The following is a 288,358-nucleotide window of genomic DNA, read 5'->3' as shown; positions in this document are numbered from 1 at the left end:
ATCTGTTCTGTCTTTCTACTGGCATTGCAGTCCTTTGCTTCCTCTCTGCATTTCCCAAAGACTGTATAAAAATATGGACGTAGTTACCGTGACGTCACCCGTTGGTTTCTGAAGAGCGGTTTTGAAGCTCAAAGTGAGCTGCTCCGGCCGTCGCCATCTTGGCAGTACATGACGCTGCCTAACTCCCAGCCAATCATGTTTATTTCTGCTGTAAAGTTGGGCATTGTAACATGGGGGTCTATGGGGATTGACTCGCTTTTGGAGCCTCAAGTGGCCATTCAAGGAACTGCAGTTTTTGGCACTTCTGCATTGGCTTCATTTTACAGCCCCGGAGGTTGCCGCATGGCATTTCCTCTCCACCACCGTTGTCAAGGCCCCATCTATGACTCCCTACATGCTTTGTTACGATGCCATAGCGCTTCATCCCTATAATATGGTTTTATTGATGGGTCAAAGTCTTTTTTTTAATCAAATAAATCTTCTGCATTCTTGATCACTTGTGGTGTCTTTGCTGATTTAACAATAATCCCAACATATAGATTTAAACTGAGAATCAAATAAACTGTCAACTACAGGTAGGTAGGTACTGGTATTCTATTTCTATTATAAGTTCATGTCTATTAGAGGCCACATTCTGTAATTTCACAAGGGTTAAAATGCCGTCCAGGGCAATGAAACTACAGAGGAGCACAGTAAATATTTTATTTTCCAGTAAATTTTATTTCCTGCTGTAATGTTAATCCTGTTCGAATGGGTCTTTTGTCTTGTTTGGCCTGAATACTGTCAAATTTAAGAATAGTGATGCTAGGAAATACCAGAATCTTACCATGAAAATTTACCATGTGTAATTTATGTCTGATTTTATAATATAAACTCCTCCTCAGGTTGTTTTTATAATACCAAGAACATGTCATGGATCCTGATGTCCTTCAATCAGCTGTTTAATAATATTTTCAGTTTTCTTAAATGTAAGTGTATGGGGAAAAAAGTTGACATGCACAATATCCTCAAGTTTCAGTCAATTTCTTACATTTTATTACTGTTGCACCATTTATACAAGTACATATAATTTTGAATGCATCAATTTTCATATCATCTTTTTGTTTGTTTTTAAATGAATGTGTGGTGTGGAGATAGAAGAGTGGTGAGACATGGGATGAAAATATCAACTGTAGTTGCCATGGATGCAGACTTGAGAATTTTTTTTATTTTTATTTTTTTCCACTTGACCAAAAAGACAGGACTACAGGTTCACCCAACCACGGACATGCAATTTACTGAGTCAAGAGAGGAAGAAAAAAAAACAAAAACAAAAAAAACCAAAAAAAAAAAACCCCGAAACAAGTGACACACAACGCTCCTGAAGTGTTTGTTTCTGCTACGGTTTGACAAGTGCTGCGAGGAAAAAAACGTTGTGTGTCAGTTGGATTAAAAAGAAAAAAGTTGGCGAATGGATGGCTGAGATGAGTAAATATATACATATAATCCTACATATATGCAAAAGGTGGGAAGTACATTTACTCGAGTACTCTCAAGTACAATTTTGAGGTGCTGGTACTTCACTTGACTGGTTCAATATTTTGTAAACTACATCTCCAAAAGGAAAATATATAGTGGTTACTTTATACACTCAGATTTTATATTCATCATGACGTACTTATGTCTTGTCTTTCAATCTTTCTTTCTTTACTTTCTTTTCTTCTTTCCTTCATTTCTTCTGATCTAAAAGCATGGAAACCCCCCAAACTGGAAATACAAAGTGTTTTTTATTCACTATTACTACTTTCACTTCAGATACTTTGTAGTTTTTACCTCTAGTTTCTTTCTTTCTTTCCTTCTTTCTTTCTTAAAGTTTTATCTTGGATACTTAAAGTTCTTATTACTGCTACTTACTGCATCTTTACTTCAGTAAAAATGTGAATACTTATGATTAAAAGTATTTTTCCACAGTAATATTGCTACTTTCACTCGAGTAAAGGATGTAAGTATTTGTCTTCCACCGCTGCATATATGCACATACATGTAATATATATATTTCTGAAACGTAAAAGGTAAATGCATGATGGGTGAAAATGACCAAATCAGAGGCTCCCTTTCATGTGCAAGGCTTTTCCATCCCGTAATGATAGCATGGCGTAGTGTTGCCATAGAAACGTGGGCCGAAGTTGATCGAGTAGACTGCTGATGGCTGATTATCTGATCATTCATTAAAATCCGCCCTCCTGCCCTGCGGCTGCTCTCAGCTGCCTAGATGGGACCAGACTGCTGATAACTGAGAGACCTGGGCCAAACAGCAAAAACACCTGGAAATGATCTCTTCTGGGGTGTTTACACCTGCTTAGATACCAAACTGTTGAGGTTTGCTCCACGGGACAGATTGCTTTACTGAAGCTCCTGCTTTAAATCACTTTAAACCTTCGTTTAACCTGGTTGGAGAGTGTTTAAATGAAATTATTAACCTTTACCAACATTAATCTGTTATTGAGTCACATTTCCTCCGAGTATTAAGTTTATCTTTTGTTGACAAAATCATTATGGCTGCACACAAATTTACCAAAACAAAGCTAATTTCAAGGTGAGGAAAAAACCAAACTGGCAGAGTGCTGCCATGAAAATCTGTTTTAGAGAAAGAGGTTAAAGCAGTTTGTTTTCAACTATTTATGCGCATTTAATGCTTTAACTGATCCAGAAACAGGAAAAGTTCTTCTCAGTTTGGGGGTTTCTTTTAGATAAATGTATCCCCAATTATATCCCCAATATTTTGTGATTTTTCCTTTCTCAACTCTTAATCAATATGTTTGCTACTTGAGTAGATTTTGCTGCTGATCCTTGACTTAAGTCAAATGCTTTTCTTTTCCTAAGTTAAGAGTTTGAGTTCTTTTTTCCAGCTACATGAGCCAGAAACTGAAGACTATCACCGGAAAGTGCTTGAGCACCAGTTTAGTCTGTTTTCTTTTGAGAGACACGACTGAAGCGTCACTATCTGAACTCTCCTGACGACGCAGTAAACATCACCAACTTGGTATAATCGTACTTGGTATATCATAATAAGCAAACAATCTCTAGGATGTGGTCGTAATGCCTATTTAACCCAGGTCGGCAGTAGATATGTCATTTAAAAACAAAACAAAACAAAACAAAAGTATAATCTGTAAAATCTTATCAGATTCAGATGGAGGATCAGAGATTTCCATCAGACTTGTTAAGAACACTGCAGAGATTTTTTTTCAGTGAGGCGTTGCAGATTTTATAAGTGTATTAAAAATGTTAAAAAACCTCTTAGTTCACTTACAATATACCTAAGGGTTTCAGTACAAAATCTAGAAGTTTATCTGAAAAATTCCTATGACTTTTTTATGCGTCTAAGAATGTATTTTGTTCTGCCAGCCTTTTTCAACCTCAGAAATGTCTTAGAAAGCCTGAACATTCTCAGTCCCTGCAATGAATTTAATCTCCCTTTTTAAAAAGGTTCTTCACAGTTTGGGCCATTTTGGGAAAAAAAAAAAAGTGGTGTTTAACCCCAAGAAGAAAAAAGGGGTGGCAAAACAACCCAACAATACCTAAAAAGCTAAGGGGAGAGAATGGAATAAAAAAAAAAAAGGACACAACCACAATTCAACGGCACTGAAAAACTGGAGGTACCAGACCAAAGCCGAGAACACGACACTCTGAAGAGGAGGATGAGTGGACAGAGGAGAGCTGAAGAGTGGACAGATTCAATAGACGTCCAGCTGGAAAAGTGATTTCTTAAATCCCCTCCCGCCCTCCTCCTCCTCCCCTCAGACCTATTTCCCTAAATTTAGTTTTCTGACATCCACAGAGCGGAGGGTGCAGGTGAATGTATGAACGCGGGCCGACAGAAGTCCAAACGCGGGCCTTCTGTGGGCCGAGATGGGAGTCAGGTTAAACTTCTTGACCGTATGAGGGAGAGGGATGATGGATGTGGAATGGCGAGGCGTATGGCCGACACAGACTCGTATCAAAGTTCAAATACTACAGCAGAAAAAAATAGAATAAAACATAACAATAATAATAGCAATAATCATCTGCAGCTGTGGGAAACTTCTCCAGGTGGTTGCTCCAGTCCTCCTTATTCAATAAATCATCATCATCATTACAATTATTATTATTATTGTTATTATCATAATATGGGTGGGCTAGTTAATTTTCATTTTCATTTTTTTAATCTTCATCGTCGTTGAGTTAGGTACTTTATTTTTTCATTTCCGAAAAGAAGCTGTCCATTAATCTTGAACTGCTACGGTTTGATCCTTGCTTGGTGCCTCTGTGGCGTTCGCCTCCTTGGCTGGAGGTTCGGCGGCTGGTGTTGAACTAGGGGCTGCGGCGGCCTCCTTCGCCGGTGCGGGAGCTGCCGCTGCCGCCTCTGTGGGCTTGGGGTCAGGGGAGGCAGCGGGGGCCGCCTCGGCTTTGGCTGCTGGTGCCGCGGGGGCCTCAGTCTTTTTGGCGTCGGCCTCATCTTTGCTCTCGGCCGCCGCAGCCTTGGCCTCCGGCTCCTTGGCAGCGGGGGCCGACTCTTTGACCGCGGCGGGGGCAGCTGGTTTCTCCTCAGCCTTGGCGGGCTCTGCGCTCTTGGGCGCCTCTGTTTTCGGGTCAGCGTTGGCGGCAGGTTTCTCAGGCTCCTTTGCTGGAGGAGCTGCATTCTTCTCCTCCTCTTTGGGCGCCGCAGCGTCTGCTGCCGGCGCCTCCTTGGCTGCCGTGTCGTTCGCTACCTCTTTAGCATCAGCGGCAGCCGGGGCCTCGTCTTTGTTGTCTTTCGGTGCTTCGCTCTCCTCAGGAGAGGCCCCCTCCGCTTTGGCATCCTTGTCTTTGGCCTTGTCATCGTTTACGTTGTATCCCTTCTTCTTTTTGCTGAGCTTGCCTCCCATTTTGGATCTCTGGCCTCTGAAACAGAAGAAAGAAAAACAATAATTAATATTGGTATTATAGAAACATTACAGTATTAATTAATTCATTAAGAAAGAAGTGCTCACAATGTGAAAAAGTAGCACATCCCAGAAAAAAAAAACATCCAAATTTGAGCAGGAACCACAAATGACTGAGTGAAAGAGAGAGAAAAATGTTTCTAGTACACTGCTGTTCTTCAGAAGATGATGTCTGATGAAGAACAGTGTCTCTTTGTGGTGCAAGTTAATCAATTTATTGCATCAGGAGCTTTTATGTTTGAGCTAGAAAGTGTAAAATCTAACATGTCTGAATGAGATTTCAAAAGGAAGATCAATAGTAGAACAAAAAACATTAAGAGCCTAAATACTGCACATAGAAATAACATGCAACAACATGTCATGTATTTACACAAAAATTCACACACAATCCTTTCATATTTTAGATGTAATCACTCAACCTAATGTTAGTCCACAATGCAAGGATCAAAAAGAGACTTATAAAGTATATTTCATCAGCCTGGACTACAGAGACTCTCTCATCTTGTTTCTCACCTCTCAGATCAAGAGGTGTTACTGAGACAACACTCCTACCAAATAGCCTTTTAAGTTCCTCAAAGGGCCGCTGAAGCTGGTTAATGAATTCAACACCTTCGACAGATGGCACTAACACATTTGAATACTTTTCACATGGTACTCCTGCAGAGAATTAGATAAAATGCCAATCTTCATGCTCAAAAATTCATTCAACACCTTTGCCGATGACAGACACAAAATTGTAGGTTTGTTTTTCTCTCAAGAGGAATATTAAAATGTGGACACCGACATCCATTTTTGACCATTCATGGGCCCTCTGTACCGTTGGGTGTTTTTGTTTTCCTTCCATCGCCCCCCCCCAGTCTCCTCTGTGCTGAGCTTAGTATATCTGTGTGGGGAGTGACAAGGTCAGAGCACAGAGTATTATTTCTGTACATACTCTGCATTTACTTAAAAGGTTCTTTTCACCTGAATTAAATGCAATTTTCTCACTCACTGCATGGGGTATTAGTGATGGAGATAGTTTTGTCAAACCCCAAATATAGTGCAAGAAAACTGAGTTTTATGTTGTCAACTGAAAAACCCGGGTGAATAAAACTAAAACTGTCCACATTGCTAGATACCTCTACAGATTAGTGAGAAAATAGTTGTTTTTTTTTAATATAATTTGGGTGAAACTTCCCTTTATTAATCAAGTCATTCCATGTGACTTGGCTGACTAAAGTTTAGTTTAAAAAAAGTGCAAAAACATGGCAAAGCTACTACGAGTCTCCAAATGGCTGCAGATAGCGTGAAGCATGTAAAACAGTGTATCGTCAGCAAAGAAACATTTTCTTTTCATACTGAATGGGGACCAAGAATCTGTAGAGCTCTGTATTCATGGCCATTTTAAAAAATCTGTGTTGTTTATTGGTCTCGATCCGGTCATAAACAAATTCTGAGGATGTTCATCTGTGGTGGGAATGTGATCCAACCTCCATCTGACGAACTATAAGGAGTACTCTGCAAAAATTTGAGCCACAGCTCCCGTAGTTGCCCCCAACAGTTGCTAGCAGCTAGCTGGAGAATGAATCGAGGTCGGACTAACAACCAAGTACGTTGTCTTCTTCATATCTGATGTTTAGGTTTAGGAACCAAGGGGAAAACAAGTTTACCAACTCATCTGCTGATTCAGATCAGAGAAAACAGACTAAAAGGTCTGAAAACACCCTAAGATAGCATTTTATGACATGTTATTAAGGACTATAGGTTGACCGTCATTGAGCAGGTACTGTAGATTAGGCTGTGTGTAGGCAGGCTGAACACAAACACACACACCTGCAGATTCCTGGCTCACTCCTCCAGTAGAAGCTTTTTTTTCATGGATATCACCATCTGTCTGCTCGATGGGGGAGAGGACTTCAATTCCACAACAAATCAGGCTTATTAGGAGCAAAGACTCAAGAACTCCTTGAATTTGTTGTTTAAAATATTAAGTCTGAATGTCGGTGGTTAGAAACTGCCAAAAAAAAAGAAGAAGAAGCTTGGCAGTCTAATCTGTTCGTTAGGGAAAGACAGAAAAAAAGTACTTATGTTTCTGCCGTCTGAGTTTGTCAAATAGCTGCATTTATTAGAGGAAAAAAATAACTTAAAAATCAAGAATCTGTTTTCCAACTTTGACAGTATTTTGGCAAGAAAATACTACTTATTTATCTACTTATTTACTGTCCTAATTTGACTGTATTCCTTTTATAGAAAATGTTTTTTTTTCTGTACTTGAATACTTATATTTCCTTTGATTTGAGGATATCTAAAGTCCTAGAGGTAATAAGCAGTTTCTCAGGTGGTAACTCATTTTGGGAAGAAAATATTAAAAAATTTCCTCAAAACAAAATCAATGTTGTTTTGAGCAGTTTTTACTTGATTATCATACTCCATGGATACTACAGTAGAGATGTTTTGAGTTTTTCCAATTTAAAAACTATTTTTAAGCTGAAAAACAGAATGTAAATGGAATTAAATCTCAGTCTCAAAAAAACCAAACAAACATATTTTTTCTCACTTGGTAAAATTGCTGTTGAATTCTCTGAATGAAATGTGTCTTTCGTTAGAAGAAAATCCTACGAACTTAGATCTTGCTGTCAAAAGTTTTCTTTGGAGCTACTTTCCACCAAAGAAAAATGAAATCTGATGACAGTGGGTTTTTGTGGATTTTTTAGTTGAACAGGGAGACCGTTTCGGGAAAGACGAATTGTTGTTTGATTATTTTAAATGTAATTCTCGAATGCTGTTAAAACCACAAACAAAACCGTTGTGAACACCTCTGCTGTTCTAAAAAGAAATCTATTGACAAAATTGTTTTTCATTTTGGGGGAATTGGTCCTTTAAGTGGCTGAAAAGGGTGTGAAAATCTTGCAAAACCATGTAGTAGTTTTGATTTACTACGTTTCAACACCTTGAGATCCTTCCTTAATCATGTAGTTGATACCAACATTATCTATTTGCTCTGTTACCTGGAAAGTGAAATCTGTCAAAACACCTCTGACGTGACCTTTTCCTCCCAAACAAACCAGACCTCTGAGATATTCTGTTGGCTACTCACAGATTCGCCCTGTGAATGGGACAGAGCCGGCGGTGAATCCACTCAAAATGCTAATCACTTCGTCGCCACTGACTGAATTACTCCACTATTCATGCAAAACTTCCCTGAATGTCCAAAGGTCAGTATCTGCCAGGGCCGCCGTTCCTGCCGCAGCTTTATACGGGCGACAATGGAGGTCTCTCTGCAACATCACATCATTTGACTCCCGGCTTGTGCTGCCAGTACAATGACTCACAATCATTTGGCCAGACAATGGCTCCTTTTCAACCAAAGGCACGCTTTCTCACTGCTGGGCGTGTGGTTTTCGTGTTTGAAGAGCTGGGGCAGGGCCGAGACAACCTGGAGAAAATGCTCTGGGTCTCACAAAAGACTAATTTAACCTGCAGACTGCAGTAATGGAAGCACACAAGGAAGTCTGATCTGCCAGCTGTGAACTTACAGCATTATTTCATGTGGATGATGGTAACATTGCCAAGTTTAGCTAACACTCTTACCCAAAGTGTATTGAAATGAGGAGAAAAGGGTCTCAAACATGTCTATAAATGAGTCCAACAGCAGCATAATATTACATTGCTTTACACATACTTGAAAAGGATTAGGAATAAGTGAAACCTGCAGACAATACAACTACAGGTCAGTGAGAAAATGTCTGGCAACACTCAACAAACTCTCTCAAAATTAAGTGTTCTGGGTTGTTGAAGGGCTACCTGTCATTTGCTAAAATGGGCCGACATAAGAGCATCCACATGTGCACTGTAGTTTCTTTTGGAAGAAAATGTCAACTGTTAATGTAATAAACAAAAGAAAAGTGGATGAAATGATTATGTTGAAAAGAAGTCATTAATTCAAATTTGAGGCAATTTAAGAGACTCTGCTCATCAGAATAAAGATCGACGAGTATTACTCAAATTCCTACAGTATTTTAATGTTTGTTTGTTTTAACGTTTTCCTGACAAGCGCCCCCTTGTGGTTTTGTGAATAATGACTCTTGTTTCTCAGAGGAAAATACAGAAGTATTGTAGTGTTACAACACTGCAAAAATACGTTGGTGTGGATGGTTGGATGTGCAAAAATGTCCATTTTTTTCACGATGTATCTCCTTCCAGCAGTTGATGTTGGTTTCTTTTAACCACTTTTTTCTATCTTTAAGTAATTGTTGTTGCCTAAACTTCACTGAACCCCAGCCATAGAGGTGGCAGATGAAAAACACCAACAAACAACCTTATTTTATGATTTGTGTATGAGGACTTGTTGCAGTTTAATGGGTTTGAAGATCAGATGACGTAGAATTTAAACTATTGAGACTCCTTTAAGGATCTGCACTCACCTGGTTTTTAAATGCATCTTTCTAAAAGGTCCATTCATCTTTCCTTAGTGCACACACACACACACACACAAGCACAAGATTAACACCACCTGCACTTCTTTTTCCTGTTTTTTCCACTGTGTTCAGCAGTTGCCTCCTCAACCAACCGACTCTCCAATCCTTCAACCCCGTAAGCTGCTGACTTAACAAAACACATGATTGATCACTCAACAACAGCGCCCAGTGAAGAAGTATTTATACAACGTTATTAATCGACTATCAAATTCTTGTCTGGCGGGTCGAACTGTGGCAAAGCGATTTAAGATGAGCAAAATTCCCTGAAGGAACAGACGGCTGATTCTTTCAGCATTTTTCTCAAACTCTCACTGTCTCTGGCGAGTCATCTGTCACGCCCACAAGCCTCCACCGCCGGTGCTGTTGTTGCTGCTGCTGCTGCTGCTCGGCTCTCTTTTCCTCGTCTATCTACCTCCCACTTCTTTCTCCCAGCAGTAATCCCCCCATCATCAGTCCAGCTTCACCTCCTCTCCATGTCTTCTCTCTCGTCTGCTTCACCTGCAGTGTTTTCTATCCTGAGTGTGTAATTTCAGTCCACTGAATTGCTTCACCTTCCTCCTCTGCAGCCAGTGTCTCGCTTCATATTTTCTTTGGCACATCTAAATTAGACTTTCCCTCCTGGGATTATTTTTCCCTCTCTGTTTCAGTCTGTGGATACACCTTTACTCTCTTTTCTCTCAGCTGAATCCTCCTCTTTCTTAACAATTGCACAAAGTTAAAGCCCCTACGTGTGTAGAATTTTTATGTAATTAAAGCTGCACTAATCAAGGCTCAAATGACTACATATATCTGAGACAGATGACTTGCAGTGACAAACCCTCCTTCCAAGTTCCTCTCTTAGATACGTGTTAATAAGTGTTTTAGCGTCTTTCAGCTTGTTGTTTTGGTTTTATTTCTCTCATTAAACTTGTTTCCAGCAGCAGCAATCAGCTGTTTTAGCAAAAAAAAAAAGAAAAAAAACTCACTGTGTGCTACCAGTTCAGTTCAGTAAGTGGCTAAAACCAAATACTGTTTTCCAGAAATTGGTGGAGACCAAACCAGAGGCAAAAGGACTTGAAATGAAAATTTGACTTACATTCATCAGGTGGACACAAATATGATGTCAAATGAATGCTAATGTTGCTCACTGTGTGCTGGATGTGTAATTAAGCAATTATTTGCAAGCATGTTAGCCACAGCAACTTAATAAGGTTGCTTTAAAATATCATTTCAATCTGTCTCAACCTACAGAGTCCCTCGAATATTTTTACCTGATAGTGACAAAAGCTTGCAGTATGTTACGGCTATAGATGAACTACGGTTCTTAAATCCTGAAAACACCACATTTTTTCTGCCAGGTGCAGCATGTTGAGGCTCTAAATACTGATGCTAGCTAGATCTCACACAGTTCTTACATATTCTAATCACTTTGCTGCTGCAATCGGGGAAAAAAACATTGCGGCGTAGTCGGGGAATAGAGACTAAATGAACTAAAAACACAAGTTAATTTATTCAAATTTGTGAATTTATTAAACAAATTCTACAAAGCTCAACTTCTAACCTCAAGCCAGCCAGTAGCCGTGTAGTGATCATCATCCCAATCTGCATGTACGCATAAATCCACACGCCACCCACCCGAACAAATTATGCACCCCATCACACATTACCATTATTTCTCAGTGGGATGTACGTAACATATTACAATGAAGTAGGCTGGTTTTAAATGAATAAACATTTATTTAAAATAAAAGTTCTTCTTTTTTTGTAGTTTTTTTTGTAGTGTGTATGGGGAAAACGGAGCTTTGCAGAAACATTGTCATATTGGTGATAAAACAGATGGTGGCAGTAGCGCAGTAGACAGTCAATGGATGACTCGGCCTTCCCGATCCCTGGATCAACTGCGGTGCGTGCATCACTACCACACAGCTAGCCTAGAGAGTTTTAATCAATCAATGATTGGATGCTGTTTAAAGGGGACATATTATATTATATATTTTGTGATTTTCTGTCATTTATATACTGTCAATGTTCCAAAACTTGAATTGAGGAAGGTAAAAATGCTCTCTGTAAGTCAAAAGCCAGGGCTTCAACCAGCTCTGAACGCTTTATTTACCTCTACTTCCTCCTCCTGATGACCTCAGTTTTTTTTTTTAAACCATAAATCATGCAAAGATATTCCAGTAGAGCCCAAGAAGATAAATATAGACCTGGAAATGTGCATGTTATGTCTTTAAAGCAATGCTCTCTGGGACTTGTAGATGACTTTTCTCTTTAAGTTACACTTTTGCCGGAAAATCATATTTTTTAATGTAGGTGTTAATTGTTTGCATTGATGATTACACAAAGGTGTCATTTCCAATCTGATTATAATACTGTACGTTTGTTATTTTTTAAAGCTCAGACAGTGAACTTCTTTTTCCTCACATTCAATATTGTTGTCAGGATTGGAGAAGCATGTGTAAATAGCTCTAATAAAATCTCTAGATTGTCCAGATATCGTATTACTTTCTCTCTGTATTTAATCTCTGCTTTCCCTCAGCACATTTGTTTGCAGGTCAGATTTTAATCCCTCTCTCCTGTCCCTCTGGTCAGGCAGATGGAGGCCTCCAGGAGGTCCTGAGGTCGCAGTAAATCCCCGGCCCCTTGAGCAGCGGTGAGCCAGGCCTGACAGTTTCTGTGTTCCTGCCATCCAAGATGACACGTTAAAGGTTAAAGCTGTCACTGTCTGACTCCCCGTCCTGCTCGGACACGCTCGCTACGCCTCCGTGTCCGATGGAAAATCTACTTGACAGCAGAAAGCAGGAGGAGCTGCAGGAACGCTAATGACAGTTTGGTTTCGGGAGCGAGGAACCGCATCAGGAAGCTTATTTTAGATCTTGTCATGAAAAGCTATTTTTCCCTCCAACATTTGCATAACATAACATAAAGCACTTGCTGAGGCTCTTATGTTGTCTCCTGGGACTTGAAGTGGAAAAAAAACCCCAGATCTTCATGTTACCTGGTATCTCATATTCACAATTCACAGACAGAAGCAAACTCACTTATTAGACTTATTATAAACCTATTGTTGGATCTTGTTTTGTATTTTGTATTTCTACTAACTTTTACAGTTTTTATGTACATTTATGTAATCATCTTCATCTCCCCAAGCTGTCAAGGAAAGAGAATCAATTGATTTTCTTTTGCTCGGTTTCTTCTCTAAGGTTTCTTCTGTTTTGTTTTCTCATGTACTCAGGTTTAGAGTTGAGATTGGCTCCCATTTTGACACGGGAGTAAAAAAGGAAATATCATACGAGCCAACTGAAGCACATAAGCACCCATACAGGCCACGAAGAAGAAATGATGCTTAATAATTAATCGATTAGCTGACAATTTATCGTTGAAGTCATTTTTTTTAAGCAAAAATGCCAAAAATTCACTGGTAGCAGCTTCTCAAATGTCTTCCATCATAGCAAACTCAACATATTTGTGTTTTTTGACGGTTGGTCAGACAAAACAAGTCTCCTGACTATGTTAACCTGGGCTTCAGGGAATAATGATAATGTTTCACTATTTTCTGGCATTTTATACACTGAATAATCAATTATTAAACTCATTAACTCGGCTAGGACACCAACGTTTTCACCGTTGTCTTTGGAAAACTTTTTCATGAAAAAATACTGTACAACTGGCAGAGATTTTTCATTTTTAGCCGATTTCAAAGACTTTCTCCATTGTTTCTATATCAACTAGAGTGTTTCCGACACTTTTGAAAGACACTTTTGGAGGTTTAATTTCTGGCAAGACCTTATTTATGTATATATTCACTGTGGTTCAGGAGCTGAAGCCATTTTCATTTGGGTGTCATTTTAGGAATCGTTTGCTCCATTAGAGGAGTGCAGTGAAAGAGGTTAAAGATGATAATTATCAGACCTGTTGATAATGAAAATAATAGTTGGTTTCAGTCTCACAGGACTCCTATGATGGAATAATACAACCTCATGTGCTGCAGTCAAACACACTTATATTCTGATCTGATTAAATCCATCCATCCAACAACTTAACTGTCTTACTTGTGACATCATGGCTACCTTAAGATGGTAGTAGGCAGAACTTTTACTATAAAGGCCTGATCAAACTACTTTTTTTTCCTTTTAAATCATTTTTGATAACCTGCTATGGAAATGAGTTTTTCAGTGATTTTATTATACTGTTACAAACTTAACTATTTTATGGTCCAGTATGCAACTTAAAGTCATGAAATGTGCAAACTTGAAACCTCCATTGCGCATAATACACTGAGAATAGACCTTACAGTGAAGTAACAGACATCTTTTGGCCAACAGTTAAGCTTTTTAAATGAACAACATCTACATATTCATAGGTTTTGTCATCTGATTTCCTCCTCTGCTCTCTAAATACTATGGCCGCTAGAGGTCGCTGTCACTTAAACATGAATTAATGTCTTTTTCAGACACTTGCATAAATAACTGATCCTGACAGTCTCCTTTGTAGAGGCACAATTGTAACAAACCTGGCAACTCCAGTGTGATGACGAGACTTCAAGAAGCTGCACACAGTCAGTGACTGTGTCGACTGTTGTTCTACAAGACGTTCCAGCACGAAACTCTAGTAATATATAACCTTAAACCACATGTATGTATATATATATATATATATACGACCAAGAAAACAGTGAGTGTGCTCCCAACATGAATGTAACAGCATAATTCATAACACAGGCCTGAGCACTTCCTCTCGCTGCTATCCAGCTGGCTGATTTAAGGCGAGTCTGTTTCACCAAACTGCAGCAGGCGAGTGCAGGGAGCTGAGCGGACAGGCTGGGAAACTGGAGCAGAAAATCTGGTCCAATCACACACACACACACACACACACACACATACACACATACACACAAATTAAAAAAAAAACCCTTCACACCGGCACTGAGTTTGAAGGGAAAAGAGAGGAGCAGAGGATGCTGGGAACTGGGAGTCTGATTTGAGGTATTCAAGTATCTGAAATGACAGATTGGACTCCATGACGAAGGTTTTAGGAGGCGAGATTCTCACATTGTGCTGGTATGATTTTCCCACAGCAGTGTGCTATTTTAAAATCACAGCGCACCGAAAGCTTGGCAAGCCTTACGACATCAGAGCCAAAGATGATGCAAAAGTATTTTCTCCTACCATTCCCACCACATATTCCACACTTTTCATTCCAGCCTGATATGTGGAGCTGCTCCTGAAATTCAGGATACAGTAGCATCAGTGCAGCTCAGTAGGTGGTCCCCTGTGTCAAAGCTAGCAGCAGGACCGGCGGCTATTTCTGTCCAACAGTAAACAGATTTCGAATCGGCAGCGGCTTCCAGCTGCGCGGAGCTAATTCCATCTATGAGTAACTCGGGATTAACAGGAGAATCAATGTGTGAAGGTGCTACATGTCGTGATTTGTGTCTCAAATTAAGACTACGTTTCCCATGAATCCTCGTTCTTCTGTTGCAAAATACAATGCCACCTTTCCATCTGGTCTTTGTTAAAAGCCAGAAGGAGGATACAAGCGGATGTCATCCGATCTGCATCTGGAGCAGGTGAGTTAAGAAGTTAAAAATAAAGTTAAAAAAAAATAGAATCATGATGGATTTTACTTGCAAAAGTAAGTAATCTAACAGGTCTCTTACCACATTTGACTTACAGGTCAAATTTAACAGGATAGAAGCTGAAAGTCATCTTACAAAAACAGCTCGTTTGGTGTCACACCGTCAGGCTTTCTGAAATGTTTAAGACCATGGAAACTGCTATTGTCACTTGAGAATTCAGGTGAACAGTTTGTTCCTCCAGAAATGTGTAATCTTGCAATTGGGGAATGTGATGCAAATTCAACCTGCTCTGACTGACAGTCCTCATATCTATAATACAAAACAGGTCATTTGTTAAAGTCTTCTGAAGCAAACCATCACGATACAAACGCTAGCATTGTCTGATCATCTCTGTTGGTTAAGTTTAGATATCTAAAACTACTTTGTTAATGTTAGTGAAAAATCATGGTTATGGTTAAAAGTAACATAAGTTAGGTTATTTAGTCTTGCAATATAGTCCAATGCAATATTTGTGATATTACCAAAAACAATACTGTGAGTCTACATTGTTAGCATGCTAACATGCTGATGTTTAGGATGTATTGCTAGAGAGGACATAACATGCTTTTTCTGTCATTTTTAAACTGTTATGATGTTGGATGTGACATGAACGTATGTTGAAATGTTTTCTGCAAGTCAAAAGTCGGAGCTTCAACCTGCTCTGAACGCTCCGTTTGCAAAGTTACCTCTACTTCCTCCTCGTGATGATGTCAGATCGTACATCATGCAAAGATATTCCAGTAGAGCCCCAGAATATAAATATAGATCTGGAAATGTGCATATGAATATGTCCTCTTTAACCATGTCACATCCTTAGTTTAACGTGTTAGCATGCTAACGTTTGCTAATTAGCACTGAATACAAAGAACAGCTGAGGCAGTTAGGAATGTTATACAGTTTTTAAAGGTGTTTGGTTGTAAACCAATTGAACAAATTGAAATTTTGACCTGATGATGGCGCTAGATGAAAAGTCAAAGGATCATGTTGATCGATTTGGTGGATGAAATGATCAACATTGAGCTACTAGTGTGGCTAAAATGGACTACAGTTGAGCTTTGGGATCATTATCTGACTTTTATTGTATTTATTGTGCCTGTTTTTAAGGTTAATAACTTCAGCACCTATAGTTTTACGAACTAGCATGTTAAATTTTTGGCAATCACTATCAAATTGTTGTACCTTTAAGTGTGTATTCATTTTGTAAAGCATAACTTTAGTTTTGAACAGTGGATCTAGTAGCTTGTTTTGGATTTTATTTCAAACAAAGTCATCACTTTGTTCTGCAGAGCAGTCTAATTACCCTGAGTACACACAGACTGCCCACTGCTTATATTGGCCTCAGGCTGAACACACACACACACACACACACACACACACACACACACACATAACCATGTGCATTAAAATAAATGCTAAACACACATACTGAGGCATAAATAAACACACATGCATGTACACACACACACACAGATTCATTGGTGTTTAGAGGATCAATTCTCAAATTGACAGAAGCTTGAAGAAAACTCCTCGGCTAGAAATGGTTATTGATCATCGCGTTGCGGCCACAGAGAGCCGCTGTGTATTCAGCTGCTGCTTACGAGTCAGAGGACGCACTCAGCAGAGATGAAAGCCAGCGAGGCGCTTTGGAGACGCTTTTTAACTGAGACGTTTATTACTGAATGCAAAATCTCTCTGAACGCTTTGTTGGCTGCAGAGAAAAACCAACGGCAGACAAAAACAAAACAGAGAAGTGAAAGGGATTACGTCCATCTCTGTGGATTCAGTGGCATTTCACAAAATCCTCTCCTCCTCCTCAGACACTCACATGACCTCCATGTGTGCAAAACTGGTAGAAGTTTGTCCGGATGGAAAGTAACAGCTCACTTTCAAAATATTTCTCCCTGATTTCAAACCTTATCACCTTATTTGTTGTATTTTATTATTTATTTATTCATATTTATGTGTATTTTCTATTTTATTTATTGTTTGTTTGCTTGTTTGTCTAGTATGTCCTGGATTTTACCCTCGACCACTGACTGGGGAGGGGGAGGATGGTGTGTTTGCTGTTTTAAGGAAAAAATAAAACAAAAGTTCAAATACTTAAGATGTGTAGTTTATTTTAGACGTCCCGATGCCGTCTGCTCAAAAGCCTAAAATTAGCTTTATGTTTACATTTTTGTAAACAAGAATTGTGTCTCAAATCACATACTTCTGTTAGTACACTGTGTACACTATGTACTTACTGGTGCAGTGCGCACATTTTTACAGGGTAGTGTTGTCTCAAATCAAACACAGCCGTTGTGCACTTACCGGAAATGACGATTGCAAATTAGCATAGCTAGCGTTAGCATTCACGTTATAGTTCGCGCTGCCAAATCATTACAGACTGCTAAATTAACCCAAAAAACATACTGATGGCTTATATCCGATAACAGTATAGTGGTGCTTAGTGCTTAAAAAACACACGTATAACTTCCATTTGTATAATGTGGCAATGTTCACTGTAGTTACAACGTACCCGGCCGCCATTTCCAGTTTGAAAAGTGGACGGCGACCATTGAGGGCAAGAAGTGTCCATAGTTCTGCACTCAACTTTTTGACCGTTTTGAGTGCACCATCCGGGTTCTCACAGTGCACTGCGTTTCCCATACTTCTCAGTGTGAACGCACTTATGCACTCAAAATGTTAAGTGTAAGTACAGAAGTATGTGATTTGAAACATAGCAAAGGACCTCTAGTGGCCGTGTGAATTATGACTGTTGCGTGTCAGAAACAAAAGGTATAAGTAGCGTGAATTCAACAAAGGGGACCGCTGTTCATTTCCTGTTGCCCACGATCGCATCTTAAAACTAAACATAGATGTCGACCTGCTGATGAAGGCGTTTCTTTGTCTAGTTTGGAGGAATTACTGCAGCGTTCTTTCCAGCTTTGAATACTAATGATGCTATTTTGCATTATCTTATATATCTGGGCACTGACATCAACTATTTATCTGAGCTCAAACATTTAAAAAAAACACATTAAACGTGGTGATTCAGGAATGTCTATATAATAAAGAGCCTACAAGCCGCAAAATATAGCCTGTGTTCACTTAATGTGTCATTTAATTTGTCAGATGTCCAGCCATGACATAATGAGTTCCAGGAGAGAGAAGAAGAAACAGTGGGTTGAGAACCAGCATTGAAAATAAATCCTGGGAGCTTGTCTCACTAATTAACAAAGTTAGTTTTCAGTTTTTGATGTTTCTGACATCTTGTCTCGATTTATTCTAGAAACTATTCTTACTACTGAAGTCATAAAAGAAATATTCGTCTCTCTGCTCACCACAGCCTGTAATACTTTTGTCATTCCATCTTGATGTATTGTGAAACGGAGCGAAGCCTCTGGCCTTGTTTCTCGCTGCAAAATGTTGAAAAGATTTTGCTGTTGTCTGACACATCCAGGTCAGCCTCTCAGGCTGTGTTAAATGATAGAACAGGTGCCATCAAACTTCAGCAAAAATACCCACAATTCACTGCATTACAGGCATTTGCCAATCAACAGCAGCTGATGTAACTGAGGTTGTGTAAGCGGATCATTTATGGGAAGTTTTCACCTCAAGTTGAATGATTTTAACAAAAAGAAGCACATAGTTATTAATAAAAACAATCTCAGAACCCATCGACTATCATCTGATGATGATTTAGCCGCTGGAGGCAACGGCCAATATTTGGGGATATATGGGCCAAGACTTCCTCTTCCACATGATACAGAAACATCGATACTTGTAGGTGTTTTAGGTGTTTTCATCCAATGTGTTTCGCCTCTTTCGCTCCTGAAACAGACTGTTTATGGAAAAGGAGAAACAGAAAAACTAAAATCTTGTCCCTTGCCTACAGATTCTACATTCATATGCAGATATCCATTTATAGAGATTATTAATACAAAAGGTTTTCAGAGGAGGGATTTGGTGTCCCATGGTGGTCTAAATGATGTATAAGAGGCTTTTTTGCTTTAAAAATGATAAATTCATCAAAAAGGTCTTTCTATTCTTGTGCGTATGGATACAAAGTATCTCCCAAAAAACATCCAAATGGAATAAATTACTAATTTTATTATATTAAATGTATTTCTTTCAGATAAATTATGTCTGCTTTGCTGCTTCACATTGCAGATTTTCTTGGATTTTACATTGAAGATTAGTTACGTCTTAATGGATTTTTAAACCACAAATGTAAAAGTAAATCTAATTCTATTTAAAAATATATATATATGTCATGAATTGAAAGTTTGAAATCATCACAAAAAGTTTTATTTAGAAGGCCTTTAGAAAGACAAAATTTGACTTAAAGGTGCAGTGTGTAGGATTTAGTGTCATCTAACAGAACAGACTTGGCAGAAATATGTTTTAATTGGTGTATAATCACCTGAAAATAAGAATTGTAGTGTTTTTGTTACCTTAGAATGAGCCCTTTGTATCCACATAGGGAGCAGGTTCTCTTCCGTGGAGGCTGCCATGTTGCACCACGATGTTTCTACAGTAGCCCAGAACGGACAAACCAAACACCGGCTCTAGAGAGAAGGCCTTTCATGTTTTTTGTAAGTTTTGTGGCCGTATTCAGTTGGTTGCAATCTGCAACCTCATCAGTAGATGCAACTAAATTCTACACACTGGACCTTTAATATGAGATAGTTTCTTATAATTTACTGAACTTGACTTTGAGAATTTTCATTCCTAAAATTTTCATATTGGCAAACAGTGGTGTCTTTTTGATATTCTACCACTGGAGGGCAGTATAGTCAATATTTGAGACTCTACATATAAGTGAATAATTATAGTATTTTTCTCTTTTCTACAGTAGTTTTTTACAGTAGTAAAAAAAGAGAAAAGTATTGAAGTTGAGTTAAAGCCATTTCCAAAAAGTAAGCTGTGTTTGATCAATAAATAAATAAATTGGATGCATTATAATTTTAATAAAATATACCTGTAGTTTGTATATTTGAAAAATATAAATCACAAATGTTTCATGTTGAAACTATTGCATCAAAAAGTCATTTTACATTTTTAATTTAGCCCAGCATTGCACTAGAACCTTTAAAAAAAAAAAGGTATACCCATAATTTAATGTATAAATCATAAATGTTTCGTGTCATAAAAAACATTTTTAAATGTTTCACAGTTTGCTTTACAGCATCAAAAACTGAGAGTAGATTCTTCAGTTTATTCTATAAAAAAAAAAGAAGGTATTCCTGTTGTTTGCATGTTTGTAAAATATAAATCACAAATGTGCTGGCCACTTTCCAAATCATGCTACATTTTTTAGATTTTTCAATGTGTTGCCCTGGCAACCGACTATAAAACAGAAAGGGACCCAGTGAAAAGGCTGAATTTGGCAGCAACTTAAAAAAAAGGTGTTTCATGTTCAGCAGCCAACTATAAAGCTCCTGCATGACAGCTGCACTTGAACGCACCATCATACCTGGCCACTGCACTTTGGTTACTTGTAAAGACAGTATAGATCCCATCAACGCTGTGAATAATGTGACTGATTGGACTTGTCAGTTCACCGCCTCGGCTCTGTTTTCTCAGACAGATAAGAGGCCAGGGACGGACGAAGGCAGCCGCACGCCAACGAACCCCAAGGCCTGTTTGATATTTACAACATCCCAAACCTGCTGCCACTGCTGAAAACATCAACGCAGACCAGACAGTCATGTCTGACCAGTCAGCCTCAGAGAAGCTCTGTCTGTCTGGTTTGTTTTCTTGGCTACGGTCAGGACTTTGAGGATTTCTAATTTAACACACATCCTTCACACACATAACTCACTGACAAATGCCAACATGGCCACACCTAGACAGTCATCAGGTGCTCAGATGGAGAGCCTCAGGTGGATCAGCCTTCATAATGGCCGAACTGGGAGCTCCGTGACCCACAGGGACCGAGCTTTCGTGTGTATCCCTGTAAGCGACTGTGTGAAGGGTCATGATCCGACTCGCCCAGTAAGTCCTCTGAGGGGTGACGCAAATTTAATGAGGTCTAATAGCTGTCGCAGCCTGTTGGTGGAGTTTAATCTGATGGAGCTAACGACGAGCTGAACTGTGCGCTTTACAGTTAAACATTTTCCAACATGACCAATCAACATGCTACATTCAAACTCAAAGTCTAGAGACTAGTGTTACAACCGGGGTCTTGTTTTTGTAGTCTGGGGTTTTAAAAATCATCTCTGATAAACACCAAAAATGTATAAATTGATCCCTTCTGTCTGCCAGACTTCAGCCATATCCAACATTTTATTTATTAAACATTAGCACAGAAGTATCAAGTCTGACAGATGCTTTAAACTCAGTAAAAGTCACCAGTTCTGTTTTTAATTTCAAGTCTTTCTGCAGAATATTTCTCAACAAAAAGTTCCCTCTCAAACAGTCAGTGTGAACTTCTTCTCGGGACTTTGGTGTTTCTTTTGATTCTCAGATAATTTTAGAAAACAGCTGTGGCACCCTGACATTTTAACTACTCTGATGTTTAATTCATGACAGTGAAAAAGTACAAAGAACCTGGACGGAGCAAATGAATGGGTCTCCATTTTGAATGTGCAACAGCGTCACACTTCAGTATGATATTTATGGGTCTGTAAATTACATTTATGGTAACTTTACTCTGTTCACAAGACTCAAAGAGCTGTAAAATGTCATGTTCATCCATATAATACTTCAATCCACAATATGACCATGTTTAGGAGAAGCATTGTTACGTTATGCACATTGATTTGACTTTTGGGCCTCTTTCAAAACAACAGAACATGTAAAATGACACCTTAATGATTTAACAGTTAGGAGAGCTGTGAGGGCTTTCAGAAATGTTGAACGTCTTCAATACGTCTTCAGAAATTTGCAGGGTGACATATTGACTTTTGTGCTCTTTGTGAATCGCGTGAATACCACAAAATCGACCCGCCATTGAACTTTAAACACTCAACACATTCCTGCTGGATGTGGCAGTTACAGGCAGGCCGCAGCTTTGAAGCAGCTCGTATAGATCCACGCTTTGTCTGAAAAATATGTACCGGGTTCAAACTTTGGTCTCCAAAGCTTTGTGATTTCAAGTCAAGAGTTCAGGTGTGTGTTTTTGCTCCAGCTCCTCACACCTGATCCAGATAATGCTGATTGCAAAGAGTATGGACGGATCATCAAGAGCAGAGCTGGCATGAAGGTAGTGCTAGCTTTTTATCCTCACTGCACAAAATGAAGCATTTTCATTACTATCCTTCCTCCTCTTCATAACAGCCCAGCAGTGTTAGCTAACTAGCATTAGTCCGTTGTAGAAATAATCTGCAATCCTTCTTTCATGCTAAAATGTTCTAAAATGATGCTTCAGCACTCAAAAGTATTTTTGGTCCAAAAGCCTAAAGTGATGTTTTCAAATGCAACTTTTGTCCGACCAACAGTCCAAAACTGAAAAATATTACGTTTACTATTGTAAATGACTGAGAAATTAGCGTTTGAGAAGCTGGACACAGTACATTTTTGGGCATTTTTGCTTTGACTAATTATCAAAATTTTTGCTGATTGTGTCCGTGTATTTAACATCTGTAGGAACAAGAGCTATAGAGCTAGCTGTTCAGTGCTAAGGTACAAGACGCTATTGAATGCAATGTATCTTTTATATATTTCTGTCTCAGTGGTACCTTCATGTTTCTATCTGTCCATACTGCCTCGCGAGCAGTCTGCAGATACATGCACATTTAATTTGAAAGCACTCAACTGTTAATCTTTGATTTACAAGGCCAAGCGGACTAGAGCTGTTAGCTAACGCTGCAGTAACAGAAACCTATAACGACGTAGATTACTGCACAACAACAAGACAGGCTTAAATAATTCAAAACATCTCTAAATTAAGTGTGCAAGAGAAGTACAGAACATGACCTTCCATGACTCGTAAAACTGAAATGACTAGATGGGGAATTGAAAAAGTTTATTAAGAACAAAAGAATGTAAGCAGAAATCTGAGCTGTGACTGCAGGTCAAGCTTTCTGAGCGCACAGGGACAGATTAAAAAAAAAACATAGATAAGCATAAAACAACTTCTGATCCTGACTTTGTGTGCGTTTTCTTAAATATCTGCTCACAGATCTTCATCGTCCTGAGCGCCTGAGAACATGACGGTAGCAATTTCTGGCATAGCTCAACAAGACATTTTTAGGGGCTTTTAGGGTCATATCGACTTCACAGTTTAACACATTTAGACAAATTTAAAAAAACTGGGAAATGCCATAACTCCAAATCCAATCAATCAATCCCATTAAATCCATGCAAATCCACTGGGATAAAAAGGGACAAAACTGACAAAAACTAAAGATGGAAATTCAAGTTCTTGCTCAAATCTAGAAACAAAACTCTTGTGGGCTCTTAACGTTGGTTAAACTTATGATTATGACCACTCTTTCTCTTAAACATTTGTTCTGGCTCAGTAATCTTTCCCGGGGAGTCTGAACACCTTGACTTTCAGAATAATAACCACACGAATCAGCATCAATATCATCAATTAACCGTCCGTTCAGACTGTAGGTTTGTCAAGCAATCTACATGACAAGCTCCAATGTCTTTACACTTTTGTATGAGTCAAAGCAAACACCATTATATCCATAGTGCTAACTATGATACCCGTATTAACCCACACAGCATAATGAAAAGATAAGACAAGGCAACAAAAGGAGAACTCTTTGAACAAACATGAACTTTCAGAGGCAAATATGTACCTTGTCCATATGGAGCCGGAAGTTCAGGCTTTGAGAGCAAACAGGTACAGAGTACACAAGGCTTCCTCTATCTTAGACACATACGGAGACGAGGAATGCCACATATCCATATATCATTCTTTATATTATATTAGCTCCTCCAGCTCATTCTGTGTCAAGCAGAATATTTTCTACATTGTGGAAACAATTTGAGGCCTCTTACTCCACAAATAATATAACTAACAGCCTGTTCAGCAAATACAAAGTTATTAAAATTCCAGATATATTTTATTACCTAAACTCTTCCTATGCACCCTCGCCAACTTGATTCACTCACAGATTTTCTCCAGTGAAGACTGATCACTCTCACTTCTGTTGTTTTTCATTTACGAGCTCCCTGCCACATTTCCAAGTGATGCATCTCCCTCAGGGGAGCTATTTTTCAGCAGGTAAAGTCGTTACCTTCACAGCAACAGACAAATAACATCAGTAGTACAGTATTAAAACAGAAAGGACATCAATTCAAAAGGATGAGGCTGAGACTGGATGTTTCATGAAAGGCCTTCCAGTTCTGCAGTTCACAGACGTCTAGGTTAAGACTGGACTGAATTTAGATGAAAAGTGAATGTTTTTTAGATGTCTAGGTTACATACAGAACTATATTTCAATACATATTCAAGTTTAAGTTAAACCCAGTTTTAACCAGGACATCTAGATGTCTTTTAAATTGCAAATTGAAACGGTCACTACCAAAAAAATGCCAAATTCTTTTCAGCAAGCAGCCCGAAACTACATCTGTTTAGGTTCAAGTGACAGCTCTCTCTAGCAGCCATGGTAATTATAATGAGAGGAAGAGAAGAAATCAGGTGATGTTATTATTGAGAGACAAAGTTTGCGTAGGGAGGAGGTCGGGGTGGGTGGATGGGTCAAAATATCTGACTTTAACACGAGAGGTTACTGTTCACTTCCTGTTTCCAACCACCAGTCACCACTGTTTGTGAAAAACCATGACCACAAACATCCCCTAATGTTAACCACCTGGTTGTTATCGTAACCATAATGACGAAAGTCCCTTAATGTTAACAAAGTAATAACCAAACAGCAGTTTAAAGATGAACCCTCTGCACTCGAGGGATGCAATTTGCGTCAAAATTATGTGATTTCCTGTTATTTAAATGCTGTTATGATGTCAGATATCTATGCTAAACATAGTCAGTCAGTCATAGACAGAGGCTGAACTGAGGGGCTGCATAAAGAGCCAGTATAAGATAAATAAGGAGTTTTTAACTGCAAATAAACATGAAAATATACTCCAGTAGAGCCCCAGATTAAAATATAGACCTGAAAATGTGCAGAATATGTCCCCTTTAATCTAAAAATCATAATTCTGTCAAACTAGAACTCATAGACATCATACAGACACTGTAAAAATCAGCTGAACCTACCCTTTATAATGATGGTATTTGCAATCAGAGTGATCAAATCAATGACATTATCTATTGACATATTGATATTTATGCTAGATTGAAAACATCTGGACATAAAAACAAATTAAATTTCAATCCACTTTTTTTCCCCCCCATGAAAAAGTCTTCTAGAGCATGTATAATACCACTCACATACAAAATGAGTGCATTTCTAAATAGACATATGGCATGTCTGAGTGACCCATATAGTGACTATGCTGTAAGTTTATAAATTAAAAAACAAGCAGAATCACCCCGAGGCTTCAAAAGGATAAAACATTAGTGATATGAGGCAGCAGCTCACGAGTTGTACACTTTAACACAATCTGTCTGCACAATTTCCAGGACTCTCAGTGGGCTCTGAATGCAACCTTGTGCATTTTTTAAAATAAATTTATGAAACCGTGCGGCTGAGATACGTATGTTATATCACGAGTGGAGTGCAGTGTGTCTCTGGTGATTGGTTGAGCTCTGCACACGCTACATACTGTAGATACGTGTGTACATGGTTTACATGTGCACATACATATATTCACGAGTAGCATCAGCAGCATACGGCAGGTGTAGTTAAAAATAAAAGGGAGATTGCAGTGAAACCAACACATAACTGCTGGAAATCAAACTCAAGATCCCTGAACATGTGAAAGTTTTAATATTCTGAGTATAAAACTGCAGTAACACAACGTCAGAGGCACAAAAATCAACCACAGAATCTTCCAGCATAATAACATGTTTATATTCATGTTATCTTTCATGTTAAATCAACTTAACCTGCTCAAAAAAAGTCTGTTTTAAAGCTTTATAACCTTTTTTTTTTAAAAATCAATTCTACATTTACTTAAGTACTGCACTTACAATAAGTACATTTTGAGGTACTGAGGTACTATTTTCTGCTACTTAATACATCTCTACTGCATTTCAGAGGGGAATATTGTACTTTTAAGTCCGCTATATTTATCTGACATCTTTCAGATTTAAAATTTTACATAAATAACATTTTAAATAAAATAACAAAATCATGTAGTTGTATCTTGTTGTCATGTTTCAGATGTCTCTGAGTTGTTTGCAGTTCCCCTCTCAGCTTCTCACATGGCTTCAAATAAATACCTCTTCAAGGCCTACAGAGCTAAAACTCTCCAATATTTTGCAAGAAATGCAAAGACTAGAGAAAAATCTGAGAAATGAATCCAACTTCGTGTATCAGAACTTTGTTTTTTTATTCTTTCCTCTCCCATTAATCATCTCACGACCCCTCACGTTTATCTGCTGACCCCCGTAAAGCGGCTCCATCTCAACCAGCTACAACAATAAAAATACTGCTTACACACTGACTCATCAGTATTAATAATTTACTTTATTATACATACTTAATATATCAGTCACATTGGGTCGATTTTCTGCAAAACAAGTACTTTTACTTTTAATACTAAATCAGCTAAACTAAATTTAGCTGTTAGTAGGATTTTAAAATGCAGGACTTTCAATGTAATGGAGTATTTTTACATTGTGGTATGTAAAGGATCTGAATACTTGCCCTTAAGTCTTGGGGCCCCATGAGGGCAGTTTCACATTTGGATGTGAGCCTTCCCAAGTTCTCATAATCACACGCACTTAATTACGAACTGAGTGCTTCATCGTATACATTCAGACGTTTGCAGACCACAAGTTAAAACCTCCAACTGTCTGTTTGTTGTGCAGCACAAAAAAAACAGCAAAGTGTTCTTAAAATTCAAGTAAAACTCACTGCTAGTTTAACACTTTGATTGTGGTTTTGGAGTGTTTTTCAGCCACACACACACACACACACACACACACACACACATAGGTTCAGTATACCCACGACGAATGTTAACATGCAGCCTCACAGTTCAACTGCAGCCAACTTTACAACCATCCACTCTGTTGATGCAGTCTGATTTAATTTAATGCAATGATTGGCTGCTGTTTGGCAGGCGTCCATTTCCTGTGTGGCCTCATATAAAAAAAGCTGTTTGTCAACCGGCCAAAACCATAAACATTATAAATATACAGTATACGCAGAGGAAAAATGGAAAAACTCAAAAAACAAGGTCAAGTTAATTTTATTTATATAGCGCCAAATCACAACAGAAGTTATGTCAGGGCACTTTTCACATAGAGCAGGTCTAGACTGTACTCTTTAATTTACAGAGACCCAAACATTTCCCCTCAGTGAGCTTTAGAACTTGGCGACAGCTGCAAGGAAAAAAACTTCCCTTTCACGGGAAGAAACCTCCAGCAAAACCGGCTCTAGGTGGGCGGCCATCTGCCTTGACCGGTTGGATTGAGAGAGAGAAAGAAGGAGGGAGGGAGAGGAGGGTTTGGTGCAAATGTATGATAGGTTGTCTTTTTTTTAAATAATCCTACACTTGTGTCATCTTATACTCTATGGCTGGAAATAACACACTTAAAGTCTTTAAAATGACCATTAACCACCATATCTGATGATTTAGAACCAGATGTGTAAGGGCCATTAAAACCCCAACTTCTTACTAAAACTACAAAGTCATAATCTCGGTGGTCTCAACGTCTAATTTCACTCCTTCTAATGTGTCTATCAGTGATGGTTTTGAAATGGATTGTCCCATTAAGAGGATATTAAGGTTTATAGATGGTGATGATTGAGCGTGTGATCGATGGATATTTATATATCTCATCCATTGAGGTTGCCTCAATGCAAGGTCCAGTAAGGGTGTGTATGTGTGATATTACAGTGCAAAAACTCCAGAACTGTGTGCATGAACAGCATTTCTGTATTAATGTGAGCATAAAAAGGTGCGATGGTCTGGTGTAAGTGTTCATTTATTGTTAAAAATGTTTGATTTTACAATTATTCTGCTGGAGTCTTGATATCACGACTTCAACCGGTTAAATTTTGTGCTTCTTACCTCCATGTTTTTGGGATAGTTTTGGCGTCGTAGTGGCGTTTTGCGTTCCAACTCTTTGTTATAGCCACTATCTAATCGCAAATCAAGCACGATGGTGTTTCCTCAGGCAAAATGAATACGTATTTCTCAGTCCAGCCCTCCTTAAAAGCATGTTTTTCACTGTCAACCTCTCTTTTTTTGTTATCAACTAGGTCTGAACAAGACATTTTACTTCATCAACCAGAGCTCCTACATTCCACAACAACCTTACTAACTGAGGTGGACGTGATAGCGATGTGTCACTCAAAAGTGGGCTGCGGTTAAATTTTGTTCCCAGTCCGGATTAAAATTGTTATTCGGTTCAGATCTGGACGAGAGTCGGCCTACCGAGCATGCATGTTAGAAGGTAAAGAGATGATTACCTTCAAACTTTATAAGCAGTTTCCAGTCCTCAGTATGACAGGCTGTGTTTCTGCAGAAGGCCACAGAGGCAGCGCTGACGCATGTGCTAACACACACACACACACACACACACACACACACACACACACACACACACACACACATGCACAACCACTTTGGCTCGTGCGTGCACAGATAAACACACACACTGTTTATTAATGAGCGATGTGGACAGTGTGTCTGAGAAATATGCGACCTCTGACCGGCTCTCTGCTAACACACACAGCCATCCGTCAGCTTCAAGGTTGCCATAAAGAAAACAAGAAGGGGCCCTGCATCGCAAAATGTAAACTCAACGAAACATTCACATTTAAAGAGATAGCACAGCTAGAAAATATGTGAGGAGATACGAGAGCGAGCAAGCATTCAGTTCAGACTTTCTCAGTGAGTAAGAGAGACAGTTAATACAAAAGTTTAGACAGTAACAGGATTCATATTCCTCCTCAGAAACCTGGAAAACCTGGAACATCGTAGTTGATCTCCCACTGTGGGTAGTTGAGCCCTATTTTCAAAATAATGTGTCTTGAACAGAGTCAAAAGACACCAGTGTATCAATATGAGTTACATCTGTGAGTTAGTTGAAGATACTTTGCTGCAAGATTACAGCATCTTCAACCAGTCTGTAAAACTGGTGAGTAGTTTTCTAGTGAGATAAAAAAAAAAAGGTCCCAGGAAAGTAATTTATGTCCTACATTAGTTACATATTTTTGTATGATTTCTTTTGCTGTGGATAAAAAAAGATGAATAGACCATCTTTCACTGGGATTTTTCAAAATCTTGCAAAAAACAAATGAAATAAAATTGCTTAAACGGATTATACTGGTGTGTTTGCAACGTCTAGCTTCATAATGACAAATAAAAAACACTTTAAAAGGTTTCTGGATGTATTTTTACTATGTCAGGCTTCTATTCATTTGAGTGTGGAAATCAAGTGAAATTACTGTTGCACAGTGACGCAGCTTAAGCGCAGATTGATTTGAACAGACTGCACTCATCATCACAAAACTTACAGTAGACAAAAATGAATACAGACTTGATGTTCAGTGTGATGCAACTTTCAGGAGTCTAACGATCAATTTCCAAATGGAAATAAATAAAAAAACAATTGAAATTCTAAAACACAGTTTGTAAAACGTGTAAATAGGCTAAATCATGCAAAACGACTTTAATGCATGTAACTCCAGATTCTGCAAGACCTGCAGAAGATAAAGCTGTGTAGAGGATAAAACAACAAAATGAGACGCCTCATGTGTTAACCTGATGGAAAGACTAATAATTCTCAGTCATACCACTACTACGTTATTAAAAAAATATCTTAAGAAACAAGCGGGAATTTGAGTAAATCCACTTTGTGTTGTGTTGTTGTGTCTTTGCATGCAGGGGTGTGAATTTCGGTCCTGATGCTGAACCTGCAGTCGACCCACAGCTTCAGGCTGCTCCATGAGTCAACACTTGTTTATGAGAAAACATGCGATGTAGAATATGCTCTACTCGCCGCCGTGGGGCGGGAGTCCTCGCCGGACATATGAATGAGTTGGACGGGCTGAATACTTTCATTCCTGTCTTTCTGCTGCTATTTATGGAGCAGCAGGTGACCTGTGGCCTTGTTTTAATCCAGTAAATACTCCCGACACACTGGATACTCTGGTGTTTTCGAGAAACTGAATAACAGTTGAAGTGATCCAGCTCATAACCATAAGTCAAGGACTCTTCCTGCCAGAGACAAGAGATTACTTTTCCTCTTCCCGCCTCTCTCCTTCATCAGCACAAGCCCAGAGTCGGACCATATTTGGTGTTTGTTTTTAAAAGGCCTGCGGTACCAGATGGGTGGTGTTTACTGTGTCGGTGCAGTTCAGACGGTGTCAGGTAAGTTGTCAGTCCTAAAATAAAGTTCACCAAGTTCCCTGTCAGATTATTTCCTGTCATTTTGACAACTGTGAGGATACAAAACAAACTCCACTCACCTGCCACTTGAGCAGCGTGCAACAAATCGTAAATCAAGCGTGTTGTTTATCGGCAAGCACATGTTAAAAAAAAGAGCAGGACTACTCACAAAAACATGTCCGACGTGCATCTCAGTGTCCATTCACAAGTGTAAATGTGCATCACTATTAACGCTGCACAGATTGATACATGTTGTGTAAAGATGAAGCTGATTTATGGGCTAAAAATTGCAAGAACAGCTGCAACAGATGTCATATATTCATCCTGTTTTCATAATTTTGGTGTGAATAAAAAAAAAAACCTATGTGTATGATTTGAAAAATTCTGACTTTGGTGACTCCTGGTGGTACTGTCAAAAACACACATATATACTGTGACAATTTTCACTGGACATGTCTCATATTTCTGCAAAGAAAAGAGGTGAAACATTGAAACATGAAGTGTAAACTAGCACCATCAGAGAAATTCAGTAGGTGCTATAATGACATAAATAGATTCCATAACGATTCCTGTTAAGTGTGTCGTCCCAAAACACGTTAAAGTCTTTTACTGCCATTTTCTCCTTGATTCCCTTCAGTATGACGCATCACAGACTGGCCAAGCTAGTAAACATGCACACACTATGTGCAGCTCACAGATGTTGTCTTGTAGGAATTCTGGGTAATGAAGTCTTTTTCTTAGCTGTCATTTTCTGCAGCCATTTTTGCAACAACATGAACAGTTTCCTAATGCAGCTTGGAACTGAGGATTGAATTAGTTAGTGAAATAAGTGCTATAATGTTATCAACTAACATCTCAGATATATCAGTAGGTTGAACGTGCAGGTTTTATTTATTTCTAATGAAGGTTTTCTAACGATGGCCTCCGATGAACTCACTCAATGTGTTTCTCTCTCTGCTGCGTAATTACACCTAAACACAGACTCCTTTGTATTTCATTGCAACAAAACAACATGTTCGGAGCAGACTTACTGTGTTGTGTCACCCTTTACGGCATCTTAAACATTTTTCATTGTCAGGCAGAAGAGCAGATAAGACGGAGACACGAGAGATTTTTATCAGGCTTCTGTGTTTGACAGAACGATCGACAAACAGCAGTAAAAAAAACAGACAAATTAATCTTCAGATCCACAGGTGACTACAATAGCGTCTGACCAATCATTAATCTTCCTAGTTTATGTATTTATGATGCTAATATTTGATCACAGCGTAATGATTGATCATAGGTGTTCACTTCGCTGACAGCTTGAGGATGATGCCAATGCAGAAGTACTTTAAAAAAAAAGGCCACCGACAGCTGCTAGACGCTCCGACTGACTCCACTTCTCTCTTGGAAATACTAGAGTCAATCATTTTTCCAGCAAGTCATTATGGTCTCAATCTCTTAATTCAGGCCCTCTAATAAATGTGCTGATGGTCATTTTGGAAATTATTGCTCTGTTAATAAGATTGGAAGACTTATAGTAGCTCTGATGTCCGCCGTGTGGGTGTTGATTGACAGTTGGCTCACAGCTGCTCTCTCCGGCTCCGGGACTATTTTTGCGATATTTCACTAAGTTTAATGCTACTTGATTACAGCACCTGACCTAAAGTAGCTAATGTTAGCCCAAATATGCAAGTTATATACTGTACGTCTACTCATAAACATGTTTGGTAAAAGGTTTTGTCTTCCTGGAATGTGTATCCAAAGTCTGGAGATGGTTTTTTTCATGGGGATTTGTTGACAATAAAGGAACATGTTTTATCCTTTAAGCAATTAGCTAAATGGCAAATCAGAAAAAAAACCAAAGGAATGCTTTTCAAAGTATAAACAGAATCTATTTTCTTCTGCTTCTTTAGCAGCTCCGCCTCTCACATAATGTTTACATGACTGAACTTGTGATCTTATACTTAACCACCTCTGGTTCTGTGTCACACATCTTTTACAGAATTACAGATTTTATTCAGCCTTTTTTTTTTTTTTTTAGAAATGAAAGAAACTTTATCTTCTGTATCTTTTCTTATTATTCTCACCCTCTCTTTGTCTCTAAAGTAGAAACAAAAAAAGGTAAATGTCACGCAGTTAACTTGACAAATCCGCACCACCTTCTACATTAAAAGGCTTTTAGCTGGTGCCCTTCGAAATGCAGCAGCAGCAGAATGAGGATAGTTTTGTTTATCAGCAGCATTACAGCAACCAGAGGCAGAGGTCAAAGCGTTCTGGCAATAAAACACTCCTGTGTCCTTAACACGACTATGAAAGAAAAAAAAAGTCCTTGAAAGAAGAAAACAAGTCAGGGTGAAAGACAGAAAAAAACGTTTTCCCTTTTCAAGGGAAGCAAAGGTACTTCACTCTTATATAAAAAGGCTTTGTTACTCGTCTTACTCTCTTTTAGCGAATTCTTTCTCACACATTATTTCCATCATTACAAAACTAAAAAGGCACGTTCAGCTGCAGAGTCTTGTTAAACATCCACTGAAGGTCGATTTAAATTCTTGTCAGCAGTTTTCTAACAGATAAAGACACGGGTCACACTCGACTGCAGGGGAATCCGTATAAGACCTGTAGCTTTTGATGTAATGGTGAAGCCTCTCGGGTTTGGAAATTTCACTCGATACGGAGCGTGATATTGCTTCAATGAACTGTTGGAACAAGCAGGAAAAAGAATATATAAAAACGTATGATAATTCTCCTCTATAGGACTTTGAAGTTATTTAAGAGGAAACATTGCGATTTTAAAAGGGACTGCTGCAGCCTGCGAGGTGCTGCTGACGTGACGGACGGAGGCTTTTGTTGCACTGTTGAAGACTAATTTGTTACGTTGCATTGCTGATTGCTGGATTATGTTCACAGGCAACGTTCTTTTCAGATGAATTAAACGCAAAAAAAAGCACTTAAAATGACTTTTTTTTTCTCCTCCATGAAACAAAGATCATGATTTTTCTCTAACCAAGTGCTGCCAGTAGAGCTGCAACGACTAATCTATTTTAATAATCGATTCATCATTTTGAGTCATTTTTTTAAGAAGAAAATTTCCATATTCTCTGATTCCAACTTATAAAATGTGAATATTTTCTCTTCTCTTTTGTCCTCTGTGATAATAAACTAAACACAACTAATGAAAATAATCAGTTGCAGCCCCATAAAAACATAAAAAGTTTAATATTGCTGTAGTCACCCATGAGTGGACGTCACTCAAACGTTCAGTATCAACATTTTTGCAGCTTGATAAGCAGCAGATAAGTTCATTAACATTTTCTCATTATGTTTAGCAAAATGTATTTGCTGTTGCAGTGTATTAATTTGTAGGAGACAGGGTTGAATCTCTACATCTGAGATTCAAATGGAATAATCAGTGCAAATATTTAAAAAAAAAAAGATTATTAGATCAATAATTTCTATATAATCAGATTTTGAAAACCATATTTAAGGATCCCCTCAATGCATTAAACTCCAATAATTGCAATAAACTTCATCTGTTTTTATGCTGATGTTTTGTATTAATTGATGTTTTTTTTTTTTTTTTTTCTTTTATGCTTTTATTTCTTGTAAGGTGACCTTGGGTGACTTGAAAGGTGCCTCCAAATAAAATTATTATTATTATTATTATTATTATTATTATTATTATTATTATTATTATTATTATTACTATTACTACTACTACTACTACTATTATTATTATTATCATCATTATTATTATTATTATTATTATTACTACTACTACTACCACCATCATCATCATCATCATGTCTGTATTACACTTCTACTTTTTATATGTGGGCTGCTCAGTAAAAGACAAATAAATATCAGATAATGAGTAAAGTGAACTTCAAACACAATGAAATTAAAGTAAAAATACAATAAATGTCATTTTCAGTAACTTTTTTTTAAAGTGAACTGTAAACATCTTAAATTTTTTTAAATGAAAATCCATGAAATAATGTCATCATCTATTATAGTAACAGTCACTCATGAGTCTCCTGGTTTTCTACACCTCAGGTACATTTACATGTTCTTCATTATACTCCATTCGCACAACTGTTGGGGGGGCGGGGGCGGGGGGGGGGGACTGTTTCCCACATGGTCGGAGGATTTTAACCAGCAACCAATAAGTAACAAATGAGCGTTTCTTGGCTGCAGTCTGACTGACAGCTTTAATGACAATAACAATGCCTAATGACCAGAAGAGAAAAAGGTCAAGACCGACGGTATTAAATGTCAAATTAAATTGGAAGTAATGAAGAAAAACTGTAACTATCCGTCATGTTTGTGGACGTTGGCTGTCAGCTTCATTCCTCGCTCGCATACTCAGTTTAATTTGAAGAAGAAGTAGAAGAAGAAGAAGCTGCTGCTGAGCCGTCATCTCGGTTTGCTTTCTTGCCTCGTTGTTTGGATTATGTGATTTCCACCATTTATCTTGTAACCAAGCCAACGGATTTCCATAAGTCTTGTATTTCTTTCCTGTCCGGGGGTTGTCGTGAACCTGATGAACTTTCGATATGACAACTTTAGTTCAGAGGGCAGAAAGTCAAGAAACCTTCACATCCTCTGAGCGTCGACGTTAAGTACATAGGAGCAGTTTTTTTTAATGAGTGGGTCCGAGTTTTGTCCGTCTCATGCTCGTGCACGTCGTTGTACGTGGGTGACACCATACACCAGTCCTGCCAGTTGCTTTGCACTATACCTCTGGGGACTTATTCACAACTGATCTTATTTTACTGCTAGATTTCTACTAAATGGTGCTAAAAAAGTGTCCAGCTGAGAGCAACTGTTAGTAAGGAACTGAAGGATGACATCATGTTTCATCAATGAACGTACTCTCTATCTCCACAGTGATTGGTTTACAGGTGACCAGTCTGCATCAGTGAATGTGAAAGAAAATATTCATCACAGGAGCGACGCGACTAGACAGATCGACCAATAGAATAGATTTTAATACATGATAAAATACTAAAATTGACTTGTCAAGCAGATTACCACCTGTGTGATGATACTGCCATATATTTTTTTTCAGTTGACCAAACAAAATTTTAATAGAGTAATTCTGAATATAGTGACAGTTTTACTGGTAATCCATTGATGGCAATGAACTCAGCTTTATTAAAGAACAGGATCACAATTTTTCAGGCCTGTCAGGAGCCCAACTTCTCGCTGTAATCATTCCTCCTGTTCATACTGACCATTAGAAGATCCCTTCATAATGCACTTACAATGGAAGTGATGGAGGACAAAATCCACAGTCCTCCTTCTGTGCAAAAAAAATGTATTTAAATGTTTATCTGAAGCTAATATGAAGCTTCAGCGTCCAAATGAGTCAAATCAAGTAGATATCTTTCAACATTACTGTCTTTTTAGTGCCAAAGTTCCTCTTTTTGTTACTATACTTCCACCTGCAGCTGATATGAGCCTGAAGCCTGTGGACACACTGTGGATTTTGGCCTCCATCACTTCCATTGGAAGCACATTTGAAGGGGATCTTTTAACAGCCAGTATGAACAGGAGGAATGATTACAGCGAGGAAAACCTCTTTCAGTGACTGTTGTTTTAAGATTGTGAACCTGTCCATTTAATACATTTATGGCAATGGGTCAGCAGTTAATCTACATATTTAATCATTTATTTTAACAAACTGGGGTCTGGAGATTGCATTTTTGGTTTGAGGAATATTTTTTTTATAGGCAGCTGATGTATCGCAGGTTCATCAGCATTGCAAACTGCATTTTTCCCATGTCCTAACCCTTTCAAGTAATGAGAAATTGTATAAAATGTCATCTCAGAGTTAGTGGATTGTTTTGATTTATTGGTGAGCTGATTGGATTGTTCTAAACTCACAGCATCAAATTAATATGCATTTAAAAGTTCATTAAATGTTCCAAAAAAAAAAAAAAAAATATGATGAGGCTCATTACCCGCAACATTTGACTGACTATAATCAGGTTTTAGTAAAGTTAGGAGTTACTATTTAAGGAGTTTTCTGAATAAGGCCTCTGATTCACAGATTGCTGTATTACACCAAGAAATGCAGCAATGTGCCAGCAAAAAGGCAGTGAAGAAAACAGCTGCACAAGGTACACGGATGTAAACAATGCAAGTTTTTAAATATCTAGAAAGACAGGAAGGAAATGAATTCAATATTTTTGTGGGACCTCAAGGATACACACAATGCATTTTTTGTGAGAAACATTGAATGTAAACATAACTTTTGTTTGTTTTACTAGTAAACTCCACAGAAATGGGGAAAAAAGAGAAATCACTCAATCCCTCTGAGTAAAAACAGAAAAAGGTGAGAATACTTTCAGTCCACATGAAACTGTAACGATATGTCAGATATTGTTGTTGGTTCAACTGGAAGGACAGACAAGAAATAGGAGGGGAAGTATTTTAATTAAAAAAAATGCTCAAAGCTCAAGAGCAGCTCATAAAATAAAAAAAAGCACTTAAGTATTTATTCACCTCTTAATGAATATTAAGCTCATGTGCATGTTCCAAAAAAACGTTTATCCAAGAATAGCAGCCAAGTCCTCAGAGGACGCACATCCTCTGGGAAATCACGGCTCCCTGGGAATAGAAAGTGGAACATGTCCACATGAAGCGGAACATTTCCTCCTGAAAACAGCATCATTAACAGGAATTATTATTTCAAGTCACGTGTCTCCATGAGAAGATCTCTTAATTACAAGATTTCTTTTATTGTAAGAATATATTTTGTCACTTTATAAAGCTATGAATCATGACATAAATAATCATAATTACTATATATTGATAGTTTGCTTGTAATGAACCTTTCTGTCTTATATGAGCATACAGCAGCAGTAACCTAGCAACCTCCCAGAACACCCTAGCAACCATCTAGTTCTGCCTTAAGAAGAAACACCTTAGCAACCACCCAAAAGCAACGTAACTGCCTTACAACTTACTTATGTATAAACGTTCTAGTTAAATATTAAAAATACAAAAAACTAAGTTTGGTAATAAGTTTCATAGACATTAAGCACACTTTGTTCTTGCTCTAAGTCATGTTGCTCTAAGTTTTCAGTCAAGGGAGGAATGCTCGCAGGTGAATCTCTTATCCGAGGTTGCACGGTCCAACTACAACATCATTTTATGTTACAATTTCTCAGATTTCTTAAACCTTTATGTTTGAGCTTGTGCAAAGCATTACAGGTCAAAATCTCTTTGCTCTCTTCCTGCTTTAGAAATGTCGGTCCCTTTGCACAGCAGGAAATTTGACTTGTCATACAGGATGTTACTAATAAGATTAACAATGGCTCGGTTCAATTCAAAAACGTCCATGACAGTGTGACAGCGAGCCAGCATGTACGATGCAGAGGTTCTTGCTTCAAAAGCAGGAAAAGCACAGGTGTGTTTAATAACGTTAACGATGGCTGAATCCCATTTAGTTTTCCAAATCCATGACCTTAGTATAGTGCATTGGACAAACGATTGTTTACTCAATTATTATATCTATAAAATGTCAGAAAATTAGTCCAAGGTGATGTGTTGAAATGCCTTATTTTGTCCGACAAACAGTCAAAAATCCAAAGATGACAAACAAGTCATCACATTTGAGAAGCTGCAACCAGCAAAGTTTGGTGCATTTTTGCTTAAAAAAAAAGGACTAAAACAATTATTCATTTATAAAAATAGTGATTTTCTGTCTTATCCACTAATCGATTCATTAAACCTTTGCAGATTTAACAATGTTTCCTGTGAAAAAGGTCTTTACCAGCATCGTTAATATTTTACACCTGTGCTTGTAATGTTTCCTGCAAAAAAGGTTTGTTTCCTTTTTATCACATTTACCGGCACAGAGTTATCTTAAGTTTTTGATAAAGTCACATCTAGGCTTATCAGTAACTGAAACAAACCTTTTTGACTGCCAAGAAATACAATCACTTTAGGAAACCCGGAACACACAGCGGGAGATTGAAGAACAACCTTTTCGAGTATGAAATCATTAAAATGTGGCTGTACTGTCTCCATTATGGGTCACCGCATGGAGCTGATGAGGTAATCGTTAAATTTACCTGAGAGGGAGACTCAAGCGTGTCCTGCCCCGCCTGAAAATGTCAATGCTAAATGTTGATCTTTTGAGTAATTACCTCAAAGGGCAAGTGGAGCTGCAACACTGAACCAAGCCTACAAAACACATTATGCTTAGTTGCATGCTGATAGTTTATGACACCGTGCTGTGGATGAAACACTTTCTAACCTACAGTAGTGCTTCTTCAGTAAGGGAACTTGGTAATTCAGTATCATTAGTGGCTTTTCAATGGACCCATTTATATAATTGGAATAATAGCCCAATTAGAGTAAACATGCCTCATGTAACCACCTCAATCGGAAGAGATCTGGCCTGATTGGAAGGAATTTTTCAATCAGGTTGAGACGGTTGGTGTTAACCTTTGATAATCTGTTCAATGGGAAGACATTGGCGCCTAATAACCATGTAAATGCTTAATCCGATTGTTTCTGTGTGACAGAGTGTGGCGGCACTGATTCCCCTTGAACACAGATGTTCTGTAAGAAGTCGGAAAACCAGCTCCCAGCCACATGAAGAAATAAAAAGAAAGCCAAATAATATTCACTTGGAGAAACCTCACAAGGTGTTGCACAATGGGAAACGTCCCCTTAATGAAATAATGCCTCTTTAATATGTATTAAAAAAATAAAAGCCTGCAGGTGTTTAGGCTATCATGGGACAAGCACAACTTCTTGCACGATGGGCACAAGGAAACCAATGCAGGACACTTGGTTTATGTTATGGTATTCCCTCACAGCGACTGAGGCCAAGGTTCACGTGGCCTCAGTCGCTCGATCATGTCGATTCGCCCTGTACAACATCAGGAAGATCAGACCCTACCTGTCTGAGCGTGCAGCACAACTCCTGGTACAGGACTACTGCAACTCCTTACTGGCAGGCCTCCCTGCATGTACACTTAAACCTCTGCAGATGATCCAGAACGCGGCAGCGCTGTTGATATCCCTCCACTGGCTCCCAGTTGCTGCTCGCATCAAATTCAAAACCCTGACATTGCTTACACAAGCAACTAAAATGGCTCCTGCCTACCTGAACTCCCTCATTCAGGTCTACACTCCCTCCCGCCCACTACGCTCTGCCAACAAAAGGTGCCAGGTACCACAACAGGGCCCTAAGTCGCTGGCTAGACTCTTCTCCTCTGTAGTTCCCTGGTGGTGGAACGAGTTACCAAACTCTGTTCGATCTGCAGAGTCCCTCTCAATCTTTAAGAAAAGACTAAAAACCAAGCTCTTTCGCGAAACACCTCTGCACTTGATGAACTGTAGGGAGAAAAAAAAAACAAAACAAAAAAAAAACAACATACTTCTATGCACTCTAATTATTGCCTTGTTGCACTGCCTGTTGGCACTTACGTCCTATCGGGCCCAAACTTCAGCTTTATGGCACTTACTGGTGTTGTTGTCTCCTGACTAGATCCCTGCCTGTGTTGTATCAGTCTCATATGTACGTCACTTTGGATAAAAGCGTCTGCTAAATGAAATGTAATGTAATGTAATGTAAAAAAGGTACCCTCACATCAGAAAGAGAAAGACCAGAAAGACGACACAAAAGACCACGGTGTGCAGTTTCTCTCCTCTCTTAAACCCCAGAAAAAGGGCGTCATTACAGCCTGATTGGCCGAGGGGAGAACGCACCCAGCTGCTCTCAATCACCACCTGGGAGCCAGTCCCCACACTCTGCACACAGATGATCTGCATAAACCCTCCAATCAAACCCAGACATGCAACTATCCGAATTCGAAATGGGGAGACAGGGAAATGATAGCAAGTCCCACAAATGGGTGACTGATACAAGAGAGTATGAAGTTAGCGGCTGTGAACGTAGCAGTACAGCGTGTGTACAGTTCAGGCTATTTGTCAGTGAATAAATGCTACTCAAGCTCCTCAAGACCCGTGTCCTGCTTGCTGCCTGCCCGTGGTTAGCCCCGAAGTTAGCGACAATGGGTTAGCCTGACCTGACTAGCTCACTTAAGGTGGACTGACCAGCTATTCTCGTTGTAGTGATAGTCTCAGCCGTTGTCTGGCTGCTGAGTCTCCCCCCTACCTTCTCATTGTTGGGCTGACAGTAGCTGGTGGGAACATTGTGACATATCGCCCTGATGCATTCATCACTTTTGCGCATGTCACACAGCTGTTCCAATTAAATGCATGTAAACACCAGGACGTATTAGATCACATCATATGTAAACTGAAATGGTTTCAATCACAATAAAAAAAAAACAGTCTGCATGTATCCGCAGCTGTTGTGACAGGACTTATTAGAAAACATTAATTGCACAATGAACCACAGCCACCACCAACAGCTTTTTTTTTTTTTAATGTAATATGATATCAACTGTTTCGTTAAAATAGTCAAAGAATGCAGGGAAAGAAAAAAAAAGGGGATTCATATCAGCCGTAAATCTCTTCCTGCATGAGTTATTCTTATCAAACACTTTATGTTATGCTTTGTTGGCTGTTGGGATCAGTAATGTTGTCTTAACCAAAGGAACACATTCATCTCTAACTCGTCTAGCAGGCCATCAAAGGTTGAGGGTTCATGAATGTGTGTATAGCTGCGTTGAGCAAGGCACTATCACGCCGAAAGTTATGGAGTCTAATTCCAGTGTGGACAAAGCTCAGAGGTATTTTTCGCTGATATCATCAAATAAGGTCAAAAGTTTTCACTTCCTGATTTAACAAAGCAGAACCGGATGCTTGTGCCCAAAATGCACCAAAGCCTCCAGCCTCCATTAACTTAATGTTTCTGTATTTAGGATCAGATTCAGGCTCCAAAGTATTCCTCAAAGTATTCACATGAGATTAGTTTTATATCAGGTTTCAAGCAAATATGTGCTGGAAAATGTAACTTTACAAATTACAAATCCAGCAGACAATTGAGAATCACTGAATAAATCACCACAAAAAAATCAAATCTTAAGGTAAGTAAAGCCCAGTGGAGTTGTTTTCATTCCCCAGTTAAGCAAGGGGAATAAATCAATGGGAGTAATTCCCACTATGCTAAGAGCACCCAGCAAAAAGCTTTTGCTGTTAGAAACTGAGGCCAGTCAGCCAAAGACAACCTGGGGGAGATAACTGGTCAGAGTCTTTCACACACACACACACACACACACACACACCCAGAGACCCATGCAGACAAATAGATGTGACACCTTTGGCTGAACACAGACAGCCTCACGGAGAGACGATGTTTGTTCTGGTTGGTCGCTCGGCCTGTCAGAGTGACAAAGAGTCTGATGAGATTCTTCAGTTTTGCTGCGTTCGGAGGTAAACTGACATGAGAGGAAATGGTTGTGTGTGTGCAGATAACAGCTTCCTTTACACACTGTGACTCATATTTCTGGTGAAACCACATAACTACGCAAAATAGAGGAATTTCATGGCGGCTACAAATGACAGAATAATCAGAACTTTTAAATCAGAGTGCAGCATCCAGATGAGGTGCTCTTCAGGCAAGGATTATTACACATGTTTACAGCTAAGATTTGCATGTTATAAACATGTCAGATTTCATTTATAAGAATCAGTGGCTAAACACTCTTGATCAGGTCAACTTCCATTTTAAAACACACAGGTAAGCTCTGGTTTGGTCTCCGTCAACTCCAGAGAAAAATATCTGACTCTTTTAGCTGCTTTCTTCACCAGTTAGTCTCTAACTTTGTCTGTCTGCTGTAAAGTAAATGTAAAACTAGGAGCTAAAAGACATTAAAAATATTCATAGAGCTGAGGGGAACTGCAGAGTTGTATTATATATTTATTATTACTATGCCTACGGCTAAATTTACCACATCTCAGACTGTCCTTGAACACACCAGAACTGCTTTCCCACACAATGACAGAGTAACTTTGACAAGAAATAATGTAGATCAGATTCTGTTCATGCTGGATTACCAATCTAGTAGTTTCTAGTCTCTGCAAATTGATTTTTTTTTTCTGTACTGGAATGAATGGAAACCAATGGCCGCCCAAAACCAATTTAAAAACAGATATTGGGCTCCGGATACGTCCTTTGATAAAATTAAAAACATTGATTAGTGCAGCTTTAAAAATCAAAAAAGCTGCATTAATGACAAATAAAACATGATAATATACAACTGCCTACTGACCTCACCATGAACCACATCAGCCCTCAGAAATCAGCAGTTTGACACCTACGCTGTAACCCAATAACATATCACTGACTATTCAACCAAATATGTAGACAGCGATAATTGAAGCACTGAGCTGCCCCGCTGCCTTTTCCTTTGAGTGCAGCTCTGGTTGCTGCCAACCCTCCGAATGTTTTCAGTCTGGCAACCTGCCCCTCCGTCTACTAAATCATGCGATGCACTGCAGTCCACTCAATCTGTCAAAGGCGCTCTGAATCCTCTCAATTAGGGGAGCTGCAAAGTGTAGCCAAAACACCCCGGTGTTTTCATACCAGTGAATCTGCCAAAGCAATTTATTTATAATACCAATTTATTAATATTGTCTCTTGGTTTCAAAGGGGAACCAAACATAAGCTGAAGTGCTGAAGACGGGGGTATTAACAGATGCTGCAGGCTGCAGATTCAGAGAGCTGTAAGCGTTATACATCAGTTTTCAAAAAACAAAAGTCATTATTTTAGGCTTAAACTGAAGCAACGTCTACTTCAACTCCTTTTCTTGGCAGGATTTACCTGCTATAGGGGCCCTGGGGCAAAAGTTTATTGTTGGGCCCCTTAGAAAATCATTTAACTGCAACAATTTTGATTTTTATTAGTCATGTAAGTCATTTATTTTAGTGCAACAAATCACAAAATGCACTGTTAGCAGTTTCTCAAATGTAAATAGTTTCTAATATTCCCAGTTTTCCATGATAGTAAACTCAATATCTTGGGGTTTCACTAGTTTCTAACATTTTATATACTGAACAATCAATCATAGAAAGTAGTTTTCAGACCTATTAATAATGAAAATAATAGCTGGTTGTAGCTTTACAGTGTTATGATGGAATAATACGACCTTGTTCTCAGTTTTCTGAGTGCAGTTTTAATAAAATACAACTTTACAACAAATGAACTCAATATAAACTGACACAAAAAGTCCCTGTTGGAGAAAAGCGATGGAGAAACTGTCAGAGTTGATTTTGCACTTCAGAGCAGCAAATTTAAAACAAATTTTCAGTTAATCAAATTTTGTAGACTAGATTGATGTGGAGTAAACCTGGAGCCCCTGGAGGTTTAGTGCAAGAAAAGCAAAGATTAGAAGAAATCATTTTGTGTAGAAGAAATATGTTTATTCTGCTTTATTATCCTTCAGTCATCTTATGGCCCCTCATATTATCTTGTGACCCCTTGAAGGGGTCCTGACCCCTAGGTTGGGAGTTGTAGAAGATTGCCCATTTTGTATGGAGGGCATATTTTTGCAGTGTGCATATTATTTGTCACAGTCTATGCTCTAAATTTAGTAATTAGTCATTTTCAAAGCACACAAAAAGCCATTATTTCCAACCCAATTATAATGTGTCAGATAGAAAATAGAAAATGCCAAACAATAATGAATAGCAGTTGGTACATGGAGATGTAAATTAGTGGTTAGTGTGGCTGCAGCATATCAATGACTATGTTTTTGTGTTCATTACCATAAAATATTAATTTAAGCGCCTTTTCAGCTGAAGGAAAACACTTGAAAAAGCAATGAAAATGCATCTAATTATAGAATATAAGTTTGTTTCCTATAGAATTGGACGACAGTTATAGTATTTGTACGATGTACAGTCATTAATTCTGAAAACCACCAACCCAACAAATATCAAGTCATATTTTAATTTTTTCTCCATAGAAGTGAAATGATACAAAGTTTAATGGAAGCAGCAGTCGCTACTCACAATTATAAGTTTGTTACAGTTTCATTTCTTTTGTTTGGTTTAAGCTTCATTTGGTTTTCCTCAAAAATACAATACCTTACTATTTGTATTTACTTACACACTAGGATGCATAATGTGTCTTGTCAACTCTGTCTCCCTGAAATTACATTTATACTAAATTGTTTTCCCAATTATGTTGCATTGGCAAACATAATTACTGCATGAATAATGTTCACAGGCAACATTTTTCTGAATTAATGAGGCGCAAACATTCATACAGTATATTGCACTGATGTCGGAGTGAGGAGGTCGGGGTGGATGATGGGTGTACAAGATGTAGTACTCCTAACCCTAACCCTAACCCTTACCCTAACCCCTAACCCTAAACCCTAACCCTTACCCCTAACCCTAACCCCTAACCCTTACCCCTAACCCTAACCCCTAACCCTAACCCTAACCCTTACCCCTAACCCTAACCCTAACCCCTAACCCTAAACCCTAACCCCTAACCCTAACCCTAACCCTTACCCCTAACCCTAACCCTTACCCTAACCCTAACCCTAACCCCTAACCCCTAACCCTAACCCCTAACCCTAAACCCTAACCCCTAACCCCTAACCCCTAACCTTTACCCTAACCCCTAACCCCTAACCCTAACCCAGGTTTAGGCAACAAAAGTACTTTGGTTAATGAAAAATTGTGGTTTCGCTTAAATGTTCATACACATGATGTGCTTAAAGTCACTGTGGACTTTTTCTGTATTAAACAAAGACCATGATCTTTCCCTAACCTTAAACAAGTGCTTCCAGTGTTTAAACATAACCATAAAAAGATTAATAATGCTGTAGTCACAACAAGCATACAATTTACAGTACACTGCAGTTCTGGCAGCACTGCGATCTGGATTTAAATTTGCAATCATCTGTTTTGAAATACGACAATTCTCGTGTTTTTGTATGATTAATTATTTTTTTGCTCCTAAATTACTTTGACAGCTATATTTCCACATAACCCCACAACTTACCGAAAGACACGGTTTGAGTCAGATGTCTATAAATGTCTGTACCGTTGAGTAATGATTTGCAGGCGTTTTTTTAAAGAAAATATTTTTAAATACTTTTCCGTGAATCATGACCACTCAGTGTTCGCTTGACGTCATGGTCTGATCGACTGTCTTAGTCAGACGTACAGTACAGACCAGATCTCACTTCCTATCAAGGCTCATTGTCTGCTCACTCCCTGATTTACAGAAAAACAGTCGACAACCACAATGACCAGTGTTGTGTCAGACTAACAGAAACAGTGTGTCATGGATCAGCTGTTCTGTGTTGTCTTTGTTAATGTTTAAGTTCTTTCAGATGATTTAATGCATCCTCTGGCAGCCATATTGGAGGTCCTCAATGTTTTATAACAGCTGGTTGTTTTAACTAAGCCCACACAGAACCGAGTGTACTGTGATTAACAGCTGTCTGTGCTCCCTAATGATTGTTTTTATATTTGCAGTTTGTCAACTAGCCATAAGGGGTCAGCTTCGCTAATAACTGTATACCATTGTTTCAAAAGTCTACACCCAAAGATGGACTGAAAAGTTGAATGTCATAAAGATGGTTTGAAGCCCAGAGTTGCAGTTTGTTGTTGGCGCCATTTTTTCCATTTGGAGCCAGGACCTTCCAAATAAGGAGTGCAGGGTGTTGCCTTTCACGCCCTACTACCTACGACCCAAGCTAACGCTAGCTTACTGGGAACACAGAGCGCTGCACACTTGGGCTAACGTTAGCTACCTTAGCTTAATTGTGCTAACAGGGCAGGTATTGTATATCAAGCAACATTAAACTCGACTTTCTCTAGAAATATTGCGACAATATTTCAGCTCAAGTCATGGTAGTTGCCGCCTGATATTTATATAATGATATTTATCATTTAAATATGGGATGACAGCATACATTCTCAGACAGTCTCTCCCTGAAGGACTGCACTCAGTTGTTCACATGAAAATGACAGAAATAGTACACCTCCGCTCAGCGGGACAATTATGGCGAGAAGTGGGAGTGAATGTCACATCGTCGATTTGGAAAGTTAAGAAACAGAAAGGTGTGTGTGTGGGGGGGGGAGTTTCTATCTTATATAAGTTATTCAACCATCCGACAAGCACCTCTGAAAAAGCATACTGGCAGCTTCAGTCCTCCGTGGGACACTTTAGCCTTGATATTTATACTCATTCTGACTTTTTGATTGTAAAATTTAAAGATTTACCTTTTAAACGAGACCAGGGTTATGATTGTAATCAAAAGGGGTTAAAGAACAGTAAGCTTCTTATTTTGGGTACATTATTTCTGGGCTTGTGCATAAAAATGGGGGTGCCTGGTAAGAGGTTAATATACTCAAAAATGCAATATAGGTGCGTATATTCCCATTAAATTAAAATTATAAACTTTGAACACATTTTGTAGATGTCTGCACAAAGATGAGCAGATGACAATTTATGTGGCCCTGAACGTCATAACGCAGATGTAGAAAGTATAATTTGGGCTTTCTTTTCTGTTTAAAAGCAAGTTCATTCTCATTGAAGTTGGCATTAGCAGTGGCTGTAGTAGTCAAGATAAACTTTGCTAAATTATAACTGGGAAAACTCCAATATAGCCAACCAATATAATATGGAAGTGCCTGAAAAAAGCAAATATGGATGCTTCATGTCACCCAAAGTCCATAATTTGAGGTAATTAAAGCCATATCCAATGGAGATAGTGTTATATTGACTAATTGACAATGTTATGTTTAACCTTGATATAACCAAGCTTGCAATCATAACTGTCTTCAGTTAAATGACATGAAGTCCAAAACGTGGGAATATTTCCCATCGCTACATTCTGTCCTACGTAATGTGAATGCAGCATAATAAACATGGATAGTCAGCCTGGTTTAAATGCACAGTGACACAGTGTCTGATTCAGTGACATTGTCACGAAGCTTGTTGGGTCAATTTCATTCACACTATAATAAATCAGGCGTGGAAATGGAAAAACAGCTTCCAGACTAAATGCAGTGTTTTAGTTTTGTGTCACCGTGTTTGAGACGAGCGACAAGGGCACGAGGATGCAAATTAGCGGCCGCAGTGTGTCGCTGGATTATCAACGACTGAATTCATTCGTCTCCGTAAAACATTTAGTTTCATGTGAAGTCTATTTTCTCCTCGGTTTGTCCTGACAAAATGTGCTCTCTAATTATCTGACTTGTTTTTCATTTTCAGCAGATCTTGATGATACAATCTCCGTATTGGACTTTAATTTCCTTTTGTTTACACCTTGACGTGTTCACGCTGTCATCTGGAAAGATGTTGCATGATGGTCTTTTACTGAAGGCCTTACAGAGCCTCACTGATCAGTCCTCATGGCAGCCATTTTGAGCAGGAGTGCATGCTGTACATGTAAGATAAGCTGCAATAAAGTGCACATCATAAACCACAAACCAAAATGGACCCTGGGAGGAGTTGGAGACAGCGCAGGGTGGATGCATTAGTCCTCTCTGTCATTTCAAAGGGACTTTTCCCAAACTGTTGTGACAGCCAGTTCTATCTTCCACTCCATCACAGGCTCCTGCCAATAATCCTTCCTCCCAACACACACTGCCACCGCCGCCAAGCCTCAGATACACGCTGTTAAGACAGGAGACTTTGAGTGCTGTCAAGCGCTCGGTTTGTGTACTTTCAAAGGAATCATGATCTCGTCTCTGCATCTTTCCTCGTAGGCGCTGTTGAATTTAAATGAGAAGGCCCTCCCGCCTGGCAAGCTGGGTGTTTTTTTTTTGGACAGTTTTGACTAATATCACGATGAAGGTTGGTAAAAACAGGTGAAGCGATAGCCCTTTTGCTGGGATTACTTGTTCACCTTTGAACTGGCAACCTGTGGGAACAACCTGTAATGTGGCCATTTTGCAAACAGTGCTTTCCCATACACATAAAACATATTCAAATTGATTTGAATATGCAACAACATGCATTGTGCAGGTTTTAAAAATGAGCCCGCTAATTCAAACATAGAAGATATTAAAAAAAACGTATTTAAATAAGCAAACAGAGGCAAGCCATAACCACTGTTTGTATTATGTAGTATGGACGGTGTGATGAGGAGGAGTAAAGACTGTGTACTCAGCTGTGTTTGCATGTTATCGAGAATATACAGCAACTTTATTCTTTGCATTATTTGAATACCTTCCTGTTTTTGTCTTGTTTAAGTACACATAGAGAACAAAAGAATACCTGAAATCCTGAACTGGTGTTCAGTGTCAGTAAAGAGATGAGGAACTGTTGTAGGAAGGTTTAACAGGCAGTGTCACACGTATAAAGGAATTGCAGTCATATGATTCTAAGAATGGGTTTATCAATAAGTAGATATTTGTTAGAGACAAGCAGAGGTGGTTTGAGAAAAAGACTATTAAAACTCAACCATCTACTTTGGATTCCTCCTTCTTCTCCAGACATCGTACCATCTGGATTCCTGAGACGAACCCTCACAGGTCCAATAAACAGGCACAACAACAATAAAAAGGAAGCAAGATCAGGAAACATGAGATTGTGAAAGTCTGAAAAGACACAGTGTGTGTACAACTCTGGGCTCTGTAGGTTAGAGGTGATGTCAGGATTCCTCCTGATTGGTTTGAGATTTGCAGAGATTTGTTTGTGTTCAGCTGATGTACCCAGAAGGGGCGATCACATTTACATCTTTCATTTTTCTAACACTGTTTTTCAGAGCAGCTTACAGCAAATGCAACAGTAGGTACCTTAGAAACTACACTTGTGAACAAGGGCTGCACCTTACAATTATTTTCATTATCAATTAATCTGCTGATTATTTTCTCGATTAATTGTTTGGTCAATAAAATGTCAAAAATATCAAAAAATGTGTCCATTTTAAAATTCCTTGTTTTTCAACTGTCTAACAACAATATCTGTGTCACTAACCAAAGAAAAGCCACAATTTCTCCCATTTAAGGAGGTGAAACCAAAGAAAGTTTGACTTTTTTGCTTGAGAAGTGACTGAAACAGCAGGACAGAGAGGAGCGAACACTGTGGAAGTTTCTAGACAGGAGAGATTACAACTAGTGAGGTGAAAAAATGACTTTAGAAGAAAGCATTGGGGAGTTTTATGGATATGAACCAAACCGAGTTACAATGTAGTAAATAGTGAGCTACAGTGCTTGTGGTTTTTTCTGTGCTCAGAGTGGTTTCAACCTCTGAAAGGAAGTGTTGTCTTAGAATATGGAAAGTAAACTCCAGGAACACATGAACACATTGGATATTTTTATTAAGGCAAATCAAAGAAATACTGAATGAGAGATTGCATTGAGCTACGGCCAGGACACACTGCCTACCTTTACCTGTGCATGATGGTTACCTCACTGAACTGCTTCAACTCGCATGTATGTGGTGACCACACAGGCTGCGTTACTGTTGCAGCGCTGCTACTGGCAGCCCTATCTTGGCCATCAGTGATAGAATGTTTCATTTCATTTCATTATAAATTTCATTTATATTTAGACAGAAAAAGGTTAAGAAGTTTGTGCTCAATTATATAAAAAAATGTTTGTCATGTTTGTGACATATTCTACAGATATAGACATTGAAACTATAGTGAGCGGTGTCAGTAATGTTATGTTGCTGGTATGATAATGATGCTGATAAATGATGCTGATATGACTATCAACAGATCATTTTCACTGGTCTGTTTTTTTCTGAGAACTGCGAGCCTCACGCAGAATAAAATAGTCTCAATCCTGAAACTCTATATGACGCACCGCTGCAGTGCAGCTCCAGCCGCACCTGAGCCACGCTGCTCACTCAGGCTGTGTCTGCTCTAACCTGTTAACATGGGCGCCGAAATGAAAACCAAGAGGTTCCACAGCACACATGAGCTGTTCGGGTAGGCGATGTGGATCAGTCGTTACAGAAACTAGTGGAACAGAGGTTAGACAGGAAGTGACGTCATGATTTTATTACCAACACCACAAACAACCAAAGGTGAGGAGTAACCTGCCAACTGGAATGAGCAAACAGACGAGAAAAAATACAGAGAGGTAGATCATTTTTTTCTAAGATAGGGTAAGATACTGGAGTGGGGATAAGTCTAATTACTGCTTATCTGCTGTTTCCAGAACCACTGTCAAGGTCCAGTGAGAGTGCTACAAGTATTACAGAGGTAGATATAATCTGCACATATCACGAAAGGATAGAGGCTCCATTTGGCTACTAAAACCACCAGAGGATTGTTTTAGAGCAGAATATTTCTCTTCTCTTTGTCTTGCTTTCAGCTCGCCTTCGGAGGGCTCTATCTCCTGTGTCAATCAATAGCACTGCAGCTTTAAGCCCACCACTAGCAGCTCTGCCATCCCAGTATCCCACACCATCCTCTTTTCCATCTGTCTGGACGGATCCCTGAGGCCCAACAGCTTCCACCCGGAGCCAGACATGGTCCAACATCAATCAATATCTCTGCAGGGCTGCACTGGTGAGCAGAGCGGGTTTCTCAGAATGGATCAGAGCCAAGTGACATTTTTGAGAAAGTACTGGGAATAGAACAAGAAATTCTGCTGGGAAACAGAGAATATCAGTTGTTTTGCATGTTTCAGCTCATTAATTACAAATTGTGCGCATGCTTTGCATGACTGCCAATCATTGTCCAAAGCACAATATCGGTTTTAAAATGGGTTTCGAGTTGCCATCGGTTTCCATTCCAGTGCAGAAAATAAATCAATTTGCTGAGACTAGAAACTTGCCAAAGATTGCTAATCCAATGTGAACAATGTCTCGTCTGTTATTTCTTGTCAAAGTTATTTTGCAGGAACGTGGTTCTGTTTACAGCTTCACTAGCTTGTTGTGTTACATATCACAACCTCTTGACTTTGTGCTACATTGTAAATCGTAAAGAACTAAATACAAAGTCAAGAGGTCTTGATATGTCGCACAACAAGCCAGCGAAGCTCTGTAACCAAAACCGCATTCCTGAACATGCTCAGTGAAATAATCATGAAACTATGTAGTTAAAGGGTGATTACTTGTAACTAAGACTCCCTGGTTTTATGCACTAAAGCAACAAAATGACTGCTAACATTATCAAGTGCACTGTAGAGGTCTTCTCAGCGATGGTCTGGTGTGTTGATAATTGCGGTTAAAATGAATGAACAATAATTTATTGATGAAATGATAAAATGATACTCCAACTGCCATGAATATTTATGTGTTATACAGTCAAAGTTTTGTGTTTTCTGGTAAATTTGCAGGATTTAAAATGTGAAATCTGAACTGAAGACACAAGCTGACTGTTATAAAAGTCCCTCTGACGCTCCACCCCTCCTGCCACAGAGCCAAGAGACGGAGGGAATAACTCCCGACTGCTTTCTGGGGACTTTTCTGTGATGTTTATGATCCGCTTTACCAGCTAGAAGCCCAGTGCAAGGACAACATAAAGCACCTTCACCGGAATCATCTTTAATATCTTTCCATAAATGTGACACGTAAAGGGAGAGAAAGATTCCCTGAGACGTTAAGTTCGAGGAGTTCACAAACAAGATAAAAACAGCTTGTATCAAGTGCTGCTGCTGCCCACGCATGTAACACTCACTTCCCTCTTTAGTTCCTACTAGCAGTAAATCTATCACGCTAATCTGTACATTTTCAAACGCTCAAACTGCAGCAAAGATATCAGAGCAGGTGGTGTTGTTCCATTTACTATAACCACATATCCAAGGCTGCGTTTACAACTAGCATGTTTGCTGCAGTTTATTTGAACTCTGCAGTGTTTCATCATTTAGTTCAGTTCATCTTGCCAAGTAAGAATAAAACTCTTCTTGCACAAGAAAACACCAGTCTGCAGAGAACTGCACTGAGTGAACTCAGTGATTCCTGACCTGGGGACCGAGACCCCTGCAAGAATACTAAGGCTGTAGTCAACCACAGAAAATCTCGGTTGACTGAAATCGTACCTAGTCTTCAACCAATCGATTGGTTGATTTATTGGTCATAAGGTGCATTACTTCCACCTACAATGTTGTGTGAGTGTGAACCAGAGTTATCTGCCCTCATAAACAAACACAGCACTATCTTCTTGTTAAACTTCCAATCGACCAGAAGACTACAGCCCTGAAGGATATGAAATAAGAGAAAATAAAATACATTTTTTAACACTTTTGTTCAGTTTTACCTTCATTATTCAAAAAAAAAACTATGTAGGAAGAAAAAAAAAGATGTATGGCCAAAAGTACATGGCCAAAAGTATGTGGACACCTCCTGTTTTATACTGTATTCATGTGTATTCTTGGTCTGAGTTTGTTATCACTGGTTTACTACCTACAATGTATTTAAGACAATAGTGTTCTTCTAACTGAGACTACGTCTACATGAAGTCGGCTAAACTCTAAAATGCTGTTTTCAAGCAAAAAACAGCAGAAGTTTCAGCTTGTTTCTGCAAATACCTCCATTCCCATTTAAAAAAAAAGGATAATTCTCCTCCTACTGGGCATGTGCAGAGGACAGATGAGCAAGTCGGCCATAGAAAACCAGCAAAGAAGAAACGGTATACTATTTTCTGACATTTAGTTTATTGCGAGCAGATTGCAACAGTTTGAACAGAGAAAGGTTGTAGCTAGCTACGCTCAGCTCTACTAGACTAATAATACTTTTGACCATGTAGTGTGCATGCAGCCTGAGAGGAGGGATCAAAAGTAGACACTGCTTAATGTTAAGAGGTCAAAAGCAAAAAAAAAAAAAAAAAAAGAAGTCAGCAACCACCAATTACAGGGAACAAGCCTTTATTTAATTCTTAAGTGTGAACACCAGAGAAGAACTTCCTCTTCTACCGAAATGTGATGACAGGTCAGCAGAAATGACCTTTTGTCACAAGAGTCATGAGACTTTTGTCAACGATCTTTTGCCTGGTTTCCAACCAGAGCTCAAACTGAACAAAGGAAACTGTGGTTGTGACCTTAAAATGGCAGCAGAAACAGGATTCAGCTTTAAGGACACAGACGCAGCAGTAAAGAAAAACTGGCTTCGGGCTGAGATCTAACAACACAACTGCATCTATTTCTTACTGCATCCTATTTCTTGTACTGTACAAACATATCAGAGTTGCAAACTCAAACATCCACCCCAGCCTTGTTTTCCTGCATTTGTCTGTGTGTGTGTGTGTGTGTGTCTGTGCGACTGGGCTGGCCGGCTAAACTGGCCCTCTCAGCGTTGCATCTAAATGACCCCTGTCACCATTGCGTCGGCAGCTCACAGCCAGACGCCGGTAGAGCGAAATTGGACGTGGCGGGCGTCCGCTGTCCAGAGCCACAACTATGAGACAGCAAGAGAGAGAGAGAGACAGAGCGAGAGAGAGAGAGAGGGGGAGAGAGAGAGAGAGAGAGAGAGAGGGAGAGGACAGCCCTGCAGTCATTGACGCTGGGTGGCAGGCCAGACGAGGAGACGGGACAAAGTCGACTCTAAACTCCAGCTAACCCCAAAAAGAGCCGGGGGGGCCGGGAAGAGAGGGTGGGGGGGGGCACACATTATCCAGCACTGTGCAGGCAGACTGAACTCACTGAGGATACAGGGCACACAGAGTCTAGACGGCTCTAATTGGTGTGTTGGTGTGTTATAGCCGAGCAGCCACTAAAATGTCATCTCAAGAAACTCTGAGCTGAATAAAACTGAACTTTATTCAAGTAAGATGTATGTAATTATGTGTTGTTAACTTGATGTTAATATTTATTTTTTATCTACTTAGTATATTTTATTGAATTATATTAATTAATGTCATACATTTGAATGAATTACATATTAATTTACATTATTTACTCATAATTTAATAAAATAAAAATAATTATTTAAAGGACCAGTGTGTAGGTTTTAGTGGCATCTAGTGGTGAGGTTGCAGATTGCAACCAAATGAATACACCTCCCCCCCCCTCTCACCCTCCACTTCACAAGCATGTAGGAGGTGAAACTCGCGAAAAACGCAAAAGGCCCTCTCTGTTCTGGGCTACTGTAGAAACATGGCGGTGCAACATGGCGGCCTCCGTGGAAGAGGACCCGCTTCCTATCTAGATATAAAGGATTCATTCTAAGGTAACAAAAACACAACAATTCTTATTTTCATGGGATTATTTTCTGATTAAAACATACTGGAATATTATATTCCATTTCTGCCAAATCCGTTCTGCTAGATGCCACTAAATTCTACACACTGCGCCTTTAACTGATTTATATATTATAATTTCTGATATATGTTTGAGGCATCAGGGACAGTAAAAGAAATTAATTAATGAAATAGTAATATTTTAGAAAATAATTGAATCTCAAAAAATAAATTATTTCATAAATATGGACTTTTTAATAATACATAAAAATGTATTTATTACTTAAATGTATTACTTTTTAAATATATTTTAAAATAATTCAAATATTAAATTGTCAAATGATTATTTTCTAAGTGAATAAAAAGTAAAATAATATATTTTTTTATTTAAATAAATAATTTTAAATAAAGAAATGTTTCAAATGATCAATTAATTAAAAAAAAACATTAAAAATAAGAACATACAGTTTTAAAGAAAATCTAATTAAAAACAAGGTAATTAATTTTACAAATGTCACTGAAATATGAATTAATTATATTTCTGGTATAATCAAATATGGACTAATATAACAACGTTGTAAAATAATACCCTTATTGTTAACATGCAGAAACACACACACACACACACACACACACACACACACACACACAGAGAGAGAGAGCACTGAGTGTTTCAGACAAGCCCTTGATCATGTCTCGCACTTGAGGAAAAAAAAAAAAAAAAAAAAAAAACCTGCTGAGAGATATTCTTGTAATTTTTCTTCTCGTCGTCAGCTTCTCTCTGGTTGATGGGAGCTGACAGAACTGGGACTGCAACACAGGCGTGAGGAGGCCGAGCACCTACGAGTCTAAACTCTGTTGTTCCATCTCATTATTCTCAGACGTTTGGCTCTGGACTGTTTAAGATTCACGTAAAAAAGAGAAACGTCGGTACCGGTTTCCAAGATTCGTTAGTCTTCAAAAGATTTACAGAAGGAAATACAGACAGAGGAGGAGAGAAGATGCTGACGGCTGCTGACGGCTGCTGAAGGCTGTGCAGCTCAAACATATTCATTGTGACTGCTGAATAAAATAATGTTTGTCCAGTTTTTAAAGGGGTTTTTTTTTTATTTATTTATTCCAACATTTGCAGGAGTTGCCACTAAAAGGCCTCTTGATCTGAGCAGAGAAAACATGGTCTTTTATAGAGAGACTACATTTAATCTGAGTGTTTATATGAGAAAATCTTTTTCTTGGCTCTTTATTCGTGGCTCTGTTATCATGCCGAGCTGTCCGTTGGCTTTAAATGCATCTCAGTGTCCTCCATTTTGAACCAAATAGAGTATGTTTAGAGGAGAAATTTCTCCTGTTCTGTTAGACATCGATTGTTTGTGGAAGGACATTTCTCTTGCTGATTTTTGGCCTGATTATATGAACAATTTCAAAACGATTTCAGTAAAATACATACATTTTGCACAAGCATTTTACTCTAAAAGTAAACAGTCTAGAGCTGCAAGTCAATCAATCAATCATTTGATAGACAGAAAATTAATCAGCGACTATTTTGATAATCAAATAATCATTTTAGTCATTTTTTAAGCAAATATGCCAAAAGATGTGTTGCTTTTAGCTTCTAAAATGTGACAATTTTATGATTTTGCTTGTGCTTCTTCATCATACATGATAATAAACTGGATTCTTTGGGTTTGGACTGTTGGTCAAGACAAAATAAGACATTTCAGTTGGTGGACCAACCAATAACGATATGGAGAAAATAAATAAAGTACATTACATAATGTTAAAGGGACCGTATCACCTACATTTCCAGCTCTATTTTATATTATTATATTCTGGGGTTCTACTGGAATATCTTAATTTACAGTTAAAAAACCTTCTAACAGTATTCCCCTAAACAAAAGATGGCAGTCGATTAAAAGCTGGGTCTCTGATAATAGACGGGGTTGTGGTCAACACGAACAAATAAAGGCCGGCCCCAAAAACAAGGGTGGATAAACTCACTCTAACTAGCACTTAATAAGCATAAATAGTAGTTAAATGGATGTAAGTCCAGTTCTAGCCGACTGTCACAGAGAGGGGAGGGGGACGGAGGAGGCGCAATATTGTTTAAATACGGGGATAACAGCGTATATTTTAATGATAATGACGGCAGCGACACTACATGAGTATGGGTAACCAGGGTAATGTTGCTAAGCTGGTGAGCGTACACCCCTCAGCACGCTACCCGCATGCTACAGCTAAGTGGTGCGCTGCCAAAGTGTTCCAGGTGGAACTCAAACGCTAGAATTATTGTTCCGCACGTTGGTGTAAGTAGATTACCGGTAACGCAGTAACAACAATTTAACAGATCAAACATAAGCAGATCAGAAAACAAAGAGGCTTTGTATTAAAATATGGACAATGCAAAAAACACACGGAACAACCTTAGCAACAACCTTAGCAACAAACACTAGGGAACGGACGGCCGTTTGTGGGCATGTGCAAACAATCTGACGTCATCACAAGGAGGAAGTAGAAGTAACTTTGCAAACGAAGCACTCAGAGCAGGTTGAAGAACTGGCTTTTGACTTGCAGGGAGCATTTTTACATGTTTAACATCTGATATCATAAGAGTATATAAATAACAGAAAATCACAAAAAAAGCATGATATGTCCCCTTTAAGTAAATATTAAAAAGCAATAAGTTAAAGGATTTCCATGAACATGCTATAGTGAAATTATCAGCTTAAAATGATTATTAATATTTCTGATGTAATCAATTTTCATCAGCTACATTACTAGAAATGTCCTGGTGTTAAAGGTTTGTGTTCAGTTGCAATGGTAAGCTGAAACAAAATGGCTGCCGCACACTCCACTGTATGTTAAGCAGCCAGCAGTTACGACTGTGAACTTTTATTGAGGTTCACATTCATTCTGGATGTTTGTCAGGAAATTCCAGCAGTCAATTATTGACTGTTGCATACAATACCAGAAAATACCTCCACTCAAGTCAAGACTCATGAAATCACAAGACAAATATGTCACAGATGTTTGGATTTTCTCAGGATTTTTTACCGCTCTGGTATCTGCAGATTTACATTCAGGTGGTAAACAAACCTGAGGCTGCTGTGAAAAAAAAGTCTCTACCAACAAAACCACAAGTGACATTTCTATACAAATGGGTTTTTTTTTTAGCACAGGCGTGGAGAAAACCTTCACAATACTCCATAATTGGTTTCTCTTTCATAGCAATTACTTTGCAATAACAAGTGACAGGTTTTCTATCTTAGTCTGAAATAATATTGTTTGGCTATTAAAATCTCATAACAATCAAACTGTTATCAGTGTCTGCTCTGCTTTCAGAATGAAATCAGTCTCCTTCACTGATAAGACGACAGGTCGGGTGAAAGAAATACGCCCGGATTGTCCCTTTATCCGCCCTCGCCAAATGATTTCAAATCCACAAGGACGACTGAATGAGTGAGTGAGTGGATTTGGAATTCAGCAGAGAGAGAGAGAGCTGAGATTGCCGAGTTCATTCCCGCCCCGCCAGGGTACATATCAGATAATGTTGTCGCTTTCTGTTTGAGCTGTAATTTCCGGGAAGACGAGGCGCGATGTGACAGATGGCGCTCATGGTGAAAGAGCTGCCGAGGACGAGGACATGTTGCACCGCCGTCAAACCTCCGGAGCGGGCTCCAACGCTGGAGCGAGCAGGGACACGAGGAGGAGCCGGCCCGCCACTTTCACTTTCATTTTCTTGCACTTTAACTGCAGAAGCACTTACTGCGAGACACATCAAAGCCCGGGTCAAACACACGAGTTTAGCTTTTGGAAAATGTTTATGTTGAAGCACAGCTGTTGAGATATTTTGCAGATAAAATGTCTGATGTGTGTACTTGTTCTTGATGGAGTATAATTAAAGATACACAGCTTTTAACTCCACTAATGTATTCTTAGCTTAGTAATGCTTGAAAGCATGAACTGTGAGGACATTTCTGTATATGTATGTGTGTCTTTTAAAGCTGCATTAATCATTTTTTGGCCACTAGGGGGCAGACAAACATTAAAATGAGCTGATACGTATAGCTACCACTTTATTTATTGGCAATAATTGCCTATGGTTCACTTCTAATTTAATTTATAGAGCTTTTGAAAGCTCTGTCAACCCAAATATAATAGTAAATGGATTTTTTTGTGGCACTGTGAACAGTGTCCACAGTTATGTCTCTGGATTACTCCAATTTTTACATTTATTTGGCTTATAATTAACCATATTTAAATGAATAGTTTGAAATTTGGGGAAAGACTTATTTGCTGTCTTGTTGAGAGTTAGATGGCATGACCGATACTGCCCTAATGTCGGTGTGTTAGCTGGAGCCAAGAAGTGATTAGCTTAGCTTAGCATTAAGACCGGAAGCTAGGGGAAACAGCTAGCCTGCTCTGACCAACGTTCAAAAATACATCTACCAACACCTCTAAGGATCATCAATGAAAAAGTATCTCAAATTGCACACAAACAGAAATGTGATATCAACAATTTGTCATTGTATAGGGAGCTACGTTCCACATTCTTGGTGAACAACAGAGTCATGTCGTTACGTTACGTAACTCCCACTAAAACCTCAACTTCTCATTTTAACATTTGTGTTTGTGTACGTGTTAAACAAATTAAACACAACATGTTAATGAGCTTTAGAGATGTTTGTTAGACAAAGTCAGGCCAGCTGTTAACCTCTGTGTCGTCTTTATGGTATGCTAAGCTATAAGCTAATGTAGAATTATTCCTGTAACACAGAGGACCTGAGTGGGACATCATAATCACAAATGAAAATTCAGATGATCGCCTCACCCCGTGCATCTTCAGCATAAACAACACCAAAATAAACTTTTATGGTCATTTAATATGCGGTGTTTCCTTTGACAGGAAGTTGAAATATAAAACTTCCTCATTTCTCAGGCCAGTGAGATGCAGTGACAGACACTGAGCACTTATCAGACCGAGGCACGCAGAGTCTGAACGTCTTATCGAGTTTAAAAGCTGCAAATGCTGAAACAACAGCTGACTCCGTTTCCTCTGCAGCTTATCGGAGTCTGAGAAAGTAAACACTCAGGCAACACTTCACTTTTATACCTTCACACCTCCGTGATCTGCTCTGTTTAACGAACATAAAACAACTGACTGCAAAACGGTGGCCGCTTTCCAAGAAATTCACTTCCCCGTTCTAAACTAAATTATCTTCAAAACAAACATGAGCCGTCGTCTCCTGCAACAGCTGTTCCAGTGTTGTCATTATAAAACTGAGTACTGAATATTAATCTTATGATTATGGTACTGTAGCATGGCACTGGGTGACCAGAAAAACAGAAACATTATGCACTGTTTTGAAATCTAATACAGCAGTCCTGCATTTAGTTCTAACATTGTAAAACTTTAAGGAGTTAAGTTATCTCTAAGGTCAATTTTTAAGACTATTTTTTGGACTTTATGCCTTTATTTGATAGGACATAGTAGGGAATATGACTGGAAATGTGAAGGCAGAGAGAAGCAAACATCCCAAGAAGGTAGAATGCATCTTAGACCACCATGACGTCTCCTCTATGGTATTTTATGATGCTTTAGTTAGTGTCATTGTTGTGCTAGAGGCATTTCTAACACTTTTTTACATACACAGAAGCATAAATATCAGAGTCATCTCTCCATATGATGCACATTTTTGTAACCAGCCATGTGTTGGATGATTAGCAAGTACAAGCTTCGGTAGGTTTCCATTCAAATGTAGCGGAAATTTTAACCGAATTTCCAGAAAACTGGTAAAAGAACATTTGATTTAATGCTTGTTTCTGTCAACATGCAAATATTAGGAGTTGGTGGTGCTGATTTTCCAGTCGGGGGCCTTTAAACCGTTGCAGGGGAAGAACGATGGAAAACCATGTGGAAAATGTGATAGAAATTAAGACATTTCTCTTTGTTTCATGTAGTAATTTGAGGAAGGTTACAGTCTCCTCATCGCTCCACACAGCTTGAGTGATGTTTATGTCACATGCTTCATCTACATCATCATTTATTCACTCAGTTTGTTTCCATCACACTTTGTCTGATTTTGTTTTTGATTGATTCACCGATCTGTCCAACTCAGCCGAGCATAAAGACTTTTTTGCCAAATTTATTCGAGCGCAAATTGAAATTGAGAATAAAACCAGGAGGATGGAAATGCACCAACAGACTTGCAGTTACAGTACTCTCAACAGAGCCAATAGTGGTTCCTGTTGTAGCAGTAGTGGCTGTTGTAGCTGGAGTGCTGCTAATAATATACATTTTATCTCAAATTTTCTTCAAAAAAGGGAAAGTGGCTGCCGTTGACTGCGGCTGGTTTTGTTTGTGACAAAATAAAACAAAACCGGATGATGCAGTTAGTAAGATAGCTGTTATGGACTTTATCTCTGTTATCTGTTATCTCAAAGTTCAACATTGTTGAGATGGTTTCCTTTTGGTCATTGGTGTGAATTTGTTCACTCACTGAGGAAGCTTCACATAGATTTACGTTGCATACACAAACAAATCCACAGATTGCAGCGATTCCATTGGGATAAAGTGATTTCCGTGTCTTTAAGAAGAGAGTGAAACTCATTTCTAAATCAAATCAGTAAGATATAATCTAACATCACTGGGTGAAACTTGTTTTTTTAACAGTTTTAAGATGTAAAATCAGATAAAATGACGATGAAAACTATTTTTTTTTCCTAGTATTAGTAACAGTAGTAGCAGCAGTGGTGGTGATGACTCAACCTGCAAGTGCATCCATTCCCCACCTTCCTCTAAACACACACACACACACACACACACACACACACACACACACACACACACACACAGCAGCTGCAGCCTCCCATTGTCTTCACTTCATCTACTCTGCTGTTAGTTAACAAGCCTCCGTCTGCATCACACGAAGGCTGGCGATTTAATTAAGATGAATGCCGCGTCGTATGAAAGTGATCCTGTTGATCACATGACTCGTTGGAGCCTCGACAAAGAGTGCTTTTGTTGTTTTGATCCTTGACGTCTTCGTCTGGGAGGGAGGGAACCGCAAAGACACACGGAGAGACGACCTTCTAAGACCTGCGGGGGTCCCTGAGAGGAGAGCGGACACATGGCAAGGATACATCACACGCACACATACATACACACAAACACAAACTCTACATGTGGCCAAAAGTATATGGACATCTATGCTATGACTACCCTAACTTTCTGTCCACATACTTTTGGTCATATAGTCGTATGTGTGTCGGACACAAAGGACTCAGACAGAGCATGTAACAGACAGACAAAGGAGGAGAGGGCGAGCGAGGTATCATTGCCATGTCTCCACTCTCCTGTCTGACACACACACACACACACACACACACACACACACACACACACCCTGAGCATCCGACAGCGACGGTAATAAATGAGTCACAGTCATAACTTCTCATCAGGTTTCTGTTTGTCTCCGTCCAGCAAGATGAATGAACACAGAGCTGGATTTATGAGAGCCAATCAGCAGCCAGACAGTCAGGACACATTACTACAGCCATCATTACTGCCGTTACCACGGTAATCTTATAACATGGCTCATATGGAGGCTATTGTTGCAAACACAAAATGAAGTACCTTTCAGATATTTAAGGAATATTATATTTAGAGCTGAGTTATTATTATTTATCCACTGATTTTTATTTATTTTTTCCTTTGAAAGCTGGTTAACGTTTCATAGACGGCTGATGTCTACGTCAGCGTCTGGCAACATGCTGTATGTAACGGAGGGTAAAGACATATGACAAATGTCCTCAGGCAGAGTCAGACATCACAGTCACATGGGAGTGTATGAGCCAATCAGGACGCTCCATACGTCCACAATATTAATGACTTTTTTTTTTCTGTTTGAACATTTCCTGAAAGAGTTAAACCTCAACATGATGATGTAACACTGGTCTATTGAGACTCTAGGTTTACCACAAATTATAGCATAAGAGAATGAAAGCTCATTACTGAGTAGAGATGCAAATAACAGTCATTTTACATTATTGATTAATCTGTCATTTCTTTTCTAGAGTAATTGATTAGTCGTCTGGTCTTTAAAAATGTCAGAAAACGGTGAAAAAATATCAATCAGTGTTTCCCAAAACCAAAGATTCAACCTAAAATGTCTTTTTTTGTCCTGATTGTCCCAAAAATATTAAGTGAACTATCACAGAAGACGACCTGGAGCAAGAGAATTTCAGCATTTTTTCTTTAAAAAAAAAAGACTGAAAATGATTAACTGATCATCAGAATAGTCGATGATTCATTTTCTACTTAACGACAAATCATTGCAGCTCTAATATTGAGTTTCACAGGCAGAAATTCAGTCCTTACTGCAATATTGGAGGGATGTTACAACGATGCAGTGGAAATATGAAGCTGCCTTTAATCATATGAAGGTAACTGAGTGCATCAGATACACTATAAACACCTGTAGGATCATTATGTACTGTAAAATCAACAATACCACTATGTAAAAACACTGCAGATCTTTCTTACATAAAAGTAAATGTACCTCATTATCAAAAGTAAATGTGCTCAATATGCAGAATGGCCCCTGCTTACATATATATAGATATAGATATAGATATGTACAGTTCAGCATATGTTTTGTACGTAAAATGTTAATCTGCAAAGTAATAATAATCAATACATAGTACAAGTATCTCAAATTTGCACTTGAGTGAGTAAAAGTATTAAGTTACATTCCATCACTGCAGTACAATACCTATAAACAGAGTATTATTACTAGATGGATATTACAGCAACATAATGGGACATAACAAACATATTACATGCAATAATTTGACTATAAGATCAGTATTGAATAGAACAGCTGCATCATATGATACGAATATCATAGTGATAGAAAGTAGAATATAAAATCTATAGTGTTACTTCATATTGATCTGAGTTAATGTGATTTAAATATATTAATATATCCATACTGTGTATAAATGCATACATTGACCTGAGTTTTAAGTTTATTTCTTCTCAGGTGCAGTAGAGCAAGACTGCAACTTATTTCTATTATTGATGATGAGTTTGTTTGTTTAATGATTAGTTATAAAATCTGCATTAAATCCAAATATATTTAATTAACAGCAGCAGCATTACAGAAGCTGCAATCTGAGAGAATATTTTGTTTGTAGCAACTTAACATATTAATCGATTATCAGCATTGTTGTTGATTGATTTTCTTGAAACTGACTTATTGATTAATCGGTTTATTGATCAGTGATCTCAGCGGTGCAACAATAGGCTGCAGCATCACTGATGTTAAAAACAGTGTAATTCTGATACAGCAGCACCGGCACTGTGGCTCCATTCACACACAAACAGCCGCCGTCTGCATCTCTACCGTCACACTACCGAGAGAAACGGAGGAAAAAAACACACACACACATACACACACACACACACACACACACACACACACACACACACACACACACACACACACACACACACACGAACACACACACACGAACACACGCGATCCCACCGCCACATTAGAAGCACATTTTATTTCCAGAATCTCGTTTTTCTCTGGAATAAAAATATATAAATAAACCAAGAATTTAACCCCCACCATCCTCCTCCTCCTCCTCCTCTTCCTCAGCATCCCATTGATAGGCAAGGTAGCATCTCTCCCATCCACACCCTACGCTCAGTGCGCATGCGTGCCGCGCCAAACAAAGGACCAGGCAATTAACCGACAGAGGATGGCTAATAAAGTTTGACTCGCGGTAAAAATAACAACCAACATCGACGCAGCAGCAGCAGAAAGGCTGCAAAAGGATGAAGCTTAACGTGTGTGTACCGGGAGGGGGGGTATTCAGGTGCACCCCCAATACCCCATCACCCCCCCCCCCCCCCCCCCCCCACCCCCCCTCCACGTACCCCCAAATCCCCATCTCCCCCTCCTCCATCCTGCATCCGCCTCCTCCTTCTTCTTAGTCCAATAAAACGGAAATATAAGATCAATAATTCATCCAAATCATGACATAATCTGGTTGGAGACGTGTGTGTGTGTGTGTGTGTGTGTGTGTGTGTGTGTGTGTGTGCATGCAGCCAAATGGTGTCACACCTCCACACAGACAAAGAGGTGGGGCGTGCTGAAGAGCTCTCTCCTTATTTCTGGACTGTTGGATGTTCAACTGTTTACTGGCTGTAAATTAGGAGGAAAAAAAACAAAAACGCTCCCCTCTCCGTTGCCTAGCAGCCAGTGGAAATTATATAATCATAAACAATTTAAAGCCAATAAATAAATGATAAAGAGAGCGTGGGGTGCGCGGTGGAGACGCGCCTGTGCGCAGTCAAAGCGCTTTTTTTTTCTCAATAAAAGTGAAAAACCAGAATCAGTGTGTATGTGGGTGAAGCGCGTGTTCCTCCAGACTGTACACACCCCTTTAAAGCTCGTGCACATTTTTTTTTCCGACTGGAAAAGGAGGCTAGAAGAAGAATTAATTTCTGAATGTTGAAATTTTTTTTCTATTTCAGCTCCGTTTTTCTTCCTTTCTTCTTCTTCTTCTTCTTTTTTCTCCCTCCATCATATCTACCAGATCTTTTGTCTCATTTGCTACACTCATCCATGCAGCGTGCGCCCCGGCTCTCCAAATGGAGAGATGGAAAAAGACAAAAGGGATGAAAAAAATGTGAAATAAAATAACCACAAGCATCCAAACCGCTCTTTTTAAAGAGAATAAGAGGAGAAATAACCGACGTGGCAGCTCTTACCGTGTACACCGAAGTTCCGACGCTCCCTCTGCTTTCCTCGCAGTTTCAAGTAGCGGCTGCTGTAATTTTTTGCGGCTTCTCCTGCGCGCCCAGCGGCTTGTGCCTGCTGCACGGTACGGCTCGGCTCGGCGATCCTCCGTCTGCGCGCACACGCATGCATAGCCTACATGCATGCACGCGCTCGAGTCGTGCACGCACGTACATACACACACACACACACAGAGGAGATGCACAATCCAAATTTTCCTTATGAGTAAAAAATATTTTATTTTAATGTCTGAATCTTTCTTTAATATCTCTTTAATATTCTAATAAAGCGTTATGATGCGCCAATAAGAGTTTTTGGATATGACATGTTTATTATTTCTGATTCATAATACTATAATAATCCTATAGTTGTTATAATAGTAGGCTACTTTATGGTAATTGTTTCGCCAAAGCTATCACTGTACTAATATTCCTGCAATATATTCCCTCTAACATTTATTATAAGATTTTTATAGCTGTCTTCAAACAGGGAGTTACTTGCATCAAAATACTGTATATTGAGGCTTCTTGCTGTGTTTTTTTTCTCTTTGAGGTAAAAATGTTTCCTATATTGTTTTATTACTGTAGCAAATATTTACTCAAAATTTTGTACTGCGCACTGGATGAAAATGTAAATTTCCTCTGCGCTTGTTTTAGAGGAAATACTGCTCCATCCTCGCTCTGTCTCTCTCCGTTTTAGTTGCCTCTGCGCGCCCCCTGCCATTCACTGCGCACACAATACCGTTTCTGGCGTTCAGTCTGGAGGATTTGTAGGTGAAAACTGGATGCACTTGTTGATGCTCAGATTGATGCACTTGACACTGAAAAAATGGAAGAAAATAGTTTATATCATTAAAACATCTGATGAGAGGGAAAATACTCCATCAGTCCTGCATTCAGATTTGATTTTATCTATGAAAAAATACAAAAATAAAGCTGAAAAAACTGTTAAGATGATATCTTTAAGTAATCAAAAGAAGGAAGTTCATTCTACTTCAATATGCACATACATATAATATAAGGGTATACATATAATATGTAGGTCTATACATAAATATGAGAAATATATGTTTTTGACATGGGTCACATATAGAAATTACATCTTTCTAAGGTGTTTTTATGTCTTGTCTTTACTGTAGATTCACTGAGTTTTGTGACAAAACCTCAGTAAACATCAAGACTGTTTTTCAGACTTTCTGGAAAGTTGACATTTAGAAGCTACAGAACATATTTACACAACAGAAACAGGTTTATTGCAAAGTACACATACAAGGAATTTGCCTTTGGTGTTGTGGTTCATAATCAAGATATACAAGGAAAGAGAAAATACCCAAAAAAGTCAACTTATCATAAATAATATCAATATCAATATATACTTAAAATGAAGAGAATGGAGCGTACAGAATATTGAACAGTAAATGCAATGTGCAAATGATAATAATACAACATTTCTGTTAATGTAACAGCCAGCAGCCATATTTTTATCTCCTGTTGAATATCAGATAAATGTAGTAAAGTAAAAAGTGTTGAAATGTGGAAACACAGTAGAACATTTCTCATAATGAGAATACTAAAGTAAGATAGAAGTTTGGGTTGGACTCAATCTCATCTTACTTCTCATTGGGTCTTTCTCTTTGTAATGTAGTGTGTCTATCTGAGCACTAGATGGCAGCGTTTACAAAGATCTGAGGATTTGCATTTGTTCCTGAAACTCTCTGTGGAAATGTGCAGAGTTTTGGGGGGTTTTTGTTGTTTTTTTTTTAAGGTTTAGCTTTCCTGGACTGATAATATATTTTCGGTAGGAAAAGGTTTAAAATGGAAAATAAAGTAGTTTTACAGGCTGAGCACTTTATTCTTCTCCCCCTCGAGCTTTATGAGAATCTTACATTCTGCTGTATTTTACTTGAGTATTTCCATTTTGAAAACCTTCCTCTGCTACATTTTTAAAAGGAAATGTTGTATTTCTTTCTCCACATTTATCTGACACCAGGACTTAGCTTATAAACCCACATTTTTACATGTAGTGAGATAAATAAGACTCTTGTCGGTTAAAACTCTCACAAAATGCGAAAGGGTTTGAATAAGGGTTCAGTTGTTTGTTTTAGCTTGACACGATTACGACATCTTCGGGTTGTGGATTGTTGGTCTGGATAAAAAGAGACATTTGAGGACGTCATCTTGGGCTTTTGGGAAACAGACATTTTTCACCATTTTCTGACATTTTATAGACCAAACAACTAATCCATTAATGGAGAAAATAATCAATAATCGGTAATGACAGTAATAGTTGCAGGCCTTGTGTTTTAGATAAATAAATTAACTTTTATAGGAGCGTGTGACCCTTCATCTGATTTGAAAGCAGGCAATTCCCAAAGATTGCAGATAAAAGGTCCAATTAGGGTAATTTGGCTTCCATTAACATCCACTTATATTACATACAAACTTTTATTTGTCTTCAGATAGGATTACCTGCTTAATCTGACATGGACGAACATTTGATCAATTGTACTTGAGTATTTTTACACTGACTTTAGTATCAAAACTTTTACTGAAAAGAGGGTGGGATCCTTCTTCCTCCATCAGACTGAGACTCAGCAGTTTGTTATCAACATCTCAGCTGCTCTGGAGGGATTCCCAGGGTGAAAAGCAGCTAAGTGCAGCCCCCCCTCCCCTCAAGCAGGAAGTATGTGGGGATTAAGGAGAGGTCAGTTTGTACTGGAAGACGCAGCGACCTGAGTGACTTGGCTGTACCTGACCTCTGCTCAGAGCTGCTGATAAATCCTGAACGTTCTGAGATGATCCCACTGCTTGTGAACTATAACTGACTCCAAGCTGATCCCACCGTCCTCTCTCTGTTTTCTAACATACACGGTTAAACCCGACAACACTAAGCACACAACACCAACCAGGCTGCACAATCCTCTGAGTTGTTTATTTTAAAGGGTCAGCTCACCCAAATCCCAAGCAAGTATCAGCTGTGCAGACTGTTTTGGTTTTAAGTGCCAGGATCTTTACTTAAAGTAGTAAAAGAGTAAAGTAGTAATTAAAAGAGTACTCCACAGACAGATTTAGTGTTGCACTCTCTAATAATGTCGGACTCATGATGGACAGTTTGAGGAAGATCAAAATATTCCATGTATTCTTTTTCCTTGACGAAACCCAGTTCCTAGATTACCCACAATGCAACTTAACCACTGACAATACGGTCCCAGATTCAGGTGTGTTGTGCTAGTAGCGGCTAATGCAGTGGTGGAATGTAACCAAGTACATTTACTCAAGTATTTCCATTTTATGCCACTTTATACTTCCTCTCCACTACATTTGTGCACCAAACTTAAAAATGATGAAATGATGAATGTAAAGATAAAAGTTGTGGTTAAAAAAACCAAAAACCATGAGGCTACAACAACTTTTCATACTCAAGGGAGAACTAATATTACATGCAAAGACACAATATGATGCATCAGCAGAGTTAAAATGATAAAAAAAAAAATAGAACAAACAACAATATTAATGAAGAAAAGTTCATTTAATTGGCTCTAGTGACTGTCATGATGATTATCTCCACTCTACATCCAAAATATGTTCATGTTTTCAGGTATTTTTTAAAAATGCAGTTGTGATAAAACTATTATTACAGATATGAAACTAGCTGTGATTAGCTTGTATTTGAGGTTGCACATAATGATGTGAGAACAACAACAACAAGCACGTCAACGTGACTGCGTTTCCCTTTCTGTACATGTTTTTTTCATTTGCAGCTGAATCATTGGCTCGAATGCGCAACTACACCTTTGATTATCACGTTGGATGGAGGAGTCTGTCATTGCCACACAAGTGAAGAGGCAGATCTGCTGAAGTTGAAGATATGACTGGAGGCTAAAAGAAGAAACTGCTTTAAAGATCAGAGACTAGTTCAAAAGCTGCTTTGAAGCGTTTGGTTCTGATGATGTGACGACGACGAGTCGTGACAGACAAACCGCATTCATCACCGTTATTTAAGCATTAATTACACTTTACAAATTACCCTGAATGTTAGTTTTTGAGAGCATGATAAAAAATGCTCAAATACATGCATCAAAATACAAATAAATCTTGATTATAATGTAATAATTCTTGTTTTTTATGTCTTATTTCATTACCAAAGGTAGAAGTTGAGAGTCTTAAGTGATCTCTTTGTGAAACTATGAGCTAGATGAAACAACCCACAGTATAACTTCTGCATAGTTTGCTGCATAATAATCTCTTTCTTCCTCCCTTCAAGTCATCCTCTTATCCCCTGAACATCTTCACAGTTTCAGTGTGATTAATTGTCTCACGTCCTTCTGTTCAACTAAAATGAAAATCTGAGGCTTTAATCTTACATTTTTAATGTGAAACCAGTCTGTAATGCAACCTTATCTCGAGGTAATGTTTAAATACAACTAATTTAAAAATGTAGATGATGTGTAATACACAGGTTAAATTTGAAAAATGAATCTTGTTCACAAAATGTTCAGACTGAACGTATCTGCAAAGTTTTCACCGTCAGCATATTTCGTTGGTTTTTTTTTAGTTTGCTCTCCCTACAAAAAAGCCAAAGAAAACGTTTCCACTGAACATAATCCAGATCCAGAAATCACATTTCCCGGTTTGCATTAATGACAGTTTAACCACCTTTTACTGGAATGAAATAAGTAGTTTATTAAAAATTAAATCATCTCATGACAGCTATATGGGGAAGGTTTTTTAGAGTAGTTTTGTTAACCCTTCGGCTGTTTCATTACCTGCCACGTTAGTCTGGAGGAAGTTTAATCCATGTCACTGGATTAAAGTTTTGATTGAACTAACTGGAAATCTTTGATTCTCCAGACTTTGTTCCACCTGGATGACTGAGATGAATCTTCACAGACTTTGCTACCACAGCAGAGCAATCATTTCCCAAACTAAGGCATAAACAATAAATGCTTTCTAGTTTTTAATATATACCACTTGGGGAAATCGAGTTGTACCGCCACAAGAAGTTAAGCACTCATTCTTTCCAGTAGTTTTCAAATTTATTTTACATTTTTCATATTGCAAATTTCTCTTAAGGAGAATATATGAAAAGCAGGATGAGAAAAAAGTTGATTTCCAAAACCTAGTAGTGATATTTCCTTGTATCTGTGTAAAGGGTTAATAGTAATAACTGGGCTTGTCATGCCCAGCCCAGATTGAAAGAGTCTACTGCGTCATCATTTGTCGGTAAGTGGTTAAGATTAACATTTGGCTTTCGGTAATCACAGGGAGTTGAAGACAAGCTTGACCGCAAGTAATTATCGACCCCTCTCCCTCTCTCTCTCTCTCTCTCTCTCTCTCTTCCTCCCTCCAGCAAGAGTCCTTCAGAAGTTTCCAGGAGTCATTGAGGGGGCTCCAGGTCCTTGAGGAGGCTTTACGGATTATTAAGAGGACTACAGGAGTTACTGAGGGTGGTGCAGATTTACTAAGGCAGCTGTCAGCAAGAATAATAATAATAACTTTATTCATACAGCACTTTTCAAAACACAGTTACAAAGTGCTTTACAATAAAAACAGAACGCATTTACATTCACATTATTAAAATATAATAAGATCACAAAAAAACAATTTTAAACAAGTAGGTTTTTAACAGTGATTTAAAAGATGAGACAGAGTTGGCAGGCAGGTCACTCCAAAGTCTACTATCCCTGACTGCAAAGACTCTGTCCCCTTTATGTATCAATCTGGACCTTTGAACAAGAAGCGACGCATCAGATGATCTCAGGGATCGGGAAAGGACACAGGGCAATAAGAGATTTGATAGATAGCTTTGGGTCAAGGCCTCTCAGGGCTTTGTAAGTAATAAATAAAATCTTAAAATCTATTCCAAAAGCAACAGGTAGATGGTGAAGGGAAGTCAGGATTGGTGAAGTTTCCTAGACCAAGATAAAATCCTGGCAGCAGAGTTTTGGATGAGCTGGAGGTGGGAGGGGGATTTTTTTTTGCCGATGTCAGAGAGCAGTCGTCCAATCGACTGGTTATGAAGGCGTAAATGATGGTTTCCAGATTTTTGGCAGAACAAAATGGTCTAATCCTTGAAATGTTTTTCGGAGATGATAAAAACAGGATTGAACCACTGAATTAACATGTTCATCTGAGGTTTTAATCAATGCTGGCACCAATGTTTCTGCAATGCTGAGTTATTGAATGAGATAGTGAACCAAGACTGAAATTTGGTTGTTTACACTGTCTTTACCTATGATTAATATCTCTGTCTTATCCATGTTTAGCTGCAGGAAAGTTTGTGACATCCACATGTGTGGATGTCATTCAGACAGTTTAGCAGGTTGGCATTGTTCTGATAGTTGTTTTCAGGGTCACGGTTTAGATAGATCTGAGTATCGTCTGCGTAAACTGATATTATGTCTGTGTATGAGGTAGCCTAGAGGGAGCATTTAAATGGAAAAGAGGATTGGACCTACACTGAGCCTTGGGGCACCCCGCAGTGAAATCCCATTGTAGCTGATCTAGAATCAGCGATACCAATGCAGAAGTGTCTTTTAGGTAGGACCTGATCCATATCAGAGTAGTGCCACTGATACCAACCCATGTCATGGTTCATGGTATCAAATGCTGCACTTAGGTCAAGGGGAACAAGAATGGATTCATGACCAGCATCAGCTTCTCCTCTAAACAGTTCCTCTTCTTCCTCTTCCTCAACAGCTGACTGTCAGCTGACAGTCCTCTAAACAACTAAACTGTCCTCTAAACGGTTCCTCTTCCTCTTCTTCATCAGCTGACTGTCGGCTGATGAGGAAGAGGAAGAAGAGGAACTGCTTAGAGGAGAAATTCACAGATTTTCCAACTCAGCATGACTTGGAAAATCCAGGTCCGGGTTTCCTTTTGTGTCTCCAGAAGGAGCTGTGTTTAAATCTGATAAACTGCCTCAAGTGATGTCACTTGAGTCCATGTCAGTTGGGGCTAAACACTAATCTGGGTGTGCGGCCTTGAAAGAAGTGAGGTTACCAGACTTCTTTGGCTGCTCCTCATCTCTGCCGGAGGCCAGCAGCTCCAGGCTACATTAGCCACTATTAGCATTAAACACTCCAATCTCCTACCAAACTGTTATTGGTCAAGTTGCATTGTGGGTAATGTAGGTGGCAGATTTTGACAAAGTGTATATCTTGGCATATAAAACTAAACCAGTCTGCATGGCCGATACCACTGGCAGTAAGTGAGTTTTTTGGGATTTCTACTGTCAAATGAATCGACTAAAGTTGCATTGTGGGTAATGTAGGCACCAGGTTTCGATGGGGAAGAATAATGTGTAGTAATAATGTGTTTTTCTTTTGCACCGATTTTCATCCTTTTAAAAAAAACAACAACAAAAAAAAAACAACTGTCTATCATGACACAATGTTATAGGAGTGGAATACTAAATCTGGGAGTACAGTCGGGTTCCCACATGAACACTGAGGTTTTCTTCACTGTAATTATTCCTCCTGTTCATACTGGCTAAAAGATCCCAGATAAGAGATGATGGGGGCCAAAATCAACAGTGTGTCTGAGTTAGTCATATCAAGTGGATATCTGACACATTTACAGCCTTTTTAACAGCAAATTCCCTCTTTGTGTTTCCTCGGACAGTGTTTCCCTGTTGAGCTGCAGGTGGAAGTATAGTAACAAAAAGAGGGACTTTGGCACTAAAAAGACTGTAACGTTGAAAGATATCTACTTGATTTGACTCATTTGGACGCGGAAGCTTCATATTAGCTTCAGATAAACTTTTAAATACATTTTTGCACAGAAGGAGGATTTTGTCCCCCATTACTTGCATTGTAATATGTTCATATGGGTCTTTTTTGTTAACTTTAATGTGAAAGAAACCTCTTCGAAATCAAGTCTTTTATTGTCTGCATGAGTTGACCTGTTGTCTCTTTTAAAAAATCTTTGAAATTCTAGTCATCATCATGTAACTTGTAGTTAGATAAAAAACTTTTGGTTTATTACAGTTTGGGTCTCATTTTTGTAGTTTTGTTAATTGTTTCTATCGGTTATGATAATGACGCAATCTCCAAAGTTAGTAGTTGAGATCTGGGAACATGACAACATCACGAAAAAGAAGTCAGACCGGGCAGAAACATCTGCGGTAATCAGACGGGTTTGAAACTAACAGTTTATCCAGATTATCTAAACCACTTTAATTGGGGGTCAAAGTGGGAGTGAGCACACTTGAAATGTTGGCGATAATCCTGCATTGTGCAGGAAACTGTGTGCACACAACTACAGCAAGTATGACAAATCAATGGATGTTTGACCTAGCTGTCAGATGTCTTTTTAGTGATGTCACCATGTTCCCACATCTCAGTTATTAACTTGTTGAGCACAATGTTAAACCACAAAAATAAAACTTAATTATCCCCTTGAAGTGACAGGACTGATTCAGCTCTCCATACTCTCCTCCCTCCAGGTTACTTTATGACTTCTACTCGTCAGTGTCGGTCCACTCTCGTTTTCTCTGCATGATGTCGGTCAGAGGAAGTCTATTTTGGCTTTACCACTGACACACTCAGTAGGAATCCCAGCAGAAAAAAAACCTTCCTGGCTCTGTTATCTCACATCTTTAGCAGAAGTCTAAAACAGCCACAGGAAATGTTTGACTTCCTCGTCCTGTTTTTGGGGCGTTTGGAGATGCTGGCACAGAATCAAACAAGTGAAACAAACTCTCTCCACCGTGTCTTCCTGACTCCTGTAATCCTCCAGCACTTCCACATGATGAGACGATCATCCCGGTGACAAAGAACTATTTGTTCCTTCTGCTTTCCTTTATAATCTCTGCCAGTTCTGATATTTTATATGTCACCTGCCAAAAGTCGGTGTTTTTTGCCGATGATCAACCTTTTCACACTGCTGGAAATTTTTAAAGATCCCCTTCAGACATGTTTTAAGATATTTAAAATAAAACTGCTGCTGCTTGGGATAATACATTTGGTCAGATTACTTGGTATTTTCCACACAAAAAAACTCTTGTTAAAATTCCTTAAAATGACATCTTCTTCCTGTCCCTCACTGAAAAATCTGTCCGTTCATTTCAAACATTTTACTGCTGTAACAAGATGTTTCCTACTTCACTGAAAAGAAAAGATACTCAACATCAAACTACCTGAGAATTCAAAGGATCTTCTTTAAATCAGAGTCTCCTGCTGCCCAGAGAGGACCAGGACACACAGACAGTAACTTGGCTTGGTATTTTGGCAGAGGGCAAAGATGGATAGTCTTACAAACAGTAAACTAAACCTCACCTGACCTAACCTCACTTAACCCACCTTTTCCACTGAAATCATCTGCAGGAATGTGTTTTTTATTCGTAGGCACTGGTGTACCTGCCAACATTTAGCTTATAAAATACAGGAGGTTTTTTTCAGGGGTGTGGGGGAGGACAGCTGTTTGTATGTAGACTAACTGTTTATCTGAGTTTGCCACATATCTTCAAATTTGGCAAATTCTTATAAACTTAGCCGCTGGCTGAGACAAACCAGCCGCTCCTCTCTCTATCAGCGGTACCTGCAGGTAGCGAATCAGCAGCAGAGGGAGAAGGACAGAGGACAGGAGGAGGGAAGAACGCCTGCGCAAGACAGCAGCCGTGCACACGCCCTTTTCATCGGGCTGTGGTGACAGATGTGTTGAAATTGTTTGTCGAGTGTGGATTGAGTGTGCTTTGTGTTTCATAGATGATGTGGCAACTTAGGTAACGTCAGACAAACCTACAAAACTTATGGATCCGTGTGTACGTGATGATTATTCATAATAAAAGCTGAGGAGGAGTTTGAGAATACAGGAGAAAACACAGAAAACACAGGAGTGTTGGCAGGTCTGCAGGCAGGTTTACCTCTGCCTCTGGGACGGGTTGCCAGGTACCATGACACATATCCCACACAGAAACTGAGAAACATCCATTTGATTTGTATCACTTTGAAATCGGGAGGAATTACAAATCGGCAGCAGTGGGACAAAGGGTTAAAAAAAAGGGAGACTGCCGCCAAAATCGGGAGTGTTGACAGTTATGCACTAGCCTAACCTAACCTTACTGGACCTAACCGACTCCACAGGGCCCGGTCTGTACATGTGGGGTACTGGAAGCTTTATATATGATGTGACTTTGTTTAGTTTTTAAGCACTGAATAACTTAAAGTGCTCCTGCCTCTCTGAAAAAGGTTTTATACTTGAAGGATGGGTTTCAAATTTTTCAAGTCTGTCTTAAAACAATAGTCTGATACCCAAATTAACTTTGAAATAGGTTTTTCTTGCTGTAATCATTCTTCCTGTTCTTACTGACCATTAGAAGATCCCTTCAAGTGTCTGTGCAAAAATGTATTTAAAAGTTTATCTGAACCTAATATGAAGCTTCAAAATTAGTCAAGATGAGTCAAATCAAGTAGATATATCTCAACATTACCTCATCCTCTTTTTGTTACTATACTCCTAAAGCAGCTCAACAGGGAAACATTGTCCGAGGAAACACAAAGAGGGAATTCGACAATTCCTAACCAAATCCATAAAATAACAACATTTTAAGAGAATACTCAAGAATACCACAAAATATCAAAATAACTGAATGTTAACAAACAGGGAACTTAACCTTCAAATATCATAATAACAATATACATCAGTTCATGTGGTCAAGGTTTGTTCATTTTGAGCTCAAACGAACCAGTTGGTTTAAACTTCTTGTTGAAGGGAAATACTGGTGTGTTTTCAAGTTTTAGATGACAAATCATGGATGCACATTTTTGCAGACCATTGCAAAGATTTTGGATGTTTTGTTCCAGGTTGCCATTGGTTTCCATGAATTTCAAACATGAAAAACCAATCAGCACACTGGATTATCTTTACCTTATGAGGATAATGTAACTTAATGCAAACCTGATGTTCACGATGATTTACACAACCTGAGCATGTTTCAACAGCCTAGTATTTGATATTTATAAAGTATAGAAGTGAATGAAAATCAATGGATGTCTGGATCTGTAGAAAAAAACAGCAGCATGTGATGTAAAGCACGGATGATTTGCAGTAAACAGGCAACAACATGCAGCGATTACCTAACAGGTAAGTGGTTCAGCAGCTCCTCATCACTCAAGAGACGGATCAGTGTCTCGCTCAAAATCAGCACCTGCGTGTAAACTCCCCAAAAAATCTTTGACACGAAAAGGTCGAGACCAGGAGCGGAGCTGCGTTCAAGTCAACCTGTCACTTGTGAGTTTGCTGAGCTCGTTCCTTTCGCTCATTCCAGTTTGACCCTGACTGAGGAATCCTCGAGGGCCTGAAGATCATCATCATCATCATCGCTATGGGGAATGAGTCTTACTTAACCTCTGTCAACCTCTGGGAATGAGAGGGTCAAGGGTCACTGAGGTTGACATTGTGCAGACAGGTGACCTTTGGAGGGTGGTTATGGGTGAAAAAGCACCTTGGAGACAAAGGTAGTGAATCCAGAGAGATTTGAAGACAGATTTAAGGAGAGGTGAGGCCAAAAATGCCTGACGACTAATAACTTCAGGTGTAGAGAAAGGAGTGAACATGCTTAACAGTTTATGTCAGATTTACAGATTTTGGTTTTTTTTGTTTCTGGTATTGTTGCAATTTTTGTATTTACTTCCTTTTCTAGTAACCACAGATTTAATGATTGCAGGTTAAAATGTGTTGAGATATATTGGTGGTCAAAACTTGGATGATATTTGCTGAAAAATTAGAGTTTCTAGACGTCAAGGTTACTTTTAATGGTCATTTAAATTACTATACAGTACATCAGTGTGAAGCAGGTCATAACTCCTCTTTTATGGAACCATCTTCCAGATTCGGTCTGGGGAGCAGACACCCTCTCTACCTTTTTTGATAAAGCTTATAGTTAGGGCCGACCATACTCGCCTTGGACCAGCCCTTAGTTATGCTGCTATAGGCCTAGACCGCCGAGGGACTTCCATTGATGCACTGAGCTCCTCTCTCCTCTTCTCCATCTGTATATATTCATTTACCGTTAATGCATGTTACTAACTTGACCTCTTCCCTGGAGTTCTTTGTGCTTTCTCATCCGCAGGAAACCCCATGGACCGCGCTGACGTGTTGATGTCCTTCTTCTGTCCTTCTCCAGCGGTTGGTGTTTGTTGCTGCTAGTCATGTACCTATTATTGTTGTAAGGCCGCCTACCTAGAGCCGGGTTCTGCTTGAGGTTTCTTCCCGTGAAAGGGGAGTTTTTCCTTACCGCTGTCACCAAGTGCTTGCTCATGGGGGAATTGTTGGGTCTCTGTAAATTAAAGAGTATGGTCTAGACCTGCTCCATGTGAAAAGTGCCTTGAGATTACTTTTGTTGTGATTTGGCGCTATATAAATAAAAATGGAATTGAATTGAACCAAATGTTGAAATATAGTCATTGACAAGCTGCTGAAGCAACAGCAGTGGAGTTTCTTTTGAGGTGCAAATCACCAAATTAATGCTTACTGCTTGGTTCTTGTTGACTAATTAACATTTCATCCAGTTTGAAGTCGTTCACAAGTAGTTTCTTTATCAGACAGGTTATGAGATGATGGGCCCAGATGCCTCGTGGGCCCCCTCTCCTGCACAAAAAACATGCACAACTGATAAAAGTGTCGTCATGGTTGCTTTGTTGTGACGTCTTCAGAGTGAAATCCTTCAACAGTCTTCAACATTTCCAACAATCCAGCTTTGACTTCGAGACCTCTGCACCTGCAGTTGCCACATTTTATATATGTTTATAGTGACAACTCCAGCTTGCCTTGGAGAAACAGGCTGGTGTGGGTTTTTTTTTTATAATTCTACTGTTTTCCTCTTCTCAACATCTTAAATATTGCATGTTGAGAGTTTATATTGGTTTTTAAAGCAAACTACAAACTAGAAATCGCATTATGGGACCTTTAGCTTTTACATGAGAATGATGGCCCAACAGTGCCTGAGTCATGATTAGCTGGACAGGGCTGCATCCTGCCTAAAGCCAGTCTGAGTGCTGCTAACAGGTCCTAGTTTTTATCTGTAATAGGTTTAAAAAAAAAAACAACAACTTCAAACCCTCCCAAATCCAGCAGTAACTTACAGGCCTGAACTAGCTCACATTTCCAGTGCTGGAATACAACCAACACTCAGCCGCAACCATCCCGACACATGTAGCTACCTTAATGGACTAATTACAGACCTGCTTCACCTTATTCTGCTCAGCTTCCTAAGGATGAGATGTCAAACATCCGTCTCATATCTCATACACCCTTAAATTATTATTATTTTTTTTCCGGTAGTTGGCTCTGATTGTGTTCTCAGTCTCTGACAAACTGCTGATAGTCACAGGACTGCAAAAAAAAAACAACACATGCAACATTGTGATTTTGGTGTTGCACAAGTTCAAAACAAGCCCGTAGCGTTTGACACACAAAGGCTTCAAAGTTCAACCGTGAATACGCATCGAAGCACCTCAGATGCCTCCTACATCTCATGAGCTAAAATCTTTTTCCATATCTGAAACACTTTCATCTTATTGCTTTACTTTACCTCTGAGATGTCAGTTTCTTTAAAAGCAAATGTAAGGAACATTTGAAAATTTGGACAGAACTGATAGTTTTGCATGGAGTACTGCCTAGAAAGTAAAGTGGACTGTCCCGAACTGTTGTGTCTTTCTAAACCAAATTATTTACATTTGAGATATTTTAGATTGTTCTGTTTGCACACCAGCATCAAATCCAGATAACAGACATAAAACAAGATGTGACAGGAGACGTTAAGAGGCAATACAACGGAAATCCCCTCAAGGAAAAAAAACTAATAAATACAAGATGATTTCGCAAAATACAAAGAAAAAAAACAATCAGCAAAGAAACACGTATAAAAGAAAAGAAAATTAATTAGACATCATGAATTAAAAGATTTTGAAAGATAGCAAGTTCTTTCTAGCAAGTTCTGCAGCCAGTCAGCAGCAGAGGATGCTAAATCCCAATTGACAGGATGGACGATGGATGGCGGGGCCCCGGGGCCCAAACCAGCAGGGATCAGGGGTCAATCTGTGTGCCAAGTAAGTCAAGGGGAAAAACCACACACACACACACACACACACACACACACACACACACACTCCTGTGTTTGGATTAGAAATGAAGGCTCGGTGTTGTTAACCTACAGCTGGAATGTTAATGCTTAACCATATAGCTCATTATCTGATTATACAGACGGCTGCTTCCCATCAACTCACAGACTTTGTGTAAAAAATCAAACTCTGATGTCCAAGTCCAACGACAGTCATCAGATCTTAAACAAGAACATAACCTGAAAACCTGAACAAATGATCGAGCTTTTGTGACAGACTCCTCTGTCACTGAGAAGCCGGGAGTCTACTAAGGCGACTTTTGACCTGTCTAATATTTCCCATCAAGCAACATCCTGAGCTATATGTCATTATATTTTTGTTTCTATCAACAAATAAACAACATTCAGGAGCCCAAATGAACACTGAAACCTGTTTTTCTTGCTGTAATCATTCCTCCTGTTCATACTGACCATTAGAAGATCCCTTCATAATGCACTTACAATGGAAGTGATGGAGGACGAAATCCACAGTCCTCCTTCTGTGCAAAAATGTATTTTAAAGTTTATCTGAAGCTAATATGAAGCTTCAGCGTCCAAATGAGTCAAATCAAGTAGATATCTTTAAATGTTACAGTCTTTTTAGTGCCAAAGTTCCTCTTTTTGTTACTATACTTCCACCTGCAGCTCAACAGGGAAACACAAAGAGGGAATTTGATGCTAAAAAGACTGTAAATGTGTCAGATATCCACTTGATATGACTAACTCAGACACACTGTTGATTTTGGCCCCCATCATCTTTTATCTGGGATCTTTTAGCCAGTATGAACAGGAGGAATAATTACAGTGAGGAAAACCTCTTTCAGTGTTCATATGGACACCTGACTATTGTTTTAAGACACACTTGAAAATAGTGAACCTATTCTTTAATATGGTCCAAAAACATACAGATTGCTCCTTTACAACATGCTGTACTGTGTGTTTGTGTGGTGAAACAGGGCAGAGCAGCGCATAAAGTGTTAACGGTCTCCTGTGTATTTTAAATGAAGGTCAGTTTTTGTCACCAGACGCATCACAGAACACTGGTGACGCATCAAAGGACTCTGTAGCTTTTACAAACGTTCATTTGTCTGCACGGCCGCGCAGAGTTAACTCAACTCTTGTCGTTTAAGACTTGGAAAAGCCGCATGTACAGGGTGAAGAGAGAGAGACGCACAGACAACGCATCCTTCAGACAGATGGTAAAGACAGACAGTCTCTTGTCATTAGCTGCAGGTGCAGTGACACAGGTAGAGTAAGAAGTATCCAGATCATTTACGTGATCTTCAAATGTTCTTTACAAGTAAACAGTGGTGGAATTTAGTAACATAGTACATTTACTCAAGTACAATTTTCAGGTACTTGTACTTTACTGAAATATTTCTATTTTCTGTTGGTTTATACTTCTACTTCACTACATTTATTAAACAACTTTAGTTACTAGTTACTAGTTACTTTGCAAATTCAGATTAATAATACATAATGAACATATACATTATGATGTGTTACTATAGGTTCAGATTACTTTATATATTGTTGAGTAGCTTGTGAATTTCCCCACAGTGAGAGTCAGTAAAGTCTTATCTTAGTAATTATCCCATAATCCAATTGTCTAATTTAATCTATTGAAATAATTATTCTTAAATGGGCCATTCTGCATATCTACAGTTCTGTGCAAAAATGTATTTAAAAGTTTATCTGAAGCTAATATGAAGCTTCAGCGTCCACATGAGTCAAATCAAGTAGATACAGACGGTGACAAATTAAAGGAAAACCCAACATAAAGTGTCTTAGTAAGATGTTGGGTCACCACGTGCTGCCAGAACAGCTTCAGTGCAGCTTGACATTGATTCTACAGTCTCTGAACTCTACTGGAGGGATGAACATCATTCTTCAGAAAGATATTCCCTCATTTGGTGTTTTGATGATGGTGGTGGAGAGCGCTGTCTAACACGTCAGTCCAAAATCTCTCATAGATGTTCAGTTGGGTTGATATCTGGTGACTGTGAAGGCCATAGCATATGATTCACATCATTTTCATACTCATCAAACCATTCAGTGACCCCTCGTGTCCTATGGATGGAGACATTGTCATCCTGGAAGAGACCACTCCCATCAGGATAGAAATGTTTCATCATAGGATAAAGGTGATCAATCAGAATAACTTTGTATTGATTTGCAGTGACCCCTCCCTCTAAGGGGACAAGTGGACCCAAACCATGACAGCTGAGACAGTCAGATATCCACTTGATATGACTAACTCAGACTGCTGAAGACTCATATAAGCTTCACATCAACTTTTAAATGACTGTGTGGACACACTGTGGATTTTGGCCTCCATCACTTACATTGTAAGTGCATTATGAAGGAATCTTCTAATGGTCAGTATGAACAGGAGGAATGATTACAGCGAGGAAAACTTCTTTCACTGTTCATATGGAGACCTGACTGATGTTTGAAGACACACTTGAAAAATAGTGAACCTATTCTTTAATATGGTCCAAAAACATACAGATTGCTCCTTTACAACATACCGTACTGTGTGTTTGTGTGGTGAAACAGGGCAGAGCAGCGCATAAAGTGTAAACGGTCTCCTGTGTATTTTAAATGACGGTCAGTTTTTGTCACCAGACGCATCACAGAACACTGGTGACGCATCAAAGGACTCTGTAGCGTCACAAAGGAATCAGTCCGACTTTATTCACTCTGCGGACTTCGCGCTTTTACAAACGTTCATTTGTCTGCACGGCCGCGCAGAGTTAACTCAACTCTTGTCGTTTAAGACTTGGAAAAGCCGCATGTGCAGGGTGAAGAGAGAGAGACGCAGTCAATGCATCAGTAAGAAGTATCCAGATCATTTACGTGATCTTAAAATTCTCCTTACAAGTAAACAGTGGTGGAATTTAGTAACATAGTACATTTACTCTAGTACAATTTTCAGGTACTTATACTTTACTTAAGTATTTCCATTTTCTGTTGCTTTATACTTCTACTCCACTACATTTATTTAACAACTTTAGTTACAAGTTACTTTGCAAATTCAGATTAATAATACATAATGAACATATACATTATGATGTGTTACTATAGGTTCAGATTACTTTATATATTGTTGGGTAGCTTGTGAATTCCTCCACAGTGATCAATAGAATTTTATCCTAATAATTATCTGATAATCCAATAATAATCTATTAGAATAATTATTCTGAAATGGGCCGTTCTGCATATCCACAGTTCTGTGCAAAAATGTATTTAAAAGTTTATCTGAAGCTAATATGAAGCTTCAGCGTCCAAATGAGTCAAATCAACTAGATATATTTCAACGTTACAGTCTTTTTAGTGCCAAAGTTCCTCTTTTTGTTACTATACTTCCACCGCAGCTCAACAGGGAAACACAAAGAGGGACTTTGATGCTAAAAAGACTGTAAATGTGTCAGATATCCACTTGATATGACTAACTCAGACTGCTGAAGCTGAATATAAGCTTCACATCAACTATTAAATAACTGTGTGGACACACTGTGGATTTTGGCCTCCATCACTTCCATTGAAAGCACATTTGAAGGATCTTTTAATATCCAGTATGAACAGGAGGAATGATTACAGCGAGGAAAAATTATTAATTTTATTCCCTGTAATTTAATGTTCTTGCGAAATTTTATGTTCTAATTTGTTCTTGTCCTGTGGCATTTCCTGGTCTGGCTAAAAGAACTCAAGCACTGCCTGAGTGGAGCATCTGAGAAATTTGACCTAATTAAGAGTTTTGTCTGATGTTTGAGGTTTTTAAATGTTTATTCAGTGCTTTGCATCAGTCTGTATTTTCATCAAGTGTGCTGGTCATGTTAGAGTTGTTTTAGTATTAAAAGCTTTGTTAAATCTGTCTTAAAACACTAGTCAGATGCACATGTGGATCAGTTTTTGCTTGCTGTAATAATATCCTGGACGTTAAAAGATTCCTTCTAAATGCAATTACAATGGAATCCACAGTGTTTGTTTTGAGCATGTATTTAAAAGTTGATCTGAAGATAGAGAGGCTTCAGCTGTCTGAGTTAGTCAAATAAAGTGGACAAGTCTTTTTAGAATAAAATTCTATTCACTTAGCTTCTCAATGGACGATGTTATCCATTAAGAAACTCACTCAGAGGACAGAGGGACATTTTAATCATAACATTTTATAAAAGGAGCCAAAAAAAGAAAGAATAAACTCACTGAGCAGCAGCAACAAATGTCTGATGGATGAAAATGTGTTTATCCTCGTTACTGTGTGTGGATGTACCCGCTGGAATAAACGTCCTCTTCAGTTTCCAGTGAACAGCAGCTGCTGTGATTCACAAACTACTGGATGTTTACTGTAAAGTCTTTGTAAAAGATATAAACTGCCAAAATGTTTTATCTTGCACGGACACTTCATCTGAAGCCTTCCTCACTCAGCTGTCTGACTGTGAATGCTGTAAAAATGTGTATTATTTTATTGCATGCTTTCGTTCTCTCTTGGGTTTTAAATCGAGTTTAAATTTGGTTTTAAAGTTTGTGTTTGTGTGAGATTGTGGCAACAAAGCGGCATCAGTGGTTTGATCATATTCTGCTAGTTGATCAGGTTTTATTGCATATTTCTGTTTTTCAGAATTCAGATTTAGTTTGTGGTTTTATTTTAAGTCAGTGAAGTTAATCACAGATAATCACTGATCTTCTTCTTCTTCTTCTTTTTCTTCTTGATGTTTTATGGTCTTGATTAGATTAAATTATATCAATGCAAATAACTCTTATGATGCCGAAATCAAAATAACACTTTGACCAAAAAAAAAAGAAAATCCCAATTCAAGGTCTTCTTACTAGCTCTTTCCTGACCTTTCAACCATATCACAAGGTCTTCATCGGGGGATGGAGCTTGCTTGTTATGATTTCATCCACAGCACTTTTAGGACAGATGATAAAACTTCTAGATCTTCAGTTTGGATGTTTTTTAAAATGACTATTATAAAGTCAAGAAGTCAAACTGTATTCTGGTGAGAAAATCTCATGTCAGTGTCCATTTAGTGGCTTTTATGGAGATTTTAATCATGTCACATGATCTTCACTACTCAGTTATCGTGGAGATGGATCTTCTGACATGTGAGCTCAGTTGAGCTGTTATGATTTCCTCCATAATACCTTTAGGACAGCTGATAAAATCTCCTTTCACTGATGAAATCTGTGTGATACTTACATGTTTTTGTGGTTGAAAGCTCTGGAAAAGACAAGTAAGAGGACCTTGAGTCGGGATTGTTTTGTTAAACTACGATTTCTATGTTCAAAAGTGACCTTTAATGCTTGAAAGCACAACATATCTCTTACATCAAAATTAATTTTGTTGGAAAAAAACCCAAAAAAACTCACGTCAGTGTCCATTTAGTAACTTTTCTGGAACTGATACTTACTTTTGTTGATTGAAAGCTCTGGAAAAAGCAAGTAAGCAGACCTTGAGTTGGAGTTGTTTTACCAATCTACTATTTCCTTTCATGCTTAAACATGACACTTTTTTTCTATTCTCTGCTACTAAATGGACGCCAATGTCCATTTAGTAGCTTTTCTGGAGCTTTTGATCATACCACATGGTTTTCATCAGCAGATGGAGTTCATACGGCATATTTCATGGAAATGTAGATTTTCAAATTTCATTTTTAATGATGATTTTAAAGATTTCTCGGGTCATGTTTGGGTCAAAAGCTGAGGTTCAAAGTTCGTTGTTGACCTTGGAAACAACAGCTGACAAAACAATTCAAACTCAAAGTCCATTTAGCGGCTCCTCTCAGGCTCAAAATCAGGTTTTCTTTATATATCTGGACAAGTGAAGCATTATGTGATCTACAGTTTCTCCCTAATCAGAATCAACTCTATAACTGCACGTATTTAAACTTTCTCAACTATCATCACCTTCACTACTTGAGCTCCATATGTTGACAGCAGGAGGAGTCCGAGAGGCAGCGGGGCTGCAGGAGCAGGAGGAGGAGGAGGAGGAGGAGGAGGAGGACGGGCGGGCGGGTAGGTAGGTGGAGCTTCAGGATTATTGTCCACCGGTCTAAGTGACTGAGTGAGTGACCGACTGTCTCCAAAGTTTGACCGGCCTCCAGTTTACTCGCTCCTGCTGCACGTTTAGACTGTTTGACCGAACAACCAGACGGACCTGCGGGCGAAAAGTGACGCGCGGAGACGCAACGACAGGAGGACTTGAGGGGCTTCAGGGAGCAGGAGAGCACCCGAAAGCTTTTTTTTTTTTTTTTTTTTGAAGGACTCCTGGTGTCTCTGTTGGAGGAGTAACCCATGAAACAAAGAGTAAATTTACTACTGTAGCTCCTCACTGACTGACCGCCTGCCTCTCCATCCTGCAGACCTCCAGGAGGAAGATCATGGACTGAAACTCTCGGATCTGCTTCTCCTTTTTTTTTTTTGTTTTTGGTTGGAATCACACTTAACAACACATGAGTTGGATTGACTGGACGCGCGGTTTCCATACAGTAAATCCTCGGGGATTAAAATAACGAAGCCAATGGATAATTTCTTCACGGAGGTAAGAAAGCGCTGCTCAGTTCTTCCCTTTCACTGCTTCATTCATGCAACATGTTGGACGCTCTGGACTTTAAAACTTCATCTGTTTGATTGTAATGCTGCATGATGAAAACTCCTGCTCCTTAATGACTTCTGTAAATGAACTAAAAAAAATATGAAAACCTCTTTAAACATTCTGTTAATGAACTTTTCATGCAGCATCTCAGAGACAGTGAAAGCGCTTTTATGGGTATTTATTATTAATTATAAGGACATAAAAGGTGATAAAGTACCTTCACGTGCAATAAACTGACCATAAACTCAAATTTAGAGTAAGATGCTATAATATGGAAATTCAATGGGACCATAAAGCACGATGAGGTCATCACGAACTCACTACAGACCTACTGTGAAGACTGTTTGAAATGTCAGACATATGAGAGGAGTAAAAGCACTAAAACTGAAAGCCACACACACACACACACACACACACACACACACATTGAAAGTCCCTGTAGGATCTGATCGGTATATCATAGGACTATCATGGGGACTGTGCTGGTCAGACTGGGGGGTTTGGACTGGGTCCCAGTGGATCTTTTGGTATTTCCGCACCTCTTTTCTCGTTTCCTCCAAGTAGAAAACCTTCTGTAAAGCTATTAATAGAAGTCTGAACCTGGCGTCCCACCAGCCAGCAGCTTGTTGAATGTTAAAGGACAGTTTCGGGGTTTAGTGTGCAAACACCTATGAGACTCTTCTTTACTCTGCAGCTGATTATCGCCTCCAGTGTTGCTGTTTTTAACCTTATTAATCATCACTTTAATGTCATGTAATGTTTATAGGCTGTTTATCATGTTTGCTTGGTCGTTTTAAAGTTGTATCTGAACTATTTCAAAATTTATCTTCAGCTGTTTGATCATTATAAGGCAAAAAAGCTTGTACAATCCAAAAAAATCCATTAATTTTTCAAAGAAATGCAGTTATTCATGGCTGCATCATGTAACAAGCTGAAATAAATAGTCGATCAATAGTTAGTCGATCAGCAGAAAGTTAATCAGGAAGGATTCTGATAATTAATTAAATCATTCAAGTGATTTTTCAAGCACTGAGAAGCCGAGTTTCATTAGACCAAACGATTGATCAGTTAATTGAGAAAGTAGACAGCAGATTAATAGATTGTTGATACAATCAGTAGTTGCTTAGCAACTGATTGAAAACAGTTTCTGCAGGAAATAAAAAGAAAATCCATATTTTGTTTTATGGAAAAGTATCTTAATACAATCAATTTGCTGTACGTCGTTAAGGTGTTTCCACTCATTTGTCATCATGTCAGCGTTGAGGTGGGGTTTTTAACCTCAGCGCTGTCTGTCAGGTGCTTCTTCCTGTTGGTCTGAAACTCTTTCTGTGTAAATCTTCTACAAGTCGTGACTCACGGCTAATAAGCATTCATTGCGGTCGATTTACGACATCAGTGTCCACACCTCTCTGTGTGATGACGTTGGCCAGGTAACGGCAGCAACACCTGATTCATTCCTCCTTTTGGGCTCCGGGGCCCTTTAGGAAAACACTTAAGTTTAGGTTGTCATCACAGGGAATGACGCGTCGCTGACAGATTGGCTCAGAGAAAGAAAGAAAAAAAAAACACACAACTGGAAGCGATTTAAAACCGGTTTCTCCTCAGGTAGTGGTGTAACGGTTAGACAGCTATAAAAAAAAAAAAAAAATGCTTCCTGCCTGCTCTCTCATTGGCGCTCATGCATTTTCAAACTCCGGAGAGGTATTCAGCAGAGCGAAAGGCCAAAGGTCACAAGGCTCACTGAGCTCGGCGGTGCTTGTGTGAGCGTTCGGGCTGAGTAAAGCAAACACTCTGAGGTTTAAGGTTGTTTTCCTGCAGCGGTGTCTCATGACGAGCCTACATCTGGCTGCTTTGAGCTTTCCCTGGAAGTCCAGAGAGAGAGAGAGAGAGAAAGAGAGAGAGAAAGAGAGAGAATATTTCTGAGCGCCAGAAGCAGGCAGGCGTGCACAATAGTCTCAAATATCGGCCTGCCTGCCTTTATATCTGCCAGCTAATCGCAGCTGAAACAAAGAGCCCAGTCTTAAAGGAAAAAGGGCATTTGACAAGGAAGTAAACCAGCTTCCAGCCAGCGGCCACAGATGGAGGTTTGAGGAGAGAGAGGAATGTAAACTGCAGTGTTTCATATTTATACTGAGGACAGTTTTTTGGTGAGGAACTCGCAGTGACTGAGGCTGGACAAAGACACTTTGTTGATAAAGGGCATCGAACCTTCAGCCGCCCTGCTTTAAGATGACCGGTTTTACTCCTTCAGCAAATTTACCGCGTTAAAGAAACTTCTCGCTGCTCCTCTTCGTCTGTGCAAACTGAGACTCATTAAGCATCATGTTTGTCTGCATATCTGCATCCTTGTTTGTTCTCACCTGTTGTAACATCCTGGTCTTTCATGCACTTGTATGAGTTTTGAATAGAGCAGTGCTGTTAAATCCAATATGTAGGTTTTCAGGTTTAAGCTGGAAATTTCAGGTGTTGCAAAAAAATTAGGTGGTTTACACACAAAATTTTGTATTTAATTTGTGTTTGTTTGTGTTTCAGTTACTTTTTTGGGTTTATTATGAGATGTCATGTACTGACTTTTCCTCTCTTCATTTATAGAAGACAACAACGTCAGTTTATTAACTTTTAAATTGCCGGTTCTTCTGTGGACACGAGGAGATTTCAGTTGCAGGTTCACAGAAACAGTTTGACCAGTGAAAACACAGCCAGTGTTAAATACAATAGTCTTAAAGAATGTGTCATTTTCAACACTTAACTGTCTGCGGTCACTGAACCGACTCTGATTTACAGTGTACTGGGAGGAGCTCAGAGACGAGAAACTGTCCCATCTGAAGAAGCTTTCAGAAACTGAGAACAACAGTTTTGATCTTTTGTTAATATAATCTGCTGAGCTCAGGAGGCCAAGAAGAGGAACTGAAGTTAAAAAAAACGAGCTAAAGAAATACAGCGAACCTCCAACGTCCCAAACTGTAGAGACATGAACGTGTTGACAGTGACGCGTCCTTTTGCAGGAGGTTTCTCGTCTCTAATTACTGAGCTGCAGCCAAAACAGTCCAGGGACTATAAATAGAGTCCGACCGCAAATTCAGACACCAGATTTCGTCACTCGGTCATTTTTTTTTTCTTGGAGCCGTTATGAAGATGCTCTGATCGGTTTTCTGACCCGCCAACGATGTAACTTTAGATCCGCTGCAGGTTTTAGTTCGATGCAGAACTTTACTGCATGAGCTGAACTTTATTTAAAGTGTTAATCACCAGCGCAGGTAGACCGGCAGAGCTGCAGGATTTAAGTTGCAGATGTTTTCTAATACAGGGTGACAGTTTAGGGATATGGATGGATATTATTCTCTTAATGCATATTGAATTCTGGCCAAGTTCTGATATTATGGACATTAGCACAGCTATACTTACAATAATCATTGTTTCTCTTACTTTCTGGATTTAACATGGTTCTTTCTACAAATGGTGTCAATCTGGTTCCAGTAGTCCGGTTGTGGTTGAAATGTGATTTCAAAACCACTTTCACCCTGATAAGCATATCGGCACAGAATAAGTATCAAAACTGACCTTTTTAAAACCACAAACTTGTTCTCTATCTTTTGGAAAGATTTGTAAATCGTATCCCACAGAAATAATATCTCATTCAGACATTTTGTGGTCATTTAAAACACTAACACACACAAAATATTTCTCCTCTGAAACCTCTGGAAAAGATGAAACAGGTTTAGTTTAGTTCAGGCTGGTCTGTGGGAGTCACTGATTGGCCAATATCAAGTTTTATTACATCCAATCAGCAGTCAGCAGTGGATCAGTTTGTGCTCTCTGAGGCGGCAAGACCTGCAGTACGTTTGAAGGTGGGGTGTGTGTGTGTGTGTGTGTGTGTGTGTGTGTGTGTGTGTGTGTGTGTGTGTGTGTGTTGACACAGCGGAGTCAGTCGGTTGAGCCCGTCAGACGGTTACAGGGTTTGTTTTTATTTGAACTGGTGGGCGTGGAGGAGCAGGATCCTGCCTCAGGTGAGGGTTTTGAGGGTTTTGCAGCGATCACAGCGTCAGTCAAATGCATTCAGCAGTCAGACTCTGGAGAACAGGTACAACGGTAGATAACAGAGAGATGGTGCAACTCTTTTTTTTTTTTTTTTATCAAAGCACACGGTGTATAAATAGCAACACGTCCAGGCAAAGTCATATTTTCCCACCGTCTGCACGGCTGGATCCCATCACACCTCTTTCACACATATGGATTCAAAAGCAGCAGGCTGTCTCCTGCTTCTCATCAGCCTTTAGCCTTGTTTAACTTTGAGCATGTTATCTACATGCTCAGCTGTGATTGGTCAGTTATTTTCCTCTAAACTGGCAGCAACTAACCGGTTCATTTCCTGAATGATCGTTTTCTGTGCATCGGTTTTTTTTTAACTTTAAGCCCCAGTAGATTTTATATCATAAAGAATTACAAACCAGTTTGATCAGTTTTATCTACAGTTTCTACACTGTTGTTGATTTTGGGCTGTTTGAGACGAGAAAGTTGACAATCGTGGGAGAATCATGGTGAAATTTTTCATTCTCACAACGCGATTGTTGCTGCAACCCACATCAACAAACACACCGATCAGAATATGATGTGAAATGACACTGAATACAATAAACAGTGTGACATCTTGTAAGTTTAGTGGGAAAACAACACTCGTTCTCCTTCATATGTTCATGACAAACACAAACCACAATGACAGAAGACGTTTGTGTGATTATGCTGCATTTTTAAAACATCAGAGCTGCAGATGAAACGTCTCCGGGCTCGTCTACTTTTATGTATTTGCATCGTATCGCTATGATTCACCAGACATTCATCACACAGTCTGGACAGTTTGGTCCTGACTGTTGTTGCACAGCTGGAAACAGATTGTGACCAAACTTTTATTAGAAGCATCTCACACATGTGATAAACTTGCACCGTTGTTGTTGTTGTTGTTGTTGTTGCACAGTTTAAAGGCTCCTTAAGTAGAAAAGGAGTAGAAAATATCTCGTTTCCATGGGAATCAAAATGAGCTCTGACGATTGGAGTGTTTGAGTCTCGGTGTTCAGCACCAGCACCGTCCATGCCTGAAAGAAAACCATGTAAATCCAAACTTGGTAATTTTATGAGCTTTATTTTTTTTGATGAACTGAATTAATTATTCCCTTTTGGTTTGAGGAAATTCTTCAACTTCTAAAGCATTGAAAAGCCACGCAACTAGGCGTTTTTCATAAATCATGACAGGTTGAGGTTTTGGAGATACATGATGTGTGTTGAGGATTTTGAACAATGCTGATCATTTATGAATAGTTTGAGTCATTTATTAAGCAAATGAACAAACATTCACTGGTTCCAACTTCTCAAAGGTGACAACTTGCTGCTTTTCTCTGTTTTATATCATTGTAAATTTAATATCTTTGCTGTTTGTTCAGACAAAAAAAGGTAAATCGAAGACTTCACCTCAGGCTCTGGGAGCTCGTCAAGGACTTTTTCTGACATTTTCTTAGATCTTTCTGCCCCCAAACACCAGATATGTGCTGATATTTGGATATTAAAGTAACTGATGCATAGAAACTCCAATTTTTGTCTGGATTGGCTCCATTTTACCCCCAACATACGCACTAATGAGCTGCATGAAGCAATATCAGGCTATTTATAACATATAGGCTAAAGAATAGATATCAAGTTGGCACCTTAACAACAGGTGTGTTTCATAAAATGATGTAATAAATAAAGAGCCGAGAGGAACATTTAGGATTTTATTCTTTGACGATTGACATGTGCGACCCAGCTCTTATCCTCCAAACCGTAACTTCACAAATAAAACGAATATGACATCATCACATGTCATGAATGTAGTCTATGACAAGATTCACTGCTGTCTAGCCTGATGATGATGAAGATGATCTGGAAATGTGTCTAATTAAAAGTGCTCTATTCATCATCAATCATCCAACGTCGTGTTCGCAGCCGATCTGATGCAATTCACACATCAGGCTTAACGGTCAGGATTTCATCGATTTTTTTTTTTTAGTTTTTCCATGTTTGTCTGCAGCAGTCGGAGCTCAGCGTTGGCGACGAGGGTTGAGAGCTCCACGCTGGTAATAAATTCACACACACAGACTTCCAAAATGCGGCTGTAAGAATCTCTAATCGTTGCACTTTTCAACCAAACCCGACGCACAAAAAAAAACGCACAGAGCTCTTTATTCCTTCAGACTTCTTCCACGTCTCCTCCTCCTCCTCCTCCTCTTCCTCCTCCTCCTCCTCCTCCTCCCTCGAGCATCAGCACCGAGTCTGCATTTCTCATTAAAACCATAAAACGTAACAGCGCAATCATCAGACGTTAATAGGGCTCCCCACAACAAACAACCCAGCCCTGCCCGTTTTTTAAAATTTTTTTTATACCTCCTCATTTTAACGATGGTTTCAACCGTGCCGGGTCACGCTGCTGGGTCAGAGCGTTTTTCTTTTGCCCTCCCTCTGTTTCTCTCTCTCTCTCTCTCTCTCTCTCTCTCTCTCTCTCTCTCTCTCTCTCTCTCTCTCTCTCTCTCTCTCTCTCTCTCTGGCTTGTTTAAAGCTGAAACCTGATACCTGTGGAGCAGCCAGAAGGAATTGAAAGGAATTTAAACAGCTTGCAGATTTGTCGTTTTGTGCGCTGCAAACACACACACACCCCCACCACCACACACTTCGCTCCCCCTCGCTGTTTAGGACAACTGTGTCGTACGTACAGCTGAACTTTTGCTCAGGCTGCAGTTTTTGTCTGTTCAGGTCACCTTGAGAAGTGACCAATCAGTTATATGCATCTTAGACTCCTCAGACTCTGACATGTCTCCTGTTTATCCCCCATAGTGACTCCAGCTTTCCAGAGTTTCCCTCCACTAATTCATCCTTTAGATTTCATATATATGCTGTATAATGATCAATATTTTCCATTTCCAACTTCTCCAATGTGAAGATTTGTTGCTTTTCTCAGTTTTATATCATTGTAAAGGTGAATTTAGACGACGCAACAACAATTAACGTTTGCTCGTTTTGCTGGTTTCTTTGGCATGAACACATTAAGGAGAGTTAGAGAACGAGTGTGTTTTCCCCTTAAACTTTATTCACAAAGCTGCTTTCACAAAATGTCACACCGGCCAGTGTTTTCTGATTGGTTGGTTTGTAGTTGTGGGTTGTAGCAACGGTCACATCGTGAGAATTTGGTCTTCCATTTCTGAAACAGTGGCCAAAGCTCCAAATCACTCGACGGTGGACGAGTCTCACAGTGAGATCTATGACGCTGTTTTGGTTTGATAAGCAAAGATTTCACCACGTTTCTCTCACGACTGTCGACTTTCGTCTCACACAGTGTGAAGAGGCTTTAATCTTTGGTTTCTGGACTGCTGATCGGACAAAACAAAACAAAACATTTGAAGATGTCTCGTCTTGATTTTGGTTTCTAGGAAACTGTGATGTGACTTTCTTCATTATTTTTTGACATTTTAAAGGTGAATCAAACAAAAAAAAGTGTCTGAACTGGTGACAAAATCGTTAAAAATAATCCTTGCAGCTCTCATACTTTATACTTTGTATACTTTACTTTTGTAGAGCTGCAATGATTATCGATTAATTGATTAGTTGTTAAATGTGAATGTTTTATGGTTTCTTTAATCCTCTATGATGGTAAACTGAATATATTCGGGTTGTGGACTGTTCGTCGGGACAAAACAAGACATTTGAGGACGTCACCTCAGGCTTTGAGAAGCAGTGATCGACATTTTTCACCATTTTCTGGACCAAACAACTCATCGATTAATCAAGAAACCAATCAGCAGATGAATCGATAATGAAAATAATCGTTAGTCGCAGCACTTGTAGCACCTCAGTGCAGTTAGAAGTGCTTTATAGGTGAATGACAATAAGAGTAAGAAGTCAGTTGTCAGGATAAAAACAACAACATACATAAAACAAATCTGATCTTGAGCTCCATTGAAGCACGCTGCACAACATAAATAGGCGACTGTATTTAGAGACTTATCTCAGGGTTTCTAATTAAGTTTGGAACAAAAATATTCTTTTCCAGAGTCACACATACTGTAGGCAGTCAGTATCTTATTTCTCACGTCATTTTAATGCCTGGGTTTAAAAAAAAAAAAAAAAAGATAAGACATACAGAGAGCCTGCCAAGCTTGGCAGCTGGCTCGGTCCGGGCTTTTCACGCCGCTGCTGAAATAACACCTTCTCAAGGAGGCAGACACTCTGGATGTGAGCCAGAGCCGCCTGCACTCCATCTTAAACTGGTTTCACAGCTCTCAACTGGCTGTATATGGGGCAGAGGGGCAACTGTGACTGTGGGAAATCAAACAAAGTCTGATAGTTCCAGACCCGAGCCCAGACAGGAAACCTATTTATTTTTATTTCCTCCAGCGGCTGCGGTGGACAGGCGGGGGGGAATGTGGTCCGCAAGTGGACGTTTATAAATTGATCGTTTTAATAGGCGTCCTGTGTAGTAGAGACGTTGGACTCAAGCTAGAAGACGTTTGTCGCTTTCGAGCATGAAGTTGAGGATTGATTTCAAGGCCTTACACGGTTTAGCTCCTGCGTATATCCGAGCTACTAAACCCGTAAACCACCACGCGGTCACCGAGGTCTTCCAACCGAAACCTGTCGGCCGTACCACGTGCCAAACTAAAAACCAAAGGCGACTGTGCTTTTGTTGCCATGGCACCCAGACTTTGGAACAATCTCAGCTGAATCTGTTGACTGAATGGTTTTCTCATAACATTTCATAAATTCATGTGTGTGTTTCTGGGTGATGACTGTATGTGTTCTTGAATGTGTCTTTCATGGTTTTTCTGTCCTATTTTCTTTGTGTCCCAATGTCACAACCTGTGTTAAAGAGGTGCTATATAAATAAAGTTTTACTTACTTACTTTTTTACTTACCCTGAAAAGGTTCAGTAACACATCAGTGTCTTGAGCTTTAGATCTACTTTTCTGTAGTTGATCAATAGAAAATTGTTCAAGCCTCCCTCAAGCAAAAAACACCAAAGAATCTCTAGTTTCAGTTCCTCTGTTGTGCAGATTTGCTACTTTTTTTTTGAGTTTTTTTGTCAGCTGGTCGGACAAAACAAGTGAAGTTCTCAGCTGTGGCTCTTTGAAGTTGTGATGAAACATTCTGTATCTCAGATTTCTGACATTGAATAGACTGAATGATGAATTGATTTAATGTGGGATGAATTGTATCGTTAGCTGTAGCTCTTGTTTCACTGCAGGCATCAGTGAAGCACCACAACAAAAAGAAAAGGTTTCAGAGCTGCAACGATTCATTGATTAGCCGATAGAAAGTCAATTGGCAGCTGTTCTTTAATTGATTAATGTTTTTGAGTCGTTTCTTACAGAAAAACTGAAAACATTTTCTGGTTCCAGCTCCTTAAATGTGAAAACTTTCTGGTTTCTTTAGTCTTCTGTGACAGTAAACTGAATATCTTTGGGTTGTGGACTGTTGGTCGCCATTCTGACATTTTATACACCAAACAACTAATTGATTAATTGAGAAAAATAATTGACAAATTAATCAATAATGAAAACAACCATTAGTTGAAGCCCTACAAGGTTTTATTGAAGGGAACAGAGCTCATCCCAACCTTTTGTTGGCGCCACTCCGTCTAAAAAGGATCTATTACTATAAGTAATAACAAAAGATGACACAACGATTAACATTTTTACATTTAACCTCCTTAAAATCAAATATAGACTAATGTTTGGTCCACTTTACATCAATGAGGGATGACAAAACATTGTAAATATGATACAATACAATTCAACAGCAGCACAAACAGCCTTAAATAACCATAAAGTCAACTGTAGTTACACACATATATATACATATATAACACATCAAAACAATCATACATGACACACAGTGGATTCAGATCTCTAGGATATTTATTTGTCATGTATAATTGTTTTGATTTTTTAAGTATAACTGTGGAAAGTCTCATCATAAGTTAATGAATGGAGGATTTATTGCATTAGGCTGCTTTAGGTTTAGCTAAATATACTTAATAAACAACCAGTTGAGTGTTTTGCAGAATCATAATCAACTGCAAGTCACAAAATAATAGAAAGTCAAAAGAACTTATGTTTTCAGTAAATGTTTAATCCACTGCGGATATGTTGTTATTTATCAAAGCAGCTAATAAAGTCAAGAAACGGATCAACCACACAAAAACAATTCAGTAACTTTTTTTTATTGAGTGTCTGACCTTCAGGTTTTTCAAATTCAGCGCATATTGAGGTGCAGAACTTCTAGATGTTTCTCAACAACCAGCGACGCTGAGCAGTAAACATCCACCCAAACAAAACTAGACTTTACAACCCGGCAGAGACACCGCAGGGCTGATCCCGCAGACCAGATCCACATACAGGAGGATTACTTCAGATTTTTCCTTTTTTAAGATAAGACATTTTTTTTTGACTGCTCCGTACCGCTGTCCTCTTGACTTCCTCTCACATCTGCTTCTTGTCTGAGTTTTGTAGGTTAATCCATGATTTAGATGCCACAATAACAGCCTTGTGTATGCGGGTCTGTGTTATTGTGATGAAGAGGCCATCGTAGTTTGCTGAGGTCAGGCTCCGTGTGGTTCAGGAGGGCTGATCTCACACATATGTTTTGACTGTGCACACATCGGTTCCAGGGTTACAGGATTTAAATCTGTAATTAAAGTAGTCTCGCTGCGCGTTTGTCATTTTAGAGGATGTTCAAGCTCTTTAATCTAGTTCAGTTTTAATTTTAATCAACAAAAAAATGGAAAAATTCTCATTTTCCGTGACAGAAACAACACAAAGAAAGCCAACGATAACTAAAAAGTCATTGTCAGATTTGGAAAAATGCGATGAATCATAAAACTACTCCCTAAAAACTAAATGTTAATATAAAAATGGACACACAAACAGTTCCATCATTCCTATAATGTGTAATAAACGGCTGCAGTCGCCTTGAAAACTGATGAAATTTTAAACAAAGATGTAAAATTAGTCAACCATCCCTTTTATAATCTATACCTGTGTGACATTGTTCATGATGTTTTTTACATACATTATATACATCATAAATCAATGACAAAAAATAAGGGTCCAGTTGTGTCTATGCGTGTGTGGTTCAATGCACAACTCATACACACTGTTGTCAGATCATTAATCTAACAGTTTAGATTTGACAGTTTCAAGACAAGAAATGAAAACTTAACCTCCTTCTTTTTTCTATTTGATGCATGGAGCTTGGAAATAGAAATGCATGTGACTACTAGGGGAAAAAAAAAAAATCTGTAAAAATCGATCATGTGAGTCAGATGAACACAAACTGATGGAGCAAGTCGACACAGATTCACTATCTCTGATCAGCCCTGACATGAGTGCAGTAGTTTACTGTTATTTAACTCTGTTTTTTTTTTCTTTTTAAACATGTAGCTGGTTCCCTTGTGTGTGTGGTTTTGTGTGAAGCATGTCAAATCGCCTCTACGCTAAGTCCTCCGGAGCTTCAGCGGTGACTGTAAATCATTTTGTTAGTCAAGCCTCTTTCCTTCTGTCACTTTCTTCCTCCTCCTCCTCCTCCTCCTCCTCCTTCTTTACGTTTCTCCTCTGGCTTTCCACAAAGTCTTGTCTTCCTGCCCGGATGGCTCTAAACATTCCTCTGGCGCTTCCTAACTTCTCGCTCTCCCTCCACATGCGTCTGTCCATACAGATCACCGTGTTGTAGAAGGCTGCGTTCACCTCATTGTGATTTTATCTATCAGTTGAATTTGCATTATAGTAGATAAAATCCAGTTATTGTAACGGCACGGATCACACACACGGCTGCGCTCAGAGATGCTGCAGATTCACTGTTTACAAAAGGTGAAATTCTTGTCTTGATATCGTGGCTGATAGGAAATCTGCAGATCCAAAAGCTGGCAGTGAAACAGCAGCCAATAAGCAACTCCTTTCCAACAAAAAGACATTTAAAAACTCTCAGCTATCTTTGTTTTGTCATGTTTAGCTGCCGACATGCCAAATTATAAAGAGCAACCCTAATATAAGTGGGTTTTTTTCATGATATAAGACCATTTTAGGGGCTACAACTCACCAGTATTTCCATTATCAGTGAATCTGTCGACTCTTTTCTCAAATAATTGGCCTTTAAAATGGTGAAAAATGACTCAAATGTCTCATTTTGTCCCGTAAAAATGGCAAAAGATGTAACATGATGGATATCTGTGTCTATATACAGGAAGTTAAGGTTATAAAGACTCCTTCCAAAAGTCAAACTATCTTTTATTTTGATTTTTTTTCATGATATAAGATCATTTTAAGGGCTACAACTAACCAGTATTTCCATTATCAGTGAATCTATTGACTATTGTCTCAATTAATTGATTAGATTGGCCTTTAAAATGGTGAAAAATGGCTTTCACTGTTTCCCAAAGCCCGAGGTGACGTCTTCAAATGTTTCATTTTGTTGCGACCAACAGTCCACAACCCAAAGATATTCAGTTTACAACCACAGAGAACTAAAGAAACAAGAAAATATTCATATTTGAGAAGCTGGAATCAGAGAAATTGGATATTTTTTTTCTGAAAAATGGCAGAAAATGTAACATGATGGATATTTGTGTCTATATGCAATAAGTTAAGATAATAAAGACCTTAAACGTAGATTAAAGTGTGAAAGTCGATTCTTGACCTAGGCACCGGTAACAAAAAGAACTCAAGGTCCACTTTCTAGCTTTTTTCTAGAGCTTTAACCACATGTCATGGTCTTCGTCAGAGAAAGGAATGTCATGAAGCGTCTGGAAGAAGCTAAATGACCTTCAGCTCGGATTATTTTGTCAAACAACGTTGAGTTAAAGCCGAAGTGAGCGTGTGTTCCTTTTATAAACACGCTCACCTGGACGTTCAGAGTGTGTGCGTACGGGTTATGACCTTTTGATGTCACCTGACCTCTGTGTGACTTCCCCTCTCACGTGTGTAATAAAGCAGAAACTCCATTAAGAAGATGTGAAAAACCGTCACTCGTCCTGTGTGTGTGTGTGTGTGTGTGTGTGACGTGAACCTGACTGCAGACTGACTGTACAACCCCGCTGTAACACGGGGAGCCTCGACGCCGCCGCTGCCGCCGCCGCGGCATGAGAGGTCATTTCTTGGTTCGGTGGCTGCGGAGGCAAATATTTCAAAATCCAGCAGAATGAGTTTTAATCTGAGACGTTCTCCTGACACTAATCCTCTGAACGTCCCGCTGAGTCGTTGTTCCCCCGCTGCTGAAATGGTCAATTAAAAGCAGGAATGGAAATTTCTGGATCCAACGGCGTTTGATTTATATTCACTGACAAGGTGTCGCTCTCTCCGCCGCAGAGGTGCAGCTGAAGAAAGACGAGCGTGTCGAGTGTTTCGGACCTGCTGAAACAAGAACTACCTCTGAATGTGTGTGTTTTTAAATCAATGTAAGTCTTTTTAGACCAAGATTCATATCAAGGTTACTTTCTGGTTGTTGCATAATGCTAAACTGATGTCACAAACTAAACAATAAAAAACATTAAACCAGAACAATAGACCTAACTAAAACAAACATTATGAGAGATTCATCGGACAGGTTTCTCAAGGTTACGTCATGATTTGCGTGTTCTCGCCTGCGCATGTTGGTTTATTTCTTTTTTGTCTCGGCGAGCCAGAAAAATATGCACCTGACAAAAGGAGTTGGCGACGGAGGTGAGGTCGGTTTGTACAGTATGGTGTTGTAATTTATAATATGCTTAAAGGCACTTTACACTTGTGACACAACATTGGATAACACACACACACACACACACACACCTGGCCTACAAAACACTGTGATAATTTAATGAGGACACCTGCAGGAAGGAAGCTATTTTCCTTTTTTTTCCGTTCCCTTGAAGGGCAGAACAAAACGCCTCTAAGGGCAAACATGTGTCTAAAGGAACTCGTCCTGCTGTGCAACTTTTGATTTATGCTTCCTGATTCATCCTCATCCCAACATTTTAGTTATTATTATTATTATTTTGGGGCTCAGAGCTGCATGTTTCTGAATTGCTAGACTGTCCCTGAACTTGTGGACTGAAAAAGAATAATTTTAGAGCTTAAAACGGCCATGAAAACTTGAGACCTTGAACTTTTAACTGCCTACGATTGCTGTGTTCAGATCCGCCCAAACAAATTGTACCGAGGTGGGGGGGGGGAATGAACCGATTCGACCGGATAAAACAACACAAGTTTGAAAACGCCCTAAGATCTCAAAAAACCTTGACTGGAACAAGCAATTTGTGGCAAAATTGCACAAGGTCTGGTTAGGTTAGGTCTGCCAATAAACATCATTTCATTATCAATTAATCTATTAATCATTTGGTTGATAAAATACCTGAAAATAGTGCAAAAATGTCTCCTAAAGGCCAAGTTTTGTTCCACCAAATCCAAACATAATGATTTTATCATCACACAAGAGCAAGAATAGCAGCAAATCCTCATAAATAACATGTAGTTTTTGGCATTTTCTGTTTTTAAAATGGACTTAAACGATTGATTGATTATCCAAATACTTGCCCCTTTATTTTGCAGCTCTAGTCTGTTTGTTCAGGTATCAGAACTCCTCATAACAACCACTGCTGAACAGCCTTTGAGCAAGGCCTTCATCCCTCAGCTGTCAGCGGTGTAGCTGCTCTGTCGGCCCGACAGCTGAACACTAGTTTTAGTGACCAGAGTGTGAAGCAAGACTCTGCTGTGAAAAAAAAAAAAAAAAAAGTCACAAAATAAACTCAACACAGATTCATAAAGTCTGAATGTTGTCATTGTTACTTTAAAAGGACGTCATTGATTGTCCCTGTCATCTCTTATACGCTCACTTCTGTTTCTGATCAGATCACAGAGAGAAGTAGGAGGAGGGTTATCTGATCCTAGACTCTGTGTTGACAGCAGCTTCCTGGAAACCCCCGTCCAACCACAACACACACACACACACACACACAAACACACACAAACACACACACAACACAACACAACACAACACAAGTGCAGGCGAAGCACAACCCGAAAAACCAAACATCAATTTCCACTAATTAGCTCCTTCTCATGTGATCCTGTTACCTTATAAGAGTGCAGGTCTCTTCCCCTGAGGGCTCCTTCAACTACTTAGTGATACATCAGACTGTTTTTATTCGTGCTGTTAGGAAAAGCTGGAAAGTTGAGTCATTAAGGATCCAATTTAATTCGGCTCATTGATTTTTTTTTTTTTTTTTTTTTTTGCAGCTTTGAGCCAAAAAGGCAATCAGAGTTCCTCCTCTTTCCAGACATTACAGTGTCACTCCTGATTCTTGATGTCCATTAAAAGCAATTACAGTGATCAACATGACTTTTTCAATTAAATATTGATGTTGATTCTTTGGCTGCAGGGGAGAAAGACAGCAACGAGGTCTGGGTTTGCAGCTCGCGTTATAATCTTCCTCCACATTTAGGTTGAAATTTTTGGTTTGAACTCTTCTTCCTGCATTAATCTGACAGCTGTTAATTACCGGATTAATATGTTTAAATTCAACATAAGATAAATATGACCCTGACTTGGTGAAACACCCTTGCTTGGTGACACAATGATGTTTAAACATTATCTGAAAGTTGAGATTAAAAGATCATTCTCGACCTCGGAAACAACAGTTGACTAAATAACCCACAAGGTGCATTTAGCAGCTGTTGTGGAGCTTTCTATTAAATTAAACAGTCTTCCTCAGCAGGTGGATTTTGCAGAGTTGTCATGGAATTAGATGTTCAAATTTCCATTTTTTTCTGAAGACTTTAAACTTTACTTCCTGTTAATTTTCGCTTCAAAATTGAGTTTGAATTCAGTCTTTTGCAGATCATGTGATGTGAAGAGTTTTTATCAACCTGTACATGACTTTTCTTTCATTTATTTCCTTCATTCCATCAAGGTCTCATTTTCTTTCTCATCTTATATGAAAGCACTTTTAGTTTGGACACTTTCTTTATTACTTGTCATTACTTTCACTCAAGTACAATGCAGGACAGTTGAGTTCAGGACTTTTACTTTTGCTTCTACATCCAGTGACTAATGTAGATAAACTCTTTCACAAAATGCCACGTTGTTGTTTTGTAACTGACTGTTGTGTATGATAAGTAAGAAATGACACTCCTTTGATTTATCAGTAAGTGAACTGTTGAAACAACCAACAGATTGGTTCCAGTTGCTCCAAACAAAAGCTGCAGTAAATAAGCAGCAGCTACAGACTCACTTCAGCCTCATGTTCATCTTCCCATCATGCTCTCTTTCCCTCACTCTGCTCTGTAGACGCTTTATTTTCACATTAAAGTAGTGATCTTAGCCAGAGAGGAAGTTAGAGGGTTAAAGAGAGCAAGGTAAATCACCGTCTCTCTATAACAATGTTTCCTTACTGCTGAACTTCGGCCTCTGAACATATGAAGTTAAGTCTTTAATGAAACACCTAAGCTTCATGTGTCCCGGTAAAGTTCCCTTAAGTCCCTTGTTAGCAAACAGTTGCTTATTTTCACAGATAGCAGTTGTAGATCACCATTATTATTCATTTGGAGTCGTGTTTCTGTCCACTTGGTGAATGTAAGTCCAATATTCACTCTCTTTTAGCTCTGTTTTTGTTCTCCACCAACTCCTGAGGGAAATATCTGGCTCTTTAGCTGCCAAATGCTCCACTATGTTCACCAGCTAGTCTACAGCTAGCTGTGTCGGGTAGTGTACAGTAGGTTTTTAGAGCTTTTCCCTTGAAAACAGCTGCCAGTGAACCAAAACAGTAAAGTTGCAGCCGGAAAGATAAACAATGAGCTGAAACTCACTATAAAGCTCCGTAAAGCCGAGAGGAGCTGCAGAGTCTCTGATAATTCTCTGTATGTTCATCACTACGAGCCACAACCAACACGTTACACACTGTCATTTCATACTTTATTATAAAAATATAACACAAGCAAGAGATCGAGCACCTCTACTGTAGCTGCTGAGGATTTTCAGCTGGCTGAGGTTAAGAGAGATGTGCTTCAGCGAGCACTGATTGGATGATTTGCAGATCAACAAAATGTCTGGACATCAAGGTTAAACTTTAACTAAAACTCTATAACTGTTGTTTCAATTGCATTTCAATGACTGTCAGTGTAAAAAAGGCACAAAGTACAGTCACTGATTTGTTGTTGCAACAAGTGGTGTTTACTGACTTTTGTCCATTAAGCTACAAAGAATGAACCTCAATCTTTAAGCCAACAAACAGATGCTCCTCATAATGGAACGTTTAAGCAATCTACACCTCGTTAGTAATTTAGCATATTCAATCTGCTGATGATGACTTGTGTGGTATGGTCAAATCAAGACTTCCTGGAATACTCAGCAGACTGAAGAACTTCTTAGTGAAGCTTCTCGAGCCAAATGATGTGTAAAGAACCAGACTGCTGGAATTCTGACATGTTTTCCGGTCCAGTTTGCAGAGACTCCGCTTGTTAGCGCTCATTAGTCATCGTGTGGCCTGTTTTTATCCCGTTTTGTTGTGAGGAATGTTGACCGATGAATAAACAGTTTTTGTTGGGTTGTTGGTCGAAACTCTGGATGCCTTTAGTTTGACTCATTTTCAAACAACAGACGCTGTCTTTGTTGCATTTAATATCGAGCCATCTCCTCGATATTGTGGTTCAGCCGCATTTGGAAAATCAGTGTTGCCTCAACGCTTTCGTTGACCTATTTCTTCCCTTGTATCTTTCAATTTAATCTAATACTTTTTAAACAAGGATTCGCCTTGTTAAGCTTGAAACACATCTTGTTTCAAGGTAAACTATTTTCTGAAGTACTATTTGAGTGTTTGAGTCCCTCTAAAAATCTTTATAAGTACTGTTTCTCAATGGTGTCTTGATAAAGGATGTGTACCCCCCTGTCAACATGTCCTTGAGCAAGACTCTTTAGCAGCTATTGAGACATCACTGATGTCTCTTTTGAAACCTGTACCGTTATGTGCATCTCAGAGGACAGTTTCCTCATTGCACTGTGTGAAATACGGTGATTTAAATGCACTTTGGGGTCTACTGCGATAAAGCAGACCCTTCCAGTTTGTTTACACACATCCACTGGAAAGTAATTATCCTTTAATTCCACCCTCGACTCGCCACTTAACCCAGATCGTCTACCGCCAGGCCACCAGAATTATTAGATTGCCTTTGCGAGTGCACTCAGTGACTTGACACATTTCCAAAAAAGCAATAAAGTAATTAGAGGAAGTTTAAAAGCTCTGAGAGTTGAAGTGTGTCCAGGGATCAGGCCTTTTTCTCACAGTAAACTGAGCGAACAGCCTTGAGACGGACTAAACAAGGTTATCTCTGCGGTTTACTGGGTCAGGTGACTTCAAAGAGTTTTCATACCTGAAGATCAAGGCTTGTTCTCCAAACTCAAATATGTCCCAGATAGAGTTAATGCAGAAATTAAAGGCAGAACGTGGGAATGTAGGTCAGTGAGGACTGCACGAGATAAGAAGAAAATCAAACTTTTGATCGAGTACAGTCAGTGCGTGCTGGATTTTCTCACAATACCTTGAAAGGCTAGAAATCCCTGAGGAGCATTTTCTATTTAGCTGATGTGACTCAGCACATGGCAGCAACTCCACATTGAAGTGAATGTGGCATGTTCACTCAGGAAAAACAACCAAAAGAAAAGTCACATTTGGCTTTGATTTCTGCATCATGGTCAACCAGACTTTAAAAACTTTTTCATTCAACTCCATTGGTGTTCTGATTAACAATAGTATGTGAGTCATTGTGACTGAGCTAAAACAGAGCAGCTGATGTTGTAATATTCTCCCAAGACTGAAAAGGTCATTTATGAGGAATGAGTCAAAAGTTGCACTTTTAACCATATTTTGCTAGACAGTGGAGGGTTGGGTTATGTGGCAGGAGTGTTGTAAGAAGTTTCTGTGTTTGTTTAGACGCTATTTGACAAGGAAACCTTTGTTTATTGTGACTAAAATGAATCCACAGCTGTATGAATCCAGATGTAGCCAAATTTTGAGTGTACAGTTTGCATTTGTGTGTCACATTTCCCAAAGGAATGCTGCTGCTCCTCACAGTGCGGTGGCACAATAAAGTGTACTGAAGGAATTAAACTGCCGCCCAAAACCTTTATTGCTATGTCAGACTGCATTAAGCTGTCTAAATTTTAAAAACCTGCTCTGAACGCTTCATTTGCAATGTTACCTCTACTTCCTCCTCATGATGATGTCAGATTGTTCGCACATGCTCACAAACATTCTGTAGTCTTTGTTGCTTCCATGTGTTGCCTACTTGCAAATTTCGGATCTGATTCAACTCTAAAATGTATGATATAATTAAAAAGTTTCCATTTCAAGTAAAGGACGAGAAAAAGAAGTGAAATTCGACCTCTGTTGTTGCTGAAGCTGACCAATCAGAACAGAGTGGGCTCATCGGGAGGCGGGCCTTAAAGAGACAGGAGCTAAAACGGCCTGTTTCAGACAGAGGCTGAACTGAGGGGCTGAATAAGATAAATAAGATGTGTTTTTTTCTGTAAATCATGCAAAGATATTCCAACAGAGCCCCAGAATATAAACTTAGACCTAGACATGTGCATGGTATGACCCCTTTAAACATATTTTAGTTTCTTAACTCGCTCAAAAAACTCCCCCCAAAAAACATCAAGGTATTATAGACAGGAAGTGATAAGAACCGGAATCAGTAATTGATACAAATTTAAACAATAGCCAGCCCTACTTAAATGTGTCGCCATCCTTCCACACCTTAAAACAGCTGCAGATATTTTCAAGTCACAGCGAGCTATTGCCTTTTAATTTGTGCAGCCTCACAGTGTGTGTGTGTGTTTCTCAGGGTAAAACTGCCCCTCTTTTGTGCAACAAGGCGTCTGTTGTTTGTCACAGAAGAAAGACAGACAGAGAAGGGAAGACAGTATTTATATTCTGCCCGTTCCCTCTGCTACGAGTCTGCGAAACCAACGCCAGGCGACCACAGCTGGGCAACACATGGCATTGCTGGCCTCAGCTGCCAGCCCATAACACACATACACACACACACACACACACACACTAAACTGGGACACACAATATATATACACATAATATCCTGCACCTCCTCAAAGCACAATTAAAGGGAAACTTTGATATTTTTCAACCTGGACCCTATTTTCCCATCGTTCTGTGTCTGAATGACTAATGGAGACAACAATTTTTGAAATTGGTCCAACATTGAGCATGACTGCTGCAGCTATGAAATGGGCTGCAATGTAATCCTTTGAGGCAATGGTGTCGGTCAGTATACACCCACTAAAAGTGCTTGTTTTTGCCACTGAAAGGCTCAGATTGTTAAGTATCTGACAACATTATGGAAAGAACCATACAGAGAAATAAAACATTCTTCTTTAAGAAGTCTCGCCCTGAAATCTTGTGAGAATTGAGTGGTTCAAAAATTGTTGTCGCCATTACTCCCCAGTCATTTCCCCATTTCCCTCATTTCCCGTTTCCCTTCAGTCGTATGTGTGCACACTTTTGTGACCACACTCACTTTCCCTCACACACACACACACTTGTACAAACATTGTCTTAAACATGCCTTAACATTCTCTCATGCTCACACAAACATGCGGGAGACAGCAGGAGAAAGTAGGTCAGGTGGGCTTTAGCGAGGGGAGTTTGGTCATTTCCCTCCTTTATGGGCCTAAGTGGTCTTTGTGGTAGAAACCGGTCTAAGCCCAGTTAGTTCAGCGTCAGGTCATCATTGATCCTGAGCCTCTGATCTGCAGAAAGTTCAAGAATCTCTGGAAAAACACCAGTTTTAGTCTTTTTGAATTGGGAATTCCTCTCCTCACGTGAGTTTGATTTGTCTCGTTTGCTTCAGACAGAGGCGGAGACGAATGGCTTTACATGCTCAATTTGGGTGACTAATGAGTCACAGAGGGGACGTTTGATTAATCAGGAACTAGTTTTACTTCATGGATTGACTTTTTGATCATGTCTACAAGTTATGACCTTGATTTTTTTTAGGTATGTTCAAATCCCTTTATCACCCCTGTTTTCAATTTTTCTGCCCATACATTAAATCCTGCAGACAGTCCACCATTGATCTCCCTTTGACCAATGGCTCTCGGGCAGGAAAATAATGTGGTTTTATTTAATCAAGAGCTGGGTTTCCTGTTGTCTGGCTTCATGAAAGTGTAATCTGTGTGGTTACAAGCAGAACAGACAGACAATACATAAATGCAGCCGTTATCCAGTGTTTGTGATGGGATACACAAAGTGATGATGGGGGCTTTGGATCCTTCTGTTTGTTCTATAACATGCAAGGTGAGGTGGAGTCTCAGTGAAATGTTAAATGAGTAAATATGTTTTTGTCCTTACTCCTAAAGCTCACTGATGGTGTTTCCTCTCATTTAACTCTTGGCAGGTAAGCGAGTAAGTGTCTAAAAACGTCAAATTATATCTCTTTGGAACTGGGTTTTATGATTATAAACTCACTGTGAGTTCAATAACTTTCTGTTAAAACTGAAATTCATTGCCCGCCCATTTCACTGAACCAATCAGATTAGTTTTTGTCTCTGAGAAATGACCCTAGAGCTGAAAATAAAATCTTCCACTTGATTAAAAGTTGTTTTTTTTCTGTTATTCAAAAATAAAAATGAATTACAAATGTGCAAACTTAATGCAATTCTTTTATTAGTATTATTTTATTGCAAGCCTTTTATTAGTTACAGGTTTCTTCATGGCAGTTAAAAAAAAAAATGACTCAATGGGGTTTTCAGAAATGAATTTTGTTTTGTCGTTGAAAGAGGACAAAAAAACCCACTGATCAGTAGAAACAGATTGAGGTTAGAAACCTTCAAACTCTTCTCTCATTCTCCCAATTTACAGAACCAGTCGATTGATTTGGACACACTTTCTCATTCAAGGGAATTGGAAAAGTGTGTCCAATCTGTTCGTGGAAGCACTAGGAGTCATGTAGGCTGCATGATCATGAACATCTTGCTTTTACACCAATAACAAGTTGAGTTGGTTTGGTAATCCTGCAAATTCCTCCTTAGGATCTGAAATCAAGTTTCCATCTTTTTCAGTTTTCTAGTTGCGGCTATAAAACAATAATCATCTAAAGGCAGAATTCCCAGATCCACTTAACCACCAAAATGTAATCAATAGTAGCTCGATCCAAGTCTGATCTATCTACAGAGTTTCATTGGAACACTTCCATGGGTTTTAATGATAGTTTTCTAATGTATCTCCTAAAGGTAAAATTAAAAAGTTAAATGTGAATGAAAATGCCAGTTACTCTTAAAACAGAAAGACTACTAATCCCAGCAGCGGTTCTTTTTAGGCAATGGAGGCCCCCCGCCCCCCTTAGAAATGCCTGACTAAAAATGGCAGACAAAACCCTATTGGCTTTTTCTGTGGATGTTGCATGTTTGACTCAGTGAGGAGAAAACAAGGAAGCTGCCCAGCAAGCATAACTGAGATTACAGCCTGGGCTTGTGGGATTCAGAGTCGCTTTGTTCTGCAAAACCAAAAACAGCTTTAAAGAGTCTCTTCATTCAAAAAAAAACAAATGGAAAAGTATTTATTTTTACTTTCGGTTGTGCAGGGTTAGTTGACTGCATTCATGCTCTTTACGGACGTTTTGCTGCCACTTTTACACCTGCAAGCTGCTCTTTCAAACCTGCTGTTGGACTTTGAACAGCTGAGGGTTGGTTTTTCTAGTCAGTTTTCGCCACACAAATCATCTCTTACCTCTGACTTATCTGCACCCTGCGTTCACTGGTATGAGAATGACCCAAAATGGCCGCTGCATAGAAAAAATACTCCCATTGAAAAGCAGGAAGAGGGCCGGCAGACAGGAAAAGCAAGTTAGAATTTCTTCACTTCAAAGCTGTTTGCTTTCAAAGCCCTTCTTGAAATCTCTTTTGAACGTGTTCGTCTTTTCTTGCATGAACAGGATAAGTGTGTTTATCTTCTATCTGGGGGGTTAAAAGTGGCTCAGAGCTCAACTCTTCCCCTCTTTTGTTGTTTCATGTGGCTGTCTTGAAACGGGAAGCCAAAAGCATCTTCTCAGTCGTCTGTAGCCGGGCCAACGACTAGGTGCTGGCACTGATGTTTAAATAACAAGCTAATTCAAAGAAAATGAAGAGCTCTTTAGCTGAAGAAAAAGAAAAATGAATGTGCAAAAGGTCACAGTGTGCAGGTGGCCAGATAACACTTGAGAGTGTTGGATCAGCAATAACATAAACTTGAAGCTGTTTTTGCTGTCTAATATAGGCAGTTTGGTGGATGCTTTCAGCAGATTGGAATTTGAGTAGAAAACGTTTTTCAGATGCAGAGCTCGAATGGAGGAATAGAAGTTACACTTCCAAGGTTCAACATAGCAAAAGAACACATTAATGACTATAAAGTTGTTATGCTCTGCAACAATTAAAGTTTTCTGTGGACAAACCTACAAACACAAGGGGAAAGCCGCTGTTAAAGTCGACAAAAGCATAAAGTCTCTGTATTGGTTACCATACCTGCCCTGTTAGCACAATTTAGCTAAAGTAGCTAATGTTTGCCCAAGTGTGCAGCACCCAATGTTCCCAGTAAGCTAGCGTTAGCTTGGGTCCAAGGTAGCGGGGCGTGTTTGCAGAGTGTGAAAGGCAACACCCTGCACTTCTTATTTGGAAGGTCCTGGCTACAAATGGAAAAGATGGTGCCGACCATAAACTGCAACTCTGGGCTTCAAACCAATGAAACCAATGAATGACGTCACACCTCGCCACTTCCAGCTATATATATATAGACTGTGGCGTGCATGTGCAAGATTGTGGAGATCAGCACAAAAGCAAGTTGCGATGCAGTATCCTTTGAGTGGCTTTTTCATTTGCATGGTGGATTTACAAATGACTTTATCAGTTCACATTGACCGCCCAATGCATCATAAAAGGAATACTCCAACGTAAAGATATCTTTTATCCAAAATGCTCACCTCCTGCAGGCTTGAACGGCAGCGGTGACAGATTCGTAGCTTGCTCTGTCATGAATGATGGTAGTTCTGGTTGGCTATATTAGATTCCAGTGATCACCCAATTTTACAGCAAAAGACAGAATCAAAATGTTAACAGAAATGTCTCAAACCACTCCTGCAGCACCATGCACATCTCAGCTGCTCACCTGTATGATTGTTATATGTTCGCCAAAATAGGTTTACATTTTCTGTTTATGACGTAGCTTTAATAAAGCTAGCAACAAAGTGAAGCTGTGTATTTAACCATATCTTGGTGGAGTATTTGATTGGTTAGATGATAGGTTTCATTGGCATGCAGTGGATTATGGGAAAATGAGGGCTGCAAAGGATTGTGCAATTTGCTTTTGTAACATCTTGTTGACCACTTCTGACACATTTGGTCTTAACGATGTGCCCTTAAAAGGAAACAGAGCCTCGATTTGTGCAGCTTCCATTTTTAAACGTCCTGGAAAAAGAAGGTGTAAGTGGCACAGGAACATGTTTATTCACTGTTTGTGAATAAGATGTAAGAGTCTTGTTTTCTCCATTGAACCGCACGAATGCTGTGATTTACAGTTGCTCGAGGTGCACGTAGGCAGACACACAAGTAGTGCATGTTAACAATTCCTCTAGAGACAGCAAGGTCAAAGCTATAAACACAAACACCTGTTTTTTACATCAACATCTGCTCGAAACCAAACTCACCCACCTCTATCAAATATTCAGGGAGTGTCTTTGCATTTTTCATGTCTTACCTTTTTAAAGATTGGTTGTGACATGTTCACATTTGTTTTTTCTTTATGAATTGATTCATTGCACATTGTTTACTTGCAAGCTCTTTCTAGCACGTGTCTGCTCCGTATGTATATATTACTCACATGCAAGGAGCTTCCCAGTAGAGCTCAAGTCTTCTGCTGTTGACTGAGCAGTTTGCTGCCTTCTTCGAGGGATCAAAAGTGGCGGTTGTAGGTATTTTGAGCATCATAAAGGATAACGGCTGCTCTCTTTTTCAATTAACATGTCACTGTTAGGAGTGAAATTGCATTTATACATTTTTAGATCCATTCAGATGTAAAGATTTCTTGCTCATGTGACAGCACCAAAGTAGTAAATGGAGCAATTTCATGTCAGACGCTTAACACGTTTTAAGGAATTTACCCGTCTCAAAGCGCTCGTTTCTATCTTTGTTCTGCGATTTACAGCTTACTTATCATGAATCCTCCGTGTCATCGGCGTCCACAGCGTGAATCAAGAATCGGTTATCCGAGCAACTTACCGGAACAACATAACGAGGGCTGGTTGAATAGTTAATGAGACACAGTGACTCAAATTAGACTCATCTTCAGCACTAAGGAGACGCAGCCAAACAAACGTCCGCTGTCATCAGGAATTCATCGACCGGTTTGGATGAATAAATATTTCATTGTTTGTTTGACGGAAAGCTAAAGAAAGGCGGTTGTTTGCTCACCGGCCCGCCTGTCTGCAGTGTGGACGACAGACAAATTAATGGAGCCGCCAAAACAACAGCCAGTCATTATGATATGGAGTCCTCAGTGTGTCACTTTTTTAAATTTTTGTTTATTGTTTATAATCAATTCATAAATGAAAAAAAATTTATTTAAATGTATATATGTATATATTACTGGTAGAGACATCTTAAGATTAAAGTGATCAATATATAGAAACTTAAAATGTTAAAGTATGGGGGAAAAATTGAATTGTGAGATTGAATATGATAGAAAAAGTACAATTTTAAAGCCTTTTAAATTAAAAAGAATTATTACTTTATCATTTAAAGACAAATAAACATCTATTTAGAGTGTATTGATCCTTAATGTGAATGCAAATTAAAATAGTTTGTAATGATTTTTAAAAAAAAAATACATATAAAAATGGACTAGACTTCCTGTTATGAAACCTCTCCACAGTATTGAAATTTGAAATGTTTTTAATTGTCATTCAACTGTTGGTTGTTTGGTATTATAATGTTGCTGTTTCTAGTGATGAAGAGGGAGACTGCTTTCATGCCTTCAGTGTCTTAAATAGATGTGTAAAAACATAACAAACTGCAAGTGGCAGCTTGTTTAAATGTGATTTCACTGTACATGACTTGAATTGCTGGATATAGTAATAACGTCACAGTTTTACTTGAGGAGGCGGTTGTAATGTCAAACAGGTTTTAGCAGGTTTTGAACCGATGTCCCAGACAGTATTAGTCGGTAATTATTAGTCAGTAGTAATTCAGATTATTAACAGGCACTCACAATGCATTTATGATGTGTTTTATGATGTCTTACCATGCGTCAATAGAAAAGTCCCCTCATAGACACATAAAGCTGTAAACAACAACAACACGTCATTGTTTAGGCTGAGGAATCTCTGGGGAATTCCTTTGTTTTTTGATCAGGACAGGGTCAAAGTCCACTGGTTGTTATCTGGACCTTCAGCAGCGAAAGGTGAAACCTCACACACACACACACCCTGCTGAGTCAGCCAGGTTTCATCACAAAATCCCACAGATTCACCCCGAACGACTTCAGCTAGACGTGTTCAGACACATCAAAGGCCATGAGCAAATTTATGGAGCGTTGAGCAACAAGATTTATTGAAAAAAAATGGACTGCATGGTGATATAAAAAGAAAATATCAAAAATTGTGAAACTCTGTCTGAGAGTTCGTTCCTGTGAAGTTGCTGTTCTGGAAGATTTTCAACTCACAAAATATGTTTCTGACGACTTTGGTTTTGACTTATTACTAGGCTTTAATCTAAAACAGTGATGACCTGACTGTAGTATCTATAGACAGGAATGTAACATACAAGATACCGAATGTTCAGCCACTGTAAAATTCTTTCACGCTTTCTTCACTAGATAAGGCTGCGTGTTGACACGTAGTGCAACTGTCAGAAAATTACCTGTTGGACAGCATCAACCTGCAGGGGGGAGATGAGAAAGTAAACGTTCCAACAGTGTGATAATGACGGTGCTGCGCTGAGAGAAAACTGTTATTAGAGCAGTTACACACTGCAGGGATCAGCTGTGACAGTAATGTCCCCTCTGTGTGTGCCTGGTTAGCCTCCAGAGCAGGAACTTTCATCCCCTCATGTCATTTGGACTCTTGTGAATCTGACATATTGTTCTGAATTTGATTTGCAGGCAACATTTTTCAGAAAAGATGACTGCTGTTGTGAAAACAGCTACAGTCTTCAGACAAATGAGAAGAATCTGTAATCAATGAGAAAATTACACGTTTTTAAAAAGCAAATGATTTATTCTGAACCGTTTCATCATAGCAGCAATGTAACTGTTGAAACAACTTTAGCTGACATGCCAGTTCATTGATATTATCTTTCATTTTTGCATACTTGTACATATTAACACATTAAACACAAACAACATATGAGCTCAGTCTATAAATACAGACATTATTTCATTATTCAAAGCACAAAATTGGAAGTTTGTTTCATTTTCATCATATTGAATATACATATGACCATGTTACCATGGGAGGAAATATATCTAGATAATACAAAAAATACATTTTCTCTTTTTAAAAAAAACAATTCCACGTTTTGGGAAAATACACTTATTCACTTTTTCTGCCATAGTGAGATGAGAAAATCTATCAGTAAGTACAGAGTATGGAGTTTAGTCGTGGTTAGCCTAGCTTAGCATAAACACTGGAAGCAGCGGGAAAGAGCTAGCCTAGCTAGATGGAGATATCATCCGTCAAGAAAATAAACGACCCCGAAAACCACAAATTATTTTAATCTGTACACAAACAGAACTGTAAAATTGATATATGTGTTTATATGTAAGCTTTAGAAGTGTTGTTAGTTGTATTTTTGAACTTTGGGGCAGGGCTGCATGTCCCCCCTGCTTCCTGTTTAGATGCTAAGCTAGGCTAACCTTGTCCTGACTTCAACTCCTTACTGAACAGACATGAGATAGATATTGATGTTCTCATCTTACGCTTACAGAGAAAGCAAATAAGCACGTTTACCACAATGTTGAACTATACATGTAGTACTAGGAAAATTTAACAACTGACTAAATATGCATTAGGAGCAACTTCCAGTAAATTTAGACTGTTTATGTTTGTAGTAGACTTGGTTTCTTTGCTCCTTTCTGCTTCTTTTCACCCTGGATTAAACCACCAGGCAAATACAGCAAGCACATGTAAACAAATTAGCATCTCGTCCATGAGCTTGAGTGTTTGCAGATGAATCTCCTCTCACCACAGTGACAACACTCCTCTGCAGCAGTACCTTCTGTCTGATATCAAGTACCGGGTCTTTTCTTGTTCTCTCACGACTCTCAAAACAGTCTGCTATGTTTTCCCCTCGGGCAGTTTGATTGTCATCCAACCAAAAAAGAAGTTCCAAGTCCCTCCTGAGTCAGCTGCAAACTCACATGGATACACCCTACAGCTGCTCTGCAGATCCACAAAGACATGCCTTTTAATTATCCACAAAGCAGCTGAGGAGGATACTGAGAGCTTTATCTCCAAACTTGATGTCTCTGAAGTTTTGAGCATTTAGCGTGGGAACGTGTCGTCCCTCCATTTGTTAAAGTGCTTAAAGGGTTTCAGAGAATATATCTTTTTGTAATTTGGGTTCTCTGAACTTTTTAATTGATTTTTTTTAGAGTTGATTCTATCAGCTCGCTCAACTGTCTTTGTGCTGGATGTTTTGGTGATAACCCGATCACGCCGACAGCGAGAGGATGATCATCCGACTAGCAGCTGCTTCCTTGGAGTCTCCAGTCAACACCTCCACTCACACCCACACTCTGACACCAGAGTGTGTTGAATGATGTGACCATTGACCCCTACTGACAATTACGTTGTTAATAATTCAAACCTACCAGGTGTTTTTTTGTGTTGATGATTGTTAGTTTGCTTTTAATTAATTTAAGTGCAGAGTGAGCCATATTTCTTTTATGTAAGGAAGCTATGGCTCTTTGGCGTTTCATTTGTGCCAACATGTGTCGCTCTATTATACTTTGGAATAGCGTATAATCCAGTTGTTACTCCTCTTTGTTCCTGCATTTCCTTGTAATCCGAAAACAGTGTAGAGCAACATCGTTTTGGCACAAGCGGAACCTCATAAGTGATAAAATCAAACGGAAGCCATGTGCAAAATCAAGCAGCCAAGAAATAATGGAAAATTGCTAAAAACAACTAATATATGCAATAAAATCTGATTGCACAACAACATACGGTATTTTTAGAAATGAATGATTACGCTATTAAGTCCTTTATAATTTGCGCAAACAAAGACACAGTAGCAACAGACAAACTGGAAATGTTAGCATTTTCTCAAAGCACCATACTGTGCTGAGGTCTCACAGAGCTGCTAGCGTTGCCATAAACTCTCCTCAACAGTTGAAAATTAAAATGCACTAATGGATCATTTTCTGCTTTAGCCGGCCAAGAGAAAAGTAACAAGGATTTCCTAAATCTAAACTAAAACGCTCAAAATTTGCAGAAATTAATCTCAAACTATGCAGTGTTTATTCTACTTCTTCTTGACCTTGTTTGAATTCGAGAGTGATAAATGTTTTTTTGAAATAAGGAAAAAAGGCAACAAAGTCGATACCGTACGTGTTTTAAAAGCAGTTCGGTCCTGAGACGAGTTGCTCTGAGGAAACTGTCCCTGCCTGAACTCCCAGTCACACTCCTCTCTAGAGAGAGAGAGAGAGAGAGAGAGAGAAAAAAAAAAAAGAAACCCACACACTCGCTTTCTAAATGTTGACCTTTTCTAAGTTGAGTCTGGGCTCTAAAATTATTCCGACCACAGAAGCTCTGAGCTAATGTTGAAGTCATCATCGGTAAAAGAAGGGCACAGGAGCAAACAGTAAGCAGAGGGAGGAGAGGGAAGCTCGCTTAAAAAGTTGATTCTGTGGTCAGAGGAAAAGGCTGAAAGCTCCGGATGAATCTTGCAAAACAGATGTCCTTTTGTTCATTTCATCTATTAAAACCTTTTTTTTATACATATTTTTTTTCTCCCAGTTAATAGAGAAAACATGTTAAGGATTTTGGTGATTATGAGTGATTATAGACTTTATGAATGAGTGCAGTCATTTCGGTAATTTCTACATCAGCATGAAGCGGTACCTCTGGAGAGTCTTGGCAGGCGGTGTCTGCTGCAGTTTCACATCATTGTGGGTTTTTTTTTTTTTTGAGATTCGGTTCTGCTACAAACTTCACCTCGACTCACCATCTTCCTCCTTCCATCTCCTGCAGTTTTTTGGCAGCTTACAGTCATGATTTTCCACAACACTCTGCATCCACTTTGGGTAAAATAAAAATAAAGACCTTATGTTGATCTCAGTGTGACTAAAAAAGCTGCAGGTTCTAGTAGTCGTGATGTAAATCTGTCTGTTGAAGTGGAGGGTTTTTGTTTTTTTTCATATGGATTTCATACGGTGGATCTTTCTGCTACAGGTCTGCCATCTGTCCCTCATTTCGGCTCCCATTATTGGTTTTGGTTTGACTGTTAGCAGTAAAACTATTTGGAGGGAATCGGCGGTAAAGGCGGTAACTGAAGCTATTAGCTAAATATTTTCGATGTTTTGAAAGAGACATTAGGTTTCACTGTAATGTATTATTTTAATTTCACATTTCCTGCCATAGTGGGTCAGTTTTCTTGTTGCGGGCGGTCTTTGGCAGCTGAATAAATGTAGTCCAAACAAATCAGTTTCAGCAGTCGCTCTTGGATACGGGCTCCGAAATCCTTCAGTTGTATGTTGTCTTTGTACAGTAGATGATAAAAGTTCACTTAAGTTTTACTTTCTTAAGGTCCTTTAGTCCAGTCTAGTCCAGACACTCTTTACTGTGCACTGCAGCTAAATGCTGATAAGTTATCTTATTTTATATCATCCTTTGTCATTAAGTTGCACCTTCTTTATGTTTACGATTAGTTGATTGACAAAAAATTAATTGGTAACTATTTTGATAATTGATTTATTATTTTGAGACATTTTTTTAAAGAAAATAATGCTAAAATTCTCTGGATCCAGCTTCCATAATATGAATATCTTCTGTTCTTTAGTCGTCTATGATAGTAAACTGAATATCTTTGGGTTGTGGACTGTTGATCAGGACAAAATAAGATACTTTAGGTTGCATCTCGGGCTTTGGGATACTGTGATTGACATTTTTTTTTTTACCATTTTCTTTGACATTTTATAGTCAATTGCTAATTGATTAATTGAGAAAATAATCGACAGGTTAATGAGTGATGCAAATAATTGTTAGTTGCGACACTACTTGTGTTCATCCATTATTTGCTCTATTTTGCTCCTTTCCTGAAGAAAAACTTGATAGATGCAAGAAACTGGAAGGTCAAACTACATTTAATAAGTCAGTATGTTTTTAGTTACTCCAGTGATGCTTTAGTGCTCCATGATGATCAACTTCTTCTAAGCTGCTAATTCAAACTAGCCTAGTCTATTTATCTCTGCAGGCTCGGTAGCTACAAGCCTGATTCCAGACCTTTGAAATGCTGCCGTACATTTGAGTTTTGTACGTGGCGTCAAGGATGGAGGATGTCGTCTTCCCTGCAGGAGCCAGACAAATAACGACAGAAAAATGGTCACAAGCATTAAATCAACACTTTTTTTTTTTAAATGGCCGTGACAAATGTTAGCTGCTCACCACTAGATGCCACTAAATCCTGAACACTGGTCCTTTAAATACCTATAAAGGAAAGTCTTGTTCACTTTGAAATAGAGCTGCTAGCTTTAAGTGCACAAATGAGTGTATAGTTGTAAACTTTTGGAGTTGCTTTTCTATGCTTTAGGCTGCCATTTTGGACCATAGCAGACAGCTGTAATAACTACTTTCTGTCAGCCATTTATTATGCTGATATGGACTCACTGTATTTTAATGTTATCTAATTGAGAGATGCTTTAAGATACTTCAAACTACGTAATATCATAATTGAAGTAAGCGCTTTCAAGTGATTCCTTCACTGAACTATGACTTTCTTTTTGCATTTTTGATGCTTTGTGGATGTGGACTTGTTTACAAAGGAAAAGGATGGATGACATCTAAAAATAAACTCAAAACAGAACGATCAGGTTTGAGGGGAAACTCTGGTCTCTGGTTTGTTTGACAGAAATATGCATGAAATAGTTCTATAAATAAACTTTGAAAACCTCTTCATCTAAATACTGTCACAGTCAGAATGCAGCCAGTAGTCAAGATTATTGCAGCCTATGAAAAACTAATCAACAATATTATTTAAAACTCAACTTGTCAGCAGCTCCTCGCAGTATCTGATTGGCTACCGTGAGGTAGTCCATGTGTGTGTTTTATGGCCGCTGCTCTACATGTGATGGCAATTAATCATCCACAGTAGAGTGTGTGTGTGTGTATGCAGACTTACAGCTGCTTGTGTGTCTTGTTGGCACGTTTTTGCTACAGTCCTCCTTCCTCCATCATCATCATCATCATCATCATCATCACCATCATCATCAGTGGCCCCAGAACCGGCCTCCGCAACCAACTCCTTCTTCCTTTCTCCCACAATGCAATGAGCCACTTTATTTGGCACTAAAAAGCCTCCAAAAATCGAATGCAGCTTTAAGTATATTTGGAAAGCTTCCGTCCTAAATCAACTTTTAGCATCGACTTCTAAAACTGATTGATGGTTTGTTTGAGAGTAAGTTCCAGTATTAGAAATTAGCCAATATATATTTATAGTATGTTTTTAATACAGGGGGAAAATCACCTTTTCAGTGGATTATGAAAAAAACGTTCAGAGTGAGCCTTCCGTCGGCCGGATGTGGCTGCAGAATTCCTGCCACACACATGGTTTCATTTAACCCCATACAAGCTATAGCAGCCATGTTTCCCATTCATTTTTCCATCAGAAAAGCTGGAATTCGGCTTTTCCGCGCCTCGCTTATGAGCCGAGTGGGTGTGATTACGCTGTGATTGGTCTCTGTTGTTTTGTTGCCACATCAAGGAGCCTGCAGGCAGGAGGGATAATGGCTTCTGGTGTGTTACATCTTTCTTTTCCACATCGTTTTTGAAGGGTAAACGTGCCTCCTTTTGTGATGTTCATGGTCATGTTGTGGAGCGGTTTTTCTTCTACTTCTTCTCTATCATAATGTATTATTTTGATGTCAGTGACGGTTTGTTTTTGTCTTTATGAACCCATTTGAGTGGGGTTTTTTTTGTGGTTTTGCATCTTTTTTATCTAAAACTGGTGTATTTTTACATTTCTGCTGACCATTATCAAAAACATTCAGTACATTTTTAGAGAGATATCTTTTGGGAAATTCCACTTACAGTGTCTTTGTCTTTTCTGGATTTAATTATCCAACAACACAGCTGATCCAAGCAGAACCTTTTGGAAGACAACTAGCTCGAGTGTTGTTGTTGTTGGAGTGTCTTTTCATGCAGCACCGCAGAGTTTTAAAAGTGGTCCCTATTCACAGCTGCACACGATAATACAACTTTGACAAACATGATAAATTATTCAATTAATTTTCAAGTCTGCGTAAGTTCATATTACAGCGAGATTCATGGGAACAAGTTGAACGAAAATGAGTCATACTCTTTGGAAAATGTTTGACTGTAATAGAATTAAACTTACACCCAAAACCACCTTAATCAACACTGATTCACTAGTATTGTTTATTGACTTTCAGTGGCATTGAATTATGATAATATGATCATATCAGTTTGAAAAAACATGTAATTATTGTAACTTGTAATTAAAAACTAAATTAATTGCTGAAGTTTTTTAACTCACATGTGGGGAGAGGCAGACGTAATGCTTCCAATTCACTTCACTTTACATGCACCTAAATTTAACTATTCAAACATATCATATTCATCTCATATTCATATCATATTAAACTCAATATCCACTTACTAGCTTTTAGTTGTCCTATCTCTGAGAGATAAGGTTGAAAGCTCCACCAAAAGCTAGTAAGTGGACCTGTACTACTGGACCTGTACTACCTGGACTACTGTTTCCAAGGTCAAGAACGAACATTTGAGCTCAATTTTGAATGTCATTTTGCACACTTTTTCCATATTGTAATATAAGTCAATATGAGGAATAATGATAATATAATTATACTGTTTTTTTAGCTTTTCATCCAGCTTTTCTGATAACTTACCTTAAAACCACATGACACATCCTAATTGTTGTAAACTCCACCCATATTGTACTTCAAACCACTTCAAACAAATAATAATACATTCTTGCAACGGCAATTGGACTTTGGACTTGTAAATAAACATGTAAGTGCTGTAATGTTTCACGTAAAAATGTGATTTAACTGTACATAACCAGACTTTTTCCAACATACACACACACATATGATCTAATCCCCCTCTGGTTTTTGCTGATTTTGCACACATGGCCTCAACTCCACAGAAACACAAGAGATTTCTGACAAAAACCATCACCGACCGCTCTCAGTTTGTTCAGGTTAGTTGGAAAAAAACCTCCTTCAGTCTCTGACGAAATTACATGTCATGTATCATGAATTCCAGGCTTCAGCAGACGCCCTCTGTGTGTCGGGTAGAATAATATGTGGCACTGAGCTGGGTGGTTAAGAGGTATATAACATCTAATTAAGGGGCTTTAAGGTCTGGAAATTCAATAAGGGGAGCTGAAGTGAAGGCGGCAGTTATTATGACAGATGATGTTCACTATAGAATGAGCTACCGTCTGGGACATCATTTACTGTCATTTTGTAAGACTCCAGTTCAAATTCTCCAGTTCACTTTAGCAGAATAGGTTATAATAAAAGATTCAAAAGGAATACTGAGCATGTTTGGCTTCTTTTTGCTTAGGACACCCTTGGACCTTTCTCCTAGATTCCTGGAGGTCCCAGGACCCTAGTTTTACAACCACTAGTTGAGAGATTTGCTTGTGTTCCCTCCAAAGTCTCTACGCAAAAGTTTCACTATTTTCCTCAGAGGAAAAGCGAATGCATGTCAAGCTTAGAAATAGTTTCCTAACTGAGTTTGAGAATGTAGACTTCAATCCTAAGTGGATTAAAGAAGAATTCGGTTCATAAAGATAAGATAGAGCAGAAAAGAAGCTGCTTTTAAAGAAAGATTGACAGATTAAATATTAAAGCAAGTTAAAGGATATTGAGTTACATATGTGCACAATTGACTACATTACAGCAAACTACAACTATTTGAAATATGGAATGAGGAATATTTTAGCCATGCTAGCAGCTCTAGGGGTGGTAATGACAATCTTGACAGCCATTTGATGGATTACCATAGGCTACTAACATTAGCCTACTGGTCCCCAGAAGAGTCCTAATGGTTGGTGATCCCCTAACTTTTCGTCTAGCGTCACCAATAGGTTGCAGTTTCATTTGTCCAGTTGATGACTGAACATCTCATGACTGAATTCCTGTCAGCCTCAGTTGTACTTTGACGTTAATAATAAAGAAGAAAAGTATGATAAAATACTTTGGATGTTAGCATACTAATTGTTAGCATGCAGTTTTGGTAATTGTATGCCAACATGCTAAATATTACACACTAGACATCACTTTGTCAGCATTATTTCAACATCCTAAGGTGTCCTCAAACAGAAAACCTGGAACGTTTTTGTTTATTCGCTCCAAACAGCCAATGTACTAACTGTACAGACGTTAGCTGTAAGCTAGCTAGCAACAGACGCACTGACCGTGTGTGATACGTGCAGTTTCTTTTGCTTGAGCCGAAATATTTTTAACCTCCACAGATGCATCTTCACGTCTGTATGTCACTGTTAACTGTTAACACTGCTGATAACATTGATAGTTGTTAAAATCTATTAATGTTAATGTGCTAACATTAACATGTTGGCATGGTGACTGTGAGCATGCTAATATACTAACTGGTGAGTTATGAGCATACCAGTTTCTCAGGGCTTCTAAAGTGGTGTTGTAGTTTTTTAATCTTGTTATTTGTAACGTTTATGTTTATAAAGTTTTTGAATAGAACTTAAAAATAGAAGTTTAGGGTTTACATAAGACATCAACATATATTGTGTCAGTTGTAGAAGAGAAATCCCTCCTCTGTTGGTCCTCCTGAAGTTTCTCCCCTTTTTTTCCTGTTTTTTCTGGATTTTTTTTTCCTCATTTGAATGGAGGATAGAGGGTGTTGGAGCCTTTATTATACACAAGCAAAAGTGTGATTTGTGATGTCAAGCTATATGAATAAACTTGACCCACTGAACTCCAGGGAGTCAATCTGTTGACAATGGCCTCCAAACATTCTCTTTGTGTGTATGTTGGCTTTAATTGTGCACTTTTGTGTAATTGAATTTAATGCGTGTGGTCTTGAAAATGTGTATTGGAGTAACCTGCATTCGCTGCAGTTCATTTGTCTGTTGTGTAGGTGAACATATGGGAGCGCTTATACTTGCTCTTTTTAATTACTTACCAAGTCAGTGTGTTTGTGTTCGTCTGTGCATATATGTATGTGTGTTCATGGTTTGTATGTTTGTGTGTATATGAGTGTATATGTTTTAGGCATTTGTGTTTGCATGTGATCATGAATGCATGTACATTTATTCACGTGTGTATATTAGTAAAATATTTGCATCTGTTTCTGCAGGTAAATGAGTTCACACCGACGTGTGTGTGTTTCTGTCAATGTGTTTGTGTACTGGAGTTTAATCATGTGTGATTGTGTGTCTTTGTGTATTTGTTTTGGTGTGTGTGTGTGTCATTGTGAGGCTTTCCCTGACCTTTTCCAAAAGTCAATACAGCAAGCTAATCAGTTCCCACATCCCCTGCTCTCACTCTGTGTGTCCAGTCATTCAAATCTGTTCAAAAAATGTTGCTGAACTCATGTTGATTGGTTCTCTACAATAGCTTTGCTTTGAGTTGATTGGTCTGTGTGTCACATGCTGGCAAAGGTTCAAGGTCAATTTGCACTCATAGACTTCCTCCTGGCTGTGTTTCCCAGACCACTAGTTTCCCACTAAACACTGGTGCTTGCATTGTGTCTATTGTGTTGTCACTCACTGTCATCACAGGGGAGCATGCTGAATACTTTCACTTTTCTTTTTTTTTACCGTCGAGACTCAAATTCGTCAGCTTGTTGCAAGATTTGTCTTGCAACAGCTGGAAAATGTGAAGGGCTAAATCTCACCTTCTGACCATAAATTTCCTCTGAGCAGTTAAAATGACTAATTCTCCATCTGTCCTCTGTCATGTCCAACAAGAAAACCTTCAGACAAATTAGCAGTCTGACAGAAAAAAACTGCTTTTGAAAAGAAAAAAAAACCCCTCAGGAAAAGGTTTGAAAATAGTAATTTTCCTGACAAACAGCACTTTCAGACCGCTTCCTCTGCGGCGCTTTAATGTTTCTGTCTTCTTGCTCCGTATTGGCTGAACGAGAGCCAGACAAATTCAAAAACACGCAGATGATAATCATGGGAAATCAGACGGTTGCTCTCTTTAACCTCGGTCGTAAAAAGCAGTTCCCCTCTAAAAGTTAATAATTAATCCATCCAATCAGCCAGATGACCTGCACTTAATCTCCAAGAGGCAAAACAAAACAAAGGGTCTGATACCGCCGTCTGCAACACACTGCTCTATTAGTGTGACTTTAACAATGACGACACATCAGCACCTGCAAGAAAAAAAACACACAAAGAAGAAGCGATAAAAGCGTCTGTATTTGCTCTCCACCTGTTGCAAACACCTGCTCCTCTGGTCAAAGTAGTGCAGGTTGAAAGAGCAGCATTTAGGAATTAATTAGCATAAAGTTACCGTTAGATTTATGAATATCACCGTCATTAGTTGGACAGTAAATGCCTTTCAGAGAGCAGTGTGTTTTCCCTCAATGAAGACTGAATAATTTCTCTTTGATAGCTGCATGTTTTTGAAATCACATGAGGTTTTTGAAGCGGTTTTGAAGGACTTCTGGGTCATGAAACGAAGAGAAAGAGCACAGAACACCTGCGCTCAAACAGTCAAGATAAAAAAAAAACAAAAAAACGGGTGCATAAGCCATTTACCCTCCTTTTAAACATCAGATAAACAGTGCGTGACGCTCCGCTTCTGATCCGTTGTTCACCTTTGTTCCCCCTTTTAAGCTTCAGACTACACTTTCAAAATCAGCACGTCTTCTCTCCTCAGCCCGATGTTTGAGTGAAGCACCGTGATGTGCATGTGGGGCTTGTACAAACAAGAAGCTCATAATCTGTTCCACACGGCTGCTGTTCTGCAGGTGGGGGGAACTTTTCCATGAAGACAAGATAGGTGAAGACGTGGGACAGTTTTTTAATGATCAACTTTCATTTACAGCATCAAAGATACATACAGTCTAAACAAAGAGCAACCTGTATGATGTTACATATGAGGAAGAGATGCCAAATACCTAAAGTGTCTTTCTGATTGACGTGTCTGTTGTTAGGACCAGTACTTAAATCCCAAACCAGTTTCTTCACAGTCTGTTCCTAGATTATGTTGCATCACCTTTTTTGCTGAACAGTGTTTCTGTGAGGCAATGCTCAGTGAAAATGTAGTAAAAAGTCAGTTTTCCTCATACAGTTTCTCAATCAGTAGAAAATCCTCCATGTGTTGTATTGTTTTTTACTGTGTGGATTTGTTGGAGGTAATTGCGTATTTTTTTGTCGTGTTTGCCTAATAGACAGAAAAACAATTCAGTTTCAATTTCAGCATCAGAAAGCTGTCCCTGAGGTTTTCTGTTCATATTCAAGATCAGTGAGCAGACTGCTGAGCTGTGAGAGTAAAATCTGCACACAACGTCAGTTTAAAAGTTTGTTAGCATTCTACAACTACAGCTCCCATGATCCTTTGCCTCTGGCACGCTGTCAAATCCTCATGGGAGATGTAGCTGTGTCCACCGGCTATGTAACCGCTTGAACTTCTCTTGAACTTTATGCATAAAGCTTTGATCCAAACTGTATTTTTCTGCCCTAAGTCTATTTTTTTTTCCTTGTGTATTATTTGGCGCCTTTTTAGACTGTGAGACAACAACAATACTGTGTCACATCGTGCACATGCACACGCCTTTAATCAAATCTTGGTCACAAAAGACGCAGCAAAGTCACAAACTTCTTTTTCTTTTCACCACCATCGTTTTGTGTGTTTTCTCCCTCAACTTTATTCAGAAACTGCACTTATGAAATGTTGCACCAGACATTGTATTTGGTGTCATTTCATATCGTATTGTGATTGGTTTGTTGGTAGCAGCAGTCACATTGTGAGAATTTCTGACAATGTAAGAATTTTGTTGACCAGTCTCATTGAGATCTAGATCAGTGTTTGGAGTTGACGACCAAAGATCTCACCACATTTCTCTCACCATTGTCAACTTTTGTCTCAGACAGCAGATGATCACAGTGTAAGCGGCCTTTCAAGCTGTGAGCGTCTGAGTCCACAGCAGAACAGATCCGCTGTCACACTGACAAGAGGACTGCAGCTGTTGCCGTTGTGCCGCTTTAGCTGCGCGGCTGGTGTAGACGAGGTTAAAGTTCACCGGTGGCGACATGGTCTTCAGACTCTCGGTAGAAAACTGGACCGGACTTCTGCTGCCTCGCGAGATCGTTCCAAACACTACTGCGTGATTTCTTCATAAACTTCAACCTGAAGCCTGCAGAATACAGACTGCAGCAAACAGTACCAGTTGTTTGCGTGATCTGTCAGAGAACCAGCAGTTGTGTTGAGTCACAGTTTTATTGCACAAAAAAAAAAAACCCTCACAGGCTTTCCCATTGAAGGCTCTGATAGAGAGGATGGCTGTGGTCGAACACAACGCTGTTTGTTACACAAGGAGGAAGTGGAATCTCTCAAACGAGACAGCTGCTCATTCCCAACCCCGCTGGCGTACGAACGCTCCCAGCGCCGCAGATCCTCGTTCCCCCAGCTCCTCCTCCCCCCCCCCCCCCCCCCATCCCGGCGTCCCGCAGAGAGAGCATTAGCCACACATGTCGAGGTTACGCAGGGAAAATACACGCAGGGGAAGGGTCACTGCCTCGGGTTTGGCTCCCAGAGCTTTCAGGGCGGGAGGTTTGTGTTGGTGTTTTGGTTCTGGCTGGGAGGAGGTGTCAGGACGGAGATAAAGGCCAGAAAAGAGCATCTCTCTCTCTCTCTCTCTCTCTCTCTGTGGACGATTGGCACATGTGGATGTCATGCAGCGGTGGGCTAGCAGACCTTAAATCTTTATGGATCTGAATGAAATAAAAACCACATTTTTTATAGACTGTATGAGGTTAGGGTTCAATATCAACCCAGAGAAGCACTTAAACTGCTTTGAGCTGATCTCAAAAAGCTCCCATGGTCCTGATTTTACAAAACGATAAAGGTAGCAGCTCTGGAAGACTTCTCCACTTTGATTTTGGGTCTTTATTTGAGTTTTAGTGTTGGTGCAGTCTGTCCTATCAACATCTATAATCCTTGTCAAAATACTTCCTAGAACATGATGTCTGCCCTCAGAAAATGATTGCTGACATAACAGAGAACCCAAAACATCAGGGTATAAGCAAGCCCAACACGTCTCTTCGCTAAATCCAAACAATTTCGATGGAATGAAATGAACCTAAGCTTCAAATTAACAACACTTAGAATCTTGATTTTTTTAATTTCCCCCAAATATAAGTACCTACACTGACGTCGGCCTTCGTCTCAGCTCTGCGAGATAGTTTACTCAGGTTTAACTGGAACGAGAGGCTCAGAGGTCTTACTGGTGCAACAGCTGGACCTTGATCCACAGCTCCCAGTCCCACATCGAGACTCTTTTTCCCAGCTCGTGTGTTGACATTAGCTCGGCCGAGGCCCCCCGCTCTCCTTTCATGTCTCTGCTTCGGTAGAAAATCCGTGTAACAGCAGGCAGTGGATTATGTTTTTTATTTTTCGTACTTGATTGAAAAGTTTGTGTTTAGGAGGTTTCGTGACGTCTTTGGGGGTTTTTTTTGTGTGATTCCTTGGTGGTCGCTGAATTTCTAGAATATTATAGGATTTGTTTTTTGTACGCAGAGAAGGTTTTGTCAAATAAAGTTGTTAAATGCTTTGATTTGTTTATGATGGAAAGGTGATTTCACAGACATCTTTCAAGCTTCTCCTGATGATGATGATGGTTTATAGTTAGTTTGATGTCTCAGAAACATCTAGACAACAGATTTCAATCATATTAGATGGAACGTTTGGCTGTTGAGCCACAGAACGAGCTCTTTACTTTTGGCTCATAACGTCTGAAACTGCTCAGCAGACGTAGAAATACAAAATATTTTTTTCTTTGGAGAGATAAGCCAAGATTTCTTGCACATTTCATTTTATTTTCACCAAATTTGCCATTTGGACGCACCCAAAAAAAGACTTATTCAGTAGTTTTTTGTTGTTTTCATATAATTGGTTGCCAAAGTCTTATAAGAGTGTACTATAGCATAGCATAAACTGCCATAACTCATTAACACATTGTGCAGTTGCAACCAAATTTAACTCATTTGTGCAGTTACGATCTTTGTGCAATCCTGTAAAATGTCATGGCATTACGTATAAAGGTAACGGCAACATGATGACTTTAAATAACTTAATCTTTGTCAAAGCTCTTATATTCTCTGGTGAGGTTTTCTTTTAAAAATCAAGGCCACCAGCAGCCAGTCAGTATAATCGTGACTTCTAGCGCTGATTAAAAGTTTCTCTGTTGTTGTTGTTTCTAATTTCCTCCATCTTTTTTCCATCTATTAACAGATTTATGCACCTTGTGTCTCTTCAGTCCATCGGATAGCAAAAACAAGATCTTTGATGTTCAGAGTTCAGGCAATCAGTGGTGATGAATGAGGGAGAGGAGGTGATGCAGAGGCCCAGTTTAGAAATAGGCTAGTAGCTCTGTGGGTCAAAGTGTGTGTGTGTGTGTGTGTGTGTGTGTGTGTGAGAGAGAGAGAGTGTTTGAGGGGAGGGGAGAAGGAGTGGATTAAGGGAGGAAAGAGGGAAAGCACAGTAAGATAGTGTGGTGCCTCTTTCTCTCCCTTCAGCAGAGAGGGGGCGGGCGGCACACGCTGCACACAAAGAACATGTGTGTGTGTGTGTGTGTGTGTGTGTGTTGGGGGGGGGGGGGTCTTTGGTAGTGAAAGAGCCTTGAAAAGTGTGCCAGAGGGAGGAGGGAGGGAGAGACCCTTCTTTCTCCTCCTCCTCCTCCTCCTCTGCTGCTCCCCACCCAAACTTGATGCGAGCGTCAGATTCCTCTAGTCGTGCACATCAGGAATGTCCATATGGTCCCGGCTGGTAAACAGCACACGCCTTCCCATTGTGCACGTTACAATAGAACATCTTCCTTTGTTTGCCTCCTTTTTTTTTTTTTTGTAGCATCAAAGAGCCAGACATCAGCCTCTGTCAACATCACAGAAGTTTTTTGTGTATTTCTGTCTGATTTACTTGTGAAAATGTTCTATTATATTTAACATTTTTTTTAAAGAATAATCACCTGAAAAGACCAACTGACTCTCAAGACTTCCTGTAATTCTTTAAGAGCATCTCACAAATATAAAAGGCTCAATAATTTCCTGAAACTGCACTGCGAACGTTAGGGAAGCAGAAGAAAATAGTTCTTATTTGGGGCGGGGGGGGGGGGGGGGGGGGACTATTTTCAGCGGCGGATGAATCCACATTTGCTGATCTAGTGAGTATTTCTGGCAGCGGGACGGTGATTGTAGGGTCGAGTCCAGATGAACTACAGCGAGTGTGTTCATGGTGATGAAGGAACTTGTTACCCGCAGCAGCGATGTGACTCACTGATGTGCTTTTAATAGTTTTTATTGGACAACAACGGAGGTCTACCACGCAGAGGAACAAGATATTATTGTTGGGTTTTTATTTGTTTTTGTGGGATTTATTGGCAAGAAGAAAAGTATATAATATCACCAGACTTATCTTTTTTTTTTTATAAAGTAACCTCATTGCAAGAGAAAACAAAGCAGAGGAACAGACAGACAGTAAACATACAACAAACATAGTTCATAGCATATGTAAAAACGCCATTAGAAACAGTTATAGACATCTCTAAAGGCGTTCAAAGTTGTACGTTTAAGATCATCTTGTGGGATGAAGAATCCAAGTTGTAAAATGTTTTATTATTCATTTTCGTTTAAAAAGATTCAGAGTACTGGAAGCAAGTCTTTCCGAGTTCAGTATTTACCTGTGGGACATTGTCTGGCTTGAGATCTGGACTGATGAACAGTGGCTTTAAAATTTGAGTTTGTTTTGTTGCTCCATTTGTCGTTGCTAAAACACCAACACACAGTTCTTTAAAGCCTGAAGAGAAGAAGAAGAAGAAGAAGAAGCGTAGTCAGCCTCGTGATGCTGTCTACGGTTTTTGGTTTTACAGGTGATCTGAATAAAGTGCAGAAATGGCGCCAAGTATATTAACAAAGTCAAGAAAGACCAGTAGTTTCTATGTCTGGCTGTGTTTTGTGTGTGACGAAGCCAACGCTGTCCTGGGATCAAACGATGACTTCCTTTATGAGTTTCCTCTGAGCGTCAGATTTATCTCTCCCCGGGAGATCGCGGGAGACTGTTTGAATCGTGCAGTTTCCCTCTTCAGAGAGGACAGCGGAGGGTTTAGAACAACACACGGCCCCCCCTCCGTCTGATCCAGTGCTGACACTGCAGACCTGAGCTTTACCCTGCATGTGTGTGTGTGTGTGTGTGTGTGTGCGTGCTTTACTCTAAATCCATTCATACGCCGACTTTTTTTCCCCAGCCAGGTGCCCCCCCTCTCTCTCTCTCTCTCTCCGCCCCACCAGTACGACTCAGTCGGAATGAGAGCTTGTGGGTCAAAGGTCGCTCATATGCCCGGTTCACAAAGAGGAGGGGGCTTTCTGTTCCGTGCGTCCCACAAAAGCGCAGCGTTTGTTTTTCCCATTAGCATTAGCCTGTCACGCTAATGAACAGTGGCACATGTGGCTATGCGATTAAGAGGGAATCCACTTCGAGGCCCCCCCCTTACCCCCCCAGTCATATTTCAACAAGGGGAGCTTTGCAGAGTTTGGCGCTGCTAGTCTGAATCTTCTTTGTAAAGGTCAAAATCTCCTGAATACCATCAAATAACCTTTTAAAAAAGTAGGAAAAGGGGATAAATGGAATTATTTTGATACTATGGTCACATCCAAAACCAAAAATTATGAAAAGACTAAGAGATGAACCACCAAACATACAGTAAAACTTCCTAAATTCCCCAAATTCTCTGCTAATTCTCCATGAACAAAGCAGAATGGGGAGACTGTAGTGATTAAATAACCAGCTGTAAGCCGTGGGGGTGGGGGGGGGCTGTGGCAACCAGCAGCAGTAAATTGGACAGGTCAACAGGTATAAAAGTGTTTTTCTGACTCCGCTCTGCTGACGGTCAATAAACATGCAGCTTTACTGGCCTCCTGCTGCAGGTAGAGACTTCTGAAACCCAACACGTCTTCTGGATAGCTGAGTCCCTCCTATTGGCTGGAGAAAGGTTGATGCTGTGGTAACGCCATGGCAACACTATGGAAGTTAATACAGCTTCCTGTCGAAAGCGAGCCTTCTTCAGACCTCGTGACATTTAAGAAAGTACAAAAAAAAGTACTAAATTATATCCAGTTTGTAAAAATAGATTGAGTTAACATGTTTTAAAGAAGCAGAAGCTGTCGAAAGGTTTTCTTCATAGTTTTATCGTCTCATCCAAGGAACAAACTTTAAGATTTACACAGTTGATTTTTGCATGTTAGAAGCTTCAATAAATATTATAAGTATTTTAATTTAGTTGGTTTTCTTGTCCTCTGGGTTCTGCTTTTCATGAAGGCCTCCTTTATCGAGGCTAAACTGGTGAAACTGGTTAGCTTCTTTGCCAGTTTGCTGCTTGTATCAATACTTTGATGAGCTTATATTAAAAAATAATCATTTATATTAATAATTTGCTTCTATTGATAATGTATAGTAATAATTGTGGTGATGATTTTGACTGTCTGGGGCTTGTTTCTTCTGTGTTGGAGGACTCTGGAAGCTAAAACCAAAGACAATAATGATTTTTTAAGGTCATAAGAAAAACAGACGTCTGGGTTAAAACTACATCTGTGTTTTTTATATCTTGGTTACTTTAAACAGATTCTTTTGGAAGCATTTCATACCTCAAAGTGTAGTTTTTTACTGCTGTTTTTAACCTGATATCTAGATGCCTTTGACCTGCAAATCACCAAAGTCAACAGATGCTCAGTCTCACTTTGAGATGTGTTTCCCACCCTGAAGCACTTCTGTCTACACTGTTGACTTTGGATTAACATTCATGAGTTGTGGGTTGATTTCAGTACTTAAACAGATTTTTTTTTTTCTTCCTCTGCAGGGCGACCGGGTGTGGTTACGGGAGGATGAGCAGTACCTCCCCAGCACCGTGTCCTCTTGCTCTGGAGGTGTTGTTGTCTTTGCCACAGATTATGGCCAGGTAAGACCTACGAAACTCTGCTGTATAACTCCTTATTTTACTCCCAGTGTTCATGCTGCTTTCTGACTGGTCCCTCTGAAAACACATAACTTGTAAAAGCAATTTCATCCCATCAGAACCTTCATCCTTCTTTTTCAACGCTTTTCAACCTTTCCAAAGAACCGTTTACACAAACTTTTTCCTCCATTTTCATCTGCATGGACTTAATAGTGCTGAACATTGCATCAACATATATACAACATCACTCAAGCTGCATGTATTGTTGCTAATTCAAATATTGGGACCATGTTTTTGATGTTTAAATTGCAACTTAATTAAATTTGTGAATTGTTTTAATGCAATAAAGCAGAAAAACAACCAGTTGCACAACAGTAAATAACAAAAAACAACATTTTTTGTTGTCAAGTAAATTTTATTTGAATAGCCCAATATCTGGAGAGGTTAGAGGTGGAAAAACTCCCTAAAAAAACCTTTTAACCGGGAAAAAATGAAAGAAACATCAGGAAGAGCAACATCCTCCTCCAGGATGGACAGACAGAGAATAATGTAGATGTTGTGTGTGCAGAATAGACCAGATAGCAAAGTTCCAGACATACAGCATGGAAAATTATATATAGATTGATAACATATAGGAAGGATCTGATTGGGAGGATGTTGTGTAACTTCCAGGTGCCTGAAACATGTGACCTTCCTCGGATTCAGTGGAATTCAGTCGAAAATAACTTTTAGTCCATAACATAATTGATTAAATTAATTTCACTCTCCTTACAGTGAGAGTTCCCGTCTTTCCCAACTCTCTTCTGACAGATTTTTTTTTTACTTCAACCTCCAAGAGAGCAAAGGCTTAAAGAGGTCTGCTCATAATTTGGGATCAGCTCAAGATTGGGCAAATCCCCCTAAACCCCATATGGTTCAGCATTACCTCTTTGATCCATGTGTTGTCAAAACAGAGGATACAGAAGAGGTGAAGGGCATGTCGAACAGCGGTCACAGCGGGGTGTTCTGTGTGTTTTTTGGGTTAGTTATTAAAAATTAAAGATGGATATAGGGAGTTTTTGAGGTGAGGGTTGAATGAAAATGTTCCTCTGTAAGGTGTTAAACTCCACACAGGTTGACTGTCTGTTAAGTGTGATGAGGACAAAGAGAGGTGTGTGTGTGTGTGTGTGTGTGTGTCTTCACACAGCGGGTGTCTTTTGCTTTTGAAGCTTTTGCTTTGACTCCAAACATTCAATCGATCACGTGGGAGACAGAGAGGACGACCAGCATCGTGTCGGGTCCACACACACACACACACACAAACACACACAGCACGAGGGTTATATATGTGCAGCTCTGTTATCAGCTGGTTTACGACTCCTTTGTCACACCGAAAGGACACTTTAGATGTGAGTTTGTTTAGAGGTGTCGAGTCACACTTCGGTTATATTGCTACTGAAGCTATTCAATGGAAAGTAGCTTTTAGATCCTATAAAGATGCTAAATTCTGAGTGATAGAGACACCAGTTGTCGACTTTGGCGCTCGTAAGTGATAGTATCAGAGAAGAAGTTGTGGCAGACCACAGTCCAGTCCAGTTCAGGCTCCGTCCTGGGTTTTTTGATAGTGGTGGGAATAGTTGTGCTGAGCTGAGCCGTGACCGACCACAGCCACTGCTGGCACAGTACGAGTGTTTTTCCACTGTATAGCATAGCATGGCAACGTAAAATAAGTTGTTTGGTAGGTGTGCTGGTTTGCAGAAAACAGGGACAACATCATCTGTCTGTGTTTTCCAAAACTGTTACAAATCACAGTTAAAAATAATGTTTTATGATGTGATATGGTTAAAGTCGGGTTACGTTAAGGCACAAATACTGTCTGTGGGAAAACGTTACATGAATCCTGACCAAAAAGTGGGTCAGGGACTCTCTAAGGATGTGTTTTGACATGAAAATATCCTTTTTTGGGATGTTGCAGAATTCAGAAATGTGCTTAATGTGTGAAATCTGCACATACTTTATCATCAAGTCTGAAATGAAGCTTATATTTGTGTTTACTTTGCAAACCGCCACCTATTCTCCCATTGAAAAAAAAAATCAGGCCACCGAACAATAACCTGTGTGCCATTGGGGTGGGATTTACTCTCCGCTACCCTCCTGTGCTGACAGCTTTAACAAAGACTTCCTGTGTGGACGGTGAGCAGCCAGAGGGTCACTACCAGAGGACGGCCAGTAAATGATGTGAGCCGCTGAGGGATTTAGGGTCATGTTGAGCCGACGTATTGTCCAGAAGATTTACTGGCAGATTAAGACATTCTTATCTCCTGGCTGCTACTCGCTCAGAGAGTCTGCTGGTCACTGAGGATAATGACCCTCCACACCAGTTTACAGCTTCAACTGGGAGGATGTTTGGTGCTGTTGTGTAGAGCTGATTGAGCACTTCAGGTGATTGACATCTAGCACCACCGTGAGGTTTTGGGTTTTTTTTTTTTTTTTAGCTAAATAGCTCAACAACTTTTGGATGGATTGTCATGAAATTTGTGTTCAGATAACTTTCTAATAACATCTGACTGACTTTTCATGTGTGTAATGCAGTTCCCATCAGACACAGCTGTATTAGTCGACTGTCTGAAACAAACAGACCTGAACACACGTTGTCCTTAATTAAGTTCTCTTAATTAAATAAAATAAAATAATTTTCTTCTCTTTATTTCTCCTCTCTTGTCTCTTTTTGTCTCTTGTTTTTTGTTTCTTCTTTTAGTCTTCCTATCCTTTTGTCTTTCTTCTTCTATTGTCTCTTTTTTTTTGTTTCCCATTAAATAATTTTCCTCTCCTCTTTTGTCCATTTTCTTCCTTTTGTCTTCTTATCTTTTCTTTTTGTCTCTTTTCTTCTCTTATTTTTGTCTCTAATCACAAAATAGTTTATTCTTCTTTTCCATTTAGTCTTTATTTTGCCTCACCATTCTTTCCTAGTCACTTCTCTTCTTTCTTCTTCTCTTCTTTCTTCTTTTGTCTTATTTTCATCCTTTTGTTTCTCCTTTTTAATATGTTACTCCTCTTATTTTTGTCTCTAATCATTAAATAATTTTATTCTTCTTTCCTGTTTTGTCATGTTACTTCCTTTTGTCTCTTCTTCTTTGTTGTCTCTTCTTTTTGTCTGTTTTTTAAAATCTTTTTTCCTCTCGCCTTTTCATTCAGTCTCGTCTTGTTTAATCTTTTTTTTTGTGTCACCTTCTCTTACCTCGTCTCTTTGTCTCTCATGTTCTCCTCTTGTTTGATAGTTTCTCACTTTTTTCTTTTCTTTTATTCTGTTCTGTCTTTGTCTCTTCTTCTTAAGGTCTTTCTTGTCTTTTCGTCGTATCTCTCGTCTCCTCTGCTCAGTTTAAGTCTTAATTTTCTTCTCATATCTTGTAAACAACCTTAATAACATCATTGATAATCATGTATTCATAAATGATGTTTGTTATTAATCCAGATGGACTGAAAGATTTCAATTTTCACTGTCACAGTCCATCGGTTTAAGGGCTTTAGGCGTATTAGTATTAGCTGCTTAAAATCGATTTTACTCCAAGCAACGAACTACAACGAGACGAGTGTTTGGATAGAAAGAGCGGGATGAAGAAGAAAAGACACAGGTTCAGTTCCTGAAGCAGACTTTATATTTAGTTTGTTCCCCCGAGCAAGACGCTGAACTCCAGCTGCTCAGTGTGTGTGAGCTGCTCTGGGAGAGTCATGAACTCGTGATGTAAATAAGTGTGTTTGCAGGCATTCACGTACAGTAAAATATGTGTGTTTTCATGTGAGCTTTGAGCATTTATCTTGTATGAGTGTCTGTCGTGTGTGTGTGTTTGTGTGTGTGTGCAGTCATGTGTGGAGATGTGTTCTTGTTTGTTATTGTGTGCACTTGGTCACACATGCAATTATGATCTTTGTTATTTTGTGTGTTTGTGAGTATTATGTGTGTGTTGTCATTCAGATATTTATATGCATTGGTAGGTGAGTGTGTGTGTGTGCATGTTTTTATTACCTCATCGGGACCTTTTCAGATATAAACACAGACCTTGTTGGGACAGGTAGTCCTCATGTAGACCACAGCCTGGTCCTAATGAGGTCCTGGTTAAGGTTTGGGTTTGAGGTGAATGAATGCAAGTCAACGCAGTGTCTTAACAAGGATAGTTGTGCAAACTTGTGTGTGTTTCTGCCGGCCGTCTGTTCAGTGTAACAGGAGACGGACATCACCTGTTCAGCTTCACAGCAGATGTTGCTCTTTATGAGGGAAGGCAGGGCCGACCAATCACTGATGAGCACCATCGCTATAAGCCCCACCCACTGCAGTGTGTGTGTGTGTGTGTGTGTGTGTGTGTGTGTGTGTAGTTTATATTCTCATTACCAATAGTTTACACTGTATGTGTCTCTGAGTGTGTTGGTTTATGTGCTCTTTATGTTAACATATGTAAACTTATATTTATTTCTATATGTATGTATGTTAAGGCGGGAATTTACCATATTGGCCCAAATTTTTGGAGAAAGACTTTTTGAAGATACGACACACTTTCACACTCATTTCCCTTAGATACTAATAATCCAATCAGAAGAGAGTCCTGCATCCTTGAAGTGTTTTTCTCCCATAAAAGTGAAATTTCCATTAAAGCAGAAACATCTGTGTAGCTTGTCTATCAGTCTCACACCATCTCCTGTCAAAATTATTTTATTTTTCAGACGGTCTTTGTGTGTTTTTGAGCTCCTCGTCATGTCTGACATCAGTAATTATTGACTACTAGACAGATAATTGAGTCTGTCAGTCGGTCTGTTTCTGCAGTAAAGACGTCATCAATCATCCTGGTGACCCCCTGATGTCAACTCTGGACCACCATCCAGCCAAAATGTCAAATCATATCATGATACAGCATCGATTCTCAAACAGTGGGCCTTTACTTACCTCTGTTTGAGACCGTTATACTGTAGAAAGGTCTGTTTTATGAGTATATTTTATCATATTTTATGCAGAAACCTCCCTGTTTACTTTTTCTTTTGTTTCTGTTGCTTTTTTTTTTTTTCATTATAATCTCCTCTGAGTCCCGTTATATACTCACCACTGAACTGTGTTTTTATTCACAAATCCCTTCTGGTTCTAGTTTGCATCTACATTTCTATCATTTGTGTAAAGCTCCTGTAAATAAAACTCAACACTCTCTGCAGATGTTTCACATTTAAAGGCCTTCCAGCAGCTCTTAGGGGCATAATCCTGGGAGGGATGTTATTATTATGAAACATTAAAAAAAACAGTGGAACTGATTGGAATTAAATAGCGTGTGAGGATGTGGAGTCACGTATTTGCTAAATCTATGAAATCTCATGAGCATAATCTAATTTTTTCAAAAACTAAACATTTTGTGCTGAGCAAGACTCTAAGAATTGATCATGAAACACTTGACTATGGTGTTTATTGCAGCCTTGAGAGGGTAATATGTCTGCTTATGTACAATCTGTGTGTGTTTTTATGGGGTTTTTTTTAATATGTGAGAGTTAATTTCGTTGGGGGTCGTAGAGTTCCTCTTGTCTTGATCGGGTTTCAGTGTTTTTGACAGTGCAGACAGTCTCCTCCTCCTGAGCTGACTGCAGGACAATGCAGCGGGAGATGAATGGTGATTCAAATAGCAGCTGCTTCTTTTGAAGATGATGATGTTGTGGGGAAGAGGAGGAGGGGGGTAGGATGGTTACCTGTTCAACTCTCTGATGGAAAGAGCGAGGGGCAGTCGGAGGGGAGGAGAGGGGGGTGAGAGGGCTCAGTTTTCCCTCCTAACAACACATAATGAACAGTTTCATTCCTCCTGCTCTGACAAAACTGATAGCTGGCATGAAAAGTCTCTAGTTGTTATTAAATCTCAACGAGGCGATTAGCTCCCTGGAGCTTTTTCAGTTCTCCTCTGAAAGAACTGCTAACCTACCTGGAGGAATTCCATCAGTCTGGGTTTTCAGACTGGTCCAAGTGCTGTTTTCTGAGGCTACAAGGATACGATTGTGTGGCAACAATGACCCTTAATGAGGACAAATTTAATGCTAGTTCACACTGAAAATATTTTCAAGAAGATTACAAGAATTTTTAAGCCAAGTTAAGGTCATTTATGCCCCTCAAAATCACAAGTTTGTCCCAGAGGCGTTCCAATCTGCAGCAGCAAACAGTCATTTAAAGGGGACCTATCTTTCTTTTTGTGATTTTTCATGCTGCTTTACAATACCAGTCAAAAGTTTGGACATACCTGCCTATTCCCTTGAATGAGAAAGTGTGTGTTGGATGTCTATGTAAAGCATCAAAGGTGAATGTAGGATATGTAAAATTGCTGCCTGCAAGACAAAAGCCAGGGCTGATGCTTTGTTTGCAGAGTAACCTCTACTTCCCCATCGAACTGCCATCATGTTATATATTGACATCATTGTTTGTGGATGCCTACAAATGGCCATCTGTTGTTAGTCTTTGGTTGTTCATGTTGTCCACTTCCATATTTTGAGTAGAAAACAAGCAAACAAAAAAAAGAAGTGAAAATCCTGCTACTATAGTTTTGTTTACGTAGCGTCTGGAGTCGGAGGAAGCTTCTTGTGAAGCTGACCAATCAGGACAGAGTGGGCTCATCGGGAGGGGGGGGCCTTAAAGAGACAGGAGCTAAAACTGAACTGAGGGGGCTGCGTAAAGGGCCAGTATAAGACAAATAAGGAGTTTTTAACTGTAAATCCTGCGAAGATATTCAGGTATAAACAGGTACAAACTAGTTTTTTAGTGTAATGAAATATAAGTAATGGACAACTTCACTGCAAAGGTATGGAGGGAGTCGTCTAAAATCCATATTAGTTGACTCCTTCCTTTGTCGTCTAATTGCTGAACATAAATGAGAATTCACTTTCCAGATCCTTTAAAGTAAGAACAACAAACTTTATCCTGACTGATCCAAGAACAGAGCCTGTTGATCCGTAAGTACATCAGTGACTCCCCTCCTCCTCCTCCTCCTCCTCTTCAGTGATGCTGTCTAATGGCTTTGTTTCATAGAGATTTACTCCTGTTAGCATCTGTCGCTAGGCTTAGCACCCGGGCCTCATGGCTTTGTTTTCTGGACGTTGGACCCTCCTCATCTCCACAAAGACAACTGGACCAATTAGAAACCTAATTAGATTGAAATCCGCAGACAACCTGTCCTCCGTTGAAGGCCTGCTGAGGCGGAGGTTTTATGCTACTGACACTGTCCATGACCAGAAGAAACAGGAAGACAGATAGCATCCATGTTTAGTGTACTTTTGAGCTGGGCCCCTTGGTTCCAGCGACAGCTTGTATTTGTCTCTTTCCTGTTTCTACATGACAATGTCCCCATGACCAAACCGCTCCATTAAGGAAATGGTTCTCCCAGTTTGGTGTGAAAGAACTTGACTGGCCTGCTCAAGTTGCCATGAGTGGATATTGTAGGAAAACTAATAGAAAACATTGACAGAAGGCAGTTTTCAGATATGACCAATAGAAACATTTCCTTATGTTGATTAAAAACTCAAATATGGTGGCATTTCTTTTTTGATAACATGTATTTAGCAATGCTAATTAGGTAAACATAATGTTGGGTTTTTTTCGTGAAGAAAAATTCTTGAATTAGATGATTTATCCACCTTATTTAGATTGATTGAAGTAACAACTTGAACCAAGTCCAAGTGTCTAGGACCAGCTGAGCAGGTGAAGTGATCAGACAGGTGTAATGTGTGTTTACAGCAGCTGACTGTCCTCACCAGGACTGCAGGACTGACTGCACGTGTCTGATTGTTGACTGTAAACGGTGATTACATTGAACTAGTTTAACAAGTCAATTATCTCCCTTTTAACTGTCTTCCTCCCAGTGGATGTAACTCGTTTCCTGAAGCAGATAGGTCCAATATTCAGGTTAGAATAACAGAGGACATTACAAGAACACAAAATGTTATGATGACCAGGGATCTATAAACTTTAAACTTTTTTATTTTCAGGCATATCCAGTATTTGGTTCAAATCCAGTTGTTAACACCTGGACAGACAGACAGCAGTAATAAACCCATCAGGGTTGCGAACGCAGCCTTGATGACACCCTGCGGAAAAGCCTCGATCACATTTCGTGCGTCTGAAAGATGTTTCTGTGATGTTCGGTTTCCCCTAAAGCGTCACTGAGGCTGGAATGTGAGAAATGAGGCCTGGCAGGATGCTGGGTTGGGTGGGAGGGTGGGAGGGGTGGAGGGGGTGGAGGGGGGATTATGGGTGTTAATGTGTATGTGTGTGTGCGTGTTGTGTGGAGGTCAGATGTGATTGACTCTTCAGACAGAGACTTGCTGTCTTCAGGAAAAGTCGCCCCGAGCTGCTCGGTCACAGCGGGTCATCGACCAGCCGCAAACAATCCCTGAGTTCAGCGTGTGTCTTTGTGTGTGTGTGTGTGTGTGTGTGTGTGTGTGTGTGTGTGTGTGTGTGTGTGTGTGTGTGTGTGTGTGTGTGTACATTTCAAACATTTTGCTGATGGTCTTAGTTTTATATATATATATAGTTACTTAGTTTTGTTATGATTTGGCGCTATATAAATATAACTATAGTTATCTCAGGGCACTTTTTACATAGAGCAGGTCTAGACTGTAGTCTTTAATTTACAGAGACCCAACAATCCCTCCATGAGCAAGCACTTGGTGACAGTGGCGAGGAAAAACTCCCCTTTAACGGGAAGAAACCTCAAGCAGAACTGGGCTTAAGGTGGGCGACCATCTGCCTTGACCGGTTGGGTTGAGAGAGAAGAAGGAGAAGCATAATCAATGATAATAATAATAACAGAGATATGAGTAATAGCAATAAAACAAAAAAATACATCCTCAGTTACAGTCTTAAAGTCTTAAAGTGTTTTAATTGGGATTTTCCATGTTTCCATCTGTCTTCCGTGTCTGTACGTGTTCACTCAGTGAGAACTTTATGAGGAACACCTGCAACCCAACACAACAGCTCTGCCATAAATTATACTTTTATGAAGCTTATACATTTTCAGTTTTGGTTGACATTATCAGAAAGGTGATAATTCTTCTCTATGTTTATTACTGAGGTGGTAGTGGATGGTGGTGGTGGTGTACTGGAGTGCATTAATGGGTCGGACAAAATATTTGTAACACCTTTCGATATAATGAAGTGCTCGTTGAGTGTATGTTCAGGCCTATATTTGTTCACATTATCACTATAGTTGAAGAAAGAACATTGTAAAGCTGAGGACAAATGAAAATTCATAGATTAAATACTGATAGGAAATGTTTGTGGTACATTTGTCTCCACAAAGTTAAACTGATATATTTTAAGCTACAGGCCACAATGCTTAAAATTATTCCATTTATGTCCCAACTGAGTAAAAAGTTCATAAACCTGACCATCACTGTTTGCTCGCAACCTGTGACATTATTTGGCTTTAAAGGATAAATGTGCTTAACAGCAACTCATTAACCTATTCGTATAGTTTTAACCATTAACTCTACTACAAAAGTAACTGATGTCATGATCTCAGCAATGAAGGATGTGTATGAAAACCAGAAGCATAAAAAGGTTAGAAAGCAGTAAAATACATAATGGACCTGTGTGTTCATATTCTTTGTGGTGTTGCTGTTTGTGGAAAAGGCTGAGACAGCAGCGGGTTTGGCTTCTCTCCCTTTTCCACCCAGAAGCTGATGTGGTTTAAGTCTAACAGTGTAAAATAACAGCTACTGCCAAAGAGCCCTAAATGCTCTCTGACAATGAGGACATTTTACATCTTCTGTGTCACTTCAAGGGAAGAAAATTACTCCAAAAATATGGATTAACTGAAGTTTGATGTCTGTTTTAGAGATGTATCTTCTTCTGTCAATGCTGTTTTCTGTCATTCAGACCACCCTGTGTTATTTAGAGCACATCTCCTTCAGCGTCTTTACTTCAGACTGCAGACCTCCTGCAGAGCGATGATGACTGAGGTCTGCTCCTAATTAACCTCACTGACTCTTCCTTTTCACTACTAGACCATCCTGTGGTCTTAAAAGTTGGCTTATCTTGCTCCATATTCTTTGCTCAGTGTTCATTATTGTTGCAGTTTATCAAAGTGTGAGTGGGAGTGTGGTATCTGTCTTGAGTTTCGAGTGTTCTTTTGTCTTAGTTTCTCTATTTTGTGTGTAGTTTATAGGTGAAAAAGTGAATAATTTGAGTTCTTTTACATGAAAATTGTCAATATTCATGAGGGCCAGTAGCTGAAAAGAAAATATCCCCTTATAGTTGCTTTGATCTAAAACTACCAGCATCTATAGAACTAAATTATTGGACTGGATTTCTCTGCAATCTAAAAACAGGCTCAGAAATTGCAGGAAATTTAAACATTGAACCATTAACATTTCTTTAATCCTTTAAGCCATCTTCCCCTCCAAGCAGAGACGTCATGCTGTCAGCTTTTTTGGTTTACAATGCATAAGTTAATGTTCACACCAAACCAAGTTGTTAGCAGTAATTATCTGCTTTGGCTTCTATATTTATGATCAAACTGACCCCCTATCAGTAGGTATCCAGCATTATATGAAACTTATAAACACTATATTGCATTTAACAGCAATATTAAACAAGAAAATGTTAGCAGGAAGGCTTTAAACTCAGGGGTAACGTTAGCCGGTTAGCTAGCAGCACTGTTGATTATTATGTCCATCCCCTGTTTTGTGCGACGCATTTCAGTGCAGTAAATTCAAAGACACAACAAACTAATGCTAGTGTTAATTACTTGTGTCTCCTCAAGTATCTCCAGTGTCTCAAGTTGCTTCAAGACGTTTTTATTTCTTCCTGTAACCGTCCGAATAATCTCAGTGGATGAACTTTACCTTCTATTTGATACTGATGTTTAAGATGTGACTTCTGTAAGATGTTTAGACTGAAGCTCCTTGTCGCTGACCTCAGATTTTTACAGAGGCTCGAAGGCCAGATCCTGAACTCCTTCACCCTAAAACCTGTCAGCACAGAACAAAAATCTGAAAAATTGCTTTTCTGGCTCGATTTGAGCCGTTAATTTGGTTTTTCTTTCAGTTTAACTGGTCAAAACATTGAAGACATCCAGATATTTACAACAGAAAGCGGTATCCATGGCGATATACAGCGTCAGTGTAAAAGTATCTGAGGATTGAGTCATCTTTTTAATCGGTTATCACTAGTTTTGACTTGTCTGTAAGCCAAACACTAAACAGGGAGCTCAGCCTCGTCCTTGGACACAGATGATAAGCAGCCTTGTTTTTTTTTTTGTTTTGTTTTTTACCAGCTCAGGGTCGTATTTACCTCAGCTACCTGCCATATGTCACCTCTGCAGAAGGTAACATGAACTATGAACTGTGGAGGATGTTTACATGTGCAGGTACATGTACAGACAGGTACATGTTCTGCCTGCAGGATACAGTTAATGCTGCTTTCTGCAATCCAGAGAAGTAAAGTATGTAGTTTTATTCAAGATCAGTAGAGATTCTGGTACTTTTACATGAGTGTTTACATTTTTTGAGACTTTTCTTCCATCACATTTCACAGGGAACAAAAAACAACGCTTATGAAGTCAGAAAATCAGCAATCAAATGACAAATTGGGTTAAAAACAATTAGAAGCAGTTAAACATATAAGAAATATGTTTTAAAATGTATATATTATAAAATTATATAATGAATCTTTACTATTTCCAAATAGACAGAAACAATAGATTCAGAGTTAACATCCAACATGATGTGAATTGTCTGCTGTTAGCTTGTTTTAGCTCAATCACAGAATGTTTCTTTTTAGACGTTATCTAAAAAATTTTAGATGATTTAAAACTGTCCTTAACTTTATTTTGTTCTCTCTAGTTGCTTCTTTGGTTCCTCTTTTCCTTCCTCTTTCTACTTTGAAAGAATTGCTGACCTTTCTCACTTCATTCTCTTCCTTGTTCCTTCCTACTTAATCTTTCTTTCTTCTGCGCCTCCTCATTTCCCAATTTTCTTATTCTTCTACTTCCCTTTTTCCTTCATTTTCTTCCCCTCAAATTGGACATGTGACATGTTAACTCAACAACAAAACTTAGTTCTTTAACTTTGGATACTAAAAACTTTGTTACAGCTTGTTTTCTTTTACTTTACTCATAAATAACTCCTTCCATGACTGACCAACAGCTTTATTTCACCTCCCTCTGGCTTCTCAGTGGTGTAAATTTCATGGCCTGTTTTTAATCTATCTCTTTTTTTGAAACATTTACCTTAAATATTTAACAAACATTCCTGGAAGACAGATGCTCTCTTTCAGTTTCTAGCTAGAGGACTCTGTCTCTCTCTCTAACCTCCAGGCTTTCGTTTCACACTTCACAATCCTCCAGTAACACGAGATAAAATATGTCAGTTAGGATAAGCCTCGCTATAAATCATACAGCTAAACTGTTTGACCAGTCGGTCACCTGAGAGAGGCTGTCGGCATCAACAGATCAGGTGCCTGACTTTATGATTCCTGTCAAAACGTCAGCACCGAGCCGTAAATCACATCATCTGCCTCCGAGCTGTGAGGAGATGAAGACTGAAAACTCCTCAATCTGATGATCTGATGAAGAAAAATTACAGTTTAAATAATTTTAACATCTGAAATATCTGCTTATTCTTCACTAACTACAGTCTGTCTTAATGTTTGCTGTCTTGGTCCATTTTCTCCTCTCAGCTGTTTTCTATTATCGTCATTCCTGCGGCCTAAAACTATGCGTTGCGAATGGTTGTAATGTTTGCTATGTGATCTTGGAATGTATTTAGTGCGTGCTGTTCATCCCTGATAAAAACGTCAGGAAAATAACTGAAGGAAATTCATCCTGGTACAGTTGTTCATTAAGTAGAAGTCTGAGGAATGTGAGGATGTGTCATATAAAATCTTTTCTCAGGGTTTCTAGAAGTTTAAGTTCTTTTTTTCATGAGTCTATGAAAAGTTGTTGTGGTCTCTCTCTGTCGTAAACGAGCCAAACAGAGAGAGAGAAAGCTGAATCTGAAATAAAAAGATGTAAAACTTGTGGTATAGAACTTGCAGCTGGATGTCCACGTTTGGCCTGCAGCTCCTGAACAAATGACCCACGACAGGGCTGGGCTTTAACAGGAAGTCGACACGGATCAACTCCTAACAACACTTCAGGAAACTGCCCTGGTGTGAGGTTGAATGTTTACCCGTGAATTTAAAAATGATTATTTCTTGGGAAATATATCACTCTTAAACACTCGGAAACACTTAGGGAAACACTTGAGGTTAAAGTTAATTTTACCCCTAAAAATACACAAGTTTTCAGCATAACCTCATACCAGTATAGACTTGTGTAACAAGATGGCGGTGGCAAGGTGTGACGTCATCCATTGGTTTTCATTGGAGCCAGTTTGAAGCCCAGAGATACTGCTAATGGTTGGCGCCATCTTTTCTGTTTGGAGCCAGGACTTTCAAAATAAGGAGTGCATGATGTTGCCTTTCACGCTCTGGAAACACGTCCTGCTACCTCAGACCGTAGCTAATGCTAGCTTACTGGGAAAACCGAGCGCTGCACACTTTGGCTAGCGTTAGCTACTTTAGCTAAACTGTGCCAACACCCACACGGCAGACATCAAAGCTACTGTACGTCTTCAAATCTTATTAACGGAGCAATAATTTCCAGAATGACCACCAGCACACTTATTAGAGGACCTGAAGTTAGTGATTGAGACCAGAATGACTCCTTGAAAAAAAATGCTTTTAGCTTTTTGAACGGGAGTCAGTTGGAGCATCTAGCGGCCGTCAGCGGCACTTAGTGGCCACTTGCTCTGTCGACTGATTTAGGGATGGTCTGCATGTCTAATTAATAGTTTTTGTTTACAGATTTCGAACTAATTTCTCTCACATTTATTCTGTAAAGGTTTTGTCCGCAGTTGAACTTTAAGCAGATGTTTTAAAGTGAAAAGTAACAAATGGAACAAACTGCTGCAGCTCCAAAGTTGATCTCGTTATTTAATTGTAATACCAGCAAGTCACGGTCAGACTTCACTTAACTATGGCAGCTGCATGATCGAGTTTCAGCTCATAATTCTTTCGTACGTCAACACACAGATGCATACAGACAGACTGTCCTTACAGGTATTTTTCTGGAGAAAAGGGAATAGATTTTGGCCAAGAATTCTTGGGAAACACTGAGATCACAGTTCCTGGTATTCAATAATATTCATGTTCTGTTACTTTGAAAAGAAAAAGCTTTAACTCACTCAATTATTTTTGACATGGCTCACATCTCTCCATATATTTTCCTCTGTCTGTTTTCAGGTGTACACCTACAAGCAGAATGCTCTTACCAGGCAGAAGGTGCAGCCCATGCACCACAGCAGCATCAGAGGGGTGGAGGACATGGCGACCTTGGAGGACCTTCACGATGGCGCCATCATGCACAACCTCTTCCTGCGCTACCAGCAGAGACACATCTATGTAAGTTTCCTGAAAGCTACAACACACGCAATGACTTGAAGCGTCTTGGACGCTTGCCTGACAGTCTGTCAAATTATTTTGTGAATGGTTCCAGCGCTGTTGACGTGTTGGTCTTAAAATGCCTGATTTTGTTGGTTGTGCTCTTGTTGAGCATTTGAAGAACTTTGTGACTCAAAAAGAAGATTTAATTATCAGTTGGATATAGTGTAGGAGGAAAGATGATGAACCAGAAGAAGCTTTTACAACATCTTCAGTCTAGATCTGGGAAATATAAAGTGACATGAGATGTACCAATAATCATTTTTCAATACAGCTTTAATTTAATATTTTTTTAAGAGAAAACACAGGACGATTGGAAGGAATATAAGAGGAAAATACAAAAATAAATAGAAAATGGTCTAATTAGCTTTCTCCTCAATGACCTTAAAGTTTTGAGTTAAATTTAATCATTTAATGTCCAAACATAAGTCACCAAATCTGTCACCTGACGTGTAGGGCTGCAACTAATGATTATTTTATCAACGAATCTGTCGATTTAGTTAGTTGTTTGGTGGAAAATGCATCCATTGCTGTTTCCCAAAGCTTGAGATGCAACCTAAAATGTCCTGAACTGTCCACAACCAAAAAATATACAATTTACTATCATAGAAGACTAAAGAAACCAGAAAATATTCACATTTGAGAAGCTGTAATCAGAGGATTTTGCATTTTTCTTTAAAAAAAATGGCTCAAAACAATTAATGGATTATCAAAATAATTGCAGATTAATTTCCCGTCAATGGACTAATTGTCTAAAAACATCTGGTCTGAGTGTGGAGAGAACCTCTGGCATCAAACCCTCCCCAAAAACAAACCTGCTTCCAGTCTGTGGTATCAGCAGTCATGTTGACAGCTCCGTCTGTCAGGGTACACTGCCTTCTTCTAAAAGCTCTATGCAGTAATCTGCCATGAATGGCTGAAGTTACCCAATCATTACATAACAGCAGAGATAGCTGTCTAGACGCAGGCGGATAAGAGAAGGAGATGGATGGGTTAGACAACGGGCCAAGACGATGTTGAGAAACAAGGATGCGAAGGAAGTCGTGACCTTTCTAGTACAAGTCCAACAGTCAGAGTGTCTAACCGTTTTAACATGAGACGTTATGTGCCGACCTGTCATGGTATGCAGTGATTACAGTGATGCTCCCCGTGGATATCCTGTCAGAAGAAGTTTGACTCTCCGTCTCTGATTTATTACTGTTGAGCTCGAGGTTCTCTGGTGGGAATTTGACTGAAAGGTATTTTTTACTATGTTGACTTTAATAAACATTGTACATGTACGAACACACAGCAGGTTATTCACAACTGTTTTTCCAGAAATATAAACCAGTTTGAGTGCTTTTTTTCTCAGTTTTGGGTTATTTTCTGTACACAGAAAACTCTTTTTAGAATATTTTAGATGATTTTTAATAATTTTTCTTTTGGAATAAACATTTTAACCCATAGAGTTAAGTCTTTCTAGGCATTGATTCCACTTTTCTTCAATACATCTGGATTATAATCTGGTATATTATTTTGAAATTTGGAAATCTGTTCCTGTTCTGATTTTCAGATTTGCTCAAACTCACTTAAGTTTGATGCTGAATGTCTCAAAATGTATCCGTAAAAGTGTTTTTGTTTAGCACTGAATCAGTAGAAGTAGTAATAGTAGCGAAAAAGTCATGAAACATGTTTAATTATTTCATAATTTTATTTACAACTGATAGGCTCATCCACAAGACCAACAAATAAAATAAAAAAAAATGAAGGAAAAAACTAAATTATGAAGAAAAAGTGTTAAACAAAAAAATTTTAAAAGGGAAAAATGAATAATAAAACAAAATATATTAAAAAATGAAAGAAAAATGAAAAGAAATAGGTGAAAGGCATCTATAAATAAATAAAAAACATAAATCTAAAACATAAATCTTTAGGAAAGTCTGTTCTTATCAGAGACATAAAAAATCTGTTTATTTGCATGAACTTTCACTGTTTCACAGTGTTTTTGAAGGATTTAAAGTATTACTGGAGCACAGCTTGTTTCGGATGTTTCCAGGACTACTGTGTTAACCAGGAGATGAAAAGCACAGGTGATAAAACCCCCAAAACAACTCGACAGATTTTCAGTCACTTGGAATCCAGGTTGTTAAACCTGGACGACGCTGAATGCAGAGCTTATTGTTTGGAAGCCAAGACCGACACGTTGCCAAGTGAGAGGGAGGATGATTAGAGTTCGGGTTTGTTTGGTTTTGACGCTCGTTTTAGAAGCTGGTATTCCAGCGGCGGGCCTCAGTGGGAGTTTGGCGGGAGCTAACGGGGTCCTGGCTCGGCTCTGATAGAGGCCTCGTCGTCCAAGTTGTGAGACAGAACAGTTAAGAGCATGTTAGCTTTGGAGCAAAACCACACCAGTGAATCTGAAAATGTAAGAAACAACACTGTAGCTGTTTCTCTCTGTGTTTTATAGCTTAGTGTAATGTGACATGGGATCATTACGGCAACATGTGTTACTTCAACTGTAGCTGTGACTTCTGGCGTCGGATCCTTTAGAGTCAAAGTCTCTTCCACTAGTGCCTGAGACTCAAAATGTTTTATTATCACAGAGTCTCTTTCTTCGGTCTGTCTGAAAAGCTTTGAGTTTGAGTTTTGAGTGAGTGAGTAAGGCTCCAACTAACGGTTATTGATTAACCGATTAGTTATTTGGTCTATAAAATGTCAGAAAATGGTGAAAAATCTCAATCACTGTTTCCCAAAGCCCAAGATGACGTCCTCAACCCAAAGATATTCAGTTTACTGTCATTTAGGACTATAGAAACCTGAAAATATTCACATTTGAGAAGCTGAAAGCAGAGAATTTGACATTTTTTTCTTAAAGAAAGACTCCAAATGATTGATTATCAAAATATTTGGCAATTACAAGTAATCGGTTAATTGACTAATCGTTGCAGCTCTATAAGTGAGGATCTACTTCTGCACTGAACTTACATTTTAATACTCTGCCATTTAAAAAAAAATATATATTTTGTTAGCATTTAGCCACTGCAGCTCCCCTGGGGTTTGATAGAGTATTGATAGACTGGAGCAGTGTTTTATGAGTTGGTCCCTGTTTTGTTGTCATGTGTATGCACACATGAATGTTGGCAATGCATGTTCCTGCCAATGGTTTCATACTAATCCACTGATGTACTGTAATGTGCCAAGAAATGCAGCAATGCACCAACAGAGGCAATAAAGAAAACTGCAAAGTAGTAAACACGGATGCAGGGTTTAAAATACTTAAAAATCAGCTCTGCACATGTTTTATGAAGAAGGAAATGCGTTCAGTGAAATGCATTGTTAGATCTCAAGGATGCAATGAAAATATAATTTTTCACAAGGCACCTTTTTGAGGTAGGTGTTACAAAAGTGAGGTTTACAGTGATGCTTTCCTCTCCGTTTAGTGGTAGCTACACAAACACATAATCAGAATCAGCTTTATTGACCGAGTGTGTTTACGCATACCATTAATTTGACTGGTTTCCAGTGGCTGTGAATGTGCTCACAACCACAACAATCTTTAGTAATACACACGAGGACAACAAGCTGAACAAAGACATCACATATCACTATTATGTACAAGCAAATGGGTGAAAAATAGACACATACATATAGAAACAACAAGTGGATAATAACATACAATGTCTATATACAGGTGAAACTATTTCTATGAAATGTATACATGTTATTGCAAATTTGTATATTAAACTAGAATAAATATAACCTGTGTGGTTGTCAGGGGTTTCACACCTGAAATACAAGGGTTAGTAGCAGTAGTGGTCAGAGCATTAGTTGTAGTAAAAGTGGTCCCAGGAGTGGTTTATCATATTTATAGATTTATATCATAACTATATTGTGTCCTCATGCAGTGTTGTTGTACTAACATAGTTCAAGGTGTTTAATTCCACACTGTCCTGCTTTACACAGCGAGCTAATAAGCAAACAAAAGAGCTCTGTTGCCGCTGACCTCAGTCAGAATAAGAGAACCCATGAACCTCTACTGTAGCTGTAGAAACAAAGGAGTATGTAGGACAAATAGCTCTCAGCCATTACTGTGTCGTTTGTACTTGTGGCCTAATGAACAAACCTGACCCAGCACTTTTCTCCAGCAAAACAAGCCGGCGACAAAGGCAGCCTTGTGCTTTCTGCACGCATTAGCCACAGTAACCTTTGACAAATGCCATCTCGTTACTTTAATCACATCTGAATGCTCTCGTATGGTCGAAATTATCCAATCAATTCATCACAGCTGCCCAGTCTCCACCCTGATGGGGTTTTTTTTTTTTTTTTTTTGGCTAGAAACTGCAAAGAAGGAAAATTAGAGGGGAGGTTTTTGGGTGAAGTGGGGTTTGCAGTGAAGGCCAAAGAGACAACAACAACAACAACAGTCTCTGATACATCAAAATATCAGCAGCAACAGGTTAGGATGATATTTCAAATGGTGGTTCAGGTAAGTTACAAAGTAGAATTAAAGATCACCAGCATTTGAAATGTTTTTAACATGTGAACATCAATCTGATACTTGAGGTCACAGCTTTCAATGACAGTTTATTCTCATTATTTACTAGCTAAAGGCTCATAACATGTAGAAATAAGCAGACATTTAAAGGTCATTTGAGTCAAGTACAAACCCAGTTGTCACGTTGCACCAATGTCAACATTTTTGCAACTTGCCAAATAAGTTAATTAACAAAATTGTCAGAGAAAACGTAATTTAGCCAGAATTACGTTTCCAGGAAAGTGTAATTGGGAATTCAATTCAGTAGTATATGAACATAACGTCTAGGAGACGGACTTGGTTTTAAGGCAATAATTGATTTAAATGTAATGACTTTAAAGTAAGTAGAAGTACGTTGACTTTTCTGTCGTTCGCTGGATTTGTCTAAAACAAGAAAGAAAGAAGAACCTGCAAACCGCTAACAGGTGAGGTGTGATGTTAATGTAGTTAATGTTAAAGAAGAACTGGGAACAAAATAGCAGTCCCAGCTGGATATTTTACAATTTACTAATGAGCATATTACTGCTTCTTCTACCTCTAATATCAAACTACTACTGATAAAACTACAATTATTACAACTCTTAATGCTACTTGTCTCACAGTAGACATTTAATACTGCAACTACTGCTGTTATCACTACTAATACTGCTAATAACATACTTTTAATTACACACTACTTCACTGACTGTCTTGTGAGGTAAATTTATGTTTATATAGAGACGATTTAGAGGCCCAAACTACAGACACCATATAAATCAATGATTTAATGTTGCATTCAGTTACAGCTCGTTGTCATCGGACCGTCGGATGCTTCCAGTGTCTGTGTTTTGTCACTTTGCTGCTCGCTGCTCATTCTTTTCCGTCCCTGATGAAACATGTTCGCTCATCAACAGCCTGGCTTTTACATTCCTGCCAGATATCTGTTGTTGAGACCTTCCAGGAAACTACTTTGGCTTCTCTGTCATGTCCCATATGTGTGTGTGTGTGTGTGTGTGTGTGTGTGTGTGTGTGCCTGTTGTGCAAGTAAGGAAAGTCTTTGCCATTTAAGGCATGAGAAAGATGGTATTTTCTAATTCAGACAGTCTTGTCAGGGTGGTTTGGTTGTGCACGGATAAACGTTCCCTGGAGAGCAGGAAACACACACACATTAAAAAAAAACAGCAGATTACTACATTAAGGCAACAATACTGAGTGTGTTCAACCGAATTAACTCTCTGAGCAGGTAAAGTAGTGAAAAAAAAAGGATCTTGAATTCCTGGAACAGTCCCTGCGGTGAAAAAGGCCAGAGAAAGGTGAGGTGATGGACTAATGCATGAAGTCAGATGCATCAGAGTCAACTAAGGGGCCCCGTGTCATAACCTGTGAAGGGGGCCCCTGAAATTCCTGACAACACCCCTGCTGACTTCTCAGAGAATTAACCAAAGAAAATTAAGAAGATTGATGAAATTAAACCACCTAAAAAAACAAAAAACAAATCCATTCTTCATCTCATCGCCGCTCTTATTTCAGTCTGTCTGTGCAGACTTTAAACTCCCCTGAGGCTAATTTATGATACTGGGCTATGTAAATAAAAATAGACTCGACTTGACCAAAGTACACGGGTTCAGATCATAAATATAAAACATGGACATGCAGAAAGCCAAAAACAAACTGTAAACAGCACATTGAAACAAGATAAAATCACTAAAAGTTTAAATAAATCATTTCCATATTGGTCTGACGACAGATTTTCTTTTAGTCTTTGTGGAATTTTTTGTTTTGTTTCATCTGAACTGTGAAGCTACAGCTAGCCGCAGCGCTACTAGTGTTAGCATTATAACTGATATTTAGCACAGACACAACCAGCCTGGATTGTTTCTGTGTGTGTGTGTGTGTGTGTGAGTGTGTGTGTGTGTGTGTGTGTGTGTGTGTGTGTAGTCTTTAGCTGCTGTGATTGTAACCAGCTGTGCTGTCGACTGGTGGCCTCACTCGTCTCTCCTGCAGATTCCAATGGTAGCACACACACACACACACACACACACACACACACACACACACACACACACACACACTCTTTCTCTCAACCATTTCTGACTGTCTCTCACTCAGGAATCTCTGACTTGTTCTTTAACCTTACTACTATCCCTCACACACTCACATTTTCTCATTTTTCTATCACACTCTGTTCTTTTTTTGTCAGCCTCCCCCCCATCAATATTTTTCTCTCAACTCCCCCTCATCTCTACACACACACACACACACACACACACACACACACACACACACACACACTCATACAATCTCTGTCTGGACATTCCTCTGGCAACACCTCTTTCTCTCTCTCTCTCTCTCTTCAGGGGGTCGGTCAGATCAAGAAACTTTCATTCCACCCCGGGGGAACTTTTTTGTGCCCCATATGTTATATATAGTATATTGAATGATGTCACTTATGGCAGGAAATTCCTTCACTGGGTAATTTGAGTCTCTTTACATTTAGAAAGCACTTTAGCTACTTCTGTCAGTGGCAAAATGAATAAAAAAGGAAACTCTGTTGGCATTTATTTTCACTCAGAGGGTCATACACGATCTGATGGTACCACACTTACTGTACATGATATCTTCCTCCATAGAGCTGCAAAGTGAGATTCTTGTTTCAATTTTTTCCTTTCACCATACCTTCAATATAGAGACACAAGGCACAGGACCATTTAAAAGAACTGAATCGATTTAAGCTGCAGGTTGTGTTTCTCAACGCTGTAACCTTTAGCTTCCTTGCACACATAATAGAATTTTAAGCTCGCTGATTGGATGTTTCATGCCGATATGCACCTTATGAGTCGTATTTAGCTTCTACCCCTGAGTTTTTATGTTCGCAGTCTTGTGCCCTCGACTTTTTTTTTTATCAAAGAATCAAATATTTTCTCACAAAGTTGTTCAGTTTTGTGGTGATGATTTGACTGGGAAAGTTTCATGCTGATCTGAGCTGTGGAAGAAGAGCTTCAACTGGGAGTCTCATGACGTTTTCTATGGGGAAAAATGAATGAATGGGACTTCAGTGTTTCCTCTAGGTAAACTGCATTGACAATACTCCTTCAGACTGATTATAGTAACAGATTTATTAAAATAAAGTACAAATACAGGTTCTCCTCCCCTGCTAAACAAAATACACAGCTGTGCAAATAACAATAAAAGTGTAAACAGAACAAAAATAACAACAGGCCTACTTGCGCTGACAAAGTCGTTAAGTTTTCGACTGAGGTAGACAGTTTTAGACAAAGTATTTCCTCCTGTGTAGCCCTGTATCATCTCTTACAGGTTTTGTGCAAAGAGAACTAGCCTATCAACAGCCTCAGGTTGTGCCACAGACTACATACTAAAGACAGGAAGTGAGTGTGAAGAGAAACAGTGCGGTAAAACGGTAAAACACCTGACTGCGTTTGACTTGGTTGCAGGTGTTTTACGAGCGGACGGCAGACGCGAGCCACTTCGCAACACGGGCTAGTTAGCTACAAGCTAGTTAGCTACTGTAGCTCCGTTCACAAGTATCTTCACTGTTTATCAATAAAAACCAAAGCCACCAACTGCATGTGAACTTGTGGGTTGTGCTTAATAAAACACGTTGCTGCTGATTCATTTTGATGCTTTATTCACTCTTATTTGAGCTGTTGTCACTGAACCTGACAGCTTCGCTTTAACCTTAACAACAACAAACACCGAGCCTACATCACTGGTCCTACACTGCATGACTCCCTCAGAACGTCATCACGGACTGATTTGGCTCGACCGTGCACAATCGAACAGCCCATGTGACAGTCAGCGATCAGCAAACATGATCTATGTGTTTACAGTCTGCAGCGTGTTTTTCGGGGGACGGTTTGACCCTTCGTCAGGCCTTTTTAAGCGTTTGGACTGATAAATGGTTTTGAAGTGAGGGTGGATTTCTTAGGACTTCTAGGAAAAGATGATGAATGACATCAGTGCACACACAGGTTGCTACACAACTCTGTCACGTCTCTGTAACGGTTAACAGTTGTGTGGCATAACAAGAAGAATGGCGGGGGTCTTCTGCAGCTGTGCACCATGCAGCCTTTTCTGGTCAGACATCGGGGGCCACGCTGGAGGTCGGAGATGTTGAACGAACAAAACATCTGACTTTGAAGACTATGTTTCATGTTCTGTCTCCAACCAACATTGGTTTCTTTTAATTGGAGCTGCAACAATTAGTCAATTGACAGAAACATTTTTTGGTTCTAGCTTCTTAAATGTGGATATTTTCTGGTTTCTTTTATCCTCTGTGATAATAAACTAAATATATCATGAACAGTTGGTCGGGATAAAACAAGACATTTTAGGTTGCATCTTGGACTCTAAACTGGAAACTGTGATAATTTTTCAACATTTCAACATGTTTCACCAATGAGAGAGAAGGAGGAGATGTCATTTTAAGGATTTGAAGGTAATTGTACTTTTTTTTGCGGGAAAAAAAACCATCAGCAGAGCATGCTTAAAGATCCCCTCTAGACATGTTTGAAGATATATCAAAATAGAGATGGTATATCAGAAGAGACACTCATATGAATCATTTTGAAACAGTCATGTAGGTTGTTTCGGAAGACGCTGACAAATGACCTGTTTTGTCATTGAGCTATGAGGTTTTGTTGGATGATAGAGCAAAGTTTAGCAGAGTTGGAGTCAAAGCAGTGCTGCTCTGGGCTTTACACAGGATGCTGAGTATTAATCTACTCAATCACACCCATGAGAATTAAACATTTCAACAAGTCCTCCAAATTAAACGACCACATAGGTTGTTTTTACTGTGTGCTCCAGAACAACCCATTGGAGCGTAACATGCTGCTCTCCAAAACTGTTACAAATCATTGTGAAACAGTAATGGTTGGTACTGGTTGGGTTTAGGCACAAAAAACACTTGGTTGGCGTTAGGAAAAGATGATGGTTTGGGTTAAAATGATCACTTGAAACGTGGTCATGGCAACAATAAACACGACTATCGTTGTTAATGGATTTTTTAAAAAAATGTCCTGACTCGCGGTTGGAAAGGAGAAGCTGACAGCGGTCTGTCCGCCATCCAACCATCTAGTCACCTTATATAGACGTCATCTGATCTCACAATAACTACGGCCACTAGATGGCGTCTGTCACTCAAAAACGTAACTATAGGTCGTTTTTGGCAACTGAATTTATGACCTATAGTGTCTTTTTTTTCTTGGGCTCAAACATTTCCTCTTTTCCGGTTCTGACTTTGCTAAGTCTGAGGGCAGAATCAGTCTCGTGACTCTTCTCTCTCTCTCTCTGGGCTTATTTTAACAAGTCACTGTGTCTGCTGTTGACCTGCTGACAGACTGCAACAGCCAGCTGCTGCTCCACTTTCACAAGCTCTCAACCCATAATGGTACTGAGGAAGAATGTAGACGGCAGAAGCCTGGAATGTAGAGGAAAAAACTCTTATAATAAACAGTTAAAAACCTGATGACAACCGAGCAAACCTGTTCAGGGACTGTCAATAAGTAAAATTGGTTGCATGTGCAAAATCCTGCTTGGTTTTCAAGTCTCAATTTTCAAGAAAATATAGATGATGCAACCCGTAAAAGATATTTTCTATTCATATGTTTTCTTTAAACACTTTCTATATAAAACTTTAGTTTTTACCCGAAGCTGTCGTCCAGGTCTGAGTCCTGATTAATGTCAGATGTAGAGAAACACAAGTCTAGCCAACAGAGTGTCACGCTCCGCCAGAAAAACCCCCCTCTGATGTCATTTCCTTTTAGGCTATTTATACAAACACTCTGTGCTTATGTCACTTCCTGTGAGAGCAGATTTAGACCACAGATGGATACGGTCCAGTTGGTTTCATTTGAGATCTTTTCTTTTTTTTGGTTATAAATATGTCAGAAATACAATCTCTGCATCAGTGGAATGTGACAAAGATGTTATGGCATGTGTGGTTTTATGCAAAGTGTTTGGAAGACTTTGTTCATCCATCTGTTATTTGTTGAATCGTCTTGCTAACAGAAGAACGGATTTGTCTGGAAGCTGGCGGACGGATCACTCTCGACTCAGTTCATTAGATTTGCGAGTTTACTGGTTTCAGTTCTAATCATTAGGGTTGTGTGTTAATTTGCTAGAAATCCAAGCAGGTGTTGTATTTATAGGGGTGTGCCCGAATACAAATACATTATTCTGCAAAGCACAAATAGTGGGTTTTATATGAATATTTGTTTCATACAAATATTTTAAAAGTTATTTGTTGGGGTTGTTCCCCAGAGATGAAGCTACTGACACAAGCAAAGTGCTCCAAAGAGACTCTCCATTCTCCTATTGTTCTCCTTCTCCTTTCCACAAAGTTAGGTTGTAAAAAATAGGCAATAAATAGGTAGAGGTCTGTCTGCAATGAGGTGATGAGTAAAGTTTTAGCTCAGCAGTCAGCGCAGTCGTCTATGATCTGGGAGACTCCGGTTCAAAACCCGATGTGGGGACCTACTTCGTAAGGTAGTTTATTCATGAACACTTATTATAACACTTTAATTTTCTAAAGTTAAAAGTGTAATAAAAACAAAAACAGGATGTTTAAGCTTCTTTCCACTTTTATTCGAATACAAATACAGATACAAATAGTTTTGCTGCCTCAACAGATACAAATACAAATACTGGGATCTCTGCACATCCCTAATTTATACATGATTTTGAAAATCAAGCCTAGAAAATAACTATGAAACAAAAATGTATCTTATTTTTAGCTCTCAGTGCAGATCATCTCAGAGAGCATGCAGGACTTTAAAGATATATGATATACTATAGCCGGGGGGCGTCGGAGTCGATGTGGTCATATATTTTAGGCTGCTTGTGGACACAAACGCCAGACGTTTACAGGCCCTAACGGACACGACAGGAATTATTTACTGATATTACAGAATTTACATCATCATATGTCATAAGAGCTTTGATATCCATGATAATTCAGCCACATTGATCTTAGCTGCACACATACGGTAGCAGTGTAAATCAGACTTTTTGTAAGACTGATAATTTACTACATGGATTTATCACAAAATGTTAGCTTTAGCTCAGTAACCATGTTTTTCTTTCTCAGGTTTTTTCACACTGGACCATGAAACTAAAGTTTGAAGGTTGGAAATCTTACCTGTATGCACATATAATGTGTTTTATAATATTAAACAAAACACAAGAACATAAGGAAATATGACTTTCACTGTGATTTTCACAGTCAGCATAATTTTTCTCATCTGCATCTGCTCCAATAAGTTTGTTTCCTTACTAGAATCAAAATGTTCCACATATTCATCATGCGTCAGGAAGGCTTTCTCATCCCCCCGGGAAACCTGTCAAAACTGCCGTTGCATCATTTTAAAAATAAACGGGCATCGCTGAGGAAAATAAGCAACCTCCTCTCCTGAACAACCTGACTTTCGCAGATGTGGGGTTTCCGTCTGTCAGCGGCGATAATAAACATAAACGGCGGATCAGGAATCGCTTTAATCGCCAAGTATAACAAATGTGCAGGAATTTGTCTTGGTGACACGGTAACTCAGTGACTGCTGGATATCCCCTCCTCACTCCCCCCCTCTCTCTCTCTCTTACATTTCCTGCCGTCAGTCAGGCAGGTTGGCGAGCGCTTTGCTTCTGATCCTCTTGTTATTTTTTTTTTTTTTTTACTCCATCTGGTCTTCATTTCTCTCTCAGCGGATTTATCTGGTTCTGTCTTACAGAGATCTTATTTTTTGACTGCTTGCCTGCCTGCCTCTCCCCCTTCCTTTGCTCTACAGTTACACCATCCGCAGCGACTGACGCCTTTCTGTAAACACGACGAAGCCGGAGCTGTAATTACTGCAATCTGTCAGCAAAAGATTCACTTTAGGTCAGAATGACCAGTGACAGTAATCGGTCGTTTATCAGCAGCTGTTATCTGTTGAATGTAAGATATGTGACATCGAACAGTAAAGTGACACCCTGCGTATAATCTATCATTTTAGGATGAAACACTTGTCGTCTGTGGATCCCTGTAGACTTGGAACAATGTGTTCAGCTAGAATTCACTGTTAAAATTGATTCCTATCATGACCAATCCAGTGATGAATGAACAAGAGTCCAGACGGTTTTCATGGTGGAAAAAACTCCACAGTGGCTGCAAAATCCACTTCTCCATTGTCCATCTTGTATGCTCAATATGGTCCAAACCATCGGTTTGACCAAAGTATGGTGAAACACCCACTTCTGGCGCAGCTTCTGAAGTATAAGGAAACTCATATTGCAAAACAGAAGCAATGCACTTTGTCATATTTTGGCAAAATGTTGGGTTTTTTTTTTTTTTTTTTGGGAGGGACGGGGGAATGTACTGAGTTTAACAACTTCTGACTTTCAGAGAGCGCACACACAGCAAGGTGCAGATTGTCCAAAATGATGTTAACCACAACTGTTCTCCAGTACATCATGTTTTATTCACCAGATGTTATATATCTTACATTCATCATTAAATCAGCGATGATTTAATGTACCACAGGATACACATTGACAGCAGCAGCAGCGGTTTGAGACGTTTCGATGAAGTTCTGTATTTTTGTGGTCCATCGAAATATGTCATCCGTGGAATCTGTTGTACAAGAAGGAAAAAAATAAGGAAAGTATCACCTTAAGTGTTTTACAATGTGAAGGCGATTAGCCACCCATGAAGAAACCTTTCTGGGAAGATTTTTTTGGTGGAGTCTCACCATTAATTGTTGTTTTATTTTTATATTTTTGGATCACTTGGGGGCAGCAGAACAAGCTATAAATCTAAGGTTGTTTCGGTGAAGGTGTTAGCAGAAGGTGAATGTGTGTGAATGATTAGTTTCCTCTGATGGGCAGGTTGGGACCTTGCATGGTAGCCTCTGTACCCATTCAGCATATGAATGTGTGTGAATGTGATTTGTAGTGTAAAAGCGCTTTGAGTGGTCGGAAGACTAGAAAGGTGCTATACAAGTACAGTCCATTTACCATTTAGTTGCTAACTGTATCTGTCTGTTGTTTGGTGCTGCGCAGGTGGGTTTAACTTTAAGCTGAAAGAAGCTAAACTGGTCAGTATATCAGTATATCAAGTACACTCTCTATATAACAATATAAAATCATTGATTAGTGCAGCTTTAATGATGTTGTGTATTAGATTTTGGGGGCTTATCTCTACCAGCCGTCACACTGAAGGAAACCTGTATGTTCACTGTCATAAATGTCACAGGTTAAATACTTCAAACAAACAAATGTTAATCTGGTATATCACGTTTCTTGCGTCACCTCTGTGGTATGACTCTTCAGACGAAGAGTATTTGACACCGTGGCGTGGAGGACGAGGGGCCCGTGGTTAATCACGTCAGCCAATAAGGGGGAGGGGTGGGGGGGTTTCTGATGAGAATCACAGCCAATTAGCTCTCAGCCAGGTTGCTGCCAGGGAAACTGTTACCAGGACGGAGCGACAGGAGGATCTAATTGAGTCCAAATGGTTGTAATTCATCGAGTTAAGGGGAGGCATGACTTGACCCAAAGGCATTTTTCTTTTCTTTCTTTTTTTTTTTTTGAACTCTTAGCGGCTCCCAGACCGCTGCTGAATGAAACGTGACTTCCCTTGTAATGTTTTCTTGGGAAACATGTTGAGGGCAGCAGGTCAGACCTTTATAAATGACATACATTCTGATAAATTAAAGGAACAAACACTACAAAAACCCAAACTGGGATATAAAGTCTTATGATTTTATGTGACTATTCATCATTAGGATATCCTCTGTATTGATTTTTTGGTAGTTTATGGCACTTATGACTGATCTTCTTTTTTTTATGTGGGTTTTTGGACTTGAGGAGTGAAGAAGAGCCTATATATGGCAGTTAATGTTTCAATACAAAAAGTTCCTGATGTTTTCCATCTACCTTCCAGTGATCATTTTAAACCCATCTCAGCGTCTTCATCAGCCGATTCTTACTTTGTGTTGCTGTAGTTGCGTCTGTGGTGAAATTTATCAGTAAGATGATGCCGATTATGAAGTTATTAAAGCCTCCCTTCACCTCAGAAATATGTTTTTCTTCTTCCTCCTACAGTTGGATGTTTGAGCTTCACTGTGCAGGATGATGTATGTGCAGTTTGACACTAGAAGGCTGTTTTTTTTTTTTTAACATTTCTGCTGAAAGTGGAAAGTTTCTCTTGAGCTCATTGAAAGACTGATTCGAGGGGAGGGGGGCCTACGAGTATTTTTATATCTTAATACATGTCTGGAGGGGATCCTTAACATTATTCACATTTTTCCCAAACAATCACTAAACCAGATGTGTCTTTTTTTTACTTTGTTGGTCTGTTTTCTGATTTATCAGCATAAAATAAAAACCTGTAATTTAACAGATATCTTATCGATCATCTATGTTGTAATATTTAGCTTGTTACATAATAAACAGCCCACGCCATGGAAAACTGGCCCATGTGTAATACTGTAACTACCTTAATGAGTTTCCGCTGTGCACTCTGTGTTTTGAATGAAGAAATATTTGCATGCATTTTGAATTTCTGTTAAGACGTCATGTTGTTACAAACACGCTGTGTGTGCATTCAGGACGTCATAGTCGTAGCAACAGATCCCGGTGCTGTGCGGGAGAAATGTTTAAATTAGCGCTCGATGTGTGAGAAGAAAGTCTCTCGTGTTCTTGCAGCTCTGTCAGTCCTTCACGCCAGGTGATATTTGCTAAAACGTAGGCGCAAAGTGAGTCGGAGCACTTTCTTGTTGCTGAAATGCATGAGGTCAAACATATACAACCTTAAAAATATGTCAACTGTAGGGGGTAGGCTGTTAAAAAAAAGTGTATCGCTGCATTGTTGCATGTTCCTGCATGCAGCTTTACCCCTTACATCTGTCACAAGGTGTAAAATTCTGAGTTGCAGATTGATTCTCGGTCTTATAACCATAAACAAGAACTCAAGTAAAGATCCTAAACATTACATGACACTACATAAGCATCGGCGAAGATGTTTACATGACGCACGTGAGCCTGAGAGCCAGAGATCAGTCCGGCTATAAACTGTTTACGCTGCAGACGGAAGACGGGACATTTCTGCTTTTATGCCCATAAACTTGAAACCTTCACCTGAGCGGAGAGAGCTGCCACGCTGTGTTTACACTCGGCTCTGTCTGAGAGATAAAACACACACATACACACACACACACACACATGGTGATTCATGATCTGCTGTATATTACTATAACAACATCGCCTCCCCCTTCTTCTTCTTCTCTCTGCTGCTGCAGTGCCGGATCATTTGCACAGGCAGGATAGCCTGGAGCGAGTATTTGGCATGTAAATACTGTCACCTCAACTGCCATTCAAATGTATTTGCATCCAGGCTGAATGTAGGTCAGTCAGTCAGTAGGACGCTTGCGTGGCAAGGAGAGAGGTGTAAGAGGTTTAATGAGCAACGTTTGTATGTGTGGGGAGATCTCATCATCAGCTTTACGTCGTCTACTTTGACCTCATGTTACCTTTTTAAAGTCACTTAAAGGGCAGGTTCGTGAATTTTCAAGTGTGTCCTCCTGTTCAAAGATCCTTCAAATGTGCTTTCAGTGTAAGTGATGGAGGCCAAAATCCACAGTGTGTCCACACAGTCATTTAAAAGTTGATGTGAAGCTTATATGAGGCTTCAGCAGTCTGAGTTAGTCATATCAAGTGGATATCTGACACATTTACAGTCTTTTTAGCATCAAATTCCCTCTTTGTGTTTCCCTGTTGAGCTGCGGTGGAAGTATAGTAACAAAAAGAGGAACAATGTTTTAAATACATTGCAGCACAGGAGGAGGATTGTGGATTTTGTCCTCCATCACTTACATGAAAGCATCTTCTATTGGTCAGTATGAACAGGAGGGATGATTACAGCAAGAAAAAAACATGTTTCAATGTTTATTTGGGTGCCTGACTATTTATTTGACTTGAAAAACAGTGAACCCTTCCTTTAAGTATTTCCATTCATCTTAGGACACAACAAACTCTCCTGCTCGGATGAGACGTCGCATCGCTAAGTGATATAATAGCTCTTCTTTCCATTCCCTATACGTCGGTATGCCCATTAACCTAATTATCCTTATTACGGCTGTAATTTGAGTTCTCCACTCCACAGCGCTGAACATGGTTTCACCTCAGGCATGGCAGAATATGTTAGAAATGATCCAGAGCCTTTTTTTTTTTTTTTTCCTTCCTCTCTATTCATCCAAAATAAACAGTGTTTGGAAACTTTTTTTTTTTTTCTGATTGACCTGTATAATAAGGAAAAAGGAGTCTTCTGTTTTTAATTTATCTGCTTGTTTTAGGAGTAGTCTGACACTTTGAAGCACACGCTAATGTAATAAAGCTGCTAACTGTGTTACATGTAATGAAAGAATAATAAATAGAAAGAGATGTAAAGATAATGTCTGGCTTTAGTAAAACAAGCAAAAAGGAACAGGAAAACATCAGAAAGGTGGAATGGTTAAGGGATGGAAGGCTTGAACAAGATGCTGAAATTCAGATTATGCTGTGACTGACAGGAGTCTGACGGACCGTCTTGTGTTTTTATGGTTTTATAAATGAAGCAGATCCAGTAGAGATGGACAGACAATGACAAAGATGCTCCGCAGAAACGAAATGTCTCTCTGTTTCTCTTTCTCTCTGAATGGATTTCATCTCCACCTCCAGGCGAAAGCCGCTCACGACTTAATGTGCGGTTATGGGAACACTGTGCTGGGTTTTAATGACATTTTCACTTACGGTCCAAGCTGCACAAGCAAAAAAAACTGTGAGCAAAAAATGTCTGTATCGTATTAGTTTGCATGAAGACTGAAGTGAGAAAGTGAAGGTGAAGTTGTTATTGTACCTTCTAAGGTGAAAATGACTGACCCCTTTTTGCAGCTGCAAACAGTTGTGGGCTTGTGTGTGTGTGTGTTGTTTTTTTTACTCATTACTGGTCTGCTGCACAGTTGTTTCTGTGTTGTGTTCTTGGAGAAAGTTATTGGTCTCACAGGACGAGCGTGTTGGTGAAATGACAGGAACATTGCGGGCCTCTGACGTGAGAAGTAGCAGATCTCAAATACTTTTCCTGACGCTTTGTCCGCCGATCAAACACAAACCAGTCGGTTCCAGCCTCTTAAATGTGAGATTTTATTTTCTGCTTTTCTTGTTTTTTTTATGATTGTAAATTTATTGAAGTTTTTGTCATTTTTATTTTTGGACTGATCAGACGAAGCTTACAGGCTCCGCCGTTTTTCACACTTAATTTCACATTTTATTATTTAACCAATTAAAGGTGGCCTTTGAAGTTTTCTTGTAAATAAACAAGTTATGTCTCCATCGAGTGTTATTCATCAAAATGCATTGTGTGCATCCTGGAGATCAAACAAAAGTGCTGGATGCATTTTCCTCATCATAAAACATTCACAAATCTGATATTTAAATCATTTAAATCCTGCATGTTTACATCCACGTTTACTAGCTTGCAGTCTTCTTCTTCTTCTCTGTCTTTGCTGCGTTTCTTGGGGCATCACATCCACCTGTAGATCACTGGAATAGTGTGACAGCGTATTGCATCACCTGTGCATCATCGTGCACATCCGTCAGACATATAAAACGGCTCCATAGCATCACCAGAGGTCAGAAACTCCACAGGGTGCCTTTGACAAAGCAAGTGTTTTTATTCTGAGTCAGGAGGTTAAGGTATTCGGGATGACATCCAGTTGAATCCTCAACCAAACTTGACAAACTGTATGTTGTTTGAAAGTACAAAGCCTCATTATTCTTTGTATTTAAACCATCTTTAGTAATATCACTATGACAACAGCTGATTGTCATTAACAGCAGTACAAACACAGAACAGTATTTTTTTCTCTCCAGTGTTTGAGCTGCTGTTAATTTGCTTCAGTATCATTTAGACTAATTCTGACTTTTTTTTTGATTATAAACTCCAAAGAGACCTTTTTTAGAAAACATCAGGAGCTTGGCCGTTATCCATGGCGTTCAAGAGAAATAACCTTTTTAACTCGGGTGCGCTCGTTAAAGGGGGATAATCAGAAATGAAAAGTTTAAGAAGCAGCCAGTTAAAGATTTTTATCTGAGAGATGGAAAACTTCTCTCAGCCTACTTACTGCACCTCCAAGTATTTACTGGGTTTGACAGCATCACTCCGTTTATGCTTATAAGTAAAACAAACACGGCTTAATGCTTGTGTAACCTTTCCAACCGCTCGAACCGTCGCAGCTGATGAAGACGACGGGCGGTTTTTTGACAGTTTTCATGCACGGGCCTGAACGCCGCCGCCGTAACCTTTACGACTCCTCACTCACGACGAGGCCGGCAGTAGAAATAATCCAGTTGTTTTTTCTCACAGATACATGCTGATGTGCTGCCTTTTTTTTTTTTTTTTTTTTCCAAGCCTGCCTATTTACCCATTAGTCACCACCGCAGCACCGACGCCGCTGCCAAGACTTCTCTCTGGCTTCACAAGCTTCTATTTCAGCAGTTTGGTTTTGTTTCTCGCTTTGAACTTTGAAAGATGAAGCTGGTTTGGAAAATCTGCTGTTTTTTTTTTGTTTTTTTTTTAAGGGGGAGGGGTTGAAAAGAAAGCAAAAGGTCAAACATGTCTGACTGTCTTGAGTAGAACTAGTAGATTCTGTGTTTTACTGAGGGGGTCACGTGTCGGAGCTGCTTGTTAGGGTGTTTTTTTTTTTTTTTCAGCCTCGGAGCTTAATGGGGATTTTATGACTCTGCGCTTTCGTCCAAGAAATTGGATTATGTGCAGCCTTTGGCCCGTCTGTGCTTCCACCTGAGGCAGCAGAAATGTTTTGATCACTGGTTATTAAATGAGGAAGAATGACGGAGAAGTTCAGAGATGAGCTGTTACAATCGGAGTGTTTTTTTCAAAAATTGATTCATTGTATCTCATTACATACAAACACTCACACTGTTTATCATCCTCTTTCCAGACACATATCCCTGTGTGTGTGTGTGTGTGTGTCTTCATTTACAACATATTTTAAGCAGCAGCAGCTTACGGGATAAATTGTGTCTTTTTGTGAAGATGCAAAGAAACGTGCAAATCATCCAACAATAACTGCAACCAAGAGATACAATCTGAAATGCAAAAAATAAATTTGCATCCAAAATCACAGCTTCAGCGTGACTGTACTTAACTGTCTTTTTGGTTTTTCTAATTCTTCTAGTTTTTATTTGCTTTTTGAGTTACTGGAAGATTATCAGACCAATAGAAAAGCAGCCACACCACACAGAATCCCCCGCCCCTCCCTCGCCCCCCCTCACCATAAACACCACCAAGCTTAGAAGTCACACTGAAGATGTGATTTTGCTTTTCACATCGTCGGTATTTGTCATATTTTGGGGTTGCAGTTATTGATCCCACAACTTCTTTGCCTTTTGTATTAAAAAACAAAATGAACCCAGTGGAAATTTAAATGTAGTCGTTAGAGGAGATTCTCATGTGAACAGTAACATAATGTTTCCATCTGTCTTCATTTAAACATATGATTCTGGCTGCAACTAATGACGGTTTTCAAAGTCAGCCAGTCTATTTTTTTGAATAATCAATTAATCATTTTGTCTATAAAATGTGACAAATAAGTGAAAAATGAAAATGATAACCTTCCAGAGTCAAAGATGACGTCTGCAGATGTCTTGTTTTATCTGCTCAACCATCCCGAATCCAAAGATGATCAGTTTTCTATCATGTTTGACAAAGTAAAGAATTAAATCATCACATTTGAGAAGCTGAAACCAGCAAATTTTTGTGTTTTTTTTTTGCTTTAAAAAAAATAGTTGCAGCTGTAGATTCAACTTTATTTAAAGCATCACAGTAACTTTGTCAATGTAGTTTGTATTTTTGTCTTTTTTAGCACTTTCTGCACTTGTTTCTGAAAAGTTTTGGTTTGTTGAAGATGAATATGATGCACATTTTCATTTTGTATTGCTGAATTTGTGCGCCTCCTCTTGGTTTCACATGTAATTCTATGTATATTTTAACTGTATAACGGCTCTGCTCTTCATATTGACACATACTCCTGTTTTTTTTTTTATTTCTAACGCTCTCATCCTCTCTCCTGATCCCTCAGACGTACATCGGCTCCATCCTGGCGGCGGTGAACCCTTACCAGCCGCTGCCCGGCCTGTACGAGCGGCCGGCCGTGGAGCTGTACAGTCGACACCACCTGGGGGAGATCTCCCCGCACATCTTCGCCGTCGCCAACGAGTGCTACCGCTCGCTGTGGAAGAGGCTGCAGAACCAGTGCGTCCTGATCAGGTGGGTGATCACGTCGATTTTAAAAAAGCAAGGCTGAACTCGCACAAATTTTAAAGTTTTAAATGTTGTTTCTTCATCCCCCAACATCCTCCCAGTATCCCATCTTTTGCAGAATATCTTTACCTTCCTCGTCAGTCAGAGGTTAAATCGCAGCCTCTAATTGGCTGTTTGAATAAACCGTTATACTCGTTCAGTCGCTCTCCCCTCGGTGTGCCAAACACTTTGATCGAGTTTCAAGTCTCCTGGGCAGTTTGGCCACAGCTCTGAGGATCCGAGCGCTGCGTGCCATAACGCATACACACACACACACACACACACACACACACACACACACACACACACACACACACTCTGTTACTATCTCCATCCTCTGTCCGCTGCTTTCCTTCCTCACATCCTTCCTCTTGGACTTTAGCTGGACGACTTTCACACATTGTGTTTTTTTTTTTAGACAGATGAGGGACGTTCTCTTCCCCTCCCCTTTGACTTCAAACACAAAAAGTTATTTTTACATTCTTTAGAAATGATAATATTTGTTCCCTGATTTAGCGAAGAGCGGATGCAGAAGACATCGCTCTGATTGTGTTTGTGGTCATCGAGGTATCCTGAATACGTGGCCGCTGGACTTGATTCATTCCTGTCGGGACGAGTCACAGAGCAGGAAGAATTGTGCAAGAACAAAGAAAACATAGTGCACCAACTCTAACGTTTTCAACAAGGGACGCACTAATTAGTCTTTCTCAATGTTAATGTTGTAAACTCAGATCTGCTCTTTGTCCTTTTTGTTTTAAAATCTGTGAATCCTATTTGGAGCTGATCATGAATCACTCATGTGTTGCTGATTGCATTATTGTTTCCAACATCTGGACGTATCATTGCATTGCTACAAGATTAATAATCCTAGATGCCTTGTTAAAAAATGTTTCTGATGAAAATCACCCGAATCATCAGCCTGAATCACAAATATGAGATTGCAACAGAGCGGAGTGTCTCATATTTACAGCTTTAGATGCCAAGAATGAATCCAGGCGGTGACGTTTCTTCTCCTACTAACAGAAGCAACACATTCAAATGTATCCAACCTTTCTTTTTTAAAAACATTTTTAAGTTCAAACTTCTTATCTTGTCTCTGGAATATAAAACATCACAGGTCAGTCAGATAAACCAGCTGTTCATAAATCCATCACTAAGTTTGTCTTTCCAAGACTTCTTAAGTTCTTAGTAACTACAAACTAGTTTTAAACTAAATACAGTTATATCATTTAACCATTAAATGTCTTAAGTGTATGAATCAGTTGCTGGGAATCATCTGTTGCGCCATCCAATGAGAAACCAACCGACTATGTAAACAGGAAGTGACTGTAACATAACCAGAAATATCAGTTTTAGCAGCCAGAAGATAAAATGATCTTAACTATTAATCCTTTGTGAACGTTGGTGTGGCTTTGTTTTATTTCTGTCTGTGTACCTGCAGACACGTGTGTTGTAGGATTAGTTCATGCAGTTTATAGTGAGAAGGAAACATCAGTGTTATCTGTGTTTCACTGCATCATCTCGTATCACTAATTCATGTAAAATATCTTAATCCTGCTTCAAACATGTGCTTCATGTATATATAGTAAGCACATCGATTGATCTCTGTCAGTAACTTTGTCAGAGCTCATGAACTCATGAATCGCTACTGAAATGTGAAAAACCAGCAGCAGCTTCGCATCTGTAGTTTCACCTCACATGTTCCCTGTGGTCTCAGTTGCCTTCGTCCTTGTGTTCAGGACACAGAAACCCTTTTGTCTGACAGGATGTTGGTCAGTGGGAAGAATATGTGCCACGGCGCGCACAGCGAGGCGTAAACACAAACATGTCATATTGTCGTTGGAAAAGACCCTGAGCTGCACAATGCCGCCATTCTGTTCACACAGAGATGCATCGATCCGCTTTGTGTTTGGCTTCTTATCCCGCTGAATCCTGCTGCCCCCTTTTCAAAGAGATGATTTCTCATTTCTGTGATGAAATCTGTGTATTTTTGAAGCAATGCAACACACTTTTCAACCAGTTACGGGAGCCTGGACACTTAATGTAGCACAGAAACTGTAACTTCAAGAAAAAGTAAAATGCCAAAGTGCACGTTGGCTGTATAGTTCTGCCATGATAGCAGCAGCAGGACATGAAGCCAGGCCAGAGACGACAAACCGCAGTCCGCAGTCTTGACCTTTAGCTGTTGTCTCTGCTGAAACACAACCTGATGGTTAACTGTCTGTTAAAAGAGAGTAAATGACACAGTGAGCCTCCCAAGACACACCCTGTAAGGGCGGATTATCCTCTGCCAAATCTGATTGTTGCATCTTTGAGAATATTTTTGAGGATGAACGTTGCATCTTTCTACACTGTATCGTGGATGGTCTGGACTCTGGATACGTCTGTGTTACTGACTGTTTTATTAAATAGGGAATAAAGAGGAATAGGGAATAAAGTTTATTAGTATGATGATCCATTAAACAGGAAAAGCAGCAACTTCCTGGAATGAACAGCAACAACTTTTCTATACATTTTTTTAAAACACGGTGACTTTTCGCTTTTAAAGTGTTAAACTTTTACCTTTTGTGAGGGTTTCGGTGCCTCTGAAGTGTTAATAAGCTGTTAATTGTTACCCTCTAGCAAGACATTTAACTCCCAGCTGCACTGGTGAAGCTGCTGAACAGTCAACAGCAGCTGAGTGAACATGAAGCAGTGTGATGTGATGCAGAAAAGAATCCAGTTTCTGTCAAGTTGAATGCAGCTGCACACCTGAAGCAACAAAGTTAATTGCTGAGAGCCACAGGACGTTTATGTCCCATTCTCTCTATTATAGATGTCTTTCTCTCTGTTTGCATGTTATTCTCTAAGCATCTTGGTAGCTTATAAACTTGCAAAAACTCATATATTTGTATTTTGTGTTGTATTGTATGTGTCAGACTCATTGATTATCTCGTGACCTCTCTGCTTTGTTACGTTCGTAGTGCTGGAGCTCTGTCTGGTCTCTGCTGTGGGTGATGGATGTGTGAGGTTGTGAATAATTGCAGGGCGGAGCAGTGACACTGAGGGCTGCTGCCCGGATGTGTGGGCCGACTGCTGAGTGAGTTTCAGCCTGGAGGCTTGTTCACTGTCATGGTGCACCGTTACTTAGAGAGAACATAGATACAACCTTCAATTTTTAACCAAAATATCAGTCGTAAGAGTATTTTTATGTTAAGTATTATAACAGAGAACAGTGTTATGGTTTATTTTCACCTTAAAAGACCTTGTCCTCTTCCTACTGCCAAGAGTTTGACACCACTTACATCAGGCTTATTATTTTTGTATTTTTTCCAGTAAAAATAGACAGATTTCTTTTAAAAGAGAAGCGACTCTTTTAATTTATGTCCCTGCGCAGCCAAACCTGTCCTGTTTTCTGCTGCAAGACAACTCCGTTAACCGCAGGTTACAGGAAAACAGGGTCGTCTTTCAACAATAACAAATAATAAAACCTTTTTTGTAGTAATAAATAATAGAAAAATGGGGAAGAAACTGAAATGAACTGCTGGTTATGCACCAGAGTCCATCTAACAAAGAACAAAAACGGGCTACAGTAGAGTGTTTGTGTTTCTAATGGTACTTTTTAAAATCTGAGTTTCATTAAAATGTTTTTTTTTAGCCAATTTTGACTCATTTTTCTGCCCAGTTTTTTAGAAAATAACAACCAACAAATTCTTAGATAATAAAGAAAAAAATACAAATAATGAGGCCTCTGGACACCTGAATCCATGCTATGAATTTTCTTATTATATTTGAATATGGAAGTTCATTCATGACCTTGGGAAGGTCTACTTACTAGCTTATTTCTGAGATTTTAACCAAACCTCACTACCTTTGTCAATGAATGGAACTGGCTCCGTTGTGACATCATGTGACCCAAGCGTGGAAGAAAAAGATATTAAATGGACCTTTGAGTTGGGATTATTTTGTCACATATTTATACCTCTTATATATTCATATCAGCCTACAAAAGACTGACTTTCAGGTCAGATTTTCTTCACTGTAATTTCAGCCTCTGTGGTAAAACCGAGACAGGAGACACTGGGCGCAAACCAACACCGACGCTTGTAACTGGATCAGTCGTAGCCCGTCGCTGTTCTCCATGGTGGAGCGAACTTTTTACAGCCAGATTTCAAGCTCGTAAATGTTGTGTGTTTGATACCCTAAAGTTAGATTTTGGGTGGAGGATCATTTGAACACCGAGTCCTGCCCAGCTGCTGCCACAGTACATGGTCTGGTTTACAATGAACTCTGACACATTTCCCCCCGTTGGTTCCCCCAAAAAACACCAAAGCCATCTCAGAGCGAACCCTCGTAAAACATGTAACATGGCAGCAACCCCCCCCACCCTCCCCACCCACCCACCCATAAGGAGAAAGGATCACTTCACTGTGTGTGAGGAAGAAGAGCTATAAATTGCAAGCTGGCACTTTCAGGCGAGGCAGGAAGCTTTCTCATCAGATTTAGGGATTGTGGGTAATCAGATCCAGGCGGTGGGAGGTGAATGAAACAGGAGCTGGTGTACAAGACGAGGAGGAGGAGGAGGAAGAAACCAGCTCTAACGCAAGGCATCTGCTCATTAATGCTCATGAATGCCACTTTGCGTTTTCACTCATGCGGATACCTGCCTGCGTTGATCCACATGATTTTAATAGAAACACCAACCTCCCCCACCCCCCTCCCCCCCGTTGAGTTTCTGCTGCAGATTTCAGCAAAAACCGCCAACGAAGAAACTCTTGGAAAACTTCCAAACCTTCATCAAGAACACTAAATGCCACCATGGCAGGTTTTCGTCTGGATAATAAAGCAATAAACAGAAGATTAAGACCTCTAATTTGCTTTTTTTATTTTTATTGCCTAATGCCCCATGTTTGGTCTGGGGCTGTTTTTCCATGGCTTGGTTGGCTCCTTAGTTCCAAAAAGGAGAAATCTTAATGCAACAACATACAATAATATTTCAGACATTAGTGTTCTTCCCTTCGTCCCTTTCCTGCTTCAACATAACACTTCCCCCGTTCAAGAAGCCAGCGCCATAAAGAAATGTTTTTCAAGGTTTGGTGTGGAAGAACTTCCTCCTCAACCCCATCCAACATCCACATCTGCTGGAAAACCTGAAACCAGAAGAGCGGGGGCTGTTAGCAGCAGATGAATGCACATGGCATGTCGAATCACATGTTCAGCAAGCACCAACGACCACATATGTGTGTCGGGTTCAGGTGTCAACATGCTTCTGGTCATGTAGTGCACTGGGTGCCCACAACATTGTTAATTTGTTAAAAACACATTCTAGATCAAACTTCCTGCACCATCTAAGCCCTCTGATTGGCCAAAGTCATCTTCTAGCCGAGATGGTAAATCTAGTTTGTGTCTTTCTTCCCTTTTGTAGTGTATTTTTAAATCTGCATTTACTGATTTTTTGGCTACTTAGCAGAAACAAGAAGTGAACACAGCACTGACATATCACCTTTTAATTTGAACTTGTTAGCAAACACTTGCTTATTTCCACATCCAGCAGTTACGGAGCAACATTATCATTCATTTGGAGCCGTGTTTCTGTCCACCTGGTGAATGTAAGTCCAATATTCACTCTCTTTTAGCTCTGTTTTTACTCTCTACCAACTCCTGAGGGAAATATCTGGCTCTTTAGCTGCTAAATGCTCCACTATGTTCACCAGCTAGTCTACAGCTAACTGTGTCTGTTTGCCGTTTGATGCTGAGCAGGTAGTGTACAGTGGCTTTTTACAGCTTTTTCTCTGAAAACAGCTGCCTGCTGCAGCCCAAAACAACACTATGAGAGCGCTGAGAGTGAACCAAAACATTCAAGTTGCTGGCTGACGGCTAAACAATGAGTTGAAACTCGCTATAAAGCTCTGTAAAGCTGAAGGGAGCTGCAGAGTCACTGATAATTCTCTGTAGGTTCATCACTACGAGCCACGACCAACACATTACACACTGACCGCTCTTACATTATTATAAGAAAAACAGATTATAGCAGCTTTATGTCTAAGATTTGGAAGAAAACCTTTCCATACTGTATCTCGATTGTTCGAACTGGACACTGCAAAAATATGCATCTGATTTAGTCAGTTGATGCAGTTTTTGAGTCTGGAAGCTGAAGTTCTCCAATGTTAAATGTCTCAATATAAGCAGCTACACAAGTTTACTACAATAAAATTATAAAATTTACACAAAACAAAAGGTCAATTTTCTAGCTGTTCTGTAGCTTTCGATCATATCACATGATCTTTCTCAGCAGAGGGAGTTTGTCAAGCAATTATAGATGTTCAAATTTCCATTTTTCTAAACACTTCAAGGACTCTACATCCACGTCGAGTGCGTTCTTGACCACAAAAAACCAACAGCTGACAAAACAATCTCACCTCAAGGTCCATTTAGTAGCTGTTCTGGAGCTTTTTGGTCTTGTAACTTGCTGCTTATCTCAAACCTTTGAAAGACTTTTCTCACATACGAAAAGTAAGATTTTAGGCACTGATATTGTTTTGACTGACTGCCTTTGTGTCCAAAACATCCCAGATTTGATTAAATTACAAAGCTCTCAGGGTGTGATCCAGCAGAACCCACCACCCCCGACCCAGCAGTTTGTCCCTGACCTCCTGACCCCGGAGGCGAGTGAGAGGTCAAACTCAAGGCTCTCCAGCCATGTTAATTACGCAGGCATCTGGGGTCACCAAAGCCCTGCAGCAAAGCCCTGCAAAAACATACCTGAGAGGTTTTCTCTTGGGATTTGGCAGGATTTATCTGCATCAGATTAATAATTTGACTGAGCTCCAACCAAAGGAATGAATGGATCACAGCGAAGGAAGAGAGCATGATGGGAGGGAAACATAGTTTACCATGTTGGTTTTAGGTGTAACATGAGACAAACACTTCAAACTGAACTTGGCCTCTAACTAACATTTGTTTTTGTGTGTTTTATTGGCTCTCATCAATCTGTTTTGTATAAAAGTCATTCATAAGAAGTCTTAAGTGCCTAAAAGCAAAATAGTTTTCTTCTTCATAGATTCAACTTTAGACATAAAGTAAAGTTCACATTAAATTCTTGTGGTTTGTTGGGCATATTCAAGTATCCACTGTTGTTTCAGAGCTTTTTTTGGGTCAAAGTCTGACATACAATCCGTCTTTAACAAGACCACAAGCCTACAGCCACACTAGCATCACTGTGAGAATATATTGCTCGCTACAATCCAGAAAACAACATTTTTGGATGGATTAAAAAAAAAAAAACAAGAACTAAAGATGACTTTGGTATTCTTAGATCTGTACCACTTAGGGACAAAAGATGACAGGTTTGTCTTTAGGAAGGGTGGAAACAGGAAAGATCATGTTATTTAATGAGTTATCCTAACTATAATGGCCATTTTTGGACACATCAGACTCAGCTTGTCAGTCTCAGCTCTGCTTTTTTCTGACTTGGCTGAACTTTAATCATTCAAAACCATTCATTGTGGATTGAGACCTGAAAAACGTCCTGGCGCCACTTACCACCGCTATAAAACTCAAAAGACTTGTCCAGTGTCACAATGAGGACAAGTTAAGAAACTTAACGTCTTCTTATTTGCTGGAGAGACAAACTGGAGACAACCAATCACGTTGTTTTGATTTCCTTAGGAAATAGGAACACTTAGTTGCTTTTTACGCCACTCGTAAGTAATGTTGACCTAAGGTTTTCTCTGACGTACCTGTCGATCTGCAGGTGTGCAAAAGTTCTACTGCTTTTGGGAAATTAACTAGTTTGTTTTGTGCTAGTACTCCGGATAATGCACAATTACTTCCTGACACTGTGGATCACCATGCTGTCTGATGTCTGTCTCTAACTTTACTGCCCTTTGTGTTGCGTTGTTTATCTGACAATTGCTGCAGACATAAAAGGAATTTCCAAAAGAATAATAAATTAAACTAACTAGTAGCAATCCTAACATGGCATTAATCTCAAAGTAAAGCAGAAGCTGAAAGGTATTCATTTGTTTTAGAGGCAACAAGTAGTAAATGCAAGTTTTGCACAAGTATGTCCTCTGGGGAACATGAATGTCTGCACAAAATTGCATTGCAATCCAATAGATGTCCAGCTATTTCACTCTGAACCAACATATTTCAATCTGCTAGCACAGCTCAAAGGTTAAGATTTTAATTTGGACTGTGTAACTAATTGACTTGTTAAGTTTTAATATTTTACCCCCTGCAGAGTAACCTTAAGTTCATTTTAACAAATAATTTAATCTTAATCTTCTCTAAAGTTTGTATTTCTTGAAATAAACAGGTATTCTGGTGAGATAAATTCACTTTTTTCAAGTGACAAAGTTCAGATTCTTAAAGAGGCTCAGATTAAGCCCGGACTTCTAGATTTCTTTTCTTCACTTTTTCATTGAGTTTCACTTCTCGTCTCACTTTCCTCTCCGTGCTCGGTAGCTCTTTCACTCTTTAACAGAGTCTGCAGCTCTCCTCACTCGGTACAAAAGGTCTGGGTGAGGTCCAGAGCCGCGGAGGCAGTTTGTCCAACACGCTCAGTCGCTCCGCTTAAGACTCCCTCCTTCCTGCCTGCGGGGGGTTTTACCTTGGGTGGCAACAGCATGTGGAGAGCCAGAGATTAGCACAAAGGCATGGTGCTGCTTAGCTGTGTGTGTGTGTGTCCTAGTTTGGATAAGCTGGCATGCTGCCAGAGGTCTTTTAAATGAGTTACATTTAACAGGCCTTTTCAGATTTGGCCGTCACTGTAGTCTGAGCTATTTAAATGAGTTATACACACCGAGCCCTTTAAAGTAAGATCCAATCCCTTCAAGAAAGTTTGACCCACTGCTGAAAAGAAACACTGGGGAGATCTATAGTTGTGTTTGGATTTACTGTTTCTGTCTAGCTGTAACTAAGACGCCAAAAACAGAAACTTAAAATTTGAGTCTGCATTAATGCCTTTTCATAATTACAGACGGTTTTTAGCCAATTTTCAGCTATGATAAATGTAAATTGTACAATTCTGGCTCCTGAAGTACAACAACACTAAAACAGAAGAACATTAAAGCTGCAATGAGCCATTTCTGACCACTAGGGGGCAGAAAGATACAAAGACAAGCAAGAGTATTACCGCATTGGAGTCCTGAAATCCAATATCCACTCTCCTTTTAGCTCTGGTTTGTTCTCGCCAACTCCTGAGAAAAATATCCAGCTCTTTAGCGGCTAAATGTTGCACCTTCTTCACCAGCTAGTCTCTAACTTTGTCTGTCTGCTGTTTGGTGCTGGACAGGTAGAGTACAGTGAGTTTATCAGAGATGCTTGATGCTGGAAATGCAGTAAACATACCGTAAAGACACAACACTGTGACCTAAAAGAGGCTAAAAGCTCAGAAGACACTTTTACATTACAAAGAATCATTTGACTCAATATTTCTATCAAGTGTGTTGCGTAATAGAGCTGTGAGTATGAAAGGCCAACACTGTTGGCTAATTGACAAGAAGATTAAAGATGCTACATGCAGCTTTTTACCAGCAACTAATTATTGTCATGTTTGCAACAAATCCTCTAAATTAAACAATAAAGATATGTTGTTTGTCAGAGTGACACAAGAATGATCTGACGCCCTTATCAGCAGGATAACATCATGTCTCTGTGCCTTCAGTAACTATTGGGACTCTTCAACAGTTGCTGGATTTAACAGTAGACATCATGGTAAAATGCAGAGTCTGCACACTGCTCTGTGCTCCCACAGTGTATCTTTTATTTACTGTTGCTGTGCAACATTTTGATCAATCAGATCATCTTCAGGCACCTGTGCAACTTGTTTTGGCAGCAGAAAACGTTGTGCTGATTCTACATTTTGCTCTGATTCCTTCCAAAGATATTACAACTCACTGTTGGAAAATAAATCAATTTTATGATCTGACAGCACTGTGGTTATGTTTAGGCACAAACACAGCTTGGCTATGGTTAGGGATCATAGTTTGGCTTCAGAAAGTAGGTTACAAAAACATTGTGGTTTGGGTTAAAATGAATTAAGGTTAGGGGATTTTTGTTGTCATGTTTACCGTAATAACCACTTCGTAAATATATAGAAACGTCAAACTCTTTGCTCCTGACAGACAAGAGTTATAATTATCACAGCCACTAGAGGGTTTTGGCAATCAATGTGTCATTTTTTGGGCATCTGCTGAAACAATGGGTGCTTTTTTAGTTTTCTTTTCTTTTTAAGGAGAACAGTTTCTGATTTTGAGATATTATAACAGCAGAATGAAGTGAGTTTTAACCTCTACTCTCTATTTTACGTCGTCATTCTCCAGGTCTGATTCGGAGGAGAATCTGTTGGCTCGCTTTGCTGAACAAAACCAGCAGAGGGCGCTGTTCTTCTGAAGCAAATAGAGCTAAAACTCTTTTTTTTGTGAAGGCAGATGGATGGAAAATGGAAAAGGCTGATGGAATCTTTATCTTTTTTTAAGGAAGAGTAGAAGAGAAGATACAGATATATGGGAATGTGATCTCAATTTAGAAAAAACAGAAGTGTAATAAAAGCTACCAATCATTTCCTCTTATTTATTTTTGGTAATTCCAACACAGTGTCATTATTAATTTGTTAATGACATGTTAATGCTACAAGCAGCAGCTTTCAAAGACGCTAATTACCCAAACTATCTGCTCACAGTCATATCAGACTTCCTGTTTCCGTGTGGACCGTCTAAACCGCAGCCTGTCCTGTCATAACATCTGTCCACTTGTGTAGCGTGATTACGTCTCAAGCTATAGCCAGACACCCCGAGAGTTTACAGTCCTGTTCTGTGTCTGTCTATCAGGAACAGTGTCACTGACTCCATTCAAGTTCAACTTTATTTATAAAACACAACTCAAGCAAGCAGTGTTTCCCACATGCTGCTCAAAAGACTAATGATGAGGAGCTGATACTTTTACCACACGTCTTCTGTATGTATGTACTTTTTATTCCTTTCAGATGGAGTTCACACAATGTTTTTTCTACCAATTACACATTTATTAATTTTAATTGTAAAAAAGCCAATTTGTATGGCAGCGCAAAATATCTAGTTTTATCAAGAAAACATTTTCTTGACAAAAAAGCATCTTATTATAATGAGAAACGTGTGGATGTCTATGTTGCTTAGTAAGAACAGAATTTCATCATGTGTTAGAAAGAAAGAAGAAAGTACGACTTGATCAATTTGTTCAAACGTTACATATTTCAAACATCTTTCTCGTTATTACAAGTTTTTTTTCATTATAATGAGAAAATGTTTTCATTTAACGAGATAAGTGTCTCGTTATAACAAATTGATATTCTAGTTATAATGAGAAAAATTACTTGTATAACTTTAGTGAGTAAACTTTCTCATTAGAACGAGAAAACCTTTACGTTACAACATGATACAAATAGCAAATATTGTTTTTGTCATGATGACAGCAATACGCTGCCGTAGATTTCTGGCTACAAACCAAATTTCACCTACTTTTATAGTTGTGACTTAAAAACTGCAAACATCTAACGGTGGATATTCAAAATCTCGATTATGATAGAAATCTATCCACCAGAGATCAATCAATAGAATTTTAAGATACCCTGCTGACAGATAAACTAACAGCACAAACATCACCATCTGTAGTGGTGCTCATTTCAATTTCTAATCTAAACGTTTTAAAGCCATGACGTTGTTGTTATTGCTATAATCTCAAAAAAACTACCAGAATAAATACACAGTATGTTCGATTTTACCTGCTTTCCTCTCAGAATTATATTATTTCCATCTATATACCTAGTTTAATGTTGGGATTTGGCCATCTAATGATCTCTCCCTTCTGTTTTCTGCTTAATAACATTAGAAGTTCAAATATTTCATTTAACCAGCATAGTAACAAAGAACATTTCTGCTTTATTAGATTAGTTTACAGTGGTTAGATTCAGGAGAGAGATGTGGAAAACAGAGGGGATGTTTTTCAGAGTTTCGTGACTTCATGGCATTTACCTCCGGCCTCTGAACCACCAGAACACGCCAGGAGGAAGATGTGTTGTAACGTCGTCCGTCGGTATGTTCCCCAGTGCCTCGACACTGTCAGTACAAGCAGTGGTGCTACCGTAATACATCTAATATAAAATGACCTGTAAGTGCTGAGTGGAGGTTTGCTTTGGTTCCTCAAAAGACGCAAATTGGCCTGATTGGACAGATTCAATTAGAGCTGCAAATTAATCCGCAGCTATTGTAATAATCAGTTAATTGTTAAAGTCATTTGATGGTTCCACCTTCTCAAATGTGAGAATTAACATTGTAGTTATTGAATATCTGAAGGTTTTGGACTGTTAGTCAGACAAAATTAGATATTTAATGACATGGATCATTTTTCTTTCTTTCTGACAAACTAAACAATTAATGAATGAATTGAGAAAAGAACCGGCAGATCATTAGATTATGAAAATAATTGTTAGCTGCAGCCGTAGATTGAAGGGATTCTTTAATGATGTGTTTTAGTTTTGTTAACTGCGTCTCTTCTGCAGTCACTGTTAGGACATTTATTGTATTATCATTTAAATTCAAGTGGTATTTTTTTTACAAAGCACTTGTTAAAGTTTCCTTTGCTTTCCAATCAGCTGTTGGGAACCACCATGGTGCTCACGGACTCTTTATTGCAAACTGAAAAAACACATCACTTCCTGCAGCAGCCTGAATATTCACCATATTGTCATTTCTGTTTACAGTACTTCAGCTGTGAAAAACTGTATTTTACATACATAGTATTATTTGTCTTATTTGCATGTGAAGTTAAAAGACCCAAGGAAGTGCTCACCAGTATGAAATCCATCCCAAACCTCACCGTGATGGCCCTATGGGGAGCCACCCAACCATTATCCAAATCGAGAGTTTAGTTCCTGAAGTGAATCACACCTTTCTGTCTATAAAATGTTTATAGATGTGAAAGCAACACTCTATGTGAAAATAACTAACATTTAAGAGGCCAGATTCAAGATTTTATAACAAATGCCTCATTGAACTACACATCGTCTGTGACCGTTAACCGAAGTCAAAAATATCAACTTACAGATGATTTGAAACCTGCTTAAGTGAACATCAAGTCTGTTTTTATTGTTGTCAGAGTTTAACGGTCATGATTGATTATAAAAGGCCGTGTACTGCCATGCAACAATAATATGGCTTCGATAAAAGGGTGAAAACATCTAAAAGGGTTTGGTTTGCTTTGGAAAGTCGTTGTTTTTTTAAGTCTTTATTCATCTAAAGCAGTGGTTCTCAAAGTGGGGCCCCCCTCTAGGAGGGTCCCCAGCAAAAAGGGGAATCATTTATTCTCACTATAATTCCATCCATAAGTAACACAATGACAGAATTTATGAGTGTTTTAGTCTTGGGTTTCATCGCCTTTCTGTAATAAAACATCTAAAAGCAACAATCTTAATCAGTTTAAGGGTTCTTGACGTGAAAAAGAGAGAACGAAGAAGAAGAAAGAGAACCACCGCTCCAAGTTCATGGTGTGTTTTTCATCGTTAAGGACGCCTCTGCTGCGAAGCGTCTTGTTTGTGTTGAATAATGTGTCTTTCGGGGACGAGTCCAACACTCTTCTGCAGCTCTCGGTGTCTCGGTGATGAGTAGCCTGGTTGATAATTAACGTGGTCAGACCGAGCCTCTCGCTGTGTGGTTGTGCGTTGCCAGGTTCGTGTTAAATGTCACTGCGATGTGAGTGTGAAGGTTTCCCTCAGGCGTCACGCTGCGTTTTACCGTAATGACAAAATACTCAGTTTCTGCAGTGGAAAAAATATGATGTAACTGCAGCTTTGGTGGAGTTTTTCTTATTCAGTCCAGAGTTTTATTGATTATCTGTTAAGTTTAATGACCCTCAAGTTCTTGTCAGTTGTTAAAACTCACAAACACAAGGCTGCTGAAGAGAAAATGAAAAAAACATGATGTTTGTGTTTTTTCTTTGTGCATGACTGATCAACTCACTGAAGTAAATTCATTACAGTTAATTCAATTTATTAAGCAAAAATGTCAAATATGCTCTGCGTCTGGCGACTTACACGTGAGGATTTGCTGCATTTTTCAGTTTTTATATCACTGTAAATTGAATATCGTTGAGCTTTGAGCTCTTGGTGAAACAGACAGAAGAAGCACTTTGATGACTGGAGGAGTTTGTGACGGGCGTTTTTCACTGTGTTCACTATTTTCTTACAGTTTCAGACAAAATGATTAAACCGATTAATGAAAAAAGTAATTCAGCAGTGCTTTTCTTGAGCTAGATTTCTTCCAAAAGGAGACATCATCGAATCTTAACTCCAGACATTTTCTACTGGAAGACTTTTCCTTTAATTGTTCTGATTGATTCTGATGTCATGTTGCATTATGCTCATTTAGTTTTTGGTGGGTTTTTGTTTTGAGGGATCAGTAACTCTTTGGGCTGTTGCAGTTGGTTCCTTTTTAAATGTAAATACTTGTTTATACATCGTGAGTCTCTCCGAACACGTCCCTCTAAATATTTAGCTTGAAGACAGACAACAATCAAGATGAAAATAAAGTTCATAACTCAAACTACAAACCTGTTTGAACGCAGTGATGAGGACAAAAACATTACAACATTAGTTGCTGCCAGACCTTGTATGATACGAGGCGCTCTGATGATAAATGTTCTTGAATGGGGAAAAATGTCAGCGTGTAAATAAAAAGCCTGCAGAGTGACGCCAAACACCGGTGATTAGGAATCAGGCTGATGGAGCTTGTCAGGTGGGTTGACGAGCAAAATCATAGTCATCACCGCAGCAAATAGAGAGAAGCTGTTTTAAATGTCAACTCTGTCTGCTGGAGAGTTTATAGTCCGCATGCAGTTGCTGAAACCTTGAACGATGGCCTGTTGTCACCGTCGGTAGGATGAGGTGTCAAAGCGTTACTATACAGACCTGCAGGCTGCAGCTCCTCTTCTTACTGAATGTAGCAATATCATATAAAAAAATACTGTTCTGAAAGAAGTCTGAAGTAAATTCTGTCATAGTAAAGGTATAGAAAGAGTTAAAGTTTTGATTCATGCCCTTTGTAAACCAATTTAATTCTATTATCCAGTAACAATTTGGGGGTGCAACAAATGTACAAAGTTATTAAGTTGAAAGAACAGTGTTGAGAATATGAGCTGCATGTTTCCTTTACTTGAGTTACTGTTGTGCCAAATACTCAAGTAAAGGTGCAAGTTAAAGCAGCAATAATTGATTTACATGAATATATTATCACCTTTATGACATTGTTATAGTCTGTTAGCAAACTGTGCACTAATAACATCTAGTGCATCATTCATTTGGAGTCGTGTTTCTGGCCATCAGACAAATCTGAGTCTTAATATTCACCAACTGCAAACTGCTTCATAATGTTCAGCAAGTAGTTGCTAACTTTGTCTCACTGCTGTTTGGTGCCGGCAGGTTGATGAGAGCTGTAACAGTGAACTAAAACAGTAAAGTTATAGGCTGTAAAACCAAAACAATAAGCTAAAAGATGCTAAAACTCCCTGTAGAGCTACAGGAATAAAAAAATTGAATATTACAGCTTTAAACTTTACATACTTGCTCATATTTAGATTCTTTACTGGTATATTCGCTTGATGACCATCATGTTGTTTTCTGAGTCAAAAAAAAATCTGTCCATCTCGTACGTAACATTTTGTTTTTCCGTCTGACTAAATCTGGTTAACCTTAATCTTGATAGTCTGCTCTGCAAGCATTCCTGTTTGTTTATTGTTCCCACATGAATCAGATTCATTCAACTTTCATCGTTCCACTACGCTGCAATTCCCCCCCCACCCCAACCCCACTGTCATGTGAGTCTCCCTGTAGTACCTCCACACACACACACACACACACACACACACACACACACACACACACACACACACACATATTTCAGTCCTCACTCGTGGAAATTAAGATGAAGGATTTACCATCATATTCATCTTCATGTGGCCTGTTGGTGTTGATGAATCCTGGGTTACATTTATAGACCAGAAACAGTAGATGATGATTTATAGATGGTTGGAAGTGTGCAGTGCGCCATCTAGTGGTTGAGTTTTGAAATCCCTGCGTGTCGATCAGTCATTAGTCAGTCATCAACACTTTATTCACTTCTTACCCAATTTTCTTTTAAACACATGAGCAGGTGTTTATTCAACAAATCAATAACCTGCATGCAAAGACTCACAGTCACACTAAATAAAGACTGACTGACTCATTCCACCCATTCAAAGTTTAAATTAAAAACAGTTTATGTCTCCTTTTCTGCTGCACAGTACTCTGGAACTGAGGTCATGTTATCTCTGCTCATAAAAGACCAAAGAAAACCAGACCATGACCTTTAATAACACTAAAGAGATAAAATCAATATTATTTATGAAAGATGGTCATAAAGTTGAAAGTACTTAAGCGCCTTCAAGCTCATGCTCTGAACATTTATCTGCTGTAGAGATCATCATAAAACATCAGAAACAAAAGGTAACATATGTCTTTAGGTATTACTAGTATTACTGCAAGTACTGTTACTATTAGTCCTGCTCTGACTGCTTTTACTTCTTCTATTACTGCTGTTATTAATACAAGTACTGTTACGGCTTCTGCTACAACATCTGAAGATGAAGAAGAAGATTCATTCATGGTGTCCACTACAGCGGACAGATATTTAGAAGCCATCTTGAACCATTTAAGTTGGAGTACCATGTCCCAACTACCAGGTGTTGAACCCCCAAAGTGTTCTCTACAATCCCATCTGAATGTAATTTTTGACTCTCTGTGATTTTGTGATATTGAATCATAAATTCAACATGGCGGAGGGTGGAGGAAATGCACCGAGTAGCTCAAGAATATCTGTTAAATATTTTTATTCTCAGAGAAAAAAAACAGGTGAAAATATATATTTTTCAACTAAATAAGATGTTTGAAATACTTTTATCAAGTTTTTAATTAATATTTTTCTTGTACATTATTTTCTGTGACTGAAAATACATCTGTCCAATAAGAAAAATAACCTAAACTAGAATAAATATGGTAATACTTATTTTTTTTAGGGAAGTAATTTGTCTCTTGCCGCCTGTTTCCAGGGAGGTCAGAGGTCAGCTATATGACAGCAACCCTTTGGCTTGCTTGTTTAAGGGCACTCTGGGTTGGATTATAGGGAGTCTTACCATTTGTCTTTTTATTTTTCCCCTCTTCAGTGGCGAGAGTGGAGCCGGGAAAACAGAAAGCACCAAACTGATCCTGAAGTTCCTGTCGGCCATGAGCCAGCACTCCCTGGAGGTATCATCCCGAGACAGGACGTCGCATGTGGAGGAGGCGCTGCTGGAGAGCAGGTAATTATTCATTTGATTTAAAGTTAAGTATATAAGATGGTAACAGTTTAACTTCCAGAGAAGCCGTGTTTGTCGCCTGGTTAATGATCCTGCTCCTTCACTGCTCTTACAGTCCAATCATGGAGGCCTTTGGAAACGCCAAGACCGTCTACAACAACAACTCCAGCCGCTTTGGGAAGTTTGTCCAGCTGCATTTCAGCCAGAAGGGCAACATCCAGGGAGGCAGAATCGTTGACTGTATCCTTTTTAAAAGCCACTCAGCGTTAAGTGGCCGCAACTTCCTTCCACTAGCCGGGCTTGTTGTATCGGAAGGAAGTGCTTGAATGGATGTCAGAGCAGCTTTTGAGGGCAAAGATATGCAGAATGTAAAGTCAAGTCAGTTTGTTTGTATAACCCAATATCACAAACCACACATTTGCCTTAGAGAGCTTTACAATCTGTACAGCAACACAACATCCTGCGTCCTCAGAGCCTTGATTCTGATGAGGAAAAAGTTTTCAGGACGGACGGACATGCAGTAGATGTTGTGTTTACAGAATAGAGCAAGAAAGCAAAATTACAGAAATACAAAATGGACAAACAGGGTGAGAAAATTATAGATAGACTGATAACGTGTAGGGAGAATCTGATCAATTAATTTTCTGTGAGAACTGTGAAGAATTGTGCTTCAAGAGGATGATAGGTGGTGAGGGATGGTAGTCAGAACAAATAAATTATGAATTATCACTGAATTATTTTGTAATAATAATCTTCATCACCATCATCATTTTGTAATTTATAATAATTAACAAACAAAGTGGAAAGAAGCAAGAAGCAAACTGCATTTTTTGAAGCATTTTTTGATGATAGTGAACATAAAATTCCATTTCCTTTAAGTGTTTGCTCATATAAATCATCCGTTATGTCCCTGGTGTTCAAGGTTAGCCGACTAGCTTGTTAATCTAGTGGCAAATATGGTTGGTTTGAACATGAAAAGTCAGGTGTTGGCTAACTAGCTAGCAAATGTAGCGTCGTGGCTACAAGTCTTTGCTTGAGTAAAACTATCTCAGTCCTCTCTGACTGTTGTGAACCTTGACTCACACTTCTTCTGATCACAGACCTCTTAGAGAAGGTGAGTGTCGTTCCTCCTACTAAACCTGTATTTGCATTTGAGTGCCTTTTTTAAAGGTGAAACTTCACCCAAATCAATCTTCAGACATCCTGTAGGGATGAACGGTGGCTGTTTAAAAAGATCCGTCTTTCACAAGAAAATCATGTCTGTCACAGTACGGATCTCAAGCGGTGACGACTTCACGGCTGAAAAACTAGAATCAAAACCTTTACAGACACCTCTCCTGCAGCATAATCCCCTTCTTATCTGCCTATCGCTGTGTTCACTCTTCTCAAATATGGCTTCTTAAGTTTTAAGGAAAGTGCAACACAGAAGCAATGTCAAAGAGAGAAGTGGATAATGATTTGAGAACTTTCTGAAGGGATTTTTCCCAAACCCCCTAGGAAGAGCAGCAGGCTTTGAAGCCAATTTGACATAGTGGCCAAACCGTGAAATTACAACTTCCAGGTCCAACAGGGGCCCAAAAGAATTTTTCTCACACACACAATCATGTGAAAATGAGCGGCTTTAAAACCCCCGCGAAATGACTCATTTAACTGTCAAAATTCGATCCGTCGGGTCCGATAACATTTGGAAAGTCTAGAAGAGCCACATGATTGGATAGTTTTAACCCCATTCAAGGTAGCCAGAGGGCTAAACCAGACGTTAGCGGAAGTCTTTGGCTTTATGAGCGCGTTGGGCCCATAGAGTGTTCGCAGCACGCGGCTAATTTCTTTACAGCAGGAAGGAATAAACAGAGCCCCACCTCCAACACTGTATCCAGATTATAAATCCATGATTTCTCCTTTAAAGCTGACAAACTGATTCCAGCGTCTGTTCTCTATAAAAACCACAAAAAAACATTTTTACAGACACATTTCAGGCTGACAGCGGGTTAGCTTTTGATGCTAAAAAAGATATATTTGGGTTGGAGTGCCACTTAAAGACCAGTGTGTGCATGTTTGTGTTCATATAAATATTTTATACTCAGCAGTGCTTCCTCTTTCCCTCACAGAACCGAGTGGTCAGACAGAACCCAGGGGAGAGAAACTACCACATCTTCTACGCCCTGTTAGCAGGAACCAACAGCCAGCAGAGGGGTGAGCCCTTGTCTTCCTCCTCGCACTCACCTGCATGTTCCCTTTATGCATACATGAACACACAACATACTTTCATACATGCACAGACGCACATACAGATGCAAAATGTCTCTCATTAACATAAACAACTAAAAATCACTACCATCTGTTTGTTACGTCTCACTGTTTTGTGTTATTGTCTGTAGGTTTTGTTATATCTGTGTCCCCATTTCTGTCTTAATTGTTACATTTTTGTACTCTGTCCCATTACTCTAATAAAGAAAAACAAAAACAAGATGTACTCACAGTAATATGAACAGATAAAGTATTGTAAAAACAGAATATATTTCATTAAACATACAGCTGTAACATGATACCTAGTGGAGAGAAGGATAATCTGAAGATAATAAAACAGTTTATGAACATATTTGGATAAAACGTGAAACAAATCTTTGTGTTTGTGTTGTTGCAGAGGCGTTCGGGTTGACGCACCCTGACAGCTACCACTACCTGAGACAGTCCGGCTGCCCCGCCGACAAGACAATCAACGACACAGGCACTTTTCAGGATGTTCTGGTACGCAGGACCCCGACCCAGAACACACATTTATACATAAATACAGTACATTTCATGCTTAAACTAATAATTACTTTCAAGACCAATTAATTTAGGGACTACTGTTGTTTTAGAGCTGCAAGGATTAGTCAATTAATTGATTAGTTGCCAACTGTTAAACTAATCATAAAACTATTTTGATAATTGATTCATCATTTTTAGTCATTTTTTTTAAAAGAAAATGTCCAGATTCTATGATTCCATTCCATTTAAATATGGAAACTGTTCATGTTTTGACATTTCTCACATACATTAACATATATTTCTGTTTGGGACTCATTCATTCATAACCATAAAACAGAGTTAGAAACTCTCTGAACATTTGATCCTGGTGAGACTGAAAAGTGAAACCGCTGCTGCCAAACCCAAACCGACAGATACAAAACACTTCAAATCAGTCCAAAACCTCCAAAATTCACCCAAAAGATAAATCAGCTGCCGGAGACGGATTGTAACTAACAACAGACCCAAAAGAAACAAAACCATCCGGTGAATAATAATTCAACACGAGTCCATCACAGCCTTCGATCGGAAGGTTTTCATCAGTTTCATCTCCTCTGTGTGTGTGTGTGTGTGTGTGTGTGTGTGTGTGTGTGTGTGTGTGTTTGTGGTTGCCTTCCCAGAATGCCATGCGAACGATGCAGTTCACAGAGGAGAACATCGGGGAGATCCTGCGGCTCCTGGCTGGGATCCTCCACACGGGGAACATCGAGTTCATGACAGCCGGAGGAGCGCAAGTCTCCTCCAAATCAGGTTAGAAAGATGTTCCTCATGTTCCTCTGGTTCACACCTCATTTAACATCTTTCTCTTTATTCCAACTTCTTTCTTATTTTTCAATCTTGACAGTGTCCTCACAAGAAAAACAATCATATTACTTATTTGTACAAAAGCCTAAAATGACCTACTGTATGTTTACGTTTACCTGAAAGGACCTCTCGTGGTAATGTACATGTATACAGTAACTATGTGAGTGATATATTTAATTTTTCTTTCATCTCCTTTCTTTTAACCTTTACATACTGGTCCTATTCTGACTCATATTTAGTCTCTATATCAAACTTCTGAACCACAAGTGTACTTTTAATTCATAAATACCTTATTAGTATCATTAATACATGGGTGATTAATCCCTAATGAAGCTTTCAGAGAGCAGAGAGAGTGTATTCTTTAAGTTTTATTATATTTGTTTATGGAGAAAAAACATTCATATAACAGTAAACTGCTCCTATGTTACCTCAAACTGGAGAATGTAAAGATATTATAAACATGATGAGTTCCATTCTGGAATGTGATTGTTCCATTCTAGAGTGTAATACGTTCCATTCTGGAACATGATATGTTCCATTCTAGAATGTGATATGTTCCATTCTGGAATGTCATTGTGGTAGAATATGTTCCATCCTGGAACGTGGTATGTTCCATTCTAGAATGTGATAAGTTCCATTCTGGAATGTAGTATGTTCCATTCTGCAATGTGATTGTGATAGCATGTGTTCCATTCTTGAACGTGATAAGTTCCATTCTGGAACGTAGTATGTTCCAATCTGGAATGTGATTGTGTGATAGCATGTGTTCCATTCTTGAACGTGATAAGTTCCATTCTGGAACGTAGTATGTTCTAACCTGGAATGTGATTGTGTGATAGCATGTGTTCCATTCTAGAATGTGATATGTTCCATTCTGGAATGTGGTTGAGAGGTTAGTTTTACCATTCTGGAATGTGATTGTTGTATTCTAGAACGTGATGATCCCATTCTAGAAAGTGATACGTTCCATTCTGGAATGTGGTTGTTCCATTCTGGAATGTGGTTGTTCCATTCTAGAATGCGTTCGTGATAGCATATGTTCCATTCTAGAATGTGATAAGTTCCATTCTGGAATGTGATTGTTCCGTTCTGGAATGTGATTGTGGTAGCATGTGTTCCCTTCTAGAATGTGATATGTTCCATTCTGGAACGTAGTATGTTCCAAACTGGAATGTGATTGTGTGATAGCATGTGTTCCATTCTGGAATGTGATATGTTCCATTTTGGAATGTGGTTGTAAGGTTAGTTTTACCATTCTGGAATGGGATTGTTCCATTCTAGAGTGTAATATGTTCCATTCTGCAAAGTGGTTGTTCCATTCTAGAATGTCATTGTGATAGCATGTGTTCCATTCTAGAATGTAATCGTTCCATTCTGGAATGTAGTATGTTCCATTCTGGATGGTAGTATGTTCCATTCTAGAATGTGATAAGTTCCATTCTGGAATGTGATTGTGGTAGAATGTGTTCCATTCTAGAATGTGATATGTTCCATTCTGGAATGTGATTTTTCCATTCTAGAGTGTAATATGTTCCATTCTGCAAAGTGGTTGTTCCATTCTAGAATGTGATTGTGATAGCATGTGTTCCATTCTAGAATGTAATTGTTCCATTCTGGAATGTAGTATGTTCCATTCTGGAATGTAGTATGTTCCATTCTGGAATGTGACATGTTCCATTCTAGAATGTGATAAGTTCCATTCTGGAATGTGATATGTTCCATTTTGGAATGTGGTTGTAAGGTTAGTTTTACCATTCTGGAATGGGATTGTTCCATTCTAGAGTGTAATATGTTCCATTCTGCAAAGTGGTTGTTCCATTCTAGAATGTGATTGTGATAGCATGTGTTCCATTCTAGAATGTAATCGTTCCATTCTGGAATGTAGTATGTTCCATTCTGGAATGTAGTATGTTCCAATTTGGAATGTGACATGTTCCATTCTAGAATGTGATAAGTTCCATTCTGGAATGTGATTGTGGTAGAATGTGTTCCATTCTGGAACGTGATATGTTCCATTCTGCAATGTGATTGTTCCATGATGGAATGTGATTGTGGTAGAATATGTTCCATTCTGGAACGTGGTATGTTCCATTTTGGAATGTGGTTGTAAGGTTAGTTTTACCATTCTGGAATGGGATTGTTCCATTCTAGAGTGTAATATGTTCCATTCTGCAAAGTGGTTGTTCCATTCTAGAATGTGATTGTGATAGCATGTGTTCCATTCTAGAATGTAATCGTTCCATTCTGGAATGTAGTATGTTCCATTCTGGAATGTGACATGTTCCATTCTAGAATGTGATAAGTTCCATTCTGGAATGTGATTGTGGTAGAATGTGTTCCATTCTGGAACGTGATATGTTCCATTCTGCAATGTGATTGTTCCATTCTGGAATGTGATTGTGGTAGAATGTGTTCCATTCTAGAATGTGATATGTTCCATTCTGGAATGTCATTGTGGTAGAATATGTTCCATTCTGGAACGTGGTATGTTCCATTTTGGAATGTGGTTGTAAGGTTAGTTTTACCATTCTGGAATAGGATTGTTACACTGTAGAACATGATGAGTTCCATTTTGGAATGTGATTTATCCATTCTAGAAAGTGATACATTCCATTCTGGAATGTCATTGTGGTAGAATATGTTCCATCCTGGAACGTGGTATGTTCCATTCTAGAATGTGATAAGTTCCATTCTGGAATGTAGTATGTTCCATTCTGCAATGTGATTGTGATAGCATGTGTTCCATTCTTGAACGTGATAAGTTCCATTCTGGAACGTAGTATGTTCCAATCTGGAATGTGATTGTGTGATAGCATGTGTTCCATTCTTGAACGTGATAAGTTCCATTCTGGAACGTAGTATGTTCTAACCTGGAATGTGATTGTGTGATAGCATGTGTTCCATTCTAGAATGTGATATGTTCCATTCTGGAATGTGGTTGAGAGGTTAGTTTTACCATTCTGGAATGTGATTGTTGTATTCTAGAACGTGATGATCCCATTCTAGAAAGTGATACGTTCCATTCTGGAATGTGGTTGTTCCATTCTGGAATGTGGTTGTTCCATTCTAGAATGCGTTCGTGATAGCATATGTTCCATTCTAGAATGTGATAAGTTCCATTCTGGAATGTGATTGTTCCGTTCTGGAATGTGATTGTGGTAGCATGTGTTCCCTTCTAGAATGTGATATGTTCCATTCTGGAACGTAGTATGTTCCAAACTGGAATGTGATTGTGTGATAGCATGTGTTCCATTCTGGAATGTGATATGTTCCATTTTGGAATGTGGTTGTAAGGTTAGTTTTACCATTCTGGAATGGGATTGTTCCATTCTAGAGTGTAATATGTTCCATTCTGCAAAGTGGTTGTTCCATTCTAGAATGTCATTGTGATAGCATGTGTTCCATTCTAGAATGTAATCGTTCCATTCTGGAATGTAGTATGTTCCATTCTGGATGGTAGTATGTTCCATTCTAGAATGTGATAAGTTCCATTCTGGAATGTGATTGTGGTAGAATGTGTTCCATTCTAGAATGTGATATGTTCCATTCTGGAATGTGATTTTTCCATTCTAGAGTGTAATATGTTCCATTCTGCAAAGTGGTTGTTCCATTCTAGAATGTGATTGTGATAGCATGTGTTCCATTCTAGAATGTAATTGTTCCATTCTGGAATGTAGTATGTTCCATTCTGGAATGTAGTATGTTCCATTCTGGAATGTGACATGTTCCATTCTAGAATGTGATAAGTTCCATTCTGGAATGTGATATGTTCCATTTTGGAATGTGGTTGTAAGGTTAGTTTTACCATTCTGGAATGGGATTGTTCCATTCTAGAGTGTAATATGTTCCATTCTGCAAAGTGGTTGTTCCATTCTAGAATGTGATTGTGATAGCATGTGTTCCATTCTAGAATGTAATCGTTCCATTCTGGAATGTAGTATGTTCCATTCTGGAATGTAGTATGTTCCAATTTGGAATGTGACATGTTCCATTCTAGAATGTGATAAGTTCCATTCTGGAATGTGATTGTGGTAGAATGTGTTCCATTCTGGAACGTGATATGTTCCATTCTGCAATGTGATTGTTCCATGATGGAATGTGATTGTGGTAGAATATGTTCCATTCTGGAACGTGGTATGTTCCATTTTGGAATGTGGTTGTAAGGTTAGTTTTACCATTCTGGAATGGGATTGTTCCATTCTAGAGTGTAATATGTTCCATTCTGCAAAGTGGTTGTTCCATTCTAGAATGTGATTGTGATAGCATGTGTTCCATTCTAGAATGTAATCGTTCCATTCTGGAATGTAGTATGTTCCATTCTGGAATGTGACATGTTCCATTCTAGAATGTGATAAGTTCCATTCTGGAATGTGATTGTGGTAGAATGTGTTCCATTCTGGAACGTGATATGTTCCATTCTGCAATGTGATTGTTCCATTCTGGAATGTGATTGTGGTAGAATGTGTTCCATTCTAGAATGTGATATGTTCCATTCTGGAATGTCATTGTGGTAGAATATGTTCCATTCTGGAACGTGGTATGTTCCATTTTGGAATGTGGTTGTAAGGTTAGTTTTACCATTCTGGAATAGGATTGTTACACTGTAGAACATGATGAGTTCCATTTTGGAATGTGATTTATCCATTCTAGAAAGTGATACATTCCATTCTGGAATGTGATTGTGGTAGAATGTGTTCCATTCTGGAACGTGATATGTTCCATTCTGCAATGTGATTGTTCCATTCTAGAATGTGATTGTGATAGCATGTGTTCCATTCTTGAACGTGATAAGTTCCATTCTGGAACGTGATATGTTCCATTTTGGAATGTGGTTGTAAGGTTAGTTTTACCATACTGGAATGGGATTGTTACACTGTAGAACATGATGAGTTCCATTCTGGAATGTGATTGTTCCATTCTAGAGTGTAATATGTTCCATTCTGCAAAGTGGTTGTTCCATTCTAGAATGTGATTGTGATAGCATGTGTTCCATTCTAGAATGTAATTGTTCCATTCTGGAATGTAGTATGTTCCATTCTGGAATGTAGGATGTTCCATTCTGGAATGTGACATGTTCCATTCTAGAATGTGATAAGTTCCATTCTGGAATGTGATTGTGATAGAATGTGTTCCATTCTGGAACGTGATATGTTCCATTCTGCAATGTGATTGTTCCATTCTGGAATGTGATTGTGGTAGAATGTGTTCCATTCTAGAATGTGATATGTTCCATTCTAGAATGTCATTGTGGTAGAATATGTTCCATTCTGGAACGTGGTATGTTCCATTTTGGAATGTGGTTGTAAGGTTAGTTTTACCATTCTGGAAGGGGATTGTTACACTGTAGAACATGATGAGTTCCATTCTGGAATGTGATTGTTCCATTCTAGAGTGTAATACGTTCCATTCTGGAACATGATATGTTCCATTCTAGAATGTGATATGTTCCATTCTGGAATGTCATTTTGGTAGAATATGTTCCATTCTGGAACGTGGTATGTTCCATTCTAGAATGTGATTCTGGTAGCATGTGTTCCATTCTAGAATGTGATAAGTTCCATTCTGGAATGTGATTGTGGTAGAATGTGTTCCATTCTGGAACGTGATATGTTCCATTCTGCAATGTGATTGTTCCATTCTAGAATGTGATTCCAGAATGGAACTCATCATGTTCTACAGTGTAACAATCCCATTCCAGAATGGTAAAACTAACCTTACAACCACATTCCAAAATCGAGCATATCACGCTCCAGAATGGAACATATTCTACCACAATAACATTCCAGAATGGAACATACCACATTCCAGAATGGAACATACCACATTCCAGAATGCAACATATCACATTCTAGAATGGAACAATCACATTTCAGAATGGAACATATCATGTTCCAGAATGGAACACATTCAACCACAATCACATTCTAGAATAGAACAATCACATTGCAGAATCGCACATATTAAACTCTTTAATGGAACAATCACATTCCAGAATGGAACTTATCACATTCTAGAATGGAACACATGCTACCACAATCACATTCTAGAATGGAACATACCACGTTCCAGAATGGAACATATTGATTTCAATGAATATTTTTTGAATTGCTGAATAAATATGGGTCAAATTTGACCCTTTCCTTTACCAAAATAGTTAAAATATTTCCCTTTTTGTACATTCTTGGGTCACTTTGGAAAAAGTCATAAAATTTCAGGCTCAAAGAAGGAAAGGTGTTTTTACCGCTCTCAAATGTAAAAATGGGTCAAATTTGACCCGAACAGTATATAAGGATTAAAGCAGAGATCCAAACAGTATAAATATTGTAAAAAGTATTAAAATACTGCTTGTCTTTCTTTTTCTAAGTGTGATTGATTCAACAAAATGTGCAGTTTCTAGTTTCTTATCGACAGTCTGCGTTGTTTTCTTTTACCTGTAACCAGTTTTTGTGTCTAAACCTCTAACAAAAACTTAACCATGGCAGTGACAGATCATTAAATTATCAAATATTTTCTGTAACAGTGATTTGTGACAGTGACAGGCACTAACAGGAGATGTTCTGTTGACAGAGATATGGGATCAGAAAACGCTCAATGACAAACATTGTATTTTGCTGTTTAAACTCATTTCTTTCTTCCTTTCTCTCCTATGAAACAGTCCAAATCTCAGTCTATTATTTTTGCTAAGTATTTTTATGTTCTGTAACTTTCACACAGTTTTTTTGAAGACTAATCTTCCTAAATAAAAACACACCGAGGATGTTGAGCATCATTAACTTTCTCTATAGATTTTCTGTAGCACAGACAGCTTTGACCTTTGTGTTAACGGTCTTATTTGGCCCTGAAGTGACCTTTATCGGCATGCTAAACAAATGCAAATGTGTTTAATATTCAAGAGTCAAAGGTCGTGCTTTTAAAGGTCATGACAGCAGTTATTGATCAGTGGACATCATGCTGACATGATCACTGGTTTGCCTCCTGAGGTTTTACTGGACTCTGCTGGATGTTATGCAAGAGTACATTTTTAACACATTTCTGTCTCTGATGGATATTTAAAAAATATTTGGAGAACTGTTTTTAAATCAAGTATAGACAAAGGCCTGTAGAAGCTTTTTATCAATCGAACCTGCAGACCTGAAACCTCTGATAATGAGGGTTGTGTGTTTCACGTGTCTGCAGCTCTCAGCCGGACGTCAGACCTTCTGGGGCTGAACACAGATCAGCTGGCCGAGGTCTTGACCCACCGGTCCATGATCCTCAGGGGCGAGGAGATCTGCACACCGCTCACTGTGGAACAGGTCGGTAACCCCAGCTGCCTCACCTGTATGATAACATCTGGATAAAAGAATGTTTTTTACACATACAGGACTGTGCAAAAGTGTTAGGGATGCTTCTAAATATAACAGCAGCGGTTCTCCACAGTGTTTCAGGTACTCAGCAGGTCGGTTGTTCCTGCATCTTGGAGAAGTTCTTCTTCTGTCTCTTCATGTTAATCCCAGACTGACTCCATGATGTTGAGATCAGGGCTCTGTGGGGGGCCAAACCATCTGTTGCAGGACTGCTTGTTCTTCTTGCTGCTGAAGATATTTATTTATAACTCTGGCTGGATGTTTGGGCTTGTTGTCATGCTGCAGAATAAATTTGGGGCTGATCAGACACATCTAAAGTGCCTAAAACTTTTGCACAGTGCTGTATATACATACATATGTAGCCTGGTTAGAGTAAGTATATCTAATCTGACTGCATAAAGATATATAAAAATCTGTAGCAGCTCAACATGTTGTGACTCAACCGCTGAGATGAGCTGGAGTCACCTTTTAACAAACAAGCAAAGCCAGAACAATTCATCTAATTTTAGCATGAAGAAGGTTCTGCTCGGGGGACTTTTGTGGGCAGAACAAAACAAACGCGAAGCATAACATTGTTTGGACTTTCCGGCTATTCTCTCTTGTTGTTGTTGCCGTGTGACGGTCGAAGCCTCCTCTGAAAGCCTGCAGGGATTCATTGCCCTGATCTGTTTCCTCAGTGATGAACTAATCATGAGTCTATAGGTAACTGGGTTCATGTTTAAACACCAGCAGGCTGTTCGTGCTTTTGAGTTTCAGGAGATAAACAAACAAGGCGAGACAGGTTCCTGCACAGTCTATCATTAGTAGTCCTTTTGTGTTTTTAAAGTTATTTATTCATTTTATTTATTTTCTGTATTGATTTTCATTGCTCAGTGTGGAATATGGTACCGTGTGTTTTTCTGTGCATCATTTATTGGTGCATGGTGCATTTGTTATTATGCTTCATATATGTTAACTTATGTCTTTTTACCATCTCCACTTGGACAAAGTGACATTCATAGTTGTTAATATAAAGTAATATGATAAATTAACATAGAATAATCATAGACAAAGGGAAAAATCTTTTGCGTGAGAAATCATTTCATATTTGAAGCTCTCTGACGGAGGCCACAGTTGAAACTGGTTTAAAAGATACGGCTGGCAAGTTTCTGTATTTTTCTCATTGGCAACAAAATGTGCAGAGCCAAACCAACAATTAACTTGTCCTACTTGAAAGTATTGTGTGAGTGTATCCAAAGCCAGATATGTCTCATTCCTCTGTGCCGTAGACCTCTGTTGTTGTGCAAAAACTATTAAAAAAAAAAAACATTGCAGAAAATTGCAGCCGTGTCCTTCAAGTGTACTTTGATTAGCCAATAAAACAGTACATTGAACTTTAGTCTCATTTCCAGTACCACGTTTTTTGGCACTAATATACAGTATTTGCTTTGTTCAGACAAAGGTCATCTCATCTCAAACAATTTTTTGTGCTTTTTTTTCTTCTTCTAAAGTAAAGTAAAACAACTCTCCAGCAAAAACAAGATGTTAAAGAGGATAAAGCTAATAACAGTTTGCTGATATTAACAGGCAGAGAAATATTTGTGGAACCCAAACCTGAACCTTCCCACACACTCAACTACCCTCCAGTAATTATTAAAATATCATCTCAAAGTATTGCAACAACAGCCATAAGGTGTATAGTATTTACTATTTTTTTTCTAGTTTTACTCAAATAAAATCCCTGAAACATTTAGACTTGTCATGATTTTCTGAAAACATAATTTAGTTTTTGGTTTATTCTGACTGTTCAATAACCTTTATCCCATGCAGGCGGTGGACTCCAGAGACTCCATGGCCATGGCACTTTATTCTCAGTGTTTCAACTGGATCATCCACAAACTCAACAGCCGCATCAAGGGCAAAGAAGACTTCAAATCCATCAGCATCCTGGACATCTTTGGATTTGAGAACTTTGAGGTGTGTTTGAACTAGAGGGAAAAATCCAACCTAAAATACATCTAGAAAATAAAAACTCAACTGTTTTTCTGTGTGTTCTTTCAGGGATAAATAAAGTTTATTAAATTTAACTAAATCAAATTAAATTCCAATCTCTCACACTTAGTTAAACACAACAATATGACCTTTTTTATGTTCTCTCTCATTCCAGTATTTTAATCATATTTTAATTGTTAATCAAGAAATCAACACACCTCAGGGATTCTCTGTTTTTCCGTTAATTAACTATCCGTCTGTGTTTTTCTGTGTGTCTAATATCTTCCTAATTGTTTCCCCACAGGTCAACCACTTTGAGCAGTTCAACATCAACTATGCAAATGAGAAGCTTCAGGAATATTTTAACAAGCACATTTTCTCCCTGGAGCAACTTGAATACAACAAGTAGGTGGAGGTTGTTTACTCGTGATGAATCATTTTGGGGGTTTTTTTTGTTTTTTTTCCCACTCCTAAACTCCATTTATCTCATGTTTCTCTGCATTTCCAATCATAATTCATTGTGTAAGACAAAATGTAGTTTTTATAACAAGCCTTCAACATCTAACTTGTAGTTCTTATGTTTTAGATGTTACCTAATTTTGTCTATAAAGGCAGAGAACACTTAAGTTTATTTTAAAAAGGGTTTAAAGTTTTTAGTCCAACAATCTAACAAATGGATAATTTGTAATTCATTAATTTTATGCCTTTTAATTATGTAATTGTAATGATGTAATGATGGTGTGGTTCTAAACATACATAGCTAAATCACTCTAACTGCTTCGATTAATGTCTGTCATTAACCTGTTGCTAATATTTCTATTGAAATTCATATAATTTACAGTGTAATATATTTAATATGTAATTTAAAGGGAATTTAACCACTCCAAATCATGGTATGAACTCCACTAAAGTCAAAAGCTGACATGGCAGTGAATGCTATTCTGCTAAGCTAGGCTAGTTAGCTACCTTTTAGCAGTTTAGCAAACATTATGCTCCATAATGATTAAATGTAGCTACTGCTGTTTATATTGTAAGATAAAAACCTACATTAGCTAGATGTAGGATCATCAAAAATGATATATTTCAATCACAGATAACAGCATTAGGCAAAAAAGTAAGACTTTCTAGCCTTTCGTAGCTAGCTTTAGCTTTAACTATTTGGAAAGAAAATGTGCATTTCTACAACATATAATAACTTAACATGGTAACACACAAAAAGTAAGGTTGTCGTAGACCAGTATTTTGAATACTAGAACAGTAAATAATGTAAATAGCAAAGCACATCACAGTTAACACCCATAACACACCGACAGCACAAAACTTTCATCATGTTTAAAATGGTGATGATGTTTTCTGCGTAGAATAAAATGAAGATGTTCAACCAAAGTGGAAGAAGGTTTTATTATTCCACTTTCGACTTTGGATAATTAGATTATATAAAGAGGTTTGTCGAGTGGGTTGGCTAAGCTAGCATGGAAAATAAAAGCCCTGCATCGCAGTCTGCCAGCTATTGTGATTTCACATACACAAAACATCGCTTCATATCCGCCCAGGTTTTTTTTTCCCAGAGCAGATTACAGTCTGACCAAATTGTTACCCGATGTTTCTCAATATTTATAAAACACAGCTGAAGAGGTCATCAGGCTGAAGGCGGTTAGTCCAAACCTCCACAAACTATTTTATAATTTGCAAAGCTGAAGCCTCTAAAACTGCATATGTTCGTTCAGTGTTTGTCTTCTGCATTTGTTGTTTTCCATAAAACAGTATGAAAATACAATCATTAGCTGCCAACCTGGACGTCCTGAGTGTAGTTTCCTTCACACATTATACTTTTCCCCCCACAAAAGCATCTAATTATGTAAACTGGTTTATCTGGATCACCTTGCTAACAGACAGACAGGTAGTCAGGGGTAAAAACATACGCATATGTCAAGGTAAAAATATTCCTTCTTTGCTGGAAGAAGTTTACCAAAAAAGTTGATTTACTTTCAGTTTAGAGCAGCTCCACTGCTTTTAAATGGTGTTTATCTCTTCATTCATCTGTTTTTAAGTGCCTCTTAGTGACCTAGTATGTTTTTTTTTGGCTGCTTCCTGCAGGGAAGGCCTGGTTTGGGTCGACATCAACTGGATGGACAACGGAGAGTGTCTGGATCTGATCGAGAAGGTACGTCGGTGATTGAAAATTCTTGCTCAACTTGAGAACTTTTAAATGATGCTCATGACGCTGCTGTTGATGATAAAGATGATACAATTTGTTATAACTCAAGTGTACTGTTTGTACTGTAATCAGAAGTAAATATTTTTATGCAATATTTATCTCAAACAGAGGTTTTCATGCCCAAAGAGAAAGATAGTCATTATATGATTAAAAAACAATAAAAATCAAGAGACGAGTCGAGATTAAGAAGAGCGAAAGAAACAATAACAACTAACGTCATGTTGAAATCAATCATGATGACGGTGATGATGATGATGGTGATTACAGCACTAGTGATGGTGATGATCTCTCTGTGTTTCCATAGAAACTGGGTCTCCTGGCCCTGATGAACGAGGAGAGTCACTTCCCCAAAGCCACAGACGACACCTTACTGGAGAAACTCCACAGCCAGCACTCGGTACGTCTACATCTACTTCATTTCTCAATATTTAAATGTTTTGTTTTTATAGCGACATATTGATTTGCATTCAGGCAGTTGATCTCATGCAGGCAGACAGACTGACGATTCTGTTTCCAGGACTTCTCAGGGAACAGAAATATGTTACGTATAAATAAATGCTCAGAGGTCAGAGTCAGAGACCTGCAGCTTGTTTCTCTAGTTAAAATCAGACTGAGGCTCAGTGAAAACTTCTGACTCACTTAAGAGATGAAGTTCATACTGTGAAGCCAAAATCTCTGATATCAAATGAGAAAAATTCAGTTTATTCACATTAAAGCATCAAGAATAGAAAGTCATCAGAGCTGATTTTCATCAACATCCACTGTAGCTCTTTTTTTCTGAGGATGAAAAAGAAAAAAAGTCTAAATAATGTATCTCAGTTCATGTTTGGTCTGCCATCATTATAAGCCTTTGTAAAGATAAATTTAAACTTGTGACTTTTCAACTGTGACGTTCATTCAAACAAATGTCATAGAAATAATCCAGGTACAATGCAGGGAAGTGTATACAACCCTAACTCCTGGAAATTACCTTTTATATGTTGCTAATTTGTTTTCCCCGTTATGTTATGGTGTAAAACATAATCACTTCCTGCCTGGATTACGTTCACAGACATTATATTTTCAAATGAAACTGGTTAGATTTAGGCAATAAAAAGTTTTGGTTAAATGTTATTAAGGACATATTATGCATGTTTCTAGCATGTCCATGTTCAACATTTATCATGTTGAACATGGACATCCCACATTATAACAGCATATAAATGACAGAAAATCACAAAAAACATGATATATCCCCTTTAAACACATGATGTCTCACACTTCAAGTCATTGCTGACTCTTTCTGTATTAAACCAAAACCATGATATTTCTCTAACCTGAACCACATGCTGTTGGTGCCTAAACATAACCATAAAAATGTTAAATCATGCTGTAGGTGCTACAAGTGAAAACAATTTAAATATGTTAATGGAAAACGTAATCCGGGCAGCATTACTGTGTTTCCATCAAATCTTTTTTGCTTTAGCTAACTAGTTGTTTGTAGAACATGGCGTCTGGATATTAGAAGGTTTATCTGCTGCCCAGACTCCAGTACACACAGGAGAACATTTTAGATCATCTAATGGACAGTTTATATTACACTTTGCATGCTATAGGAAAAGTAATTTATGGAGCATTAATAAATGTATAACGTTGTTAGCATCTGTTGCTAACAGGATACTGATCTCTGGTAGAAAACAGTTCTTTGTGAACAGCTTGACTTGATTTGACCACTGATGTCATCTCTAGTAGTAAAGAAAGTCATTTTGAAGTTTAATTTGAATAAATATGAGGGCTTGTAAATATTTCAATAAATATTTTTTTTGGCGGTACTCTCGGTGAAACTTTAAAGCCTTGTAAAAGAGGATTATGATCCAATAAATTTACATTTGACACATCCAACAGGAGACATAAAGGATGTTTAAGAATATAAGACTCCATTTTTTACTCCAGAAATCATTTTACTGCTGGCAGACTCTCATTTTCTTGTTTTACAACATTATTAGAAATAAATAATTCCCTCAGTTTCCTCCAAATATAATTTAAGTAAACAGATGATCATCTCTGCCTTCAGAAGCTGATCTGTAATCATCTGCAGTTCCTCTTATTTCTCTGTAATTGCAAATATGTGTGTTGGTTGAATAATGGAAATGACTTACAGATAATAATTCTTTCTCTTGCTGCAGAAAAACCCGTTCTATGTGAAACCACGTGTTGCTGTTCACTACTTTGGAGTCAAGCACTATGCAGGAGAGGTAAGACCTTAATATTTTTACCATTAAAGGACAGTTTCACAATTTTCTGTCTTAAAAAAACAACAGTCAGGAGCCCAAATGAACAGTGAAACATGTTTTTCTTGCTGAAATCATTCCTCCTGTTCATACTGACCATTAGAAGATCCCTTCATCATGCACTTACACAGTCCTCCCTCTGTGCAAAAATGTATTTAAAAGTTTATCTGAAGCTAATATGAAGCTCCAGCGTCCAAATGAGTGAAATCAAGTAGATATCTTTCAACGTTACAGTCTTTTTAGTGCCAAAGTCCCTCTTTTTGTTACTATACTTCCACCACAGCTCAACAGGGAAACACTGTCCAAGGAAACGCAAAGAGGGAATTTGCTAAAAAGAGATTCTCCAAACTCACCACTAGACGCCACTAAATCCTTCACTCTGGTCCTTTAAGACAGACTTGTAAGATTGTGAACCTATCCTTTTAATGTATTTTTAATTTGGTATAGTGTTGTGTAAAACATTAAAGATAACACTCAAATATAGTAAATATATGCATGTATACACACAACAACACACACACACACACACACACGCACTAAATGGATGAATAATTAAACAAATACAGTACATAAAAGAAAACTAATGATGATGTACAGTTTGTCCAAACTTCCTTAAAACTTCACTTTATTTTAAGACAAATCAAGTCTTAAAAAACCCTCAATGGGACTATTTTCAGGAAGTCCATACCTGTCCCCGCATCTTGTTAAACTTCCTGGATTTTCCCTTTAATGTAAATGTTAATTTTTCCATAGATATCGAGTTTAAAAAGAGAGATAAACTAAGAGATGGCTTTTGTGGATTTTTCCAGATCACAGCAAATATACATTTGGTGTGCAGAAAAAACAAAAATTGGTTTGTTTTTTTTAACTTATTTACTTCTCGTTACTACAGATCTCCAGATATTGTCAAATACTATGTTGTCTTTCACATTCGTCTCCCTGAAGTTCCTGCTTTTATAATTCATGATAACGACCATCCCTAAAAAAACTTCCACTTTCTGTGAGAGGACAGTCTCCGGCTGACAGGCTGCTGCTGCTCTCGTCAGCGTTGTTTTAAAACCCTCTGACGCCCTCTTGTGGCGTGTTGCAGGTGGTGTATGACGTGAGGGGGATGTTGGAGAAGAACAGAGACACTTTCAGAGATGACATCCTCAACCTGCTGAGGGAGAGCAGGTGGGTGCCGCTTTTCTAACTAGTCTTTTTTTAAATGGAATCAGCAGTGAACAGCTTCATATTTCCACACATGTACATATTGTGAAGAGGAGTCTTGCTCAGCGTCATGAGTCCATCAGAAAAAGAACTTTAAAAAAACCTTCACTTATGTAATGCCTGCTTAGCTCAAGAGAGGAATCCACTTTGCTTTATTTATGTATCCCATCTGACAAAAAATATTTTCCCTTGACTCCACTTTTAACTATAGAGGAACATATATTGATGTCACTTTCTCCGTTCTAAAAGTGTATTTATTAAATATAAAAATGTCAGTTGAGTATCATTTCCTCTGTGCTCATGTGTGGTGTGCTATATGTAACAGCTTAATAGACTGTCAACACTTTTTTGTTCTTCATCAACTTTTTTATCAAGCACTAATGAAAAATGAAAGTATAAATGTTTTAATTTTTTTGTGTGACTGATTTTTCACTTAAACCTTTCAGACATACAGTAACAGTAACTCTTAGTGAGACTGTTTTACAGACTTAAATATATTGGTTGAAAGTTTTGTTTACTTTATTTTATAGTATTTGTAATACATAAAGGATTAAATGTTATCCATAGTGTGACTTCTGAAAGAGCGACCAGTACCGTGAAGTTAAAATGAATTATGTAAATGGAGAACATCGTTAATATGTGACATTATGAGTGACAGTTAGGTAACAAGTATTTTAACTACAGTTGTTCTTTACTCATAATTCAATTATGAAGTAATTTAACAATGTTTAGACTTCATATCGTGTAACTGTTTCTCTCTGCCTGTCAGATTGGACTTTGTCTACGATCTGTTTGAACACGTACTGAGCCGCAACAAACAGGACACTCTGAAGATCAGCTCCAAGCACAGACGGCCAACAGTCAGCTCCCAGTTTAAGGTAAGTCACAAATAAACAACATGTTTACTGTCGAGTCTTCCTCAAAAGAGTCAGTCAGTGTTCATCAGTGCTAAAAAAAACACAACCAGCTGCACAAGAACAACAGAGCTCTGTGATCTTTATTAGGAATTTATACAGAAATACGTGTTATTTTTGGTTGGTTAGTTCTGTCACTAGTATATTCTGTCAGTAACAGTTGTAGAGGAAATAACAGCAGTAGTAGTAGCATAGTATTGATGGTAGTAATAGCAGTGGTTGTAATTGTAGAAGCATGCAAAACAGTAGACATAGTCATAGTATGACTGGTATTTCAAGTTGTATTAGTTGCAGCTGCAAGCACTAACTTGTAGAAATAGTGCTAGTAGCAGTTGTGGTAGTAGCTAATATTGTCATAATAGTAGTAGCAGTATACTGTAGGTAGTTGTTACAGTAAAAAAATACTGGTAATACCAGTATTGTAAAAAAATAGCAACTTGCACAAATAGTATTAGTGGCAATTGTGGTGTAGAAACTGAAATAGCTGCAGTAGTTGTACAGTAGTAATATATTTGACAGTAATACTAGTGGTAGAAGTAGTAGAATTACACATTATTGCAGTTGCAGAAATAGCAGCACTTGTGTTGGTATTAGTAATAGTATTAACTGTTGTACAAGTTGTAGTAGTAGCAGCGGTAGTTGTAACATAAAAGTTCAGATATTTATCTCAGTATAATATTAGATATTGCAGTAGTTGTAGTATAAGTAGCTGTTGTAGTAACTGTAGAAGTAGAGATAGTTGTAGTAGCAGTAGGTATTGTTGTAATAAAAATGTAGTATTACCTTTGCTAGGATAAGTACTAATAATATTAGCACATTAAGAGTAGCAGCATCAGTAGTTGTAGTAGAGTATTAGCAGTGATTGTAGTAAAAATAGCAGCTGTAGTAATAGAAGTAATATAATGTGTATATTATAGTATCACTACTATGTTAGAAGTTAAGAGTTTACACACTTAATAGCAACTGATCTAACATACTGTATATGTATATATATACACATATACATACTACTGTAATTATAATGGATATTTCAATAAAAGTTTATACACAGCGATGAAATGTGACTGTTTTGATTTCAATATTTCATTTCTGATGATTTTCTCTGAGTCATTTTTTACACATATTTTAAGAGAAACACTGCAGTGATTTAGTATGTTAGTCCAGTTGCTATTAAGTGTTATTAAGTAGTTGTAACTTACACTTCTAACATAGCAGTGACACTATAATATACACATTATTGCTGCTATCATATGTATTGTGCTTTTTTTTATATTGAGTATAATGTATTTTAAAGGTCCAGGCTCTGCAGACTAGCTTAGCCTATAGATGCTGTGGTATGTGGTGTTAGTACATGATATATACAAATAATAATAATAATGATAATATTAGTTGTAACAGAAGTATTTGTACCTGTTTGTTTTGTTGCAGGATTCTTTGCACTCTCTGATGGCCACACTCAGCACCTCCAACCCGTATTTCATTCGATGCATCAAACCAAATACACACAAGGTGAGTGTTGTTATCAGTATTCATGCACACACACACACACACACACACACACACACACACAGAAACGCCTTTAGCAAACATAAGCAGGTCAGGATGTCGGCTCTCTCAAGTATCAGAGTGTGTGTGTGTGTGTGTGTGTGAGTGCGAATCATTTGTCATTTAATAATCAAACAGTCCTCCCCCACCAACCAACCGCAGACAGGAATGAGAAGTGTCTGGCCTCTGCGGTGCCCTCTGACCCCGGGTTGCTTGGCAACAGGCTGGAGTAGTGAAGAATGCAGGCTAATGTACACAAATGATATACAGGAAACAGTGGTGGGATTCAGTATCTGTACGGTGACTCCTGACCGGAGATCATCTACATTCACGAACATCATCTTCCAGTTAGATTTGTGAGTGATGTGAATTATATTATATTATAATTTCCAACCATTGAACTCTTTGTTAGTTACAGTCTGTTTACTCTCTGCACTGAAACAACACATGTATTTTAAATGCTCATTGCTCAAGGATTCAGTAGATATTGATCTTATGTAGAATATATATATATATGTATTTCAACCTTTAAATTAGCTGGCTTTGGTCTGAATGAGTGAACAGTTAATCACATAACTTTGCGATGAAAAGTGGCATTTTTCTGAAGAGATGCCGTCAAACCGTCCTGTCTGGATGACGTCACGTTTGTCTACAGTCTGTGGTTTAAAGTGAGGTTTGAAACCGGGCCAGATCCCCCCCCCCCCCAGGCGAGCCATGTATTGATCGACTCATTGGCAGGACTTCTATTCTTAGATCGGTATCTTATCGATGGATGTCTGGACGCCTTGTCGACTCATTAGCGACATCATTGCACAAACACCGAATGAGTCGAGCTGATGCTGATATACGTTCGGCGGTGGAATCATTGGCATTGATTGCTGATGTCGGTAATGATGGATAGTTCCCAAGCCTGGTGGTCAGTAATCGTTAGTTTATACCTGAGGATGTGTCTCTGCTATCTGTCTGTCTGATTGAAACTAAATGAGATGTTAAAAGAGCTGACAGTCAACATGTTTGCAGATTTTTCTGGAACTACAATCCTAAAACCACTGTGAAAGGTACTGGACTGTTGCATGTTTACATTTTCAGCTAAATTTGTAGTTAATTAACATATTGTGCAGCAGTTTTTTGCCATTATTTTTCTGTAGAATCTTCTCAAAAATCGCTAACTTAGCATTAAATCATGGAGTTCACGTTGACGACTGCTCGATATCAAGGAAGTTCCACTAAAAGATGTTCTTGTGAGCATGTATGTAAAGATTTTAGGTGATGTAATGTATCGGAGGCCCTGATTTGTTGGACAACAGTGGATACAAACTACTTGTTCATATCAACAGTAATAAACAGAAACAGTTCTTTTTAGTATGTTTTCCACTGAGAATCAGCGACCAATCAAACATTCAAACACATTGAATTACGTTATCAGGCGTTCCTGTTATTTTGTCCACCCCCGCTGTGTATTCACATCTCTCTGCCGGGCTGCTGTGACGGAGTCAGATGTGGACACAGGGAGGTTTGTGACGCAGATGTGAAGCGTCTGTGAGGAGTTATGTGTTTGAGATTCTCTCAGTCCTCTGTTGGAGTTTTGATGCACGCAAGCACACACACACACACACACGCACACACACACTCATGTAGACACACACACACACACTCATGTACACACACACACACACACACACACACTCATATACATACACACACACACACACACACACACACACACGCACAGAGGGCCCTTGTGTCTGTTACTGTGTGTGTGTGTGTGTGTGTGCAGGCAATGTGTTTTTTGTTTTTTGTCCTACATCAGCTGTGTGTGTGACTTGATTGCTCTCATATCAGTTTGTACACGTATGTATGTGTGTGGATATGTGTTTAATATTTTAAGTTGGGGTTGAGTATCAAACCTTAAAGATCCTTCCAGACAAGAACTTATACATGTAAAAATAATCTGCCTGGAACAATAATATGTCTGTTGTGGTTTTTCCACGAAAAAAAGTATAATTACCACATTAAAATCCTTGAAATGGCTCATTCTCCTTCTCCGTCATTAAAAAAACTCCAGAATGCAAATATATTTCATTTCAGAAGTTTAACTGCAGGACACAACATGTCTCCTGCTTCACTGTAAAGTCCATTCTCAGTGTAAATACTGGACCACGATTGGCTGCAAACTAGTTGTGATCATCACAAATCATGATCATAGTCCCGCCCCTTAAAATCAGATATTCAATAAGCTCAGAGAAACTTTCCTCTTTCAGCAGATCAATGTGAAAACAGACTTCTAGTGTCAAACTCTGCACAGTGGAGCTCAAACCACATTTTTAAATGTAGGGGGACTTTAATTTATTTTGACCAAACTGTGTCTGTAGCACTGGTCAGATTCTTATTCTTGCTTCATTTAAACCAAAGTTTTGTTCATTTATTTATATATTTTATTTAATTCAGGAAAACATTTCGATTTGAAGATTTTGGCTTATATTAGAACGAGTTTATTTGTTGCAAAAAAATGTTTATACTCAAGTAAAATATTAAAAAATGTAAAATGTTAAGGAAGTTCTTGGAGCAGCTTTGGATCAGGTGTGAATCCTGAAAGATTTTCTTTACTAACTAACTATAAAACACACGTTATATTTTAATCACAATTAATGCAGTTGTGCAGAGTGACTGACAGTGAGGATGACAGCAGGATGAGCTTCACTTCATACTACCTGCGATAGATTATGAGGAGGTCAAAGGTCACATTATGGTTACCTCATCTAGACAGAAGCTTGCTAAGAGAGGAGACACATTAAAGGCAAAGAAGAAGGATGAAAATATTTTTTTAATACAGATTTACAGAATTTATAGACTTCTGGTTACTGGCAGGACTTCTTACCAGAAGAGAAACTGCTCAAATAAAATAAAAACTGATTAATAATTTGGTTTTGAATGATCAGAAACTGTAATATTACAGTTCAAATCCTGTAAAGTCATGCTGAAGATAAATAGAGACGTATAAGTAAACATGGAAAGTCTAAAATTGTTCAGGGCCTGTTTCTTCTTATATTTAATAGATATACAGAGAGAGATACATACAGTAGATCAGACACTCACAGACTGGAGGGTCCTCAGTGTCCTCTGGGAGACCAGCTGGACAGCCGGCGAGTTTTTATGAGGCGAAACGCGACCGTCTGCTCTCCTCTGCTGATCGAATGTTAAACAAGGCTTGATGATGACTTTTAAATGGAGCTTAATGCAGTGAGGGAAGAAGAGGAGGAGGAGGAGGGAGGGAGGGGTGGGATGAGGGGCTCCATCCCCTACACCCCCAGGGGAAACAAGGGGTCAGGGCAACAAGACACGTGGCCCCTAAAAGCCCCCGAGAGGCGTCCCTGTCATCTGCCCGTTTGACTCTGAGCAGGTGTCAGAGAGGAGGAAGGCACGGAGGCGGAGGGAGAAGCGAGGATGATGATGATGATGATGCTGTGTGAGTTTATAACAGTATATTCTGACTGATTTTGATCAGTGAAAACATTTAGTGGAAGTGAGTAGAGGTTGACTGACTGACTAATTGCTATTTTGGGTGCAGTGATGTAACAGCGTGTCATGGGACTCCTGCAGATGGTCAACAGAGTCTCTGTGGAAATATCAATATATTGACAGAATGTATAATAGTGTAGACAGACCGTTGACTTTAAATACAACCAGGACACACACACACACACATATATATATACATACAAGCACACACATGTTTGTGCATGCACTGTTCATTTTCAGATGACCACACACCAAAAACGCTTGTCTCTGATTCCGCCTGGAAGTAAACACAGGATTTTGCTTCCTTGATTAGCTAAAAACGAACTAATCAATACATTTCAGAGCAAAAAACTGATAACACAAGATTTAGATTTCCTGTTGCAAGTCTGTCTCTCCTGTTTAAAATCTCGTTTTTGTCAAGCAGGTTTTGTATTTTCCTCAATAAACAGCATGTCGTCTACATGACACGCCTACTACTTTTTACAGTTTTTAAGTTTAATGAGTAAATAAAGACATGACATCATAAAGACATCATTGTATTATAATAGTAATACTTATAATACACTTATATAATGTTTCCTTAAGTTATTTTGATCTTATAACTTTATATTCTGTGAAATTATTTACTTGTGTGTGTGATTAACAGTCAGAAGTTCATACAGTATGTATGAAATAATGAGGCAGATGTCAGTATTTATAAACCGTTTTCTTCATGTCTGACACACACAATAACACTAATTTACACACGCACACATACACACACATGTCATCCTAAGTCACTTTTGGGGACCTTACATAGGTTTACATTAATTTCCGGGAGACTTACCCTTAACCATAACCACTACTTGACTAACCCTACCCTTAACGACTTACCCAAAAATCAGCATTTTACCAATTGGGGACAATGGGGACCAGTTAACAGGTCTTTAGTCTGAAATTTGTCCCTGAAAGTAGCCTATGACAGACCTACACACACACACACACACACACGTTTGCTTACAAAAAGCTGTCACACTCATCATGAACGCGCACCAAATGCAGTTGGCCGTCACCACAGCAACCCCATCCTACTTCAAGGAGTGTTTTAGCTTGTGTGTGTGTGTGTGTGTGTGTGTGTGTGTGTGTGTGTGTGTGTGTGTGTGTGTGTGTGTGTGTGTGTGTGTGTGTGTGTGTGTGTTTGACAGTAACAACAGCAGATCATGCAGAATGATCAGAATCTATTGATTTGTGTTCTTGTTGTTAGCAGGAATAGACATGTATTGACAGTACGTTGTGTATTTTTGTGTCTGTAAAACAAACTGCATGTAACAACAGACACACACACACACTCACACACACTCACACACACACACACTCAGACACATTGGCTCTAAACTGATCTCTGGCTGTAATCAGTTTAAACTATAATCAGTGAAATGTTCAGATAAATCAATGGATCTGTCTAATTTCTTGGTCCCGGCAGTGATTCAGCTTTTATCCAGTTTATGAAACTGGATGACGGTGGTCTGATGTGAACATTTGCTGGACACTTGTTCCTGTTAACTCAGAGGTGATATATTTACAATCTGGTTCATTTAGAATGAATAGAAGAAGAAAAAGAAGCCACCTGTATGAAAAAACTCCAACAGAAAATACAAGGAAGAGGTTATTGACAAGTTTAGAAAGAGCAAAACAAATGTTCAGGACCAAAGATGGAGGCTGAATTATAGAAAAAAACATCTCATAAAACTTTTATACATTTCTTTTTATAATGTTAATGCTAATTGAAGTAATTCAGGGTGTTCATGTCGTTAATTTGGTTCAAAGTGGATGATCATTATGTCTTTATTTGTTAAAATGATTAACTACAACTTTTAAATTCGCTAAGTTTTTTTAAAATTGCACGCTATAAGGATGTTTTGCATGTGCACAACAAACACTGACACTATAAACACGAGTAATAAGTCAAAGACAGATAATATGATTCATGTTAGCCAGGGAAGGTTATTTATGCTAATCTTAGCATCCTAACAGCTCACTTGCACGTCACCAGCAGTCGGATTATATTTATATTTTACAATATATCTCGTTTGCAGGAACAAACACAATTCCTAAAGTTTAAATTTCACTGATTGTGAAAGTTTAATTAGATTTTGATCTTATTGATATGTAGCACAATGTAAAATAATCAAACTAATGTTAAATGTAGTGAACGTGGGAAAACAGAATTTTACATCTAGATGAGATAAAAATACTTCATTCATCCAACTTAATTCCAATTAATAATACATATAGCTAATATTCAAGATTCAAGAAACTTTATTGTCTTTATATCAACAATAACAAAGTAGAAACAGCAAGAAAGTAAAAACATCACAGTAAAAATAAGTAATGAACGTTCACATCAATACTGTTAAAAGACCAGTTTAGGTGTGATTATATGTATGTGTCTACTGGGATTTACTTATGGTATTAATGGCTGAAGGGATGAAGGATGTTTTAAAGGTGTTCCAAATATGTAATATGTATAATATACTATACATTGTGAAATTAAAAATACATACTTGAGGTTCAAATTACAAATGATGATGCAACACATAAATGAAAGTGTTATTTATGGGCAATTTATAAGCATATAAACTGCACAGAAAGTCTATCTAATCTGTTTTATTGTGTTATTATGTAAAAAATCTCATGATAAGATTATGAAAATGATATAATCCCACATTGTATGATCACTCTGCTTTATTTCCCATCAAGACTCATAGATAAATATATTCTGTTCAGTCCAGTTCAGCCAGTCTGAGGCAGCGTCACACCAGTTCATCAGACCAGTGTGTGACACCTCCTCAGTTCACTACAATGAGTGGAAACAAAAATCACTGCCGCGTTTGAATGTAAACAGCCTGCTCTCTCTCTCTCTCTTTCACACACACACACACACACACACACACACACACACATCTCTTGTCAGGCCCTACAAGTGGCCCGCACAAATTAGCCTCAGCAGGAGATGCATCGCCATGGCAACCACGTCCCTCCCCTCTCCACACAAAAAGGGGAGTGGAGTTCGGGGTTTGAAAGCCTTTGTTTGACTCTGTGGTGGCAGAGTGTGTGAGTGTGTTGAGGAGAGAGAGACGGACAGACAGCAGCAGCAGCTTTGGGAAGTTTTCTGTCATTTTTTACCCCTGATCTGAAAACCTTGAAGGATTCAGAGCGGCGAGCTACGATGCACGGTGAGACCTTCTGTTTTGTTTTACGGGGAAGCGGTGCGTTCAAGTGCACGCTTGTTGCACGGGGGTTTAAGTGCTGTGGAATGAGGTGACATGCAGCAGTTTCTCTCTCTTTTTTTTTTTGGGTTGCATGACAGACGCACAAAGAGAGTCTGTCATTATTTCAGGCTGCAGTTTGATTTTCAGTCTTTTGCATATGAGGAGTCTCTCTTATAAAAAAAGTAGCTTCTGCTCAAAATGAATCGATCTGCTCTGTGAAATCAATCGTGAAACTAAATGAAGACAAATACTGAAGTTGTTCTCCACCTGAGGAACCTTACCTGTCATAATGACATTATCAAACATGCATTTAATGTCTGAAGATGTTGACACCAGTTTGATCAACCACAAAGACATATCTAATCACACATGAAGATGAGTTAAATAGAGCCGCAGGACTAATTAAGGGCTATCAATATATTGACTTTTGCTGCAGTTTTCAGATGGCAAGAGGCTTAAATTTGGTACAAAGGTGGGAAAACTGTTGAGGCTTATTTGTGTTCTTTATAGATTCTCTCTACCTGGAAAAAAATCAAGTTGCATATCAGAAGAAAACCACCAAATTCAGAGCCGATGCTTGTCATTTTTTTAACTAAACCCCCAAAAGACGCAACCTTGTGTTTCTTAATTCATTGAGCAGCAAGAACGAGTCTCATCGGTCTCATTATCACTGTGTAATTTCATAATGTAATACACTGGACAAGCACAGAGTCCCACCAATGATTCCTGTTTGTTGTCTCTTTAATTGGACTCGAAGGCTTTCAGTCTCCAAATGATACAGAGTGAATGTCAAGATGGAAAAAAAAGACACATTTGACTCGACTGCAAGATTATTATTAAGATGGTGATTGTAATTTGAGCTCAGAGTGCAAACATGAATGAGTTTGAATACATAATGAGGAGCAGTTAATGATATGATAATGAAGAGAAAGTAGTTTCTCTGATGTTCAGCTGATTGTTTTTATAAGACAAGCTCAGTTCTTCTAATGGGATCGCACTTTTGATATGTTGCCTGCTGTTTAGTCCAAAATACACAGCTGAGATAGTTTTCTGAAATCGAGCTTTGTGACACTAAGCTGAGACATAAAGTGAGTCACTTCCTTCAGTCATGTGTTTTGTCATGCTCAGATTTTAAGATTTTGTGTAGTTTTAATCTCTTTTGTTGTTTTTTTTCTGTTTTACTTACTGTTTATTTCTGTTTTTCTCTGTCTTTTTCTCAGAACAGTTGAAGCACATTGAAAAGTTACTGTTTGGACCGTAGTAGCACTGAAATCATTAATCAATTAGATGATTGACAGGAAATCATTCACTAACAATATTTGTGCAAGTCGTTGCCAATCATTTGCTTGGTTCCAGTTTCTGAAATGCGACAATTTGCTGCTTTTCTCTGTTTTATGTCCATTATATTGAGAACATTTTTGGTTTTGGACCAAAACAAGTAATCTGAGGTTGTGACTTGTGGTTCTGGGAAATTTAAATGGCCATTTTTCACTGATTTTGGGGCATTGTAGAGACTTAACCAGTAATCAATTCAAATTCGAAAATAACTGACTGATGAATAAACAATGAAAATAATTGCTGCTGCAGTTCAAGAGCAAAGCTCTGATTTTCTTTATTAAAAGGAAAAGTAGCGCTTCAAGTGATCTTGACCTGCTGTTTGCTACAACACATTATGATTTGGTTCATTCAGTAGTGATCAATCTGTGCGAAAATGGTTAAGACCTTAGTCGACTATCATAATGGCACAAAGAAGGTAGAATGTTTTACTTATTGGTTTCATTTGAGCTGGAATTCCTCTGCAGGTTTCCTTTGTGTCCACTGATGTTTCTGAGAAAATTCAAACTCACAAGAATCCTCCTCCAAACTGGGTCAAGCTTAAATCCAGCAGGGTCAGGGATTTAGGTTGGATTTATGTCCATCTATGAGCCAGAAACATTGTTCCGGGGATTCCCCAAAATTCAGTGAAGGAGTCCCTACTGAGCAGTGAGTGTTAATCCTCGCCGGTTCCCACATTCAGACCTGGATGCTCAGAAGCAAACAAGACTCCTGACAAAGAAGAAAAAACCACAGAGATCTGGGTTTTTAGATGCTCTTAGTCCTCCAGTTAAAGCAAGAATGTGGACTTCAAAGACGATGCATTCAACTTTAAAGGTAGAACAAATGTAGAAACTTGTTTAATATCATATGTTTGACTGTTGGTCAGACAAGATAAGAAATCTGAAAGCATTCTTACTCAAGGAAATTTTGATTGGTGTTTTTCACAATTTCATATCATTGTAAAGGTAAAATCAACAATTAATGAATTGATATTCAAAATAATAATTAGTTGCAACCCTTTTTGAATCACTATAGCTTTAAATGTCATCAGTGGACATTCTGTACTATACCAAACATATTACCAGACTCACCAAAGGTCACCTGAGCAGTATTTGTTTCACCAAAGTCTCATTTCATGCTCTCTGAGTCATAACGTCAGTTATCTGTCGCTGCCACCTGCTGCAACCTTATATCATGACTAACTGGAAAGTAGCCAGTAAAGACTTGTGTGTCTAGGCACACAACAGTCTGAGGAATTGTTGGCCAGATGTTCCAGATGAGATTGAAGATGACTTTTCCTGGGGCATCTCAGTCTGGTTTATTGATTCAAACCAACAGGTATGCAACAGAAACGTGGTTGTTGCTATCCAATAACCATACCTGCAGACATCTGTTGCAAGTATTTGCTGCCCTGCAAGTAAACCGCAGAGCAGCAGAGCGTCCCAGTACAAAGCTGGACTGCACTGAGTTTTGAATGGGAGTCAATCAGCTGACACTTTGGTTTGCAGTCTGTATATACTGTATGGTGGAGGAGTTTAATCTTAGGATCTTAGGATAATATAGGAAAGTCATGCAGACTGAAAAACATCTTTACAGCTCTCTGTGTCGTCTGGTCGTACAGAGGTGGACGGCTCATCCTGAGTTTGGTTGTCTTCCCATGTTTGCCTTTTTCACACTAACCCCCCAGGTTCCCAACCCCCTCGGGAGCGAATTGTCACGCCCCCCGCCCCCCCCCCCCCTTTTGTCCCGCTGAATGCCCTGAGCTCTGAGTATTTTAGCAGGGAAGTTGGGCTGAGAAAGACACTGAGTTTACCCTCCGGGGCTATTGTTGTCACGCCCCCTGTAGAAGACGAGATGAGTAGAAGAGATGGTCTGTCTGTCTCTGGATGCTGATTTACATCACTGTTGTTGTTCTGAGCTGATGATTGATGGATTTTAGCCAATTTACTTGGCATTCTCCCCAACTGTGGAGAATTATAATTAATACAGACCAGAAACTGAGTAATTTCCTAATGAATATTGTCCCAAAACATCTTTAAGTCAGAAGGATATGGCTAAAAGTAGCATCATTTTCTAAACAATCTAAAACTTTTAAGAAAACATGATGAATTCTAGTCTACATGACCAAAAATATGTGGGGCCTCCACTCTTCTGAGAAGGCTTGACATCAGATTTTGGAAGCTGGCTGCAGGGATTTGCTCCCATTTTACTATAAGAGCATCTAACTTATGATTGTATGCTGTAGCATTAAAATTTTCTTTTCACCAGAACTAAGTGGTCAAACCAGGGAAAACAATCTTCACCAACATGTGCAAGAGTACATGGCCTGTCCTCATACTTTTGGCCATATATTGACTTTAAATGGTCACACTGCTGCAATAAAACAACACTTTAGGATCTTCCAAGCTCACTTTTTTAAGGTACAAAAGCTGTATTCATTTGACATATTTGACAGGATCCCATAATGAGTCAAAGAACATTATTCTATTTAAGAATCATTTCGGGTTGAGCAATACATTCTTGTGTCAGGCAGCTTTTATTCATGATGAGAAACACAGAATAAAAAAGAACAAAATGGACTTTTCTGAAATAGAAAATGTCACGGTTGAAGTAAGAAAGCAATCTCTTTGGCTGCAGATCTTTGACACAGCTTGAAACTTCTTCAAATTGCATTTCAGAGAAAAAAAAAAAAGACAGATAGATAGAGGAGGAGAAATTTCATTTACCGTCAGCTGTAAAAGATCTAGAGACCAAAAAAGAGAAAAAGAAGCTCCGCCTGTCTCCGAACACAGCAGTTGTTGACGTCCCCAAAAACCAGCCAGAATCTGAGCGAAAAGAGGAAACGAAGGAGATAAAAAAAAAAACAGGGAAGAAAAGAAAGCCAGGAGGCAGAGGGCAGCTTCCTGACACCGCTCGGCTTTGTACTGCTTCAGCCCGGCCGTATGCAAATGCGGGTTATGCTAATGAGGTCTCCTCTGCGGCCAGTGGCAGTTAAAGGGCGCCATTCAATCACTCAGTCAAGATCTGGTTGTGAATTGGCCTTTCCCTTCATCTCAGCAGCTCAAATGGGCCCATCAACGAGCTATCAGGGGAGATGGGCTCTGAATAAAGGGGGCATTACGAGCGGGTATGAAAGCACCCTCTTATTCTGAGACCCCCCGACGCCTACTGAGGTTACAGGGTGAGAGGGCACCCCAGGAAACTGGCTTTCTCTGAATGCACTTCTGTAAGTAATAATGGTATCTCAATGCCAAGTGTGTTTTTTGGGAAGGGAGGGGTGGGGGGGGTTGATTTGTTGCTGTCAGACGCGCGTCTCTTTCTGAGTTCAAAGTTGTGCATGAGCGGTATGCAGCGTGATGTATGTGCGTACGTATAATGTGCGTGGATGTTTTTAAAGGGATGGAAGCGGCGTGCGGTTTAGCTGCAGACGTCACATGACATAGTTTGACTGTTTCGGCACTCGAGGAATGAGATGAAATCAAATGTCTGAATTTAAAGGGCCTTTTTGCTCCTTTTTGGTCACTTTTAGCCCATAGTTTTGGTTTTTATGTCACATTTAAAGTATGATACAGTCTCAACACTCTCATTTCAAGGAACAGCAGGTAGCTTTTCTTCAGCAAACAAGCTCTGCTCAACCCACCAAGCCAGCACCAAACGGCAGACAGATAGATTTAGAGTCTAGCTGGTGAACAAAGTGGAACATCTAGCAGCTAAATACTTTTCTCAGGAGATTGTTGGAGATTAAACCAGAGCTTCTATCTAATCAGATGGACACAAACAAGACTCCCATGGGATGATAATGTTGCTCTGCGTCTCTTGGATGTGTTAAAAGGCGAGTGTTTGTTGGCACAGTATAAGGTGACCATACGTCAGATGTTGTGTTTGTTCAGTTTCATCACACTAAAGTACTCTGTCACTGCTGTAAACAGTCGAACAGGAATCGAGTCAGAATCAAAATCAATCACCTCAGCTGTGAAACAAATTGCACCCATGTCAAACGCTGTGCTGGATAATAGGAACATATTGTGTTCGGCATCCTAGATTGTCAATACTGATGTAATAGTGTTGTGAGAACGTCAGACTGCATTGACTACAGAGGAACATTAATACAAATGTCCCGCAGTGTTAAAGTGTCTCATTACATCATCAGCTGATGCTGCAGGATGCTGTTGTTCTTTTGAGATTTTACATTCATATAGAGCTGATTTGTGCGTTTCAATTGAAACCTGCAGAAGTTTTTCATTGATACTGTCAATAGATATATTGTCATTTATTAAACTTATCAGAGTATTTCCACAATTAAAGTCTTTTATTAGATATTTGTTCCTGGATTTCCATAATTTTATTTTATCTTGAAATATTCAGCCTTTTAGCTATTATAATATTTATATGTGGCCTAAAAGTTGCCATTTCAGATGAAAAATGACAGTTTGGAGTAGTGGTATCCGGCCCTCCAGCAAAAGCATTTGGTCCCTGAAGAAACTTTTCACTTTCATAGTTAACTTCAAAACTTTTGTTATCAGTAGAAAGCAAATCTACAATTACATCCTTAGCTGCTTGTGCAACACAGAGGAAACATTTTCATATATGAGTCATTTTTGCCAAATTTGTATTAATAGTTTGCTCTAACTCTATAATTCTCACTTGGTAATGAGAAAAACTACATTTGCAGTTGGAAACAGTCCTAAAAGAAACAGTTTCATCTATGAAGTACATTCCTAAATGAATTAATATTGGAAAAATCCAGGCCTGTGTTTTCACCATCATGACACATCTGGCCCATTCGTTGAACCTAACAACTGTCTCCTGGTTTTGAGTTTAAATTTTCCATCATCACTGTCTGCCTCCAGATGCCTGATCATTTCGACCAGACGGTGGTTCTGAACCAGCTCAGATATTCCGGCATGTTGGAGACGGTCAAGATTCGACGCACCGGCTTCCCCATCCGGAGACCTTTCCAGGACTTCTGCTCCAGGTTTGTTGATGTTCTGCGTATTATTCCACTCATGCATAAACACATACATCACCTTCTGTTTTACATCATATATATATTGATACAGAAACTCAGATACCAAAGGAATCCACATCAAATCCTCTTATTTCCAGGTACAAGGTGTTGATGCGGGGCCCGTTGATGCCAGATGACCCCAGAGGACGCTGCGTCCAGCTGCTGCATCTCTACGACAGCAGCAGTGCAGAGTGGCAGCTGGGAAAGACCAAGGTGAGGACAGATGTTCTTGGCTTTTTAATCATACTCACATGAAGTGGTTTTGTCTGTGAACGTCTTCTTTTATCACGACCATCACAACAACCCAAAATTATTCAGTTTACTCTCATAAAGGACTAAAGAAACCATTTGAGAAGCTGGAATCAGAGAATTTGGACTCTTTTTCTTACAAAATGACTCGAAATGTCATCTTCATGTCCTGTTTTGATGTTTTTATTGCATTTGAACACATGAATTTCCCCTTTGAGGACTATATTTTTGCCTTGACCATGAATTTGAGGTCCATAACCTGGTTCATAGAAACAGAGACCAGTCAAACTGAGGTCAAATTATATTGATTCTGGTCCGGGCGTCAATATGTTTAATACCAGAGTGGATCCAAACTGACTTTATCAGCACTGATCATCATTATAACAGCAGAACAATGTGTTTTCTGAGGCAGACGGACTGCTGTAAAGTGTTTAACTTTGCTTTTTAACTGCGTAGTTTGACTTTGTGTTGCACATAGAGACCGTGTAGAAAGAGTCAAAACTACACAGATACAAACATTCTGTGCAGAAATTAAACTTAATTTATGTTTTTAAAACGTCTCCTTTGCCAAATTCAAAAAATAAGTCGACAACCGTTAATTTAAATTGGTTTTCTCATGACTTTAACCTGGTATTTGCATGTCTCTCAGCAGTGAAATAAATCCCTTCGGCTCAGTTATTTACAGTAGAATTGACTTTTTTTCCTGTCAAACCACCACGAGCTTCTGAATGTCCTGCCGTTCTCGTTCTGCCTCCGGCTCGCACCAGCTGATCCGTATTCTCTGAGCTAATATGGAATGTGATTGGATGCGGACTTGTCTCGCCGCCCGGGGGACGCCAATCCATTTTGGCTGAACTCTGCTCCCCTCAAGGCTTAATTTGGCTTCATGGGTTTTACAAATCCAGTTTGATGAAACCATTCCAGAGCGCAGGTACCTGTATGACTGCAGGCTGCGTGTGTGTGTGTGCGTGTGTGTGTGTGTGTGTGTGTGTGTGTGTGAGTGAGAGAGAGAGATCATGAATAATTGAAGTCTAGAGCACCTGAAGCATGGAATTCAACGTTATTGGATCCAGCTTACATCCCTTCAGTCTATCACTGTCTTCTTCCACTACACTGAATCAGAAAGAATATACCTGCTGCCCGTGTGTGTGTGTGTGTGTGTGTGTGTGTGTGTGTGTGAGTATTTCTGTGGGGAAATGACAGATGGGGGACACAGATCCCTAATCACAGCATGACCATGTGATGCTGCAGGAGGTGACAGCAGTGGAGGAAGTGTATGTGTGTGTGTGTGTGTGGATGAATGCTTTATGTGTGTGTGTGTGTGTGTCAGTTTGTCCAGAAACCAACAATGGCCCAAGAAACTGAATTAAGAGTCAAAGCTACAGCGTTAAGGTGGAACAAGTATCACCTGAATTCACTAGTCTTTCATGCTTTTATCAATTTGTACACAAAAAAAACCTGAATGTTATACCAGGTATTTGAAAAATGGCACAAAATAACGTTATACTTGTAAGACTGATGGGAACATATTCTTTTTTTAGCATTACATGGTTGAGACAGTGTCTATTGAGCTGATTATGAATCTGATTTGTGCATGACAATTGCTGGGAGCAAGTTGGAGCAGGTCAGTCAGTTGGTGTTGATGAAATCATAAAGTGTAAAGACTTTAATCTGAAGTCTGCAGATCTAGTCGCTGCCAGTCGTTCTCAAAGAGTTTTCAAAACAAGTTTGATATTTTTGGGACGGAAGACATCACTTGTGTATCACAGACTGAGACGTACCGGTAAACAAACAGAAGAAGAAGAAGAAGAAGAGGTGAGGTGTGAAAGAGAGCGCTGGACAACTGAAATGAGAACAAATGTCTCTACAAGATCAAATCAAAGAGCTAAACAGCCTTTTCAGCACAAATCGCTCTGCATATAAACAGTACAAGCAGCTGGCTGCCGTCCATGTTTGTTTTGGTACAAAAACACGTGATAATTGGCGTTGTCGCAGGGATCGCGGGGTCAACCGCCAGAACTGTAGTCATTACAGAGACGTGGTTCAGTGTGTTGACTGTGTGATTACTCGGTGGTAAAATTTATGAGTCTGTCAAGTCTTTGTTGGTTTCAATCACTTTTTGACAGAAACACACTTGCAGACTTTTCTTTAGAACATCCAATATGGCTGCCACCAGGGGGCGTGTTACGTCACCTGAAAGCCCTTTTGTAGAGCCTCTAACCTTGGCAGTGTCAGCAGCGTGTCTGAAAGCGGTTCCTGCCGCTGCGACTGTCTGTAAAGCATTAAATCAATTCTATCTCTCTCCGAGGGATTCGTCTACTTTGTCCCGCTGCCTCTCGCAGTCAGATTTACGCCGCCTCCAGCTCCTTTCAGCTGGCACATGTCCTGACTGTTGTCTGGGAGAACGGGGCTTTTTTTGTTGTTGTTTGTTTGTTAGTTTTTTTTATAGCCACAAACTTAATTTCTTGGAAGTGATGTGGGCCCGCTTGCTTCTCCCAGGATTCTGTTCTCTCCACGGGGCCGACCTGTCACGGCGAGCGACGCTCCCTGAAGGCCCCGACAGCAAGAATCAAAAAGTGCACCGAGGCTTAGGGAGGCTTTCGCTCCACTAATTAGCATAGTAATGATTAAAAAGGATTAGTTGTTCAATTCATTGGGATGTAAATGTGTGCACTCGTACATGAGGCCGCACTTTTTATGCATGTGTGATTCATGTTTGAAGTTGTTAAAATAAAGTGAGCGTGTGTGTGTGTGTGTGTGTGTGTGTGTGTCTCACTTTGTTTGTGTGTGTTGAATTGTTTTAATCACGTTGTGGGGACGTAAATCTGATCGTGCATTGTGAGGACGAACAAAGAGCCGTTCCCCACAAGCTTTTTACTTTATGTCTTTGTGTTTTATTATAAAACACTGTTTATTTTTAAAGAAATTAAACAAAGGCCTCAGGATTTCTACGTTTCACTTGTACTTTACTACATTTTAGAAGGAACTCTGCAAGATCTCCTTATAAAGTCATTTTTGTCTTTAATTTCAGCTGTTACAGTCAAATTTTATTCAAATGAGTAAAAATAGATGTATGTGTTGCTCTCTTAAGTGCGATGATGTTTGGGTTAATCACGGTCTGACAGGTGTAATTAGTTTGTGTGAATGTGGAAGTTATTCAGTCTTAAAACACTAGTATGAAATAAATCAGGAAGCAAACAAACACATAACGCTTCTGTCCAACCTCCACAGTCTGGATGTGACAGTCTGTGTGGAGTTGCTCATTAAACCAGAAGGAATAACTTGCTAGTTTATGATTTCATTAATCAGACTCTTAGCAGAACCTGGTCGGTCAAAATGAGATCGAAAAAAGTGAAATTAATGTCATGGAGCAGAGGCTTCTGATTTAACTTCCTGTTTTACTTCCAGTTTCTTGGTAGAGCAGCTGATAACAGCTCGCTGCACAGTTAAGTCTTTGAAAACTGGAATAGTGGTTAAATTTCACTGAAAAATCAAGTTTAATAGAGAATAACCTGTATTTTAATGGCACATGATGACTATATTTTCAACATATAACTGCTTTTACTAAATCACCTACACATATTTCTTCGTAAAAACATCCGAACGATGAATCCAGACAGATTCATATGTAGCAACGATTAACTTTACCAAAATTAGTCCTTCAGCAATGCTGGCTAAATAGTACGTTAGCTTTAGCTTTCTTGCAGCCGATTAAGGCCCAAACAAACAAAAGTTGTATTATTATCATATCTTATTCCATGCATTCATTGGCAAATGTAGCTATAATAATAAACTATTAGGTTAAATTATTAAGAGTGCAGGTTGTGAGATAAAGAAAGAGTTGGTGGTGGGGGAGTATTTTGAATAGTACCACCTGTGCTTTAAGTAACGCGGCCAATGTGGACGCAGCCTTGTAACACCTGCTCACATGATCACTGTGAGCCAGAACTGAAACTGAAGAGAAATCCAGATCAGGGAAAGAGAAGTGGAGAATATTGTCTCTAAATGTTTGCACTCTTGTATAGTTTTATTGTAAATCTTCCCTTTGAGGTCGTTTAAAAGCATTTTTAAATCACTTTCAGTTTAATATTCTTTATTTGATTGAGATTCAGACAAATCTAATCTCATTTATTTTAGCACCTACCATTATTCTATAGTTACTGCTTGTGGACACGGTGGCCACTGTTCAGCAAAAGTTAAAGTACATTCTTCAGATAATTCTTCTGTTCCTTTGTTGAGTATGTTTCCATGTTGGTGGCTATCTTTGCTTTGAATACTTCTTTTATTAATGTTCTACAAGTTTCCATCTTTAGCGCAGAGTGAATGAATAGAGTTTTAATCTGCCCAGATGCTTTAAATGCTGTTTCAGAAGCTTTTAAATGCACTGGTGTGTGTGTGTGTGTGTGTGTGTGTGTGTGTGTGTGTGCACGTGCTTTGGCATGTACTGCATGTTTCCTTGTTAATTAACCTGCTTGTCAGTGACGTCCAAATCACCCTAACGAGTTTACATTTCCCCCTGAAAATCTCATTAGTGTTTCACCGCTGAGGATTCAACACTCTGTCGCTCAGCCAACAACACACACACACACACACACACACACACACACACACACACATACACGGTACATCATTCAACAGGAGAAAGGCAATCTGTGCTCCTGAACCCCTGTAGCACCGTGACATTTCCCCACCGTCTCTCTCGCCCGAGACCACGTCCCATATCTCATTTTCCTCCCTCCCTAATCGGATTAACCCCCGGCGGCCCTGAGTGGGCCCAGTTTCTCTATCAATGGACGACAGCTTGGCTCCTATAGCAGGCAGCTGCACTAAGTGCCTGTAAGATCGGTCTTTTCACAGAGTGATGTAGCCGAAATCACTTGCCGCGGTAATCTGTGGTCTTTAGCGGCTCGAACAAAAGGAGAGGAGGATCTGGATTTGATTTGCGTCGGCTGCTTTGTTCAGTTCAGTCGCTCTCCTGGAAGGGAGTGTCTGTTAAACGGCGATGTTATAGAAAAAAGGAGGGACTGTCTCTTTTTAATTCTGTTCACATGTAAATCTTTTATTCATAACGTGTGTGTAATACAGCGTTTTTAATGGATGTGCTATGTTAAGCACAAACCTCTCCACGGTGTGTCGGTGGAGAATGTCGTAAATCTTCTTTTCTTTTGTCTTTGTGTGATATTTCACACAGTGTGTTTCCATTTTTGTTGTGCTTATTTGATATTGTTTCATCACACATATATTTATAGACCTGTTACATATTCAAACATGTCAGCATTGAAGAAATAAAGCAGTAAATAACTCATTCATACTAAAAACACCATTAAAATGTGCAGTTGTGTCGTCAGTTGCTATGAAAAAAAAAACAATGAGATGTTTAACCAATAAACATCCACGTAAACCTTCATCTCAGCCTGATTTGGAGTCGTCAAAGTTGTATTTTCCTTTGTGACGCTCCTTGTAAACCTTCATTTAAATGTTACATTCTTCTTCTTTACCTCACTTTCTCTCTCTCCTTACATCCTTCCTCCTCTCCTCTCCTCGTTTCCCTCCCTCCTCCTCCTCCTCAGGTCTTTCTCCGGGAGTCTCTGGAGCATCGTCTGGAGAAGCAGAGGGAGGTGGAGGTCCTGAGAGCAGCCATGATCATCCAAGCCCACGTCATGGGCTACATAGCCAGGTACGACCCGATATGCCACGTTCACAGCAGTATTTAAACGTCACCATCTGGGTTCACTGACTGTATTTTTGTCGACGCTGTCCTGCGTGCAGGAAGCAGTACAGGAAGCTGCTGCAGTGCATCGTGGTCATTCAGAAGAACTACCGGGCTTTCTACTGGAGGAGGAAGTTCCTTCTGCTCCGCTGGGCAGCGCTCACCTTCCAGAAACGTGTGCGAGGCCAGCTGGCCCGCCGGGAGTACAGCCAGCTGCTGGTGGAGAGGAGGAGGAGGGAGGAAGAGGAGCGCCACAGGAGAATGGAGGAGGAGAAGGAGAGGTAGGCTGGTCGGGTTAAAGGAGTAGTTAGTGGAATTGTTATGTAAATCCAGGCAATAACATTTTAACATTTTTACTGTTCTACATATTCCCAGTGTGTGGGTGGGCAACTGCTCCTAAAACTCTACGTTCACTGTGAGGCAGTTGGTTCGTGATCATGTGATTAATTGTAATTCTGTTTGGAAATATGCAACTTTACTTTATTATCTGATCTTAAAGCCCAGTCTTTAAAAGAAGGTCCCTGTGTCAAACTCTAGTTTCAAGATCTTCATTCTTTTAGCTAATTACCACACATCAAACCTGGGGCTATGCAATATTCCTGTTAAAGAACACAAGAAGTGCACAACGCACGGAGATGGGCCCAGAACAAGAAATGTTTTACCCTCCGTTTAGCACCTTTTTCTGTCAGCTGATGTCTGTCTGTGTCTGTGCAGGGAGAGACAGAGGCTGGAGGCTGAGAGACTCACCAGAGAGGTACGATGACACTGATTATTAAGGAACTTTTTTTTTTAAAACTGTATTTGTCTGTTATTTAAATCTAAACGTTAAGCTAACAAGTAAAGAAAGAAAAAAGCTCAATGCAACGGGATTATTTTAAATCAACTTGTTTCAAGAATTTTGTAGACATTTGTGTTAGTATCTTAAAAGCATTGCTGCACACAGTTGGAATAAGTTGAAATGATTGCGCCCATTTTGAGAAAATAAGGTCTGCCAAAAAACTGATTGTATCCCAAATGGATTCTGGTGCCTTGAGAACATTCAGTTTAAGTTCAGAATCCATCAGATTTATATTTTGATTTATGTGTTTTTTTCTGTCCTCAGGCTGAGGAAGCCAGCAGACTTGAGGAGGTGCATTGCGCTGAAGAGCTAGCCTCCCTGGTTCTGGCTCAGTCTCAGCTGTCAGCAGCAGCCGCAACACTGCCGGAGCCTCCGGAGGAGCTGGAGTCATCAGAGGTCTTCGAGGAGGCGTCTGAAGCGGAGGCAATCCGTCCTCACGAGGCGTCTCAGGTGGAGGAGATCCTGCGGCTGGAGCGGGAGATTCAATCTCTGCAGAGGCAGAAGGAGCGTCAGGAGCTCTCCTTGACCGAGGCCTCCTTGAACCGCCTGCAGCTCCTCCGCGACCAGGAGCTCAGGCGGCTGGAAGACGAAGCCTGCAAGGCGGCGCAGCAGTTCCTCGACTCGCTGAACTTCGACGAGATCGACGAGTGCGTGCGGAACATCGAGAGCTCCTTGGGTGTCAGAGAAGGAGAAGAAAAGGAGAAGGAGGGCGGACGCAGGAGAGGCAACGACGAAGAGGAGGTTGATGAAGGGTTTGGCGCTGATGATGAGGCCTTCAAAGACTCACCAAACCCGAGTGAGCACGGCCACTCGGACGGCCAGCGGACGAGCGGGATCCGGACGAGCGACGACTCATCTGAAGAAGACCCGTACGCCAACGACGGTGTGATCCCACCGCTGCCGCCGACCACCCTGCTTCACCAGCCGCTGCCTTTACCGCCGGTGCCTCCAGCCTGCCACAGCGCCTCGTCCAGCGGGGACTCAGCCTACTGCCACCCCCAGGCTTCGTCCGAGGCTCAGTCCGACGACCTGGTGGAGCTCATACCGCCAGATGAGGATTCGGACTACGACCAGGACGACTACGACGAGGGCGCCATCGTGTCCAGCGGCAGCGTGGCCTTCTCCAACCCTCGCAGCGGACAGTGGTCTCCAGACTACCGCGGATCTGTGGGCACCTACAACAGCTCAGGGGCGTACCGCTTCAGCTCGGAGGGCGCTCAGTCATCGGTGGGTTGAGTCATAGTCAAGATGTTCATACCCAACAGTCAGTTACCGCCAGGTTGCTGTTCTTAATGAGGCGACAGTGAGACTTAATACTTAATCAGTTCGACGAAACAATTTTATTTCAAGGTCCTTTCCAGGGCTTTCAACTACATCTCACTGTCTTTATCAGTGGATTTTGCTCAGAACTAAGCTTATGAATGCTGTGACATCCAGCAGCATAGCTTCTACTGCTGACTGTATGTAGGGCAGTCCATTTAGAAACCAATTAAGATTTGTAATCATTTAGTCAGTGAGCCTACCTAAAAATTTCCCCTCCTGTCCCCCCTGCAGCTCTGACTTCAATCATACTCGAGGTTTTCTCTTTTTTTTGTGTGTGTGAACTGCATCTTACTCTTGCTGGGGAACACATACTTGTTCTTTATAGTTACGTTATCAAAAATGCAGTTTTAACAGAAAATTTACTTGAACCTCTACGTGATGCACTGTTCCTGAAAACTGTCAGAAAGATCAAACAAGTCTTGGATGGTCAGCAACAAGAATTTGTAGACTTTTGTTGTCGATGGTTCAGATGGGAAGGCTTGTCCCTGCGCTTTATCTGCTCAGAGTTGAAACCTTTTTCAACTAGAAGGACGAAGACTACAAAGGCAGTGTACATAAGGCTTCAAGCCAAGGTGTTATCCACTGCCTTACAGTACATTACCAGTTTTTCTCTTATAAAGAGCTTTACAGAACAAAAATAATGCTTGAAGTACTGCAGCGCTACAAATGGCTACATCCAGTTCTTCTAATCTCAAACATCTTGGAGTGTAGTTCTTCTAATTTCCTTTGTTTTTATTCCAGTTTGAGGACAGCGAGGACGACTTTGACAGGTTCGACACCGATGATGAACTGTCGTATCGGAGAGACTCGGTCTACAGCTGCGTCACGCTTCCATACTTCCACAGCTTCCTTTACATCAAAGGTAATTCCTTCATTATATTTGTTAAACAAACTAAACTGGTTTCCCCAGAGACCCTACCTGCTGAAGAATCTAAAACGAGGACACCTGAACAACACATCAAACCAAAATGTCGATCAATGTGCATTGAACAAATTAATGAATACTTGTCCCTCAGTAGGACAGTATCATTCTTTTGTAATAAGATTTGTAGTAATAGTTGGATTTCTCTCCCTCTATTTTCAATCCTCACATCAAATTCTGCCCTCCAGGTGATCGCATGCATCAAACTGACTATTTGATATCTAACATCTCTCTGTGCCGCCCTTCAGTCACGGCCCTCCTCCTCAGAGATTTGGCAGTAGACTGTGAACAATCTCATATTTTTCCTCTCCAGGCGGCCTGATGAACACGTGGAAGCGGCGCTGGTGCGTGCTAAAGGATGAGACCTTCCTGTGGTTTCGGGCCAAGCAGGAGGCCCTGAAGCAGGGCTGGCTGCACAAGAAGGGAGGGGGCTCGTCTACGCTGTCTCGCCGAAACTGGAAGCGCCGCTGGTTCGTGCTGCGGCAGAGCAAGCTCATGTACTTCGAGAACGACAACGAGGACAAGATAAAAGGGGTGCTGGACATGCACAGTGCTAAGTAAGGAAGGAAAATAACAATGGGTGCGATGTAGAATTAGAATACAAAACCTCTAGTTGCCTTCTTAACACTATGCAGGGGGTAAATATTATTTTCCTACAAAGGTCAGATCACCTTCAGAAACATAATTTAGAGTTACTTTTGTGCATTGCTGAAGAAATTTATACTACTGATAGAATTCCCTGTATACACTTTATATGAAAAGAAAAACTTTTCCAGAAGTAAGCAATTAAAATACAAAGGATTGGATTGTAATGAGATGTTGGAAAAACCTATAAGCATGCAGTTATGTAGGCTGAGAGTGAGAATTAAAGAAATGAATGGATCGGGACATCACAATAAACATAATCTCAATAAGTATTGATGTCATAATTATAGACGTTTTATGGATCTTGATGTCAGAGCAAAGCATCTCATGATGCAGTTCTTCTAATGGCCACTAGATGCTGACTCCATAGTAAATGCACCACTACATGTCGGCTAGAAATACAAAGTAAAAACAGTTTTTTAAGAACAGTTATAGTCTTATTCAATAAATTTACATCCTTTGATTGTGTCCCAGTGGTGACTTTGAGAATTATTTTTCCTTTAATGAAATTTAGTGGGCCAACCTTTCCCCATCTCCTCTACTATAGTAAAATTAGAAGGGGATTTACCTTAATATATTCAGATTCAATCATTTTGTAAGGTTCGCATTTTTGTTTTTTTGTGATCTACAGAGAAATCATTGATAACACTGGTAAGGAGAATGGCATCGACATTGTGATGACAGAGAGGACCTACCATCTGATCGCAGAGTCTGCCGAGGATGCCAGGTGAGAGTGTGTGTTTATGTATGAATATGACTCAAGTAAGGTAGCGATAAGCTCCGTATACTGGCAAATAACATGTGGGGTCAAGTATTTCTATTAACCTTATTTGTAGAACACCTTTCATACAAGGATGCAGTCATAACTGCTTCATAAATGATGCACTTTCAGACTTGTTTTGTATTGGCTGTTATTGTTCATACTGTTAGTAGCAAGACAACACAATCACTTTATTACTGAAAACACATTTATATTCTTTATAAATTATAATTATTATTAACTTAAAGGTTATATCATTATTACACTGCTGCTTTTTCTTTCTCTCGAACTCCTTCTTGTCTTGTTTTTTCCACATTTTTGGTTTAAACACACACAGTCACAGACAGAATATAGAGGAGGAGGTATCGCCACTAAGGGGTCGGTGTGCTGGTTGCCCCGGGCAACGCATTGATTTCCTCTCAGAGGGGACAGTCCACTTCCTCCACATAGTATCTGCCTTGACAGGAAGATGAACTGTGTGTGTGTGTGTGTGTGTGTGTGTGTATGTGTGTGTGTGTGTGTGTGTGTGTGTTGGCAGCAGGTTTACAGGGTCAGCTTCTCTCTGTGTGAGCCAACAGAAGAGCCAGATCAGTCTGAACACAGAATCACCCTCATTTCTACCTTTATATGTACACAAACACACACATATGTTTAATGTCCCTGTTGTTTACTGCAACAATTAGTCAATTAATTGATTAGTTGTCAACTATTAAATTAATCACCAACTATTTTGATAATCGATGAATCGTTTGGAGTCATTTTTTAAAATGATCAGCTGATCGGCTGCTGCTGCTGTCATTACCTTAATGTCTCGATGCTGATGCTGATGTTGTCTCCATGGTTACAGTCAGTGGTTCAGCGTGCTGAGTCAGGTGCACAGCTCCACAGAGCAGGAGATCAGAGAGATGCACGACGAGCAGGCCAACCCCCAGAACGCTGTGGTGAGTAACGCCAGTAACGCAAAGCATTGTTGGAAAAGGAGTCGTAGTATTGTATGCAGAGCATTTTGTGGAAGGAAAAAAAAAACAATTTAACATTTAAAACAACACTGAGAAAATTATAAATGTTGAGGTCAACGTGTAACGCAAAGTAAAATAAAATGGTATTGATTATTCACACACATTTATGTACAGACTGAACAGATGTTAGCTGTAAATAACACGTTAGACTGACTGATCGCAGAATTAACCAGAACCTGCAGTTGTTTCTATTGTTTCCTTTAGTCTATGAGCAAGTATGAGACTATATACGCTCGTTCTGATATGGACGAATCCATAATCAGAGCAGCAACATGTTTCCTACACTTCATTGCTCACTACACTCCCCACCTCAAGTTAATAACAAAATCTCCTGTAGTCAAGTTGAGGTCAGGCTCACACCTACTCTGATGTTTGGCATATTGACACACAGACCCAATACTCTGCCAGACACCACCCGACTTGGTTCTGGGGACCCAAGTGGACCCGTGAAGACCTCTAATTCAACCCTCAAGTTAAAATAGTACTCCGCAGATTCAGTTTTATACTCCTGTAACATTGATAGACTGCTGATGGACATTTATTTTTTTTTTTTTTAAAAAAAGAAGATTTGAAATCGATGCAGCAGAAGCAGAGATATCAAGGATGAGGCATTTTCAACACACTAGATGTTTTAAAAATGCCTCATCCTTTTTTTTCAGTGTTGTACCTGTTAGTGAACATGTTGCTGCTTCTCTGTGTGTGTGTGTGTGTGTGTGTGTGTGTGTGTGTGTGTGTGTGTGTGTGTGTGTGTGTGTGTGAGAGAGAGAGAAAGAGAGAGATAATTGGTTTCCACGGGGCAGAGGAAGGTCAAACTCATTATCCGCACCTTGAACACTGTTACTGAACCTTTCTCTCTCTCTTTCTTTTCAGGGAACGCTGGATGTGGGGATGATCGATTCGGTTTGTGCGTCAGATAATCCAGAGAGGTGAGAACCTGCATCAAACATCACGTCACGTCTCTGGAGATTTAAAATGTTTTTCACACACACAGTTTAACATTCTTTAACAGAACGAAAGAATCAAAACATTTCCGTTAAATAAAAGCCGAAACTCTTCATCGAGGCCTGTTTGGTTTCAGCACCTCAACTAGTGGATTTATCACATTAGGTTTCATATCCATCATATTTGCAACATGGTGTTACTGTTTTTGCTGCTGCCGTGACTCAATTTGCATGCAAAAATGGTGCACAAAGTTACAGTTCAGCTCAAAATTAAAAGGCCTTTCTAAAATCTTTCAAAATGTTTAAGCTATTTTTAACTTTTTGTAACTCACCTCCCACGTTACATCCTTATTTTATTTTCAACTCAGCCACTAGAGGGTGCTGCTCTTATATTCATATTCAATCTGAGGTGAAACTGCTCAGAATTTTGCTTTTCAACTCATTTAAAAATCAAATTTTCTTGATGTTGTTTTTCCCTCTACTGTCAACCAGATGATGAGAGTTTGTGACTTGTCAGGAATTACAGAAGCGTCAGCTGTGCCGACTCTCGTCTCTCTTCTTATTTTTACCATTAACTGCATTTCTGAACCATCACAGGCCGAACTCCTTTGTCATGATCACTGCGAACCGCGTGCTGCACTGCAACGCTGACACGCCTGAGGAGATGCACCACTGGATCACTCTGCTGCAGCGCTCCAAGGGAGACACCCGCGTCGACGGACAGGAGTTCATCATCCGAGGTGCCAACACAATCACTAAGTCATTCTTCATCCTTTCTTATTGTGACCATCTTTCATTAATCATAATCTTAGTTCTGTGATTTTCTTACTTTCTCTTTATTTTAAATTCAAAGTTAAAACATACAGAAAAAGAAAATTCATGGCTGAATTTTGTCATACGAGATACTCTACATTTATAGGTGAGCAGGTTATTCCTACAACACTGGATAAGAAAACATCAATTTATTGTATTATAAGTATTTTGGTGTGTTGCAGATGAAGCAAAGAGTTGTGATTTGCAGATGTTTGCACTTTGCAGATTTATAAATCTGCAGGTTTACATATGTGGCAGCCTAAACCAAACTCCATACATTTTGTGTACATTTTTATGAGTTTAAAGAAGCATTAAAAAATCTGAAAAAGCAATTCTGAGCTGACAGAAAATCTCTGACAGAAAAACAATTAAAGTGGAGAAGACAAAAATGTCCAATTTATTTAATTTAATATGCAGGTTTTATCACAATAACCTGCAACTTTGTCATTTTTTTGTAATTTCAAGGATTTGTAATAGAAAAAACAAACTTCTAGCAACATGAATATTATCTAACCTCTTTATTTCTAACAGGCTGGCTGCACAAAGAGATGAAGAACAGCAGCAAGGCTTCACTGAAGCTGAAGAAGCGTTGGTTCCTGCTTACCCACAATTCCCTGGACTACTATAAGAGCTCAGAGCGCAACGCCCTGAAGCTGGGAACGCTGGTGCTCAACAGCCTTTGCTCAGTGGTTCAGCCGGACGAAAAGGTCTTTAAAGAGACCGGTAAGAAATGGATTCATATTCTGGTTTCTTACATCTGTAATTTGCATATTTCACACTGAATCAGGGTTCTGAAAGCCTAAAATCTGTATTTAAACAGAATACATGTGGCCTAACATGACACTTCCATGCTTCCTTTTTGCCCTGAAATCCATTCGCTCAATCTGAAACAGTTGTACCTTTGCCATTTTAATTTTTTCATCTCTTCTTCCTGACAGGCTACTGGAACGTGATCGTGTACGGCCGTAAACACTCGTACCGCCTCTACTGTAAGCTGCTGAACGAGGCCACGCGTTGGGCCAACTCCATCCAGAACGTCATCGACACCAAAGCGCCCATCGACACGCCGACCCAGCAGCTCATCCAGGACATCAAGGTAGGACGCCGGTCAGGTCATTTGACTGACAGAAGGCAAATACAAATAAACAGATACAGTCACATTCATGGTTCAGTTAGAGTCTGTTCTTCACCTGACATGCTTGTCTTAAGTCTCATCGACACGTCTTAAATGACCACAACAGCGAAGAAATGCACTCCAGATAGAGCTCAAAGACAGCGGATATTGTCGTTCCAAACTACCTTCTCCCCAGTAAAACCCTTCAGATAGTCCGCAGGGCTTTGCGCTGACGTCAGGCTCCTCTCTGCTCTCTGCAGGAGAACTGTCTGAACTCGGAGGTGGTGGAGCAGATCTACAAGAGGAACCCCATCCTGCGCTACAGCCACCACCCGCTGCACTCACCACTGCTGCCGCTGCCCTACGGAGACATCCACCTCACCGGTGAGTTGCACAGTCAGACACTCAGTCTGTCATATTATTATAATATTGATTCCAGTCCCAAGCTGCTGTATTAATTTCTGGAAACCTTTCTTTCTTAACTTATTATTGTGTTTCAAACAAGCCATCATATATTTTTACATGATAATTAGGATAAAATTTAGGTTCAAAGTCACCTCATTGCATAAATACGGCCATCACATTCATAAACTTGTATTTTTAAAGAGGTGGAGTCTTTAAAAATGTGGGTTTTGGAATTGCTTCGACTATTTTTTCCCCCTCTCTGTTTTTGAATCCAGACATTATAAGAGGCAGCGTTATATTTTACCCACCTGCCTTTAAACGGCTGTTTCTAACAGGATTTCATAAGTACTTAAACTACGTCCTTTCTAAAAGGGAGTTCACACAGGTCACGAGCATAATATGTGAATATGATTTCCAAACGCACATCTTCCCCAGCTTTGATATGAATTAATCCGGTTCAACTTTTCCATTATGTGTGCTGTCTAGTACTACAATATCACAGTTATTACACTTGAGATTTGAGACTGAAAGGTGTTGAGTATTGAGTGATTAAAAGAGGTGGTTACACGCTGGGAAAACATAACGAGGAACATAAAAGAACAGATGGAGGATAGAAACATTATCACATAGAAAAGATTAATGTTGGGACATAATGACTTGATTTTAATGCAGAATTAACCAGAAGACATTTAACAATTAAGAATAGTTTTTAAAACGTCTCACAAGGTTCATGTTGTTTGCAACTAGCAAAGCAAAATTAAATTGATATATTTTTAAAGGGAGTTTGGAATCACTTTCTCCCTGCATTAAAAAGACATTAAAAAAACAATACTGGAGACTAGACAAGGTAGCATCACATCACTAACGTCTTCCCCTCGGTTCTGCTCAGCTCCGAGGAACAGAAGTTACACTACGCTGCAAGAGGAAGCCCTCAAGGTGTTCAGCTCTCTGCAGCACCTGGAGGGCGTGGCCGACCCGGTGCCCATCATCCAGGGCATCCTGCAGACCGGCCAGGAGCTCAAACCGCTGCGGGACGAGCTCTACTGCCAGCTGATCAAGCAGACGACGCGGCCGCTGCAGGCCGGCAGCCCCGGGAACCTCTGCAGCTGGAAGATCGTGGCCTGCATGTCCTGCACCTTCGTACCGACCAGGAGCATCCTCAGATACCTCAAGTTCCACCTGAAGAGGTGAGGTCAACATCTGGGCATGTTTACCGTTACAGAAGATTGAGTTTTGTTGGATATGACTGAAACTTCAGCGTCCACATCGGCCTCATAATCAGCATATTCTCTCACACTGACAATCAAAATCTCTCCCTGCAGGACTCGAGAGCTCTTCCCCGGCACGGAGATGGAGCGCTACGCCGCCTTCGCCCTCGACTCTCTGAGGAAGACTCGAGCCAGGGAGAACGTCCCGTCGCAGGAGGAGATCCGGTCCATCGTGGCTCGCCAGGACATGAGCACCACCGTGCACTGTCACGGAGGAGGCTCCTGCAAGATCACCATCAACTCGCACACCACCGCCGGAGAGGTGGGTGGCTGCAGGGGATGCTGGGATCGATCTATTCTTCATACGTCATTGTTTTTTTATTTAGTGTCAGCTGAGTGTAGGACAGTATGGTTTTTATATCAATACGCTGAGTTTGATATACGGTAGTTCACAACACTCTTAATGACCCTCATTACTTTTAAGAAGTGATCAGAAGCATCAAAAGTACTGAAAGGTGGCATCTATGGTCAGATCTGGTTGAATTTGGATCATTTAAAAAAAGGTTTTGCAGAGAAATATTCATATATTCCTCAAAGTAAGGTTCTGAAAAAATGCTGTTTTGGTATCTGCACCAAAACTCATTTATTAATTCATGTTCTGAAGTATGAAAGGTGTAACTACGACCCTCTTAAAAGTATCGTTCTTCAGTTTTTCCTTGCATCTTCTTTTAGTGATAGATTTGACATTTTAGTGCAGATAACTTTGTGTTTACGACATTTTTCAAAAAAGATGATTTAAAGTGTTGTTTGATCTGATTTGCATATTTTATTAGGCAGTGCCTCTAAAAGTGTTTGTATCTTATTCTGTGTGTGTGTGTGTGTGTCTCAGGTGGTGGAAAAGCTGATCCGTGGTCTGGCCATGGAGGACAGCAGGAACATGTTTGCTCTGTTTGAACACAACGACACCACAGAGAAAGCCATCGAGAGCCGCACGGTGGTGGCCGACGTGCTCGCCAAGTTTGAAAAGTACGTTCCACTATGTGTGTATGTGTGTGTGTGTGTGTGTGTGTGTCGGAAGCATTTATTCTTGTTCTTATTTATTCTGTGTGATACATGTTTTTCTTTGGAACATGAATGTCAGTCGTCAAGTTGTTATTTATATGTCGTATTATTGCATGTGATGGACCGTTTTAATGGTATGATACAAAACTAACATTCATTCATTCATACTCTCCGTCTTTCAGGCTTTCAGCGAGCCCAGACGAACAAAACACCGGCTGGAAGTTTTATTTCAAGCTCTACTGCTTCTTGGACACAGACAATGTTCCCAAAGACAGCGTGGAGTTTGCCTTCATGTTTGAACAGGTACAACAGTTGCAGAGCCATCAGACTGAGAGTCAGCTGACTCATCCAAACACGAATCAGCACATTTCTACATCTTATAGTCTCTGTCTTTTACAGACCTGTGTCAACAAATTAAATTTTATTTATGCCTAATTTGCTACCAGGTATCATTGTCTCTAGTTGTTTATTAAATCAAATCTCATAAAAAGAACAAAACCAACACTGAATTAATCTTCTAAAAAAGTACTGTGTGAGCATATAAAGCCTGATCTATCTTATTCCTTTGTGCTGCGTCGTTTTCAGAAAACTATTAAAAGCACATCAGTGAGTCACTCAGCTCCACTGGGTGACATGTTCCTTCTTTACCATGAACACACTCACTGTAGTTTATTCTGACTCAGTCCCACACACACCGTCCTGCTGCCAGAAATACTCACTAGAGCACCAAATGTGGATTCATCCGCCGCTGAAAATAGTACCGAACAAATGTACTATTTCTTCTTTTTCGTCTGCTAAAAACAACAGTGGCCAGAAGATTTTAGGAAATTACTGAGACTTTTTCTGGAAATTAAACTGTGTTTTTTTAAGATTTACGTCTTCAGTAGGAACCAATGGGCCGCAGACAGAGTTGTTAAGTCACATTGTTGGATTTGTTGACAATAAGACAAATGTCGACTGTCACCAAATTTTTCCTCTAACACTTTAAGTGAGGGTTAGCTCAGCAGCTCATTTCCCACAGTTCAAAACATTATTAAAAACAGACATATAACATATTTCAACTCAGTTTCTTAAGTCGATCAAAACATCATCACAAGTTTGTCTCAAAATGTGTCCACAACATCGAGTATCGGCAGCTTTCAGGTACCAAAAGCTGGCATCGACTGCATGCTCACCTTCTTCAGCTCTGTCAGATAATTCCAGTTCTTTAAATGATAATGTTGTTAATTTAGGTAAAGTTCTTGTATATCTACTTGGTATTGAGACAAAAGAAGTTAAGCTTATTGTAAAAGTATCGTGCTAAAACTCAGGTATCAAAATTTCAGTCAATGAAACATTTTCCTCTTTGACTACATCATCAGCAGTTTTTAAAGATTAGATTAGATAACATTGCTTACTGATTTACGTTCTCTTTGTCGGCCCTCTACAGGCTCATGAAGCAGTTATTCGTGGTCAGTATCCGGCTCCTGAAGAGACTCTTCAGTTCCTGGCTGCTCTGAGACTTCAGTACCTGCTTGGTGACCACAGCTCCCAGGTCACCATCCCTGAAATGTCCCAGGTGTTCCCCATGGCGCGATTGCGGGCCCGGGTGCAGAACTCCGCCAAGACGTTCGCTCCGGGTAACGGCTCGGTGGCCGACCGCTCGGGGACGGCTGAGAGGAAACGCTCGAGCTTCCTGGAGGGAACACTGAGGCGGAGCTTCCGGAGCGGATCGCTGAGTCGGCAGAAGCTGGAAGAGGAGAACAGCCTGGAGGCCTGGATGAGGGAGGAGGTCACGGCGGTGAGAACCAGCGTTATAGACAAGTGGAAGAAACTGCAGGGGATGAACCAGGAACAGGCCATGGTCAAATACATGGCGCTGGCGAAGGAGTGGCCAGGATACGGATCCACACTGTTCAACGTCGAGGTGAGAACATAACAGAAGAAGTGTTGCCAATTCTTTCATTTTCAGCTTCAATTCAAAGTCAGAACGTATTTACTTTCACAGTTAATGAGCCTTCATCACGCAGGATGTTCCTTCCGTCTTGTCGTTTCAGTGCCGGGACGGAGCGTTCCCCTCTGAGCTGTGGTTGGGCGTGAGCCGGGAGGCCATATCGGTGTACAAGCGAGGCGAGCCGTGGCCTCTGGAGGTTTTCCCGTATGAACAGATTCTCTCCTTCGGAGCTCCGCTGCCCAACGCTTACAAGATCGCCGTGGAGGGCCGAGAGCTGGTCTTCGAAACCCAAATGGTTCGTACCTCATGAGAAAGTTTCAAAATAAGATTCCTAGACTAAGATAGACTAAAAGATAGCTGGTTTTCTCATGTTGAAATAAGTGATATTAAGACCCCTGTCATTTAAAGGTAGATTGTGCTTCAGAGTTGACATGATAGACAAGACTGTCTGAAATTGATGCAGCTCATGTGAACTTACAGTGAATCTTCTTCGCTCCTGTGAGCAAAAACAATAATTGCGACGATTGTATTAAAATAGACATATTGATAGAAATTTTAGTGTAATTCGAGCTGGTATGACTGAGTCCTGGCATGGAAAGGATGTTAATCAAAATACACATTATTTACTACAGACACTCTGCTCTCCTCTGCAGGTCATGGACATCGCCAAGCTGATGAAGGCCTACATCAGCATGATCGTCAAGAAGCGCTACAGCAACTGTCAGTCGGTCAGCAGCCACGGCAGCCAGTGCAGCGCCTGGTGAACTCCCCCCTTCAAACCTTTGACTTTTTTTGGCCACCTGTCGGAGCGCAGCGGAGGGTCGAGCGTGGCCGCAGCCTGGCCGTGCATGGACGCCCGTCTTCTGCGCTCCGGAGAGAGAGAGCAGCTTGTACTTTTTTTTTTTTTTACATGTCAGACTGACTCTGAATGCTGGAGACAAACCACGATGCTCTTAATGTTTAAACTAGCTCAAATCATGTTTTGACAAGTTTTTGTTCCAAAACATTACAGATCCACACCTGATAGATCAGGACTTCAAAAAGAAACAATTATCATCATTTCAAGCTGGAAGCTTCAGCTGCTTTCGGTTCAATCTTGAGAGTCAACAAGGATCTGCCCTGCTTGAGTGTCCTTGAGCGATTGTGATTTGTTCAGCACACCTCTGAACTCCCTTAACAAAAGGAAGAATTTCTCTGCGGCTACACTGTCTGTGTGCTTTTTGTGCTCGTCTGCAGCACCGAATCCTTTGCAGCTGTGTGCATGCTGTTCACAGTGGATAAATCTCCATCTATCAAGTGGACCAAATCAGGAAAAGTCTTCAGAAAATTTCAAACAAAATTCAAAATATGGTGGCGTTTGTTGCCGGTATGTTTTGGAAGGAGTAAGAAAGTCGTAGCGATGAGCCGTTGACAACAAGCTCCTCGGATCACAGTGTTTTAAATTCCTGCAGGTATGCTCTGAGTTCTGGTGCCACAATGATGTAATTGTGCAGGTTTGCAGTGTCTCAGGTCAAAGACTGAGGGATGGTAGGACATCTGATAGCAATCAATCAGCAGAGGAGTGTGAACAAGTCAACATGCTGAGCTTAAACCAGAATCAAATATGTGATATATATATGTGATGACGGCATGTGGAAACTCATAAACCTATGAAGCCAGATAGATTTCATAAGTTCTTCCCTTAAATTGGTCATTTGTGGCCTCAGTGTCCATCAACCTTAAATCTAAGGTTATGTCAACTGAATGACATCAGTAACAGTGAAACAAATCTGTTGTTCCTTTAAATATATATCTAATGAATGTCGAAGATAACACAACGTTGTGTTTAAAAGCAAAATCCAGATGTGTGTTTATGTATCTCAAAGATTTTTTAAAAAGTTCTGATAAACTTTTAAATGCAATCGAACCATAACGACAAGAAGACGACAACTGGAGAGCACAAATGATTCATTTAAGACAATGAATTACATAATTACCAACTATTCATCATAACTTACGAGGCTCCTGTAAGAGCAAAATATAAAAAAATGCAACAGATTCAACTTCCCACTGTTTTCCAGACCAAAGAATCGAGCTGAAGGTTTCATTTATTCTTTGGAGTGTGGCTGTGTTTTGTTTTGGAATAAAACTGTTCATTTCTTCTTGATGCTAACGTGCTGCGACACTACAAGGTTGCAAGATGGGGCTATTTGTTACTGAGGTTTTTGTTTGTGTGCCTGTGTGTGTGTGTGTGTGTGTGAGTGTGAGTGAGTTTAAAGAGATGTGTGTCTACAGGCTGTTCGAATGTAAAAAAAAAAATACAGAAAATTAAAAAAAAAAAAAAAAGGCAGAGAAGATGGAGAAAAAGAAAATAGCTAGTCTGAAAAGCCTTTTCCTCTGCTTTGAAAACTCTGGGACTTGACCTTCTATACAAACTTTCTCCAGGATGATCTGTTCACTGTAAATAATATGCAACTGTACTCGCCTCGAGCATTTCAAGTTTGTGATTGATCGCTTCGATTGATTTTGCTGACGATACGAAGGTCACACAAAGTGCCTGTTCGAACTAAAGCAGGACGAACTCTAATCAGATTACCACTCTCGTTCCTGTGTGAGCAGAATCTGGAAGGTGCTCCCGTGTTCCCCTTTTAACTCACCAATGTACTTGTACACCGCAAAACCGCAAAGTCCCACCGCGCACGTCATTCAAGCTAAACTCAAGTATAAGATGCAGTTTTTTTGTTTTTTTTAAGAATCTGTCAATAGTGAGAAGACGACATCAGATCACGTATCGCTACAACATGCGGTTGAATTTAGCCAAATTTAAAGTCACTCTTGCAAAATCTTTTGATGACGTCATCTGGTTGTGTCGTCTTCTTCTGCAGCGGTATAACGGATGAATTTAATTGGATTCATGAGCCCAAAAAACAGTCATTTCTGTCTTATTATTTTAAATATGAACTGTTTCTCAATTTACTTTCTATAAAATATTACAATATCAATCTAACAATGTAAAAATACATGTTCTGTGATAGAGGAATTTCTTTAACCTGCTTTGCCAATGAGGTTCAACGAGGTTTTAAATTGTTCTGTTTGCCCTTTTTAACAAAGTCAGTGGCCTGTAGTTGATATAACAGTCTATGAAAAGCTACTGCAGTCATCTTTGGGCTTTTTGATATGTTTTTTACTCCAAAAAGGGTAACAGAGAAAAAGATTTTTTTAACAATAACCCTGCATACTATCATTTATATTTGCTTCCCTGAACCTACAAAGCACTTAAAACTGCGTAAAAGCCACAAAATGTCATTTTCATCCAGTCCTCGAGATGCAGCACAGTTATTGTGTGCTAAAAGACTGCAGGGATAAGAATTCGATGCGATCAATCAGGTTTTAGTTTGAATGACTTGCTCGGTCGGACTGTTTGCAGTGTGACATTCCTACAACATTTCAGTGGAGCTCCGCTGGCGGCAGATCCATCCAAAGATGCGCGTGCAGGTTTTTTTTTCTTCCACAGTGCCTTGTTGTATATTGTGTACACTTATTTTCTCATGTGTGGTTTCTTTTTTTTTTTTTGGTATAATGTGCAATGTTATATATATTATATAATCATGTGGCTGTACATTTTATACTGTAAGTCTTTTTGCCTTCTATTTTTTTTTTCCTGAATGATGACCACGTGGCGATTTTTCTCAAGATAAAAATCTTGTTATATTTTTCTTAAGCAACCATCCAACTTACAGTGGACCTTTGATACAATAGTGATATCTTGTTTTTATCTGTATTAGCTGTGTTATGTATTGAAAGGACGATTCTAACAATAAATGGTTACATATTTGATCTGAAGGTGTGTTCTTTTTAGTTTCATTTATTTATTATGTTACGCTAGTTTAACCGATTGAATCAACAGTAGTAATTTTATGTCTTGAGTACTTTGTAATTTCTTTGTTTGACACAGGACAGCAATAGTCAGGTGCCCATATGAACATTGAGGCAGGTTTTCCCTTCCTAATGTGCTCAGCTCTTGCTCTGTGCAGAAATGAACTGAAAATGAAAGTTTATCTGAAGCTAATATGAGGTTTCAGCAGACTAAGTTTGTAAAAATCAAGTGGGTATCTTCCAAAGTTAGTCCTTAGTACAAAGTTCAAAAGGAATATTTCGTACTGAAGACACGTGCTTTGGAAGATAAGTATCAGCTAAAGCCTCATATTAACTTCAAATAAACTTTGAATTAGGTTTTACACTGATTAAATATTGAGATTTTTTTCACCCATCAGGAGAAATTATTACAGTGCATATGACTGACTGCTGTTTTAGGACAGACTAAGAATTGTGAACTTAATCTTTAAATGAGGAGTTCATAATTTTTCAAGTCTGTCTTAAAACAACAGTCAGGAGCCCAAATGAACATTGAAGTTTTTCTTGCTGTAATCATTCCTCCTGTTCATACTGACCATTAGAAGATCCCTTCATAATGACCTTACAATGTAAATGATGGAGGACAAAATCCACAGTCCTCCTCCTGAGGAAAAATGTATTTAAAAGTTTATCTGAAGCTAATATGAAGCTTCAGCGTCCAAATGAGTCAAATCAAGTAGATATCTTTCAATGTTACTGTCTTTTTAGTGCCAAAGTTCCTCTTTTTGTTACTATACTTCCACCGCAGCTAAACAGGGAAACACAAAGAGGGAATTTGATATTATAAAGACTGTAACTTGATATGACTAACTCAGACTGCTGAAGCCTCATATAAGCTTCACATCAACTTTTAAATGACTGTGTGGACACACTGTGGATTTTGGCCTCCATCACTTACATTGTAAGTGCATAATAATAATGGTCAGTATGAACAGGAGGAATGATTACAGCGAGGAAAACTGTTTCTGTGTTCATATGGAGCCCTGACTGTTTTAAGACACACTTGAAAAATAGTGAATCTATTTATTAATATGGTCCAAAAACATACAGATTGCTCCTTTACAACATACTGTACTGTGTGTTTGTGTGGTGAAACAGGGCAGAGCAGCGCATAAGTTTTTGTCACCAGACGCATCACAGAACACTGGTGACGCATCAAAGGACTCTGTAGCGTCACAAAGGAATCAAAGCGGTGTGTCCGACTTTATTCACTCTGCGGACTTCGCGCTTTTACAAACGTTCATTTGTCTGCACGGCCGCGCAGAGTTAACTCAACTCTTGTCGTTTAAGACTTGGAAAAGCCGCATGTGCAGGGTGAAGAGAGAGAGACGCACAGACAACGCATCCTTCAGACAGATGGTAAAGACAGACAGTCTCTTGTGATCAGTAAATAACTCAAACCTGCATTTAACCGCCACCACATTCACCAAATCATTTCATTAGCTGCAGGTGCAGTGACACAGGTAGAGTAAGAAGTATCCAGATCATTTACGTGATCTTAAAATACTCTTTACAAGTAAACAGTGGTGGAATTTAGTAACATAGTACATTTACTCAAGTACAATATTGATGTATTTGTACTTTACTGAAGTATTTCCATTTTCTGTTGCTTTATATTTCTACTCCACTACATTTCAGAGGCAAATATTATACTTTTTACTCCACTACATTTATTTAACAACTTTAGTTACAAGTTACTTTGTAAATTCAGATTAATAATACATAATGAACATATACATTATGATGTGTTATTATAGGTTCAGATTACTTTATATATTGTTGGGTAGCTTGTGAATTCCCCCACAGTGATCAGTAAGTCTTATCTTAATAATTATCTCATAATCCAATAATCTAATTTAATCTATTAAAATAATTTTGAAATGGGCCATTCTGCATCTTTCAATGTTACAGTCTTTTTAGTGCCAAAGTTCCTCTTTTTGTTAATATACTTCCACCGCAGCTCAACAGGGAAACACTGTCCGAGGAAACACAAAGAGGGAATTTGATGCTAAAAAGACATTTGAAGGATCTTCTAATGGTCAGTATGAACAGGAGGAATGATTACAGCGAAGAAAACTTCTTTCACTGTTCATATGGACACATGACTGATGTTTTAAGACACACTTGAAAAATAGTATTATCAAAGATAATCGTTAATTATTAAAATCAATAAAATTATTAATAAGAATTAATAATAACGGGGCACCACCCTGGACTCAGGGGAAAAGATAGCCAATTCAGTCTCAAAGTGTACTAATCTTTGATTAATAATTAATTTAATAACTATAAACAAAATCACCATATCAATAGCTAGTTCAGGTTGAAGGATTTGGAGCAGGGGTTGGCAAAACTCATTCTTCTGCAACATTAAAACAGACAACAGGTATATCCAAAAGCATTTATTTAACAAAAGGGTAAAAGCAACACACAATACTAATCTAGCTAAGTGTACCTATATACAAGTGTGTGTGTGTGAGCAGCGCATAAAGTGTTAACGGTCTCCTGTATATTTTAAATGAAGGTCAGTTTTTGTCATCACAGAACACTGGTGACGCATCAAATGACTCTGTAGAATCCTTCATTTGCCTAATATAATAGATATAGTGTTATATTGTCATACAAACGTCTCAGTTTGTCTGATGATGTCATAACTCACAATATTTCAACATGGGGATGAGTTCAAATAAATTGTGACATCATCAGTGACATCATGAAACCTCATCGAACAGAGTTTATAAATAGGACCCATTTCACCCAGCATGTCATTCATATTCTGACAATGCCACGCAGACGCAGACGATCTTCTCGCCCCGTTCGTAGGCGCAGGAGGTACCGTAGGTCCACTGTTGCCCGCAGACGGAGGAGAGTTGTCCGACGCAGACGCTAGGCAACCCGCTACAGTAAACATGTAGTTTTGAGCATCAAAACAACAGTGCACTGTTATTTTTAATTTTAAGCCACATATCAGTTTAATAAGTTAAGCCACATTTTGTTTTTTAAATTAACATAGTCGTAATATTAGCTAGACTGTACGTAACGTAAACGCTAGGCAACTTTTCTTAGTAAACATGTACATTTATGTTTTATCACTGACACAATCTGTTATAATTACAGCATCATAGAATCCTGTGATGTAAGTAGTGATTTAAGCAGGCCTTGTGACATCACTGTGACATCACTGTGACATCACGGAACATTGCCTTTGCAAGGCTATAAATAGAATCCCGTTACTTTAAAAGCTTTACTAATCTTTTCTTCTTCCTGTCATTATATGTGATCTCACAATAGCACCATGCTATGATGTCACAATGTATGTGACATCATTATCGAGCTCCACTGCAGCAGTGTTTAATGAGGGAGGAGCAAGCACTGCCTTCACACTGCTTCTCACTTTCCCCAACCAGGTTTATCCTGCTGGTCTGTGGATTGAACCGGTCACAAGCTTGTTTCTCTAATCTTTAGGCCACCACTGCCCCTGTGTGTGTGTGTGTGTACACTGAAATTTGTGAACGTGTAAAGGAATCTGCAAATGTGTATTCAGATTTGCAACTGTATGGTGAATATGTAGACAAATCTGTAAAGACTGACTATCTACTCATTCACAAGTTTCCATCCAGTTGCAAATCTGAACACATATTTGCAGATTCCTGTACATGTTCACTAATGTCAGTATGCACATGGATTGAGACACAGTTTCACAACTCTCCACACTCATTTATTGTCGGTGAGTTATGACATTCGGCAGAGCATTTGTAGAGTTTAATAGCCCAAAAAAACTGCCGTTTCCCTGTTGCAAACAGAAAAACACAAACTTGCCTTTTCGAATCATCAAACTGCTGTTTTTCAGTGATGTCTGGTTCAACTCCAACATAATGAATTATTCTAGAATAACTTATGTTGGAGTTGAACCCAACTTTCTGTTTTAAATGTCAAGATGTCTCTTCTTGATACTAGCAACCCTGCCAGTGACTCAAAAGAAAACTATACAGAGGAACACTGCACAAATTTACACTGCATCAGTGACTAGTGACATAAAACAGTTCTCTGATGTCACATTTCCTGTGAGACAAATACTGTTGTGAATTGGAAGGTTCCTGGCAGTGTTTTCCCCCATTCTGTATCCTCATTTAAATGCTTTCTTTGAAAGATATCTTTAATGTTACTCAACATAGAGACACAGAAATCTCCAGGATCATGTAACAGTGCCATAAGTTTAAGTTATGTGCCACCAGTTTCAATTATTTGAACTTAGTTTCTGTGAAATCATGTTATGTGTCAGTTTGGCAAACCCATTAGACTGGGTTGTTGGGAGGGAGGGAAATAACGGCTAAACTGCAGCAGGAGGAACCTTAACCCTTTAACTGGATCTTTTCACTTTTTAGGTTTTAGCAGAGACACTACTGTCTCAGCCCTGGCTGTGCCTCTAGTGTTCTCCCTCGTGTGTCCTGGGTTCCCCCTTTTCCTTCTGTCTCTTGTCCCCTGTTTGTCTCCCCATGTGTGTGTGATCGCCAGCCAACTAACTCCTTCTGACCCACCTCAGTATACTCCTGTTGGACTGACTCTGTTTCGACCCCCTACCTGCTCACCTGCTTCACCCCGTGTTGCGGTAAATCCCTTTTTACATGTACAACTGAACTGTCTCCTGGTCTACATTTGGGTCCAGTCACACCTCAAATCATAACAACTACTGTACCGTTAATATTTGCATCAGTTGCTATAAGCCATGTAAAATATTAGTCTATAGTCTATATTGTTTACGATGCTGTTGGTACATGTGGTATTTTGTTTACTTGCAGCACAGAGCTGTCGATTCAAGTGCCATTGATTGTGTCGAAGTCTGGTTCCCCCACCCAACCATGTCCCTAAACCCTAACCCCAACTGCTAGAAACACTAGAAAGGACTACTACAAATACCACGTTATGAGATATGGTAAAAAAAAAAAAAAATGAAAAGAAGGTGTTGGACTGAATACTAATAAGAATTAGGAGCCTTTATGGAAGGGATCGATGTCTTAGTGCATTGTTAAGGCTGCTGTAATTAAAGACAATTTTAATAGACATATAGTGTTATATTGTCATACATGCGTCTTGACTTATTGGATGTTGTGATAGCTTGCAAAATGTAAACATTGGGATGATGTCACATAAATTACGACATCATCAGTGACATCGTGAAACCTCATCGAACAGAGTTTATAAATAGGACCCATTTCACCCAGCATGTCATTCATATTCTGACAATGCCACGCAGACGCAGACGATCTTCTCGCCCCGTTCGTAGGCGCAGGAGGTACCGTAGGTCCACTGCTGCCCGCAGACGGAGGAGAGTTGTCCGACGCAGACGCTAGGCAACCCGCTACAGTAAACATGTAGTTTTGAGCATCAAAACAACAGTGCACTGTTATTATTAATTTTAAGCCACATATCAGTTTAATAAGTTAAGCCACATTTTGTTTTTTAAATTAACATCGTTGTAATATTAGCTAGACTGTACGTAACGTAAACACTAGGCAACTTTTTTTAGTAAACATGTACATTTATGTTTTATCACTGACAAAATCTGTTACAATTACAGCATCATAGAATCCTGTGATGTAAGTAGTGATTTAAGCAGGCTTTGTGACATCATTGTGACATCACTGTGACATCACTGTGATGTCACAATGTATGTGACATCATTATCGAGCTCCACTGCAGCAGTGTGTAATGAGGGAGGAGCAAGCACTGCCGTCACACTGCTTCTCACTTTCCCCAACCAGGTTCATCCTGCTGGTCTGTGGATTGAACTGGTCACAGCCTTGTTTCTCTAATCTTTAGGCCACCACTGCACGTTTGTGTGTGTGTGCGTACTGAAATTTGTGACTGTGTAAAGGAATCTGCAAATGTGTATTCAGATTCGCAACTGTATGGAGATTTGTGAATGTGGAGACAGTTTGTGCACATTTACAGATTTGTTCTCAAATCTCGATACACATGCAATATTGTTATGATAATACCCCCGTACATTTCTCTGATTATTAAAAGGACAGGTTCGCAGTTTTTCAAGTGTGTCTTAAAACAACAGTCAGGTGTTCATATGAACAGTGAAAGAGGTTTTCCTCGCTGTAATCATTCCTCCTGCTCATACTGGCTATTAAAAGATCCTTCAAATGTGCTTTCAATGTAAGTGATGGAGGCCAAAATCCACAGTGTGTCATTTAAAAGTTGATGTGAAGCTTATATGAGGCTTCAGCAGTCTGAGTTAGTCATATCAAGTGGATATCTGACACATTTACAGTCTTTTTAGCATCAAATTCCCTCTTTGTGTTTCCTTGGACAGTGTTTCCCTGTTGAGCTGCAGGTGGAAGTATAGTAACAAAAAGAGGGACTTTGGCACTAAAAAGACTGTAACGTTGAAAGATATAGACAGATGACAAATTAAAGGAGAAACCAGTACAGGTCTGAATACTTGACCCCTACAGTGAGGGGATCTGGTGGCTCTGTTATGCTTTGGTGGGCATTTTGCTGTCACGGTTTGGGTCCACTTGTCCCCTTAGAGGGAGGGGTCACTGCAAATCAATACAAAGTTGTTCTGAGTGATCACCTTTATCCTATGATGAAACATTTCTATCCTGATGGGAGTGGTTTCTTCCAGGATGACAATGTCTCCATCCATAGGACACGAGGGGTCACTGAATGGTTTGATGAGTATGAAAATGATGTGAATCATATGCTATGACCTTCACAGTCACCAGATATCAACCCAACTGAACATCTATGAGAGATTTTGGACTGACGTGTTAGACAGCGCTCTCCACCATCATCATCAAAACACCAAATGAGGGAATATCTTTCAGAAGAATGATGTTCATCCCTCCAGTAGAGTTCAGAGACTGTAGAATCAATGTCAAGCTGCACTGAAGCTGTTCTGGCAGCACGTGGTGACCCAACATCTTACTAAGACACTTTATGTTGGTTTTTCCTTCAATTTGTCACCGTCTGTATCTACTTGATTTGACTCATGTGGACACTGAAGCTTCATATTAGCTTCAGATAAACTTTTAAATACATTTTTGCACAGAACTGTGGATATGCAGAATGGCCCATTTAAGAATGATTATTTTAATAGATTAACCTATATATAACCCCTTGAACCTATAATAACACATCATAATGTATATGTTCATTATGTATTATTAATCTGAATTTGCAAAGTAACTTGTAACTAAAGTTATTAAATAACTGTAGTTGAGTAAATGTACTATGTTACTAAATTCCACCACTGTTTACTTGTAAGGAGTATTTGAAGATCACGTAAATGATCTGGATACTTCTTGCTCTACCTGTGTCACTGCACCTGCAGCTAATGAAATGATTTGGTGAATGTGGTGGCGGTTAAATGCAGATTTGAGTTATTTACTGATGACAAGAGACTGTCTGTCTTTACCATCTGTCTGAAGGATGCGTTGACATGTATAGCCGCATGTCACAATTCAAACGCTGGCTGTCGAGGTGGTGTCCAGCAAACAATGTGGGCTTCATAGATAATTGGCAGACTTTCTGGGGAAGACCTGGTCTGATTAGGAGAGACGGCATACATTCCACTTTGTATGGAGCTGCTCTCATATCTAGACATATGGCTGAGTTTATTAGTAGACCAAAACCATGACAACCCAGAGTTGAGACCAGGCAGCAGAGTTGCAGTCCTACACGCTTCTTTTTTTTTTTCCCCAGCACCTTGGCCAAGCTGACAAAGTGTCATAACTCTATTGATCCATGTATTCCAATGGCTCTCGGTAGTAATGACTTCACAAGCTTCTTTATTGATAAAATTCTAACTATTAGAGACAAAATTCAACAGTCTCTGCCCAGCAGGCACCAACAGGCACCAAGTTATCCACAAACTCAAAAACCCAAGAGGCAGCTGTGAAACCTGACATACATTTGGACTGTTTTTCTCCAGTTGACCTTCCCATCCCAACTAGGCTGCTTAAGGAAGTCTTGCCCTTAATTAGCACTTCTTACTAAATATGATCAATCTGTCTTTAGTAACAGGCTATGTACCACAGTCCTTTAAAGTAGCTGTAATTAAACCTCTTCTTAAGAAGCCTACTCTCGACTCAGGCGTCTTAGCCAACTATAGACCAATATCTAACCTTCCCTTTCATTCTAAGGTCCTTGAGAAAGCAGTCACCAATCAGTTGTGTGACTTTCTAGATAACAATAGTTTATTTGAAGTTTTTCAGTCAGGATTTAGAGTGCATCATAGCACAGAGACAGCACTGGTGAAGGTCACAAATGACCTCCTGACTGTATCAGACAAAGGATTTCTCTCCATACTTGTGTTGTTAGATCTTAGTGCCGCATTCGATACAATTGATCTTCAAATCCTATTACACAGACTAGAAGATTTAATTGGCATTAAAGGAACTCCATTAAGCTGGTTTAAGTCCTATTTATCAGATTGATTTCAGTTTGTACATGTTGATGATGAATCCTCCATGAAAGCAAAAGTTAGACACAGAGTTCCACAAGGTTATGTTCTTGGACCAATACTATTCACTTTCTATATGCTTCCTTTAGGTAATAATATCCGAAAACACTCCATAAATTTTTATTGCAATGCAGATGATACCCAAATATATTTATCAATGAAGCCTGATGAAACAAATCAGTCAAATCAGGCACATCCCGTCTCAAGAAGATACAGAAAAAATAGCCCAAGCATTTGTTACTTCTAGGCTGGATTACTGCAATGCTTTATTATCAGGCTGCCCTAACAAGTCTCTAAAGACTCCAGCTGGTCCAGAATGCAGCTGCACATGTGCTGACTAAAACTAGAAAGAGAGATCATATTTCCCTCATCTTAGCTTCGCTGCATTGGCTTCCAGCAAAATCAAGAATAGAATTTAAAATCCTTCTCCTCACATACAAAGCCCTTAACGGTCAGGCACCATTATATCTCAAAGAGCTCATAGTACCCTATTTCCCCACTAGAGCACTGCGCTCCCAAAATGCAGGCTTACTGGTGGTTCCTACAGGCCGGTAGAATGGGAGGCAGAGCCTTCAGCTATCAGGCTCCTCTCCTGTGGAACCATCTTCCAGATTCGGACCGGAGGGCAGACACCCTCTCTATGTTTAAGAGTAGGCTTAAAACTTTCCTTTTTGATAAAGCTTATAGTTAGGGCCGACCAGACTCGCCTTGGACCAGCCCTTAGTTATGCTGCTATAGGCGTAGACTGCCGAGGGACTTCCATTGATGCACTGAGCTCCTCTCTCCTCTTCTCCATCTGTATGTATTCTTTTACCATTAATGCATGTTACTAACTTGACTTCTTCCCCGGAGTTCTTTGGGTTTCCTCATCCGCAGGAAACCACATGGACCATGCTGACGTGTTGGCATCCTTCTTCTGTCCTTCTTCAGCTGTTGCTGTTTGTTGCTGCTAGTCATGTATCTATTATTATTGTTGTTGTTGTTGTTATAGTTCTGCTTCTCTGTGCCCCCCCTCCCCCTTCTCTCTCTCTCAACCCAACCAGTCAAAGCAGATGGCCGCCTACCTAGAGCCGGGTTCTGCTTGAGGTTTCTTCCTGTTAAAGTGGAGTTTTTCCTTACCACTGTCGCTTGCTCATAGGGGAATTGTTGGGTCTCTCTCTCTGTAAATTAAAGAGTATGGTCTAGACCTGCTCCATGTGAAAAGTGCCCTGAGATGACTTTTGTTGTGATTTGGCGCTATATAAATAAAATTGAATTGAATTGAATGGCTGGCGATCCGGGGAAGATATACTGTCTGGCTGATGAGATGATGGATGGCAGGTGTGCTTAGAGCAGGTGCTGTGCATCAGGAATCATTAGGAAGAAGCCAGAGGAAGGAGAAGCCATGCCTGCCACTCACACACACACACACACACACACACACACACACACACACAAACAAGGGACAAAAAAACAGAAGGAAAGGGGGAACCCAGGACACACGAGGGAGAACACTAGAGGCACAGCCAGGGCTGAGACAGTAGTGTCTCTGCTAAAACCTAAAAAATGAAAAGGTCCAGTTAAAGGGTTAAGGTTCCTCCTGCTGCAGTTTAGCCGTGATTTCCCTCCCTCTCATCAACCCAGGCTAATGGGTTTGCCAAACTGACACATAACATGATTTCTCAGAAACTAAGTTCAAATAATTGAAACTGGTGGCCATAACTTAAACTTATGGGACTGTTACATGTTTCTGAAGAGTCTTGTGTCTCTATGATGAGTAACATTAAAGATATCTTTTAAAGAAAGCATTTAAATGAGAATACAGAATGGGGAAAACACTGCCAGGAACCTCTCAATTCACAACAGTATTTGTCTCACAGGAATTGACAGAACTGTTCTATGTCAATAGTCATTGATGCAGTGTAAATTTGCAAATGCACAGTATTTCCAAATTTACATTATGCCCATTAAATTTGGGTTTGATTACTCTGAACGACAGACTTTGGCTGACATGAGGGGTTTGTGTTTGCTTGGCTTTCAGACACTACTGTTGTGCCAAATAGGATATATCAGAGCTTTCAGAAAAATACCAGTTGCCCAACTGTAATTACAACTTGGAGATTGGTGTGTACACCATTTACAGTTCGGAATCTCATAATTACAACTGGGAGACTCAGACTTTAATATCTGACTTGGAGATTCTTAATACAGAAGTTCTTGAAAATGTACCGAACAGGGACACCTCACATCAGTCAAAGTTCGTCGCTCATAATGATGAAACCCAAATTTACTGGATAAAGCGTTGTTTATAAAACAGATAGTTCCGGTCCTTGATTATGAGTAGCTGAACCGTGTTCAAAATCTATACAAATTGTTTCAAAATGTCAGATTTTGTTGTGAATTTTGATTTACTGGGTGGGCAAAGTGTGGATGAGTGGTGGAAAGAGATGGACAGGATAGAGGAGTAAGATAAAAGAGAAAGAAGACAAATTGAGAAGAGAAATTGAAGAGCTGGAAAAGTCAAATGAAGCCGGGGTCTGTTCACTGTTTTCAGACCTGGTGTCCCGAGAAACATCTTGCTATTGATTTTAAAACGATCACTAAAATGGAGCTAAACTAGTCTCTCTCTCAGTTTTATGGCACTGTGACATACAGGAAAGGTGAACCCTATGGTTTCAGCAGTTATGTTGGCCTACGTTTGGGGCTTAACCAGACTCATTTGTCCCATCAGGTCATATCAGTGATTATAATGTCCTAGTATCTATATTATTGTACCATGCAATGAATTGATTTTATTACACTTTTTGGTACACCAGCTTGGAGGAAGAGTGCCACAGAGGAGGATGGCACACATGGTGTTTGCCCATGGAGGTGGGCAGCAGAGGGTTTGCAGCTCACTCCCTGTGTAAGGCCTACAGTCTGCTGGGCATCACAAGGGTGCGAAAGATAAAAGCCATTGAACTGCCTCAGACGCAGCGGGAAGAGCTTCCAGGTGGTTGTGGATTAAGAGAAAACAATCCGTGGTCACATGCTACTGGGACACAAACCAGGAACTGATCGCTCCGGTGTGGTCGCCTGTGTGAGGGTGTCTGATTTCAAAGACCCAAAACACCCGATGACCCCAAGTTACATCACTGATGATGTGTCCAAGCGCATCAACAGATGGATACTGCAACCATAACATGTACGTGCGGTAACACAGAGTTACTCCATGCTAACACATATGCAGCCATTAAATTCCACAAATGCTCTGCTGAATGTGGACACTAAATGTCACAGTGAGTAACACGAATGGATTAAAATGCAGTTAAAATTAAAAACCTTCTTTATTCTTGAGCTAGTCAGGACAGACCAGGGTAACATAGAAACAATGACTGATCAGAAAACCAGGACTTAAAAACTAACTGAACTAACAAGGAGATGAGGTGCAGGTGGGGAGATGGGTGGAGAACTCAGGAGAGGGGAGTGAGGTGATGAAACAGGGAGCTGATTGGCAGGGAAAACACAGGGAGCAGGGCAGGGCTGATGAGGTTAACACAGGGCAGGTGTGGGGAAAACAGAGCAGAGCAGGGCTAATGAGTCTAGATGCAGGGCAGGTGTGGAGAGAAAAACTGGCCAGGGAGGAGTGCAGGAGCATAGAGCAAACTGAAAACCAAAACCCAGAAAACACAAACTCTCAATACAACCTACAATAACCCGTCCGAGAATAACCATGAACACAAACCCAAGTACACAACACCCTACGCCTTGAGCAAGGCCCTTAGGCACAGCTGCTCCAGTGGAGCTCGATAATCATGTCACATACATTGTGGCATCATAGCATGATGCCATTGTGAGACCTTCTCATTTCCACACTAGGAGTAGTTAAGGCACACCTTCATCTGTTTCTTTCCCCTTTGTCTCAGTTTTCACATCCCTCCCTAAAATTAAATGCAAAAGAACTTCTTTAACTGATCTTAATTAGCTTAAAATACACAAAAATAAATACAAGGTTAGGGTTAGAAGTACACTTGATTTGATGCTCAAAACTACATGTTTACTGTAGCGGGTTGCCTAGCGTCTGCGTCGGACAACTCTCCTCCGTCTGCGGGCAGCAGTGGACCTACGGTACCTCCTGCGCCTACGAACGGGGCGAGAAGCCTGTCTGCGTCTGCGTGGCATTGTCAGAATATGAATGACACGCTGGGTGAAATGGGTCCTATTTATAAACTCTGTTTGGTGAGGTTTTATGATGTCACTGATGATGTCGCAATCATCCCCATGTTTACATCATGTATGTGACATCATCCCCATGTTTACATCATTTGTGACATCATCCCCATGTTTACATCATGTATGTGACATCATCCCCATGTTTACCTCATTTATGTGACATCATCCCCATGTTTACATCATGTATGTGACATCATCCCCGTGTTTACATCATTTGTGACCTCATCCCCATGTTTACATCATTTGTGACATCATCCCCATGTTTACATCATGTATGTGACATCATCCCCATGTTTACATCTTGTGAGCTATGACATCACTTGGTGATAACTTGTTTATTTCTTCACAACTAAACAAATTAGTAAGGCTACCGAAAACTAGCCAACTGACACCTTAGGCTGCCTCCATCGGCCACGACAGACCTTGCAGGTCATAGCAGATGCTTGGTAACCCACTGCATTAAACATGTAGTTTGAGCATCAGAACAACAGTGCACTTGATTAATTATTTTAAGACATAGAACAGATTAACAAGCTCTACCTTATTTTGATTTTTAAATTAACATTGTTGTAATATTAGGTTAAAATAAACCAGAAGCTAGACTGAACATGATTAAGAATCAGGGTTTGATGACATCGGTGTAGTTCGTTCGAGAAATTGTGACATCATCAGTAACTGCATGGGATGCTACTTTGCTGCTTTGATCTATTAAAGGCTGTAAGAATGACATAATCAGTCACTTTGTGGGAGGATATAAATAGGACCCATTTAGGTTATACTGTCAGTAACTACTAGCTACACACTATGTGTATAATTTCTTGCTTAACTGTTTTTTGTTCTTTCTTTTTTTGTTTTCTTCTCTTCATATTCTGTTACTATCTACTTCTATGTAGTTACATTCTTTTTCATTTTATTTTACACCTTTTCCATGAATAAAGTTTTCATGCCTTCCTTTTCTCTCTATCTCTCACTTTCTTTCCTTTTTTGTCTAACATACCTTTACCTTTACCTTTTCTTTCTTTCCTGATACACGGAGGAGCTGCTGTTTAAAATTTTCCCTCCTGCCCAGCCTTAGGTAGGTGGGACCAAGAGGAGACCACCATGACTTGAAGATGATGCCAATGTGGAAGTACCTTAAAGTGCAATGCCACTGATGGCCACTAGATAGATGCTGGCTCCAGCTGACTCCCATTAAACAAATGTCAATTTCTCTCTAGAAATACTAAACAATTTTTTTCAGTGAGTCATTATGGTCTCAATCTCTAAACTCTGGCCCTCTAATAAGGACGCTGGATGTCATTTTGGAAATGCCAGAAGCTCGTCCGTTTCCAAGCAGGAAAAAATGGTGGCCAGTCACAAACTTTCTCATATTGCAGCCAAACAATACATTAAAACATCTCTCTGAAAGCATTTGAGGGGGGGAACAGGCAATATAGTGACAGAATCATGACTCGTATTTGATCAGCACTGCCTGGTTTTGACTGTTTGATCTGAGTTTCGTGAGCCTGGTCTCAAAGCCTGGACTCAAAGAGGATAAGGCAGGAAGAGATGAATCACCCCCTTCACCTTCACTTCCATACTCTGTCTTATATTGCAGTCCACTGATTCTCTTTTTAACTTTCCCTTCTAATATATTTTACTATGTACTATTTACTAGTATGTTTAAACTTGTAATGTTCGTTAACATCTATAAATGAACAATATCTGGGTGTTTTGTGTCTGTAGGCTGGGTCAGAGGGATCAGAGTAGCCTTTGAATCAAGACCTGCATCATACTCTGTGCCCTACCTTGCGGTGAGCGAAGAGAAAATTCATCTGAAGGCAGCTTTATAGTAGCTTTGATGTCGGCCATGTTGGTGTTGATTGACAGCTGTGCACTGACAGTTGGCTCACCTGCTGCTCTCCCCAGCTCCAGGACTCACACTGAGTCGGACTATTGTTGCAATATTTCAGTAAGTTTAATGTCATTTCAGGTATCAACCTGCCCTGTTAGCACAATTTAGTTAAAGTAGCTAATGTTAGCCCATGCATGCAGCGCTCTATGTTTCCAGTAAGCTAGCATTAGCTAGGGTCCGAGGTAGCGGGACGTGTTTCCAGAGTGTGAAAGACAACAACCCGCACTCCTTATTTGGAAGGTCCTGGCTCCAAATGCAAAAGATGGCGCAGACTATAAACTGCGATTCTGGGCTTCAAACCGACCTCAATGAAACCAACGAGTGACATCACACCTTGCTACGTCCACCTTTATATACAGTCTATAGGTGAGACCCAACCTCAACCTGACCTGACTCATGCTATAAGTACACTCTCTCTGATGGAAGTGAACGCAGCTGGGTCTGTTATGACTGTGGTTTGGGATTACTTAGTAGACAGTCTTCTCCTGTTTCCTGGCAGACATTCAGATTTCCAGTATAGTTTTGCATAATATGAAATGATACAGAAATTGTAAAGTAACTTATACTGAATGGATCCTTAAATGCAGTTTTCAAAACCTGAGTAGCTAAAAGTTCTGTTTGCAAAAAACTCACTACATTTTTTCTTCACTTGTTCACTTATTTGCAACTAACCAAGCTAGCAAGGCGACCAAAAACTAGCCTACTGACGCCTTGGGCTGTCTCCATCGGCCATGACAGACTTTGCAGGTTGTAGCGGTCTGTCAAGAGTTTTCCACTCCACATCGTTACTTCCCTCTCTGCTACAATATTGGTATTGGATGTAATTTATGGGCTTCAAAATTGCCCAACATGGTTGTAAGTTCTACTGGGCAGACACCATGGTGGCCCCCAGGAAAACATTTTATTATTCCAGACAAAAAGTAGACATCTGTGAGATCACAACAATCCCCTGGTGAATGACAGATAAAAAAATATACTATTTCTCTTTCTTGACACAGATGCATAGGCCCTTAAACACATGAACCAACTACTACAACCCCCACTTTATGATATATGGTAAACAAAATGAACCAGGTGCTTGACTCTACATTTAACAAGTATTAAATAATAGGTAGGAGGGAGGCCCTTTACATAGTCTCACAATCTGTCCAGACCATTGTCCATGGTTCAATGTAATTAAAGCTAAATATAATAGATACAGTGTTATATTGTCATACAAAGTCTGAATTTGTCTGATGATGTCATAGCTCACAAGATTTCAACATGGGGATGATGTCACATAAATTCAGTAGCCTTAATTGTGAAGAAATGTTGTTAGTTATCACCAAGTGATGTCATAGCTCACAAGATGTAAACATGGGGATGATGTCACATAAATTGCGACATCATCAGTGACATCATGAAACTTCCCAAAACAGAGTTTATAAATAGGACCCATTTCACCCAGCAGGTCAGTTGAATTCGGCGCAGATAGACTTCTCACCCCGTTCGTAGGCGCAGTAGGTACCGTAGGTCCACTGCTGCCGGTCGACGGAGGAGAGTTGTGCTTATGCAGTTTTGGGTGGGTATGTGGTTTTGAGTGTACTTCTGTACACTCATTTTTTTTTTTTTTTTTTGGGTTGTTTTAAGCTAGTCACGGTTGTATTTAATTTTGGGGTGTTTTAAGCTAGTTGCGATTGTATTTAATTTTTGCAGTTTTTAAGCTAGTGGCGATTTTATTTAATTTTTTGCGGTTTTTAAGCTAGTTAAGGTCGGTTAAAGAAGTTGTTTTGCATTTAATTTAACGTACTACAGAACCATGGAGAAATTTTTTTTAATACTTTGTGCTCTCATTTTAGTAACTCGTGCCCTTGATTTGGTAATGTGCTTCCAATTTGATAATCCATGCTCTTAACTTGACCAAATTCCCCCTCATGCCGTTCTTTCACCCAACGTACGCCCTCACTGTTGATCGCTTTGATTTAATGAGGTTTGTTTTTTTTGTTTTTGGCTCGTGGACTAGGATATATGTTATGTTAAGCACAACACTTTGTTATCTCTGAGTCCTCTTATAATATCTGATAACTGACTTTTTCGCTGTAAACATGCTTCTGCAGATGTCATACAGTGTATAAAAACAGCGTCAGAGTTGTGGAAATGGATGTAAATATTATATATTTATATAATATATTATGCATTATATTCTCTTAGTAAATTCATGGTTGTGGAGCTTATATCCATCATTGTGGAGAATCCAAAATTTCCTGTCACCTGTCGAGCTGAATTTTGGGGAAATGTGTATAAAATGATGCACAAGACATGTAGAGTCTCCAGCTGATGGAATGTTGCAGTCATAATAAATCATTGACAATTATGGTTTGAAAATGTTACGAGTTACTGGTATATAGTGCTTCCTGGTTTGATGCTGGCCAGATACCTTACATGTGTACATGGTGAAAGGTGTCTCTTTCATCATGTGTGCTATCTGACTGCTGTTAATAAAGTAAGAGCCCATTCGCGCTTTTACAAACGTTAATTTGTCTGCACGGCCGCGCAGAGTTAACTCAACTCTTGTCGTTTAAGTCTTGGAAAAGCCGCATGTACAGGGTGAAGAGAGAGAGACGCACAGACAACACATCCTTCAGACAGATGGTAAAGACAGACAGTCTCTTGTCATTAGCTGCAGGTGCAGTGACACAGGTAGAGTAAGAAGTATCCAGATCATTTACGTGATCTTCAAATGTTCTTTACAAGTAAACAGTGGTGGAATTTAGTAACATAGTACATTTACTCAAGTACAATTTTGAGGTACTTGTACTTTACTTAAATATTTCCATTTTCTGTTGCTTTATACTTCTACTCCACTACATTTTGAGTTGACTTGAGTTACTAGTCACTTTGCAAATTCAGATTAATAATACATAATGAACATATACATTATGATGCCTTATTATAGGTTCAGATTACTTTATATATTGTTCGATAGCTTGTGAATTCCCCTACAGTGATCAATAAATTTTTATCTTAATATTATCTGATAATCCAATAATAATCTAATAAAATAATTATTCTTAAATGGGCCATTCTGCATATCTACAGTTCTGTGCAAAAATGTATTTAAAAGTTTATCTGAAGCTAATATGAAGCTTCAGCGTCCACATGAGTCAAATCAAGTAGATACAGACGGTGACAAATTAAAGGAAAAACCAACATAAAGTGTCTTAGTAAGATGTTGGGTCACCACGTGCTGCCAGAACAGCTTCAGTGCAGCTTGACATTGATTCTACAGTCTCTGAACTCTACTGGAGGGATGAACATCATTCTTCAGAAAGATATTCCCTCATTTGGTGTTTTGATGATGGTGGTGGAGAGTGCTGTCTAACACGTCAGTCCAAAATCTCTCATAGATGTTCAGTTGGGTTGATATCTGGTGACTGTGAAGGCCATAGCATATGATTCACATCATTTTCATTGTTCTAAAACCATAATAATTAGATAACTTGTTTTAATTTCTATGGGTACACAACAACCTGAGGTATATATTAGTAATTATTATTTGAAACAAATACACTTTTATTTAGCAGTAAAATCATCAAATGTAAAAAGTGGCTCATGTTACCCTGTTCTCCACTACACCCTCACTATGGATCGCTTCAATAAGGTTTGATTTTGAGTTTTTTGGGGGATTTTTGCTCTTGGACTAAGATATATGTTATGTTAAGCACAACACTGTGAGACATCTTACGATATCTGATAACCAACATTTTTGCTGTAAACATGTTCATGCTCTTGCAGATGTCATACAATTTATAAAAACAGCTTCAGAGTTGTGGAAATGGATGTAAATATTACATATGTATATAGTATATTATAATATGTGGTTTCTTACCTGTAGCATCCTGCCTGTAGCATGGTTGTGGATCACTTCCTGGCTGCCTTAGATCCAGCATGGATCCATAACTGACATTACTCTTTTACTTAAGTAAAAGTGCAAAGGTATTAGCATCAAAATATGCTTAAAATACCAAAAGTAGAAATCCACATCATTCAAAATGGCCCATTTCAAAAGAATTATTTTAATAGATTATTATTGGATTATTGGATAATTATTAAGATAAGACTTTACTGATCACTGTGGGGGAATTCACAAGCTACCCAACAATATATAAAGTAATCTGAACCTATAATAACACATCATAATGTATATGTTCATTATGTATTATTAATCTGAATTTGCAAAATAACTAGTAACTAAAGTTGTTAAATGAATGTAGTGGAGTAAAAACTATAATATTTGCCTCTGAAATGTAGAGGAGTAGAAGTATAAAGCAACAGAAAATGGAAATACTTAAGTACAAGTACTTGAGTAAATGTACTATGTTACTAAATTCCACCACTGTTTACTTGTAAGGAGTATTTTAAGATCACGTAAATGATCTGGATACTTCTTACTGATGCATTGACTGCGTCTCTCTCTCTTCACCCTGCACATGCGGCTTTTCCAAGTCTTAAACGACAGAGGAATGACGAGGAGGAGTTCAGTTAACTCTGCGCGGTCGTGCAGACAAATTAACGTTTGTAAAAGCGCGAAGTCCGCAAAGTGAATAAAGTCGGACACACCGCTTTGATTCCTTTGTGACGCTACAGAGTCCTTTGATGCGTCACCAGTGTTCTGTGATGCGTCAACTGACCTTCATAATGGTCAGTATGAACGGGAGGAATGATTATGGCAAGAAAAACCTATTTCAGTGTTCAGTTGGGCACTTGACTTGTTTTAAGACAGACTTGTCTTGGGTGTTTTGAATACACGCCCGTTTTCACAGGTAATTTGTTAGTCTTTCCCTCCCTCTGCAGGAAATAATGGATTAACCCTGGAAGACTGTTGATGTAGCACTTTTCTCCTTATGAAAGTAACACAGAGATCATTCGACCAATGAGAATTTGGTTGGACGAGAGCATATCGACCAACTATTCGACCAGGAGACTACAGCTCTAGAGATGACAACAGCAGCCTCTTCATGTTAAGGCTGATGGGTCAAGGGATGCAAAAGGAACAAGTTGGTGAGTCCAGCTTTATATTTATGTGGGACTAGCTTATTTTGCTGCTGTTATAGGTTGAATTTGTATTTGCTTTAATTTGCCTCTTCATGTGGTTGGAAAAAGGTTGTGAAAGATCATGTACATACCAGAATTTCATGAAGGTCTCAGTAGACTCAGTATGCATAAAAAACAATTTTTTTCTTGTAACCAAGACACACAAACTGACAATCACATTCACTTTGGTCAGTTACAGTGAAGGTAGCCAGGAATTCAAGACAGGAGTAGAATGAAAAAATTTAGCTTTTCAGTGTGTTAGTTTTATTTTAAATGAGATTCAGGTTTTTGTAAACAAACTGACAATGTTCAGTTGTCACTGATTTTCATGCTTGATAATCAATGATATGTTCAAAGGAACCCCACAATGACAATGTTGTATTTACTCCCTCCAGTGAAGGCTCAGGTTCAATCTTTTTTGCCTTTTATGGGGCCCGGGAAGGGACACGGAGAAAAACAAAAAATAAATTTGTCCTCTCCATTGACCTATTTTGCCAGTCAACCAGAAGTTTGAACAAAGTGACGAAGATGTTTCACCTGTAACTGATGTTACAGGTGAAACATCTTCAAGGGAATTTGGTCAAGTTAAGAGCATGGATTATCAAATTGGAAGCACATTACCAAATCAAGGGCACGAGTTACTAAAATGAGAGCACAAAATATTAAAAAAAATTTTCTCCATGGTTCTGTAGTACGTTAAATTAAATGCAAAACAACTTCTTTAACCGACCTTAACTAGCTTAAAAACCACAAAAATTAAATAAAATCGCAACTAGCTTAAAACACCCCAAAATTAAATACAACCATGACTAGCTTAAAACAACCCAAAAAGAAAAAAAAAAAAAAAATGAGTGTACAGAAGTACACTCAAAACCACATACCCAACCAAAACTGCATAAGCACAACTCTCCTCCGTCGGCCGGCAGCAGTGGACCTACGGTACCTACTGCGCCTACGAACGGGGTGAGAAGTCTATCTGCGCCGACTTCAACTGACCTGCTGGGTGAAATGGGTCCTATTTATAAACTCTGTTTTGGGAAGTTTTATGATGTCACTGATGATGTCGCAATTTATGTGACATCATCCCCATGTTTACATCTTGTGAGCTATGACATCACTTGGTGATAACTAACAACATTTCTTCACAACTAAACAAGCTAGTAAGGCTACTGAATTTATGTGACATCATCCTCATGTTGAAATCTTGTGAGCTACGACATCATCAGACAAATTCAGACTTTGTATGACAATATAACACTATATCTATTATATTTAGCTTTAATTACATTGAACCATGGACAATGGTCTGGACAGATTGTGAGACTATGTAAAGCCCCCCCCCTACCTATTATTTAATACTTGTTAAATGTAGAGTCAAGCGCCTGGTTCATTTTGTTTACCATATATCATAAAGTGGGGGTTGTAGTAGTTGGTTCATGTGTTTAAGGGCCTATGCATCTGTGTCAGGAAAGAGAAATAGTATATTTTTTTATCTGTCATTCACCAGGGGATTGTTGTGATCTCACAGATGTCTACTTTTTGTCTGGAATAATAAAATGTTTTCCTGGGGGCCACCATGGGGTCTGCCCAGTAGAACTTACAACCATGTTGGGCAATTTTGAAGCCCACAAATTACATCCAATACCAATATTGTAGCAGAAAGGGAAGTAACGATGTGGAGTGGAAAACTCATGACAGACCGCTACAACCTGCAAAGTCTGTCATGGCCGATGGAGACAGCCCAAGACGTCAGTAGGCTAGTTTTTGGTCGCCTTGCTAGCTTGGTTAGTTGCAAATAAGTGAACAAGTGAAGAAAAAATGTAGTGAGTTTTTTGCAAACAGAACTTTTAGCTACTCAGGTTTTGAAAACTGCATTTAAGGATCCATTCAGTATAAGTTACTTTACAATTTCTGTATCATTTCATATTTTGCAAAACTATACTGGAAATCTGAATGTCTGCCAGGAAACAGGAGAGGACTGTCTACTAAGTAATCCCAAACCACAGTCATAACAGACCTTGCTGCGTTCACTTCCATCAGAGAGAGTGTACTTATAGTAGCATGAGTCAGGTCAGGTTGAGGTTGTATATAAAGGCTGTATATAAAGGTGGACGTAGCAAGGTGTGATGTCACCTGTCGGTTTCATTGAAGTCGGTTTGAAGCCCAGAATTGCAGTTTGTAGCCATCTTTTGCATTTGGAGCCAGGACCTTCCAAATAAGGAGTTCGGGTTGTTGTCTTTCACACTCTGGAAACACGTCCCGCTACCTCGGACCCTAGCTAATGCTAGCTTACTGGAAACACAGAGTGCTGCATGCTTGGGCTAATGTCAGCTACAGGTGGAGGTCTTGATTCAAAGGCTACTCTGATCCCTCTGACCCAGCCTACAGACACAAAACACCCAGATATTGTTCATTTATAGATGTTAACAAACATTACAAGTTTAAACATACTAGTAAATAGTACATAGTAAAATATATTAGAAGGGAAAGTTAAAAAGAGAATCAGTGGACTGCAATATAAGGCAGAGTATGGAAGTGAAGGTGAAGGGGGTGATTCATCTCTTCCTGCCTTATCCTCTTTGAGTCCAGGCTTTGAGACCAGGCTCACGAAACTCAGATCAAACAGTCAAAACCAGGCAGTGCTGATCAAATATGAGTCATGATTCTGTCACTGTATTGCCTGTTTCCCCCCCTCAAATGTTTTCAGAAAGATGTTTTAGTGTATTGTTTGGCTGCAATATGAGAAAGTTTGTGACTGGCCACCATTTTTTCCTGCTTGGAAACGGACAAGCTTCTGGCATTTCCAAAATGACATCCAGCGTCCTTATTAGAGGGCCAGAGTTTAGAGATTGAGACCATAATGACTCATTGAAAAAAATTGTTTAGTATTTCTAGAGAGAAATCGACATTTGTTTAATGAGAGTCAGCTGGAGCCAGCATCTAGTGGCCATCAGTGGCATTGCACTTTAAAGGTACTTCCACATTGGCGTCATCTTCAAGTCATGGTGGTCTCCTCTTGGTCCCACCTACCTAGGGTTGGGCAGGAGGGAAAATTTTAAACAGCAGCTCCTCCATGTATCAGGAAAGAAAGAAAAGGTAAGTATGTTAGACAAAAAATGAAAGAAAGTGAGAGATAGAGAGAAAAGGAAAGCATGAAAACTTTATTTATGGAAAAGGTGTAAAATAAAATGAAAAAGAATGTAACTACATAGAAGTAGATAGTAACAGAATATGAAGAGAAGAAAACAAAAAAAGAAAGAACAAAAAACAGTTAAGCAAGAAATTATACACATAGTGTGTAGCTAGTAGTTACTGACAGTAAAACCTAAATGGGTCCTATTTATATCCTCCCACAAAGTGACTGATTATGTCATTCTTACAGCCTTTAATAGATCAAAGCAGCAAAGTAGCATCCCATGCAGTTACTGATGATGTCACAATTTCTCAAATGAACTACACCGATGTCATCAAACCCTGATTCTTAATCATGTTCAGTCTAGCTTCTGGTTTATTTTAACCTAATATTACAACAATGTTAATTTAAAAACCAAAATAAGGTAGAGCTTGTTAATCTGTTCTATGTCTTAAAATAATTAATCAAGTGCACTGTTGTTCTGATGCTCAAACTACATGTTTAATGCAGTGGGTTACCAAGCATCTGCTATGACCTGCAAGGTCTGTCGTGGCCGATGGAGGTAGCCTAAGGTGTCAGTTGGCTAGTTTTCGGTAGCCTTACTAATTTTTTTGGTTGTGAAGAAATAAAGAAGTTATAACCAAGTGATGTCATAGCTCACAAGATGTAAACATGGGGATGATGTTACTACATGAAGTAAACATGGGGATGATGTCACATACATGATGTAAACATGGGGATGATGTAAAATACGTGAAGTAAACATAGGGATGATGTCACATACATGATGTAAACATGGAGATGATGTCACATACATGATGTAAACATGGGGATGATGTCACAAATGATGTAAACATGGGGATGATGTCACATACATGATGTAAACATGGAGATGATGTCACAAATGATGTAAACATGGAGATGATGTCACAAATGATGTAAACATGGGGATGATGTCACATACATGATGTAAACATGGGGGTGATGTCACATACATGATGTAAACATGGGGATGATTGTGACATCATCAGTGACATCATAAAACCTCACCAAACAGAGTTTATAAATAGGACCCATTTCACCCAGCGTGTCATTCATATTCTGACAATGCCACGCAGACGCAGACAGGCTTCTCGCCCCGTTCGTAGGCGCAGGAGGTACCGCAGGTCCACTGCTGCCCGCAGACGGAGGAGAGTTGTCCGACGCAGACGCTAGGCAACCCGCTACAATAAACATGTAGTTTTGAGCATCAAATCAAGTGTACTTCTAACCCTAACCCTGTATTTATTTTTGTGTATTTTAAGCTAATTAAGATCAGTTAAAGAAGTTCTTTTGCATTTAATTTAACAAAGTACAGAGCCATGGAGGAAAAAATAATTAATTTGTGCTCTCCTTTTAGTAACTCTTAGTCTAATTAAGCATGAAAATCAGTGACAAGTGAACCTTGTCAATTTGTTTACAAAAACTGTATTTTTGTTAAAATAGACCTAACACATTGAAAGCTCTATTTTTTCTTTCTACTCCTGTCCTGAGATCCTGGTCACCTTCACTGTCTGTGTGTCTCACACAGATAGATAAACAGAGGTGTAGGGAGCTGTACCGATGCTGGTGGTGGGAAGAACAGAGGGAACCGAGGGGAGTTGAGACTCAGGGTGCTTTTCATTACGCTAACGTGTATCCTTGCTTCCCTCACTCACGTCTCTTCCTCGCATCTTAGCTCCTCTCAACGAGGATGAGAGAGAGAGAGATGTGAGGAAGAGACGCAAGGACAGAGGAGTTTAATTTATCAAACGGGATGTCCTTGCTCACTCCAGCGTCATTTTGAGGGGACAACAAGTTGTCATGATGCACTTCACCTTACAGGTCAAATATGAATAAGTCAGCAATAGAAATTACTAAGTAACAGTTTAAATTCTAAAGTCTGCATTTAAAATTCATATACAGTTAACGAACACTTTACACTGTTTACTACTTTCTACATACAAATTGCTGGAAGGAAAACACCTGATAACTGCTCCAATGTTTTTATCATCATCATCATCAAGAGAGAAGGTTGAAAAGGGTTTTGGGAGGGAGGGATGTGAAAACTGAGACAAAGGGGAAAGAAACAGATGAAGGTGTGCCTTAACTACTCCTAGTGTGGAAATGAGAAGGTCTCACAATGGCACCATGCTATGATGCCACAATGTATGTGACATGATTATCGAGCTCCACTGGAGCAGCTGTGCCTAAGGGCCTTGCTCAAGGCATAGGGTGTTGTGTACTTGGGTTTGTGTTCATGGTTATTCTCGGACGGGTTAGTGTAGGTTGTATTGAGAGTTTGTGTTTTCTGGGTTTTGGTTTTCAGTTTGCTCTATGTTCCTGCACTCCTCCCTGGCCAGTTTTTCTCTCCACACCTGCCCTGCATCTAGACTCATTAGCCCTGCTCTGCTCTGTTTTCCACACACCTGCCCTGCATCTAGACTCATCAGCCCTGCCCTGCTCCCTGTGTTTTCCCTGCCAATCAGCTCCCTGTTTCATCACCTCACTCCCCTCTCACACTCTCACCTCAATGGGCAAACACCATGTGTACCATCCTCCTCTGTGGCACTCTTCCTCCAAGCCGGTGTACTTGTACCCAAAAGTATAATAAAATCAATTCATTGCATGGTGCAATAATATAGATACTAGGACATTATAATCACTGATATATGACATGATGGGACAAATGAGTCCAAACAAACAAGACAAAGAAGTCGATGCATTTCCTACATAGTGTCTTATTTCTCTGTAGTTCCAGTGCGATAATTGTTGGTTCATGTCATACAGGATTGAAAAGTTCCCTGGTTTATGACTTATGAGCATTAATGCCACCAGGCAGCTCATGATGGTTATGACTACAGAGTTGGCTGAATGTAGGACTACAGCAATAAGCCATGCGAGTGATTTTAGAGCAGCTATGATTGATATACTTGTTAAGCCCCAAACGTAGGCCAACATAACTGCTGAAACCAAAGGGTTCACCTTTCCTGTTTGTCACAGTGCCATAAAACTGAGAGAGAGACTAGTTTAGCTCCATTTTAGTGATCATTTTAAAATCAATAGCCAGATCTTTCTCAGCACACCAGGTCTGAAATCAGTGAACAAACCCCGGCTTCATTTCTGACTTTTCCAGCTCTTCAATTTCTCTCTCATTAATTTCATTGTGTCTTCTTTCTCATTTATCTTCCCTCTCTATCCTGTCCATCTCTTTCCACCACTCATCCACACTTAGCCCACCCAGTAAATCAAAATTCAAAACAAAATCTGACATTTTGAAACAATTTGTATGGATTTTGAACACAGCTCAGCTACTCATAATCAAGGACCAGAACTATCTGTTTTATAAACAACGCTATATCCAGTAAATTTGGGTTTCATCATCATGAACGACGAACTTTGAATGATGTGAGGTATCCCTATTCGGTACATTTTCAAGATTTTCTGTGTTAAGAAGCTCCAAGTCAGAGAGAACCGCAACCCTGGCTAAATGAATCTGCCAAAGAATTAAAGAGACTGTAGGAGAAAGGAACGCAAATGGAAAAAAACAGGTTTACATGTATTTTATCAGATCTGGAAAGACCCAATGACCAGCTATCAAAAGGCAGTTAAAGAAGCTAAAAGATCTTTTTTTTTTTTTTTTTTTTTTCCAAGTTTAATTTTAGCAAATCATTCTAACCCCAGGATTTTATTTAAAACAATAGACTCAGTTACTACACCCTCCCCTTGTCATTTTATTGATGCATCACAAGAAACGTGTGAGAAGTTTTTCAAATTTTTTAGTGATAAGGTCATGGAAATAAGGCAACAAATCCCAACCCCCGCCCATGTTTTACATACCAGCAGGGACATTAATTGTCATTTTAATCCTATATCACTGTCATTTTTATCTGATATCATAGCCCATATGAAGCCCACCATGTGCAGTCTTGATGCTATCCCCACGAAATTTCTCAAAGAAGTTATTGACACAGTTGGCCCCAGTATTTTATCGATTATCAACAGTTCCCTCAAAAATTGATTTTTTTCCTTCTATTTCTAAACATGCCATTGTGCAACCTTTTTAAAGAAACCTAACCCCGATCCCTCTGTTTTTAATAATTTTAGACCAATTTCTAAACTTCTTAACTTTTTAATTTTTTAAGCAAAGTTTTAGAAAAGGTTGTTTCAACCCAACTTTTAGCTTTTATGTGTCAAAACAATATCTTTGAGAAATTCAGTCTGGTTTTAGAGCTTTACATTGCACAGAAACTGCTCTCTTCAAGGTAACTAATGACCTCCTTTTAGCAGCTGACGGGGGAAAGCGCAATTTTAATTCTTTTAGATTGAAGTGCAGCTTTTGACACAGTAGACCACACTATTTTAATTGACCGTCTTAAAACCTGGGTGGGCATCAAGGACACTGCACTTGATTGGTTTTATTCTTACCTTTGTAGAAAGAACCTTCTCGGTCACCATTGGTAATTTCACTTCTTCCACAGCCCACATTACCAGTGGTGTACCGCAAGGTTCGATTTTAGGTCCAATTTTATTTTCTATCTATATGCTTCCACTTGGCCAAATCATCCAACAACATAATGTTTCTTTTCATTGCTACACAGACGACACACAGATATACCTTCCCCTGAGACCTGGTGACCCAAGAAGCTTAGCTGCTGCTGTAGATTGTCTCAGCGATGTCAACTGTTGGATGGCACAAAATTTCCTTCAACTCAACAATTAAAAACAGAAGTCATACTGTTCAGTCCCCCTAATCCAAATTACCCCATCAGTCTTGGTCCCTTATCCACCTACATGAAGCCCTCTGCCAGAAATCTCGGGGTACTGTACGATTGACGTCTAAGTTTCAAACCACACATTAACAAAGTTGTCCAGTCCTGCTTCCTCCAAATCAGAACCATTTCCAGAATTAAGCTGATGCTCCACCACAGAGAAGCAAAACTGTAACAACAACAACAATAATAAATACATGACTAACAGCAACAGCTGGAGAAGGACAGAAGAAGGACGTCAACATGTCAGCATGGTCCATGTGGTTTCCTGCGGATGAGAAAACACAAAGAACTCCGGGGAAGAAGTCAAGTTAGTAACATGCATTAATGGTAAACAAATACATACAGATGGAGAAGAGGAGAGAGGGCTCAGTGCATCAATGGAAGTCCCTTGGCAGTCTACGCCTATAGCAGCATAACTAAGGGCTGGTCCAAGGCGAGTCTAGTCGGCCCTAACTATAAGCTTTATCAAAAAGGATAGTTTTAAGCCTACTCTTAAATGTAGAGAGGGTGTCTGCCCCCCCCGGTCCAAATCTGGAAGATGGTTCCACAAGAGAGGAGCCTGATAGCTGAAGGCTCTGCCTCCCATTCTACTTTTGGTGACTGTAGGAACCACCAGTAAGCCTGCATTTTGGGAGCGCAGTGCTCAAGTGGGGAAATAGGGTACTATGAACTCTTTAAGATATAATGGTGCCTGACCGTTAAGGGCTTTGTATGTGAGGAGAAGGATTTTAAATTCTATTATATCAATTAACATTTATGGAGTGTTTCCGGATAATATTACCTAAAGGAAGCATATACAAAGTGAATAGTATTGGTCCAAGAACAGAACCTTGTGGAACTCTGTGTCTAATTTTTGCTTTCATGGAGGATTCATCATCAACATGTACAAACTGAAATCAATCTGATAAATAGGACTTAAACCAGCTTAATGCAGTTCCTTTAATGCCAATTAAATGTTCTAGTCTGTGTCATAGTATTTGATGATCAATTGTGTCAAATGTGGTACTAAGATCTAACAAGACAAGTACAGAGACAAGTCCTTTGTCTGATGCAGTCAAGAGGTCATTTGTGACCTTCACGAGTGCTGTCTCTGTGCTATGATGCACTCTAAATCCTGACTGTCACCAGCAGTCACCAATCAGTCACACAACTGATTGGTGACTGCTTTCTCAAGGACCTTAGAATGAAAGGGAAGGTTAGATATTGGTCTATAGTTGGCTAAGACGCCTGAGTCAAGAGTAGGCTTCTTAAGGAGGTTTAATTACAGCTACTTTAAAGGACTGTGGTACATAGCCTGTTACTAAAGACAGATTGATCATATTTAGTAAGGAAGTGCTAATTAAGGGTAAGACTTCCTTAAGCAGCCAAGTTGGGATGGGGTTTAAGAGACAGGTTGAAGGTTTGGATGAAGAAATCATTGAAGTCAGTTCAGGAAGGTCAACCAGAGAAAAACAGTCCAAATGTATGTCAGGTTTCAGGGCTGCCTCTTGGGTTCTTGAGTTTGTGGATAAATTGGTGCCTGTTGAGGGCAGAGACTGTTGAATTTTGTCTCTAATAGTTAGAATTTTATCAATAAAGAAGCTCGTTAAGTCATTACTACCGAGAGCCATTGGAATACATGGATCAATAGAGTTATGACTCTTTGTCAGCTTGGCCAAGGTGCTGAAAAGAAACCTAGGGCTATTTTTATTCTCCTTAATGAAGAGTAATAGGTGGCTCTGGCATTACAGAGGGCCTTGTTATATGTTTTAAGACTATCTTGCCAGACTAAGCAAGATTCTTCTAGTTTGGTAGAACGCCAAAACCTTTCAAATTTTCCTATTAGTTGTCTGTTAGAAATGCTCCCAGATCAGAGTCCCAGGCTCCTTTATAAGTGTTCAGTAGAGTATAGGCTAATGTTATTAATGAGTTCATAAATCTCGGATATCAATCCTTTACGGTCTGATTTCAGTTCGAGGATATGATCCACATGTGATTTTTTTTTTTAGCTTATCTGGAAATGAATTAAATGTCTTGTGCAAAGCTTCTGATCTGCAAATAACGGAATAAGTGGTTCTTAGGTAAGTCAGATTTAGGATAACTGGCAGAAAGATGCAAATGTATCTCCTATATATAAGTTATGAATTGCTCTAATTCCTTCATTAAACCACAGCGTAAATCCAGGGTCTGTGCAGGAGGGAGTGAACATGTAGTGGTATGTGTGTGTGTATATATATATATATATATATATATATATATACACACACACATATATAGTGGTTCCCTGCAACCCAAAATGTCTTCTAAACTGAGCCCATATTCTTATTGAGTGGTTGACTATAATATTTGAACTCAAATTGTTGCTAAGAAGGGGGAAGGGTGTGCAAACCACTGAGCCCAGGTTTTGCCAGCATGATATGAATTACAATTCTACTCAGTCTGCCTTTTTAGTGATTGCTTTGTCTTCAAACCAGTGGATTAGCTTCTGAATGTTGCATGCCCAATAATAAAAAAGGAAATTAGGCAACGCCAGGCCTCCTAAGCATTTTGGCCTTTAGAGATGGGTCTTGCTAAACCGACTAGGTTTATTTCCCCCAATGAAAGGGATAATACTTTTATCAAAAGAATTTTAAAATGAGGATGGGGATGTTTTGTAAAAGATAAAAGATAAAAACTTTGGCAATACAATCATTTTAATCAGGTTAACACGTCCCGCTAAAGACAAGGGTAAGGAAGCCCAATAATTCATATCCTGTTTACAGACATGTAAAGAGCAGTGAAATTTTTTGTGAAGGTAGCTGGGAAGGAGCAGGTGACCTCAATCCCCAATTATTTAAATCCTTCTTGGACCCTTGTAAAGGGGAAAACGTTGGAGGGAAGTGCGTCTGCATCAGAATTCAAAGGAAAAAGCTTGCTCTTGCAAATTTAACTTATACCCTGAGATTTTCCCAAATTGATTCTGAATGGTTAGAATGCAGAAGAGTGATAGAGCTGGATCAGAAACATACAAAAGCAGATCATCTGCGTAGAGAGAGACCTTGAATTCCTGCCCACTCTGATGTATGCCTTTAAAATCAACCAATATTAACTTGCCTGGCCCAAACAGGAATATTCTAGCTCCTTGACTGCATTCCAAATTAATCAATTTGACAATTCATGCTCTTGACTTGACCAAATTCCCCCCCATGCCACTCTTTCATCCAGCACACACCCTCACTATTGATCACTTTGATTTAATAAGGTTTGTTTTTTTTGTTTTTTGCTCTCGGACTAAGATATATGTTATGTTAAGCACAACACTGTGTTAACTCTGAGACCTCTTATAACATCTGATAACTGCCTTTTTTGCTGTAAACATGCTTCTGCAGATGTCATATAGTATATAAAAACAGCTTCAGAGTGGTGGAAATGGATGTAAATATTATATATTTATACAGTATATTATGTATTATATTCTATTAGTAAATTCATGGTTATGGAGCGTTTCCCTGCTGCCTTAGATCCAGTGTGGATACATAATAGTTAGCCAGCCCCCAGTATCCGGTGCGAGCCGACCTAGTGTAGCTCCTACTCCCCTGGTATTTCCCAAGCAGCTAGCTAGAAGCCAGGGTGGCTGGGTGACTGTCCGAAGGAAGTATAGCCCTAAGCAGAAGCCCATGGTTCACCATCAACCAGTTCATGGTCCTCCCCACTGAGCAACACACCTGCTGAGAAACCAACTCTGATTATTGGCAGCTCCACAGTCAGAAACGTGAAGTTAACGACACCCTCGACCTTGTTCTGACTTATGGGATTGAAATTGAACATTTAATAAATTTTCCACAAAATCCTATTTTATCAGATCATTACTTAATAACTTTTAAATTCCTATTACTGAATTACACACTATTAGACAAAAATGTCTTTACTAGATGTCTATCTGATAATGCTGTAGCTAAATTTAAGGAAGCAATTTTATCAGCACTGAATTCAGTGCCATGTCTCAATACTACAGAGGACTCTTATGCTAATTTTAGTCCCTCCCAAATTGATAATCTTGTTGATATTGCTGCAGGCTCATTACGAATAACACTCGACTCCATCGCCCCCTTAAAAAAGAAGATAATAAAACATAAGAGGTTAGCTCCATGGTATAACTCCCAAACCCGCAAATTAAAGCAAACATTGCGAAAATTGGAAAGGATTTGGCGTTCCACCAAACTAGAAGAATCTCGCTTAGTCTGGCAAGATAGTCTTAAAACATATAGGAAGGCCCTCTGTAATGCCAGAGCCGCCTATTACTCAGCATTAAGAGAGGAGAATAAAAACAGCCCTAGGTTCCTTTTCAGCACTTTGGCCAGGCTGACAATGAGTCATAACTCTATTGATCCATGTGTTCCTATAGCTCTCTGTAGTTTGTAGTTTGTAGTTCAGTTTGTACACGTTCATGATGAATCCTCCATGAAGGCAAAAGTTAGACATGGAGTTCCACAAGGTTCTGTGCTTGGACCAATACTATTCACCTTGTATATTATGCTTCCTTTAGGTAATATTATTAGGAAACACTCCATGAATTTTCATTGTTATGCAGATGATATCCAATTATATTTATCAACGAAGCCCGATGAAACCGATCAGTTAAACAAACTCAAAGCATGCCTTAAGGACATAAAGACCTGGATGACCTGCAATTTTTTGCTACTAAACTCAGATAAAACTGAAGTTATTGTGCATGGCCCTAAACACCTTAGAAACACATTATATAATGATATAGCTACTCTGGATGGCATTACCCTGGCCCCCATCACCACCATAAGGAATCTGGGAGTTACCTTTGATTAGGATATGTCCTTTAATTCCTACATAAATCAAATTTCAAGGACTGCCTTTTTTCTCTTATGTAGTATTGCAAAAATCAGACACATTCCGCTTCAAGAAGATGCAGAAAAAATAGCCCAAGCATTTGTTACTTCTAGGCTGGATTACTGCAATGCCTTATTATCAGGCTGCCCTAACAAGTCTCTAAAGACTCTCCAGCTGGTCCAGAATGCAGCTGCACATGTACTGACTAAAACTAGAAAAAGAGATCATATTTCTCCAATTTTAGCTTCGTTACATTGGCTTCCTGTAAAATCTAGAATAGAATTTAAAATCCTTCTCCTAACTTACAAAGCCCTTAATGGTCAGGCATCATCATATCTTGAAGAGCCCATAGTACCGTATTACCCCACTAGAACACTGTGCTCCCAGAATGCAGGCTTACTGGTGGTTCCTACAGTCTTTAAAAGTAGAATGGGAGGCAGAGCCTAAGCTATCAGGCTCCTCTCCTGTGGAACCATCTTCCAGATTCGGTCCGGGGGGCAGACACCCTCTCTACATTCAAGAGTAGGCTTAAAACTATCCTTTTTGATAAAGCTTATAGTTAGGCCCGGTCAGGCTCACCTTGGATCAGCCCTTAGTTATACTGCTGTAGGCCTAGACTGCCGGGGAACTTCCCATGATGCACTGAGCTCCTCTCTCCTCCTCCTCCTCTCCATCTGTATGCATTCATGTACCATCAATGCATGTTACTAACTTGGCCTCTTCCCCAGAGTTTTTTGTGCTTTCACATCTTGCAGGAAACCCTGGCTTGCAGCCCGAGCCTTCGCGGTCCTTGGCAGTCCTGATGGTGTTCTTCCCCGGCTATTGCTGCTGTTATTGTTATTGTTATGATTGTTGTCATGAAGAGGCAAATCAAAGGAATGACAAAATAATTTTAATCTAAAAAAGCAGCAAAATCAGCTAGTCCCACATAAATATAAAACTGGACTCACCAACATCTTCCTTTTGCATCCCTTGACCCATCAGCCTTAACATGAAGAGGCTGCTGTTGTCATCTCTAGGGCTGCAGTCTCCTGGTCGACTAGTTGGTCGATATGCTCTTGTCCGACCAAAGTCTCATTGGTCAAATAACCACTGTGTTACTTTCATAAGGAGAAAAGTGCTACGTCAATAGCCTTCCAGGATTAATCTATTATTTCCTGTGGCAGGAGGGACAGCCTAACAAATTACCTGTGAAAACGGGGGTATATTCAAAACACCCCCGTTATTTTCACAACTTTGAACTCACCCAACTGAAAGGAGACTGCTAGGTCTAACTGTAGGTCTAACTGTACTCAATGTTTACTGAGCGTTTACTGAATGTACTCAACGTTTGGTGAATCAGTGTTTCTCCTGTAATCATAACAATGAGAGCCCCTGCCAGGATTAAATAAAGCCAAATATCAATTCATTCAGAACTCAATAGTGTTTGGGAGGCTCTGTGCAGTGTTGTTCCCAAACGGGAGTCAACCCCTGTGTCGTTGCCTGGGAAACTCTTGGTAAGATAGCTCCGTTAAGGAATAGGGCAGCGCGTAATATATGTGCGTAACAAGTGGGAAAGAGCGAGCGTCAGAAAAGTGACAGTGAATGCAAGCAGACCAGAGGAGAAGGTTAGCAGTAAGTTGTCAGTCTGGCAGTAAATGTACAGTACAGACTACAGTGTGTCAGTTAATACATGCTGCAGCTTCTCAAGACCAAGAAAAGTCACGTCTGTTATTTTCCCAAATGCTGAAAAAGTAGTTTAGCTCCAAAGTTAGCAACAATGGGTTAGCCGAACCTGAAGACGCTAAACAGAGAAATAGTGAATGGAAAAATGTGTAGCTGATGTTACTCTGCCCCGTAACATCCAACAATTTTTAACCCCCCCCCCCCCCCCCCCCCCTCCACCTGCGCGACTAATTGATTAGTTGAAGATTATGTACGATTTCAGTCAACCAACATTTTCTTTGGTTGACTACAGCCCTAGTCATCTCAAGGGATTTCTGGGTAGTTCTCAAACAGTTGCCACTTGCTGCTGTCCTGGAGCTATTGCCTGGCAAAGCCTTAAAGCAAAATGCAGCCAAATTCAATTTGAAATCAGGCAAATAATCCACACTGCTCTCTGTGTATATAAATATTCTTTATACATTACATCCATGTTACATCCAAAAGAAATAGAAATACAGCCAACAGGAAAAGTCACATTCAAGTCATTTCTGTGCTGCACATTGCAATGTCGTCACCCAGCCTCCTAAGGCACCAAAAAAATCTAACGACCCAAATGACTGAGGTCGAGAACAGAGCCCCAAACCCACCCACCACCCCAAAACCCCACAACCCCACAACCCCAAACACCACAGGGCTCCTGGAAGCTCAACAGAATGGCATACAGACAGATCAAAACCACAATTTTCAACAGCTGTATTTATACCGGCACAAATCATCTGAGGATCAATTCTTTGTGGCAGCCCAGCAAACATTCTGGTACTGAACAGATGTTGATATGCCAGCATTTGCCAATGCTGAAAACTAGAAGACATAAAGTTAAAATGACATTAAGATATGTGCATATTTGCTGCCTGCATTGTGTTAAACTGAAACCTCAATATCTTTCTGACATCAGTTTTTGTTTTGTGCTCATTTGCTATCTTGCTGAATCACTGAATTCTACATCCTTGTCCATCAAATGCTTGCTGGGATCTGGTCCTCCATTAGTGCATATTTTTTGTACAAAATATGAAGCAGATTTATCCCAAGAAACAGTGATAAAGATACAAAGCTCTCAGTTTTTGAAAGATTTACTAGTAAATTCAAAGCTGTACACCCTTTCAGTACAATTCTAAGCCCAGAATTACCCCGTGTTAGCATGTTTAATATACTAAACATTATGTTATTATCATGTCAACATGCTAGGTATAATAATGTGCTAGTAGTAGCATGTTAACATGCTAATATTAAAATGTTAGCATGATGTTTTTATGTAAGCATGTTAATGTGTGCATTATAATATTCAACGCTGAACAAAATAAAGCTAAAAGTAACAAGTGCAGCTGAGCCTAATGAGATGCAGCTGATAGATGCTGAGCTGAGCCTGAAGTTGCGTTAAGATTGGACGCAAAGAAGTTTTTGTTTTGCTTTAGTCTGTGTTTTTTATCCACCAACAGCCAATGGACGCAATATTTAAAAAAATAGCTACATCTAGCCAACAACATAGCCTGGTTCAGTGGAGGTGGTGACATGAACATGGGAAGTTCTAGAGGAACATGACAGGCTCAACATACATGCATGTGATTTCGGAGAGGTCTCTGTCTTACCAAGATATGAAGTATGTGCCTTTGTACAAATCTGCACAAATGTTGCATTCATGACGTGGGATTCATCCTAATAAGCATTTTCTAACTTTTATTCACATCATCATCCAAGTTGTAAAACTTTTTGAAAGCTTGGTGCTAAATTATGCAGAAGTGCCTGATAAAGGCAAACAAGCATGAATGCCTTAAATCAGCCTAAGTCCACATTTAATGTAATTAAAGCCAAACTAATTGGATTTAGTGCTATATTGTCAATGCACAGTATTTTTAACTCCTGCACCTATCTTCTTTTCCATATGCCACGAGGGTTCTGGAAAAACAAAAGTGTGGAGATGGGTGTGGTTCATGTCTGTCTATACATACAGTCCAGACCTGAAGTATTTCACAGTAACACTTTTTTTATTCTTCAGGCTCTGTGCTTCAGCACATTAAATTTAAAATCAAATAATGGATACTACATTAAAGTGCCAAGTCTCCACTTCATTTTGTGTAGGTTTACATCAACATAAGGGTTGATGATCAGATTTCTGTTTTTGAGGCTTACCAAGGATTTGCATCTTATGATAAATCCTCTGAGGTTCTGGTCATGAAGTTTCTTGACTTGCTGTGCAGTCATAAAGGGCTTTTTCTTCACCATGCAAATGAATTTCTGCTCATCCACCAGACTTGTGCTCCTCAGTCTACCAGACTTGTGCTCCTTGGTCTACCACCTCGTTTGCCATTCTCTAGTTTTCCTGGGCACACCTGCTTTTTGGAAATGTACCCAACTGTTGATTTTGGTAAACTGATATCTCTGCTTTTTGCTTTTTCTAGCCTCATTATTATCTACTTCACTTGCATTGTCACGTTTTTACACCTCATATTGACAGACAACTCCACTTCAATCTAAATGGCATCTCTCAGTCAACTCTGAGCCACATGTAAGCTCTTTTGTGCTGAACTAATGTTGAAATGACACACAGCTGCCCAACAAACATTTAGTAACCAAATATCCAATTACGTTTGAACCCCTAAACTTTGGACACTGTGTTAAGAGTTATATCTTCAAAGCAGTTCTTTCTATATTGGTGTAAACCTATTCAAATTAAAGCTGAGACTTGGCACTTTAATGTAGTATGCATTACTTTATTTCAAACCGAATGTGTAACTGTCCAAATACTTACGATCTGGACTGTATAAAAGGCAACGCCAACACATCAGAGTTATTTTAACTGTTAATATTGTTTTGAGGACCGGCCCCAGAGCGAACAAACAACTCTGACTCACTAGGAAATTATTTGGCAACAAGAAAATCAACAAAAAAACTCAGACTGTGTAATTCTATAAACTGCCCAGAGAAGCTCAGATTTTTACCACCAAATGTAAACCATCAGATGTTTTGTTCCTGCATAAATACTGCCTATTGTTACACCGATGTTACACGAATAACGACCTCTCCTGAGTCGCTGTCCTGGCTGAGGTTGTTTCGGGGCACCAGGCTGGGGCAGAAGGGGGCCAAGCAGAGGCAAGTCCATGGCTGTGGCCCCAGCTGGGTGGAGTGTAAGGGGCCGTTGGGTCCAAAGGTGGCCAGAGGCAACCAAAGTGTCCTGGGGCCCAACGAGGAATGGCCAGTGCTCGTCTCCTCCATGTCTTTCGCTTTGTTGTAGCTCTGCACATCCCAGTGGAGGTTGACGGCCCGCCAGCGCATGAAGACGTTGTACACTGCTGCCCCCTCATGGACAATCAAGCCTGTAACAAGGACAAAAGTGGGCACATTAAAGGAAATGTTGATCCTCTGATACATTACTGTTACATTTTAGATCTCATCAAACTGACATCATCAAAGAGCAGATACTCAGTGGCTTAACCCGGCCTTATATCTACAATGTATCTGCTCAGTGTAAACTACTGTAACTGGACCCACTGGTTTGATAGGCAGTATCATCTTAATGCTGCCATCATCCCAACCTATCTAGCATCACTAGTCTTACAAAGAGTTATATCAGAAAACTTTATCTAACCTTTAAAGCATCCTTGAATCCTAGCAAAGAGCAGATAATCATCAGCATAACGCAGCCTTATATCTATGTTGTATCTGCTCAGGCTAACCTACAGTGGCTGACCCAACTGGCTGGATAAGCAATGCTATGGTCTGCTCAGTTGCCCAACCACCATTACTGGTTCCACTAGTCTTATCAATAGCCACTAATTAGCAACCCCTCTCGCATGAGAAACGTTTCTTTAATATGTCACTAGACCTGTCTAACAAATAAAGGAACATCGTTTCAATGTGAACTTATGTGTATGAGTATAAGAATGCGGGCAAGTCTACTCGATCATCAGGTGGGCAACCCTTTCAATAGCTGGTGTTCCGTTGAGTTGGGCAAACGACACCGAGAAGGCTCAACAGTGTGTTCCAGCATCCTAGAACCACCCCCCCTCTTTACCTGCACCCACACAACACAACCCTCTATAGCAAGTCATATCCATGCTGTCTACAATATCACCAGCTAACACCATGTAAAGCTAGCCAGCATATTGCTATTACCATCATTCTGCTCAACCCACCAGGAGACAGCCATTTAATCACTCTCAGCTACCTCATCATAGCAAGCAACAAAGCATACACTCATATTTACCACATCATGCTAGGTTAGCTGGCATGCTAACACCATGTTAGGCTAAATACCATGCAGAGCCACCAAATGAACCAAACAACAAAGTAAGCTAACCAGCACACTGCCTGAGCCAGCAACTGGATGAAATAACAAACAGCATCTTAAGCCAATATGCTGCCTGAGCCACCATGCAACCATCACAAGCAGCATGCTGCTCAATCCACCAAACAAACCAAAAAGCCTCTTCAGCTACCTCATCCTAGCAAGAACACACATACACTTCTCTCTAGACTAACACCAGTTAACAGTAAGTTCTGCACTTACTCTTAAACCCTGTTCTAGATATGTAACACTTTGGCTTTCATTTCAGGTTTTTCTAAGCCTATACATTAAAAAAAAAACGGGTAATGAACATTTTTTTTGTGAACAAATACAATATAAAGTCCCCATATCTGAGACAAGTAAAATAGTCTGTGGGATCTTAATATCAATATGATTAGTCTAACCAATGAGATTTCAGCCAGGAGAAACTGGTGAAAAGGAACTGACAATTTATAGGAAATGGTTGTACAGTTAAGATCTGGTGGGGAAGGTTATAAAGATAACAATGGGTATTGTGCACACTTGTATTAAGATGAGTGAACATTGTTAGTCAGCTGGCAGCTAAGCAGCCTGTAAATGAGCCGCTGATATGAGGCATGAATAAAGCAAGAAAAAACAATTAGCTAATGAAAGCCTCTACTTCAATGACCGAGCTAACGCTATGATCCATCAGTGCTTTAGATTTTGTGTCATGAAGCCTAGAGAAAGAGAGAAAAAAGTGTAATCGCCTTTTTCCATTACACAGATAGGAAACAAATGAAAACATGGACTAGATTATAGTTTCCTAATTCTTTGTGATGTTTGGTCTTTGCGCCTGTTGTCAGTTTCTGACTGTTTTATGTGCATGTATGTGTCCGTTCTGTAATGGTTGTAATGAGGTTTCTATTCATTTATCCTTTATCCTCTTAAGCTTTGATGCTTTTTAGTTTTTTGGTGTGTTTTTTCATTGGTCTGACAAAGGACTGCAACTGAAAATTAGCCTTTTGGCTAAATCTAACACATTTACCTCATACTAATGTTAATTAATGAATCTTGTCCCTGATAAATAAATGAATGAAGTAAAATAAAAGTGAACAATGTCGAGCTGCATACAATTAAGTGTGAGAGTGAATGTCAGCCCTCACCATTTCATTCTGAGGGACTGACAGAGGCCTGACATTACCGACAATGATTTAAATCACTGAAACATTTTCTGGTATCACACATCTCCGTAACATCTGGAAATATGTCACTTCAATGTCAAGTTGTGTGTTTGGCCTGTAGGCCACAACAGCAGATAAATACTTCATGTATGATTGACCCCAGAGGATAGTTGTTTGTTTTTAAATTCTACATGAATCATTCCCAGGCTCACCTACGCAGACCAGGTCCATGAAGCCGTACATGCCGTAGCAGATCTGAAACAGGACGTCACGGCGCTGCCAGACTGCCTGCGGGCTGAGGGCTGACCACAGCAGCCAGGAGATACTGGCGACCAGGAAGAGAGAGCCCAGAAACACCGCGATAATCTGCACCTTCTCCACCAGGGTGATGGTGATGGACTGCCACTGCAGACAGAGACAAGACACAATACATGAAAAAGATTAAAGACTTTGTATGCAAAAGCAACAAGTGCACTGACACACTTCACTGTGGTCAGGACACACCACTGTCCTATTTCCCAGCATTGATGCACATCAACACTCAAGAAAAAAAAGCTGTTTTATCACATTCGGTTTCCAAATTGGCACATCCCAGCACTGTGCTGGTCCCTGTGGTGGCTCTGCAACTCACTTTGTACAAGAAAACAAGCTTTTTAAAGCTAATCCAACTTTATCTTTTTTTTTATATCCATCTTATCTGAATTATTGTTGAGAATCCAAAGTTTCCTGTCACCTGTATGAATTTTGGAGGAAATATGTATAAAATGATGCTCAAGACATGTAGAGTCTCCAGCTGATGGAATGGAATTGACTATTATGGTTTGAAAATTTTACTGGTTACTGGTATATAAAAAATTGGATGGCACAAAACTGTCTTCAGTTAAATGCTTGTAAGACAGAAGTAGTTTTATTTGTTCCCTCCAACTCCATTGGGGATATCGCTAATCACTTTGGGCTCCTGGCCCCTAACCTTCATACCCATGCCAGAAATCTTGGTGTCATTTTCGATCCAGCTTTAAAATTTAACAAAGAAATTAACTCTGTTGTCAAAGGTTGTTTTTTACCAGCTAAGAAACATCGCCAAACTTAAGCTCTCATTTCATGACTTGAAGACTGCCTTGATTTCCTCTCAACTGAATTACTGCAATGCTCTTTTTTTTTTTGGGTATTAGCCAGTCATCTTTGTCTCACTTACAGCTGGTGCAGAATGCTGCTGCTAGGCTGCTAACTGGTGCCAGGAAGAGAGACAGCATCACACCTGTACTGGCGTCCCTGCATTGGCTACCAGTCAAGTATAGGACTGAGTTTAAGGTCCTTTTATGTGTTTTTAAAGCTTTACACGGCCTGACACCTCAGTACATCTCTGAGCTCCTCTAACCCCTTTCCAACCCCAGATCTCTCAGATCCTCAGACCAGCTGCTCCTGGCTGTCCCTTGATCAAGGTTGAGGGGCAACTGGGCGTTTGCTGTAGCTGCCCCAAAACTTTCCCCTTCTGCAGACACTAAGGCTAAATTTAAGACCCACATGGTCTGTTGAGCTTTTGAGTGTCCTTAAAGATTTATGTTTTACTATCACTTATTTATGGGATAGTATTGTTATATCATCTCTACTCGTTTTTTTTGCTGTTACCTTGTTATGTTGTTTTAACTCACTTTTGTTATTTTATTGTACAGCACTTTGGTCAACTCTGGTTATTTCAAATGTGCTTTATAAATAAACTTGATTTAGATTTTTTTTTTGATATAGTGCTTCCTGGTTCAATGCTATCTGTCTGCTGTGAATAAAGTAAGAGCCAACAAATCTCTGTAAATTAAAGAGTACGGTCTTGACCTGCTCTATGTGAAAAGTGCCTTGAGATGACTTCTGTTGTGATATGGCGCTATATAAATAAAGATTGAAATCCTGACATTTAAAACAAATCTTGTGCGGACACCGTGTGCACAATATAGCCTAATTTATTTATTTTACCTTAGGTCTTTTACCACACTTAGCTTTTTTTCTCAAGATTTTTGAGACACTTTAGCCACTAACTATAGTAACTTTATAGTAACAGTCATTTTGCACCCGAGATATACAGCACAGGTGTCCCGGTAATCCTGGAACAAGTTATTATCATGTTCGCACAAGATAGCCTAATAATTTAAGAACACCAGTTATTATTTACATGGAGGTTATTTATGTAGGTTACTTAGGGGACTATAAAGTCCAAAAACTCTTTAAAAACAAAGTGTGAAGGGGAAAGTCAAAGTCAAACTGTTGAATTAGCCTGTAGAATATTTATAATTATAAGTAATTATAAATACTTATAAGCGAGCTGCACTTGAAGACGTGTCCACAATTTTTCAAGTCTGTCTTAAAACAACAGTCAGGTGTCCGAATGAAGACCGAAATAGGTTTTTCTTGCAATAATCATTCCTCCTGTTCATACTGACCATTATGAAGGTCAGTTGACGCATCACAGAACACTGGTGACGCATCAAAGGACTCTGTAGCGTCACAAAGGAACTTTATTCACTCTGCGGACTTCGCTCTTTTACAAACGTTCATTTGTCTGCACGACCGCGCAGAGTTAACTCAACTCCTCCTCGTCATGCCTCTGTCGTTTAAGACTTGGAAAAGCCGCATGTGCAGGGTGAAGAGAGAGAGGCGCACAGACAACGCATCCTTCAGACAGATGGTAAAGACAGACAGTCTCTTGTGATCAGTAAATAACTCAAACCTGCATTTAACCGCCACCACATTCACCAAATCATTTCATTAGCTGCAGGTGCAGTGACACAGGTAGAGTAAGAAGTATCCAGATCATTTACGTGATTTTAAAATACTCCTTACAAGTAAACAGTGGTGGAATTTAGTAACATAGTACATTTACTCAAGTACAATTTTCAGGTACTTGTACTTAAGTATTTTCATTTTCTGTTGCTTTATACTTCTACTCCACTACATTTCAGAGGCGAATAGTATACTTTTTATTCCACTACATTTATTTAACAACTTGAGTTACTAGTTACTTTGCATATTCAGATTAATAATACATAATAAACATATTATGATGTGTTATTATAGGTTCAGATTACTTTACATATTGTTCAGTAGCTTGTTAATTCCCCCACAGTGATCATTAAAGTCTTATCTTAATAATTATCCGATAATCCAATAAAAATCTATTAAAAATAATTATTCTGAAATGGGCCATTTTGCATAATGTGTAAGTATATTTTGATGCACTTTAAGTAAAAATTTGAATGCATGACTTTTACTCGTAATAGTGTTTTTATCTGAGTACTTCTCCCACCACTGGAAGTAAAAGTCCTGCATCCAAAATAGTACAGATGTTTAGCAACAATACAAATGTACTTATCAAAAAGTTATCATTAATGTTATAGATAGTCCAGTCTGGTCAAGTAAACTATATACTGCTGGGTACTATATAAATTAGGGCTGCAACTAATGATTATTTTCATTATGAAATGGAATTCTTCTTTTCATTTGAGCACTTTTGGTGTAGAAGTAATCCCCAATTATTCTGCATGAAAAGTGTCTAAAAATAACAAACATGTTTTGATTCCTCTCGTTTTATGATGTTAAGATCAATTTAAATATCGACCAGAGTGGTAACAGCAGTAGTAATTACTGTAGTAGTATCTTTAGTGTTGGTAGTATTTGTGATAAATGATTAAATCTGAATGATTAGATGTCTTTATGTCTGTCTGTGAAGGCACAAACCCTGTGGGGCAGACTGTCATTCAACTGGGGTAAATTGCTGAGCAGCGCCACCCACAGGATGCTACAGGTAAGAAAACACAAACACACACACACATACACACACACACACACACACACACACACACACACAGACACACACACACACACACACACACACACACACACACGCAAACAGCCACATAATTATGAGGATAAGTAGATGTGTGTTTGAAAGTGTTGTTTCCGTTTAAGGGATCAGTTCACCGAAATCAGAAAACAGATTTTCCTACTTATAAATACTACCACTACTACTACTACTACTAATAATAATAATAATATAGCCCTCCTGAATGGCTGTAGAGCCATGCAGATGTTAACTGAGACCCCATGCAATGTAGGTGGATGTTTTTTTAGTTTTTGGTAATTAAAGCATTTAAACTGACTGACTAAAATCCCACTGTACACTACCTGCTCGGCACCAAACTGTAGACAAAGTTAACAACTAGCTGGTGAACATAGCTGAGCGTTTAGCCACAAAACAGCCAGAGATTTTTCTCAGGAATTGGCAGGAGTGCCCAAAAATATCATTTCTTACAGGTTTAAGTAGTCAGTAAAACAGATTTACTGCCACCGAAAAACCTTGTCTCGTAGCTACAGACCATGTCGTCTCTCTGTCCTTCAGGCAGTCACCAGCCTGGAAAACCACATCAGCCAAAACAGGACGGGTTATGTGAGAGGCCGGGAACGCAAAATCATGACCAGGCATTTCCACACTGCCCTGAAAACCTGCTACAGGCATGAGAAAATCTCCAAAAGGGAGATGAGGGAGGCCAAAAAGAAGTGGGAAGAGGCTATGAAGAATGTAAAGGAGGAGGACAGGAGGAGGGAGAAGCTGTTTGGGGGAAAAATCTGTGTGCCAGAGTCAAATCAATAACAAGAGAAAATGAGAAATAGGAGAGTAGAGGACAAGAGAACAAGAAAGCACAGAATAAATTAGCTGAAAACAACTTGGAAACAGAACATTTTTGATGCTGAGTGGAAGATTGTGAGGCTGCAGAGTGCTTGTTACAGGAGAAAAGACTTTAGGCAGACTGTGTGGACAGAAAGTAGAGCCTCAGCTGTGTGTTTGTTCACTCTGCCAATGACTCAAGTCCCATCTGGAGTGAACAGATTTGAAAAGACCTGAGTGTTCCTCAGTAAAAGAAATGATCCAGAATGCAGATATTTTAAGCCTCCAAACTGACAGCAGAGTCCTAAAGAGGAAACAGAAACACTCAGCAGGTTCACAATCACTTCTACATTCGCCTCAAGATACCAAACTAACCATCGTTATTTCTGCGGTTTCTTGAAACTAAACGTTCACTATATAACTCCAGATGTAGTTTTTTCATTGTAATAGGGTGGGCCATCATTTTAAGGGGGACATATACACATTACCAGGTCTATGTTTATATTCTGTGGCTCTACTGGAATATCTTTGCATGACTTACAAAGTCAATAGGTTGTGATATGTAGCACAACAAGCTAGCAAAGCTCTGTAAAACTACTCTCTGCCTTGCATGGAACTACTCTCTGGAGAGTGAAAACGTGATCGCTGTTATTAGTCTTTGGAGCTGTTTCTAAACAAACTAATGAGCCCAAACTCTTCATGATGAAGGAACATGCAGCTTTGTGACTCATCAATGTGTTTTTAATAGTTTTTGGACAACAACGGAGGTCTACAGCACAGAGGAATAAGATATATCAGGCTTTGGATACACACACGATACTTGTTAATAGATCAGTTGATTGTTTGTATTTATCCTTAAAGGAAACTGAGTCTGTATGTGTACATATCATATAATGGGATGACTTAAAACATCTTTGGTTTTGGTTTTCTTAGAGACGTTTGTTCCTGAGTGATCAGCTCTGGCCAAAAAAAAAAAGTTTTCATGAAGAACGCACTTTATTTTCTTCCTGCTGAGGCTCTGCAGCCATGCTGCTAGATCGACCATAAGTTTGAACTTTTTGTTCCAGATAGTCTTTTGTAAAAAAAAACAGTATACATAGTTACATAGTATAAATATACCTGATTTTTGTGCATGTGTAAGACAAGATTTGATTTGATTTTTACTTAAAACCCTGACATAACAGCTTGCTCGGCTCACTTGTTCTACATTTTATGAGCATGAATCATATACAAAAATTACCATTTTAAGCATTTATTCAGAGGGTAAAGACAGAAAATTGACATAATAATAAAGTTGGTGCACTACAGTATATTTGAGTATTAAAGTTGAACTTAAGCAAACATTTCTGCATGAACTGCTCGGACAGAAGCAGTTGGGTTAAATTTTTTTGCCAGTTCAGCTGTGTGTGGCTGCTTTCCTCCACCAGAGAAGCTGTGAATATTTCTGAGCATAAATCCAGCTGGTCGGTCAATACATCTGAGATTATAAAAACAATCTCTTGTTAATGCCTCCATAAGAATTTAGAGAGCACGCTCTGCAGGAGAAAACTGTAACCTCAAAGGTTTATGGCTGTAGACAGCAGTAAAAAAGCCAGTGAGAATTTAATGGCTGCAGTTTGTTGCCACATCGTTCGACAGGCACTTAAACTACAATCTGAAGAGAAGGTTTTCCAGGAAGAAGAGAACTTGATTTTTAATGAATATATATCCACGTACACTGAGCTGTGAGTTTATTAAGTAAATCCCCACCTTCATTTCTTTCTTTAACTATGACAACCATCTGTCCCCCTCTCCTTAACCAACTTTTAGATGACTAAACTGAGACATAAAGGTGGTAGTTCAGAAAACATTCATTCATACTATATCAATCTTTTTTTGTAGCAACCTTGTGTAACAGTTTAAAAAGAGTACTGACAATGTCATCCTGGTTTTAACGGCATCAGATCAGAAAACTCAAGTGAGTTATTTCAGTGTTTTGTTTTGAGGACTTGTTATCATTTGCAAATTTAAGTCAACCACTAAACAAAATACTGTTAACATCCCTAAAATTAAGAATCTTAAATCCCCCCTCTAACCTGTTTCCCTATAAACTCTCATTGCAAGTAGAATCTTTTTTTTTCATTTTCTTTAATACTATTATTTGTTGTCTTAAAGGGGACGCACATTGCCAGGTGTATATTTATATTCTTGGGCTCAACTGGAATATTTCTGCATGATTCACGGTTAAAAAAAAACTGCTTATTTATCTTATACTTGCTCTTTATGCAGCCCCTCAGTTCAGCCTCTGTCTGAAACAGGCTGTTTTAGCTCCTGTCTCTGTAAGGTTCCCCTCCTCCTGATGAGCCCACTCTGTTCTGATTGGTCAGCTTCAGGAAGCTTCCTCCAGCTCCAGAGGCTAAGTAAACAAACTTAATTTCTTCTAAATTTCTAAATTTCACTTATTTTCTTGTTCTTTACTAAAAATGGAAACTGTCAAATATATCCGTACATGTTCGAGCCCGAATGCAAGTGAACAACGAGAACAACCCATGGTAAATTCCTTAGCAACAAAGGCAACTGAATGGACGGCCGTTTGTGGGAATCCGTGAAGAATCTTTGCAAACGGAGAATTCAGAGCAGGTTGAAACCCTGGTTTTTGTCTTACAGGCAGCATTTCTACATATTTTCACCTCAAGTTTTGGAACCTTAATCATGTTTAACATCTGACATCAGAACACCATAGAACAGCACACAAGATCCCCTTTAGTAACTACTTGCTAATTCTTTCTTTTTTATTTTTACATATAAATTACAATTGTGGCTTTCATTTCTAGACACTTTTGTTATGATGAATGCCATATTAAGATATTTATATTGTGGCCAATATTTTACTGATACAAAGCTACATAGGTGTGTCTTAATGTGCTGGTTCTTGACGCCATTCATTCAGTCGTCCAAACACCACAGCAGCCCATTTCATTTCAAACTAAAAAAGGCTGCTGTTTCTAAATCAAACTTGCAGTGTAAGAACCAGCATTTTACCTGCCACGGTCTCTTCATGTTGATGGCGATGACATGGAAACGGTAGCAGCAGAGCTCGCAGGTCCAGCAGCCTCTCTCACTGATCCACTTCAGCAGGCAGTGCTGGTGGGTGTAGCGCACTGAGCCGTCACACCGACACGGGTTCAGCAGGTCGCCCT

At 39.3% G+C, this 288,358-nt stretch overlaps 3 protein-coding genes and 3 long non-coding RNA genes across 7 annotated transcripts in view; 4 read left to right on the top strand and 2 right to left on the bottom strand.

Moving 5' to 3' along the window:
- Positions 1–1,007: 1,007 nt before the first annotated feature.
- Positions 1,008–65,322, bottom strand: basp1 (brain abundant, membrane attached signal protein 1). 2 transcript variants are annotated; one of them, XM_042429654.1, is made up of 2 exons: positions 65,206–65,322; positions 1,008–4,902 (listed from the first exon to the last, which is right to left on the bottom strand). In XM_042429654.1, exon 2 carries the CDS (start codon positions 4,884–4,886, stop codon positions 4,245–4,247), a length of 642 nt encoding a protein of 213 aa, XP_042285588.1. In that variant the 5' UTR covers positions 4,887–4,902; positions 65,206–65,322; the 3' UTR covers positions 1,008–4,244. The 2 variants fall into 2 exon arrangements, with proteins under 2 accessions (XP_042285588.1, XP_042285589.1); XM_042429655.1 differs by lacking the exon at positions 65,206–65,322 and adding an exon at positions 19,433–19,500.
- LOC121909210 lies at positions 11,144–12,443 on the top strand. Its single transcript, XR_006099387.1, has 2 exons — positions 11,144–11,282; positions 11,976–12,443. It is a non-coding gene; the product is annotated as an uncharacterized LOC121909210 (long non-coding RNA).
- Positions 47,572–49,171, top strand: LOC121909209. Its single transcript, XR_006099386.1, has 3 exons — positions 47,572–47,737; positions 48,058–48,145; positions 48,787–49,171. It is a non-coding gene; the product is annotated as an uncharacterized LOC121909209 (long non-coding RNA).
- Positions 50,048–52,462, top strand: LOC121909208. Its single transcript, XR_006099385.1, has 4 exons — positions 50,048–50,382; positions 50,461–50,504; positions 50,617–50,813; positions 51,586–52,462. It is a non-coding gene; the product is annotated as an uncharacterized LOC121909208 (long non-coding RNA).
- Positions 65,323–85,372: 20,050 nt separating the features above from the next.
- On the top strand, positions 85,373–240,941 carry myo10 (myosin X). Its single transcript, XM_042429034.1, has 41 exons — positions 85,373–85,877; positions 131,276–131,374; positions 145,644–145,802; positions 166,461–166,648; positions 183,890–184,024; positions 184,137–184,261; positions 185,122–185,135; positions 186,130–186,214; positions 186,666–186,769; positions 187,432–187,561; positions 194,792–194,910; positions 196,771–196,917; positions 197,237–197,337; positions 199,030–199,096; positions 199,455–199,547; positions 201,316–201,384; positions 202,511–202,593; positions 203,399–203,507; positions 204,972–205,052; positions 218,026–218,150; positions 218,282–218,396; positions 224,003–224,109; positions 224,202–224,423; positions 224,857–224,896; positions 225,245–226,207; positions 227,045–227,165; positions 227,539–227,782; positions 228,502–228,597; positions 229,478–229,571; positions 230,520–230,575; positions 231,188–231,330; positions 231,935–232,126; positions 232,342–232,499; positions 232,778–232,901; positions 233,812–234,109; positions 234,245–234,452; positions 235,020–235,156; positions 235,375–235,495; positions 236,622–237,098; positions 237,229–237,420; positions 237,779–240,941. Exons 1-41 carry the CDS (start codon positions 85,857–85,859, stop codon positions 237,887–237,889), a joined length of 6,273 nt encoding a protein of 2,090 aa, XP_042284968.1. The 5' UTR covers positions 85,373–85,856; the 3' UTR covers positions 237,890–240,941.
- A 34,793-nt stretch (positions 240,942–275,734) lies between these two features.
- Positions 275,735–288,358, bottom strand: part of march11 (membrane-associated ring finger (C3HC4) 11) — a 20,226-nt gene continuing 7,602 nt past the window's right edge. The window contains exons 2-4 of the mRNA XM_042428300.1: positions 288,201–288,356; positions 280,738–280,930; positions 275,735–278,412 (exon numbers count right to left, since the gene is read on the bottom strand). Of these exons, the coding sequence (XP_042284234.1) occupies positions 278,090–278,412; positions 280,738–280,930; positions 288,201–288,356 (672 nt within the window). The 3' untranslated portion in view covers positions 275,735–278,089. The remainder of the gene's footprint in view (positions 278,413–280,737; positions 280,931–288,200; positions 288,357–288,358) is intronic.

The sequence above is a fragment of the Thunnus maccoyii genome, chromosome 12 (assembly GCF_910596095.1).
Source record: "Thunnus maccoyii chromosome 12, fThuMac1.1, whole genome shotgun sequence".
Classification (NCBI taxonomy): Eukaryota; Metazoa; Chordata; class Actinopteri; order Scombriformes; family Scombridae; genus Thunnus; species Thunnus maccoyii.
Note: the sequence above shows the minus strand (reverse complement) of the source record. Positions and strands in the feature narration are given on the sequence as shown.

Coding starts and splice junctions, on each gene's coding strand:
- basp1 (XM_042429654.1), bottom strand. CDS start 4,886: ATGGGAGGCAAGCTCAGCAAAAAGAAGAAGGGATACAACGTAAACGAT.
- myo10 (XM_042429034.1), top strand. CDS start 85,857: ATGGATAATTTCTTCACGGAG. Junction 199,548..201,315: donor AACTCCACAGCCAGCACTCG/GTACGTCTACAT, acceptor CTCTTGCTGCAG/AAAAACCCGTTCTATGTGAA. Junction 232,127..232,341: donor AAAGGTCTTTAAAGAGACCG/GTAAGAAATGGA, acceptor TCTTCCTGACAG/GCTACTGGAACGTGATCGTG.